The 288,358-nt window shown below is 37.0% G+C and overlaps 3 protein-coding genes across 20 annotated transcripts in view; 2 read left to right on the top strand and 1 right to left on the bottom strand.

Annotated features, from left to right (window-relative positions):
* Positions 1-48,082: 48,082 nt before the first annotated feature.
* On the top strand, positions 48,083-93,348 carry SPPL2A (signal peptide peptidase like 2A). Of its 7 annotated transcripts, XM_036877436.2 has the most exons (18): positions 48,331-48,484; positions 51,432-51,557; positions 56,113-56,179; positions 66,561-66,680; positions 66,990-67,172; positions 67,639-67,728; positions 68,204-68,337; positions 71,874-72,025; positions 74,413-74,509; positions 74,940-75,041; positions 76,058-76,139; positions 76,580-76,654; positions 80,123-80,179; positions 80,375-80,428; positions 80,862-80,964; positions 83,389-83,466; positions 84,646-84,806; positions 92,306-93,348. In XM_036877436.2, exons 3-18 carry the CDS (start codon positions 56,165-56,167, stop codon positions 92,378-92,380), a joined length of 1,578 nt encoding a protein of 525 aa, XP_036733331.2. In that variant the 5' UTR covers positions 48,331-48,484; positions 51,432-51,557; positions 56,113-56,164; the 3' UTR covers positions 92,381-93,348. The 7 variants fall into 7 exon arrangements, with proteins under 7 accessions (XP_036733330.2, XP_036733331.2, XP_036733335.2 ...); XM_036877440.2 differs by lacking the exon at positions 56,113-56,179 and having other exon boundaries at positions 48,333-48,484; positions 66,565-66,680; XM_057488802.1 differs by lacking the exon at positions 51,432-51,557 and having other exon boundaries at positions 48,352-48,484; positions 56,116-56,179.
* Positions 93,349-120,806: 27,458 nt separating this feature from the next.
* Positions 120,807-248,393, top strand: TRPM7 (transient receptor potential cation channel subfamily M member 7). Of its 3 annotated transcripts, XM_036877409.2 has the most exons (39): positions 120,807-121,021; positions 148,965-149,044; positions 152,228-152,266; positions 154,221-154,419; positions 157,989-158,202; positions 160,753-160,877; positions 161,654-161,825; positions 163,040-163,214; positions 164,611-164,734; positions 165,696-165,768; positions 167,520-167,620; positions 184,991-185,125; positions 188,333-188,386; positions 190,398-190,538; positions 190,823-190,957; positions 191,504-191,784; positions 192,805-193,033; positions 194,281-194,436; positions 194,514-194,657; positions 196,466-196,594; positions 198,020-198,298; positions 203,926-204,100; positions 209,325-209,451; positions 210,490-210,674; positions 211,361-211,493; positions 212,992-213,707; positions 216,885-216,949; positions 219,758-219,854; positions 221,992-222,062; positions 223,596-223,630; positions 225,480-225,505; positions 227,536-227,586; positions 227,666-227,731; positions 228,358-228,641; positions 229,582-229,664; positions 229,813-230,018; positions 233,226-233,277; positions 233,380-233,486; positions 246,961-248,393. In XM_036877409.2, the coding sequence occupies exons 1-39, from the start codon at positions 121,019-121,021 to the stop codon at positions 247,089-247,091; spliced, it is 5,598 nt and encodes a 1,865-aa protein (XP_036733304.2). In that variant the 5' UTR covers positions 120,807-121,018; the 3' UTR covers positions 247,092-248,393. The 3 variants fall into 3 exon arrangements, 1 of the variants encoding a protein (XP_036733304.2); XR_005023123.2 differs by lacking the exons at positions 229,813-230,018; positions 233,226-233,277; positions 233,380-233,486; positions 246,961-248,393 and having other exon boundaries at positions 228,582-228,641; positions 229,582-229,666; XR_008992605.1 differs by lacking the exons at positions 228,358-228,641; positions 229,582-229,664; positions 229,813-230,018; ... (1 more) ...; positions 233,380-233,486; positions 246,961-248,393 and having other exon boundaries at positions 223,490-223,630; positions 227,666-227,725.
* A 23,777-nt stretch (positions 248,394-272,170) lies between these two features.
* Positions 272,171-288,358, bottom strand: part of USP8 (ubiquitin specific peptidase 8) — an 87,206-nt gene continuing 71,018 nt past the window's right edge. For 8 of the 10 annotated variants that reach the window (XM_036877415.2, XM_036877416.2, XM_036877418.2 and 5 more), the window contains 10 exons: positions 287,069-287,650; positions 283,509-283,595; positions 280,607-280,684; positions 279,946-280,208; positions 278,161-278,373; positions 277,509-277,719; positions 276,155-276,391; positions 275,315-275,457; positions 273,210-273,342; positions 272,171-273,048 (listed from right to left, as the gene is read on the bottom strand). In XM_036877415.2, coding sequence (XP_036733310.2) covers positions 272,863-273,048; positions 273,210-273,342; positions 275,315-275,457; positions 276,155-276,391; positions 277,509-277,719; positions 278,161-278,373; positions 279,946-280,208; positions 280,607-280,684; positions 283,509-283,595; positions 287,069-287,650 — 2,133 coding nt within the window. In that variant the 3' untranslated portion in view covers positions 272,171-272,862. The remainder of the gene's footprint in view (positions 273,049-273,209; positions 273,343-275,314; positions 275,458-276,154; positions 276,392-277,508; positions 277,720-278,160; positions 278,374-279,945; positions 280,209-280,606; positions 280,685-283,508; positions 283,596-287,068; positions 287,651-288,358) is intronic. The other 2 variants (XM_036877419.2, XM_036877420.2) reach the window with 2 other exon arrangements.

The raw sequence follows: 288,358 nt of genomic DNA, 5'->3' as shown, positions 1-288,358 counted from the left end.
GATTCCACAGCATCTTACTCTGCTGATGGACAGTGACTGTAATGGAGTATGTGGGGGGAACTTGGTGATGGGGCGAGTCTAGTAAACGTAATGTTCCTCATGTAATTGTAGATTAATGATACCAAAAAAAAAAAACAACAATGAAAGCTCACTATTGGCACCATTGGAGGTTTGAGCAAGGTATCAGTGTGATGAAAATAGTGCCATAGGGAGATTTGGCATTTTATAAATGGACTAGAGGAATGAAAATCTAAAGGTGGGGGATGGAGGATGAATAGGTGGAACACAGAGGATTTTTAAGGCAGTGAAAATACTCTGCTTGATACTATAATGATGGATACATGTCATTATACATGAATCCAAACCTACAGAGTGTTTACCACCAAGAGTAAACTCTGATATTAACTGTGAACTTTGGGTGATTATGATGTGTCGATGTAGGTTCATCAACTGTAACAAACGAACACTGTGGTAGGGGATGTTGATAATGGGGGAAACTGTGTATACGCAGAGGAATGGGGTATATAGGAAATCTCTGTACCTTCCTGTCGATTTTACTATGAATCTAAAACTGTTCTTAAAAATATGAACTATTTTTTTTTAAATCTAAAGGCAGATGGTGAGTTCTTTAGGCTTAGAGGATGGCAATGAGAATAAGAGAAATGATGTTCAAAGTAAAAACAGTAAGTCTTGATAACTGCTTACATGTTAAAGAAAAGGAAAGTAAAGAGTCAAAGAAAACTAAATGATCCCCTTTGAGATTGAAAAAAGAGAGTTTGGAGGTGAAGATAATGCTCAGTGTTGAAGTTAGCTCATGGTGAAAATGAGCAGTAGAGAGTAAGAAGACTAAGTAGTCCAAGAGCACGTAAGAGGTTTTGATGGAGAAGACAATTGAAGTCAGAGCAGATTCTCTTAGAAAATATGTACAGGGGTGAGCAGAAGTGGAGAAAACTCCCCCCATAATTGTGAGAAAAAAGGGAGCCTCCCTAAAATAGGAATCAGTGGAAGAGGCTTTAGGGATTTAGAATGGTAACTTCTGCATTATGGACTTTTTGCCATAAGCAATATTACACTTTTCCATTTTTATTCCTGATCCCATTTTCTCCCTCTGCTCCAGGCACCCACTCTAATTATATGTCCTTAAATATGTATATATTCCTGTAAAATATGTAGGGCTTTGTGTGGTTGAAAGTAAATAAATGACATCATGCTGGAGAAATCATTATTTTTTTCACTCACCACATTATGTTGCTGTAAGTAAAGAAAGCCAAATTGCTCTTTGGAAATGGCTGTAACAGCAGACCATGAGAATTCCCTTTTCTACACATAATTTGCCAATAGATGATAATATTTAATTTGTGCCAGTTTCATGGATACGAAGTTGTATCTCATCAACTGAAGTTAGTTTTCTTCCTAGTGAGTTTGAAAATCCTTAAGATTTCAGGTTTGTCCAATAAACTGCTTGACTGTATCCTCTCCTCATCTTTTTCTTTTAAGTTTCCTTCTATTTGTTGATTTGCAGGAGTATCATTTGTCAACTAGAACTGTGCAGTCCAATACAGTAGCCACTAACTACTCATCACCATTAACTATTCAGACATGAACTTTTGGGTACATGAAATATGGCTAGTCCAAAATCACAGGTACTGTAAGTATAAAATACCAAATTTCAAAGACTCAGTACAAAACAAAGTAAAACATCTCATTAATAATTTCTATATTAACTATCTGAAATGATAGAGTTTTATTGTGTTAAATAAAACATGCTGTTTAAATTAATTTTACCTATTTGTTTTTACTTTTTATAATCTGGCTTCCAGAAAATTTTAAATTACATGTGTGACTTGCATTATGTTACTATTGGACATGCTATTCTAGAATATTAAGTCTTAGTTCCAGTTGACTTTAGACATTGAAAATATCTTCTTTCACTGTTCCTTCCATCTTGTTTGTTCATAGTATCTTTCATGAAATCCATCCACTTTTCACTGGGTTACCACAATGCGCAACTCTGGGGAAGGCATTCGCATCAGTGTCTGTGTAAAAGGCATCTCGAGTTGGGCAGTGGATGATAACATATGAAGCCACTCGCTCTTTTTTTTTGTATTTGTGGATTACACTTTTGCATATTGCTAAAGAAGTCCTTCCCCACAATCAGACCACAATGATATTTTCCTTCTATTATTTTTATGATTAAAAAACAGGATAGTGTTGTATCATAAAGAAGCCATAAAAAAGAGTGGTTTATCGTGCCAGAAAAATGCAGATTTTAGCTAAAAAGGGTGATGATGGAGGAAATAATTTATATTGGATTTTATGATTTTGACAGCAGTGTTTTTTTTGGATAGGCAAACGTTAAAATTTGCATTCCAAAGAACGTGTTAACAGATGGTGGGGAAGTCAGGCCACAAGCATGCTAAATGACAAACTGATTCCTGAATATCTGCTGAAGTTAATTCTCACAATAGGTAAAAAATCTTGATGTGGATCAGAAATGGCAGTAATTGCAAAGATCATAAGATAATGTTTGTGTTTATACTAATATCATTCTAAAACATCATTTTGGGCACATCACTTGCTTACTCTGGGAAGTCAACAGGTCTCCATTCCCTATCAGATCAAATCCAAACTGCTCAAATCTGTCAGTAAAGCCACCTAAAAACTGGCTCTATCCAGTTCTCATGTCTCATCTCCCCAACCGGTTGCATATTCCACATAGATAGATACCATGTTTCACACTCATTCCTCCTCATCAGCATCCTAGATGTCATTGTTAAAAACTGCAGCATCAGGCAAATAGGACACTATCTTTCTTAAGATAACTGAAATTTATAAATTATTTGAGTAAATGCTGTGTGCTAACCATAAAATGGCTAAAATTCATTTGAGCAATTATTCTCCCCTTGAAGTAACTCACCTCCCCTCATACAAAGAAAAATGCCAATGGCAGAAGGAAGTAGAAAATAACATGTTCAAAATGAGATATCAAATGATAAGGTATTTAAAAGTTAAGGTCAGCCTCAGAACTGCTAATATACCCATTACAACCACAGAAATATAGGCTTACAGTAATAAGTATTGTAGTCTTCTTCAAATTCTAATTCAAGAAAGAAGTTAAAAGGTTACCAAAAGTCAAAGGTAATGGGGATTGATTTACCTCAGACCATGTTTAGGATGTTTAGAGATTGAAGTCATTCATTCTTGATTAATATTGGGAATTCCATCTCACTTGAGGAATTTATTACAGTTAAGTCTAAATTAAAAGCTGACCCTTCTTTTAACTCAGTCCCTAGCTATAGGCTTAATTAAGACTGTGTGAGTGTATAATTTTCATTTTCAAGAGTTTGTGATACTTGTAGTACAAGTCTGGACATTATTTTAGGAAAACCAAATGTTTTTGAACCATTGCCTGACAGTTACAACTTCAATGTCTATTGAAAAATTTGCAGAGGCAAGAATTTGTCTTTCAACATCATATTTCACATTTAAAAAAATGTATTTCCCAAGGCAAAATTGAAAGTTGCACAATTTTTTTAGATTCAGCTGTGATTTTTCCCAAATTCAATACTTGCCTGGGTTCACTCCTTCTGGATTCATTCTCCTTGCTAAAGTACATTCCTTACTTGTTCTTTCATAAGGGTCTATGGATTAAAAACCCTCTTAGTATTTGTATATCTGAAAAAGCCTTTTGCCCTTACTCTTCAATGGTAACTAATCATGGTAATAACTTTTATTTCGACAATTATTAAAAATTAAATCATACATTCATGCAGTCATAATGAAGCCTCCTCACACTGGAGATGTTATTCTACTATTTTCTAGCATTTATCTTTGCTGACGAGAGATCTGATTGTTTTTCCTCTCTGGTCAATCTCCTATTAGTTTTAGGAGACATTTTCCTTTTTCACTGATGTTCTCCCATATTGCTAGCAGGTCTAGGTGTTAGTATTTTTAAACTCCAGCTCAAACATAAATGTGCTCTTTATGAATTTTATTTTTTTTCTGTTAGAGAGTTTCTCCTCAGCAAGAATTATATGGTATCCCATGAGCACCAGGGTGATGCAAGCCTCTGTATGAGATGGTTTCATTGTTGCTTATGCCTGAGCTCTATGGATTTCACATATTCTTATATTTGTTTCTTGGCTTTGGACAGTCCAAATTCATGGTGACTCCCATTCTGAGTAGCTCCTGAGGTTTCCATCACTTGCACATCAGCTTGTTTCCATCCATGACAAGTCGGTTCACACCTGCAACAACTCTGGGCTTTTGAGCTTTCCTAGTCCCTATCCTTGGGCAGTGTGGTAACTTCCCAGCTCCCTGCAGGCACAGGGCCAGCAGCCCCAGCTCCCGTTCCTAGGCTTGTCCGACCCAAAGGCACAGATCAGTCTGTTTCCTGCTACTGGCAGCAAACCTTCAACTCCTCCCTGCTGTGTTTACAGGTTTCTTTTGAGCTTTTGAGCTCGGGTATATATTTCTCAGTTTTTCTTTTTAATCCAGCCTTTCTGTGTGTAGATGGGGGGGCAAAAAGAAAATTACTCAGTTCACCATTCTGGCTGGATCCCTCCACATTACCTTTTTCAGTTTGGTGTAAATGATCTTGAGAAACTAGAGAGTAGATCCAAGAACAGATGTTAGCTGGGGCATTCTGTCTGTTTGCCTTTCCATGCTGGAAGTTCTTAGCCACAAAATCCATAGAAACCAAATTGGAAGAGTTTTCCTTCACTCAGAGCATGTAACTTTAGGACCATAATAAAATGTGAAGATGTCCTATTAAAAATAACCTTTGCATGACAATAGAAGCATACAAAAGCATTGGTCTGGCAATTATAGATGGGTTCAAGTAGAAAATTGGTCTGAGGACCAAAAAAATTTCTGAGATCGGTCATTTCATCCTGATTACTCCTGTCAGTTAAGACCAAAAGACAAGAGAGTAAAAGCCAATCCTCACATCATAACTAATGCAATGAATGATAAGTAGTCATTTGTTGATGAGATCATGTCTAGCCCAAGGAGAAGCCTGTCAATCTCATATTGTGGTCTATGTTTAATCAGGTCTGTGTTTTTAAGTGCACAAATACCAGAATTCAATCTAAGATTTACATGGTGCTGCCTCAGTGTCTTCAGTCTGCAGCTTTGAAGTTGTATCTGTTGGTCCACAGGGCATCTGGACTTTGAGGTCTATAAAAAATTCATCAAAAATATTCTCAACCTTATTTGATATAAATAAATAAATACAAACCAAGAAAGCTTTGAGGTATAGTTGTATACCTATAAAATCAGCACCAAAAAAATCAACACATGAGACTAATGAAATCCATATTCAAATCTTGCTGATAAACTCCTATAATTGTTTTGGAAAATCATATAGTAACATACGTAGCAGAAACCATAATGTTTATTTCTCGAAACAACTAAGACCACTTATAGGAGTTTATGCTATGGAAATACTTCAACAGAAAATTTATGTGCATGAAGCTGTTTATATATAATAGTGAAAAACCAGAAACGAGTTATAAATTACACTCTTTTAAGTTTCGAGCCATCTTAAGTAATGGTGATTTATTGAGAGATAATAACATGCCTTATAGGACTGACACATAGTGCCAGAACTGGGAAGTCTTGAAGTTTAAGACATTAAGTTTTATTGTCATTACCAAAGCAACATTAATCTCTCAATTCCAACTCTGGTACTCTGCTTTTAAGGAGACTTGAATACTTTTAAACTCTGCTTTTACTCTTCCTACTACTACCAAATTGTTTCTCTTACGTGTCAAGTTCAAACGCCCTAAAAAGAATATTCTTATTCATATATTCTTGATTGTTTTAGACATTCACTATGCACTATGGAGGGGTATTTGTTGGGCAGAGAATTTACACAAGACTACATCATAGATCTCTGATCAGAGTCCATTGTCCACAATGCTGGTCCAATTAATAGTAGCAAGGGTGCAAGTTTATACAATACATGATTTTCTTAATCATGAGATTACAATATTTTTGCAACCTGAAAGAAAAAATAAAAAGTTTATTAATGAACATTGCTTATTTATACACTTAATAAGTTGTATTAATTGTCTATTTTTAAAAAATAAAAATATTACTATGTTCAACTTAATTCATATTTGCAGAGAGACTTCTGAAATTAGGAAATATCATAGCCCAGCAAAGAGAGACTTCATTACACACCAATTAAGGAGATTCTATAATAAGAAAATACAGTGCATTCATTTCTCATTTTGGGTCTTAATAAATCTGTTCCTAATATGAATCCTCAAACTGTAGCTATAGAAAAAGACAAACACCTGCCAGATAGGCAGAAAGGATGCCAAGAGACATTTACGCATACTGTGCCAGAGCAAAAACGTGTCTAGAAAAGAGTTGCCCGCGTTAAGCAAGAGCAAGATTAAAATAAACTTATGAAGAACATTAAGTGTGAACAAGATAAAAGAAAACACTAGCTATGCAAATATACTCAGCAAAGAAAACAGTAATGAAGGAACATGGCACACTAAATGCAGTCTGGAACATACAACACGGAGAATAGAGAATATATACTAGTTCTTTGTACTGGCATGTTTATAATAAAGGAAGAATTTATTATAAAGTGATAAACGACAAAATGAGATTTGTAGAAGAGAGATCATAGAATTTAGGAGACAAATTAACATTTTATCAGTCAGGGTCCAATCAGGAGCCAGAAACCATACTAGTTATTTTAACTGAAGGAGTTAAAGAATTATTGACTGCATACTACAGAATTAAAGAGGGAAAAAGAGAACACAAAGATTATAGGTAGATATACATGTATATATATCGCAAGAAGAAGCTTCCCACCCCTGGGGCTGGGGCATAAAGGAAAGAGGTTAGAATAATTAGGACTTAGAAGCTTTGAGGGGGGCCTCAAAGAATTGCGTACCAGAGCTCTGAGAAGAGAGCGTCCGTTGTCCCTGGGGGCAAAGGAGGGACTCCACGGAACTGGGACCCAGACCCCTGAGGAAGAGGAGTGGCCAGCTGCTGCTGGAGTCCTTGAGGGGCTGTGATGAGACTGGTTCTGCAAATGTTAACTTGTGACTGTAAACTGGACTGTGTGGCTGACTGTGCTGCTCCTGGATCAAAGTGGCACAGCCAAGGTGAAGAGGTGAGGCTGGGGTGCCACTGAAAGAACCAGGAAACCAACAGGAAAGGAGGAAATCCCTTCTCCTTCTTCCAGCCTTTAACTCTCTCCCTCACTCTTCCTATTGGAAGCACCTCACAGAGAGAAACAGAAATGTAGGTTGAATGGTTCCAGCTCCAGCATCCCAGAACAATATAGAAGGGTGGGTATGGAGGTTAAAGACAATATTTAATAATTGGTACAAGGGCCAAAATAATATCATTACAGAATTAATAAATAAATATGGAACAGCAAGAAATAGATTTAAGGACAGGATCAGTGTTTGTTCTGTTCACCACTATATACCCAGTGCCTACTACATGCCTGGCCCACAGCAGGCACCCGGTAAATACTGAAGTAAGGAATGAATGAATGTTCACTACCACCAAGGAGCAAACTCACATGGTTTTTGTGAAGGCACAGTTGATTCTAACAGTAAACAATTTGAACCACTTTTTTACTGTTTTCTTTGAGAATGGCTTCTCCTATCATGCTGGTGGACATTATAGCCAGCAGAAAAGATATCAGTTGTAGCCTGATCCTGAATAGCCAAAATAGACCATAACAGAAACTTAGAATAATTCTCTGTCTTAAGGGAGACATGAAAAAAGTAAATACACACTGACAATAATATATGAAGTGTTCTCAGTCTGCATTGTCAGTCATGAATCTTATTGACATAGACTGTATTTCAAATTTTTTCCTGTGGTGTTCTTTACCCTCATTCTAATATAATAGTATCCTCTTTTTTTTCCTGCAGTGTGATTTTTACCAATTATTACTGTCAATGATACTTCCTTTTTATTCTATAATATTGTGTATTTTGCAGGAGAACCAAAAGCAATCGAGGGCTTCTTTTGTGGATTATTTTAATGTGTATTTTTAAGCCTTAGGAGATTTTCTTTATCATTCCAATGCATTCTGTTTCAAAACTGAACTTCATTGTAGTACATAATTTGTCACGATTCAGGGACTGCTTCATTGTTTCACAATAATAATGCTTCATAGAATTTATTGAGTTTTGGGATCTGTTTCCCCATCAGAAGGATACCAAATCAGAAATCAAAGTTTCATATTTAACTGTTTTTTCATCCTCCTGGAATTTATACAAATTCTGCTCACTTAGCACTTGACAGAAACAAACATCAATTGATTGTATTGATATTTTTTACTTTAAAATTCTTCTGTGGCAAAGCTGTTTTGAGCAGGGATATTTTAACATGAGTAATTACAACAGAATATTTGCACAAAAAGCTCATCACACACAAACGTGCAGGTGCATATTAGCAAATGATAAATAGAGGGGAAAGGAAAACTTGTAAGAGAAGAAAAATGGAGGGAGAGGAAGAGGAAGAAATATCTGGATTTTTCTACCACAATTACCAGATAAAGACACCATTTCTGCTGTGAACCCCTTTGCTACTTGGCCATGGAACTCCTTGAAAATAGGGGGGAGGTCAGTTGAGTCCACCCTATCCCCTATCTCTCCATACCTGGGATGGTAAGTCACAGCCCAGCTCACCACTAAGCTTAGAGCTTCAGGGGAGAGGAAGCACAAACCTATCTAGAGCCACTGCCTACTCCTTCCATCTGACAAGTTTCTCTTTTCTTTATCCTTTCCTGTTTCTCTGTTCTTTCTAGAAAGAACTTGTGGAAACTTCTCCTCTGATCTTTGGGATTCTGGTGTTGGCCAGCACAGGTATTTAGCATTTCATGGGTATTTCTCCCTAAGTTCTTGGATGAAAAGGATTCCTGCTACTGGGACTGTCTCTCAAACTTGCCCAATATTGCACAACTGGTAAAGGATAGTCGCTGGCGTCATGATGAACTGTTGATTTTTCTGATAGCCCCCAAACCACCTGAAGGTATATTGATCACTCGTGGGCTGAGGATCACCGTTTCAGAACTTTTGTGGAAGGCTATCACTCACCTTTGAGGGCAAGGACTGCATCATGTCCACTGTTGTATCCCCAATATCTAAAACAGTACCTGGAACATACTCAGTGCCCAATAAATATTATTTGTTTTCTGTTTATTCTTTTGCTAGTGGAATTTAACCTGCAAGTTCTAGTTTAGTTTGAGAGCTCCTTGAATGGTAAGACTATGAGAAAGCTATCTTCCAGAGAACCCTTAATTCTTTATATTATATATCAAATCTATGAGCTACTCATTGAATGTTTATTATTTAGTGGACAAAATTCAAGGAAAAAAATATTTCAGTATTATGAATAATTTATTATAAAGTTTTAGCAAGAAATAAGCAGTGTTAAAAATGTTGACACCAGAAAACTATATGGCAATTCCAAAAACAATTATACATAGAACTGCCATATGATGCAGCAATTTCACTTCTGGATATATACACAAAAGAACTGAAAGCAGAGATACAAACAGATATGAACAGATCAATGTTTATAGCAATATCATTCACAATAGCCAAAATGTGAAAGCAACCCAAATGTCTATCAACAGATGAATAGATTTTTTAAATGTAATGGAATATTACTCAGCTTTAAAAAGGAATGAAATTCTGATGCATGCTATAATATGGATCAACCCTGAAGACACTGCACTAAGTGAAATAAGCTAGTCACAAAAGACAAATACTGCATGATTCCACTTACATGAGATAGCTAGAATTAGTCACATTTATGGACCTGTAGAACGGTGGTTGCCAGGGACTGGGGGAAATGAGGAATGAAGACATTATTTAATGAGCATGAAGTTTCAGTTTTGAGAAGATGAGAAAATTCTGGAGATGGATGGTGGATGTAATTAGTACCTCTGAACTGTACACTTAAAAATAGTTGAAATGGTAAATTTTATGTTACTTCTTTTTTAACCACAAAAAATTAAAAAATGAACTGTTTTCAAATTTTCTAATATTGTTTTAGCTCTTTATTTGTAGGCTGGAATTGAATAACCCATTTCTCCTCCTCAGTGGTTCTCAAAGTGTGGTCCAGGGAACGTTGGAGGTCTCCAGTACCTTTTGAGGAAGTTCATGGAGTCAAAACTATTTTCATAATAATATTAAGATGTTATTTGTCCTTCTTTCCTTTCATTCGCTCATGAATGAATAGAGGAATTCTGCAGAGGTCATATGATGTGTAGTATGAATTTGTAAGAAAGAGTAAATGCAGAAGCAGAGATAAGGATTCATCTGTTTCTATTAAGCCAGACATTAAAGAGATTTTTTTAAATGTGTGAAACAGTGCCACTCTTCTCACAAAATGTTTTTGTTTTGCAAAATGTAGTTATTTTCAAATATATGTGATTTTTATTAACATGTAATAGAGTTTTATTTTTAATGAATTATTAAGTATTTTTAAAGTTTCTCCACTTTAATTTCTAATATGGAAAATAGTAATAGATAAAACCTACATAAACAAAAGCTCTTTGGGGTCCTCCATATTTTTTAAGAGGGGTTCTGAGACAAAAACTTTGAGAATCACTGGTCCAGTTTATAGGGTGATCAGATTAAACCCACTAAGATGCTAGCAAATGAATTTTTCTATCCTAAAATTCTATCCATTACCTATCCATCAGGTTAATCAAGGATTAGCCAACCACTTCTAAATTCAGATAACCCAAAAATTATCTGTGGACATAAACAGTTATATCAAATGTGGGTTAAATAATACTTGCTGATAAATAATTCTGAATCTGCAAACTTCTGGGCCTGACTTCATTCCTACTGATCAAAATTCATGCCTTACAACAAGGACAGTAATTGAATAGCCTAACATACATTAGGGGTTTGGAAGAAATGTACTCTTTAATTATGCACCTTATTTGTTCTGTGGTCACTTAAACATAACTCACTAACTATAGGGTTCTTAGTCTACTTAGACATGCCATTTAAAATCCATTATCCAGCAGTGTAATTCACAAAGGCTGTATAAAGACTAGTTATACAATAATGGCATCAGAAATACAGTCACAGTTTAAGATGTGTCATTCAGTCTTCTCTGTAATCTGTATAACCATGTTTTGCTTTCTGAAAGATCCCTAAGAAAAGATGTTACTGGTAAATGTTGTCTGAAATGAAATGTCTTAATTTTTTTCCTTTGTAGGAAATCAATTCTTATCAAATCACCTATTGGCATAGTGGTTAAAAAAATTAACTTGGGATGTAGACAGACTCTCATTCCAGTCTCAGCTCAGATACTCAGCAGCTGTGTCACCTCTGGCAAATTGCTTATGCTCTTTAAATCTCAATTTATCTATTAGTAAAATAGATATACTAATACCTTAGCTCAATGGATTAAGTAAGAATTAAATTAAGTAATGGATAAAAAGCAAATAGCCTAGTGCTGGATCCATACAAAGCATCCAATCAATATTAGCTACTATTTCAAATGCTGCTGTGAGCCTCCATTACACTATTGAGGTAGCTCTAATTAGAAGTAAGAGTAACCACCGGCCTTCTTGTTATTTTTCCCTTCCTTAGGACATGCAGACTAACAATACTAAGAACCAAAGAAAGGGAAGAGTGAGCACTCTTCTGTCTGTTCTCTAAAAACAACGAACACCCAGAGAAGAGGATTAAGCCAAGTCATGTCTCTTGTTAGCCCCATTTCATCAATTCTAAAGTGAACATTTATTTCATATTATAACACTTCTGCAATTAGGATATGTCTTACAATTGATGGTACTGCATTGCTAACACGGCATGGTTTTTTCCTTTCTTATTTTATTTTATTTATTTTTTTATTAAGGTATCATTGATATACAATCTTATGAAGGTTTCACATGAGCAACATTGTGGTTACAGCATTCATCCATACACCCCATTGCAATCACTGTCCATCAGCATAATAAGATGCTATAGAGTCACTACTTGTCTTCTCTGTGCTATCCTGCCTTCCCATGACCCCCCTACATTATGTGTGCTAATCATAATGCCCTTTAATCCTCTTTTCCCTACCTCCCCAACCAACCTTCCCCACCCCCCTTCCCTTTGGTTTTTTCCTTTCTTAATGCTCAATAAAATAATGGCAAATCTTATAATTCAAGGCATCTTAGATTCAATGAAATAAAGTAATTGTGCTTTCTATTAAAAAATACTAACAACACCCAAACAGTCCCCCAAAGTTCATCCTTTATCATTGTACTTATCACACTGTCTTGTAATCTTTGCACCCAGGCCTCAGCCCTAACAGGCTTATCATCTGGCACAAAGATGTCACTGTTGGTTGAATGACTGCATGCATGGGCTAGATCTGACCTTATCATCACTAACACTGTGAGTCTGAAAAAGTGTAGCCAGAGGGAGGCTATTTCTCCTTTCTCAGAATCCAAGTCTCTAATTAACAGTGTCTGTGTTGCTCATACTTGGTTCATGCATGCAAATCTCATCTATTCGACCATAGTGTAAGCACCTCAAGATAAGGACTTTCTGAGTTGATAAATGTTTTGCCTTCCCTATAGTGCTAGTGACCTCGCATATGTTTTGAGATCAGTTGTCTAAAGCTTGTTTTATTTCATGAGGAGTTATGACCATATTCCTGAAGTGTGATTCCCCCTAGAATCTTGGGTAGGGGTTGTTTGAATTCCTAGGCTAGTCTAACAATTCAGATCACTAAAAGCCTCTTCCTGTACCACTACTGGTTATTAATGGACCTTTTGTCTGTTGATCAGGAGAGTCAAAAATCATGAACTACAGAGTAGATGGTCTCTTGCACAGCTGATGTTGGTGTACCATGCACAGCCCTTCTGATCCTTTTTGATCAGTTCTGTGGTCCTTTTCCCAGCTTCTACATGGCCTCCAATGAAGCTCCTTTGCCAATATTAACAGAAATTCAGATTTGTCTTGGGGAGCCATAGCCATTGAATGACTGGTGCCCAAATATGAAAACCCAGCTTCTTTGCCTCAAGGCCAGATAAATCCTGAGATGTAATTTATGCCCTAGATCTCCCCACCAAATCAGTCCAAGGCCAAGAACTTCAGAAATTGCACCTGTGCTTAGCTCCTTCCCCCACCCCTCCCCTAACCTACTTCCCCTACTCCCTTTTAAGGGTGTCCATGAGGCAAAGGGAATCTGGATTTGATAGTGTTAGGGTTTTAGCATGGAAATAATGAGGGGAAATTTTCTGTGTTCCATGATTTAAAAGTTTATAGTATACTAAATCCTTATTCTTCATCCCGGGTACATTATTTTGAAACTCACATTGAGCAATATAAAACCATCTACAAAACCAGACCTGGGAAGCCTGCCTGCCCCGACCTTTAGGAGAACACATCTGCCCTGAGCAGAATGTCACTTAAACTGGTTAGAAATAAGGAAACAAGAGCATGGCAAACAATAAGAACTGGCCAAATAACATTTCACAATCAATTCATTGTATTTAATTACAGGCGATATTTATCTAATTTTATTTTTCACAATGTCTGGCTGTTTTGCAGAACATCTTAGTGGCTTTTTTGTATTAAACAATAGTGCACACCAAGTTGAATAATTACCTGGTGCTATCCAACATAGAGTCCACATTTTGATAAAATTGCTAGAAGATCACATGACAGAAATGCATCCTCAAACAGGGCATAATTCCTCTCATTGCATCCCTTGGAATACTCTGGAATCTCAAAAAACAAATCTCAGGATCCATTCTAATAAATGGAACTGTTACACAAGATTATCTAGTTTGGCTAGCAGTTTCACAAATTTGTTCTGAATTTCTTTAAAGCTTCTTGGTCTGGTAGATAGTAATGCAAATGGGGAAAAGAGCCCAGGCCTTGAAGTGAGACAACTCTGGGACTGAATTTTTGTTCTTTTCTTTCTTTAACGGCCTTCATCAAGTTGTCTAATATTCCTGGGCTTCAGTTTCATGTCCTCAACAAAACTGTTATAAAGAGATCAATGAGATGATATGTATTTGGTGGAGCAGTGATTTGAGCTGTTAATCTTCATCTTGCTTAGGCTGCTTTAGGTATTTTTGCCCCCCAGCCCCCATCCAAAGAAAATAGCCAAGTCAGCCACAGGGGGTAGCTAATGGCCTCGATCTTGCAAGGCCAGAATTAAAAGTTGCCTGACACTCAGAACACAACTTTCAGTCTGGTCTTAGAGGTGATACAGCTGGACTGTCCCAGATGGTAGGAGACACCAAGAGTTGGGAGAAGTGGACCAACACTGGAGAGAAAGCTATTTGGGGACCACCTCCCCATGTTTAGGGGGATGCATTTATGGGTTTCCAGAGTCAGGGGCATGTAGTGGGATCCAGGGCTTCTAATGACAAGGCCTCTGTGCTGTGTCTCAGGGGCAACATGTGTAGCCTGCTCTTCAAGGCTCCAATTTAAGATCCCTGGCCCAGGCGTTGCTCAGAAGTACTGGCATCATCCAACCACAAGGACAGCACCACCTATGACCTGGGTGAGATGAGTTCCCACCCTAGGTCCCACACTGGCCCTGCTCTGGCCTTCAATGGGCTGCATCCCTCTTTATGAGACAAGAGGTCTGCAAGGGACATGTACACCCAGAGCTCACAACTCACTCATTTACACCATGCCCCACATATTTGAGGCCCCAGAATTCCCAGCCTGAGTGCCTTGAAACTGCTTCCAGATCTGCACCTTCCTGAAGATAGCCATGCCCCTTGTGCACACCCTCACTTGAGAAACAGTCAAAATGTGACCTTGTGACAGGGATGGGGATTGGTGAACAGAGCTTGGAAGTGCTGGCTGGACTATTTACATACATGCATACAAGTTCCCTTATTGCACAAGACAAAGCTGTGGTAGGAAAAGAAAGAGGGCAGACCACCTTTCCTTACACTGCTGCATTCAGAACTCCAAGAAGTCCCTAATTTCTAAATTTCAAACCAGGCCTTCCAGTTTGTTATTTGTCAAGATAGAGTAATAGAACCTATTTTATTTAATAGCTTGACTTATAACTTTAAAATATTTAACATATGTTATACAAACCTCCATTTGTATTCTTGTCCTAAGCTCTGTAAATATTAGGTTCTTTCCTGCACTTTATAAATATTAGGGGTGGCCTGGGCCAGGGTCAAAGGACTTGAGTGTTGAACACCTACCAGTTATAGCTAGTGTGATCTGAAGACCAGAGGGCCCATCTCAGAATATTCTGGAGTGTTAGAACCCTGGGAAAGTACAGACATCTCTAATAACTGCCCCTCCCCCAAAAGTAAACATGACAAATCCTAGATTTCTCATTTCCCTTGACCAAGGTGGCTCAGAGTTACATTTAATTTCATTTAGAACAAAATAAGGCAGGGATTTTTGTCTATCTTATTCACTGCTCTGCTTTATCCCTAGCAGGTAGAATGGTGCCAGCACATTTTTATTGAATGAATGGATTCTTGCTTCCAGTGCCAAGAGCCAAACTCATGCCTGCCACTTGTGTAAACTCCCTGGCCTTGTGCTGTCACAGTGTCAAGTACTTATTTTTGCCAAACACCATATAATACTTGTATCTAATTTGTCAGATGAGCCTAGAATACCCTGTTGATTTACTCAATTGTTTTAGCACCATTAGCACTGTCTACTGGGCCAAGACTATTAAATACCCTGCCTGCCATGTTTGCTCACTTTTTGTCATAAATCCTCAGGCCATTTTCCAACAGAGCCCCTATCTATTAAAAATTCAGTTTATTGGGCCCTGTATGTGAAAACAATTATGTTTCAGAGACCAGAGCCTAGGGTTCTAGATCCTTCTCCATCTATATGTGGCTTTCCTGCCCTTCCCAGTACAGTTCTGTACACTGGTTGTGCCCACATTTAACATAGTACCTGCCTTCTCTCCCATCCTAGATGCAATCCCAGAGTTATACATCCTACTTACCAATATGATCAGGTGTCTATACAACAGATACACCCTTCGATCTCTGGGCCAGAAAGTGATACTCCTACTGCCCCCATTCAGGACACTTTATTCAGGGAGGAGTTATGTATATATATAAAGAATGAGTTCATCTAAAAACAACCTCCTTTTTTTTAGTACTGTTTTAAAGGCTCCTTTAAGTGTCCATGTAGCTCTGTGTTTCTCAGCCCCTGCAATTTGTTGAGCACACTCCTGTTCTCCAAGGACTAAAAACCATATTGTCACCCTGTTGTTGGGCTGTAATCACAATCACAGCTACAATTTTATTTGTCTGAGTTTGACCTTTTTCTATATGTGTTCTCTAGCATACTGATTTAGCAACACTGAAATTCTATTGGAGGCTCTTTGCAGGTAAGAACTGTGCCTTTTGGTTCTGTATCCTCAGGATTTAGCACCCTGCCTTGTGTATGGTATTGTTCAGTGAAATCCCTCCCAGAGATAAGTTCCGTCAAGAACTGTAAAGGGTCTGAGTTTTTCCTATTTGCAAGTTAAGATAGTCTGTCACAGTTTCATGTATGCTTGTGGAAGACATGAGACACCTGGTTTAGAGACAAAAATCATTTATTACTCACATCAATAGTTGTAGCTAGAGTATCTGCATTTTAAAAGCCAGTTCCCCAGGACCTAGTTTCCACAGGGCAATGCAAATGGAGACAGTTTACACCTGTACATGAAAAGCTCTCAGCTTAGAGAACCTGAAAATTCATTTTTCTTTGCAGAGTTTTTATGGTTTTATTTAACACAAATAAAATTTGCACATGAGCTGTCTATTCATTTTCTCACTGTGCAGCCTGGCATTGGGATTGGTGATTCATGGTTAGCTGGGCTTCTCTTTCCACAATAGCTTTGCAGTTCTTGGAGGAAATGTTATGAGAAATCTAAGCACAGTAAGATTTGCTGCACAGCAGCAGTACTTCCATACTTTTTATGTTGTAGACCAGAAACTTCCAGAAGCCACTGGGCAGCATGTGCTTCATTTTCTTGTTGCTTCCATAACCAATGTTCAGCACCAAGATCTGGCACTTGAATCTTCCTGTACCTTGTTGTTGATGCTAAATTTTGACGTTAGTCTGATTGGTGCTGGATGAATTTCTTGGTCTTCTTTTTGAAGATCTAGAGCTTCATGGGGGTGTCTGAGAACAGTAGTGATGTTGGGTTAGAGATGGCTGCCACCTCCCCTGAATCTTTTATAAAGGGCAGTTGACATGTCTGTCTTTGTTCCAGAGGGACACACTATCACTATCAAACATCCTTGAAAAGGTACTCTGTAAAAAAACGCCACCAGTGCCTCACTTGTAACACTTGCAGAAATGTGAGGGGCCCATGGAAAGGTGTCTCCATGGGTGGCTGAAGTGAAACACAGGTGGCAGTAGCCTGGAGTTCACGCGCCCCTGCCCACCTCAACTTCACAAGCCTCCAAGGGCAAGCAATTTTTTCAGTGTTTCACAAAGACACTGCTTCTTCCAGCTCTACTTATTGGGTGGTCCAGTACTCCCTACCTTGAATGCCATCTCCCTACTTCTCTTACTATGTAAGTATTGTTCATCTTACTAGGTCAGATTCTAATGCCACCTCTCTCATAAAGCATTGTCTAACCAGCCCAACTCACAGTGATTTCTTCTTGTCCAATATTATGGAGTGATAATTACCTACATCAATCATATTGTTATTTATGAAATAACAATAATAACAATCAACAAACTCTGACACTTGTGTATTGTTTTACCTTTGAAAAGTGTTTTTATAAAAACTATTTCCTTTGACCCTCATAGGAATCTGTGAGACATGCAAAGGAATACGTTATTTTCAATTTATAGATGAGGAAAAGCTAAACTTCAGAAACTTGCCTAAGGTAACCTAGTTAATAAATAGATCATTGGGTTTAGAATTAGTTTCCAGGCTCACAATGTTACATTATGCCACTTCCTGTTACTGTTTAAACTTCCAAATGGCTTTATGTCACATGGTGTTACATCTCAGAGACTTGATAGCTGCCCTCTGGTCAAAAATTAGGGGAGGAGGCTAGAGTTACAGCAGAGTCAAGTTGTTGAGTCCTACGTCAGACAAACCTGCTATGCAGAGAATATTGAGGTTGCTTCTACTTCTGGAACATGAGCTAAACTACATTTCCCAGGTTCCCTTGCTCTAGGTGAAAGCATATGACTGAGTTCTAGCCAATGGAATGTGAACAAAAGTGATGACGCTACTTCCAGGTCTGGCTGTGAAACATCCTGTTTAGTCTTCCATGCTCTCTTTCCATCACTCCGGGCTGGTTGATGATGGGGAGATCTTGAAGCTACAACATGCTTAAGCCCCAAGATGGACTGTGTACATGAGTCACTGCGTAGAGATGAGCTGCACAAGACAGCCACCTAATAAGGACCATCCACTTTGCACTTTGCCCCAGCAAGAAACAAATGTTACTGTGTTACATCACTGTGATTTAGGGGTTGTTAAACCAATTACTCTTCTGTAATACACTCAAGATTAAATCTCACACTGCATTTAACCAATCTGAGGTGACCTTCTGCATGGTATATAGCATCTATTCACCAATTTGTAAAATGGAAATAGCAAAAAGAATAGCTATCTCATAGGATGCTTGTGAGGATTAAAAGAAATAACATACACAAATGACTTAGTGTCTGGCACATAATTATAAATGCTATTTAGTCAATAAATATTCACTTTTCATGTTAATATTTCTAACATATTTCTGCTGCTTCCAAACAGAATTTCAAATTTCTGTTTTTCCAACTTGGAGAAAAGAGAGTGCTTTGTCTCACCCTAATTACCTTATGACAATGAGAATGAGAATAGCTCAGGGTTAGAGTTAGTTTGCATGCAGACCTTGCCTTCTGGGTGACATGCCAGTCTATCTTTTCCTGCCCCTGTGGATTTTTAATTTTCAGTGAGAAATAGCCAGGGGACAAAACACAACATTTACATAAAGCTATTGCCACTGCAAAAAAAAAAAAAAACCTATCAAAATCTTCTGAAATGCTCTGAATATCATTCTAGAAATATGTATTTCTAACTAAAGGTTATATTTGATAATGCTTAGTCTGAATGTCCACAATGAATTAATCACTTTTGTGGTTGGGTCATTTGGAATCAGACAATTCAATCTGTCATGTAAAAAATCTATTCCTGGTAAGATTCCTCAAGGGAGGAACAACCTAAGACAGGCACAGTCGCAGGGGGGCCATCAGGTGAGAAATTGGGGATCAACAGAGGTGAGGCTTAGAACCTCACCCCCCCTGTTCTGAGAGAAATCTTCTGCATCCGTGGATGTTTTATTGCCCTTGGCTAGCTTGGATTAACACATAGTCTACAGGCACACACCTGATCATATACATTTGCTCTCTTACAACACTAAACTATGTTTTCTACCTTTATCTTGTATCTACCTACCACTTCAGCATTTTATTAAAAATAATAATAATAAAGAGAGAAATGTGGTATCCACATATAAATCAAGTATAAAAATCAAATGAGTATTCATATTTGAACTGTTTATAGTTCATAATGCATGAGCAAAACCGAAAGTTTCTGTGATGACTGCCCTTGTACTGTTCACCATGTAACTTATTCACTATGTAAGAATTTGTTCTCCATGTAAGAACTTGTTCGTTATGCTTCAGAAGATTGGAGACTGACGAAAATTAGGCTTGGGGTGGATTAATGATTGTGCATTGAGCATTGAGTCCCTTATACAGAATTTTATTGTTGTTAACAACCATTTGATCAATAAATATGAGAGATGCCCTCACAACAACCAAAAAAACGTACACACTTCCAATTGTAAAATAAATAAGTAACCGGGATGTAATATATAGCATAAGGAATATAGTCAAAATATTGTAACAACTTGGTATGGTGATAGCTGGTACCTAGAATTATCATGTATATAAATGTTGAATCACTGTGTTGTACACCTGAAACTAATGTAATGTAATACTGTGTGTCAACTACCCTTCAATAAAAATAAAAAATAAAAAATCTATTCCTGGGTGATAATGATTTGTCAATGTAATTTCATCAAATGTAAGAAACATAAGGCTCATGGGAGATGTTGACAATGGTTATGCATATGGGGAGTCGGGACAGGGGTATCTGGGAACTCTGTACTTTCCACTCAGTTTTGCTGTGAACCTAAAACTGCTCTAAAAAATGAGGTCTCTTAAATTCTATTCACCCCTACTAAATTGAACTTCCCATTGTTAACACTTGGTCTAATGGGATGATTATATTATTAAAAAGAGATTAAAATAGTTTTGTCTTTAAATGATTGACACAATGTATCCCCAGTACTTTTTTTTCCTCTAGTCAATGGCAACAGGAGCTGGAAATACAGATTGAGCCACCTCTCTGACACTTAGGAAGCTGATGACAGGACACAGAAAGGCTTGTCACAGCTGATTTCATTTTATGACTTGTGTTAATGTATCCAGCGCATCCACCCTTGCAGTGGTTCAGGGAATTAAAAAAAGGAATCCCCAAGGGTTGTTCAGCAAGAACATTTCTTGCATGAGCAGAATGGGAAAATAAAGAGCATTTCTTTGAAAATTTTGCTTGGTGGCCCAGATTTAAATAAATGCCGCAGAATATAGAATACTTTTCATTCATCCTATTGTCAGTGATCCTGCCGCTTGCTCTCACCTTTTACTGAAAAAATCAACTTGGAAAAAGCTGTGGACTCTGAAATTAATCATCCTGGGTTTGAATTTCAGCTTGATGCCTTGGCCAGGTTATTTAACTTTTCAGTGATTTGCTCCCTTATCTGTAAAATGGAAGTAGGATAGCACCAATCAATGGTGAGTATCTAGGAACTGTTTTGTTGCTTTGTTGTTGTTAAACTAAGATTAAGAAACAGGCTTCGATACAAATTTGAATAAAGAAAGCACAACACTTTAAAAACTCCTGAGGTATTAGCCATAAAACTGGTAAAAAGATTTTAATACAAGTAATCCATTTGCTAATCTCCCCAACCTCTTGCAAACTCCTTTACCCTTATAACACTGAAAGATACAGGTTTGGAATATATAATATTTTATCAAAACATACTATTTTACCATATTATTAAGAAACTATGAACATGGAACTGCTTGCATGCTTTTCCAGCTGCTTACCATTAAATAGCTAGCCTGTTGAGAGATTTATAAATGCATGAAAATCAAAAATAATTTCTATTTTAACTTTAAAATTAATTTATTACACAGTCATATTAAAAAAGCTTCCAATGAAATTATATAAAATACCATGTAAAGTTATAATTTAATATACTTTTATCTGATCAAGGTACCAAAAAGTTTGACCCAGTCCAGGTTAATCTCTATTCCACAGAGCATAGTGGAACCTAAGGCAGATTTGGTTAAAAGTTTGGTACTTTCTACAAACTCAGAGAAACCCAAAACCTTGGTTTAACTTAGAACTGATCTAGTCTAGTCCCTCCAGAAATCCTCCAATGAGAAATTTACCTAAGACAAGTTAAAATCACACCAGTCAGCCAGGTCTAGGTTAGGAATTAGAATTTTTCACTTTGGTGTATTCGAACTTCATTATTTTAAAAAAAGACTAAAATATTTTTTAATTCAAGATGTAGCAAATAGAAATACACAACAGTCCATTTTCTCCCATACACTGCCCAGCCTGTAGCAGTTAGTTGGAGCCATGTGACTAATTCTGGTCAATGGCTGTGAAATTGGAATTGATGTGTATCACTTCCAGGCAGAGGCAGAAAAAAAGCTGGTTCCAGATTCTCTACATTTTCTTCTTTTTCCACTCTGACTCAAGTGGTCTCATAGGTCCCTGAGTGCAAATGTGGAGCAAAACCTATTGTCCACCTGCCTGTAACAGTGTGGAGGAGAGAAATGAATGTTTGTTGTGTTAAGCTACTGAGATGAGGGGGTTGTTTGTTACAACTTAATATAGTCTGTCCTAATTCACAGCCGTTCCCTAAATGCAACATGTTCTTTCACTCCTTGTACTTTTGCACATAACTGTTTCCAGTGCAACAAAGTTCCTTGCACCTTAGCCATCAATCCAACTCCTATTTATATTTCAAGATCCAACCCAAATATCTTCTGTCTAATGAAAGGCAGCATGGCATACAGAGGAAAGAGTATGTGTTTCAGACATTGCTTAAACTCAGGTTCAAATTTGGGTGCCATCTCTTTTAAGCTAAGAAACTTCGGGAAAGTTACCTAACTTTACCCTGCTCAAGTTTCCTCATCTATATAAAGTAAGGAAAACTTCATTGGGGGGTGGTGAGATTAAATAACATAGGGTCTATAAATTGCTTAGCACAGTGTTTGACACATAGAAGAAGAAAAGTCAATACTACCTATATGATTATGCCCAGGCCACCACCCTCGCTAAATTCAGATGTGTTTTCCTCTGGGTTCCCATAGCATCTCCATCATAACACTTACTGTATTTTTCTGCATGCATGTCTATATCCTCCATTATTCTATAAATAACTAGAAGTCAGTGGCATTGTTTGATTTTGTTTACAGTTCTAGTCCTAGCACCTAGAATACTGTTCAGCAATAGTAAGCGCTCCACTAATACGTGTTAAATAAATTCATCTTGATGTGCTCAGCTCAGTCAATCCCCAATAAATGTCTTATTGATTGGATGAATAGAACAATAAATAAAGCAACTAATGAATAAATGATTATTCCTCACCTTTCCCCATAATAAATTAAATTTTTTTAGGGAAACCATTTTAACCTACTTTCGATGAGCTTTCACTGAGACTTTACTGACTTGCCAAAGCCTTTGCTTTTAATTGAGCCCACACCTGTCCTTCCCCACCCGGCTGGGTCTGGAGCCAGGTGTCTTCCTGATCTTTCTCTCCAGCCTTGAGTAAGCGGTGGGGCCTCACAGAGGAGTTCTGAGATGGCACAGTTCAGACGTCATTAGGGTATTTTGTGTTCCCATTGGCATTTAGTATTTTACTGAAGATTTTTATTGTAATAAGTGTGTTTTAACTGCAAAGTATAGTAAATATGTTAATGGTTTTAGGGCCTTATATTTTTATGAGCTATGGATACACTGCGTATAAGGCATGCCTGGCATGCACACATTATTATATTGTGCTAAATGAAGCCTACTGAAACCTCAGCTTAACATTTAAAAATTTAATATGCAACTTTATAAATGTCCCAGCCAGTTGTTTTATTGCTGGTCACCAGGTATGCAAGCTTTTAACGTGTATTCCTTCTTGAATCTCACTTTTGTCCTGCCATCCTTCCTAAGACACCTTGCTTTCATTAGCCGGCCAGTATCTTTACTGTACAGATAAATAGATCTAGTCATTTCTAAACAATAACTTCTATTATTGAGTTTAAGGAAGTTAAAAAATAAAACCAAACCTGCTGCTTGTAGGTACAAGATGTCAATTGTCAATTCTCAGGAAAGCATCTGCCAGAAGTAGTCTGTTCTGTACTCCTGGCAGCAACAATGACAATAAAAGCCTCACCCCACACATGTCCTGGAAATGCCCAGTTTCCATCCTGGAACAGCAGAGCACTGCATTTGCACTCAGACTTCACTATCTACACTGAGACTGTTTGTAGAATACAGTAAAGATGACTACACTGAGTGTTAAATATATGCCAGACATTGTGCTGCACATTTTATGTGTTCATTTACTCACTGCAGCATCTTTACAAGGTAGGTACTTGTATTATCGCCCTTATTTTATAGATAAGGAAACTGAGGTTTTAAATGCTTTAGGTAACTTGGCTAATGTCACAGTGATTCAATTGCAATGAATTCAGCTGCAAGAAGTAAAAACTTAGGTGGAGTGGCTTATACCAGTGCCTCTCAAATATTAATGTGCATAAGAATCATTTGGGTTCTTGTTAAAATACAGATTCCATTTCAGTAGGTTTTGGGGGTGGGGAGTGAGATTCTGAATTTTTAGTAAGCAACTGAGTGATTCCATTGCTGGATTGTAGACCATTTTTCGAGCAAGAAGCGTTTAACCACAAGAATACTTACTGTTTACTTAGTGAGAAGTTTGGAAGTAGGCAGTTCAAGGGATTGATTGAGCAGCTCTACAACATCCTTCAGGGCACAGACTCTTTCCATCTTTCTGATGTGCCATCATAAATAAGCTGATATTTTGATCTTAGGTTATTTCCTCATGGTCACAAGATGGCCATCACTGCTCCAAGTGTCACATTTGCATGTGGCTACAAACAATCCCTTCTGAGACTGGACACATTGACAACTCAAAAAAAAAAATCTAACAAGGAAGACATGGGGTTGTGTGGGAATGGAGGTGGGGGACATGGAGGGTAAAAAATCTCGTGGATAGGCATTAAACAGTGCCCACCATAGCTAAGAAATAGTGTAGTCAGGAGTCAATCCCATGTGTCTAAAGCTACACGTCTGTTGAATTAACTGTAGCTGCTGTCATCTCAGAAGGCAAGCCAACAATGTGATTGTCCTAAACATGCTCAGCTCTGATGACTTGTACCATGCCAGCCTGAAGAATGAATGCCTTACAAAAAACGGAATGGATCTGTTTGGAACTAGAGGTGATAAGCCAAATAAGCACTAGCTAGTTACAAAGATTCTGCTCAGTAGAGACTGTTCTTCCATGGGTCAGAGACTCTTCAGCTAGATTAGATGTTCACACAAAAATATCCCATAAAATGATTTATCTGGACTCCATGCTTATGATGAAAATTTCTGATTTTTCATTAGATCTGCCAGGTAGTCAGACACCAGGAGAATGGGAGGCAGAGGTCCACTGGTGAGTCTACACAGGTTACTAATTCTCAGAGAGTAAGTAGTTCCCATTGGAAATAAGTACTTGGACAGGAAGAAGAGTTTAGAGACATACCCGTGTCCAAATTGAAACTTATTGTGCAATAAAAGTGGAACTGCAAATCACTTATGAAAGAAACAAATTATTTAGGAGATGTGGGGAAAACTGGCTCCCCATTTGGGGCAAAAAAATTATTTAATTAAGATACCATTAATACACAATCTTGCGAAGGTTTCACATGAACAATATTGTGGTTTCAACATTCACCCACATTATCAAGTCCCCCCACCGACTCCATTGCAGTCACTGTCCATCAGCATGGTAAGATGCTATAGAGTCACTACCTGTCTTCTCCATGCTGTACTGCCTGCCTTCCCTGTGACCTACCTCTATTGTGATTGTGAATTACAGTGCATTTGGGGATAATTTTTAAGCAAAATTTCAAAAAGGCAGTGAGATATCAGATTACATGGGTTAGACTAGTCTCTCAGGGAACATGGAGGAGGATGTTCACCGAAGCCTTGTTTCTGGTGCTGGGGACCTGGAGGTAACCTGGGCGGCCGTTAGTGAGGGAGTGAGCAGGGTGGATGCCGTGGATTACATGTACCCTATAACAACAAGGACAGATCTTTAAAACACAGTACTTGGTGACAAAAGACACAGAATAAAATATTGTTCATACAAATGAAAAAATACAAGCCCATAAAATAATACACAACTTGCACGAACATTCAAATAAAAAGATACACATTAAATACACTGGATTACATATGGGGATGTGGAATGAGAGTAAAGCATCATGATCAAAAGGAATGGATGGATGGATATATAAACAGGACAGAGGGTTCCTGGTAGGACCAATAATAATAACACGCCAGTAACTGAAGAATGTCATTACCCCACCTTCTGCACAGGAGACCCAAATAAATTAATCAGCACATGAATAAATTATATATACAGACTTATTTACACATATACACATATAGAGACACAATTTTTAAGCAGTTGAAAATGGAAAAAAAAAATATTTTTGTTTGTTCATTGGTTTCCTTGTGATTTCTTATAGATGTCCTGACAAAAGTGAGCCTCAGGGCTGCAAAGCTGAGTCAGAGTCCAGGCGTGAGACCATCAAAGCCTGCTCCCCTGACTAAGCCACCTTCCTATTCCACAGCCAGCATGTATATCTCTCACTACAGCCCTACGATTGGGAGATTTTAATTATTAAAGTTGGATAGCATCTTTCTGTTTAATTAGACTTCATCCTTTCCTTCAGACAGGAGTTATACATGTTCACTTTTATTTCTACTCAGTTACTATTTTTTTGACTACTAAGTTCTTCAGTTAATGGAAAGAGACTATTAGTACATTCTCATTTGCATTAATAGTTTTCATATTGTCGCTATTACTGCTATAGATAATTCTCTTGGTCAATGTAGATTTTTTTGATGTGAGGTAGATAACCTTTTCTGTTTTTTAGAAATCACTTCTGATATTTGAGGGATAGCATTTGAGGTGAAGACGCTATAAATAGAAAACTAGCTCACTGGATTGTAAACTGGCATTTGAAATGGAAAAAAAAGGCGGGGGAGGGGAGAGAAATGTGTCCTTAAGTGGAAGAGAATGTTTGCACAGGAGGCCAACCTAACCTTGATGCTAGGATTTAACCCTTTGCTCCCAGGGACATTAAATAGGTTAATTTGTAACCAATTGAAATCAAAGGGTTAAAGGGGTGAAATTATGAAAATTCCTAGGTCAAGTTTGAATTTGGAAATTCTGTAATCTAAAGGGCTAGGCAAAATGTCAAGCCTGGCTTTTTAAAAAGATAAGTTGTAAGATGTATTATCAACATATTTAAGGAAAACAGCTACACAAACGAAGAGCGCTATTAAAATATCTCCTTGGAAGAAAAATCCAAGTGAATATACAAACGCTTTCATAACAACCAGCAGAGAACTTAGAACAGCTAGAAATGTAAGTGCCTGCATGGTGTGCTTTTTATAGCTCCAGTGTGGCTCTCAAGTAACATGACTTTGCAGCTTTATGCTTTCTTCTTAAAATGTCATTTATATGCGTGCAGGTGTAGCTTACTGCTAGTGACTGGTGTTCCAGTTTGCCTCTAGGCTAGTCGAGCTGGGAATGAATTTTGCAGATGCCAGATACTCCAGGCTCTTATCTCAGATAAAATGTAGGACCCTAAAGGCAACATCCATGACAATTCTAATTGCATGCCCTCAGGACAAAAATCTGAACAAAGTCACAGCAGTTCTAGAAATAGAAAGTGGAATCAATCCAATCAAAATGCCAATATAAGGAAATAATTCAATAAAGGGAGTTCTCAGAGGAAGCATGTTTTCCTAGACAAATAGAGAAATATTTGAAATCAGGATTACTAAATTGTAAGGAGTAGCCTGGGAAAGATGTGCTCCTTTGGGATTCTAGTCAAAGACCAAGATTTATTACATTATATAACCAATTGCTGAAAAAAACGATACTCCAGGCACTGTCATTTGTCTACTTGTGCTTTCCAGTTTGAGAATGAAATTTGAAAAGGGAAGGAAAGGCATAGAGATTATTAAGGGAAGCCAACTGTAAGAAGTAATTTTGAGAAGATTCTGCCTTGCATCTATTCTCCAGGATTTAGGCAGAGAAAGGGCTATAAATAAGGTGATTATTTAATTTATCATTCACATGTTTTGAGAATGAAATGGAACAGTTACTAAATATGCAAGAGCAATAGGTCTATCCCAGGACTGTCCCAGAAAACTGCATGTATGGATACCCTAAATGTAAGCAATATTATTTTGAGGCACTAGAAGATGCTTAGCTGATACCTGAATTACATGAATCAGTTTCGGTTGTGACTCTTTATTCCTTTGACTTACACCAACAAGGGGGTTGGCTCAGTTTCCACAAAGCTGCTCCTGGGAGAAGTAATCACCAAGTTATTTATATCTTAACATGAATGAACTTCAGACCCTTCCCAGAGGGCAAGTTGGGAGGGAGAAGAAAAGACAGTCTGTAGAATTCTGGACTATGTTTGGCTGAGAAAAAGTAAGACATGAGGGAAGCTGGAGGGCTCTGAGGATGCCCTGGCCATAAGACCCAGTCTCAACCCAGACAAACATCCACAAGGAACCACAGTTGCCAGCCAAGCCTCCTCAGCCTGAAGGATCTATCTCATCTAGTCTACCCCTCCAGGATTCTCACCTCACAGTCTACGCACCCTCAATCTTCCATGTGAATGATAAATTAAATAGGCGAGAAAGCTGGAACCTTGTAACCAGATTCCACAACAGCAACAGGATAACAAAAATTATAATAATATTCAAATCAGTTTATTCAGATGAGATCATGACTTGCGCTTTCCATGGCAGAAATCAATCTTCCTCAGGGGTCACTGTGTGAGAAAGCTGGAGCCTTGTAACCAGATTTCACAACAGCAACAGAGGATAACAACAAAAATAATAATAATAGTCATCCTCAAGCCTGAGGAGACTGCCACACAATGGTCATTCCAACTGAATTCAAACCAGTTCCAGTTCACAATTCGCACTTTCCACAGGAGGCTGGTAGCAGAACTGATAGGTAGCTCCATACACACCCAGCAAGAAGCAGTCTTTGCTAGGGTGTGTGTCCAGTCCACAAAGAAATTAGAGGAGATTAACCCTAAGGGTGATAAAATGCATGTTTTAATGACACTAACAGGCAAAACTTGTCCATTAGGTAGAATGCATGCAAGAGAGTGGTCCTGTAATAGGACCATGGCAGGAAGGGGGTCCCATACAGATCTAGTATACCATAACCTTTACTCCTCTCTCTGTAGGGGGGTTGCCAAGGCATCTATGTATAGTGCTACCAGCGGTGCATGCACTAGTCATAAGGATAAAACTCCCTGGTAAGATGAGCAAGATACTATTCTGGTGGCCAAACCTCAGCTTCAACAATTCCTCCTTGTTTATAGCTGAAGTTGTATAGGGGAGACAGCAATGTGTGTTAGCTTGTATATGGGGCTCAATGTCCCTTTCCAGGGCTTCTCATTCAAACACCACAGCACTGTCCATAAGCAGACTGACCATGCCCATAGACTATTGGTGTCTGACTTCAGGCCAGATTTTAACAAACCGTTGTACCTCTCTGTCATGCCTGCCCCAGTAGGGTTATATGGTACATGAAACTTCCACTTTATTCCCAAGTGCAGCACCCATCTTATGGTGCATGTCCAGTAAAGTGGGTACCTTTATCACTTTTGATTACCTGTGGTCAGCCATAGGCTGCAAAGAGATGCTCTAGGCCTCTTTTGGTCATTTGTTGGTCTGTGCCACATGCAGGAAAAGCAACCAGAAGTCCAGTAGCTGTGTCCACATAAGTTATGGCATATCAATACCCTTCTGATACGGGCAGAGGCCCAATACAGTCACCTGACAAGGGATATCAACCCCTTAGATATAATCCTGGGTTGCTGTGGGACTCAGTGTAAATCCCTTTTAGAGCACACAATACACTCCTGCTGGGCTCTGCTGACTTCTTCAAAGGTTAAAGGCAGAACCCATTGAGGGGCTACAACCCACATTGTTTTCTTCCCAGCATGCAACAGACGTTGATGTAACCATTGGGCCATCAGCCTTTCCTCTGGCCAACATACCTGGGCCAGTTCATCTGTTTCATCATTTTCTGGGAATGCCAGCTGCAAATGGCCTGTCACATGATATACTGTAACTGTTTTAGCCAGACCACAGGCCCATAAGTCTTGCCACAATTCTTGCCCCCAAAGGGGTCAGTGACCAAATGGTACCATGTTGGTAGCCACAGGGTCAAGCCTCACTGATGGCCCAGGTGTCAGTACAGACAACTATAGGGGAGGGCTCCTGTGTGATCATGAGCCAAACTGCCTGCAACTCTGCTCATTAACTGCTCTTCCCCTCACCATCTTCTATCCCTATTGTCTCAGTCTAAGGATGGAAAGCTATGGCCCTCCATTCCAGGGGCTGCACATGGCTGGAGCCATCTGTGTACCATGCATCTTCAGACATAGGGGTTCTTCCTTCCTGATAAGGGCTCTCTGCTACTAATGGCTCTAAAGCAAGTTCTTCCTGATTTTCATTGTTGTATGACACTGGCCCCAGTAAGCGTTGGAGTTCTCCATTCAATGGGGCTAGTAAAGAGGGCACTACACTGCTGTAGGTATGTGCCCCATTTGGCCAGTGTAGGCCTCTGGGCCATGCCACTCCATGGCTTTTGGTCTATCTTGTACCCACCCCTTGATGGGATAGGTGGTTCTGACCTGTATTGGGGCTGTGATGGGCTTCACAGCCAGCAAGGTGTGGTAGATAGCAGCCAATTGTTTCTCTATTAAGGTGTACCGTACCTCTGCTCCTTTCCAGAGTTGAGACCAGAATCCAATAGGTTAGCAAGTTCATTTAAGCCACTGCCAGAGATCCCAGCCATAACTGATTTTGGTCACATGGACATCCAGCTCACAGGATCTTGATGGGTCTATACAGTCAATGCCTACACAACCTTGATTGCCTGTTTTGCAGTGGTAAAAGCAGATGCACATGTCTCATCCCAGTCCCACCAGATGTCCTTTTGTACCAAACAGTATAAGGGTTTCAGAATTTGTACCAAGTGCAGGATAAATACTCTCTAATAGCCTTAAAGACCCAAAAACTCCTGCAATAATGTCACAGTTGTCTGTAAGAGAATCAGAAGTAAGCAAAACATCCTAGACAGGATTAAATGCCCTATAGCCAAATGGGATTTGTCTCATTCTGATAGTCTTAGCCCTGTATCCATCTATAACAGCAGGGGTCCTGGGAAACCACTCAGGTCAGGGTTGCCATAAATTAGTGAGCATCCAGCTCCTGTGTCTACCAGATCTAGGACACATACATTCACTGAGGACCAGTGAATTGATACTTTTACATGTGGCCTTTGGTTCCCACCTTGTCCCTAAGATGGGTACCTCAATCCTCCCCTCAGTCAAACTGTATCACCCAGTCTGTGAGGGTCCAGGTGAGGTCAGCTCACTGTCCAGCAGAAAGTCTTGCAGGCACACAGGCCAGACTTGTGGCTTTGTCTCCAGCTTCCATTTCTTGGTCCTGAATGGTCAAAACTGTTGCTCCAGCTTCAATTGTTGCCACAGTTGCTCCAGTAAGTACATCTGCCATCTAGCAAGGGAAGATGGTAAGTCACTCTGATTGGGCCATAAAGTGCAAAATGTGGCCATTACCCACTTGAGAAGTGAATGATTCTCTGGGGTCGGGTGTACATTCTGCAGTCACTGCCACAATGCAGGATGAGTTGTCAGGGGAGCCAGCTCTACCATCTCTGATCCAGACAGAATGATACCATCCACCCCTACATCCCAAAGGCACAGGAGCCAAGCTGACATGGATTCTAAGGATTTCTGCTGAAAATTGAAGCCAAATCTGTCAGCTCCACCTGTGTATAAGGATGGAGCATAGAGTGTTCCACCACCTGGGAAGGGGGCTTCACCTCTTCTGGAAGAACCTGCAGTTGCTGCATCTTTATTTTCTTGACTACAAATGGACAGGCTTTCAATAGAGGAGGGACTAGTCCCTCTGGCACCACCTCTACCTCCTTGTTCTCCCCCAGCTCCCCCATCATTCCCAGGGCTCATGGCAGCTCTCTTGCCATTCCATAGAGTGCCTCCTCTGCTATATCCTTTACCTTTTCCACAATGCCTCTATCTCAGTCTTCAACAGCTCTCTTAGCTTCGCCTCAATACCTCGCAGCTGGTGTTCTTATGCTGCGTCTTCTCGTGCTTCTCACAGGAGTATGTCCTTCTCCTTCATGGCCTTTACCTCTTCCACAGCGCCTTGCAGTGACACCATCTCATTCTTCAATCAATCTTTTACCTCCTCCATAGCATCTCACAGCCTGCATTCTTGTGCCGCCTCTTCTCATGCTACCATTACATCCTTTGCCTTCTCCATTGCACCTGACAGCAATGCCATCTCAATAATCAATTAATTTTTTTCCTCCTTTGTGACCTTTACCTCTTCTCATGCTTCTTGCAGGAGTGTGTTCTTCTCCTTTATGGCCCTTCTTAACACTGTGAGGAATAGCTAACCCAAATTTCCTGCCACCATGCAGGCACTCTGTTTCTCCAAGGACCTCCCTATTTTGCAGAGGGCCTCCTCTACTGCCTCAGGCTTCCCCTCCTCCTTCCCCAAGTCCTGGGGAGGGGCCCACTCCTCTAGGAGGATCACCGGCTTGGACCATATGATCATCATGGGATGCCTGGGTATCTCCCCACCCATACGGACAGCCCACTGAAGTACTCCTCCCATGAGGGCAGCTTATTCTGTTTTTTGGTCTGCAGCAAATCCTGCCAACTATGCCAAATGTCTTGTTGGAGGGTCTCGCCCCAAGCAAGTTCACTCTGGATTTGATGAGATTGAATAATGAGAATGGGACATTATGGGTAAAAGGGTTTATACCAAGATTTATTCTCATGGTGGCAGGTCAAGTGCTAGAATATCATGTCTGCACCTGGCAAGTCTGCAATCCACAGTTTGCCTCAGCCTTGCCTCCAGGCCAGAGCACTGGGCAGAGCTCTTTATATAGCAACACAAACAGTAATGCTCATTGCCAATGAATGTGTATATGTGTGGGTAAAATGAGAGTTCCTGTGGCCAGGTTGACTAACTCACTGCACACCTGTGGGCAATACATGGCTGTTGACTCTATATAAAGAGCTCCTCCCAGTGCTCTGGGCGCAACACAGTGGCAGGGCTGCAAGGCTGCAGGAGAGCAGAGCAGAGGCTGGAGTGGTGGCAGTGCCAAGGACAGAGGCCCAGAGCACAGCTGTGTGGGATGACTGTGCAGAGAGGCTCAGAGGACAGCTGTGTGGACAGAGGGGCCCAGAAGCAGAGACTGGCTTGCTGCATACAGACTTGCTCTGAGTGAATGGGATTTTAGTGACTGACCTGCCACCTGGAAATAAAGTTGGGTATAACCCTTGCACCCTAAGAACATTTTGCTGTCATTTTCTTTGGTCACATTGAATTCATAGTGAACTTTCCCAGGGCTGAAACCCACTGGCAAGACAATGTGTAATCATTAGCCTATGCAGTAGGTCAATTACATCATTGTATGTGTGCAGTCGGCAAGTAGATTAGGGCCAGGTGAGGATCCTGGCTATGGGACCTTCCATTTTCCCTACAGTCACCTTTAAACTCAGCAAGGAATCTGACAAATTAGCATTTGGTGACTTTATTTTAACTCTAAGAAACTGCAATTGCCTATTATGTTCTCTCAGGTCATCATGAAGGTCTTCTAAGCCCTTCATGATCTGGTCTTTCATATACACATATCTCTCCCCAACACAGACACACACACACACACACACACATGACCTTTACCCCTAGGATCTCAGATCTTACAACTTGACCCCTTCCTCACTTAGCTCCAGCTCTAGTGGCTCCCTTGCAGCATTCCTGTCTCAGGGCTTTTGCACTTGCTGTACTCTCTGCTTAGACCACTCTTCTCTTAGCTGTATGCATGGTTTGCTCCCTCCTTTCCTTCAAATTAATGCTCAGATAGCATGTTCTCAGTGAGGCCTTTCCTGACCACTTTATTTAGAATTCAATGCCCATGACCACCCACACTTCTCTCTATCCCCAACTTGATTTGTCTGTTTAGTATTTATCCCTTTCTAACATACTTCTAACACAATTTACTTACTGATTTTGTCTACCTCCCCAATTAGAATGTGAGCTGTGAGGACAAGGATTTAAATTTGTTTGTTCACTTCTATAGCCAGTGGTGTGCTCATAAATGTTTAACAATCAGCTTTTGCGGGGGGGGGGGGGGGGAATGCCCTGATTTGCAGCATTTGCCAATTTCTTTGGTATAAATACTCCTGCTATGACCAATTTCAAGCCACCAATAAGAAGTTACTGAACATGGAGTTGGGAAGAGATACGCATAATTGGATGTAATTCAATCCAGCTCCAGCACACTATCAGCTGAAGCCCAGCTCCTAAAACACTTCGAATTCTCCCAACAGCATTTCCCACACTTCCTCTTGATAAGAATCACCTGTGGCTCTTAAAATTTAACCAGACTACCTAGATAATCTCCTCTGCTGTGGATTCTGATTAAGAGGATCTGGGATGGGGACTGGGAATTTATACTTTTAAAGTAATATCCTAAGTGTTTCTTATTATCAACATAGCTCAGTTCACATCCACCTTCCAAATTAGGTTAGTCCTTCCAAACCTGTAGAGCAGCCTTGAACCAGAGAAGATGGAAACCAGTCCATTATCCAAGCAAAGGTAGAACAACTCAAATGAGAAAACTCTTAAGACCCTTCTAGTCACCTATTTTTTCCTCTCTTTCCAGAGGACATGGAAACATGAGAGCACTGCCCCCATGTTTTGAATCTGGCCTTACAATGGTCCCAGTTCTCTAATGCAACAGGTATGAAATACCACTGAAATGGCAAGATATATAAAAGGCTGTTTCAAGAATGATGTTTAAAAAGAAACATTTTTTCTTTTGAAAATGTTTACAATTTCTGTATTAATTTGTAGGGAAAATGGAAGTTCCACGGAGTCTCACCTGACCCTGGTCTGCTTGCCCACTATGCACATGCAATGCTCGTAGGCGCATGGTTGCACACATGTTGGCAATGGGCTGTCACTGACTCTATACAAACAGCTCTGCCCAGTGCTCTGGGGCTGCAAGGTGCAAGGTCCAGAGGCAGACCAACTTGCTGCATGCAGACTACCCTGGAGGTGGATGAGATTCTAGCGCTAGACCTGCCATCAGAGAGTAAAGCTTGGTGTAAGACCTTTTAACACAAAAACATTCCATTGTCATTTTTCAGTCTCACTGAATCCAGAGTGAACTTGCCCAGGGCAGAAACCCTCAAGGAAGACATCATTAAAACTGAAGAGTGATTATGTAATAACTTATATTAGTATTTTAGGGCAATGGGTTTGCTTTCTGGTGGACATGGCATCCAAACTAAGGCCCAAAGGAGGAGTGGGTGTTATCCAGGTTAAGGCACAGGTGGTAGGAAACAGGTATTCCAGGAAGGGAGAACAGGATGCTCAAAGACCAGGAGGTAAGAGACATGGATGGATTCTACAACAGAAAGTTCAGTATGACTAGAATAATCAGTGAGATCAAGAAAATGAAAAGAGCTGAGGCTGAAGGAGAAAGTTTGGGCCAAGTTTTTCATTATTTAAAATATGTGCTCTTCCTTTTTCAATTAACTGAAAGTAACGGATTACCCAAATGCTCATAAGCAAAGACTGGTAATAAATTATAGTATATTCATAAAATGGAATACTCTATAGCAATCAAACTGACTTATAACCATATGCAACAAGATAGGTGAACTTCACAAATGTAATTGAGAGAAAAGCAAGATACAAAAGAGTACAAATTCTATGATTCTAATTATCTGAAGTTTAAGAAAAGACAAAGTTAGTATGTGGTAATAGAAGTCAGAAAGCAATTCCAACAGGTACATGAAAATGTATTCAACATCACTATTTATCAAGGAATTGCAAATTAAAACTGCAATGAGCTGTCACTTCACACTTGTTAGAATGGCTATTATCAAAAGGACAAGAAACAACTGGTACTGGCCAGGGTGTATAGCCTTGTGCATTACTGGTGGGAATGTAAATTGGTACAACCATTATGGAGAACAATATGGAGGTTCCTCAAAAAATCAAAAATAGAACTACCACATGATCCAGCAATTCTACTTCTGGATAGATATCCCAAATAAATTATCACTATCTCAAAGAGATATCTGCACTCCAAGTTCATCACAGCACTATTCACAATAGCCAAGACATGGAAACAACCTAGTACCTGCCAGTAAATGAATGGATAAAGAAAATGTGGCATATATATATATATAAATACATATAATGGAATATTTTAAACCATAAAAAGGGGAAATCCTGCCATGAACAACATAAAGCTTGAGTGCATTATGCTAAGTGAAATAACTCACAGAGAAAGACAAATACTATATGATCTCACCTGTATGTGGAGTCTAGAAAAGTTGAACTCATGGAAATCGAGATCAGAAAGGTGGTTTTCAGGGGCTGTGGGATGGGAGAAATACAGAAAGGTTGGTCAAAGGGTACAAAGTTCCAGTTATAAAATGAATAAGTTCTGGCAATTCTATTGTACAGCATGGTGACCATAGTTAACAATACTGTATTTGATACTTGCAAGTTGCTAAGAAAGTAAATTGTAAATGTTCTCACCTCAAAAAAAAATGTAACCATATGAGGTAATGAATTAACTAACCTTATTGTGGTAATCATTTTACAAGATATCTATATCAAGTCATTTTAAACCTATATAATGTTATATGTCGATTATATCTCAATAACACTGGAGGGGAAATAATGCAGTTACTCTTGGGAACAAATAGTAGCTTAGAAGGGAACACAGAAAAACTTCTAGGGAGCCAGTAATGCGGAGTTTCTTGGTTGGGTTCTGGCTACACAGATGTGTGGAGTTTGTGAAAGCTCATCAAGATGTATGCTTACAATATGCGCCCTTTCCCATCTATGTATTATACTTCAAGAAAAAGTTACAGAACAAATAGCACTCCTTTATCTGAAAAAACTGTAAAATACTTCTCTCATTCTTTCCTATTCCCTCTGCTCCACCCTTTCATTAATTAAATTCTAAATTCATGGCCTAATGTCTGTATCTTGTGACAGTGGGTCACTACCCTAAAAACACTTCGGTTTAAATTGATGTTCCCATCTCAGTTAGAAACAACCAATTGAGGGACTAGAAATTACCGGCTGCAGCTGCAGACTGGATCCCACACTGATGTCTAGACTGGGCTGGCAATGTCACGTGACCCTATCATTGCCATCTCTGGTATGTACACCTGACATAGAATGCTAAATGCTAAGTGTAGGTTAATGAAAAACAAGGAAAAGCAGGGGGGAACGCTTAAACCTGTCAAGGACTGTTAATGAGAAAATATATATACTTTATATTTTCAGCAGAGAATTCATGGGGGTCGGCCTACACATTGTTATGAGTGTAACATACCTGCCAAATCAGACCATTGATAAAATATTTACTTAAGATGTTAATTTATTTTTGTGAGTTAGTGCCCATTGACTTCGGGAAAACAAGGCAGTTGTTTATGACTAAAAATTTCCTTATTCATCCTGCACATAATAGGGGCTCAGTATAGTTTCATTGAATAGTGCTAAAAGTCAAGAATTCTCAGTCTGTTTCCCCCTGAGCAGCTAATAAGTTCATAGACTTATGGCAGATTAGAGCCAGAAAGATCATGTGGAATGTACTGTTATATAATAAATGGCACCCTAGCTTGAAAATATTCTTGTGCATCAAAAAGTATCTGATTGCATTACTTCCTGTGGATGATAGTTTATTAATATGGAGGCTCCTATAAATAAGCAACTTTGGTTTTTAAAGCTCAACATGCTTAGAGATAATACTGTAGTTCCCAAGCAAAAAAAAAAACAAAACATGTCAATTAATTCATCTGGAGCCAGAGGGGGATTAGAGTAAGGTGTGATTCAATCTGCTATGCCTAGGAAGATGGATATGGGCTAGAGTTCGCCTTTCCCAGCAACATCTAAAATCAACCACTGGCCCCCTGAAGTCATGCTGATTTACACAGACAATAGCACCTCCTGTTAATGCCTCAACATCAAGAACAATATAATTCTAGGTTACAGTAGGTTACCTCTTCTAGAAATTTCATTATAAAACAATTCATTCATACAAAAGAATTCATATATATATATAGTCTATCTAAAAGGTTACCTTAGATATGTATCAGGTTATCTTTATTTATTTTTAGTGTGGAAATAAGTCAGGAAGGAAAAAAATACAAGCTATTATCAAGGACTCATTTGGTAGATTCAGAAAGTTGCATAACTTTTTAAAAATTTATTTCTGGGGTTTTATAATTCTTAAGACCCAAAGGAATCATCTTAATATTGAATCTGCAACTTAAATTTCTTCCTTCTTATTACCAGTGAGGAGACTCTCATATTTTCTAGGTAAATCAAAATACAAAGAATTGATTTTTTAAAACTTAGATCCAGCAGTTCCTCGAAGACTAGATTTGTTTAAGCTTTAGAATACACTTCAGAGGTAATTTAGTTGAACCCAACAAAATTCAAACCACAGTCCTCTTAATTATTGGCAAAAATTTTTCTTAATGTAGCACTCATTTATTGAGCACGTATAATGATACAAATGGGAATCCAACTGACAGATTCCTGGTGCTTCCTACTCTGCCATCTTTCCAGAATCCTATTTGATTGGGTTTAAGTTCCTGTTCCATATCTTCTGAGAGGTTTTATGTGAACAATTTGACCTCTAAATTTCCTCATCCGCAAAATGGGAATAATAATTTATCTCCTAAAATTGCTTCAGATGAGTTAAATTAAATTAATTAATATATACAATGCAGAACACAGGTGTAAATGAAAGACTTAAAATAATAATAACAGTTTGTAAGACATTATTATTAAACTTTGCATGGTTTTGCATTCAAGAAATTACGTTGCTGAGAATTTAAAAGATTTCCTAAGAGAGAGTGAGAACCTGAATTTTGGTCTATCACCTTGGGTCACATGCTGCTCCACAACTGTGAACTTCATGAAATTCTTTTTCCTAATATTTGCAGCTGTCATCTTCTGTACTCCCTATGGTTCATGTTAATATTTAAATTCACCTCTTATGTAGGAACCTTCTACTATGTGATTGACTCTGTGATTGATAAAACCCCAGCAGGGAGGCAGTTCTGATGCCGGTGTTCTTGTTCACAGAGCCGAAGAACGAGTTTCACAAACACTCAAGGTAGAAGAGCAAGGTACAGGCTTTTAGAGATAAAGTGAGAGGACAGAGCTCCCGGCTCACACCAGGAGGGGACAGGAGTCGGTGGTTGGCTCATTGTTTTATGCGCGGTTGAGGATATTCAGGAATAAGGGTAAAGGGTTAGGGGTGCAGACTTGTTGAGTGGTCCTAGAATGCTCATTCTTGATGAGTAACAGAAGAAATTTTCTGCTCCGATTCTTTCTCAAGATAGCAGTTTTCCTCTGGGAGTATGTCAATTAAGACCCCCTACCCTGCCCCCAAGGTGGGCTGGGTTGTTGCCTGTTTGCTGAAGTTAAGAATCTTACTTAACTTCTTGGGCTGTTTATAGTTGTACTTGCTTACTAAATTAGTCATTTTCCTAGGTTGCAGATTACTTGGTTAGGATCAGAGAAGGAAATATAGCACATAGGTACAGTTAAAATAAGCTGGGCCTTTTAGCAGGCTAAGGTAAATTTTACAGTGTCATGATTTAAATTGATACAGTGAAGTCATGGGTTATGCTGAGACACTTTTCTTTATCTGCAGAACACTCAAACATTCCAGGCCAAGTTGCTGCTGGCCTTTTTGAGTTTTAACTGATCTCACTGAAGATGTCTATATTCCTAGTCTGGTATCTTTACCCTAGAGAATTAGTGTGACTCTGACTTTGCGTAATGCTTATCACAGAGTTTCAGTAGGAACTTCTTTGCACATTGCTACATTGTTCTGACTGTAATTATCTTGCTCTGATTTTTCTCCGGAGGCCCTCACCCTACTCTGACTACACCCACCGTCCCCTATCTCAGTTCTGTCAAGAACAGTAATAAATATATGTGAACGGGTAAACAGAAGATATAGTGATGAAACCACAACTGGTGGCCCACCTCTCTGCTTCTGGTCACTTCTTGTGAACCAGGAAGCATTCAAGTTACATGTTCTGTTCAAGGACAAATGCCTTATAAACAGGTATTAGAGGAGGAAAGCATTTAAACAAGGCGAGGTGGTCTTTGCAGGGAAACAATACTGGGAAGCTCTAAGCAGGCTTAGATAATTACAAGATAATGGACAAGATAATTACTGAGACTGAGGTGGTAATGCTAATTTTCTCCATTAAAATAGTGATAAGCACAAAAATCAATTCAAAATGGATTTAAGACTGAAACATTAGACTCAATACTAAAATCTTAGAAGAAAGCAGAAGGGAAAAGTTACTTGACTTTGGTCTTGGCAATGATTTCACTGATGTGACACCAAAGCACAGGCAACAAAAACAAACAAGTGGGACTATATCAAACTAAAAATCTTCCGCACAGCAAGGAAAAGCAATCAGCAAAGTAAAAAGCAGCCTACAGAATTGGAGAAAATATTTGCAAGCCATATATCTACTGACAGGTAACCTCCAAAATGCATAAGGAACGTCTACAACTCAATAGTAAAAAAGTAAATAAATAAAGGCAAATTACCCAAATTAAAAATGGGCAAAGGACTTGAACAGACATTGTTTCAAAGAAGACATAAAAAGGGCAATAGGCATATCAAAAGACACTTAACATCATTAATCATCAGGGAAATGCAAATTAAAACCACAAGATATCACCTCACATCTCTGTTAGAATGGCCATTATAAAAAAAAAAAACCCCAAAAGACAGTGTGTTGACAAAGGTGTGGAGAAATTGGAACTCTTGTACACTGTTGGTGAGAATCTAAAATGGAGCAACCACTACAGAAAACAGTGTGGAGGTTCCTCAAAAGAGTAAAAAATAGAACTACCATGTGATTTAACAATCCCACTTCTCGGTATATATATCCAAAAGACTTGAAGTCAGGGTCTCAAAGTTATCTGCACTCCCATGTTCATCACAGCACTACTCACAATAGCCAAGACATGGAAGCAACCCAAATGACTGTGGGATAAATGGATTTTTTTAAAGTGTGGTCTATATATTCAGTGTAATATTATTTAACCTTAAAAAAGATAGAAATCCTGCTCTTTGCAAAAACATAGATGAACCCAGAGGACATTATACTAAGTGAAATAAGCTGGGCTCAGAAAGACAAATAACCGCATGAATCCAAACAGTCAAACTCATAGAAGCAAAAAATGGAATGGTGATTGCTAGGGGCTGAGGGGTGAGGGAGCAAGGTGGTGGTGTTCAAAGGGTACAATGTTTCAATTACACAAGATAGTTAGTTCTTGAGATTTAATGTACTATGTTGTGACTAGAATTAAAATACTGTATTGTATACTTGAAATTTGATAAGAAGGTAGACCTGAATGTAAGCCTTATCACCACACACACACAAAAGAAAATGGTAATTATGTGGAAGTGATGGGTATTAATTAGTTTGATCGTGGTGATCCAATGAATACATATAAAGGCATCAAATTGTATACCTTAAACATATACAATTCTTGTATGTCAATTATACCTCAATAGAGTGGTTTAAAAAAAAAAAGAGTGAAAAGCACATTGTCTCCTAGAAGCTGTGTTCAAGGGTAGATACCAATCGCAACAATACAACCACTAAATGAAAACTGGTAGGATAATTTTTTCCACTTTCAGAGAAGAGGAAAAAGAGGGATAAGATGTGGCCTCGAGCCTTCTTGACTGGAAACTCATAGAAATTCTTTGAGTCTGAGTTTACTAGTAATAAGGAGTTGATTTCTCTACACCAGTAGTTCCCAACTCTGGCTGCACAGTAGAATCACTTAGTCAGTTTTTAAAATATACTGATATCCAACTCTACTCCAAACCAAATAAATCAGAATTTCTTGGTGATAAGATTTGGGTATAGGATCTTTTTTGGTATCCAATTATATTTTTATAGGTTTTTTTTGTATCTGGCTATAATAAACTCTAGACATGTAAAGTTTACAGTTTGAGAGTTTTTCACATAAGTATACATTTGTGAAACCATTCCCACAATCAAATTTTTTCCATCATCTCCTAACATTTCCTTATATACTCATTTATTCCATCCCTCCATCTACATCCTCCCAGGGAACCACTGATCTGCTTTTGGAGACTATAAGGTAAGATTGTATTTTCTGGAATTTTGTATAATAGAATCATCAACTATATACTCTTTTCTGTCTGACTTCTTTCACTCAGATTAATGATTTTGAGATTCATCTGCATTGATATGTGCACCAATGGTTCACTCCTCTTTATTGCTGAGTAATATTTCTTATGTTTCTATTACATTTTGTTTATTAATTCACCTGTTGGTGGATATTTGGATTATTTACTGTTCTGGACTATTACAAATAAAGGAGGTTTAGACAACCATGAACAAATTTTTACATGGACATATGCTTTCATTCTTGGTTAAATACCTAGGAATGAAATGGCTGGATCATAAAGTAGGTGTATGTTGAACAATATAAGAAAGGGTCAGCTTTCCAAAGTAGTAGTATTTTGCATTCCTACCAACAGTGTATGAAAGTTCTGTTTTCTCCATATCATTGACAACACTTGGTATAATCAACTTCTTCATTTTAGCCATTTTAGTAGGTATCTAGTGTTTTAAATTTGCATTTCTATAATGATTAATGGTGTTAAGCATATTTTCATAAGCTTATTTGCTATATATGTATATATTTTTTCCTTTGGTGAATTATCTTTCAAATATTTTTCAATTTTTTTTAATTGGGATTTTTGTCATCTTATTAAGTTATAAGAGTTCCTTATATATTCTGGATACAAATCTTCATTGGATATATGTTTTGCAAATATTTTCCCCCAGTCTGTAGCTAAGTTTTCATTCTCTTCACAGTATCTTTCAAAGAGCAGTTTTTCATTTTGATGAAACCAATTCACTGATTTTTATTCTTCTATAGTTTCTGTTTTTCATTTAAGAAACCTTGCCTAACACAAGGTTACTAAGATTTTCTCCTATGTTTTCTCTTGGAAATGTTTTAGTTTTAGCCCTTGTATTTAGGTCTGTTTGCTATTTCAAGTTAAGTTTAGAACATGGCATGAGGTAATAATTGAAATTCACTTTGGGGGTGTCTTGCCAATGGGTTTCAGCCCCAGGCAAGTTCACTATGGGTTCAGTGTGACCAAAGAAATAAAAGTAGAACATTCTTGGGATGTTCTACGCAACTTTATTTCCATGGTGGCAGCTCAATCACTAAAATCCCATCTACTCAGAGCAAGTCTGCACACAGCAAGCCAGTCTCTGCCTCTGGGCCTTTCTGCCTGCACAGCTGTCCTCTGGGCCTTTCTACCCACACAGCCATCCTCTGGGCCTCTGTCCTCGGCACTGCCACCACTAGAGTCTCTGCTCTGGGTAAAGGCTGCTCTGCTCTCCTGCAGCCTTGCAGTGGTGCCACCATGTCGCCCAGAGCACTGGGCAGAGTTCTTTATATAGAATCAATAGCAATGTATTGCCCACATGTGTGTAGTGAGTTAGCCAACCAGGGCCAGGTGAGAATCCTGACCACAGGAACTTTCATTTTTTCCACACTCCACTCCTCCAGGATTCTCTCTTCTCAATCTATGTGCCCTCAATCCTTTGCAATGGTCCCTGTGGGAGAAAGCTGGAGCATTGTAACCAAGTTCAATAATAACAGAGGCTACAACAATATATAAATAACAAAAATTACAACAAATTATAATAACCCTCAAACTCGAGGAGATCCATTGCACCCTGCCTGTATTCAAACCAGTTCTAACAAATTATAATAACCCTCAAGCCTGAGGAGACCCATTGCCACCAAGTGGTCATCCTGGCTGTATTCAAATCAGTTCTACTCAAAGGAGTTAACCAAAAGGACCATGGGTGGGCCTTACAATACCCACCTTCTCCAGCATCTCCAGCAAAAAGTCTTGCAGACACACAGGCCAATCTTGTTGCTTTATCTCTGCCTTCTGCTTCATCCTCAACAGTTGGAACCACTGCTCCAGTCTCAATCACCACAGCTCCAGTCCAATTTCTTTCTGTCTGCTCCTACCTTTTCAAACCAACCCACATCTGGGTCCTCGTGACCTTCACAGGGCCCTTTAAATTCCTCCTTCGAGAAGCAGACCATATTTCCTTTTGTGCGTGAGCCTGAGGATAGAAGCAGAGCATGGAGTGCTCCACACCCGAGGAGGGGGCTGCACCTCTCCTGAAAGAACCCATGGTTGCCGAGTCCTTCTGGCTTTCCACCAGCTTTTAACCAGGTGGGGTCTCAACTGAGGAGGGGCTGATGCCTCCAGGACCAGCAGGGCCTTCACCCCCACCTGTTTGTCAAACCTCCACTCCTCATTTCTGGGGCTGACAGCTCCACTACATCCTTCTCTTAGCCCACTCGGCACCTGGCAGCCTGCATGCTGCTGCTCCTTGTGCTGCTCTTTCTCAGGCCTCTTCCTTCACCTGCCCCAAGGCACCTGGCAGCCTGCACTCCCACACTGCTTCTCCTCATGCCGCTCCTTCTCGGGCCACTGCTTCTTTTCATGCTGCTTCCTCTCAGGCCACAGCACTTCATAGTGATGCCGTTTCAGTCAGCTTTCTCTTGGGGTGGACCCCAGTACTCCACCCCTTCACAGTAACACATGTCCACAGGGGACACTCGAATGTCTCCCTATCCATAGGTGCAGCCTGCTGAAACACTCCTTCCATGAGGGCAGCCTGTTCTTTTTCCTTAATCACCAGTGAATCCTGCCAACTACGCCAATTGTCTTGTCAATGGGTTTCAGCCCCAGGCAAGTTCACTCTGGATTCAGTATGACCAAAGAAATGACAGTAGAACGTTCTTGGGTGAAAGGGTCATACGCAACTTTATTTCCACAGTGGCAGCTCAATCACTAAAATCCCATCAACTCAGAGCGAGCCTACATGCAACAAGCCAGTCTCTGCCTCAGGCCTCTCTGCCCACACAGCCTTCCTCTGGACCTCTCTGCCCACACAGCATAAGGGGTTTTTAAAATTTTAACTTTACAGATGACTCTAATATGCAGCCAGAGATAAGGAAGGTTGCTCTAAATGACTAGTTCTGAAGATTCAGTATGCATCAGAATTGCTTAGGGGGCTTATTAAAACAGATTGCTGGGCCTCACCCTCAGAGTTTCTGCTTCAGTATGTATGGAGAACTTTGCATTTTTCACAGTTCCTAGGTAATGTTGATATGGCTGGTCCAGAGCCACATTTACAGAATCCTGATTAAGGTGAAGTTTATCAACTATGGCTATATATTAGAATCACCTGAGGAACCTGAAAAATTATGCTACACAGCCAGAGTAGTGTATTCAGACCGGTGAAATTTAGGATCTGCGTGGGGAGGTGAGGAGCAGTGGAATGCAGGTATCAGTATCCTTTAAAGGTCCTCTACGTGAGTCTAATAAGTAGTCAACATTGAGAATCACTGCTCTATGCTGAAGTAGTTCTCCAGATTGACTAAGAATGTCCTTGAGGCTCATTACCAACACTTCGTGTCTGCTGATGAGGTTCTCTGAATGACTTAATGCACTGGGGCAGGGTTTGGGTTCTAGCTCCTCCTCCTGTCGTCAACCTAGCAGCTCCTTTTGTAAAATGGACCCAATATTTCTTCTTACTTCCTGGAGTACAGAAAGGTTCTGACAATCTGTAAAATTCTTTTACCACTAGAAAAAATATCCCATCAAATAAACACCTAATGTTTAGAAATTAAAACTGTCTTTAATCTAATGATGCTTGTTACCCATCTTTTTTAAGGGAAGAAAAATACTAACTAAAAATTATCTAGATACCCTTTATATTACCTAATACTTACAGAGAAATTCATCTTACCTAATACTTCCAGGGAAATTCATGTGTAACAGAGGTATACTCCAAATAACCTTTAACAACCTTTCCAATAGTAAAAAGTCATTAAATAAGAATCCTTAATTGGCCATGAACCCTCCCATTTTCCTTCACTTCATCCTGCACAGGGACACTGACCAAGGAGAAACCATCTTGGCAGAAGAACTATAACAAACAGTGCTGACGCTGGATTGCAGCAATAACACAGCCTTCTATTTCTCTTCTCCTTCACCTCCTCCCCTCCTCCTTGTACTTTTAAAATATTTTTTCAGAGTAATTTTACCCACATGTGGGGAAGTTGGGGTTCCTATGGCCAGGATCCTCACTGAACTTAAACCACCTGATGATATAACTGGCCTGTTGCTGGGCTGCCGCTTCCACACCTTTAGGCAATAAGCTATTATTGCGCTATATAGAGAGCTCGGCCCAGTGCTCTGAGTGGAGGCAGAGACGCTAGTGCTCGACATACCGCAGGAGAACAAGATGGGTAATAAACCCTTTCACCCCAAGAACGTTTTGATGTCAATTTCTTTGGTCACAGTGAATCCATAGCGAACTTGTCTGGGGCTGAAATTCATTGGCAAGACACCACATTACAAATCATGTAATTTTTACAATAATCATGTGAGGCAGGCAGAACAGGAATTATAACCGTGCACATTTTTCAGCTGAGAAAACTAAAACAAACAGGCAAAGAGGGATTGCACAAGGAACTAGCCTGTCATACGGGTTCTTTGGCTGCAAGTACAGAATTTTCTCCCATTGAAGGGAAGGAAAAGTGGGCAAAAATGTAGATCTCCAGCCAGCCTCAGGATCCACCTTACAGATTCACTAGGCAAGAAGGGAATTCACTGGCAAGACTCACTGTGAGCAGAAGGGAGTATGTAGAGAGGAAGTCATCTAGTCTGTTACAGTGATTTTACAAAAAAGGAAACTTGTTTGCCCTAGGCAGCTGAAAAGTGTGAATGGAGTCTAGGATTAACAAGCAGAAGACCTGAGTTCTGACATCTTGTGCCACTAAGCTTTGGACAATCCACTTAGCCATCAACCAACAGACATTTGCACTTGGATGTCCTACAAAGATTTCAAACTCATGTCCAAAATATTTCCCTCCCTCACTAACCACTCCCTGCTCCCCCCCACACACACATCCCGCCACAAACACGCACACATCTCCTCTTATCATCTCAATAGATGGCCCAGGGCAGGATCCTGGGAATCACCCTCTCCTTCATATCCGACATCTTCTCAGTTAGCAAATTCTGTTACAAATCCTTCCAATCCAACTCCTCCTCTCCATTTCTTACACCACTGTCTCAGGTCAGGCCCTCACTATCCCTGGCCTGGGTTAGATTACTACAGGCGTCTAATGGGTATCCTGGCTTCTACTCTTGCCCTGTTTCAATTCATCTGCCACCCTACCTGCCATCACACAGAGCTTTCTAAAACAGAAATGGTCACTGCTTTACTAATGTTTAATTTACTCTCCACCACCAACTGGATGAAGCCTAAAGTCTCAAGCAGGACATCCCAATCTATTTGTGATTTATCCTCTGCCCTCTTCCCTCACTTCATCTTTCACCACTCATAACTTCAGCCAAATCTAAGTTTTGCAGTTCCTCCAATGTCACCTTTGGCTTTGACATTAATGGTTCACTCTTCAGGGAAGTCTCCCCTTCCCCTACCCATTGCCTAGCTAAAAGTAACTCATGCTTTTAGAATCAGCTTAGACTGAAATTTTTCTGGCTCCCCTTTTATATGTCCCTTTGATATTCCCATAGCATCTTGTACAAACAAAAGAGTCAGTATTCACCCAGCACTGTGTTTGCTTGCCCCTCTATATCCCTCACTAAACTTAGAGCTGTGGGATGGCAGGGACAGCAACTTACTCAGTGTTTGGTATTGAATATTCATCCAACAAATATTTGAGGACCTACTTTACACCAAATGTTCTAAGTGTAAGGGATATTACAGTGCACAAAGACAGTCCTTGCTGTCAAGTGGGAAGCAACATCATTAAAAAAATGAACAGTTGTATAAGACAATATTCTAGCTAAAAGTGCTTTGCAGAGAATTAATATAAATTGTGTGACATGAAAGTGATTGGGTGGCTACTTTAGGTTGGGTATGTTAGAAGTTCCCTCTGGGAAAGTGACATTTAAGCTAAGTAAATGCCAAAGAGCCAGGTGTTCAGAGAGAAAAGCATTCCAGCAGGGAGAACTATCAGTACAAAGACAGTTAAGGACTAAAGGTGGCCCATGTGGCTTAAGCAAGCATGGTAAAGTAGTGGAGATGGTGTCAGAAAAGGCAGGAACCTTATTAAGTAAACTTTGTAGGCCAGAGTATTGATTTTGTTCTAAGTGTGATGGGATGACATGTGATTTATATTCCTTAAAAATTCTGTCTAGGACTGCTATGTGGATAATGGGCTGTCCGGAGTGGAAATAGAGACTAGTTTGGGGCAGAGAAAGGTGGGCGGCCTGGAGAGGGTAGTCACAGAGGTTTTGGACAAAGTGGATTGATTTGGGATATATGTGTCAGGCCTTGCCGGCGGGCAGGTAAATTAAGGCTCGCAGCCCAAAGATTTTTTTTTTGGCTGGAGCACGTGGATAGTAAAGAGAGCAGGCGCTCGGCGGCTTTAAGAGTTGGAGGGCCTGGAAAAAGTCCGTTCACCTACTTGGGCTCTGGGGAGAGCTCGGGTTCGGCAGCGGCAGAGAGCCACGCCCAGCCCGCCGCCGGTGGCCCGCCAGCGAGCGGACGCACCAGGAACCCGGCTGGCGGCGCACACGGGCCGGAGTCTCCACGTGCCCGCGCCGGAGTTTCCGCGTCCTCGGGGCGGGGCCGGAAGAGGAAGTCGTCGCGGCAGTGGCGGCCGCACCAACAGCTGCGGCCACAGGCAAGCCCAGCCGCGCGCCCCAGCCCGGCCGGCCACTGAGGGCAGCGCCGCGGCGGGACCCCGAGTCGGCCAGCACGTAGTAGCGCGGCGCCACCGAGCGCCCTCCAGCCCGATGGGGCCGCAGCGGCCACTGCCCGCCGCCGCCGCCGCAGCTGCCCTGCTCTGGGGCTTCCTGCTCCCGCTGGTAAGGGGGGCGGGCGGGCGCTCGGGCCTCCCCGGGGCGGGGCCGGGGCTCCTTCTCCTTCCGTTTCTCCTCCCCACCCCCGGGCCCCCTCCTAGCCTCTCCTCGGCCCGCGCCTCGACCGGCGGCTGTGGTGTTCCTTCCCTTCCCCTGCCCTCCTATTACTGCCTTTCCTTCCAGCCTCTGCTCTTTCACCCTCTAAGAACCTCCCTTCCCCAACCCCATTCCTGTCCTTTGAAGTCCCCCGAAGTAACTGCCCCCAAGAAAGCACTCTGTCTACGAAGCCCTTTCTGCTACACTGACCTCGGTGCTTCTCTGTAGTTTGTCGCGGTTTCCGGGCCATTTTAACTGACCTCTGTCTGAATTGAGTAGTCTAGCCTTTCTTACAACTTCTTAACCTCTTTCCCTTTCGGGAAGAAGAAGAAAATAATATACATGTTCCCACAGTGTTTCGTGGTTCCAGGACTGCCCTTTGAATTAATTGCTCCAATACAGAGTGTTTTCCTTCATCCTCTTCTATGGTTCCTGTTTCACCTTAGGGCCCGTTTGATTCAACCTTGGTGGGCGGGGCTTGGGGTAATTTTTTAAAGACACAACCGAAGTGTAGGGCCTTTAATGGTTTTCCGTTCTCTGTCTAGATTAAAGGGAAGGGGTGTCGGCTAAGTAACAGTACCAAATAATGTGTTCAGAAGTTTGCTTTCCTACTTATATAAAAATTCAACATCAGGCTAATGTAGTTTCAGAGGTGTTCAGGATGCCACTGTCAAGTGTTTCAGTTTTTGTTTCTTGGAAATTTCACTTAGTTTCAGGTTGAAATCTTTTACTAACTATACAGAATTGGAGCGTATGCCTCTCTAATTCTTTCCATTAGAGTGTAAATTCTCTGAAAGAATGTGTTTTGCATACTCTCCAATTTAAAGAATCACTATTAGTGAAAATACTCAGGCAAGTGTCTTCAACCTTTATTAAGAAACCAAAATCAAAGCCTAAAATGGTTAAGTGCCTTTGGTGTATTCATAACTTTGCTAGGCAACATTAGGAACATGAATGAGATAATGTATCTAAAAAATCGCTTTGGTGGGAGGGAAGTACAGTATAAAGAGAAAAACAAAATAGCAGTATTCGGTCTGAATCTTTGAGGTGTTGTTTTCCTTGTAATATGTCCAAAAGATAACAATTCGGTATTTTTGTGCTCATTTCATAGCAAATGTAGGGAAATGTCTTCTATATCACATTCCCACTAATCTATTATCAACACTAATAATTAACCTAAAACAAATCCATTGCTCAGAAACTCTTTATCAAAAGCTCTGAACCCTTTCGTTAGAAAAATGTAAGCTGAATTTTTTTTTTCAGTTTCTGTTTCTTGCAAATTTCATATAATTTCAAGGGCCTCACAAATCTAAAGGTTATCCCTGTTCTAAATTGTAGCTAGCCTGTCTCTCCCCCACATTCTAGATTTTATTCTTTTCCTGTTGCACGTATGTATGTCTTATCTCACCATATTAATCTTGGAGTTCGGACACCTCAGTCCTGGGGTTGTTGTGGGAACTTAGTAACATTCTTTCTTTCACTCCGCAGCTATTTAGTGTGCATCTGTTACATGCAAGGCACTTTGCTGGTGACTGAATAAACTAAGGGATCTGTTGCCGTTCCAAGTCATTACTGATTTTTCTGATTCTTGTTGCTTTCTCAATAGGTTTGTTTTCTTCTTGACCCTTTTAATTTGCCGTAGTGATCTCTTTCTCATTCCTTTCCTTTTCTGGGGATCTCAAATAAATCCGGTATCCTTTCCTCAGCAGAAGCCCTCTATCCTGCTTGCTTACTGGGTATGTAGTTCCTTTCCTCCACCGCTCTCTGAAGTGTTGATGGGTGTCTGTGGGGGGTTTTTTGTTTTGTTTTACCATCCCTCCACTCCCAATCCCTTGTTTATTCCTCTTCCTTAACTTACAATTCTGGGTGGCCTCAGAGTTCATTTGATCTAATGATGCCAGCTTAATCATTTCATTTCTCCTTTCTGGCCTGCCAGGCCTCTTTCTCCTTAGTTATGTAAGAACAGGGCCAACATCCTCATCTAGAGGCAGCACAGAAACCAGAAGTCCCAACCATATTCTTGTAGAAGAGGTAGGGGATTTAGTATTAGAAAAGCCCTTCGACATTACGTAGCTTACCCTCATCTTGTCATCTTCCCGTCAGAGTGCCCCACTGTGTACACTGGACTCAAGCTACAGCATGTCTGGCTGTTTTATGATCTGTAAACCCGTTAAACATTTACTTCTAGAAATAGTGCCTGGCAGGTAGTTAATTCTCTCTCGGCCTTGCCATAATTACATTTGACACCCATCCTTCTCCAGTGCAGTCCCTGCCTCTGGCTCCACCTGTTAGACCCTCATTTCACTGTGACATTTGGACCTTATCACAGTTCTGTTTCAGAGAGAGTAAGTGAAGTTGAGCAGCCTCTTTCCTAAAATTGCTTCAAAGTTCTGAGAAGAATCCTGAGTCTCATAATGTTTTTTAAAAGTTCTGTTCATTCTTTAATTAATTTACACAGTTTTAAGTGTATATAGCCACATCTTGAACTTATTACAGTGAAGGGGTAATCAGGATCCCAGCAGAAAAATCTCTGGCAGAAATCTATGTTCCTCTAGTATACTGCACCAACTCAAGGAATTGTCTTTAATTCCTTCTCTTCTGCCCTCCTCTCTCAATCTCCTGGAGAAATTAAAGTGTGTTCTGCTACCCAAGCTATAAAGACATGCTGAGCTGCTATGCCCCACCACCCCATTCATATGTTGAAGCATTAATCCCAATCAGATGGTATTTGGAGATGGGGACTGTAGGAGATCATTAGGTTTAGATGAGGTTAGAGGGTGGTTCCCTTGTGATGGGGTTGGTGCTCTTATAAGAAAAGGTACTTGAGAGGTGACTCTCCCTTTCCCCTAACCATCAGGTAAAGACACAGTGAAAAGGAGGCCATCTATAAGCCAGAAACAAAGCTCTCATCAGAAACCAGCCATGCTGGCACCTTTATCTTGAAAACTTCTAGTTTCCAGACTCTGAGAAAATACATTTCTGTTTAAGTTACATACACTCTGGTATTTTGTTATGGCAGCCCACACTGACAAAGACAGATTTGGGTACCAGGAGTGGGGTGCTGCTGTATAAATACCTAAATGTGTAACTTTGTAACTGGTTAGTGGGTAGAAACTAGAAGAGGTTTGAGTTGCATGTTAGAAATACGGATGTAAGGATGATTCTGCTGAGGTCTCAGATGGAAGTGAGAACATGTTACTGGAAACGAGAGGAATGGCAGTCCCTGTTATAAAAGTGGCAAAGAACTTGACTAAACTGTTATAGTGTTTTGTGGAAGGAAGAATTGTGAGCAATGAAACTGAATATTTAGCTGAGGAGATTTCTAAACAAGGTTGTTGATGAAGCAGTTTGGTTCTTTCTGAATGCTCATAATAAAATGCAGAAGGAGAGAGAGAACTTGAAGGAGTTATTAAGGAAAAAGGGACCAGAATTTGAAGTTTTGGAAAATCTCAGCCTATCCATATTGCAAAAAAAAAAAAAAAAAAATGAAAATGTTAGTTCTGAAAAGAACACCAAGAGTGGCTGAAAAACCATTTGATAGAGTTTATGGGATTAGATGAGCAGAAACACAGTTTGAACTGAAGGGGACAAATAAATGGACTGAAACGAGAAAGTCTGTGGATGAACCGATGGGATGGGATAATGGAGGTACGTGGCTGTGATGGTGCACTGTTCTTCAAGAAGAGGGAGAAATGACCCCAGGGGCAATTCAGAGATCAGGACCCGTGCCTCAGTTTCAAGGAGCCTGTGACCTTTAGGGAGCCTCAAGGGTGGGACTCCACAGAGTGCTGGCAGTGACGCTGCTACCCTAGGAGACCTGGAAGGTGGAACACTGAACCAAAATGAATATTCTTGAGCCTTAAGAGCTAATGAAATTTGTCTTGCTAGGTTTTGGACTTCCTGGATGCAGCTGTTGTCAGGCAGCTGTGTCTGGGGAGGTGTCTCCCTGTTCTCTAGATGAAACTCAACCTGGATGGGGGGCGGGGGAGTCTTGACTCTGAAGGAGAATTCTCAAACAGATCAGACAAGTATAGGTAAGGAAGGTATTCATTAAAGAGCGTAGCAGCGAATGGCAGCTGCGGTGCAGGCAGCAGAGAGCAAGACAGACAGAGGGAGGAAAGGGAAGCTCATTGAACTCAGCATAGGGTGAATCCTTTGCCAACGCTTGAAGTCAGGGTCACCTGGCATCCAGTGTCCACTTGAATCTGCACAGCATGGGAACTAAGCCCCTATCACCCCAGGGTTTGGGGGAGCCACAGAGCATGAGATTATGTTTTGAGAACTTCCCAAAGGCAAAGAAAGGAGATTTGGGGGCAGGCTACTAAAGAGCATGATTGTACAGCTGCAGTCCTGTCTGGGTCACCCAGGCAACAGGAGCGTGCAAGCCCAAATCAGAGACCTCAGTAACTCTTCCCTACTGTCTGAAATAGGACAGAGAGAGTGAAGACTTGTGCTTAAGTCTAGAAAATTAAATGAAATAGCGAAGTAACAAAGATGCTTACTACTGGGAAAAGGGGTCTCATTAATCTTCCAAGAGGCTTGGAAGAGCACAGAGATAAAATGCAGTAAGTTTAGCAGCAAGAAGTCTTTACTTAAGGCTAAGTACACACTCGAAGAAAAGGGAGTATGGGAAACTCAGAAAGGAGGCACACTTTAAAGACCTAGAATTCTGTCTTTTGAGGCTTTCAAGAATGGGGCAACGGGCCAGGGGAGGGCGTGGGCATAGGCTTGACATGTGGTCTCAAGATGTTTATCTCCAGTGAGAGAGAATGTCATTATCCATAATCCTGTAGATATTCTGTCAGATAAACTTAACACAAGGAATTTATTGATCCTGTTCTTCTCCAAGATAATGGTTACCCTCAAGCTGTGGAGACATCATTTAGGACTACTTGCTCTGCCTTAAGATAGGGTAGGTTATTGGATGATTACCATAAAATATTTTAGGAATTTTATCTCCCAACTCTGGTTTTTACAATGGAATCTTAGCCTTAAGATGTACTTACTTTACTATTTATATGTCAGAATTTTAAATCATAGGCAGAAAAAAATTATGATGCTTGTGCCATGTCCCTGCTCTACCTCACCAGCACTGCTTTCTTCCTTCTACCTTTTGGAATGGGAATGTCTGTTCTATGCCTGTCCTGCCATGGTATTAGGAAGCACGAACTTGTTTGGTTTTACAGGTTCACAGCTGGCAAGGAATTTTGTCCTCAGTAAGAATCATACCTTGAGTCTCACACGTAGCAGATTTAGCTGATATTTAAATGAGACTTTAGACTTCAGAATTTGATGCTGGAATGAGTTCAGATTTTGGGGGGTTCGGATGGAATAAATGTATTTTGCATGGGAGAATGACATCAATTGGGGGGTGCCAGGAGCAGAATGCTGTGGACTGGATTGTGTGCCCTTTCAAATTCTTACACTGAAGCCCTAACCCCCTGTGTGATGACCTTTGGAGATGGGGCCTTTAGGACATAATTAGGCTTAGATGAGGTCACCAGGGTGAAGCCTTCCTGATGGAATTTTTACGTTGGTCTTGCACTCTCTCCCTACCAAGGGAAAGCAGACGTCCACAAGGCACGAAGAGAACTCTTATCAGAAATTCACCGTGCTGGCACCTTGATCTTGGACTTCTAGGCTCCAGACTGTGAAAACATAAATTTCTGTTGTTTAAGCCACCCAGTTTGTGGTATTTTGTTATGGCAGCCCAACCTTAGATGTGCTAGTTTTATCACATTCCTCCTTTAACTTCCAAATTCTTCTCATGTTTTCTTTTACCTTCTCTCCTCTGAGCTGTCTCTGTGGATTCTGCTTCTCATTGTCTGCTTCCTAAGTCACTGATGGTCATGTTATCTCCTTCCCAAAGTTCAGCACCTATACATACATAGCCTTTGAAACTCAAAGTAATCCTGAGAAGTTTCAGAAAGATAATGACTTGTCCTAGATCATATAGAAGGTCATGAAAAGAGGACTAGAACCCAGGGTTTCCAGACATTTCTTGATATTTTCCCAATAAGTTGTGCAACAATGATTTTTTGTATGAATCAAAAATAGATTACAAGGCTGAATAAATCTGTGAATGTATTCAAAAGAAAAGGTTTAAAGATAGAAATCCTGTTTATTATATTTTTGGTAAGTTGCTTGTCATTAAAATTGGACCCTGAAATTGGGTCTTTTTATAAAAATGTAGACCATAAAGCCCCTAGGTACAGTCCCTGACCCTAAAATACTAAGTTTTTAAAAAATTGATTGCCTTTAGGCTAGAATGCCAAACTTTACCATGCACTATGGTCTTAAATCAACATTGATTTGTGCATTTACATGTGCCTGGCCTTGTATGCATTTGAGTTTGTGAAATACAGTGTAAATCATAAATTCTCCAACAGTTGAGAGACATCATTCAGTAATAAGATTGCTTAGGGAAAACCAGGAAGAAGGGTGGATCTAGGCAACAAGTAAAATGTAAGCCACAGGAAGGGGAAACCCTACCTGACTCTTTCTCTGCTGTCTCTCCTAGCACCTCATAGACTGCAGAGTATCGAATGAATGAATGGTTACCTGGTCTCCACCCTGGACCTTAGTACCTCTTAGCCTGTATATTACATGTCTCCAGATTCTCCAAATGCCAGAAATGATCCTGGCTCTCCTTTTTCCATGGCCCATAGACTTCTCTGGCTCTCTGTAAATCCGTGTTTGATGCCCTAGCTCCCTCTGAGCCACTAATTAAGTAATTAAGATCACACTTAATCTCCCTAGGTCTGGTTCTAGTCATTTTCAGTGCATCATTTCCATAAAGCTTTAGTACTGGAAGTAGGAGATAAACAGCATAGATTTTCTTGATTATATAATTTATTAGGGAGGAAAGAGCCATAGAAAATAGATAGATAATAGTGAGTGATCAAAAAGTTATTTAGGCCTGACTTTGGAATATGTGTTGTTCAGACAGACCACCCCAATTCTGCCTTTTCTGTGAAGTCAGACCCCTTTGAACTCTGGCTGTATTGCTATTGACTTAAAACTCACATCTGTGTAATATGAAGGATGTCTGTAAGTAAAGGGATACCTCTTACGTTGCCATGATGTAAGGGTAGGGGGTAGGTGACTTGCTCCTTAACATTTATCATCAGTGATCACATCACAACTTTATATCCTCCGGCTTATGAATACAGATTTTTAAAAAATTGCTAGTTCTCAATACAAATAAATTATTTATTAACAAAATTTGCTCCAGAACCCCAGCCATCATATTTGATGTCTAAAAATTCAGAAGTGGCTTAATTTGATTTGCAGATTTTATGAAGATTGCCGGGGGTTTAATTGGAGAGAGAATTGCAGTCATAGTCACACATTGCCCCTTGAAACTGAAGGATTAAGTATAACTAATGGATAACAGTATAGATGACATGAACCAGGTTTAATTAACCAGACTGGAGGTGGGTGGGGAAACTGGGTACATATATACTGAAAAGTTTTGAAGAAACTTAAGGATAAAGTGAGGGAAGTGCTCGCCAAAACATGAATGTTGGCTGTTCCAACAGACTGCAGGTATACTCACCTCTTGAGGAGCTTGCCTGGAGGACCCCAATAATGTCTAGAAGACTGGTGAGTTTCACTGCTCTTCATGACAAAGTCTGTAACCATGTACCCTGTGAACATGAGAGTATCATCTGGAAGCTTGTTTCATGATCGTGGGTCCCACCTAAGACCTGCTGGATCAGAATATGCATTTTAACGAGAATGTTAAAGTTCAAGAATCACTGATCTATAATAAAGGGTAAGAAATTCTTGCATAGAGTACTGTTGAGCATAATCTCCATGAAAAAAAGAATCATGCTTGACTAATCTGTAAGGTTTCATAAGAGATTGAAATACCTACATGGGTAAAGGTTAACACTGCACTATTCAGAGCTTAATGTTGATCAGGTAAAATCAGGCAAGAAACAGAATCCTGGCAGATCCAGAGGATGGCACCGATACATGGTGGGGAGGGGCCGGGGGTCATATGTTAGATACATTTTTTAGCTCGAGAATTGTGATTTTTACTTTCTTTGTACAATTTATTTCTAGTTTTATGCTTTTGTGGTCTGAAAAGTTGGTTGGTAGGATTTCAGTCTTTTGGAATTTACTGAGGCTCTTTTTGTGGCCTAGTATGTGGTCTATTCTGGAGAATGTTCCATGTGCACTTGAGAAGAATGTGTATCCTGTTGCTTTTGGATGTAGAGTTCTATAGATGTCTATTAGGTCCATCTGTTCTAGTGTGTTGTCAGTGCCTCTGTGTCCTTACTTATTTTCTGTCTGGTGGATCTGTCCTTTGGAATGAGTGATGTGTTGAAGTCTCCCAAAATAAATGCATTGCATTCTATTTCCTCCTTTAATTCTGTTAGTATTTGTTTTACATATGTTGGTGCTCCTGTATTGGGTGCATATATATTTATAATGGTTTTATCCTCTTGTTGGACTGAACCCTTTATCATTATGTAATGTCCTTCTTTATCTCTTGTTACTTTCTTTGTTTTGAAGTCTATTTTGTCTGATACTAGTATTGCAACACCTGCTTTTTTCTCTCTCTTGTTTGCATGAAATGTCTTTTTCCATCCCTTAACTTTAAGTCTGTGCATGTCTTTGGGTTTGAGGTGAGTCTCTTGTAAGCAGCATATAGATGGGTCTTGCTTTTTTATCCATTCTATTACTCTGTGTCTTTTGATTGGTGCATTCAGTCCATTTACATTTAGGGTGATTATTGAAAGGTATGTACTTATTGTCATTGCAGGCTTTAGGTTTGTGGTTACCAAAGGTTCAAGGTTAGCTTCTTTACTATCTTACTGTCTAACTTAACTCGCTTATTGAGCTATTATAAACACAGTCTGATGATTCTTTATTTCTCTCCCTTCTTATTCCTCCTCCTCCTTTCTTCATATGTTGGGTGTTTTGTTCTGTGCTCTTTTTAGGAGTGCTCCCATCTACAGCAGTCCCTGTAAGATGTCCTGTAGAGGTGGTTTGTGGGAGGCAAATTCCAACTTTTGCTTGTCTGGGAATTGTTTAATCCCTCCTTCATATTTAAATGATAGTCATGCTGGATACAGTATTCTTGGTTTGAGGCCCTTCTGTGTCATTGCATTAAATATATCATGCCATTCTCTTCTGGCCTGTAAGGTTTCTGTTGAGAAGTCTGATGATAGCCTGATGGGTTTTCCTTTGTAGGTGACCTTTTTTTCCTCTCTGGCTGCGTTTAATACTCTGTCCTTGTCTTTGATCTTTGCCATTTTAATTATTATGTGTCTTGGTGTTGCCCTCCTTGGATCCCTCGTCATGGGAGTTCTGTGTACCTCTGTGGTCTGAGAGGCCATTTCCTCCCCTAGTTTGGGGAAGTTTTCAGCAATTATTTCTTCAAAGATACTTTCTATCCCTTTTTGTCTCTCTTCTTCTTCTGGTACCCCTATAATGTGGATATTTTTCCATTCAATTAGTCACACAGTTCTCTTAATATTCTTTCATTCCTGGAGATCCTTTTCTCTCTCTCTGCATCAGCTTCTCTGCATTCCTGTTCTCTGTTTTCTAGTCCATTAATGGTCTCTTGCATCTCATCCATTCTGCTTTGAAGTCCTTCCAGAGATTGTTTTATTTCTGTATTCTCCCTCCTTAGTTCTTGCATATTTCTCTGCAAGTCCATCAGCATGGTTATGACTTTTGTTTTGAATTCTTTTTCAGGAAGATTGGTTAAATCTATCTCCCCAGGTTCCTTCTCAGGGGAAGATGTAGAAGATGTCAAAATGTATGGATCAAATTTTTTTGCCTTTTCATGTTGATAGGTGCAGTGGTATGCTATTGATTCGTCTGTCAGCTAGGAGAGCCAAGACTCTTTCCACGTGCTCCTGGCCTTTCTTTACTGGGACAGCTGCGACCCCTAGTGGCTTATTTTGGGCAATTGCGTGTAGACTGGGTCTCTGTATCTTGCCCGGCCCGTATTGAGGAAGCTCCCTTGCTGTGGGTGTGGCCAGCCTCAGGCTGCTGCTCTGCTATGGCGGGGCCCCGGAGGGGTAATGGACGGGGGTCTGTTTGGCTATTTACCTCCGTGAGGCTTCCCAGAGCTGTTGCCCAGGGGGTTAGTGTGCCCGGAGTTCCCTGGAATTTCCAGCTGCTGGACTGTGACCCGGGATGCTTCTGTCCAGTTGTGGGGACCCTGTCCCTTTAAGACTTTCAAAAAGCACTTGCTTTTCTTTGTCCCAGGGGCAACGGCTGCGGGACCCGCTCACAGGTCTTACTGTCCTGCTTCCCTAGTTTCCAGCACCCCACGCATGCACTGTGTGTCTGCGCTCTGGTGTAGATGTCTAGGGCTGGGTTTAGCAGTCCTGGGCTCCCTCTCCCTCCCCTCCTCTCCTTCCGCCAGGAGCTGGGGGGAGGGGCCTCAGGTCCCGCTGGGCTGCGGCTTGTGTCTTACCCCTTTCACCAGGTGCTGGGTTCTCGCAGGTGTGGATGTAGTCTGGCTCCTGTCCTGTGTCTTCTGGTCTGTCTTTTAGGGATAGTTGTATTTGTTGTATTTTCTAAAATATATATGTTTTTGGGAGGAGATTCCCACTGTCCTACTCACCCCGTCATCTTGGCTCCGTCTCGAGAATTGTTATTTTTAAAGGAATATGTGAAGACTTAAATTTGGAAAACAGATCTGATTCTGGAAAATAGCTTTTGAAGGAGAAAGAAGGATAGAAGACAAACCAAGCCCATGAACAAAGGTCAAAGAAGAATCCTCTAACTGCTGTGAGCTCCCCGTTGGTTAATATTGGGCTGGTGAGTCAATATCAGGAGGCTGTTGGAACAGAGGCCAGGAATTCAAATACCCGTGATTGGAACTCCCAAGAGACTAGAGTGTAAAGCATAATGTAGCCCCAAGAGACAGGGACACAAAGGTCGGTAAAAGATTGACTCAGTGTAAGCATGCTGATAAAATTAAGCTTCTCATACCTGTCCCTCTGTTTAAGGTCTGGTTGTTCTGGGGAAATGGGGGATGTAGTATGCCTGCAAGAATGGGAGTGTCTTTTATGCCATTACAGTTCTTTTTTAGGTTTTTGGTGACCAGTTGACAGTTGTCATACCAAAACTAGGAGAAAAGTGATCAAAGGAATAGGCAACTATCTAACATTAAGATAGACTTAAACATCAACAATCGTTGATTTGAGAACAACGTGATACGGAACGAGATTAAAGTCAAGTCATCCGGATAAAGTAAGTTAGGAATTGTTCATGAGCAACAGGCATCCCTAGCTGAGGTAAATTTGAGTCAGAAAAAGAAGTACTCCTCAAGTGAGCTAGTAAGCTTGCTTCCCTTGCATGTGAAGATCAAGTAAGATGTGGAGTCACAAAGGCAGTGGTGTGAGATTGATGATTGGATGGCTCTGAAGAACGCTTGATTCCGTGACCAGTAGTTGTAGGAACTCGTGTGAAGAGGGAGGATTTGGGGTGAGCAGTAAGGAAAAATTGTTAGAGGGAAAGGAATTTTTTGAAGATTTACAGTCCTAGAATTGGGATTATTTGGAAGAGTATATGGAAAAAATCTGGAGTTTAGGATATTTAGGATGTATGTGGAAGGAACTAATTGGATGAGAGGAATTTGAGTGATAGTAAGAGACCCATGGCAGTATCATGGAAGAGAGGTAGGTAATCAGACAATGCAGAGATATATGTGACCAGTGTTAAAACTTGAGGGTGCTGGTTGGGCACTAAGAGGTGCCTGGGGATCTAGCTGCATGAAGGAACTTGAAGTTGATAGCAGAGACGAAAAACTGTTCATCTGTGTTTCGGAGAGTTTGATTCTAATCCTGGCCACAGGGAACAATTCATTTTGATCATTTTGGACCTGTTTGAGCTATAAAATGAAAGACCTCGTGTCTTGCCAATGGGTTTCAGCCCCGGGCAAGTTCACTATGGATTCAGTGAGATCAAGGAACGACAATGGAATGTTCTCAAGGTGAAAGGGTTTATTACCCTGCTTGTTCTGGCAATAGGTTGAGCACTAGAATTTCATCTGCATCCAACAGTCTGCAGTTCTGTAATCTTCCTTTGTCTTTGCCTCCGCCTAGAGCACTGGGCAGGGCTCTTGACATAGTGACTCATTAATAATAGCTAATTGCCTAGGGTGTGGAAACAGTAGCCTAGCAGCAGGCCAGTTACATCATCAAGTAGTTTAGGTTCAGGTGAGGATCCTGACCATAGAAACTTTCATTTTATCCACACCTAGATGATGTTATTTCTAAATCCCTTAAATTTAAGCTCTTAATACTAAGCACTTCTACTAAGCATTTTCATGACTGATTGAAAATACAAAGAAAAATTTTTTTAAAGGTTGAGTACTCACAGAGGACCACATACATATATGCTTGGAAGATGTAAAGGAAAGCACCCTGCCCTGCCACCATAGGGTCTTGTCAGAAGACCTCATACTAGTATGGATGGACCATTAGTCTCACTTAATTTAGTACCTGCAATTTTTGATGGGGTACTGAGTTTGAAGCCTTTTTTCCTATGCTTCCCAACTTAATTGACCCACAGCAATGTTGTCTCTACTACAATGTTCTCTTTCAGCCTTGCCACTCAAGTTGTGGTCCATCGAGGAGCAGCATCAGCGTCACCTGGGAGCTTGTTAGAAATGCACACTCTCACACTCCTCCCAGTCCTGCTGAATCAGAATCTGCATTTTAATATGATCACCAAGTGATTTGTACGCACATTAAATCTTGAGAGGCACTATTTCTATAGCTGTAGTTCTGAAACTTTAATAAATATCAGAATCTCCCAAAGGGCTTGTTAAAAATAAACTGCCCAAGGTTTCTGATTCACTAAGTGTAGAATAGGGCCCAAGAATTTGCATTTCATTTCTAATACCCTAAGAACTACCAAAGCCTTTACTAGAGACTGACTCTAATCACATTCTGTTTAATTACCGTTTCAGGTTTGTTTTTAGCCTTCCCAGTAAGACTATAATTTGTTTGAGTGTCTCTTTTTCTTTTTTGGGGGAAGGGAAGCGGGTGGAGGGGAGAGCAGCTTTATTGAAATATAGTCCACATACCACACAGCTCATACATTTAAAGGATACAGTTCAGTGGCTTTCAGTTTTTAGTGTATTCACAGATATGTGCAACCATTACCACAATCAATTTAAAAATATTTACTTCACCTCAAAAAGAAGCCAAATAGGTGGAGCATAGAGGATTTTTAGGGCCATAAAGCTATTGGTGGATATGTGTCATTATACATTTGCCGAAACTTAGAGAATGTACAACACCAAGCGTGAACCCTAAATGTAAACTATGGACTTTGGGTGGTAACAATGTGCCAACGTAGGTTCACTGATTGTAACAGATGTACCACTCTAGTATAGATGTTGATATGAGAGAGGCTGTGCATGTGTGTGGTAAAGGGGTGTGTGGGAACTCTACTTCCTGCTCAGTTGTGCTGTGACCCTAAAGCTGACCTAAAAAATAAAGTCTATTGTTTACAAAAGAAAAGACAGCCCATAGCCTTCAGCTATCACCATGTCCGCACATTCCACCAAACCCTAGGCAGCCACTAATCATCTTCTGTTTCTTCTGCGTAGTACACATCCTTGGCAAGAGGCTAGGTGTATTATTAAAAATGATAATTACCATTGGTTAAGAGCTTATTATGTGCAAACAGTTGCATCATTTAACTTAATCTTCATGACAGTTGTATGACATCTGGACATTTATTGTCATCTCAAAGTGGAGGATGTTGAAGCTGGACACAGGTTAAATGACTTATAAGATAGCCAGTAAATGTTTTGTGAAATATTGCCAATCCCTCCCAGGTCTCTAATACAAAGCTTATGATATCTACTGTTAATAAACTTAATTTTTGAAGCTGTACAGTCCCTGAGAAATTTTACTAAGATATAAAACATAGTGGATATGCTGAAGTTATTTGGGTATGTTAGCTTACTCATGGGACTTGCATGTCCTACATTCAATAGTTAATACTTCTCTCTTTTATACTAATCTTCAACTCAAATTTGCATTTGCCCTAGTAATTCCTATATCAATGAGTTTTGCTTTTATCAATGATGAATTTTCTACAATTGTAGGAAACAGTATAATCCCTTATTAGCAATAAATCTTATTGATAATATTTGAACATCTCTGTACTTCCTTGGAAGTTGAGGCTTTAAAAAAAATCTCTTTTTGTAATTATAAAGTAACACCAAATATTATACAGTAGTGTAAAAGGAGAAAGTATATATATATATATATATATATATATATATATATATATGGAAAATATACTGTACATAAAATTTTTCAACAAGCTACAGAGCAATATACGTAGTATTATCCCACATGTGTGAAATGAACAATATAGATATTTGAGAGATAATTATCTTAACTATGCATAGACAGTGTCTGGAAAGATATAAAAGAAACACCTGAGTGTGACTGTGCAAGCCAGGATCAGAGGAGTGTATACCTTTCTGTTTTGTTTGTGTTTTTTCCTTTGTTTCTGTCCAATCTTTTCACATCCTCACCTTTGCCTTTGTTTTCCCCTCACTCCCCCCACCCTTTTTTTAAAAAGTAGCCTGGTATCTCTTCCTACAACTTTCTTCAAGCTTACATAAATGTATATATACACACAGGGAACTTTGGGGGTCATTATTTTTTTAGAGTTACAGTATAAATAGCTCCCTGGAACTTTTCCCACTGTGGACATCTGTTTCTGCAGGTAGATGTAGTTTCTTTTATAATAGGTATGTACTATGCACACCATAATGTAATGGATTCCTTGATGGTAGAAGTGGGGGTTTTTGTTTGTTTTTTGGTGGGTTTTTTAAATAACAAATAATATTGCAGTGAATATCCATATACATTTATCTGTGTGCATTTGTGCAATACATCTGTAGGATATGAATCAGGATTCTATGTATTAAACATTTTTATTCATACTGCTGTTTGTTGTAGATACTATACCACTTCAGCAATGTGCAGTTAGGATCCAAATCCTGGTCTAAATACCATTCTCCAGAAGGACCTTTCTAGAATGGCTGGTCCCAGGTCTGTGGCAGGTAAAGGATAAAGTCAGCCTAGAATACCTTGTGCCAAAAAAACAAGGAAGTTCTCAAAAACTAATGAGGTCTTGTAAAAAGGATATGAAATGGAATATTATTCAGCCATAAGAAGAAAACAAATCCTACCATTTGCAACAACATGGATGGAGCTAGAGTGTACTATGCTCAGTGAAATAAGCCAGGCAGAGAAAGACAAGTACCAAATGATTTCACTCATATGTGGAGTATAAGAACAAAGAAAAATTGAAGGAACAAAACAGCAGCAGAATCACAGAACCCAAGAATGGACTAACAGTTACCAAAGGGAAAGGGACTGGGCAGGAGGGGTGGGAAGGGAGGGATAAGGGCAGGGAAAAAGAAAGGGGGCCTTACGATTAGCATGTATAATGTGGCGGGGGGCATAGGGAGGGCTGTGCAACACAGAGAAGACAAGTAGTGAGTCTACAGCATCTTACTATGCTGATGGACAGTGACTGTAATGGGGTTTGGGGGGCGGTATTTGGTGAAAGGGGGAGTCTAGTAACCATAATGTTCTTCATGTAATTATAGATTAATGATAAAAAAATGAATAAAAAAATAAATAAAAATAAAAAATACATTAAAAAGGATATGAAGAGCCAGCTGGAAAAGGCTATACTGGCCACATGTGGGACACTTTGAAAATCAAGTGAATAGTTGAAATTATACTACATTCTAGTTTTAGAAATGAGTGAGTCTCTAGTGATGCTAAAAAAATGTGGTAGAGAGATGAAAGCTCTCCTTTGAAGAAGAGTACTAGCTAATAACTGTAGAAGGAACGACATTATCATAAAACATTCACCATTTCACAACCCCAGTGTAATATGCAAAATTAAGCTCAGGCATGGATCATCATTGATGTAAAAATACTAGGTGAACGTCCTGATGTAATGTGCTCTTTTGTCGAACTGTTCACATGGTGCTGCAGATTACTTACTGTGGATAAAGTGAAGGTTCCTGTGGTCAGGATTCTCACCTGGCCCTGGTTGGCTGGCTCACTACATAGGTGTGGGCAATACGTTATTACTGACTCTATATAAAGAGCTCCACCCAGTGCTCTGGGTGAAACGGTGGCACAGCTGCAAGGCTGCAGGAGTGCAGACAAGACTGGAGTGGTGGCAGTGCCAAGGACAGAGGCTGAGATGGCTGCAGAGTAGAGAGGCTCAGAGGCAGAGCCCGGCTTGCTGCATGCAGACTCGCTCTGAGTGGACAGGGTTCTAGTGATTGACCTGCCACCATGGGAATAAAGTTGGGTATAACCCTTTTACCCCGAGAACATTCCACTGTCATTTCTTTGGTCTCGTTGAATCCATAGTGAACTTGTCTGGGGCTGAAACCCATTGGCAAGACACTTGCCAATCACTAAGGGAAAAAATAGGTAACTTTACACTAGAGAAATGTTAGTACTACTTGAACAAAATAATTGAACCCAGCATCACTAATGGTGGGGTGTCCTGACATAATGTGCTCTTCTGTTGAATGCAGTAAGTACCCAATTCATATAAGGAGTATTCTTTTAAAAAATGTTTCACCTGAACATAATCAGCCCCCATGATTATCTGCGGGATTATCCCCTGTAGTTAAAATTGTAGATGATTCTACAGTATGGCTTTAGGAAAGTTATGTTAGTAACTTCTCTGAATCCCAGAGCCCTCCTTAGTAAAGAACAGTGATATAAAATCAGATAAATATATGAAAATAATCTGAATATACTTGTTTAGTTTGTATAGTTTGTTTATAACCTAAAAATAGTTTGGTATATATAGTAAGAATTTACCATATTGGTTTATCACTGCTGACAGAATCTATTCGGGGTCACCAAATATATAGCTGAATGAAAACAACATTTCTGTTTTCCAAAAGTCATTATCTTTTCTGTGTAATTTGATGGCATGTTTTATGAATTTCCTACACCTGCTTAGATCCATAAGCTAATGAAGCTTGGAATATACCAGAAAGCTTTCTAATGGCAAATGTTCAAGGGATGTTTTAGGGAGGAGAGCACGCATTAGAGTGTTTCTCTACTCTAGAAATTTAGATTGGCTTGTATGAAATTACCAATTTTATAGCTGAAAAATGGTCAAGTATCAGCAATTTCATGTGGCTTGACCTAATGCATCCTTTAGTGGTAGAAGCTTTATACAGCTGTCTTTTTTGCTAAGCAATCTTTTCTCCCTTATGTTTTTGGGAAACGTTTGCTTAAAGGAGAGAGGAAGGGTTTGAATTGATCTAAGTTTGAAGTTGAATTGTGATGTGGAGTTGTATTCTGATTGTCTTAGAATGTTATTTTTTCAATCACTTTTTACCTCTCTTTTCTTTCCAGGTAGTGGGAAATGAGGCAAAAGGAAAAAACATTTTCTAACTCTTTTTCCTTACTTTAAATTCTGGATTGGTCTTTTTGAATAGGCAGTTGCAGCATCTTGAAAACTTGAGAATTCCAATTTCTCTGATTCTCTTCTTTAGATAGCATTTAGGAATAATAACGTACCCTTTCTTTACCCTAGTTACTTGTAGAAAATGGAAAGTAACACAGTTCAGGGATTTTAAGAGCATTTTCTTTTATGGAACATAATCTCCAAAGAGATTGGTAAAGAAAATTTCAGGCTGCAAAAGGAGTATTGAAGTTACCACATCATAGCAAGAATCCTCCCTGGGTTAAGGCCCTTTTAACAAGGGCCATAATTGAATCCTCATAAGAAAGTCTGGTCTTCTTTAAAGAATGTATCTGGACAAATGTGTATAGTTTCAGTATTTCCTCAAACAAGAGGAAATATATCCATTAGAAGTCATGCCCTCTTAAGGAAATAGAGTCACACCTGTATTTAATAGCTTTATTAATATCTTAATTGTTGGCAAGCCAAATTATTGCCAGTGTGAACATTATTGTTGGTGTCCTAGACAGCTGCTCAGGAAGCAATCCTGCATGCGTCTGGAAATGGCACACCTTTACCATCTAAGGACTACTGCATGCTGTATAATCCTCACTGGACAGCTCTTCCACATACCCTAGAAAATGCAGTAAGTAAATCAGTTACTATTTATTTGTAGACATAAACATACTGAGAGGTGAGAATAAGTGGTTGTTACATTTCAGTGTATGAACTAGGTATAATATATGATGAATAATAAATAATAATTATTGCTTTTGCTTAAATTTCTCTCTGTGGGAAAAACAGTTTTTAAAAATATTTATCTCAAAGTCTGATTGTCATAAAGTATTTGTATTTTGAAAGAACCTTGTATTAAACCAGAATCAGTACTTTGTCACTGAAAACATTTATTGTGAAATATGACATTTATCATGTTAAAGATATTTCTTCTTTTCAGAGTTCCATTAGTTTGATGAATCTGACTGCTACGCCACTGTGCAACCTTTCTGATATTCCTCCTAGTGGAATAAAGAACAAGGCAGTTGTGGTACAGTGGGGAAACTGCCATTTTCTTGAAAAAGCCAGAATTGCACAAACAGGAGGTGCTGAAGCATTGTTGGTTGCCAATAACAGTGTCCTCGTAAGTTATAAAACTATGTTAACTTTTGAGCTCATGGTAACAGATTTCATGGGAATTGAACTATCTTCTTTGTGTGTTTTTTAGGATCTGAATTTTGAATAATCTGATGATAGGATTCTTTTTAGATAAACATTCTGGTTATGATAGACATTATTAGGGAAATTTCATAGTTTTCTGTTCCTAAAGTAGACAAGATTTCATTAGGAACAAATACACATATGTGTGTGTGGGTGTGTGTTATACATGCACATATATATATATATGCACATGAATATATAATCAGTTTAAGTTTGTGCTAAAGGAATTTCAGTTTAAGAATTATTACTATAATATTGAGAGAAGACATAAAACTTTGTTTTATAACTTTAAACATATATATGTAATGGAATAATTTGTATTTTATTCTGTATATATGCTAGTAGTTTCCCATAAGTTTTCATAATATGTGTTTTTTTGTTTGTTTTAGTTTCCTCCGTCAGGGAACAAATCTGAATTTCATGATGTGAAAATACTGATTACATTTATAAACCACAAAGACTTTAAGGATATGAAGCAGGTAAACTAGTAATAATATATTAGACAAGATTTATAAATAGTACAGCTCTTTACTTTTAACCACTGATATTTAACTTATTACATATGCTCCATTTGGTAACAAGAAGTTAAAAGGCCTTTCAAGTCTTTATTGACAAGTATTCACCTCCCATCTAACACAAGGTGTCTCAGAGCCCTGACTTCAGAAAGGGTATATTTATTTGACTTCTTTAAAAAAATCTCTCTGTCAAAATTTGTCTTAATTTTAAATCCTAGAACAATATGTGATTGTGTAGAACACTACACTGTAAAGATTTAATAAGACAAAGCATAACCTCATAATTTTGACAAGAGAATATATCATATTGTCAAAAACAGTTGTAGTATTCTTGACTGATGTATATAGTGTCCATTCCAGATTAAATTGGAATATTGCTGCTATACACTGTAATAGAAAGAAAACGAATTTTGATGTTTTATCAAATTTCTTCTTTCAGACACTTGGAGATAACATTACTGTGAAAATGTATAGTCCATCATGGCCTAACTTTGACTATACTATGGTGGTTATTTTTGTAATTGCTGTGTTCACGGTGGCATTAGGAGGATACTGGAGTGGACTAATTGAATTGTAAGTTTAATTAAACTTCAGTGTTTTTGTGATAAATGGCTAAGAAATTATTTGATAATCATTTTCATCATGTAAAAATATTTAAAATTCTACCTATTCTCAGAATATATAGTGCAGATAAAGTCAGATTACAGTTTGCCCTCACATAGGGCATTTAACTTTTTACTAGGAAGAAGAGAGTCATGGGTTCCTCTGACTCTTCTCCTAGCAGGAAATCATTGAAATTCCAGCAAACAGTCCTGTTAATTAAAAGGCTTAGTTATCTCTCCCAGAAAAGGTGAAGATATTTAGTGTCCTAATGTGCCTATTTATTCAGAAAATAAGCATGAGAAGGTGAGGGGTGTTTTTGGGTCTTCCTGAGTTCAGTTATTAGAGTGTGACCTCATCATTCTATTTAATGCTTTAGGAATTCTAAGGATATTAAGAATGTCTGTGTTTTAATTTAATATAGATATTCCAAATGTACATAAAATTGAGGTTTACCCATATGATAAGCTAAACTGAATCTTCTTACAGTTTTGTACCCTTGGCTTCAGATTGAAGAAGGCAATACTGTATAGGAGGATCATTTCATACTTGTAACTTTTAATTTAAAAATATGCCCAGAGCATATTATTTCATGTATCAAGGACCATTTATTTATCTTTGAATTGATCTATAAGTTCCATTAAAAAGGGCTTATTTGCAACTAAATGAAGCTAAGCTTATTTGTAATTTCTTAAAATACTAAAATTTGGTTGACTTAGATCAAGAGAAGAAGAATCTTAGAGTTTAACAAGTATAGGTTCCTGGAGTATTGAGCTTTAAATATTTTACATATTTGGAAAACATATTTCAACATAAATGAGTCATATTTTCATGTGAATAAGCATTGTTTTTTTTCTTTATTATTAATCTTTAGAAAGCATAGTATGTAAGAAGATCTCCAAGATCACTTTTTAGATTATTTGGTGAAAGTTTATATAAATAATTCCCAAAAGCTACTGATTCATTGAAAATGCTTTCCCATTTAATATAGATTCTCACTATACTCCCATTAGTATGTAAATTATTTCTTCTCTGCAAATAGTGCTTCTCAGACTGTAATGTGCATACCAGAGTTGGGATGGAGGCCGAGATTCTGCATTTTTAACAAGTTCCAAGTGATTTTGCTGACCCATGGACCACAGTCAGAGTTAGCAAAGAAAGTCTCATGTACATGTCAGGGCAGGCTGCTCCTCAAGAAAACTGGAGGTACAAGAGGAGTCATAAAGCTTTTTTATTCATAAAAAAATGCTGATGGACAAAAACAAAGAATGTATCGCTTTTAACAGCCAGATTGGGCGAGATGTCCTTTACCTGCAGGATTATGGATTTTGAAATTGAAGTGGCTGATTCCAGGAGTAAAATAAAGTTAGAACTAAGTGTGTGTGTGTAGGAGGGAGCTGATGGTATAAAGAGAATGTGAATCAATGATAGAAAGAGAAAAGTTCCATAGAAAGTAGAATTATTAAGAACTTAATGACCATTTGCAACAACATGGATGGACTTTGAAGGCATTGTGCTAAGTGAAATTAGTCAGGGAAAGACAAATACCATATAATCTCACTGATATGGGGAGTCTAAGGAAAAAAAAAACAGGCTCATCAATGCAGAGAACAGATTGATGGTTACCAGGGACAGGGAGGTGAGGGGTAGGGAGTGACAAAATGGGTGAAAGTGGTCAAAAGATACAAATTTCCAGTTATAAAATAAATAAGTCATGGGGCTGTAATGTACAACTTGGTGGCTATAGTGGAAATACTATATTACCACTATATTTGAAAGTTATTTCAATATTTGTATATTTGAAAGTTGCCAAGAAAGTAGATGTTAAAAGTTCTCATCAGAAGAAAAAGGTGTAAATTGTGATGGTTGTTAACTGTTCTTATTTGGGTTATCATTTTGCAACATTACAAATATCAAATCATGTTATATACCTGAAATTAATATAATGTATGTCAGTTATATCTTAATGTTTTAAAAAGCAAAAGGACTTGTATTTAGTAAGTAAAGAGAGTTAGATTGAAAAAGAAGTGGAAAGAGAATAAGGCTAGTAAGGGAAGGAAAACTTTGCCAGAATAGAACTTCATAACCCAAAATTACCCTGCCAAATGAAAGATGTACCTTACACAAAAGGGAAAGATACCTTGGTTCCATAAAAAGACTTTTAAGTAGAGAGTTAGTCTTACTGTAATGAGATCACCAGTCCTTGGGCTTCATAAGCTCAAGATAGCATGGAAGGAAGCTTAGTTTCCCACTGCATGTGGCTCTTGAGCTGATATAAGAGTACAATTTTTTTAAAAGACAAATTGTATTTTAACCTGATATAAATCTAGTATATGTTTTCCCTTCAAGAAATTGCTTGGTGCTTTTTAGTATGCTAAATGTAAATATATGTCTTGCATTATTATGGCTTATATCTTTACTCTGATAAAAATGTCCTTAAATATATTGTTTACAATGATAGCTACCAAAGGTTGGCACCTTTTTCCCCAGTAAGTTACCACTTTCATTGAAACTTCTGTTATCATCCAGCTCTACAATTTTGGGGAGGTGCTGGTGTGTCTCTCTCCCTGCTCTTTCCCCAGGCAGCCACCCTAGCATCAACAGATGCTTAATATAGTGGCCATCCCAGTCAACAGTTTTCTAGTAAGTGGCATGTTGGTTAAATAAGCAGTTTAGCTAATGTATAGTTTAATAGAAATAAACTGTTTTTTAACCTAAAGTTTGTATTGAGCCCTGATCTGATGGAGGGATCAGGGTATATGCAAAGGGAACAGAGTTTAGTAGACCAGAGTTGAAGGGAGCTAGAAAAGTATGTAGTGGATTACATATTACTGGGAGGAAGCAATGATATGACAGAACAGACTGCTCAACAAAGGACATTTGTGACTCTTTCCTTTTCAGTTTCTGTCTCTCTTTTATTAGCTGTGTGACCTAGCAAGGGTTGTTGGGAGAATTAGAAACAAAATTTTGCTATCTTAAATCAAGGTAAGGCAAAGCTACGTTTTGAACATCTTTTGAATCCTTCATAATAACATTGTTGAGCACAGAACAGGCATATAGTAAATACTGAGTTGGCTGATAGAAGAATTTAGTGTTTACATTTAAGAGAAGCTAGTTATAGAAGTACTTTACTGTGTGTAAGTTGGCAATATTAAGTGTGTAAAAAGAATTGCTTATCATTTGAAACTTACTGCATCAATATGGTTTCCTAATTAGATAATATGAGCATCCACAAACATTAATTTGCTTACAAAAAATGTCATCTCTTTCAACAGTTTTGCCTCCAGAAAAAATGCTCTTTCACAAGTTAATGGTTTATAACATCATCTCTGGAGGGTAGAATTATAGGGAGTTTTTACTTTCTGGATTAACTTTTTCTTTTTGGTGTGCAGCTTTTTAAAAGTACATTACTTTGTAGTTAGACACAAATTTAAGTTGGTGTTAGAGACAGATTTTTAAAATAAGTGTACTTGGCAGAGATTTGCTGAAGTTCCTGTATGTTTATGCAGGGAAAACATGAAGGCAGTGACAAATGCCGAAGATAGAGAAATGAGGAGAAAGAAGGAAGAATATTTAACTTTCAGTCCTCTAACAGTTGTAATATTTGTGGTCATCTGCTGTGTTATGATGGTCTTACTTTATTTCTTCTACAAATGGTTGGGTAAGAAGTCATGTTTTATATCTGCTATTTTTAGCACAGTCTTTTCGTTTGCTGTGCCAGGTGTACCTTTTCTTTTAAGGCATTCTACCTGGAAAAATATAAGTGAATAGTTAAAAAGTGACACTAACTTCTCTGTCAGAAGTATTAGATCATCATTACTCTAGAGTAAAAAATATACCGATTAAAAATTTACTATAGTTTGAAATAAGAATACTTCTTCATGGATGACTTGAAAGAATTGCTGTGGTCCTGAAGTTCCCCTCCCTGCAGATAAAGCACGGATAGCCCAGTATCTAAGCAGCAGACTTAGGATTTCTTGGTGGCTATATTTAGTTACATGAAATAGAAGATTATTCAAATTACTGATTTATTGTTTCTGCTTACCCCAAAAGTGTAGTTTGTCTTTTTGTTAGTGTACAAATCGAAAGACTGTATTGCTCAAAGTTTGTTTCATTTTGGGTAACAGGATCATACTACCTAAAGAAACACAGGTCCTTGCTTGTGGTCAAGAGAGTAACTGACACTTTCCCTTTAAGAGTAAAGATAGCAACTGCAGTAGTTCGCCCATCCCCTGGACAGTCATAGTCGTTTGATAGGATGGAAATTTGCGGTTTCTGGCCAATGTGTAGCACAAAGAGAAGGGAGACCATAGAAAAGAGAGAGAGTGCTTAATGAGAACTAGCAAAAAACCCTTTGTAAAAACCACCGTAGGCTTCAGTGAATATTTGGAGAACATTAGCATAATTTTCTGGATTAGAAAATTGAGATCCTGAGGCTAATTTCAGCTTACTTTTCAATTTCTCCTTCCTGTGGCAACAATTTAAAAACTAGATCTATGACATATATTTCCAATCAGAGAAAATAATTCTTTTAACTATTACTCATATTTCAATCTGTCACTGGGAGAGTGGATGCTAAAATATTTGTATTATGTTGTCATTGTGCAACCAATTTTTCTCAGCCTTCAGTAGTTTGTGTCTGACCCTCAGTTGATGTATTAGTGGTCTTTGATAGAAACCAGAGATTCCTCTACTGTACTCTAAAGCATATTTTAATTTTTGTTAAGAAATTTCCTTAAACTCTTCCTATTTAAAAAGTTGACCTGTTTATAAATGTAATTATTGATGTAGGATGAAAATCTTTATACTTCATGGTTATCCTAGGACACAAGATTTAATTATGACTCTGTATTAAAGTCCGTATCATATCGCAATGTCTGTATGGTAACGCAAGATTTAATGTGCCCCTGAATTATTCCTTATAGCTAAAATTGCTGCCATTTCTCAATATATTAAATGTACCAAATTACTAAGGTTCCCCTTACTGTTTTATGTTAAGCCATGATCAAGAAAGTAACTAAAGATAGGTCTAGTAACCAAATTCTTTCTCATGCCTAGTCATTTTTCTTAAATATAACATTGAATGAGACACCTAAACCTCTGTTAAGGCCTCAAGAGCAGGATTCCACTGGCGTTTTAAAACTTGGGTTGGAGACTTTGATAGATGACTTACCAAACTCAACTTGTCACTCACATTACCACATATAGCCAAAAATAAAAATAACAAATAAGAAGAGACTAAAAAAGTAATTTGTCCAAGATCTCCAGTTAAAAAATGGCTATTCCTGATTACTGTCTCCAGTCTTACCTATGGAATAGTTACAATTTTCTATAGCTATATAGAATTTGAAAATTTAATGAATATGAAAAATTCAGGTAACACTGTATTTCCATTGTGAAATTTTGTGAACGCTCATAAAGCAAATACTTTTATTTTACAACAATAAAAAGATCGAATACTTTTCATTTTAAATAATTCTCAAGTAAGTATAGCTAGTATAGATAAGCATTTGTAAATTTTGACTACCTATTATCATACCCTAACATGGATTAAATGGATTTAGTTTTACCAGCGGTCAAAATAGAGGTAACACCACCATAGGAAAATGTAGATAACATGGTTAAATGTCTAAGGTAGGTGTCAGTTCTCATCCTTAAGCTGCATTTTAAAAAGCATTTATAATGGTTTATTAATTCTCCCATTCCTTACATTTAAATTAAATTCTGCAAATGTCTGCAGCTCACTTCATAGACATTTAACAAACATGTCAGTTTGAATCATTGAACCATAGAAAATAGAGATCCAGCTTCAGCCCTTAACAATCTAACCAATGTTAATGGAACTAAAACAACACATAAAATACACACTCTTAAATAAAACTCAAGATCTAATTATTTGCAGCTTAGTAACCAATTCATATTATAGTATGCTCACTGTATTGAAAGTGTCATGATCCAATAAGGTAAAGAATTAATATTGCTTGTATAAATATTTTTTATCACATTTCCTTCTGTTCTCATATAATGCAGTGCCTTGTTTTTTTCTAGTTTATGTTATGATAACAATTTTCTGCATTGCATCAGCAATGAGCCTGTACAACTGTCTCGCTGCACTAATTCATAAGATACCTTGTGGACAATGCACGTATGTATCTTTCATGAGGAATCCTATAATGTTGGCTTTTGTGATTCAAACAATGCTTTGTAGTTAGAAGGAAAAGTAGAAATGTTCTTTTAAACCTGTGCAGTCTAATATGCATGTAGCTATTTAAATTTAAATCACTTAAATAAAATAAAAAATTCATTCTCATTAGCCACATTTCAGGTGCTAAATAACCACATGTGGCTCATGGTTACTGTATTGGACAGCACAGACATACATTTCTTTCACCACAGAAAGTTCTGTTAAACTGATAAAAATTTTATTCCGTAACATTTGTTGTATTTAACATCAAGACTTTAAACATATTATAATAGCTTTCTTGTGACTGTGGTTAACATTTGTCATTGCTTACATTAAGTGAACATTGCCTTTCATCTACAGGGTGAACTGACCTATTTCAATCTGATTTTAGGATTGTGTGTCGTGGCAAAAGCATTGAAGTGAGGCATATTTTTCTCTCTGGACTATGCATAGCAATAGCTGTTGTTTGGGCCGTATATCGGAATGAAGATAGGTATGAGTGCTCATATTTTGGATTAGCTTAAAGATGGATTATTTTATGTCTCACCTTGATAATTACTCATTGTGATTATTATGGGTTTATTTGTTTTTGTTTTTATCCCAAACTTTAGTCTTGAAACAAGCTAAATAAATTCTTAAATAAGCAAATCTTGTGTTGATGGGTTTAAGGTCATGTAGAGAAGGAAATATGAATATGATTTAACCATCGAAGCTGAAATAGGCATCAAAACCATGAAATTGGCTTCATTATGGCATAGCCACACAATGAAGTACAATGTAGCAAAAAAGTATAAAGAGGATCTCTAGGAATTGATATGCAGTGTTTTCCAGGATATATATTTTAACTGAATAAAGCAAACTGCATAAGAGTATCTAGAGTATGCTGCCCTTCAAGTAAGAAAGAAGGAGATAGAGAAAATATAGAGGTGTCTGTCCATTTGCAGGAACACTAAACAGAAAAATATATATTTAATTTTATTTAATGATTTATTAATAAAATTATTAAAGCTCAAAAGGATTTAATGGCCTAAAATTTGACAGCAAGGTTCATATGATTTTAGGAAGCTTCAAGTGTGATAATCAATTGATAATTATGCATATCAGTTTCTTATACAATAGGTTATATAGCTCTCATTTCTTTTATGATTTAGCTATCTGGACGTATATTAACACCAGTATCCTTTGTTATGAGCTTCCTTTCTAAGAAGAGACGCGTGTGTGTATGTGTGTGTGTAAGTTCAAAGATTAAAGATAAATATTCCCTTTGATACAGATCCTTCTGAGGAGTCTTTCAACTTTTTCTTAGTGTAATAGTATTCATTATTCTACTAGGATAATAAATTACTAAGGATGAAGAATATGAGAGGTTTTTTTATCATTATAATTGCTGCTTAATAATAGAATGGTCATATGATAGCAGTTGAACAGTATTACTTTAGTGATATTTTCGTTTGAAAAGTTCCATCTACCAATAACTCTAAATAATAGAGTAACTTATTTTGGTTTTAGGTGGGCTTGGATTTTACAGGATGTCTTGGGGATTGCTTTCTGTCTGAATTTAATTAAAACACTGAAGTTACCCAACTTTAAGGTAAAGTTTACTACTTTGCTAGGTAAAATAATTTTTTCTTTTAAAAACAACTTGATTAAGATATAATTTACATAAAAGACACCCATTTTAAATGTATAGCTCATTGGAATTTTAAAAATGTATAACTTTATAATCACCACCTCAATCAGTTGTAGAACATTTCTCATCTTTTCAAAAGTTCTGTTTGCCCTTTTACAGTCAGTCCGAATCCCCAGCTCTGGAGAACACTAATTTGTTAGCTAAAATATTTTTAATCATTCATATAATATGCCAAATTCATCAATTCCTAACAGGACTAAATATCAGAAAAATAACCATTAAATGCCTTAAAAAATAATGTTCAAATATATGTTCATGTTTATTTGTACTTGCAAAATAATATAATCTCTTAATTTACATATGGAAAGTTTGACTTTTAACTTTGTTTCTTTTTTCAACAGTCATGTGTGATACTTCTAGGTCTTCTGCTCCTCTATGATGTATTTTTTGTTTTCCTAACACCATTCATCACAAAGGTATGATATTTTTGCAATCCATGAGAAACATGCTAAAAGATGAGAATCTTAAACATTGCTCTTAGGTTATTGATTTTGTAGATGTTTACCATTGAGTGAGCTCTAATTCTCTTAAGAAAATTGTCCTTGAAATTGACCTTTTAATAGAGTCATTCTGCTAAATAAAAAATATCTTCCTTCCTAACTGGTATAAACATGAGAATGTCTATAAATTTTCTTCTGGCCCTTTTCTACTTTTCTGGGTCATTTGCTACTTTGATTTCTGTAGCCCTAATTTGAGACTAAGAAAGAGCACCACACCAGAAATCTGAAGACCTAAAGTGTAGCTCTGCAACCTTGTAACCCTGGGCAAGTCATGTAGCCCTCTCTGCTTCTTTCCTAATCCATCCTGTGAGGAGTACTGCTAGCATTCCATCCCCTTACTTGGAACTGACAGAACTCAACCTAACCTGCCTATACCAAAAAGGTCCCATCTGTCCAACCTGTGTGTAGAGGCCAGGATGGGGCTGGCCTCAGTAGAAATTCACCGTAGGAGCACCTGCCCTCCCTTTCTGCTTCTGTCCATTTGTTCATTGTCTCAGAGTGGCTTTTCCATGAGAGTACAATCATAGTAGCTGGCAGCTTCTAGGTCATCTGTTCCCCGCTCTGCTACTAGCTCCTCAGTGAAATGGCAATGCCATTGCCAGAATGAGGAAGAGGTGTTGGGTGAGTGGTAGTCCATCATATTTGCCCAGTTCTTCTGCCTGGTCCTTATTCCTGTCTCATGAATATTTTATTAATTATTGCTTAATTCTCCCACCTTCTCCATTTTGAATCTTGCTCTATAACTTTATGTCATTTCTTTATCCTTTGTCACTCTCACATATTTATAATTTATAGTGATGTTATAATCACTACTTTTTTCCCCATTCATTCTTAATCCATCTTTAGCCTCTACCATCTGTGAAATCACTGTAAAACTCTGCACTTCTGATATTTGCTATGGTTTAAAACAAACATGTGTCCTGTTGAGCAGCTAAAATTGCAAGGAGGTAACAAATGTAGTTAACTGCCTCAGATTAAGCTACCTTTCAAACCATTTTACTATCACCTTTCTGTGCCTTAATAATGAGCCATTTGACTCATTAACTTCACTGAGCAAAAGTAACCTTAAAAAGTATAGAACTACAAGAATGGACTAACAGTTACCAAAGGGAAAGGGACTGGGGAGGACGGGTGGGAAGGGAGGGATAAGAGGGGGGAAAAAAGAAAGGGGGCATTATGATTAGCATGCATAATGGGGGGGGGGAGAAAGGGGAGGGCTGTACAACACAGAGAAGACAAGTAGTGATTCTACATCTTACTATGCTGATGGACAGTGACTGCAATGGGGAATGTGGGGGGAACTTGGTGATGGGGGGAGTCTAGTAAACATAATGTTCCTCATGTAATTGTAGAGTAATGATACCAAAATTTAAAAAATTTTTTAATGAAGTATAGAACTAGTATTATAGATTATAATAAAAATTGTTATATCAAGACTTTTTTTAAAATGCTGGGTAAAGCTGTCTTAGCTTGTGTCAATTTATTTAGTTCAAAAAACGTTTCTGTAATCAGAGGTCCCATAATGAAAGCAAAGAATTCTCAACAAAGCCATTTTCATAAGTCAGCAGATAGTTGTAGCATATGACACACGTATTACACAGTGGATATAGCTATACGCTATAACTAAACTCTTTTTTTTTTAATTTCCATTCTGTTTTAACACTTGTATCACTTCATAAACACCAGTCATGTCTGCCGGCAAACTATATCCATTCCTCACACAAAAGTTTCAACATTTTAAAGGTGCAGGTAATAATGTCTTCAAGCCCTCTTTTTTTAGGCTTTGGGAATTTCTCATCTTTTTTTCCATCTTAGTTCCCACTGACAGGAATGTGATTTCTAGTAATCTGATCTGGTAGAAAAGATTGAAGTGCTTTTTGGAGTTCACTGTTGCAGATTTTCTTTAACTCTTTTCAGTCTGGTTTGTTTTTATTAAGGCTGTAGATGTAGACCTGATTTTAGTAGGTAACTCAAAGTGAAAATCCAATACATAATTTCTGATTTTTGTGGTTTTTCACTGAGCATTTCAAGGATTAAATATTAGACATTGTAAATGTGTTGTTGACCTGGTATTAGACTTCTGAGTTTGCAGAGCTGGTCACTATAGGAGTAAAAGCAGTAAGAGCCTATCCTCATTTTTCTTCATCCACCATGGTATCTGATATAGTATCTTACAAATGATAGTTACTCAGATGTCTTTGAATGTGTGAGAGGATGTCAAAGACTGTCTTCAGTTAACTGTTTTGAATAACAATTAGGAAATGAACCAAAATGAACTCTTTATCTCGTAATGGAATTACATCACAGGAGTTTGCTGTAAGGAAGTATATTGAATATTAGCTTATTTTTCCTAAATTCCTGTGACTTAACCCTTATGTAATCTGAAGTTTAACATGAGGTAAAGATTTCTGTAGCTAGAAATTTTATCCTTCTTTCTTCTTAGCTCAGGTATCAGTGAAGTCCTTTTAAAAATACTCGTGATTTCTCCTATGCACTCCACCCACATGGAAAATATTACAGTTAGACAATCAAATTTTCCTAAAATTCAGGGTTTTTTTTTATCTTCCCACTACCTGTTTTGGTAATATATTTATCATAATGTGAAGCATAAGATGGGTGCTTATGCACTCTTAACTCACTACCTCAAAATGTTTCCCTCCACAACAGACTTGGCTGTCAGGAGAGAACTTTTCAATGAACTCCTCACACAGCCCACATAAAAAGACCTTAGCCAGACACAAGGCAGGAAATTCAGCTAAGGTTATTGTTTTGATTGGGACATAAAAAGCAGGCAGGGCTGAAATTGGACAGGAGTCAGGCTAGAGAAGGTTCTCAAGTTCTTTAGGGCTAGGTCTTTTCAAGTTTAGCTTCATTGTTTTGTTATTGTGGTGAGTAGCCAGAAATGCAAATGTGTATTTATTCAAGTAAAGTTACCAATGTGTATTACATATCTAAATATTAAAATGTTTATAATATTTTGTGTCCCTATTCATTGTTATTGCTCAAAATGAGTAATGACACATTGTATATGGCACAACATAACTAAAAACACTTAATAGCCCATTAAAACTGCTAGACATTTGGTTGTTAGTACAAATCAGTGCTCAAAGCTTCCACTTGAATAATCTGTCTGTGGTTTGTCTATTAGCTTCTGGTAAATTATTGGGCTCTGACAAAGGAAGCAGTGTGGTAGGTGAATTTTGTTTTAGATGACTCCAATTTTTGCTATCTGCAGAGACTTTTTTAGGAAAAAGCAGTCTACAGCCCATGTTTCATCAGTTTGCAGTAGGCCATAAGCCATGGGGTCAAATCATTCTTGAGTACTGGCAGATTATTCTCTTTAAATGATTGGACAATTTATTTCATCTTCTTTCTCAATTTTAGAATGGCGAGAGCATCATGGTTGAACTTGCAGCTGGACCTTTTGGAAATAATGAAAAGGTAGGGATGGCAATTAAATAGAAATAGCTGCCGGTGTATGTATGTGTGTCCAGTTGATAATTTTGCCTTCCTGTGTAATTCATTGGTCATGTAGTGCATGTTAAGGTATTGTAAAAACTTATTTTCTCACAAAATACAGCCCTTTTCTTAGTTATTTAAATTATCAAATACCTATTGACTTGGGTTTCATCCTAGAATGATGGAAACTTGGTGGAAGCCACTGCTCAACCCTCAGCTCCCCATGAGAAAGTAAGGATTGTATTTCAGATATGTTCATTGGACTTTAAATCATACCCTCTGAGACAAGACTCTTCTTTGGGGGGAAAAATCCAGATTGCAAAAAAAAATCCCAAAAAAACAAAAAAAAACCTCTTTCAAGGCCTGAGTCCTGTTTTGGGTAAAATGGGAAAACAAGGTTAGATGTGGGGATACTGGATTAATTCTGTTAAGCCTACATGTGTGTGGGTTTCATTTTTCCAGAACTACATATCTATTTCTTTCAAGCTTTCTATGCATTCAGAGTATATGTATGTCTAGTTTATGTTCTCTGACTTCAAGTTCTTCTAAAATGTCAATTTAAAAATTTTTTAACTATTCTAATGTCATTCTTTCCCTTTCTAAAGTTATGGGTAAAGATTCCTAAGAGGTTTATTGGTGGCCTTTTTTTTTTTTCTATTTACAGTTACCAGTAGTCATCAGAGTACCAAAGCTGGCCTATTTCTCAGTAATGAGTGTTTGCCTCATGCCAGTTTCAGTATTGGGTTTTGGAGACATTATTGTACCAGGTAAGCAATTGTTTGTGTAATAACTTTAGGGAAAATATACTGATGGTTTAAAACTGTCGAATGTATGGTATCCATTAAAAGTTACCCAGTCTGTATTAAATATTTCTGGCTAAAGGTGGGATCAATGGCAAAGATAGAAGAAAAGCATTTTGAGGGGCAGAAGATAAAGCCCAATGGTAATAACCAAAGTGTATCTCCCATGGCTCAGATAGAGAAAGCAACTAGTGTCAGTTTGTCTTTCTTCCCCAAGAAACTGTGTGTGTGTGTGTGTGTGTGTGTGTATAAAACTCTTAAAAGTTGAATTTATTATACCAAATGTATTAGTTTCTCTTACTTTTATTTTAAAATAAGAGTTGTGCCTTAAGAACACAGACAAGGTCATGCTCGAGGAGAAACAGTGGAACACCAGCTTTTATTGGGCACTAGAATACAAAAAGTACACCATGTGGTAGAATCTGTCACCTTCTCCTAGTGTGTCTTCTCTGACAGTGATTGCAGTTCTGCATTATTCTCCTCACTGGGGTACCTGTAGAATAAATTTAATCCCAACCCAGTAGAAGTAATTATTAATATTTCTCGATTACCTGAGAACTTGTTCTTTCTCACTGTCCTTACAGTTGCCCTGTGTACAAACTGCCTGTGGATAAGTAAAGAGTACTGGTTTTTCTGAAAAAGCCAAGACAGGCAAAGAGAGAGAAGCTAACAGTGCTGTCTTGTGAGTTGGCACGGCAAAGTCCACTGTAGTAACTCTCTCCATTCACATAATTGATAAAGTAGAAAAAACACGCTATTGAGTAATCATAAGGTTCCTTAAATATCTTTAAACTTACCCCCAGTTTTCCAATTGCACACCAAGAGTTATATAAAATCTTATATATAGCACTTAGCATAGAACTGGAAAACAGTATACAAATACTACATTCCTGAAGTAAATGTTGAAGGTCCCAAACAGAAATATTTCCTCTAAACACAGAGTTAACTCTGAAAGCTAAATTCTAATTTAGGGGAGAAAAGCACCACTTTTTTATAACATAGAAATGTGATTAAATAGCAAATACAGTAAAAATAATAAGGAACTATCAAGGAACTTAGTTAATTAGTTATGTAAGGACCAAAGCTAATTAATTCAAACAATCAAAAAGATAAAAAAATTATTTTATGATTTTTAAGTAGTTAAATGTCAGTCTGTTTTATAATAAATAGTATTTCCTAAGTATAATCTGAGATTTCTTCTTTGGAAAGGTTCAACTCTTAAGGGAAATTGGTAATAAAAGGGATTGCTTCTGTATACTTGCATGTTTTCAAATGAGAGCTTATATTTCATTGTTATTTGAACACTTCATATTAAAATTCCAAATAATTTTACTCTGCTAGGAAGGAAGACTTCTTTGAAATTTGAAATTGCCTTTCTTGACACCCTTTCAATACATTTTTTTAATGATACATTAAAATTTTTTTCTTAACACTGTAGACTAAGTGGATCTAACAGACATACAGAACATTCCATCTGACAACAGAAGAATGCACATACTTCTCAAGGACACACAAGACATTTTCTAGAATAGATCAGATCGTATGTTAGGCCACGAAACAAATCTTAGCAAATTTAAGATTGAAATCATAGCAAGTATATTCTCTGATGGTATAAAATTAGAAATCAATAACAAGAAGAAAACTGGAAAATTTACAAACACATGGAAGTTAAACAACACACTTATGAACAACCATTGGATCAAAGAAAAAACTAAAAGAGAAATAAGGTATCTTGAGACAAATGAAAAGAGAAGCACAACATTTCAAAACTTAGGGAATGCAACAAAAGCAGTTCTATGAGGGAAGCTTATAGCAATAAACACCTACATCAAGAAAATCGAAGGATCTCAAATAAACCGTCTAACTTAACACCTAAAGGAATTAGAAAAAGAACAAACTAAGCCCAAAGTTAGCAGAAGGAAGCGAGTAATAGTGTAGAACAGAAATAGAGAACAGGGAAACAATAGAAAAGACTAACAAAACCAAGAGTTAGTTCTTTACAAAGTTAAACAAAATTTGCAAAACTTTAGCTAGACTAACAAGCTTAGGACCCAAATCAATAAAATTATAAATGAAAGAGGAGGCATTACAACTGCTACCACAGAAATATAAAAGTTTTCTCCATAACATGGAATATTAAGCAGCTAATAAAAATCATGTATTTAAAGGTTGTTTAGTGGCTTGGGAAAATGTTTAAAATGTGGTATTAAGTTTTTAAAAAAGCATATAAAATTTTATCAGAATTTGAGGTACTTTAATGTTCTTCTGATGCAAAAAAGAAGGTTAAAAACAATGCAGCATGTATTTACTAGTGCCATAATTAATAGTTGAATTTGTGTTGCTGTTATTTTTTTAAATAATGTAGGGGGGTTTTTTTGTTTGTTTTTTTAGGCTTATTGATTGCATATTGTAGAAGATTTGATGTTCAGACTGGTTCTTCTTCTATATACTATGTTTCCTCCACAATTGGTAATTTTTTGTTTTCTCTTTTTTTCATATTGTCTGTAAGAAAAGGTAGAACTCTAAAAATTAGAAGTCCTAGATTCTAATTCTTCACCATTAATTAATAAGACAAGCTTTTTTCCATCAAAAAGGGATATTTATACTTTACTTTCTATATCACAAGGTTTTTGAGGTTTAAAAAAGAAAAAATACTGTATCTAGAACTATTTCTGTACGTGACTTTATGGCACAATACTATATTATCCTGGGGACAGCAGACGTAGTTGTCCTGTTTCTATTGAGAACAGACAAGAACAGGAAGTCAGCCAAAAAATACTACTTGTGAACATATCGTAGATGTTTCAAAGTCCATGCACCAAAGTTTTTTATTCTTAGCTAAATGGCCTGCACCAGAGCTATGTAGCTACTATTCTAGCAAGGAAGGTTTTCAAGTTCACAGTGAAATTAAATCCAGTAAATTAAAAGTGTCCATTAGCAGTAGCAAAGAGTATTGGCAGGTACCTGACAGCAAGAAAGAACAGCTGAGTGAAAAGATGAAAAAGAGAAAGGAAAAAAAAAAGCCTTTAAAGAAATAAGAAAAACGGCCTGAGGCCATTAAGTTTTGTACTCTGTAAGGGCATTAACATAATAGAGTCCAGATATCAGGTGACAAGAGAACTTACATGGACCTCCATTGCCTCGCCTATAAAAGGAGGAGTTAGACTAACTTGTCTGTAAAGGCACTTCATGCGCAAGTGTTCTAAGACCCTGTGTTCATAATGGGACCCTGAGTCATTGAGATCAAAAGAGTTTTGGTATGCACTTGTTGAAGAAGCCCAAGAAGTATATAATCAATATTAGGGATATTTTTCAAAGCATCCTTTAGTACCTACAGGTACAGATTTTAATTATCTAAAATATGGAACTACTCAACATCCCTAATTGAGACTTTATTGTATTATTATCTATATCAGTGACTAGTGATTAGCATAATTATAATTGAAATACTAACCAGTTTCCAAATTTTCAAAAGCTTTGTGGACTGTCATTCCCAATTACTGTCTAGGAAAATAATGAAATTATGAAAAGCAGTCATAGGGCAAAAACATCTTCAGAAATATTTGAAAACCAGTACTTCAGTGAGGGAGTTAAAATCCACCTTTGGTAGCCTGTAGAAATGACTAATACTTGGTATTCTTCTTGCAGCCTATGCTATTGGCATGATACTTACATTTGTTGTTCTGGTGCTGATGAAAAAGGGGCAACCTGCTCTCCTCTATTTAGTACCTTGCACGCTTATTACTGCCTCCATTGTTGCATGGAGGCGTAAGGAAATGAAAAAGTTCTGGAAGGGCAATGGCTATCAGGTATGTGCTTATATTTTGGTTACCAAGTTATTTTATGCCATAGTTCACTGATTAACTTTGGGAACTGCCTGTTAAATATCAAAGCTAATACGTGCCCCTAAGTTACCTTGGAGACTGTCAGGATCTCCTAAGTTTTTTCCACTACTGCCCTCTTACTGTCCACCTGCTGCATCATCAGTTCTCATCTCCACTGCAATCTGATGCCAAAGTCCTGGTGATTCAAGGTAAAACTACCAAGAAGCAGTGGGAGGGTATCAGGGAAAACTGAAACAGCGTTTCAACATGAGTTTTCAAAATCCACACAAAAGGAGACTTCGAAAGATTAAAGTCTAGGTTTAAGTGCTAAATTTTGAGACTTTGACATTAGCTATTTATAGTAAGAGAACTAAAGTTTTGCAGATAGAAAGTGTACTTTCTCCAGAATCTAAATTAACCTATGTGAAATAGGGTACTCCAGATTTAAATAGGTCAAGATTGACTTTTCTGTGCAATTTCTAGAACAGAGAAAATCTTGCTACCAAAATATGTTTTGTTTGAGTTGTTAATTCATTAAAGTAAAAACCACTTTCTTCTTTTCCTAAATGTTCTTAGTATTCCTGTAAAGTTTATTTGCACTGAAATTAAAGAGCATTGTGAAACCCTAACCTATTGAGGTCAGGGTTATGGCATTGATCCCTTTATGAGGCAGGTAGCTCTGCTTTGCCCCATTAAAACAAACTGCCCTCGTCCATCCACCCTCATACTTGTTTGTCAGTGGTCACATGAACAAAAATAGAGACTTTGGGTGGATGGCTGTAATTCTGTTAGTAGATAAACAGTTCAAAGTTCAGATCCATCATGTGGTTGGTCTGTAGTGTCATCTTTATGTAACAAGAGGTGATTAACACGTTGAGTTAGACTACAATAATTAGAAAAAGCACAGATCTAGAATTCTTTGGGGTATGTCTTGTAATTCTTTTGAGATTTGAATAAAAGAATAATACCTGCCTTGCCTACCTCACAATGCCATTGTCTCAACTGATACTTCTGCACACAGAATTAGTTTATGGCCACAAGGTCCTTGACTAAACTGGTAAGACAGCTTGTAACTTTTCCATGAAAAGGACACCCACATAGAGTTTCTTCTTTTTATAGATTTTTTAAAATAAAAGTACATCCTTCAAGACACACTCTACTTCTGGCCTTTGAAAGTCGCATCCCACAAAGTGTTCTTTGTCGTCATGTTTTTAAAATAGTTTTATATTTCTTCATTTATAAATGTTTATCAAGCAGTTCTATGAGTCAGGTACTATTTTCGGTGCTGGTGATACAAGAAGAACAAGTTAGAAACAGGCCTACTCTCACGGCCTCTTGAAAGTTAGAGTCTAGTGGAGCAAGCAGATAGAGTCTCTAACAGGCATGTGGGACAAATGTATTAGGGGCATTGAGTGTTACAGTAGGATGCCATGGAAGCTGGCAGTGGGGCACCCAATGCTTATGGTTTCAAGACAGTCCAAGATGGCTGGGAGAAGTCTTCTTAAAGAGTGTTAAATTTATGTTGAGACATTAAGACCAAGCCATCTGTTCTGTACTGAGGAAATCATGTCTTCATAGTCAGAGGTAAAAGAACATGGAATGTTCTAAGAACTGAAATGAAATTTAGGATAACTACAATATTGAGTAAGAGTAGGGGAGCTGTATGAAATGAAAACTGGAGAAAGAAGCAAGGGAAGAGCTTGTACAGTCTTCTAAGTCACATTAAAGAGTTTCGACTTTATCCCAAGGGCATTGGAGACCATTTAAGGGTTTTAAGAATTGTAGAAAAGAGATTGAAGGAGGAAGCAAAACTTGAGGCAGCTATTGGAATGAGAAAGGGTAGTAGCCAGAATTAGTGAGGCAGTGAGGTTGAGAGTAGTGGCAGTCAAGAGAAATTTAGAGGCATGGGATCTGGTAATAGATTTGATGTAGAGGTAGGAGAAGGAAATGGGGTCCAGGTTTCTTTTCTGGCTTGAGTAACTGAAAAGGAGGATGGTGATACAATTCAGGGATAAAGAAGGACAACAGGTTTGAGGAGGAAAATGAATTCGTTGTTGAATGTGTTAAATATTGGACAAGAATTCAATGTTGGACATTTCAAAGTACCTGGAGGCCCACCAGGAAGAGAGAAATACTGGGCAGTTGTATAAATGTCTCCTGATATGCAGGAGATAGAAACTTGGGAATATCTTTAGCATACTCAGTAAATGAGTGAGCACTGTGAGCAAGCGATTTTAGAGTTGACAGTATCTTTAAAATGGTTAGAATTTAAATTGGGGACTGTTAGAACACATTTGCTATCTTACAGAATTAAGTATGTTCCTTGTTATTTTTCATCACCAGCATTTTATCTTTATAAAATTTTCCTTCCCCTTTAATATGGATTTTAAAGTACTTTATTATAAAAATCTGTGCTTGTAGAAAACTGAAAATGTGGAAAAGTACAAGAAAATTAAGTCCACTCATAGTCCCACCACTTATATACGTGCTCATTTGCATGTACCATACTTTATTTTAACATTTCCTTTGACCTGGTAATTTCTCTTCAGGGGATTATCCGGAAAATGATTAAAAACGTGAGCAAAATTGATGTGAAAAGATGTTCATCAGAGTAATTCTGATCATCTTTGTTCTACTATAATGTCTTACAGATTAATGTTACTGGCAGTTAATGAATTTAAAGTTTTACATGCATTCTAACTCTTTTACATACTTTATTCTTTTTCTTTTTGTGTTTTAATTACAAAGCTGTAGATGTTTGTCTTTTATAAACATACAATACAGAATTGTCTAAAGTAAACATAGTAGACACAGGTCCTTTTCTAACTATTACACATACACACACACCCCTACCATGAAGCGGCAGCTACTTTGAATGGTTTTGTGTGGAGCTGCCAGATATTTTTACACCAACACACATAACAAATAGTTGATAATTTAGAGATGACATTTCTTTGGAAATTTTCCACAGCTTGTTTTTTTCTGTTCTGGTATTAGCACCTTTTCTCCTTTCTGTCTTCATGGTGTTTACTGAGGAAGAGGGATGCTAGGTAAGGAAGGAATTCAACTAAGGGACGCATTTTTATTCCCTATGAACAGATGCAATGCCGTGGACCATCCAAATTTCATTCTTAAAAATCGTGATCTTTAAAAAATTATGATTCTGCTTCACAGCAATTACGTTTAAAGGGAATGATCATTGCAGCTGGACAGAAACAGCAGTAAATAGCCTGCAAGGGCAGACTCCAGGGCCTTAACCACATGACATAGAAGCTAAGTAAGGCGATTGTAGGAATATCCATTTAAATGTGTCTGAAAAGATAGGCCAATGTGGGTTGTACACCTCTCACTTTTGTAGTGCGGTGTCATTATTTCATATGTAAAGACATTCAGAACATAAAATAACCTGTAATTTTATAAATTCTTAATAAAAAGCCTGGAGTCTGGTGCCAGACTGCTTCCGTCTGGACTTTGGTTTGTTAATGATTAGCCGTGGGGCCTTAGGCAAGTTATGTAGCTTCTTGGTGCCTCAGTTTCTTCCAGGGTAAAATGGGATAATTGTCATCCTACTTCAGAGGGTTATTTTAAATATGCAGATTGCCTGAAATAGTGCCTGGCAGCATATCACAAGCACTATAAATGTATTTGCTGTTATTATTTGTAGGAATTGAGGTTTTTTGTTTTGACTTATTTGTTGGTTTGTTTATTATTTTTCAGTTCACTAACTAGATTTCCATTTTCCTGGTTTGGATATTACAACTTTGGGTCTTTGCTAAATCTGGTTCCTTTAATTTATTTGTAAAAGGATTTAACACTTATCACATGCCTCAGAGAAAAAATTCTGTTAAACATGACTGTCTTACCATTGTGCACTAAATGGTAAAATATGAAGAATGTACATGTGCTGAAATTTTAGGCAAGCTAGTTGTGGAATATTATAAATCAGTTCTGGCAAATTCCTTAATCTCTTAAAACCGTCTCCTCATTCATAAAGATTGGCCCTATAGGCAGGTAGGAAAAATGTAATCCATAGTGGTGGGTTAGCTCAAGGGCTGGTGAGACAGGTGGATGTAGAAATCAGGTTAAGGCTAGGAAGAAGCTTCGGAAGTAGAACAGGGAACCTTAACAAGCCTGGTGGTAACAGAGGGTCTGAACCCGTTATAGGATAGGCCTGAGGGTCATCCCTGAAGACAACTGTCAGGCAGTGACTGGTTCATCTCTTAGGCTAACAGTGTAATGACCTTTTCCCTTTCCCTTCCCCTACCTCCAGTATCTCCAGTGTTGCCAGTCTCTATTTCCAGAATATTTATGTTAACTCCCAACTCAAAATCATCCCTCTCCAAGTTGATATCTAAGAGTTCTCCGGTTGAAATTAGGTTCACCTTTCCCCATATTTCTTTTAAATTTTGTACTTAAATGGTTATTAACACATCTGCTTTGTATAGGTATTTATGTATGCCTCCCTCACAAGTTACTAGCTCTTAGGCAACCATAGGGCTGATAGTGTTGCATACTCATTAATTCTCAGTTAATGTTACTGAAATTCTTCATGCAAAACAACTATAATGTTCAGTTCATCATAATCCACTGACCTTTAATCACTTTAGTTTGTGTGTGTATAAGCTTCCTGATTTTGCTTTAGAGGCCCCCATAAAATTACCAAAATTGTTAAAGGTATTGTAAAATTGAGGCACTTTTAAAATGTTGAACTAGGCTTCTGTCTCTACAATCTTTGGTCATTTTTTGCAAGAGCCAAACATTACTGCCACTGTTTTGAAGTAACTAAGTATAAAACAAGTAATATAAAATAGTCACAATCTAACATAATGACACATTTGTTTATGCTGTTAGTCATTTCATTCTAACGCCTGATAATTGGAGTTGAATACAAGAATAGTGGTGGTAAAATTTTTTTTTTTTACAGTGGAAAAAAAAGGATTTTCCACTGGAGACTTAAAAAGCCCTGACAGCCTTTTTATTTTGTTTACAAAGGGCAAGTTTTTACCTTGTCTGCTGCTTAAACTTATAGACTTCATAGAAATACTTTGGCATTTTACTTGGAGTCCTTAGCTCTTTTTGTGAATTTCTCTTATCAAAAGAAGTACTGTTTATAGGATTTCACTAAAATAATACTATTTTGGAAATCTTAAGTGTGTATTCTTTTCTATAATTCAAAGCTATTTATACTTTATTTTTCATGAACTTTTTTTGTAGAGTGCTTCAAGAGCTACAGTATTTCAATTTGTTTGATTTTACTTGGTCTTTGTTCTAATTAGAGTAAATAAAAGTGTTTTTCTCTAAAGAGAAAAATCAAGAGTGGTATAGTTACTTCAGCATATAGAACAAATAAGAATTTATCATCATTTTAGGGGATTTTTTTGTTTCTCATACCTAATCAGTGGAGTTAAATTTATACAGCTTCCAATGGGCCATTTTACTTTGGGTGGGAAATAAGTTTTCAGTTTGCTTATATCTAGTAAACAGTGGGTTTGTCTCTGTTAAATGTCACTAGTGCTTCTAATTATTTTTAGAAGTCACAAGCTGTAACTGACAAGTCAGAATCCAGAGATACTTAGAACTCTGTAGCCACTATCCAGTTACACTGCTTTAATGAGAGTTTTATTAGACTTCCTGGAGATCTGTTCAGTTATAAACAGAGCTATCTGTAAATGGTAGGTTATCTGACCCAATTTCAGAGGATGTCTTCCCAAATTGAGTACCTATTTACTAATATGAAAAACAATTTATACCAATTTTGCCAGTTAATTGTATTACCTGTACTCATTTTTGTTGTTTTTAAAAACCCATTAGAAGTTTGCCTTTATGTTTCTATATTGTTTTTACTGAAAAGGCAGTAAAGAAAAGTAAATGAAGAGTAGAGATGCTTACTTCACAATAAGTTGACTTTGAAAGTGTGGTGGTGTATTTTTTTAAACTAATGCATTTCTATGTTTAAGGATTACATTCCAGTGCCAGCGAGGTACCTGAGGATTAGGGAAGAAGAGACATGTTACGACTTAGGGTATGGAGGCTGTTATTTCTTTAGGTTACAGTTGCCAGGGTAAGCAAGTCCTGGGGAAGAAAGAGGGTTTCCCCACCTTGCATTTTGCTCAGGCTGCTCCAGTTCTCTATACCCACAGCTCTCATCTCTTATACCCAAAGCTTCTAAATTGCTAGAAGAAAAGGGGCTAAATATATCTTACCTCCCTCCTTTAAATTGTGCTTAAAATCAATTCTATCAGCAACTTCATCTTAAGTTTCATGTAGTGAAATGCTTAATAAATATTTTACCTATCTTGATGTGGCTTTTTTCCCCCTAGAATATGCTATAAACATGAAAATACCTTAATTTAGGGGATATCTTTGGCAAATAGAGGACCTCAAAACTGTTTGGAGACTTAAGATGACTCATAGAGTATCGGCAGGTTTGGGTTTTATAAGCTGTCTCCATTACTGGAGACGGTGTTCAGCTGAAAGCCTCTACTCGTGTTGTATTCTTCTTGTCTGGCAAGTCCAGAGGCCCCATTTGGAAATCATTCCTCACTCTGCTTCCTTTTCCAAAAAAAACACTAAAGCTTTTAGAATCAGTTTACAAAAATAGGAACATTTACTCTGCTGGCCTTTCCCTCTTCTAATTCTTCATAAAAGAGAAGAAAAAATGCCTCATCACAATACCAAATTTTAATCACTAATCTAAAAATCTTTGACAGTCTTCAGAAAGTACTTTTTTTCTATTTTTAAGTAATTTTATCTGAGAACAGTGTAGAAACACTAGAAACATTCAAGCACTTTTTCCTTCATTCCAAATACAAAAAGATTTTTATGAAAATATGGGCAGAGTTGAAGTGATCATTTGAGAAAAGCTTAACTAGTAATTCCTCTAAAATAGTCTATAGCAAATGTATTCTTGATATTTTGTTTTCAGACATCATTTGACTTTTAAGTACCTTCAGTTCATTTGTGTTTAGTAGAAATTTCTGTCATACAGTATCTCCAAAATTCCATATATCATTCTTAAATTATCATAAGGTCAGTTTCAAGGTGTCAGCCAGTTTACACTGCCCTGAACCAGCAGGTCTTCTCACAGTGACTTGGGGGGCCATTTTCAGTTTTTCCATCTCTAGGAATAGGGATCTGCCTGGAACAGTGCCCTGGAGTACCATCAGGAATATCTTCCTTTTGTGGTGGAGTTCCCACTGCCATGAAGGGCAATATTTATATTGGAAAATGGCAACAGTGGAAGATCCAGAGAAAGTAGTTACCATATTGTCCCTGAATCAAATGATAGGGCTTCCTGAGAGGTTTGGTGTCGCCTTGACCATGTCCTTAGGAGCTGGAATGTTGAGCCAGTACATTGCTCCAAAAGGAATGCACACTGTCTTTTAAAAAACAAAGACAAAAACCAAGAATCTTTTTGCCAAATCAGTGAATATTGAGGGCAAATTGAAAATGTACATTTCCTAACATCTTTTATTTATGCCTAGATGATGGACCATCTGGACTATGCTACAAATGAAGAAAGCCCTGTGACTGCTAGTGAACAGATTGCCCAACAGTAATATTATGTGGACCTGCAATAATGTGTCAGTTGATTTTCCTACAAATAGAGTTCAACTTTTTAAACTGACTTTTGAATTGACAGTCTGAAAGAAACTTCAGTGATATGATGGCAGATATATATATTTTTAAGAGCTGGTACTGACAATTACAGCATAAATAGTTGAAATACATTTGCTTTTAACTATGTTAAAGTTGTGCCTTCACATTAAATAAAAGCATATAGTCTGTGTAATTTTCAAGATGTATTATATACAGTATATTTTTCTAAAAAAGATCTTGACCCACCCTGTACTTTTCTTACTGAAATCTGTTTCTTTCAATTCTAATGATAGATAAAAGTATTTCTGTCAAAGTGAGTTTCAACAGATTTTACTGTAAAGAATTATGCAAATTTTATGCTGTATAGAAGTAACTGTTTAAGACCGTGCAAGAAGGCAGTTCCAACAATGAAATTATGCACACTTTATCACCGCAGAAGTTAGAAATATATAACTTGGGGATATATATAGATACATATTTTTGTAGCATAAGTTTTTAAAAATCTGCCTTTTTGAAACTTGAGAAGCTAGATTACTAGACTGCATATGTATTATATTAAAATATTTTTCAAGGTATAGAGAAACATAATATATAGAACTAGTCATTAAGAGCACACAGAAACTGAAATCCAGTTTTCAGTGGTCTGCTGTTTCCTTGAAGACATAACTTAAATTTCCACACTAACATTCAATTTCACTATGGTATTTCTGATCTCTGTTTGGTTCTGTTGATGTTAGGCTTGGTAGTTTGTACAAGTTACTTAACAAATTATGTATTAATACATATGGTTTGTTGTTTGAGTGAAACATCCCTGAACCCCCAACACCACTTTTTTTCCCCTGATTCCCACTCCTTTCCCCATAGGAAACCACAGTTAACCTTTTAATACTTTGGTAGTGGATGGCTTACTAATATATAAAGTGGAAACCAGACAGGAGACTGGGTTTTTCAGTTTAATTACAAAAGTGAGTAAATCGTCTTGCCTCAAGACACCTGCATTGTCATCTGTCAAATGAGTAGGTTAGACTAATTAAGCACTCTTGTACCTTTTAACTTGAAAAACACCTTTCTCATTTGCTATAAATCTCAGATGTGGCCTTGGACATTATCCTGGGAGTCAGATTATGTCAAATCTTTCCATTCTCTTTTATTTTCTTTAAGAAATTCCCAAATGACAAGTGATTGCAAAGGCATCAGGATTGTACATTTCTCTGTAAATAATGTACAAGACAAGTGAACAATATTTATGGTCTTTCATTCTAAAGCCAATTCAACTGCTTAAGACATAAAACTAAGGCCTTTTCATGCAGATCAGACCTTTGATGTTTGTACTGAATTTAGCATTTTAGGAAATTAGATGCTTTTGTTTAATTGTTCACCTTTGCTGAGTAGATTGCAGATAGAGAGCCTCCCTTGAGAGCCCCACCTTCTACTTAAGTACCTTTAGGGGTCCTTTGGTTTATGGCAAGTGACCTGTCTGACAAGTAAGGGTTAATCTTCATTTTGCCTGAATATCAAGTTTGAATTTTTTCCAAAGAATCTAATTTATTTGGCAGACTGAAGAACAGATTCAGTGCCATCTTAAAGCTCCAACTATATTTTCATTTATAATATCAATAAAGTATTTGCCAAAGTATAGCTTTTCTAGTAAAATTTTCTGCACTCTCATCCCAGCTTTATGATTTCAAAAGCTTCAACCACATTTTATTTAGAATGCTAAAGAAAATTGTGCATTAGAAATCTGAAACCTTAGTTCTTTGATACAAATTCTATTTTATCCAAACTCAAGTTGTCAAGGAGGTAAAACTCTTCTACTTTGCTCTTCAAACCTTATTAAATAGAAATAAAAAGTCAAATTCCTTAAGTTTCTCCATCCTTAATATTAACTTTATATTGCACTTAAACAATCCTTCCAGCAATGTAGCAGAAAATACTTAAGAAAAATTAAGTACAGAGATATTTTGGGAATCAAAATGGACAAAGGATAAGATGAAAATTTGACTTTAAGAGGCTGTAGAATTCTTCCTTTCTTGCATTCCCACCATCAATAACTTGAAAGAGAAGTTGCTTTTTTCCTAAACATGTCTTTAAAACAAAAAGATAAATATTGTATTATTACTTATTTCAAGAAAAACCACAATTCTTAGAAATTCCCTATGAACATTTCTGTAGCTTATCAAAGAATTAAATATCTCAAATTCTAATTAAATGATTTTACTTCAATTTACTCAGCAAAGAAAAATAGATTTGTTAGGAAAGATCTTGATACTCTAATACATTATATTCTTCTACTTTGTATATTTCCTTTTTTTTAGATTAGCAACACCTTAGTAGAATCTTCACAGATTCTACTAGAGAATTTTATCCTCTCTGATGTTGCCATTCAGATTTTAGTTACATGTTCATAGAGATTTTGGTGAAATGATACACTTACTGTAAATACAAATTACCTTTCCAGTTTCCTTTGCTCTTTCAATTTCTGCCTTAGGTATGAGCAAACATTATTTTTACATTTGAGTAAAAATATTTTTTTAACCTAATTTCTAAAATTTCTGCCTCATCTCAACCAATGAGATTTCAAAAATACAAGAATTGCATTTCAGACCAACAGAATGCACTAGTTTGAAAGGAAAAAAGTTTCATTTATTCAAGATGATGCCAAATAACTAGTTCTACACTTAGGGAAATTTATTTTCAGTACTCCATTTATCTCAGAGGATAATTCTAAAGGGGGTTGGAGAGGGTAATGTAAATAAAATAAAAATACTGAATATAAATCACTTTATACTTCCTGGAAGAAAGACGCTCTATAAATTCAAGAGATGTGAATCAAATTAGCCTTCTGGAATTTGAAAGAAGTGTATAGTATTTATGATTTTGATTACTGAATTTTCAAAGTAAAGTGACTGACAGTAATATGCAGGTCATATTATAGCAAAGACCATATATGTAAATTTCCTTGTTTAATGTTTCTATACTGAAGGTTAGCCTTTGTATCTGAAAATGTTCACTGAGGAAAAAATTATTTTTAAAACTAAATTTTTAGAGTAGTCCCACATTATTGGCAATTAGGGGGCAACTAAAAAAAGATGTAGAATATTTAAACATATTTCTTCGATTAGGCATAAAAGGTATTGTTTAATACAACTTAAGTTCCTTTAGAATATAGATTTTTTTTTTAATCTCTTAAAATGTATCTGGTTAGCTTGCAGGATTTCCCAGTAGGACAAGTTAATGTAAATTAGGTAGTTTTTGCCTATTTTACACCTGTTGTATTTTGTTCAAGTTCAAGTGAGAACCTTTTTAAAATATATGATTGAATTTTTACTTCTTAGATGATGATTTGAGTGGAATTATTTTTTTTTAACACTTTGATATGTAAGTTAGTGTAAAGTAATAGTTTTATAACACTACTAGGCCTTATTTTTTTATGGAACATGATTTAAAACTTTTAATTTTTCTAAGTGTTAATTCAGCTGTGCTTTGAAACTTCTTTACGTGCCAATACTGACAAGAGAAATAATTTTTTAAGTATTGAATTCACTATGGTATTGAATAAATTCTATTTTAAAATAAAAGTTGAATTTATTTTATTTTGAATGGTAAAAATTGAAAATGAACTGAAAGTGTACTAGAGTGTATTCACATGAGGTACAAATGATAATTTAGGGAGATCTGGAGTGACTTAAACTTGACTATCCATAAATCCTAGATTCCATAAGTGTCATTCACTGAAAATTTATATTGATACTTAAGAGCCCTTAAATATTTATTGAATTTATATATAGATTTTTTTATACCAAGAAATTATCCTCCCTCTTGTGTGGAACATTCTTGGCATTTGCACCTTTGCCAATGTTGGTCACACAAATTACCAAGATGCCTGCTGCCATTCTGCTGTCTTTTTGACTCATGAGGTTGGCCCAGATACATGGCTGTAGTGCATTTGTCTCAACCACATATTGAGGAAGTCGTGTTCCCTTCATGCCCTGCTGCAGAGGAAGCTGGTTTCGCTCCCCAGGGCCCATATATCTGGAAAAATGGATAAGAAACTGGAAAGTGTGTCCCTAGGAAAAGAGGGAGAAAGATGGCTAGGGCACAGGGGTAGGAGGGAGACTTATTTTTCACGATATACTCTTCTGTCTGTTGCATTTTCTGTTATATTTTCTTAAGATTAAAGGTATAAATGATAAGTCTATTGAATTATTTTCCTCTTAGGTATTCACACTAACAGATGGTTAAACAGTAATTTATTCAAATTTTCTTCAGATAGTAAGCCTTGTAAGCAGTCTAGTGTTATCTAGTGGGAGTAAAGGTAGAAATACTTAGCCAACTGCCAAGTTTGTCTTAAAATTAATATTCTCTAAAAATTTATAATAGCTTGAAATTCATTTTATCTTGTTAGAAAATAGGACTAAATTTTATGTTAAGATCATTTCCATTTCTGTAATTCCATGAAGACTCAAGTCTAGATCAGTAGTTTCTGACTTCATATTTCCTGTGACCCTTATCCAAATTACCCATAACAAATTAAATTAAAAATAAAGCAAAAGTAAAAATAATGGATCACTTGGAAAGCATTAACACTAACAATTGAAAACAATGGCAACACTAATGATAACAAAGTTTTGGAAAAAATTTTGGAAATTTCAACTACTAGCATATGAGCTCTCAAAATAGACACTTTGCACTCACAGCAATAGCCAGACTTAGCAGAATTCTGTAGAGAGCACTGTAAACTGTAGTAAGACACTAATTCTTAACAGCTCTTTCAGCAAGGCACTCATTCTTTTTTTTTTTCCTGGTAATAGAAGTATTCTTTTGAAAAGTTTTATTTCACATCGTGTGTTCTTTTTTTAATTAGAGTATCATTGATATACTATCTTACGAAGGTTTCACATTAGCAACATAGCAGTTTCAACATTCACCCTATTATCAAGTCCTCACCTCCCCCTTTGTATTCACTGTCCATCAGCGTAGTAAGAGCCTATAGAGTCATTACTTGTCTTCGTGCTGTACTGTCTTCCCCGTGACCTACCTATATTGTGAGTGCTAATTATAATGCCCCTCAATCCCCTTCTTACTCCCTCCCCACCCATCCTCCCCCACCCCTACCCTTTGGTAACAGCTAGTCCCTTCTTGGAGTCTGTGAGTCTGCTGCTATTTTGTTCCTTCAGTTTTGCTTCGTTGTTATACTCCACAAATGAGTGAAATCATTTGGTACTTTCTTTCTCCACCTGGCTTATTTCACTGAGCATAATATCCTCCAGCTCCATCAATGTTGAGTAAGACACTCATTCTCAAGAGCTATCTCAAAAGGTTATGGGTAAATAGTCTTAGCTGAAAATGAAAGTCTATAGTTTGATATGCCAGTCTGTTAAAAAACAATTTTCCAATTTAGATAAGTTACTTCCCTAGATAGATGGAAAAGGTATCAGTTGGGTTCTAATTATACCTACTAAAAGGCTCTGGTAGCTATGGAAAGCCAAGTAATTTTTTTACAAATGAAAAGTGCTTCATCCACAAATTTTAAGTGCTTGGAATACTTTTAAATTGAAGCCCTCACCTATTACTTTCTCTGCGAGATCCACTCCAGCTCCTTTCACTGCAGAGAGAATAAAATATACAAATGGAATTGCCAAGTCCCCTCCATCCTCTTTCGAATGTCTCTCAAAGAATCCAGGTACTCACCTGTACTCACCATTCCCACTGCCACTAATTCAGTTTAATTCATCCACACTGTAAGACTCTTAATTGGTCTTACACTAATTTTGCTCTCGATCCCCCTTCCACATCACAGCCAGTAATCTTTACAAAATGAAAAATCTGATCATTGAACTTAAGGGCTTTAAAAAAACTTTTAACAGAACTGTATTTGTCTAAGAATAGTCAAGATTTCACAAGAAATATTAAGCAGACTTCAAGTACTTTATTCTTTTTTCAATACCGCTCCATAAAAGCTAAGAGCATAATATTTAAAGGACATCTCAGTGAAGGTGATTCTCAAAGGGACTAAGCCAGTGTGGTCTAATTATTGTGTAGTCTTTCAGTGACTTGACTAAGGCTGGCAAAGAGGATAACTGAAGAGGGAGGTGGAGAGGATGTGTCATAAACCAGTAGTGGTTTTCAGTTTTTGCATTCCTACCCCCTAAAATTTTTTGAAAAAAAAAATTCCATCTATACTTTAAAAGTTGATATCAAGAATATTTCATATTTTAATGTAAATAGTTGCAAAGCATGCACTTATTATTTTAAATATGGATACTTTATAAACTGTTACATTACTTCAAAGTATATTTAACAAAACCTAAATATACCCACCATTTATACATGTACAAACTCTTCATTGGTTATACATCTTACGTTCCTTTTTCTCTTTGAATAATTCCATTCCCAGAGTGACTTCCTATTTTAAACCTGAAAACCTTTAAGTGATCATTTACATATTGTGAAATTATTTATTAAAATGTTTAGTGACATAAAGGTCTGAGTAATAAAAAAATAACAAATTTCTTCTCCTTTATTACAATTATTGGTATGTAACAAACCAAAAATGGTAAATTATACATTTTAATAACTATTAAGTATAAGAAAATATATATATATATTAAAGAATTTATTATTTTTTTTAAGTCTAGATTCCTTAACATGGTTTTTAAGCCCTGACTAGCCTCTGTTCCTTTCCAACTTCATTTCTGTCATTTTCCTCTCCTTCACCTATCCCCTTACATTCCTCTCCCTAGGAAACTCTTCTGTCATAGTGCCACCTCCCACACCCAGCCATTCCCTACTGACCCTTCAAATCTCAGTTTAGGAATTACTGTTTGGACTGGGAAGAGACAAATGTAGAAAGAACAAGTCAAACAATTATTTTACGGAGTTTTATTATAAATGGAAGGAGAGAAATGGGTCAGTAAAGAAGTTAGGACTTGAAGGGAGCTTGATGGGGAGGAATAACAGCATATTTGAATGCTGATGGGAATCCAGTAAAAAGGGAAACTCTGATGATGTAGGAAAGAAATCAGAGAATCAACTAAGAGTATTTCCTTACATAGGCCAGGGATAATAAGATTTAGTTTGAAAAGAAAAAGTTATCTTTAACAAGTGAGAGAGTAATTATTACAGGGACAGTTTCTTTTTTGTTTTTGGTATCATTAATAAGCAATTACATGAGCAACATTGTGGTTACTAGATTCCCCCCACCCATTATCAAGTTAGGGACAGGTTCTAAATGTGTGATCCCTGGTTGAGCAACACCGTCACTTGGGAACCTGTTTACAATGCAAAATTTTGGTCCCCACCACAGACCTCACCAGAAACTTTGAGGATGGGGTGCAGCAATCTTGCTTTTAACAAGCTTTACAGGTAATTATTTTGCATGCTAAAATTTGAGACCCAGTGTATCAAACTCGTCTGGAAAGCTTGTTGAATGTCAGATTCCTGCACCCCTTTCCCAGATTTTCTAATTCAGTTCTGGAGTGAGTGGAATCTAACCAAAAATTTCCATTTCTAATAAGTTCTCAGGTAAAACTGGTACTGCTGGCCTGGGATCTACACTTTGAGAACTGGTCTAGGGAAATAGTATGATATAGTTGCAAGAGCCTATCATGAGGTTTGTGATCTTAAATTTAAAATGATTGTTCTGCTGTGCGTGTATCTGTGTGTATGTTTCTTCAGCCACATTCAGTTACACAAGTGCATTACTGAATTGAAGCAGGGATGTAATTTAGCCAAGCAAGTTCAAGAATGTAAAAGAGGAATGAGGGATTTTAGGGTATATGTGAAGGAGTGAATATAATTAAATACCCATGAAATTTTAGCTGGGTAACAAAGTTTATGAGGGTTTGAGGGGGGTGAATGATAGTGAAATGGTGTTAGGATAAATTCATTATAGGTTCCTAAAGTGCTGAATGATTGTTGAATTTGGGATATTAGAAATTGGAGAGATGGGCAGTGGTGGTCCAAGTGGATTGTTAGAAATTGAAATTATGAGGAATTGCCCTTACTGGTGATGATGACAAGGTCAATGTAAGGTTCCCAGATAAAATATAGGATGCCCATTTAAAAATTTGAATTTCAGATAAACAATGGATATTTTTAGTATAAATATGTTCCAAAGTATACTTAGGATATACATTATATGTGTGTAAATATATATAATAGCTTATTCACAGTAGTGGTCAATGTCCATCTGTTGTGGGTAGTCACTCTGTGGGTCATTTTCAGTCTAGTAATCTCTGTCCTTCAATTTTGAGAAATTTTTCTTAAATTATTTCATTTATTATTTTTCCCCCTACATTTTCTTTGTTCTTTCTGGAATCCCTAATATTTTGATGTGCCTTCTGGACTAATCCTCTACTTGTCTTAACTTTCTTAAATATTCTACCTCATTTTTTTTTGGCTCTGTTATTTGGAAGATTCTTTAATGTGAGCTGTCAACATTTTTTTTCTGCTAACATGTTTTCAATTTCTAAGAACCCTATTTTGCTCTCTGACCCTTTGTTTTTTACAGTGTCCTGCTATTTCATCAATACCATATATTCTCTTAACTCTCTGAAAATACTGATAGGGGTTTTGTTTGCTTGTTTTTGAAATTGTTCTATATACAGCCACTGTTTTCTTCCAATTCCAAATTTGTGTGTTATATCTTAAACTGTTTCTTCAGAGGAAAGGTAATCTTTAATTTTCTGCTCATGTTTAAGAGTGAAAGACTAAAAATCCAGTTGGATACTCTGAGCACATAAGTAGAGATTATTACATGAGAGGTACACTGTAGGATGATGTGGCTCTGCTGGTGGGAACCCTCAATGTTAGTATCTTCAAGTGTTTTCTCTAAAACTGATCTGATTCTTCAAAAAATTATCTTCCAATCTCCTGGAGTCATGTGGTTAGGGAAAGTTTTGAGAGTCTCAGCATTACATATGCAAGCATTCACTCAAACACCATTTTCAGTGTGTGACCCATGCATGCCCTCAATTGTAACTGGTATTCTCCAGGCCAGAGACCCCATTTTACTCTCTTGAAAGAAAAAACATCCAGTTTCCTGCCAGAGGGAGGGAAACTTGCCCAGTTACAGGAAGTAGAGGAGGAGGTCCATGGCTCTTCATAAATGAGAGTATTAGAAAATAACCATTCTGTAATCCCAAAGGAATTAATTGCTTCAGGCAGTGATCATCAGTGCATGAAACCATTAGGTGAGAGGAGGGCTTACGCTGCCAGCACCTGGACCCATTGATAAAGCCTAGCATTGATAGTAGTGGGACAGCCAGACTTTGTAGGCCTTTCACACGATGCAGTATGAAGCACAAAGTTACCATGAAGTGTTCTTGCAAAAAAAAAAAGATAACCTGGAATCTAATCAAATCTAGAGCACAAACTTCCGACTAGGAATATGGAGGATGAAGGAACAAGTTAGATGACACTCAAGGGAGAAAACTTACAAATACAGAATCTGCAATGTTCTGGGCACCTGAGCTGATTCTCATAATAAATCAATAGCATACAGGAAAAAAGTGAGGAGGGAGGACTGCTCTAAATTAAAAGAAACTTCTGTGATATGATGCCCAAATCCCTTGTGATGACTTTGTTTGAATCCCAATTCAAGAAACCAACTAAACAAGACATTTGTGAGCCAATGGGGAAAATTTGGTTATGAGCTGGATATGAGACAATATCAAATAATTGTTGGGGTTTTTTTTTTAGAGGTACTAATGGCATTATGTCCATTTTTTAAACAAATACATGTTGCACTATAGAGGAGCAAAGTGACATGATGTCTAAGATTTCCTTTAAAATAAGTCAGCTTCAGCTAAGAAAAAAAGGGAAAAAAGAACAGATCAAACAAATGCAGTAAAACTTGATAGTCACTGAATCTAGGTGATGGGTGTTCGTTATGTATGAAATTTTTCATTAACCTCTTTGAAACTGTTCTTTCATGGAGTTTTACAAGGGAGCAAAATGAGATGTGTATTCAATTCATCACCTTTCATGTACCCCTCTCATGTTTTACTCTTTTCTTCAGGTACTTGTAATCATTTGGTTGCACTTATTTGTATTTAAATATTACTGAAGGCACAGAGCCAATTAATCCAATCAACAGCTGGTTGCTTATTTATTTTATGCTTACACGTTTTAGTTTTACCTAACAGCATTATCTGTACTTGGCTTCTATGAGCTTGAAGTATTGTATGATTAAGATCAGCTACCTGAATGTTATCCCTTTGAGATTTTCATGAAACAAGATGAAAATCTCTTAAGAATAGTGAGGCAAGTATACACATACTGATACACATAAACACCTATGCACACTTACAGTCACTCCATTTTAGTGCCATTTAACTTGGATTATAAGGCCTTCTTTAGATAACCTTATAATGTTAAAGTCTTAGTAAATGGTTATTAAGTTAGAAGATATATGTTAGCAATGTTAGAGTAGAAAAATGATATCCAATATAAGAAAATCCCATCTTTTTTGAGATGCCTTGTTTTCAATTGTTCAACAATATCCTGTGTAAAGAAAATGTTTTTTTTACCAACCCAGAATAATTATCAAAGCAAACAGCTTAAGTGTCAAGCTAGATAATCCAGTTTTAAAAGATTTACCTTTTTATATATCTTACTACTTGGGTGAGCTCCAAAACATTCATGTGTCCATGTAAATGAATAACAATTCACAACTAGAACCACCAATTAATAATTTTAAAAGTGACTGTGGAAATTAAAATCTATAGCCCAGTCTCCTTATCTCTAACATCCAAAATCACTAATGTGTACAACCTGATTGTTCATCCCTTAGTTTTACGTGCCTCACACTGAAGTCTCAGCCTCACACTGAAATTTAGGGATTCATTTTTTTACATAAACCTCATAGTTTGTTGGTTTTATCACTTTCTCAGGAAGTAGTTGAATCAAATGATTTAGGGATAGCTACACCATCCAAATCAGTTGTAGGAAATTACCATTGTTCATCACAGTTTGATACAGCCTCATACCCTTCTAAACCCTGTCTCCAGCCAAAGTAATCCATTCGTTATATACTCACGTGTGCTTCAGACTCAGCAATAACATTCGTCATCAACACAAAGGCTTTGCTAAATTCAAAGGGGAATTTGTCTCTGTGGTTACTGGTAATTTGTTCTAGCTTTTGCCCAAATCTAGTCACTTGGGGCAAAGTTTTAAAACTTTTCAAGAAGAGACTTTTTTTCCTTTAAAAAAAACTAGGGTCAAAAAGGGTTATAAAAAATATTTATTACTTGTATATTGTGTATCTAATTAGCATTTTTGCATACAAATAAACTTGAGGAAGGTTGATTTCCATCCTGTCAATTATTGCCGGGCACTGGACTGTACTAAACTGTTGGAGTTAGAGATTAACGTTTGAAACATTCCAGGTATTTCTGGTTGTCATTTTATAAACTTTCCTCTTGCAAACCAGGTTAATTCTTTTGAAAGAATGCCTAAGGAAGAAAATCCATTAATCCTCTATCCAAAGTACAGCAAAATGTGTTGGAACTGGTTTAATCACTCTCTGCTTGTATAAACAAAGGATTAGCCAAGCATTTATGAGTGGCTAATTTTAAAAGTGATAGGGAAATTTTACATAAAATAGGCATTTCGTATATTGGCTCTCTTTTTTAATTGTTTTGATGCTTTAATTGATATTGTTTTAATGTTGGCTGGCATCCTAAATTATTCCTCTTAAATTTTGAGACATGGCCTCCCTTTCTCAGTTGCCCAGGAACTTACACTGGTAGCAAATCCATTCAGGGAAAAGTCAGAGTGTGATTAATGTGGAAACAATCAAACAAGCCAGCTATTTGGACCTCGTGAAGTAAACAATCCTTGGTTAACTGATTAAATACATAGTTTGAGGAAGAGATTTTGTGAATACCTGAATCATAGATAATCTGTTCTATATTATTGGTGACAGATTTCTCAATTGTGTTTTACTGTCACAAGAGGTACTAGAGCATAAGAGTTAAGGGCATAAACTAGAATTAGACTGTTCTGTTGAAACCCTGGCCCTGCCCTGTACCTCAGTTTCCTCCTGGGGTATAATAATAATAATAATATCTAGCTGATAGAGTTGAGAAGATTTAATAAATCAAGACATGTGAAGTGAGTAGAACAGACAAATAGAAACCATGTGACAAATGCCAGGTGTTCAGTGGAAGAGGGTAGGGACTCTTGCTTTCAAATTGTTCTACTACAGAGCCTGCTATCTGAACATAAACCTCTGTGCTTGTGTGGATGTGAAACATGTTTGTGAAACACGTTTTAAATAATGTAGGGAGTCATAAAACCTGGCTACTGTCAGAAATAGTAATCATTCTTATAAATTACACTACTTATTAGTCACTTCATATAAACTTACAATAAACTTGTATAATTAAACCTATATAAGCATTCTAAAAATATATTTTCTAGGTTAAAATGAAGACTATCATTAAAAAACCTAAAAGCTCAGAGGGTCTACAAATGGTTAAGATGGCTGCTTTACAACTGCCATATCCCTACTACAGCTGTTTATGAGTTTAAATCAACAAAATGTGCCTCTGAAAGTTTCTAATTGTAAGTGCAACACCAAGTTTGAACAAATTTAAGTTAACAAAGATGAAATTATGGAGCTAATCATTGACATATTTTGGATTGACTGAGCTTTGTTTTTGTTTTTTCAAATCCATTTCTCCTCTCTACTCTTTGGGAGCCATATAATCTATTTCTATTTTCATACCTCTTAATCTTAATTTTTAATGTGTTTATGAAACTTAAAGTCTAAAACACTGTGACTTCTCTACCTTCTTCCAGAACAATGAATGGGCAGTGGAATGATGGGTCTTGGAGTCTTGTTTGCATACTACGTAAAATATTTTTTAAACTCCTATGGCTAGGCTCATGTTAACTAGACTTACTGTGGTGACCACTTTGCAATATGCACATATATTGAATCATTATGTTGTACACCTGGAACTACGAATATATGTCAATTATATCTCAATAAAAAATCAATATAAAAATCTATTTAACTCATATATTTTTCATCATAATTTCAAATATTTGCAAAAATGTAATTACCAGAATATTGCAAGTTTAGAAATTTTAAAATACGAATTTTCTCACTTAGACTTTAAATATCATAATGTTATGCTATCCATAAGCCTTCATTAAAGAAAGTTAAAATTCTTCTTCAAAAATAGGAAATTTTATGTCCTTTTTTGTTCTTAATTTCTATTCTACTTCCCCCATATGATTTTTTTTAAATTAATGGACTTTATTTTTAGAGCAGTCCTATATATACAGAAAAATTGAATGTAAACTACAGATAAGCCCCATATACATCCACATCCTTCACTCAGTTTCCCTTGTTATTAACATCTTATATTAATGTGGTGTGCTTGTCATAACTGATAAGCCAGTATTGATATGTGATTATTAATTAAAGTCCATAATTTGCATTAGGATTCACTTTGTGATGTGTATTCAGTGGGTTTTGACAAATGTAAAATGACATGTGCCCACATTATAACATCATACAGAATAGTTTCACTGCCCTAAAATTACCCTGTGCTCCACCTAGTCATCTCTCTCTCCCAAATCTTTGACAATCACTGATCTTCTTACTGTTTCCATAGTTTTTCCTTTTCCAGGTGTCATATAGTTGGAATCAAACAGTATGTAACCCTTCATATTGGCTTCTTTCTCTTAGCAATATTCATTCAAAATTCCTCCCTGTATTTTCATGGCATGATAACTCATTTCTTTATATCACAGAATAATATTCCATCATGTGGATGTACCACAGTTTGTTTATCCAATGATTGAGGGACATTTTGATTCCTTCAAATATTTGGCAATTATAAATAAGATTGCTGTTAACATCCATGTGTGGATTTCTATGTAACAAAAGTTTTCACCTCATCTGAGTAAATACCAAAGAGCACAATTGCTGGACCTTTTCAAAAAAGCATGTTTAATTTTTGTCATACTAGCTTCCAAAGTCTCAGCACCATTTTGCATTCCCACCAGCATGAATAAGAGCTCCTGGTGCTCCACATTCTTGTCAGCATTGGGCATTATAGATGTTTGGAATTTTTGCCATTCTAACGGGTATATAATGGTAACTTATTGCTCTGATTTGCAATTTCCTGATAACATCTGATGTTGAACCTCTTTTCATATGCTTATTTGTTGTCCATATATCTTCTTCATTGATGTGTCTGTTCAGATCTTTTTATTTATTTATTTATTTATTTATTTATTTATTTATTTTTGGACAGGGCATCTCTCATATTTATTGATCAAATGGTTGTTAACAACAATAAAATTCTGTATAGGGGACTCAATGCACAGTCATTAAACAACCCCAAGCCTATATCTCAACAGTCTCCAATCTTCTGAAGCATAACGAACAAGTTCTTACATGGTGAACAAGTTCTTACATAGTGAATAAGTTCTTACATGGTGAACAGTGCAAGGGCAGTCATATCACAGAAACTTTCGGTTTTGATCACACATCATGAACTATGAACAATCAAGTCAGATATGATTATTCATTTGATTTTTATACTTGATTTATATGTGAATCCCACATTTCTCCCTTATTGTTATTATTATTATTTTTTAATAAAATGCTGAAGTGGTAGGTAGATGCAAGATAAAGGTAGAAAACATAATTTAGTGCTGTAAGAGGGCAAATGTAGATGATGTTCAGATCTTTTGCCTTCTTTTATTATCTTTTATCTTAATATGTTTTAGTTGGGTTTGATTTCTTATTGAGTTTTAAGATTTCTTTGTAAATCTGGATAGTAGGCCTTTATCAGATATATCTTGCAAATATTTCCTCCTAGTCTGTAGCTTGTCTTTTCATTCTCTTAACAGTATCTTTCACAGAACAGAATTTTTAATTTTATTGGAGGCCAACTTACTAATTTTATTTCTTTTATGGGTCATGCTTTTGATCTTGTATCTAAAAAGTCATTGCCAACTCAAGATCACCTAGATTTTCTTCCATTTTATCTTCTAGGAAATTTATGTTTTACATTTAGATTTATGATACATTCTGAGTTTATTTTGTGATGGTCTTTTGTGTAAGGTCTGAGCATATATTCTTTTTTCCCCCATGTGGATGTCTAATTGTTCCAGCACCATTTGTTTGGAAAAGACTGTCCTTTCTTCTTTAAAATACCTTTGCTCCTTTGACAAAGATCAGCTGACCATATTTATATGGGTCTATTTCTAGGCTCCTCATTCTATTCCATTGATCTGTTTGTCTATTCTTTCACCAATACCTCATTGTTTTAATTACTGTAGCTTTGTAGTAAGTCTTGAAGCCTGTCTGTCTTCAATTTTGTTCTCCTTCAATATTGTATTGGATGTTCTGGGTCTTATGTTTCTCCATACTAACTTTAGATTCAGTTTTCTGATAGCCACAAAATAACTTGTTGGAATTTTTATTGGGATTGTGTTGAATCTACAGATCAAGTTGGGAAGACTAATATCTTGACAATATTGAGTCTTCTTATCTACATAGATGGAGTATTTTTCTCTCCATTTAATTTAGAGCTTCTTTGATTTTTTTTCATCGGTTTTGTACTTTTCCACATGTGAATCTTGCATCCATTTTGTTAGATTTATACCTAAGTATTTCATTATTTTGGTGATAATATAAATAGTATTGTGTTTTAATTTCAATTGTTCATTTCCCATATGACTTTACCAGAATAAAAAGATTTTTGCTTGAAAATATTATTGATCACTATTATTATTATTATTCTCTACAACAAAGTTATGTACACATAAGTAGATTGAAACATTAAGATGGAAGATGAGTTCTGTTGTCATGATTCTTTAGAGAAACAAAACTGATATACATGAATATAATTTATTATAAGGGATTGGCTCATGCAATTATGGAGTCTGAGAAATCCCACTATCTTCTTTCTGCAAGCTGGAAACTTAGAAAAGCTGGTGGTGTACTTCTGAGACTCAGGGGCTCAGGGGGTATTCCCAGTCAAGGACAGAAGACTAGCTCAAACAGTCAGGCAGAGTAAATTCCCCCCTTCTTCTGTCTTTTTGTTTTATTAGGCTTTCAACAAATTGGATGATACCCCATCCACAGTGGAGGAGGCAAACTGCTTTATTCAGTCCAGCAATTCAAATGCTAATCTCATTCAGAAACACCCCCACAGATACACCTAGAAATAATGTTCAATCTGGGCACTCCATGTCGCAGTCAAACTGACACATAAAATTAAGCATAATGGGGGTAATCAGAGCTAGTGTTCTAAGGCAGTGGTCCTCAAACTGGGGTATGTATGCCCATGGTGATATACAAAGCCTTCCCAAGGATATGGATAGTATTGTATTAATGGAATTGATGTTTAAGGAATTTCTTTTACAGCTGACCCTTAAACAATGAGAGAGTTAGGAGCACCAACCCCTACACAGTCTAAAATCCACATATAGTTTTTGACTTCCCCAAAATCTAACTACTAATAACCTACTGTTGACCAGAAGTCATACAGGTAACATAAACATTTTGTATGTTATATGTATATATATATATATATATATATATATATATATATATACATATATATATATATACTGCATTCTTACATAAAGTAAGCTAGAGGAAAGAATGTTTTTTGAAATTGCTGCAAATGTGCAAAAATGTTTCCAATACACTTATTGAAAAAAAATATGCATATAAGTGGACCTGTCAAACCTGTGTTGTTCAAAGGTCAAATATATAAGGGTAATTTTATTTCATATTTCTCTTACTCCCACTTTCCTAAAGGATATCTCACAGTTGTCTGTACAGACCACCGACAGTAAGGAACTGGACACTTAGAAGCTAAGGCCAATGTAGTGAGTCAGGTTTAGGACAAAATGTTTCAGGAATTAGGCACAAACAGTAGCACAAGGGTGAGAGCAATGCAAGGGAGTAATCTAGTGCACACTGTGATCCACAGGAGATGTTCAACAAATATAATGTGTAAATGGATGGTTAACTGATTACACAGTATAATATGAGACACAGACTTCCAGTTTCTCCTCCACCACCTATAACACTTCATTATGTAGGACTAGCACCTTTCCTTAATCTGATATGAAACTGCATACCCGAATTAGAGGACAGAGTTAACATCTTAAAAATCTGGCCTATCAGAGGGTTTTTTTTTCTTCAGCAAATATTGAATGACTCCTACATATGTGTCATCAAGCTAAGATACACCCGTAAGTACAATAGGATAGGATACACTGGTGAATAAGACTGGATAAGGTTTTGATCCTTGAAAGTTTAGTGGCTGGAAGCAAGGCAATTGGCAAATTGGTAACTAGAGCCCAGTGAGGTAAAAGGTAAAATAGGGATATATACAGGGCACAATGGGAGCATACAGGGGGAGCACCTAACTCAGACTGGGTATGCTGCGGGGAGAATTAAAATTCTTGAAAGAAGGGACTTTCAAACTGGACATTTGATGATGATGGGAAGGAGGCTAAGAGAAGTGATTAGATATAAGACTGGAAAAATAAGAGGGGGTCAGATACTAAGGAATTTGGACTTGTTATAAGAGCATTAAGAGCCACTGAAGGATTGTTACATACATAAAAGACTAGAATTATTCTTATTAAATTAATTCTAAGGAAGAGGCAGTTTGAGTTTATCACTGGAGTCCCAGCCTCTTCACTTAAATGGGTTGATATGACATGGTTATGCCTCTCTGCCTTGGTTTGAGTGTTCTCTTTATCTGGAACCCCTTCTGTAAATACCCTTCCAATTCTTCCCACAAGACTTACATTCTATTGCCTCTAAGCTTTCTAAATATCCCCAAATGGTGATTACACTCTACCAATCATAGTGCCTTATTTCTAGCACAGTTTTACAAGTTATATATTGCTCTATAACAAATTATCCCAAAATTTAGTAACTCAAAAGAACAAAAAACACTTTTAATTCTCACAGTTCCCAAGAATCAGAAACTTGGGAGTGGCTTAACTGGGTGATTTTACCTCAGAATTTTCATGAGGTTATAAGATGTCTGTGGGGGTGCAGTCACCTGACATCTTGTCTGGGGTTGAAGGAGGTACTTTCAGGATGGCTTACCCACATGGCTGGCAAGTTGGTACTGGCTATTGGCAGGAGGTCTCAGTTCCTTGTGTCACATACTTCTTCAAAGAGTTGCTTGAGTGTCTGCATGACATGGCAGCTGGTTTCCCCCAAAGTGACTGATCTAAAAGAGCAGGTAGAAGCCAAAATGTCTTTCATGACCAAGACTTAAAAGTCAGACATTATCATTTTTAAATATCCCATTGATTACACAGGTCAACCCTATCCACATGGGAGGAGACTACACAAGGGTGAGAACACCTAGAAGTGAGGAACATAGAGGGCCCTACTGGAGGTTGCCTAACAGCAATGATAACATTTATCTTCATTATCAGTTAGGCTTGTATCTATCTCTGTCCCACTACACCAGTGTTTCTCACCCTCTTGTGCATTATCACTCCACTATGGAGTGTTTTTAGGTATGTTTTCCCTAATTGTACTCCCCCCTTCATGAAATTCTAATGTTTACTTATGTACTATATATATATATATATATGCTTTATATATAAAAAGAGTAATATTTTTCACACACACACATTCCCCATCAATTCTCACTTGCTTGAAGGGGGAGATATCCCTGCCTTTGATGTTGAGAAGGCACACACTAGGCGGAGAGCTAAAAAAAAATCCAAGAGTTGGCTGCTTCTCATCTTCCTCCAGGAGGAAGAACTTGGGCAAGACTTGCCCCCCACATGATCCCCTGAGACAAAACCGTTTGTTCTGTCTTTCCTCTGAGGTGCTTGTCACTCTTAGGAATTAAGTTCTCCTGGCTGCCAATGAGGACCTCAGTTCTCTGATAAGTTTTAAAAATCAGAGTTTTGCAGATTGATCTGGCTTTTTCTTGTTGTTAGAATGAGAATGACATTCTCTTGTGGCTCTGTACATCCTAAGAGGAAGCAGAACTCCTCTCTTTCACTTTTAATACATGCAAATAATCAAAGCGGTGTTCATGCACTAAGTGTTCTCTGACTCCTAACACCTCCTAAGGCTATGTTTGTAGCCGATAGTGTCTCACGTGTTTTTTCATTTTCCCAGAGTTTGCACTGTGCTTGCTGTCCTCATGTATCTGACATTTACAGAGCCCTTACTATGTTCCAGCATTATTCTAGGTATATGGGCTCATTTCAAACCATCCCTAACTTCCCTCTTTCCTTTAACACCACATCCAATTTGGCAGGTGATCATTTGGTTCTGCCTTCAAAATACAACCAGTTCTTTTCAAAAACTAACAGCAGCCTTAACAAGGGCCCAGCAACTGCATTTATCTCAGAGAAATTATGTTATTTTCATAGAGGAAACTTGTACACAAATGTTCATAGCAGCTTTGTAGTTGGCCCAAACCTGGGCAAAACCCAGATGTACTTCAAAAGGTGAATGGACAGACTGTGGTACATCCATACTGTGGGGTGCTGCTTGGCAATGAAGAGGAACAAACTGTTGGTGCAAGCAATAACTTAGATGAATCTCTGACAAACTATGCTGAGTAAGAAGGCCAGACTCAAGAGGGCACATACTGCCTGATTTCATTTATATAACAATTGTGACTGCATAATTATAGAGATAGAGTACAGATTAGTGGCTGTCAGAGATTAGGGATGAGAGGGGAGAGTGTGGCTATAAAGGGATGACATGAGGGATTTCATGGTGACGGTACAGGTCAGCATCTTGATTGTTGTGGTGGTCATTCCAGCCTACATGTGATAAAATTATGTAGAGCTACACACAATAAGTGCATGTATAACTGGTGACATCTGAGTAAACTCTATGAATCGTGCCAATGTCAGTTTCTTGGTTTCGATATTGTGCTGTGGTTATAGGAGATGTTGGAGTAATGGCTGGGGGAGGGGGACATGGGACTTCTCTGCATTTCTTTTCAACCTCCTGTGAATCTATAATCATTTCACAATAAAAAGTTTAAAATACAAAAAATAGTACCATGCCTTTTCATCTTTTTATCCCTCATGGTACCTTATTGACTTAGTGCTATAAACAGAGCATAGTAGCAAATGTTTGTTGAATTGTTGCAAACAATTGGGCAAGAACAGGGAGGAGAATGAATGTGTGATCCAATGAGAGTGGGAAATAGAGATGTGTGGGTAAAATTGCAATATTTCCAGAACCTCTCACCTGGCCTTAGTGAATCTCCACATCAACAGGTGTTTCCAAGGGGTGGAGAGAAGCAGTCCATCTCCATTGATTACAAGGATGATTACAAGGGTGGGTGGACCAAGGGTGTATCTGGACTGGAGAGGTTTGGTGGGACGTCCCGTTTTTGCAGCCAGGTCACAAGAGACATGGGTGAGCAGAAGTAGACGACTTCTTATGAGCAATAAATGAATTTCCCCCACTTTATTTCTCCCTTTGACTGATTTTACCTTCAAAAGTTATTTGCCCTGGGCTGGGAACATATTTTCCCCCCAGAGTTACACCTGGAAATCTGTCTTCATGGGTGTGACACTTGGGTGTGCTGCCCCTAGAGATGGGGGGAGATACCCGGAAACCACCCTGTGGATGGTGAGGAGGCTCCAGTGGCTGCTGCAATGGGGGATAATGACTCACCCTTACCTTTGGCAATGGTGGTGCAGCTTCCCCCAGGATCTCCGTATCCATGGGGTTTCCACTTGGGGAGCCCCTAGTGGGGAATTGGTCCAGGGTAAAGCGCATCCTAGATGGGTGGGCCCTTCCTCAGAATTGGGGAAGGGTAGAGACACTGGAAGCTGTGGAGTTAGCCCTCCGTGAGATAGAAGACTGCTTCGAGACCCTGAGTGGCCATGAGGCAGCCGGGATTTGGGGATGTTTGTTTCTTGAGATAGTTGAAAGGGTTATTGAAGAGAGTGACATACTCTGGCTTCACTTGGAGGAGCTGGGTGATGACCTATGGGATGCCCTTAAGAAAGAGAGACAGTTAGCAAGAAGACAGGTCGTGCTCCTGCAAGATATGTTAGCAGTGAGGGAGGGGGCAGCAGGAGAATCTGCACTTCAGGAGGCTGTAGGGGAGTGGGATGAAGGAGTGGTGCCTTCAGCCCAGAAGATTCTCGGGGAGATGTTGGGAGGATCAGGAGCTGGGGCCAAGGGCTGATCTGTTGTTAAGGCCACCATCTACGGCATGAGCCCCTCCCATATTAAAGGCCTGCCCAGTTGTAATTAAGAAAATAAAAATGCAAGAACTGCAGGCTCCTCACAGGGAGGAGCAGCCCCATTCCCAGGTTGTGGAGCACTCCACATTCCGCTCCTATACCCAGGATGAGTTGGACGTGAGCATCTGGTTTTGGCAGAAGCTGTTGGAACCTCTGCCTACATGGCTTTGGTGTCTTTGTGATATGGGGGAGGAAAACATTGTCATGTTGGGATCTGAAGTGGGTACACTGGCTTCCATGATGACTTACCCTTCCCTCCTGCAGCAGTTGCAAAGTGCCCATCACACCTCAGGGAATATGTGCTTCTGGATTGGCTGATAGCAGCCATCAGGGGAGTTTGGCCTAATTGGGATCATTTACCATACTTATCCACTAGCTGGAAAATGTATGCAAAGCTCCAGTAGGTGTTACAGGAGTTGGGGATGAAAAATGTCATCTACAATATGGGTACCCACCCCCTGCCCAAGGCCCTGATGAGGAGCTGTTCATCATAGGAATGAGAAATCTGATACTCCATACAGCTCCCCCATCTCTCTTTGGGTCCCTAGTGACTATTCTTGCCCCCAACATAGGGCAACACATAAGTGAGCCTACTCAGACTTTAGCAGATGTGGGGGAGGCTGAAACATAAGTGCACAGAAGGAAATATGGGCTATGACTGACAGGAGAGGTTTAAAGGACTCCATGAAGGTGTCAAAGACTCAGATGTGGGATGATTTGATAAAGGTGAGGATAGTGAAAGAAAAACTTGGTGGAGAGCCCAGTAGGATCTTGTTAGAACTGTGGCACCAATTAAAGCCAGAGCAGCAGTTCCAGTCGCTGAGATCCAGGACATGGAAGCCAGAGGCAAGGCCCCATGTTCTGCCTATATCCCTGCAAGACCTCCTGGGGGACAGCACTCAGGCTCCGCCTGGGCCTCACCCCCACAGGAGAATGATTGAGCATTGCAATTTGACTGGGGAGGGGGGTGAAGGCCCCCACCTTGGGAGATGTGGTGGGGACCAGAGGCCACATGTAGAATTAACAATTCATCGGTCCCCTGTGAATGTACAATGTGTCCTGGTGCTGGTGGACACAGGAACTAAATATTCTCTGATTTATGGCAAACCTGAGTGTTTTCCTGGGACCCCTGCCTGCTATGATAAATGGCTATGGAGGTAAGGCAATTAGAGTGAAGAAAGCCCACTGGGGATAGGGTGTTTACTCCCAAAGGAGTATACTGCGTACATTTCTCCCAGACCTGAATATATTTTGGGGTTCAATATTCTGCAGGGTCTGTGGTTACAGACCACTTACTTGCAGATGAGTTCAGACTGATGGCACATGTGTTCTGAGGGGACATGCTAAGCACCCACCTGTAGCTCTACCTGTACCTCAGCAGGTGACAAATACTAAGCAGTATAAATTGCCTAAGGGACACAAGGAAATTGGAGGAACTCTACAGGAATTGGAGAAGGTGGGCATCATAAAGTCCATAGTCCTTTTAATTCACCAGTGTGGCCAGTGGAAAAGCTGGACGTGGATATGACTGTGGATTACAAGGGATTGAATAAAATCACACCCCCTTTGCATGCTGCTGTCCCCTCTATAGCAGCCCTTATGGACACCCTCAGTCAAGAACTAGGGATGTATCAGCATGTCATGGACCTTGCTAATGCTTTCCTCTCTGTTGACATAGCACAGGAGAGTCAGGAACAGTTTACTTTCATGTGGGAAGGCCTGCAGTGCACATTCACTGTCCTTCCACAGGGATACCTCCACAGTCACACCATCTGTCACTGACTTGTAGCCCAAGCCTTGGCCACATGGGAGAAATCACAAATGGTGTGGTTGTATCACTACATTGATGATAGGCTCACACGTGATTCTCTTTCAGATATAGAAGGGGCAGTTCCTAGACTGCTGCAATATTTACAGGAGAAAGGATGGGCTGTGAACAGCACCAAGGTTCAGGGACCTGGTTTGTCTGTAAAGTGCTTGGGGGTTGTCAGGTTGGGTAAAACTAAAATTATTCCTGAAGCAGTCATAGAGAAGGTCCAGGCTTTCCCTACCCCTACTACCGTGGCAGTCTTCCAAGAGTCTGGGTCTTTTGGGCTACTGGAGAGTGTTTATCCCACACTTGGCACAAATTCTGAAGCCCTTATACAAGTTGGTATGAAAGGGCATCAGGTGGGACTAGAATGAGACATGTACAGCTGCTTTTCCTTTTGCTAAGTGAGTAGTCAAGGCCATATAGGCCTTGAGTGTAATGGACTCATCAAGGCCCTGTGAGCTAGATGTTCATATAACTGAAGATGGTTATGGATGGGGACTTTGGCAGTGGCTTGAACAGCATGCCAACGTATTGGATTCTGGTCACAACTATGGAAATGAGCAGAGGTCCAGTACACCTTAATAGAAAAGCAACTGGCTGCTGTGTATCATACCTTGCTGGCTATGGAGCCTGTCACTGGAACAGCTCTAACCAAGGTAATAACCACCGATCCCATTGTGGGATGGGTGCAAAACTGGACCCAAAGGCCATGGAGTGGTGTGGCACAGACACCTACACTGGCCAAATGGGGTACAAATTTACAGCAGTGTAGCACATTTTCCACTAGCCCCTTAAGTGGAGAACTCCAACGTTTATTAGGGCCAGTGACCTACATCAATGGAAAGCGGGAAGAACTTGCTTTTGAGCCATTGGTAGCTGAGAGTCCTTACTAGGAGGTAAAAGTCCCTATACCTGAAGATGCTTGATATACAGATGGCTCCAGTCATGGGCAGCCCCTGAAGTGGAGGGCTGTGGCTTTCCATCCTAAGACTGAGACAGTATGGATGGAGGATGGAGAGGGGAAGAACAGCCAATGGGCTGACTTGCAGGCAGTATGGCTCATGATCAACCAGTAGCCCTCCCCTATAGTTGCCTGCACTGACAGCTGGGCCATCTATTGGGGCTTGACCTTGTGGCCATCAACATGGTACCATGCCAACTGGATGGTTGGTCACCAGCCCTTTTGGGGGCAAGAGTTATGGTAAGACCTATGTATGGGCCTCTGGTGAGACTAAGACAGTTATCGTATATCATGTGACTGGCCATTTGCCTTTGGCATCCCCAGGGAATGATGAAGCAGTTACATTGGTCCAGGTGCATTGGCTAGAATGATAGCCCAATGGTTACATCAGCATTTGTTGCAAGAGGGGCAAAAGACAATGTGGGGTACAGTCTGTCAGTGGGGCCTGCTATTGACCTTTGAAGAAGTCAGCCAAGCCCAGAAGAAGTGCCTGTGTGCTCTAAGAGGGACTTACACTGAATCCCGCAACAACATGGGACAATAGTAAAGTGGCCAATACCACTTGTCAGGTGGCAGATAGACTATATTGGGCCTCTGCCCATATCAGAAGGATATTGGTAGGCTATAACTTGTGTGGACACAACTACTGGCCTACTGGTTGCTTTTCCTGCACATCGTGCAGATTAGCAAATGACCAGAAAGGGCCTAGAGCATCTCTTTGCAGCCTATGGCCAGCCGCAGGTGACTGAGAGTGATCAAGTCACCCATTTCACTGGACATGTGATATAAGAGTGGGTGCAGCAATTAGGAATAAAGTGGAAGTTTCATGTATCATATCACTGGGGCAGGCATGATAGAGAGGTACAATTGTTTGTTGAAATCTGGCCTGACGTTAGACACTAATAGTCTATGGGGCTGGTCATTTCGCTTATGGATAGTAATACGGTGTTCGAATGAGAAGCCCCCAAAATGAGCCTTGAGCCCTGTGGACATTCTAGCATACATTGCTGCCTCTCCTATACAACTCTATGTGGAAACCAAAGAGGAGTTATTGAAGCCAGGATATGACCAGTGGAGCAACATCTTGCTGCCAGCCTCAACTGCATTAAACCATGGATACTCTGTTGAATGGACATTTCAACAAATGGATCAGCAATTGAAAGGAAGGGAGTGACACACAGCAGCAATTCACCGGAGAATTCCACTTTATTGGGGAAAGGTGCTGGGTTATATAGGAAGGGGCATGGGGTGATTGTGGTGTTACTTCTACGGGGCAGGTGGCTATTGGCTAGGTGCTGGGAGTGGGAGTGGGGAGAGAGGTGATTGGTCTTTAGGTGGCGCCGTCGGGAACTGAGGACCCGGAAGAGAAGCCGGAAGTTCGCCATCTTACTGGTGGGGGCCCTTCAGCAATGGCTGGCCCTTCTGGCATCTTGGGGAAAAGGCCTGGAAGCTGGCCTCCTGTGTGTACCTGAAGTAATAGCAGAGTGGCCCCTAATGATCTTGGTAGTGTACCCAAAACCTCTGGGAGGTAAGAGCATCTTACAGGGAAGTTTTGTTTTATCTTTATGGCCAGTGCATGTACCTCTCATAGTCCTATATACTGACCCATCTCTAACTCCCACGGAAGTAGGGTGAAGGTCTGTTACTAGACCAGGACAAGAACCCATTCCTGCCACTGTCCTATCACAGGACCACTCTCTTGCATGCATCCTACCTGATGGATAAGATTTGCCTATGCTGTTGTCATTAAAACATGTATCTTATTGCCCTTAAGTTTATTTTCTTCTACAGTCCCTGTGGCCAGGACCTTTCCTGTAGTTGCAGCTGCTGCATGATGAGTGCTCTGGACTTCCTATCTGTTCAGCTACTGGCTGCCTGTGGAATGGGCGAGCTATGGACTTAATCTGCATAGGATTTTGAACCAGCTGAATCCTCTGGCTTGAGGATTATCATGATTTTATTGCTGTTGTTATTGTATGTTATTAGTCTGGTTACAGTGCTCCAGCTTTCTCATACAGGGGACATTGCAGAAGATTGGGAATGAACAGTTTGTAAGGCGAGATTTCTGGAGGGGTGGGCTGTGGATAAATTGCATTATTTCCAGAATCTCTTTCCTGGTCTTAGAGCCTCTCTATGTCAACAGGTGTTTCTAAGGGGTGGAGAGAAAGAATCCACCTCCATATCAATAGGTGATTATAAGGCAGAGGAGCGAAGGCATATCTGGACCATAGAGGTGTGGTGGGGTCCTTTTGCAGCTAGGTTGGTAGAGACGTGGGCTAGCAGAAGTAGATGACTGCTTGTTAGCAATAAACGGGTTTCTCCCACTTTATTTCTCCCTTTGACTCATTTCAGCTTCAGAGGTTATTTGCCCCAGGCTGGGAACATATTTTTCCCCTGGAGTTACAAGATGCCATAGACCAAAATGGAAACAGAGCCCTATGCGAAAGATGTGAGAGAGTGAGCATTTAATGAACATTTTTTGAAATACTCAATTTATCCAACTCGTTCATCACTGAACATTGAATAGGATTGTTCCTGACATATTCTTAGGAACTCAATTCTTTTTTTTAAATAAATATATTCATCCTCCATAATTGATGGCTCACTGAGTCAGCATATATGAATTTCAGGGCTTCTCATTACCTGTAAATTAAGGATTTTTTTTCATTAACTTAGTAAAGGAATAATCCTATTCCCCATTTCTAACTCTAAGCTAAATGCTCCAATTTACCAAGAGTTCTGGAGATCAAATGTTATGGAGCTATTCTTGTTTCATTCCTACATCATCCAAGCAAGGGGTGAAGCACTTGTGGCTATGAAAAACCAGAGTCACAAAGATTGAGGAAAACAAAGCACTCTTATTTCATTGTATTTTGATTTTCTGGTTTGTCTCCACCTTCTAGATTATAAATTCCTTAAAGGCCCATCTGAGATCCAGAAAACAAACATTTATTCAATGTAAGCATAAATTAGCCAAGATCCCTGCCCCAAGGGGCTGGTAATCTAGTAGGAAAGTTATGCCACCTGTAGTAAAATTTTTTTAACCTTTGTCCTGCTGGACCTTTCAGATAGGGAAGGAACACCTGATACCTCAAGACTGATTATAAGCATGACCAAAGCTTGCTAGGGAAAACCATGGGTGGGTCATATTTGCTGGAGAGAATATCCTACTTCAGTGAATTGTGGGTGGTAACATTTAAGGGGTTATAGTTGTCCTGAAAGAAGCCAGACCTCCCTTGCTCCCCAAAAGAGTAGAATATTGTATAAGTTCATTATATAAGACCCTAGAATATGCAGATTATTCTATGGTGAGAGGAAAGCAGGTCAGTAGCTACTAAGGGGTGGGGTTTGGAAGGAGGGATTATAAAGGGCAGGAGAAACTTGGGGGTGATATATATATGTTCACTGGCTTGATTATAATTTTATAGGTGTACACATTTGTCAATACTTGGCAAACTGTACATTTAAATATGTGTAGGTGATTTTATGTCAATTAATCCTCAATAAAGCTGTTTTTTAAAAAGAGGTAAGATAGAGTGGGCCAAAAGATAGATAAGATAGAGATAAGATCATAGTGATTCAGAAGGTAGAACTCAGTTTCTAAGTTTTTCGGGAGTAGGAATGTGCTGTGTCAAAAGCAACATTTTAGTTAACTATCACTACTGGTCAGAACTGGGTTGATGTGATAGCAAAGGAAAAGGAAAGACAGAAGGGTCACATATGAAGCCAGAGAACAACCCAGTCTTCGGTTAAGGTGTGTGATGTGTGTGTCTGCGGCCCATATCTGTGGAGGGAAAGGACGGTGCCTCTAGTTAAACCCGGGAGAATTTTTGCTAGCATAAAGAGGGGAAGTTAAAGGAAGACCATGACTCGGGCCATGAAGATGATTCTGCATTTTGGACGAGGTGAGAGTAATATTCAAGGTCTCTACCCAAATTGGGTCAGAGGAGTCTGGGAAACATTGCTGGAAGGCGCAGACACAAGCCAGGCCCAGCTAAAGGCGGTGAGCCCATGCCCCAACTCCCGGCTGAATCCCGGCCACCTGGAACCTTAACCCTCAACTACTGCTCTCTCGAGTTCCATTCCCAGAGCTGAGAGATGTTTGTGCAAGTCCCGCCTGGGAATCCAATGGAGAACGGAGGAGAACACCCCACCCATCCCAGGCCACTTGGCGGGCTGGGGTTGCGCGCGCTCGTGCCCGGCGACTGCGCGCGGCGCGCAGGGAGGCGGCCTAGAAGTGAGGGAACGCGCGCCCTTCACGTGACCCGGCCCGCGGGCGGCGACGCAGACGACGCGCCCCTCACGTGGTCTGTCTCCAACCCCGTCGCCTGCGGAGGCGGGCGCGGGCGCGTCCCTGTGGCGGGTCACCCGGAGGAGTTGGTCGCACAATTATGAAAGACTCGGCTTCTGCTGCTAGCGCCGGAGCTGAGTTAGTTCTGAGAAGGTTTCCCTGGGCTGTCCTTGTCCGGCGGCCTCTGCTGCCGCCTCCGGAGACGCTTCCCGATAGATGGCTGCAGGCCGCGGAGGAGGAGGTGGTGGAGTTGCTGCCCTTCCGGAGTCCGCCCCGTGAAGAGAATGGTACTAGACCCACGCAGGCCCAGGGGTTGGGGGGGATGACCCTGGGGGTGGCGGGCTGGGAAGGGGCAGGACCCGGCAGGCAAGTGTGTGTAGGAAGCCGCGCTTCCTGGGGCGAAGGACCCCCCGCATGCCTTGATGCTTCCGGACTTGCCCTGGCGGGACGGGAGTGAAGTTCGTTTCGGGGTGAGGGGCAGGAAGCAGGTAGCCACCCGGCGCTCCAGCCGGTCGCGGGAACCGCCTGAGCGCAGACCCGGCTGCAGCGAGGGCCCCGGAGGCGGCGGAGGCGCGAGCCCGGGCGTATCTGGTTGAACTGAGAGGCCGCAGCGCGCCAGACGCAGCGCTCAGTCTCCCAGCGCCGCATCTCCGGGGAGCGCGTTCCTCCTGGCGCCAGTTGCTGGTAGATAAGGAAGCCAAATGCTGTGCTCCAAGTTCGGCGTGGAAAGGGAGGCAGACTTGGGAGGGAACAAAAAAGGAATAGAGGGCACGGGGTTGGAGCGCTGCGTGGTTTGCTGCGCAGCAGATACTCCACAGGTACATTTTACTTCTGGAGCCAACGGGGAGGGATTTGACGGTATTGACCGTAGATCTGCTTTGTAAATATCCTTAGCAAGAATTCACGATTTTACTGCGGCGCGGTTGTAGGTAGCGAGGCGGTGTGTTGTCTAGATTTTATGTCGAACTACCTCATCCATTGCCCTAGAGAAGGGTTTGGTCGTGTTTTAAACCGAAGGTGCAGTGTGGAGAGAGGGATGCGGTGCATTGCAGCTTCTGGTAGGGCTTTTTTGTTAGAGCCAGGAATCAAATTTAGAGAGTTCTTACAAAGAAAGTCATTTAGGTCTGGGATTTGAAGAGCGGGTGCGGGGTAGGTATTTCTGCTCAGTACTTGAACTTGATAGGCTTCATGCAAACAACTCTCTGCTGGAGTTTGGCAGGTTTAATTTCTCTAGAAGCTAATTCCAGTGACATACAAAACGGAAACCACGTAGTTGTACTTTGAATTAATAGTGCGCTTTCCAGTATTTCCTACCTTCTATGGTAATTAAAGGCAATAAAAACGTCACTTCACCTTTTCTAATTTTAAAAGAAAGTGTTAAGTTCCTCTATGGACGCTGAAATTTTAAATGTATTAGTAGATTTTAAGAGAATCTTTTGGTAGGGGGAAAGTGGAATCAAAGTGCTTTTTGTTTAAAAAAACAAATCATTAATACCGACTCTTAAGTGTTGTGTCTCATTTTCATTTTTAGATGGTAAATAGCATAGATTTGAAATAACATTTCAGTATTTTGAAAAAAATCTTTAGATACGTTAGAAAATGGAAATGAAGATGATTCACCATGTTCAAAGACATTGCTCCCTAATATTTTATTAAAATAACCATTGATTGTTTATAGTTCATGATGCGTGATCAAAACCGAAAGTTTCTGTAATATGACTGTCCTTGCACTGTTCACCATATAAGAACTTATTCACTATGTAAGAACTTGTTCACCATGTAAGCACTTGTTAGTTATGCTTTAGAAGATTGGAGACTGTTGACAATTAGGCTTGGGGTTGATTAATGATTGTGCATTGAGTCCCCTATACAGAATTTTATTGTTGTTAACAACCATTTGATCAATAAATATGAGAGATGCCCTCTCAAAAAAAAAAATGTCATAACATCTACCTCCTGGGCCCTTTGAGATGATTCTCAGAAAATTTAATTATGTTTTTAAGTTGTATGTGTTGAAATAAATTTGAAGTCAAAATTTAAAAAAATAATAACCAGACGACTTTGTGTCTGGTGACTATCTAGTGAAAGTCTGTATTTTCTTAGTCTTATGTCAGGTGCTTTTAAATCCAGCCTCTTAATGTCTTACTGGCTACATACTTTGAAACCTAGCCTTCAAAAAATTAAGATGTGATCTGAGTTGCTCCTGTTTCTGTTATCTTTCCATTTATGTCCAGTTTTTGTTATAGCAGATGGACTCCCCTGAGTTTGTATACATAAATTGTGCACAGTATTTGGCACCTAGTATGATCTCAGTATTGGTCGGACATGCTGTTTAACAATCCTGTTGATTCTACAGAGAGAAATTTTCCCTTTAAACTTTGAAATTAAGAGTCTGCTTGAGTCCTGGCTGTGATTGAATTGTGTGATTTTTCTTTACAATTTCCAATTAAATTATACTGAAACCTTAGGATAATCTAAAACTGAGGTTCTTTAACAATGATAATTTGTTAAGCATCCTCAACTTTTAGGTCAACGCTGTGATCTAAAAGTTCACGTACAATTCTTACTGTAAATTTTTACTTTAAGGCATTTACTTCTGGTAATCAGTTACTTCTTTATTGCTAAAAGAAAGCATCCGTATTTTTCTGCAATTCTGAAAAGCTTAAACACCAGTCAACTGACCAAAAACAATACAAAATACCAAGAAATACTCGTTAAAAAACTGGAGTTAATCAAATTTGTACAAAATTATCTACCATGGCTACTGGAAATATTTATTTTATTCATTTGGCAATCATTTGTTTAGTGTTTAATATATTCCAAGCAGTATGGGAGGCCTTGGAGTGGCAAAGATAATGATAGACAAGTTTCCCACTCTCAAGCAGCTTAAGTTCTAGTTATTTTTAAAAACTCTACCTGTCCATTGTCAATGGAAGATGCATACATTACTTCATAAAACAGACATTTAGTGTCTACTATGTTGCAGGAGCTGTGATTTTTAATAGTCTTGAAGGGCATATGATTTGCAAAAGACAAAGGATAGTGTGATACTATTGCACAGATTACTGTGAAAGTACAGAGTAATCAGAAGGGAAAGTCTGGGTAGACTTGCGAAGGAGCTAATAGCAGAGGTGAGTCTTACAGAGTCAGTAGGAATTTGAATTAACCTGGAAATAGGAGTATTGAATATGTGGTTTTAGTCTAAGGGAACTGAGCTTGAGAAGAGCATCTGCAGCATATTCTGTGAACTACTGTTTGGAATGAGCGGAATATGGGATGATTTGGGGTACTGGTGGGAGCGTTATAAAGATAAGCAAGGACCAGATTTCTGAGGGCATTGTATGTCATACAAAGGAATTGGAGTTTTATTCCAGAGATGTTGGGGATCCACTTAAGGAAACAATGTGGAGGGTGAATAGGTGTGTGTATGAAAAGCATAAAAAGGAGGCTATAGCAAGACTCTGACCAAAATGTTGAGGGCTTGAAATAAAGTAGAAAAAAAGAAGGAACAGTTTGAGATGTTTAGGGAGTTAGAATACTCAGAACTTGATACTTTCGTGGAGGGTTGTGTGTGTGTGTGTGTGTGTGTACTTAAATGTGCATTTTGGGGTTTGATTTTTAAATGAAGGTCTATTGAAGCAAGCACTTGGAAAATTAAGGTTTAAGATATTTTTGAGCATAGATGTTTTTGATATTTCTCTTTAACATTCTGATATGGGAAATTTCAAACATATAAAGCTATGATTCTAAATGAATTACTATATACCCATAACCAATTTCAACAGTTTGAAACATGTGAATTTTATTTCTAATATTATCCTCCCAAGAATCCCTCAACTGGTGGTTTAAAAGCAAATCCTAGACATATTTTTGTCTATAAATGCTTCATTGTGTGTATCTCTAAAAAGATAAGGACTCTTAACACATCCATAGTACTATTAGCACACATAAGAAAAATTAATAATTCTTTAAAACATTAAATATTCAGCATGTTTTTCATTTGGTTTGTTTGAATCAGGATTCAAAGAATCCACACAGCAGTTGGTTGATAATAAGTTTTTCAGTGTCTAGTACCCCTCCTTTTTTTTTTTTGTCTTGTCATTTACCATTTATTTAATGAAAAAAATTCAGATAATTTGCCCTGTAAAGTTTCCCAGTTTGGATTTTGTGAATGCATTTGTATAGTTGTGTGCAACATGTTCCTTTCTCCTATTTCCTGTGACCTAGTGGTTAATCTAAAGACTTGATCAGATTCTAGTTTGATATTTTGGCAGGAATACTTAACAGGTAGTGCTGTGTACTTGGGATTGCATCACAGTAAGAGGCCCATGCCGTCTGGTTATCTTTTTTGGATGTTAAGTTTAACCTGTGGCGTGGTGGTGTCAGCTGCCTGATCTTTCAGTTTTGAAATTCTTTGTCAGACAAAGTGTTAGAAGTAGCTGTTAGGAAAGAGTATAAAACCTAAATGTGATTTATTCCCACTAGGATGTTTAACATTTTAACAGTAAGGTATTAACAAAGGGCCACGTGGTGGAAGCTGCTCAGGCTGAGGGTGGGGGTGGGGGAATTGATAAGGGCCTGGCTATACCTGTTTGAGTTTTTTTTAACCTACCAAGAAGAACAAGACAAATGTAAAAGAAAGCTATAACGGGCTTGCGACGTACGGGAAAGACTGTGAACCCTGTAGTACTCAGCCTATGAGGAACCAGAGGAGGGACTCGTGCACTAGGAGATGAATTATTGGCGCCAAACTCCCCAGGTGTGCCTGCCCGCCAGACACCCGATCTTGCAAGACCGTCATTAAAGCCTCGCTTGACCTGCTGTTCTCTTTGTCTCCGTGTCCACTTATTAAATTGGGACCAGTGAGTGTGTTTCTCACAATTTGGGGGGCCCGTCCGGGATCCTCTTGCCTGTGCGAGGTGGGGGCCCAAGCGGAGTGGGAAGACGCATCCCGCCGGGCTTTGGGCGGCCCGCTGTGTCTGGGCATCTCACCTTTGCATGGAAGCCGACGGGAGACCCGAGACTGTTGTGCGGAGACAGCGTGACCGACGCAGGGGAGAAAACGCAGGCACCGCGGCAACCAGGCAACCTCGTGCACGAGCCAAGGTAGAAAAATTGGGCTATAAGTACTGCCTTGGTGGTTGGGCATTTTTCAGAGGTCGAGTGTGTGTGGCTGAGATGTGTAATCTCGGGGTGTGTACAAGAAACTTCCATTATAGGGGGTTGAGTACACAGAGAACTCAGTCACAGGGACCTCTTGAAGGATGGGAAATACAAATTCTAGGCCTAGGGAAGCAGAGAAAGGGAACCAGATGAGCTCCCTTAGAATTCACCCTAGATAGCCTGCTGGGGTGAAGGTTGCGGTACTGGGGGGATGCCTCCTGTACCGGGTTAAGGACAAACAGAAGATGATCAGATTTTGCTGTTTTGTCTGGATTAACGTTAGATCAGATGAAAACTGGCTTTGCCAGGTTTGAGTTATTTTTTGATGGTAATAAAGCCTCCAGTTCACCTGAGGAACCTGTGTTACCAAGGGCACTTCCCCTATTTCCCCTCAACACCAGGGAAGGGAAAGCTAGGGAGGAGGAACTACAAGAGACCTCCCAGGACAAGCCCTGGTGTTGGGAGAGTGTAGTGTGTTTTCCTCGGTCCCTTTCGCCGCCGCAGTCGCAGCAGAGTTGAGGGGCGGGGACACGGTGGTGAGGCAGAGTGAGAGTTTTGTTTGGAGTTACTCCTGGAGAGAGAAAGTGAGGCCGCCTCAGGAGGGAGGGGCACCCGGAGAGGTTGGAGAGAGAGTTTGAAGTTAAAAGGTTGTGCACTTTGAGGGAGCTGGCGGCCTTGGAGAGAGGAGCGCCCCAGGGGTTGGGGGTTCCCTTTTTAAGGATTCTTTAGGAGTGTGGCCGGCACCTGGAGGTGTAGACTTGTTAGGTGGTCTCAAGTATCTTTGATGAGACATTATATTTCTTATCAGTCCTCTGGGTAATTCTGCAAAATTAGCTTAACACAAGAAATGTACTGCCTTTAGTCCCCTCCCAGGATAGCAGCTTCCTGGTTTGGGAGCATATTGGGACTGGCTGCCCTTCTTCCAAGAGGGGCAGAGTTATTGTCTGTTTGCTAATGATTAAGTTGAGAATCCTGTTTCTTGACCTCCTGGGTATTAAAATGCAGTCTTTGGGATGAAATCCTTCTTGCCTTTTGCTATGTGGCTTATGGCTGCACCTGCATGCAAAATTGATTGCCTGGGTTGCAGACTATTTGGGGTCAGAAAGAAGAAAAAAATAGCATATAGGTAAAGTTAAAAAAAAAAAAAAGAAGAGGCTGAGCCTGTATGATTAACATAATAAAAACAGGCTATGCTGAGTTACCCTCCTTTATCTGAGGAATATTCAAACATTCCAGGCCAAGTTGCTCCTGTCTTTTTGAGCTTTAATTAATAAACTCTGGGTCTTTTTAGTGGACTTCCCTGGCCTTTTTCTCTTTCCACCCCACTCATATCTCATATCAACAGGCGTTCAGAGGTGGAAAGAAGTGTGGCTTTAGTTCATTTGCATCTTTCCTCAGGGGTGGAGAGAAATTTATCTCCATATCAATGGGTGATTACTTGGGCAACGAAGGGGGCTTACCTGTACCTGAGAGGTGAGGGGGAGGGCAGGTTTTTGGCTGATGCTGGAGCCTGAAAGAGAGAAACAGCTCCAGACTGCAGCTTGTGAGTAGTAAATAGATTTTAAACTTTATTTCTCCCTTCGATTTCAGTTTTTAGAGTTATTTTGTCCCAGGATTTCCTCTCCCCGGACTTAACGATGTAAGAAGGATTAACGATGTAAGAAGGACTTAGAGTTTCCCCTTGCCTTCTGGGGAGTCCACCAGGAATCCCAAGACGTTTCCATTGAGAGAGGTCCCACTAGGACAAGGGGAAATTTGCTAATGCTCCCCTCATGGGTACCGAGGTGAAAAATTTTAAGCATTGCTAGAAGATCCCCTTGGCCTAGTGGGCCAACTAATTCAATTCCTGGGACCTAATATATATACTTAGGTTAAACTGATGTCCATCATGAATATCCCATTCCCTGGTGGTGAGAGGGGGGTGATCAGGAGAGCTGCTGTGTCCATTTGGGAACAAAGACACCCACCGGGCCAGGGTGTCCAGTCAGCGGAACAAAAGTTCCCAAATGTAGATCCTAGATGGGGTAATAATAATCTAGGGGATAGAATTAAAATGCAGGATCTTCGAGGGCTAATTATAAAGGGAATTAGGAAATCGGCCCCAAGATCTCAAAATGTTTCTAAGGTGTTTGAAGTCCAACGGGAAAAGGAAGAAACCCCAGCTGCATTTTCATAGAGACTCAGGGACCAGATGAGAAAATAGTCAGAACTTGACCCAGCAGCTCAGGTAGGACAGGATCTTTTAAAAGTCAATTTTGTAACCAAATATTGGCCAGATATATCTAAGAAATTACAGAATTTAGATGGATGGGATGAAAAACCTAGAGGTGAATTACTGAGAGAAGCTCAAAAAGTGTTAGAAGAGAGGCTCGAAGCTTGTATTTCAAATTGTTGGAGGGAAAGCCAGACCCTCTCCAATGGACCCAGCGGAACTGCAAATTCTAGAGAAATTGAAAGCAATCCTTAGTCACCACCCCAGTCCTGGCACTCCCATCATTAGAGAAGCCATTTCACTAGTTTGTTATTGTTGAACAAGGTTCTCTGTGGGGTTTTGACCCAAGCCTGGGGAGGAAAGAAACAACCAGTAGCCTTTATGTCTAAACTGTTGGACCCAGTCTCTTGAGGATGGACTGAATGCGTTCAGGCCATTGCAGCCACGACCTTACTGGTGGAAGAGAGCAGGAAATTAACTTGGAGGAACCCTCACGGTCAGTAGTCCTCACCAGGTTCGGGTCATACTTACTTAATCAGTGGGCTGGGCGCTGGCTAATAGATTCTACTTGAAAAAGATGACCTGATCTTAACCACAGACACATGTCTCAATCCGACCAGCTGCTTATGTGCAGGAGAAGCTGAAGGCCAATCAGAATTGAGCCATAGTTACATAGACCTCATAGAATATCAGACTTGGAGTAGTCCATACCTTTGGAAAAATTTGGACAGAAAGAGGCCTCATACACAGTAAAGGAAAGGAATTAATTCATGGGGAATAATTAAGGAGGTTCTGGAAAATCTTGTACTTCCAGGTGGGATTTCTATAACGCATGTCAATGGTCACCAGAAAGGAAGTTCTTATGAAGCTACGGGTAATAGGATTGCTGATGTAGCTGCTAAAGAGGCTGCATCTGAGGATGAAATTAGATTTTTGAACCTCACCCCAAATATCCCTAAAATCTCATTGATCCCAAAGTTTTCCAAGAAGGAGATTAAGAAGCTACAGGAGGTGGGGGCATCTCGAGATGAGAAAGGGCATGGACGTTACCAGATGGGAGAGAAATGATGGGCCAGCCTATTATGAGAGAGCTGATGAACATGTTACATAGGGGGAGCCATTGGGGTCCTCAGGCGATTTGTGATGCTTTGCTAAAGGTTTATGGGTGTATTAGTATTTACACCATTACTAAACAGGTTTGTAAGAGCTGCATAACATGCCAAAGAATTACTAAGAAGTGTATGAGAAAGCCAGTATCTGGAGAGAGACTCCCAGGAATAAGACCATTCCAAAGTATTCAGATTGACTTTACTGAGATGCTGAAACTGAGAAAGCTTAAATATTTAGTAGTGATTGTTGACCATCTCATTGGATGGGTGGAGGCCCACTCATTAGCAGGATTAGTGATAAAGTTACTTTTAGAGCAAGTTATTCCTAGGTTTGACGTAATAGAAAATGTTGATTCAGTTAACGGGAGTCATTTTATTTCAAAAGTACTACAGGGAATAATGATTATTCTATGAACTATCATATCTGGGAAGGGCAACAGACTTGCCCACTATGGAAACAAAAGATGAATTTTTAAGAGAATATGTGCTGGCCATGTCTTCTAACTTCTCTCAAGCTGAAAGGACTCTTGACCCAGACTCCCCCGCTTGAGTTCTTCGCTCACTGCTTCCAGCCTGTAGACCTGGTGTTAGTAAAATCCTGGAAGGAAGATGGACTCCAGCCAGCTGAGAAGGCCCCTACCAAGTGCTCCTGATCGCGGAGACTGCAGTGAGGATGGCTGAAAAGGATTGGACTCATTACACCAAAGAAACTGACTGGGGGATCTGGGAACAAAACAGAATTGGCAGGTGTCCCAGGTGGCGAACCAACCCTTAAGGCTGAAACTAAAAAACCTAAAATGTTAACTTTTATCCTAACTCTGTATTTCACAGGCAAGTCGCAGGAAGCCCTAAAATGGGAAGGAACTCCTGGTTATCCTGTCAAACTGGTAATCAATATTACTAAAACATCAAGCCCCAAACCATTAGGTTTGATGCTTGTCGGGTTTTCTCTTGTGGTGACCTAAATGACCAAAAACAGCTTTCTGGAGATAATAAGTATCTGTCCTGAATAGACAAATCTTAGTAGAATAAAAAGGCAAGTAGGCCCCCATGTTCAAGGTGGAGCAGTGTTTGGTGGACTACCCAGTTTCAAGGGTGGACGGCCCCTCATGCAGCAGAAAAATCTTTAAAAAGAAAACTCCACTTAGCTAAAGGAATTCCTCTTGACAGTTGCCAGAACAGATAGTGTAACCCCTTTTATTAAGTATACATAAACCTCAAGACTTAGACTCAGACCCTGTAATTGCCCCTCATGTTTATGGACTCAGTGCAGATCTCATTGGAGTAGATCCCATGGGAAGGTTTGGTCTTAATTTAATCAAAGGCAAGACTTCACCCATAGTGGCCACCCCCAATCCTGAGAGAAATAACAAGCCAGAGCTTCCCCATAATGACCCTAGACTAGTTACTGAAACAGAGATAAAATATCTAAAAGAGATTCCTGAAATAGAGACAGGTTATGGAGACACCAATGCCTGGGTAGAGTGGGTTAAATTCTCAGTACTCACTTTGAATAAAAGTGATTGTTACGCATGTGCTGCTGGATGGCCACAGGAGCAGGTGGTCCGTTCCCTCTCTGCTGGGACACAGACCCCACTGAGATGAACTGCATGTTGGCCCTGTACCAGGACAAGGACGTTTGAGGAAATGAGACTTGCAAGGGCTTGTCTTTACTCTTTCATGCACTAAAGAAGTCAGACCCAAGGGCAATCCCCTCTTTTTCTATAGGGAAGATGAATCACTCCTCATGCCTCTCTAGGCAAGGGGAAGGTTTCAAAACTCCTGTGGGGAACTACTGACTTGTACCCATGTTCTAAATGTCTCTAAAGAGGGCAACTTCTTGAAATTATGCATCCCCTGAGTGGATGTTTGGTGGTGGTGTGGAAAGGGGAACCTGTGCTACTCGTTGCCACCCACCTGGACTAGGACTTGTGCTTTGGTCCAATTGGCCATTCCATTTACCCTGGCATTTCTCTCCACACCCAATGAAAAAAAATTTTTTTTCATAGAAGTTATAGATCATTACAAGGCACCACTTTAGCTAATGAATTAGCTGAAAACTGGCACCAGTGACCCTTTTATAGACTGGTTGGAAAGATGGTTTGGAAAATAGAAAGGTATAGTTGCCTCTGTTGTGACATCCCTTGTTATAGTTGTGAGACTTAACTGCTATAGGATGCTGTATCATCCCTTGTGTGAGAGGCTTGACTCAAAAGCTTATAAAGGCAGCCATAAACAAGCAAATACCTATGACCTACACCAAAAATAATCTTATTAGAAGAAAATCTGAACTATGAGGAAGAGAGTAAAAAACTATTAGAGAAATTTGAGAAAGGACCAAGCATAAATTAAAATACATTACTGGGAATATAATCAGAAATTCTTAAATAAAAAGAGGGGGGAACTGTTAGGAAAGAGTATAAAACCTAAATGTGATTTATTCTCACTAGGATGTTTAACATTTTAACAGTAAGGTATTAACAAAGGGCCACGTGGTGGAAGCTGCTCAGGCTGAGGGTGGGGGTGGGGGAATTGATAAGGGCCTGGCTATACCTGTTTGAGTTTATTTTAACCTACCAAGAAGAATAAGACAAATGTAAAAGAAAGCTATAACGGGCTTAGGCGACATCCGAGGAAGACTGTGAACCCTGTAGTACTCAGCCAGTGAGGAACCAGGGGAGGGACTCGCACACTAGGAGATAAATTATTGGCACCAAACTCCCCAGGTGTGCCTGCCCACCAGACACCCGATCTTGCAAGACCGTCATTAAAGCCTCGCTCGACCTGCTGTTCTCTTTGTCTCCGTGTCCACTTATTAAATTTGGACCAGTGAGTGTGTTTCTCACAGTAGCCATTGATGATTGTTGCCAATGATCATTATTTCATTCTGGGTTTCTCTTTCCCCTTTCTTTTTTGGGAACCTTTCATCATGCAGTTAAATTTTAGTCTTATATGGCTGTTTTAAGTTTGGTACCTGGAGGCAAAATTCGAGTTGGGATTAGTTTAGAATATGAACATCATTTGGTTATCTATGGAGATCTGAACTGAGTCATTAATGTGAATGTATATAAAAGAACTTAGATGTGTGTCACTTTTAGAAGGGGCTTTGCAATTATTAGATTAGTTTGAATATGAATGAAATGTTTGACTTGGAGAATTGGATTTCTTCTAGTTTACCTTTATAAAAAATGGTTGACTCTAATTTGTCATGGGAGTTCTGTGTGCTTCTGTGGTCTGAGAGGCCATTTCCTCCCCCAGCTTGGGGAAGTTTTCCACAATTATTTCTTCAAAGACATTTTCTATCCCTTTTTCTCTCTCTTCTTCTCTGGTATTCTTATAATGTGAATATTGTTCCCGTTTTGATTGGTCACACAGTTCTCTTAATATTCTTTCATTCCTGGAGATCCTTTTATCTCTCTCTGCGTCAGCTTCTCTGTGTTCCTGTTCTCTGATTTCTAGTCCATTAATGGTCTCTTGCATCTCGTCCATTCTGCTTTGAAGTCCTTCCGGAGATTGTTTTATTTCTGTATTCTCCCTCCTTAGCTCTTGCATGTTTCTCCCCTTCGCGAGGCGCTCAGTTCTCGCGGGTGTGGATGTAGTCTGGCTGTTGTCCTGTATCTTCTGGTCCTGTATCTTCTGGTCTCTCTTTTAGGGATGGTTGTATTTGTTGTATTTTCAAAAATATATATATTTTTGGGAGGAGATTCCCACTGTCCTACTCACGCCACCATCTTGGCTCTGCCGGTTGGCTCTAATTTGAATTCAGTTAGTACTTACAGGTATTTTGTTGTCCCTTTGGTTCAGTTCATCTTGGGTTTAGAAAATACTCTATTTCTTTTAGTGTGTTTAGTTTCCTAACCATTTAAATGCTTTTGAACCTTGTTTAAGTTTCGATGTGTGAAGTAAGCTCTTTTAAGTTAGTAGGCTTGGCTCTTGACCTAAGCATCTTTGCCAAGTGACACTCTTTCATTAGCATCATTGTTAACCTTCTCTGTCTGTAAAAGGCAAATGATAATCTTTCCTCTACTTGACCTCAGAGTAATACTAGGATTCTGTGAAACACCGTTTGTCCCTTGTTGCATCAAGAAAACATGTTAATAACTTAACACTTCAACTGTCTAGCTGTCAGACTTCTGGAAACCTCAACCTTTGGAAACCCAGCTCCTCATGGAAAGAAAAAAAAGCTTTTGAGCCAAGCAGTTATTAGGCATATAGCAACCTTGAGCCTAGAGATCACTGAATAGAAAATATGTGCAAAGTGAAATTTAGTAGGTTTAGTTATCTACTTTCCTCTGACAGTTTGGTGGTACATTGGGAATGACAGAGAATTATCTGAGAAGCAGACAGTTACTATGAGGAGGAGACTGGAAAAACATTGACTAGAAAGATGGGACTCTAAATTACCCTTCTGTATGTGAACGGTCTTCCTTTTCTTTAAGAGTATAATTTACCATCCCCAATACCTAGAAGGGACTTTAACTAAGAAAAGTGTGTAATAGACTAGACAAATTTTCATAATAGTAGTTAACATGTACTAGCATTTAGCTGGGACCATGTTCTAAATGCTTTCTTTACATATGTCAATTACATATATTACTCTCTCAAGAAAATTCCATGACACATATGCATTGTTTTTTTTCCCTCCATTATTTGTATAAGAATGGAGAAGCAAAGTCACTCACCAGAGGTCACAAGGGCAATAACTGGTAGAGTAGGTATTGACTTGCCAAATTTTAGGAACTTGAAGAAGGATCTTGATATTCAAGGGCATGTATATTTGTGAGATCTCAGGTGTTAAGTTAAAAAGTTCAGGTCATTTTAAAAATGTGTTACCTTTAAAACATTTTTGTTATATCATACTCTCTTCAAATGGTATAACACCTACTAGAATTTCCTTTATTACCAAATTTCTGTGTAATAACCTTATGTATGTTATTCATAACTCAGGTGCATACACTGTATTTTGACAAAATGCAGGGACTTACTAGTCTATTGGAATCTGTAGTAGGTCAAAAAAGTCATTATTTAGATAGATTTCTGTGATGGGTAGAACTCTTTAATAAAACTGTAGAAACCTGTCATGAATGTACCAACATCATCTCACTACTCAGAGATGGAGAATAGGTTGATATGGCTTATTTGCAATATGAAGGCTTGAGTTTTGTAATACAGAATGTCCTAATATTTTCTTTAGATGTCTCTTTTTCAGGTTAATATTTGTGGCAGCATCTGAAATCATCAGTGAACTTGATATATGTAATGGATCCATTTAATTCAGTGGATTCTGTTGCTTTGTGAAAATTATTTTATTAGATAACAAGGAGCTGGTAATAAAAATGAAGAATTTAAATTGTACTGTTTGAGTACAAGTACTCAAATTTTTAAAATTAAAGTTTATAGTTTGAGTTCTTGGTAATTGTTTTTTTGTTACATAATTCACATATATGAAAGTGTGATCATAATATAGCAGACATCCATATACTTACCACCCAGCTTAAGAAATAAGTACTACATAGAATATTTTAAGAAAAAAGATAAAATTGAAACCTCCCATGTACCCCATCAAGATCTCTTTCTACTTTCCACATAACTACCCCAAGTTTAGCCTTTATTGTTCAGGCTTTTTGTGTGTGTGTATGTATGCTTTTGTAGTCACAAAGAGTGTATATACATAGGTTTTTTTTGTAGTAGTAAGTTTTATATATATGGAATTATATGCATCTTTTTATAGACCTTTTTTTTTCTTTTTAATCAACATTAGGTTTTGGGGATTTATTCATACATATAAGGTCTAGTTCATTCCTGTTAACTGCAATTTATTGTTACTGTGGACACTTAGGTTCTTCGCAGTTTTTACAAATAATCATGAATCATTCTTATGTGTGTCATCTTATGAACAAGTGTGAGAATTTTTCTGGAATGTATATATCTAGAAGTTGAATTGAGGGTCATAGGGTAGGTGCATCTTCAACTGTAAGGATATTGCCAAAATGTTGACCAAAGTAGTTCTGTGGTTTACACTCCTTGTAGAAGTATATTAGAGTTCCATTTTCTTCAACATCTTTGCCAACACTTAGTTGACTAGATTCTTTTATTTTGCCAGGCTCATGAATCTGAGAAATAGTTGCTTATTGTTTTAATTTGCATGTCCCTTGCCACTAATAATGTTGAGTGTCATTTCGGGTTTGTGTTATGGTTGTCTCCTTTCTGGTTACTTGCCTGTGTATAATAACCTTTGCTCAGTTTCCTGTTGGATTATCTTTTTCTTACTTGTAGTTCTTTATGAATCCTGGATACCATTCTTTTTACGAGCTGCAAATATTTTCTCCAATCTGTAGCTTTTTGATTTTTAATTTTGTTAATGGTAGGCTACTTATTCTTAGGTTGTTGATGTACATTGATTTTTAATTTTAGCATAATTTATCAGTATTTTCTTTAGAGCATGTACTTTTTCATATCCCGAGGTCATGAAGTTTTGCTCTTTGCATTTTTTTTTTTTTTTTAGGAGAGCAAGGTATAAGCTTTTATTTAGAAATAAAGTGAGAGGAAAGAGCTCCTGGCTCATGCCAGGAGGGGACAGGAGAGCCCCTGCTCTTTGCATTTTATTTTGATCATTCTAGTATTTCTTCTTGGATCTAGTGTGAGAGTTTATATACATATAGTTTAATATTTCATATTTTCTCCTGATTTGTATTGCCCTATCATGCACCAGATTTCCTTACGTGCAAGTTTCTGTTTCTAAGCAGTTCATTCCATTGTTCTGTTTGCCTTCCTTTGTGTCAATTCATCTATTTTGATTTTTTGGCAACATACTTATCTTTTTAATCCTGAAAAGATGAGTTTTGATCCCTTTTCATTTTACTAATACTTCTTTATATGAAAATGAATTACTCTAGGTAAGACTTTGTCTAGAATACCTGAGGGAAAAAATACTACTGTTTGAGTTAAGTTGAGGTTGGTGACTTTTTCAACTGTGTGCCATGTCTTCAGTTATTTAAAATCATGGACTCCATTGTATGGTATGATAGCAACTGGTCACACTTCTCTTTGGCAAACATTTTTTTTTGCAATTCATTCTTTTTAATTGGAACATTTCAAACCCACTGGAAAGTTGAAAGAATAATGCAACAAATACCCATATATTCCTTTACCTAGACTCAACAACTGACAAGTTTTTGCCATACTCACCTCAGTTTGTATATACATATACCTTATATGTATACATATTCATTTATTTGTACACTTCTCTTTATCCAACCATCCCAAACTGGGATTTCCATATCATGACATTTTGCCCTTATAAATTTCAGCTTACATCTCTCAAGGACAAGAACATTCTCCTACATAACCACAACACCATGATCACACCTAGGGAAATCAACAGTACGATAAATCACCAACGTTGAGTCCATACTCAGATTTCCTAAACTGTCCCCAAAATGTCCATCATAGCAGATTATTCTGGGATCCGGAATTCAGTCAAAGTCTAAGCTCTGCATTTGGCTGTCAAGTCTCTCTACTTTTCTCCAGTGTAGACTCCTCCACTGTCTCATTCTGACATTGATGGTACTGGGTCCTTTAATAAGCCTAGGCTACTTGTCCTGCAGAATGTCCCATATTCTTGATGAATGACTATTTTCTTGGGATTAGATTCAGGTGACATTCCTGACAAGAGCACATATAGGCTGTGATGTGCATCTTCCACTGCATCTCATCTCAGGAGACACAAGTCAGGCCACTTCATGATTGGCAATGCTAAGGTACAGCTCTTAGTTAAGGTGAGACTACCATTGTAGTCTCCACTGTAACAGTATGTTTCTCTCCCTGCTATTATAAATGATCTGTTGGTAATACTTTGAAAAAAAGTGAATATCCTATTCCCCAACAACCATCTTACCCAGTGGCTTCAACATCCATTAGTGATTCTTAGCTTAATCTGCCATTACATGGAGGGCTACAAAATGGGAATTTTTCTAATTCTGTTATTATTTCTGCACTTATTTGTTGACACTGTTTTATAAAGAACAGTTTTCCCCTCCCCACCCACCCCCTTTTTTCCCTCTCCTTGTCTTTTAAACTGTCACTATGGATTTATGGTTTTTTTTTTTTTTCATTTCCCCTGCTATAATCCAATATCATCATTTGGGGTCAGGAGATGGGGTGATCATAATGGGTTTTCTCTGAAGGGAGTATCTTCAAGTTGTCTCCTACATCCTTTCCATATAATCCCATTTATCTTGGGGCAGTTTCCTACTTTGTGGCACAAGGTGCTCTAGGACAACCTGTGCTTTCCTTGCCTCTGTCTTGGAATCAGCATCTCTCCGTGGAGCCTGATTGTTTTTAGTAGGACATGGTACTTAGAAACCAAAATCCAGGTGCTACGTGTGCTCTCAACTTCAGTTTTACAATGCAATTTTAAACCAATATGTTTCTAGTAGGCCTCTGCTACCCATTCCTGGGATTACTGAGGCATTATGAGGCCTGACAGGAATTGCATCATGATGCTGGAAGATGGTTAAACCTTCTTCCTAAGATGAGCTCCACTTTGGTCACCTTTCAGAAGCTGAAGGGTGATCCAAGCCTTCATTTGACCTTACCCAAGAAATTTGTCTACACTGTGTTAAGTAACTTGCCCCACCCTCCTAAGAGTACCAAGTCATAAGACGTTTTTGAACCCCACCCAAGAAAGAGAATATTCTAAATCAGCTTTCATTTCTGAAAAACCTGGATTTAGAGACTGATTTACTCTCCTGTGTCACTGTATTTTCATGGATGGGCATGTTGTGTAAATTTTCTGAGCCTTGATTGTCTTTTATTGTCCCCAGGAAAAACGTATTTTATGTAACTTCCTCATATTGCTTTGTTTTCCATTCTGGAGTCTGGAAGTCCAATATCAGTGTGCCATCATGGCTGGGTGAAGCCCCTCTTCCAGGTTGCAAACTTTTCACTGTGCCTCACATGGTGGAAGGACTCTTTGGCAAGCATTTTCTATCCCACAAATCTAGCAATATTGGGTTGTTAAACAGTCAGGGTAGCAATCACCATGAGGTCAGCAGAAAAGCCAAACCAACAGAAAATGAGATTTGATGTAGTAGGGTCCCTCTTTACAAAAATAGTCTTGATCTGAATTTGATTCAGTTTAATTTTTTAATATGTAAAATTTACCAACTGTCATTCCTCAGAGGCTTTTCTTCTCTCTTTTTTAAATTTTTTATTAAGGTTTTACTGATATACACTTAGGAAGGTTTCACATGAAAAAACAATGTGGTTACTACATTCACCCATATTATCAAGTCCCCACCCATACCCCAATGCAGTCACTGTCCATCAGTGTAGTAAGATGCACAGATTCACTATTTGCCTTCTCTGTGCTCCACTGTTTTCCCCGTGACCCCCCACACCGTCTGTACTAAACATAATACCCCTTAGTCCCCTTCTCCCTCCCTCCCCGCCCGCCCTTCCACACCCGCCCTTCCACACCCCTCCCTTTTGGTAACCACTAGTTCCTTCTTGGAGTCTCCTCAGAGGCTTTTCACCAGTGTCTTTAAAATCCCCTGAGTGGGTTCATATCTTAATTATGAATAATATCTAATCATTAGTAAATTAGTTAAGTAGTTGGCAGCCAATTAACAGTTAGAACTGTACAGGAAGGGCCTGTAAGTGTGCAAGAAGGTCAAATGAGTTTGATTCTGATGGTGGAAGTAAGAGAGTGCCAGCCAAGTCCCCATTTTGCTTTGGGCTGGTCTTAATGTTTCTTCGTCGTTGTCTGTGCCATTGTTGGCATCATGCTGACCTGTGCACAGATTTATCACATAACTAGAAATTTCTAGGTCTCTAGTGTCAATTTTTTTAAGCATATGCATTTTATTATTATGTGGACCCCTTTTAATTTGATTGCCTTTTCTTTTGAGTATGGGTCACATATTCCTTTTTCCTCTTACATGTAGTAATTTTGGATTGTATCATAGAAGTTGTGAATGTGACCTTGTCGAGAGACTCTGGGTTCTGTTACCAGCCTCTTGAAGAGTTCATTTTTTTTTAGTAGTTGTGTGGACTGAATGTTTGTGTCCCCTCAGAGTCCATTATTGAAGCCCTAACCTTTCATGTGATGGTATTTGGGGATGGGGCCTTTGGGAAGTAATTAGGGTTAGATGAGGTCATGAGGATAAGTCCCTTACAAGAAGAAACCCCAGAGAGCTTGAGCTCTCTCTGCACCATGTGATGACACTGTGAGAAGATGGCTCTCTGCAATCCAAGTTGAGAGCTCTTACCAGAAGAAACTGACCCTACTGGCACATTGATCTTAGATTCTAGTCTCTAAAATTGTAAGAAAATGAGTTTTGGAGGTTTAATCCACCCAGTCTTATGGTATTTGTTATGGTAGTCTGAGCAGACTCAGATAATCAGATTCCAAACTCTGTCTCCTTCATTGGGAAAAAAAATATCTTGTTATTTTATTCTTAACTGGGCTGCCTGGAGTCTGCCCTCTTTAATATGCAACATTTAGGGCTCCCTTTCTGTGACTCTCTCCTTCGCAGGTTTTTCCCGCCGCTTCTCAGCTGCTGTTATCACCTTGAATTTAGTATTCTTCAAGCCAGTAAAATAGGGATTTCTAATGGAGTTTCAGTTCCTCAATAGGTATGGAGTGGGGCCTGTCTTCAGACAACAAGCCTTAAAAGATGGTAAACTCGAGTCAGTGCTGCTCCTTTATTCCAAATTTAGACTCCATCCAGTTTCTGCCTGCTTTTTGTTACTCTTCAGTGCCTTTAAGTAGTTTTTATTTTTAGTTAGTCCAGAGTTTATGGTTGTTATCTATGGGAGGCTCCTTTCCAATATTAAGAGAGTCATGGAGTGTTTGTAATTGTAAAAATAGGTTGATTTCCACATGTTACCTTGAAGTAGAATTTTTAAAGTAATCTTTAATCCATCCCCCATCCCCCCCAATTTTTTTGCCATCAGCATCTACCCAGAAAGAATGTGCTGGCATTGATACAGTTGGTGAATAAGATATGATATTAGAGGGTTTATTTATAGTGTATGATCCCCTTATTGTTGAGATAAGAATTTATAATTTATGGAGTTTTTAAGCATTGTTGAGATTTGACTGTGCAAGGTATAACGCTAAAACACCTTGCCTGCATCATTTTGTTTAATCTTCAGAGCAACATTGTGAGATAGGTACTGTTATTAACTTATTTTACAGGTAAGGAAACAGAAATACAGAAACTTGCTTAAGGTTGTATAGATAGTAAGCAACAAAGCTAAAATTCTAACTCTGGTTAATCGACTGCAAAATTTGCTCTTTAACCACTGAAGATTACTACATGATCTTTTAAGTTTCCTCCTTGTGCTAACATTCTGTGATAATAGCTGGTTTTTACTTTAGAACATTTAAGTTTAGGAATTACCAGTTTTGTGTTTATAGTGTGCCACCTCTTGGTAAAATTCAGTAATGCAGCCTAGCAAAAGAAGTGAAGTAGAAAAATAGGAGTTTATGTATGTATTTATAATCCAGAACACATTTGATTGGGTAACTGATGACAGAGCAGAAACTCAGAATTTCAGAAATTGCAGAAACCCATCATGGGAAGGATTTACAACTATCAGCTGGGGTATGTGACTATCAGGTATGTGAAGCCAGTACCTAATGTAATAAAATGAAGAAGGCCTTAAACAGCAAGAATGCTGTGTGTGGGGAGAATATATTTGATGATTACACAAATGGAATTGAGAGGCAGTAAGCCCTTGAAATAAGTAATATTGATGAATAATTAAGGTGGGGAAACTGTAGGAGATAGTCTTAAAATATGCTAATGTCACTATATGTCCTTGTAGGCACAGAATTTGGTAGAAATTGTGAGTATCAAAGACATGATATAAGTGCCTGTTGGCAAACATTTTTAGTAAAGTTTTGATAGAATTTGTCAGTTAAAAACTAACATGGAAGGCTTGAGATTGTGAAGGAATTGTACTGTTTATATTTACTTTAAAAATGAATGATAAAAGGAAACTAGCATGTGAACAAGATGTGCACTATTGTTTTTGAGTAGTTTCATGTTTTATAAAATACAAAAATGAGTACTAAAGGTAACTAAAGTGTCTAAGGTTAGTGGGACTGGAAAAAAGACCATTATTTCTGGAAAAAAGCTAGATATATGTACTCATATACTAAATTTTTGCTCAGTATTGTTTAGGTTTTTGGTTATATCCATATTGTTTATTTAAATGCTTTTTCTGTTGAAATTCCTGCAGGAAAAATAACTTGAATATGTGCATCTAAAACTTTTTTTTTCTCCCTCATTGAAAAGCAACTCTTAATACAAGGATGTGCTAGGACAGTAGAACTCTGTAGAAGAGATGTTAAGAGTCCAAAAAAAAGCAGTATAGGGGAAGAATTGAAAGGCTTGGCACGTGCTTGTTGAATTGAATTGACCCAGTGGGAACATACAAGAACCATTCTTTTGTCAGATTTAGGTTAGCAGACTATGCCATGTGGGCCATACCTGGCCAAAACCTTTTTTGTATGCCTTGAGCTAGGAATGGTTCTTACATTTTTTAAGGGTTGAGAAATAAAACAGGGAATGTGTGAAAGACAGTATGTGGTCCAGAAAGCCTAAAATATTTAATCATCTGGCCCTTTATAGATAAAATTTGCCTACCTGTACCCCCTCCCCCTGACATTTAGAGTATAGCCCTACTTTTCTAAGTGGGGAAATTGAAGGAAGTATCAGTTTAAGGGAAAAGTGTTCATTTATACCCTGATAAGTTGCACGTGTTGTTGGAAAATAATTGTAGAGGTGAATTTGAAGAAAGGATGAAAAACCAGGACTATATCAATAATGTGTAGTGTTTATTTTTTGTAAGGCATCATGCTAAAGTAAAGGATTAGGAAGATACATCTGTTGTGTCCATTCCTTTACTAACTCAGACTCTCATTGCCCCTCCCTCAAAATTGTGATGGCTCTAGCTTTTTCTTGTCTCCCTGCCAGAGTAATCTTCCCATAGAGAGTTCTGGTCATTTTTTATGTTAAATGCTACTTGGGATTCATTTTTTCCCCTTAATATAACTATCTCTTAAAATGTCAGTGAAAATGCTTTTCTTTACATGTAGCAGGATGGCATATGCTGTGAAAAGTGTATACTTGAGATTCATTTTTAGGAATATTTCAGTTAATATCCAGAGTTTTGGAAGCCAGCATTTAGATTTAACTGGAGTATTAGTTCCTTGTTGTAGAGCAATCATTTTGAAGTCTATTGATCTAATTCCTCCATCTCTGTCCCCACCTGGGTTTGAATAAGGGTTGCTTCAGGCAGGCTATTGCTAAGGAGCAGAACAGGAAAAAGAAAAGGAGAAAAGCTAATACTGGTTAGCAGTAGTTAGTAATTAGCAATAACTTCTAGGGGAAGTTTGTTAGCCATTCTGTTCTTTCTGTTTTTTCTCATCATCAGAAAATACATACATAGTGATCACATAGGAATTCCCTTTTTGAAAGTAATTAATATATCTACTCGTTAGTTTCAAAGAAGATATTTAAAAGGTCGCTTTTTAAAAGCATATCATCAATGATTTTGAAATGCTTATCTTAAATTTTTCTTAGTAGAGGCTTTGTCAGTAGAATCAGAAATAGGGAAACTATTAACTGTGTGATTTTGCACAATTCCCTAAGTTCTAGGTTTAAGTCTCTGCATCAGCAGGGTGGGAATACTGATAGTACTCAATTCATAGGATTACTGTGAGCATAGAATGAGTTGATAATGTATAATACATTTAAAACAGTGCCTGACAAATTCTGTATCTACTAATTAATCTATTATTGTTACATGCATTTTGGGCAAAAGTTTATAAAAGATACAATGTCAACTATACTTTTAGGCAACTTTTTAAATGTGGATTGGGAAACTATAAATGTCTAGCAGTAGAGAAGTCAGAGTTTTGGTTTTCTCTGTGTGCAGTGACTCCTGTAACTGGTCCCCTTGTGGGACCTTGGGAGCATTGCCTATGAGGTTGTACAAGAGATACTGGTTTTTGAGGCATGAGGCAAGGGCCAGATCCTGTACCTCTTCAGTGTGTATCTTGTCACTTTGCACTTGAGCTGTCTGCTGCATGATTGATTGAAGGGCTCCCACCAAAGAGGAAGAGTTGATGCTACCGGCAGCCTGTGATTCCCTGATCTGTTTTTCTAAGGTCTGTGCCAAGTGGCCTATGGTATCGTGGGAGTCTGTCTCTAGTTGTTGACCTAATAAGACCCCTCTTGTGGGCTTCGTACTCCTTTAACCTTCATTTGTTGTACAAAGCAATTTAAAAACAACCCTCAGGGAATTTACATTTGAAAAGATATGGCTCAAGGTGTTTTGTAAGTATAAACCTGTAACTGTAATGTAATGTAACTTGGAATGTTCTACCTCTGACCTAAATTAACTGTATTTTAAGTTTTTTTATCTTCCAGTTGTGAAGTTTCACTAATACATATCTAGATGTGGGTTTCTTTTTAAAAATTCTGCTTAAGAATTCAGTTTTCAGAAGCTCTGAATTGGTGTTTTTCATCAGTTTTGGGAAATTCTTATCATCTCTTTAAATATTGCCTTTGCCATTCTTTCCTTTTTCTCTGTGTAGAACTCTTGATTAAACTTACATTGACCTCTTTCTGTTTTACATGTCTCTCAACAATCCTCTTACCTTCTAAACAGCTTTTATGTGGTATAATGAACATACTGTAAAATTTACCGTTTGTAAGTGTACAGATTTGATGGTTATTAATATGTTTATTTACTTTTATAACCACCACAATCCAGTTTTAGAACACTTCTATCTCTTCACAAGTTTCCTTGTACTTATTAGCAGTTTCTCTCTGCTCCTACTCTCAGCCCCAGGCAGTTACTAAACTTACTGTTCTGTAGTTTTGCCTTTTCTAGAAATTTCACATAAATGGATTTATATAGTCTTGTGTGCCTGGCTTTATCCACTTAGCATAATGTTTTTGAGGTCCAGCAATGTTGTAAATTATCCTTAACTTGTTATTCTTTATTGCTAAATTGTGTACTGTTGTGTGGATATTTTACTATGTTAGCTATTTTGATGCTTTTAGAAGCATACAAGTACAAGCCTGTGTGGACATATTTTCATTTTTCTAAGGAAAATACTTGTGAGTGGAATTGCTGGGTCATATATAAGTTTATGTTTAACTTTTTAATAAATGACCAAGCTTTTCCTTCCCAAGTGTTTGTACCATTCTACATTCCTCCTGGGAAAAAACATGAGTGTTCCAGTTTATTCTTGCCAATACTTGGTATTGTTAGCCTTTGCTTATAGCCCTTCTAGTGGTAGTGAAATGGTATCTCACTGTAATTTTTAATTTGCATTTCCCTAAAGGTCAGTGAAGTTGAGCTTCTTTTCATATGCTTATTTGGTAAAATAAGCATATTTTAGTAAAATGAGTATATCCTCTTTGGTGAAATGTCTCTCCATGACTTTTGCCTGTTGGCTAATTGGATTGTGTTTTTTTAACTGTTGAGTTTTCAGAGTTCTTTATATTATCTGGACATAAGTCTTATAATACCAATATATGCCACCATCGGGTGGAGTATTCTATAAATTCCATCAGGTCATGTTGGCTGATAGTGTTAAGTCTGCTCTCTCCTTGCTGGTTTGTTGCCTAATTGTCCTATCAAGAAAAGGAGGAGAAAAAAAGAGGATGTAAATTGCACAAGGTTGCATTTTATAGCATTTATCTACTCCCATGTATTCCTATGTCTTCCCCAAAACATCTTCCTATTTTGTAAAGAATTTGTTTTTTAACAAAACTCCTTAAAGAGTTCCACTGTATTCTTAATTAACAAAATTGTTCATGCCATGTCCACCTTTGCCCATCTTTCATTCACATGGTAGACTTTAGGTTTATGCTTATGAACTGCAGATGATTTAAATAAAACTTTATATAATTGATACTAAAACAATCTGGGTGCTTCTCAGTGCATGTATATTTCCATTATTTCAGTATGTTATTTGAATATGTTAAATGTCTAGTTCTAGTGTCTGATTTTGGTGGACTTCAGTACCATAGTGTAGCAGCACTGAGCTGCAGTCATTCATTATGAGTTGTTTCTGAATAGCTCACGGGAGAAATTACAAACAAAGCTTTGTCTTGCTTTATACTATTTTTATCTGAATTTCAATAATTAATAAATGACCAACCAGTAAGAATATAACAATAAGTACAATCATTAGTCTGCGTTTTTGTTTTGAACAAACTAGTTCTGATTTTTCTAATAGGGAAAAACAACTTTTTAAATGACAAATCATAGTATAATTTCAGTGCTATACCTAAATCCTGTGTTTTTTAAATAATAAGAGCATAATGAAAATTTTAGCAGTAGGTTAGGTTGATTTGAGTAGAAATTCAACCTCACATCACATGTCAGAGCAGCACGACCAAATGATATTTTTTTCAAGGCACAAGCAGAAGTCACATGAATAAAATGTTTTTTCACTTACAGATGCTCTGCCTAGGTTTGTTATATATGGTTATGGAGTGGGGTAAGAGGCCAGTATTAAAAAATACACCAGCAGTTTAACTGCATGGCCAGATCTCTCGTTCTCAGGGTAGTGCTCTAGGTGTGATCCTGGGTACGGTTCCATAGCTCTTTCATTCATGAGGGAGTAGGGAGGATGGGGATTGCATTTTTAAATAGCGTAAGGCTCACTGAGAAGGGGACATTTGTTCAAAGACCTGAAGGAGGTGATAGAATGCAAGTGATGAGGCAGGATGCAGAGATTCAGAGCACTAGGACTCTAAAGGTTATTGTAAGGATTTGGGCTTTTATAAAACTCCTGAGTAAAATGTGAAGGTGTTGGAGAGCTCTGAGCAGAGAAGTGACATATGATATATTTTAAAAGGATTATTTTATCTCTCTTGAGGAATAGACTGTAAGGTGGCAAGGGTGGCATGAGTGGCTTCTGCAGTAAGCCAGGTGAGAGGTGATGATATCTTGGATCAGAATAGTAGCAGCAGAGGTATAAGAAGTGGTTGGATTCTGAATGTGTTTTCAAAGCAAGCTGACATATTTTGCTCATGGAATTACATATGAAGTGTATAAGGGGGAAATCAAGATGTCACCAAGATTTTTGCCTAAAAAAAGAATAGAACTGGAAGAATAGAGTTGCCATTTACTGATATGGGGGAAACTGCATGAGAAATGAGTGTTTGGGTGAAAGATAGATTTTGGCCCTGTGAAGTTTAAGATGATTGTCAGACATCAAAATGAAGCTGTGGGTTAGGCAGTTGGGTATATGAGCTAGAAGGTCAGGGAAGGATCTGGCATGGAAATATAAATTTGGGAGTCATCCAACTTTATTGATGGTAAACTAGGCGGGAGCACTAAAAGAGTGAATATAATTGGAAAAAAGAAGGTCAAGGTCTGAGTGAATATAGTTGGAAAGAAGTAGTCCAGAAACTGGGGAGAAGAGAAGGAATCAACAAGGAGATAAATGGAATGGCCAGTGAAGGGAAGAAAACCACACTAACTGATGAAGATTTTTGAAGAAGATGAGAATGATCAACTTTGTTAAATGCTGCTGATGTATCAGTGAAGTTGAGTCCTAAAAATTGACCTTTGGATTTAGAGAACATTATTGGTCATCTTGTTTGATACTTATTTCAAGAGAGTGGTTGGCTTTAAAGCCTGACTAGTGGGTTTTGGGAAGAGAAGAAAAGAGGGAAATATCTTTTTCTGAAGGTCTTTACTGTAGATGGATATGAAAACATGGAGTGTTGGCTTGAGGGGGAAGTAGAGTCAAAGTTTGTTGTGTTTTGTTTTATTTAATGGAAAGAATAATTGGGTATTGCATGCTGATAGGAAAGAATTAGTAAAGAAGGAAAAAATTAAGGGAGTATCAGTGGAGAGTGTCCTTTACTTAGTGAAGGATTTGGGATTTAGGGCACAGGAGGAGTGGTTGGATTTATATAGGAGTGCACGTGTTCACAGGAGGGAAGGAAGAATGTATGGGACTAGATAATCATTGGTGGATAGATGGAATAGAATTTTGTAGAAGTTTTCTTGTTGCTTCAGTTTTCTCAGTGAAATGGAATGTAAGGTTATCAGTTGAGAATGAGAATGGGTAAGGACGGTTGGAGGTTTGAGGAGGAGATATGTGAAATCTTACAGGAGAGTGAGAAAATGGTCCACAAAAATATAGTGTGATTGTTGGGTATCATTAAGGGGCATTTGAGGTTTGTGGTCAGGGTTTTAAAGTGAAACCAGAGGACATTGTTTTGCGTTTCTTAAGTCATGTTAATAGTACATTGACAGTATGGGTAGAAGCTGGGAACTGGATTGAATCAGGGTTGGGTTTGCCAGGTGTATTCTAGATGTTAAACATGAGTACTAATACAATGAGGCAAGAAAGATGCCTACCTTTTTTTTTCCTGAGTGGGATTTAGGGGAAGCAAATTCTTAAAAGGAATACCAGATTTTATAGAATAAGAAGGCGGTGGAGGGGCTATGCTAAATGAGCTTTAGGGTATAACAGCATTTTGCTGATGAAGGGCCCTAAGTTCCAGAGGGCATTTTTTTATTTTTAGAATTTTTTATTGTCAGGGATCATTTGTCATTTGCTCCTACTTAAAGGAGAACTGTTGACCTAGGAAATGGCCATTTTGAATGGAGAGACAGAATTTTTGAACCGGAATTAGAGGACTGGGGTATAAACTAAGGTTTATGATTAGGGTACCTGAAGGAGCTGAGAGGAACCTGCAAAACTTCATCCTTCATAATTTTGTCTAGAATATCACTCCTCCTAGAAGTTTCCTTTTGGAATATAAGCTCTTTCTTATGCAGTCCTGGTGATCTATATCTGTCTATCTACACACACACACACAAATATTGTAGAGCCTGAGATCTTAGATCTACTCAATACTAATTTATGGAATTTTGCCTATCTTAATACGTAATGCCACATCGCTTTTTAATCAGTCACCAGTAGCAGGATAGTGAGTTTAGGGATCCAGACAGAAGCCTAAGTAAAGATAATAAAAAATTAATTTTTTAAATCTTTTAAATTTGAAATAATTTCAGGCAGTAAATAAGGGAAGTGTGTTAATCTTTCATTGTGATCCTAGGTTCGTCTTAGCTCCCTATTACTCATTTTTTGCTTTATGTGTTTAAGCTATTTGGTGATGTATATTTAAAATCGTTAATAGCAATCTGGTGAGTCAAACATTTCTAATCATGTAATAACATGCACTATTGCTATTGATGCTTAGTATCTATTTTTTTCTATTATATTTCTTTTGATGAGAATCTGTTTCATGTCTTTTTCTATCCCTGTATCATTAACCATTCTATGTCCTTATGCTTTAGGTATTTATCTTAGAAGTAGAATATTGTTAGGTTTCTTTTTTTTTAAGTTAAGTCTGACAACCACTTTTAATTGGCTTTTAAAAGGTAGGAATCGCACTTATCTCTCTGGCGGTTTTTGGCTCACAGTAGAAATCTCAAACTCTCTCGTTACTGGAAGCAACAGTATCTGCTCAGCACCACACTGGACTTAAATGGAGTGATTCTAATTTTGGTGTGCTATCATCAGTAAGCATGTAGTAAATACATAATATTTAGTAAATTGAAAAAAGTTAAGTAGTATAGAATTAGTTCTTTATATAATCTAGTGATAAAAATACGATATGTATCAGTAGATTATTTCCTTGTAAGTAGGCTAATTTATAAACCATCTTTTAAAACTTTCTGTTTTAGTCCCAGAAATCCTGGATAGAAAGCACTTTGACCAAGAGGGAATGTGTATATATTATACCAAGTTCCAAAGACCCTCACAGGTAAGCATACCTTTGTTTTCTTCTAGAAATTTTGATGTAAATTACATTGCTTTTTATTTACTAAAAACAAAAATTATTAATTATTTGTAGTTACTGTTAATTTTTGTGCTTACTGTTAATTTCTTTTAGGATTGGGGGAAGGAGATAATAGCAAGACACCAGTATTCTGGAGTTCTTAATGACATTTGCAGCATAAAACCTCTTCTTCAGAGGGTGCTCCATCTCTAAAATCCATTAAATCATACTGGTGTATTACAAAGATAAGGCAGTGAAGCTTTCTTTTTCAATGGATTCACTGATGTTGAGAACTTACAAAATGTTTGCGTATCTGTTTACTGGACATCTGTTGAGTACACAATGCTATGGTTCAAGCCAAAGAAACCAATATGAACCTAATAGTTGCTCTTTTGTTTGCCAAAATATAAATCAGCACCTACTAGAAAACTAGCATTGGAGACTGCAGGCATCTGATTGTCTTTCAGGTTGTTAAAATGACTTACCAGTAGAAAAAAATTTTAAGTAAAGGATATTAGCTAAAAACAAAAGAAAAGGTTGACCTTTTGAGGTATTAACTGAAGAAACATTTTTTTCCTAGAATTTCTTTTTTCTGAGGACAAAAAGTAGGAGAAAGCTTAAAAGGGCAAATCAAAGATGCAGTTACTTCCTAGCCTTACAGCTCACCTCTCTTCATAAGCACTTAGGAAAAATTAATTGGCAAAGGAACTTAGAAGATTTTTGGATCTTCTTACCTTTCCCATCTCCTATCAAACTTTGTTCTCAATCCAGCTTCCTTTTCTGCAACTTTTACTTTTTACTTCCTTTTGATGTATGGCTCTTTAAAAACATAACCAAATAATTTTTTATTGACTGGTGTATTTTAAATCATAGCGTCTGTCATTATTATTGTTCAGAATGGGTTCTCAGTCAATATTTGTTGAATGGAGTTTCTAAGCTTTTGTTACATTTCATAAACCTACTGTTTGAATTCAACATATGTCTTCGGCAGAAAAAAAATTCCCTATTTTGAATATATCTCTCACTTAAACAAATTTCTGTTGTAAGAGTAATGTTAATATACATGATAAGTTCTGAAAACTTTTAAAAAGTAGATTGGTTCAGTACTCAGTTTCAGTATGTCAAGGCAGTCATTATTGACATGTTGGTGTGTTTATTTTTGATATTCATAGCTTTTGCTTTAAAATATTACTATATTCAGTCTATATGTAAAATATTACATCTGCTTTTTAATAAAATGTTATAGTAAATGTTTTTTCATATTATAGATATTTTGTACGAATGCTAGTTAATATTTTGTTAGCTACTACTACAATTGGTATACCTATTCACTATTAGGCATTTGAGTTTTCAGTTTTTAGCCATTATAAATTAAAATTAGGCCATAATGAAGATCTTAGTGGATAAAACTTTTTATATTTAAAGTTTTCCCATATTATATGCAATGCCAAAAGTTTTCCAAAACAATTAAAGCAATATACATTATAACCAGTAGTGATGAGAATACCTGCTTTACTGAATATTGACAAGAGTAACATTTTCCATCATCTGATAGCTAGAAAATAGAATATCTTAAATTTGTATCTCTTTTACTATTGAGAAAACTACTGAGATTATGATTGAAAAAACATTTGTATCCATGTTTTTTAATATTCCTGTTTTATGTAAATTCTGTAAATGTTATTTCAGAGGCATTATAATAGACAACCTTAATGTCTCTTCCAATCGTTATTAGGATTTATTTGAATTGCTTACTAATTATTAAAGATATATTTTGTTACAATGTAAACATCACATTTCTTGACCAGTATGGATAAATGACATTTCTCAGGTCAAATAGCTCTTTAATTCATAAAGATGGGACAGAATTTAGATTTCTTTGTTCAGTGTGCCAGTTCTAAGATAAGACATTGTTCTTTCATTAAGTGAAAATTATAGTTTTCTTTAAAGAAATATATAGATTGTATTATTATTAAGGAGTTTATTTCCTTTAATTTTATTAATTTCATTTTGCAATTGAAATAATAAAAGTGCTCATTATATGTTAAAGAAATCTCATACTGTTATTAAATAACCTTGGTTGTAGCCATCCATGCAAGACATAATTTACAGACACAGCTGATCATTCTTTCTGTAGTAGTTGAATTGTAAAACTAATCTTTTATGAATAGGTTAGTATGTGAATTTACAAGGTACCAACAGTTCTAAGTGAAAGTCTCCTTCTACCACTGTGCCTTTACTGTAAATTCCCCTTCCTAAAGAAAACCAGTGTTAACCTATTCCTGGGAATACCTTCCAGAAATAGTGAGATACAGTCTTCTCATGTCCAAGTAGATGTATATTTATTCCTTCTCTCTTTTAAAATACATACTGTTTAGCCTATTGGGTTTGTTTCTTGGCAGCAGCCACTTTGTCCTTAATTGTTATATCCTTTTTAGTTACATGTCTGAAACAATTTCTTCTAGTAGTCCCTTACTGATGGAAGTTTTAGCTATTCTGTTCTTTTTCCTTTTAAAAAAATACTATAGTGAATAACCTTATACATTAATTATTTCACGCATATGCTACAGATTGTTTTTTAGCCTAAACTTTTAGTATAGGAATTAGAATTTGAGGAGTCTACATATTTCATTTTGATGAGTATTAGAGGACAGTTGCATCAATTTATATTCCCACCAACAAATCGAGACTACCTTTCTCTGTATTTTTGCTAAGATACTGTCTTAAAGAATTAAAAAAAGTCTTTTCTAATCAAATGCCTTTTCATATGTATGTTTTTACTGTGAATTGTCTATTCATGTTTTCCTTTTTTGATTTGATAAAGCTCTTTATATATTGGAGACACTAACCTGTCTGCAAGTATTTTTTCTCACTTTATCTTTAGACTTTATCAGTGGCATATTTTTGCCCTGAAGAAATTTTGTATTTTTATGTGGTTAAATCTGTCAGTCTTTCTTCTTATAATTTCTGAATTTTATGTCACACTAATTGTATTTAAAATATGGAAGCTATGCAAATTTAAAAAATAGTTATTTGAATGTATGAATCAAAGGTATAAAATTAAACAATATATAATTTTCCTTTCTTTTGTACTTTTATATAGATTTTATATAGTTTAAACTAAAAAAAAATTTTCCATTTGAATTATACATTTACCTTGTTTTATAGATGTCTTCCAGGATGTCAAATTTGTCAGCAGCTTGTCAGGTAAGTTTAAGGACATATCTCCACTACATAAATCTTGAAAAATGAAACTGATCTATTAGAAATGTAAGTAAGAATACAGTGGGATAAAATTCACATGCCATTATGTTTGAGAGTTTCTAAACTCCTTATACTTGGGAGTTTGTAAAGGATTAGAAAAGGCTGCTTGATACTCAAGTGCAGCTGCCCAAGCAGGGTTCTAAAGTTGAATGTGAATTGGTTGGGTAAAGACTTGAGGGAAAGGGATTTTAGGAAGAGAGAACAAGATGTAAGAAAGCCTGACAGTGAAAGTATGGTTCCGTTAGGAAACTGCAAAATGTGTAGAATGTAAGATGGCTGTTGGAGAGATCTGAGACTGGAGAACTAAGTAGAGGCCAGATCATTTAAACTCTTTGTGTACTGTGTCACTTAGTTTTGATTTCATGTTAAAAGGCTGTTATATAGGGAAGTAACATGCTCCGCTTTCCGCCGTTCCTCCCTCCCTCCCTTCCTCCTTTTGCAGTTGACATTTTGAGGAGATTGGATTGGGAGGGGGAAAAAACTTTTGAAAGTTTGGGGTAATTCTGGCAAAAAAATGAAAGTCTAAATTAAGATAGTGGCTATAATGATGAAGAGAAGTAGACATACTTGAAGGGATTGATGAGATACTTGATAGTGTTCCACGGGTCACTCACATTCTTTTCTGTTTGTTCCTCCCAGTCTTTCCTCTCAGTGTTTCATCTTGATGTATTCTCTTGCTTTTTCCGAGTTTACTGGTTTTCTGTTTTTCTGGTGTCTAATAGTTGTGAATTCCTCCCTACTTTCATTTCAGATATTATCCATAGATGTTTTAGTTAGCCATTAAAAAAAAGTATTTTGCAGTTCCTCATCATGTTCATGCTTTTTTCCTCTACTTTCCTGAGCATACTCTTAAAGTTAGATCTTATTTATAATAGCTTTTTCATGTCCTTTGTTTTTTTGCTAATTCTGTGATCTCTGTACAATTTCAGGGTCTTCATTTAGTGATTTTTTTTTTCAGTTGTATTTTCCTGCTTCTATGCATGTCTAGTAATTTTTGATGGGTGCTACACACTGAATTTTGTATTTTGGGGTGCTGGATTTTGTCATATTCCATTAGGGAGTTTTGGCCTTATTTGAGCATGCAGTTAAGTTACTTTGAATCAGTCTGATCCTTTCAAGACTTCATTTTGTCAGGACATGTGTGGTCTAGGTCTAATTTAGCCCTTCTAATTACTCTTCTAAGGACCATATTATAGGCCTTCGATATCATGAAATCTGTTAACTCTGGCTAGTGGAAACTATCTGTTCCCTGCCCTTTATGAATTTCAGTTGTTATTTGGCCTACAGCTTTATCGGCTATAAGGAGATACATTTGCATATATCTGGTACTCTTCTATGTAGGTCTCTCCTCTTTTGTTTTCTGCCCCACAAACTCTAGCTCCTGTGTCTTATACAAACTCTGTTAAGATTTTTTTTATATCAAATCAGTGAGACTGCCTGGCTTCATTGGGTTCCTGTTTCCTACATAGTGGTACAGTAAGTGATTCTCGGTAGAATGCAAACTCTTTCTCTGCCCCTGGCCCCAGGCCACCCTTGTTATCACTATAGATTAGTTTACATATTCTTGAATTCTATATACTGGCTACTTTGGTTCAGCATAATGATTTTGAGATTCACCCATATTGTTGTGTCTTTTAGTGGTTGATTCTGTTGTTGAATACTGTGCTATTACACAGCTATAACTCATTATGTAGATGTCCTACACTAAATTTAGATGACTATGTCATCAAATGCTAATGTATTTGTACTACTTCAGTGTTATGTAAAGGTAGTTATTGATATCCTAAAATTAAAGAGTCAGATTATTTTCATATTCTTCATTGGTTCTTTCAAGTTCAGTTTTTCACTGACCAGTTTTTTGAAAGGTGTTTTTAAAATGTCATTTTTTTCCCTGAAGGTGTTTTTGTGGTCGCTTGGTCAAGCAACATGCTTGTTTTACTGCAAGTCTTGCCATGAAATACTCAGATGTGAAATTGGGTGACCATTTTAATCAGACATTAGAAGAATGGTCTGTGGAAAAGCATACAGAACAGAGCCCAACGGATGCTTATGGAGTCATAAATTTTCAAGGGGGTTCTCACTCCTACAGAGCTAAGGTATTTGATTTTTTACTTCATTACTCTTGTTATCTAAATATTATCTGATGATTTATATCACACTGTATCAAAATTATTTCTATATATATTTTGAAATTATATAGGTGCATACAAATACAGAATTGTTATATATTCTTGGTGAATTGAACCTTTTATCATTATAAAATGTCCTACCTCTTAATTTTCCTTGATAAAATCTGCTTTTTCTGAATTCAGTATATCTAAGTTTCTTTCTTTAAGTTTTCCTTATGTTTAAAAGGTATCTTTTTAAGTAGCATGTAATTTTTTTTAAGTTTAGTCTACTTTCTCACTTTTTCTTAATTACCTTTTCGTATGTGTCTTTGGATCAAGCATTTTTTATTATTTCCTTTCTTCCTTATTAGCATATTATTTGTACATTATTTTTCAATCTTTAAGATTAATCTTATAATAACACTGTAAGATACATTTAAAGTAGTTGTTCTTATATATTAGTACTTTTACTACTTCCTAGGCAATGTAAGAACCTTTAGAATACTTGCAACTGCATTTATTTCCTTCATGACTTATGTGCTTCTCTTGCATGAATTTTACTTCTTTGTGTATTGTAAACCCCCAAAATATAATTATTATTTATTTAGACTCCCCAACATTTTAACTTTTTATGTTGTCCTGCCTGCCTCCCTACATTGATGGGAAAACTAGTGCCAAATGGTGGGTCTACTTCTCCCAACTTGTCCTGTTCTCCTGCATCCTGCTCCTGCAATTTCTCATTGCCTTGGTTGCTCTCTGATGCCTTAAAACAGATGTTAGTTTCTTTAGTTCTCAGGAGGCAGAGCCAGTCCAAAACAACCTAGTCCATCATTGTCTGAAGTGGAATTCCTTATTTGTTCCTAACATAATTTTTTTAAATTTATTTAAATTTCAACTTTTTCCAAACACTACTTTATGTACCTAAGTGTAAGTCTGGGGAGAAGAAATCCCAGGGCAAAATACTCTAAAAATCGAAATCAAAGGGGGAAATAAAGTTTAAAACCCGTTTACTGCTTACAAAGTACAGTCCAGGGCCATCTCCTCTGCTCCTGAAGAAGCAAGCCAGCAAGTCAGCCCCTCCCTTTAAACTCTCAGGTTCAGACATGCCCTTGGTTGCCCGGGTAATTACCCATTGACATGGAGATGAACTTCTCTCCACCTCTGAGGATATGCAAATACACTAACGCCAGGCGAGATACTCTGGAAATGATACAACAATTTTACACACATCAAGTATAATAATGAGTTAAAACAAAACAAATACAAAAACATTTAATGTAGAGTAAGTATCCTTACAAAGCATTTTTAAGGGACTCTGGAGTCTGCTCAGTTTTGTAGAAGAAATCTGATATTTTGGGATATTTTTCATTGGCGTTTGATCTCTGTAAAGGAATGAACAGTATATTGTTTTTCAAAGAATATATCTTAGAGATGATTAATAATACATTCCTTCCAACATCTGAATATTTCATATTTCTTACAAACTAAATCATACAGGTCCTTTAGAAAAAGAGAATGAATCAGAATGGTCATAGCAAGTAAGTTTTGTAATGTCACTTAACAGAAAGGTAGTATTTTTTTATTAAGGTATCATTGATACACACTCTTATGAAGGTTTCACAAGAAAAACAATGTGGTTACTATGTTTACTGTTATTATCAAGTCCCCCCCCATACCCCAATACAGTCATTGTCCATCAGTGTAGTAAGTTGCCAGAGTCCCTACTTGTCTCTCTGTGCTACATTGTCTTCCCCGGGAACCCCCACACACCCTGTGTACCAATTATAATGCTCCTTAATCCCCTTCTCTCTCACTCCCCACCCACCTTCCCCTACCCCTCCCCTTTGGTAACTGCTAGTCACTTCTTGGAGTCTGTGAGTCTGCTGCTCTCCACCCCTTCAGTTTTGCATCGTTGTTGTACTTCACAAATGAGGGAAATCATTTGGTACCTGTCTTTCTCCACCTGGCTTATTTCACTGAGCATAATATCCTCTAGCTCCATCCATATTGTTGCAAATGGTAGGATTTGTTTTCTTCTTATGGCTGAATAGTATTCCATTGTGTATATGTACCACCTTTTCTTTATCCATTCCTCTACTGATGGACACTTAGGTTGCTTCCATATCTTGGCTGTTATAAAATTGTGCTGCAGTGAACAGGGGTGCATATGTCTTTTTGAATCTGAGATCTTGTTTTCTTCGGGTAAATTCCTAGGAGTGGAGTTCCTCTGTCAAATGGTATTTCTATTTTTTAGTTTTTTGTGGAACCTCCATATTGCTTTCCACAAAGGTTAAACTAATTTACATTCCCACCAGCAGTGTAGGAGGGCTCCCCTTTCTCCACATCCTCGCCAGCATTTGTTGTTCGTAGGCTTTTCTGTGTTGGCCGTCCTAACTGGTGCGAGGTGGTATCTCATTGTAGTTTTAATTTGCATTTCCCTGATAATTAGCGATGTGGAGCATTTTTTCATGTGCCTGTTGACCATCTGAATTTCTTCTTTGGAGAAGTGTCTGTTCATATCCTCTGCCCATTTTTTAATTGGGTTATTTGCTTTTTGGGTATTGACGCATGTGAGTTCTTTATATATTTTGGATGTTAACCCCTTGTCAGATATGTCATTTACAAATGTTCTCCCATACTGTAGGATGCCCTTCTTGGAGTCTGTGAGTCTGCTGCTATTTTATTCCTTCAGTTTTGCTTCGTTGTTATGCTCCACAAATGAAGGAAATCATTTGGTATTTATTTTTCTTTCTGTGCCTGACTTACTTCACTGAGCATAATACCCTCTAGCTCCATCCATGTTGTTGCCAGTGGTAGGATTTGTTTCGGAAAGATAGTATTTTTAATCTGTCAAACCAGAGAAAGTTATTCCACAGATAGTGATACCTTATTTTCTGTAGAATGATATTTCAAAAATTAATCTGATGAAACCCTCTGAACACCTTGAAATACCAAGTAAATTTTTAAAAATAATTTTCAGTAATTTGTGGATCAAATCACTATTATCCATTGAACCAAAACAATCACCCATACTAAAAATACCTGTTATTTTATTTAATAGTCACAATGCTATTATAAATGGATCAGATCATTGAAAAAACTTTCAAAACCGGTGATTGAATATTAGCCTCTCTTAATGGCAAGAGTCAGAAGGCTCCATTTATTTCAACCATTCTTTATCCCTTTTCCCATCTTGATAGCCAGTCTTAATACTTCTCACTATTGCATATTCATAAACAAGATAGCAAATACTGTGGATAAATTTGAATATTGGATGAATGGCAGTTGAGCATATATTTAAGATGTTTTTCTATGAACATTTGTCTTTATTTTAAATTAAAAATTTTTGAGTCCACTACCTATGCAGCACTTAGATTTCCAGCTTTAAAATCATTTGCCATTGCTTACTCCTTGGAGTGTAAATACATTAAAAATAACCTATGGAATCTACTTTAGAATAATCTGATTGAAATGAAATTTTTAAAAGTTGTATAATGTTGCATTATTAAACCTATTAACATATTTAATTATTTTGTCCTTTTGAAAACCTTTTTTAGTATGTGAGACTATCATATGACACCAAACCTGAAGTCATTCTGCAACTTCTGCTGAAAGAATGGCAGATGGAATTACCCAAACTTGTTATCTCTGTACATGGTGGCATGCAGAAATTTGAGCTTCACCCAAGAATCAAGCAGCTGCTTGGAAAGGGTCTTATTAAAGCTGCAGTTACAACCGGAGCCTGGATTTTAACTGGAGGAGTAAATACAGGTAATAAAATGATTATAAAAGGCATACCTTGAAGATAGTACTGGATTTCCTTCCAGACCATTGCAATAAAGTGATTCAAATGAATTTTTTGATATCCTAATGCATATGAAAGTTATATTATGCTATACTGTAGTCTGTTAAGTGTGCAATAGTGTCTAAAAAAATGTACATACCTTAATTAAAAAATACATTACTGCTAAAAAATGCTAACCATAATCTGAGCATTCAGCAAGTTGAAATCACTGATTACGGATCACCTTAACAAAATAATAATGAAAAAGTTTGAAATATTGTCAGAATTACCAAAATGTGACACAGAGACCCAGAGTGAGCCAATGCTGTTTGGAAAATGGTGACAGTAGACTTGCATGTTGCAGGTTTCTGCAAACCTTCAGTTTGCAAAAAGTTCACTATCTGCTAAGTACAATAAATGAAGTGTAATAAAACAAGGTATGCCTGTACCGCTTTTCTTAGTGTGTTCGTAAATTTTACATAATATCAATTAGATACTTGAAATAACAGTCAACACATAATATAAATATAGTCAGTGTTGTTAAATAATCTACAGTTCCTAGGTATAAATGGTAACTGTAAAGGTATTTGGTCTTCACCTTTTAAAAAAATAATAGAGCCGGTGTTGGCAATCTGTGGCTTCATGCACCAAATCCAGCCTACTCCTTTTTTTTTGTACATAAAAGTTCATTGGAGCACAGCCACACTCATTTATTTTTGTATTGTCTATGGCTATTTCTGTGCTACAACAGCGAAGGTGAATCACTGTGACAGAGGCTTTGTATGCTTTGCAAAGCCTAAGATATTTGCTGTTTGGCCCTTTACCTAAAAAGTTGCTGACCCCTACTTTGGAGCAGTGTTACTTCTGTTACTTTCTATCATCAAACTGACAGAAGAATAGCAATTCATTGTCTAGGCAGTAGTAAGAAGTAGAAGTAGATTTCAAAATGTTTTAATACACTGTGATCCTTCTAAATCTACCCTGTCACATACACAGGTTTGATATAAGGAAGGCAAATTAACTTTAATATCCAAAGTAAAACATAGTTATTACTTAAACCAGCTTACAAACATTTAATTCATTATCAACAGCTGTTTTCAAACCTCATTGTATGTCAGGCTTTCTGGCTGTTGAAAATGTATCACTCCATAATACAAGTAAAATACTTACCTTTGTGGTGCTTATATTCTAGTGGGGGGGATGCAGACAAGAAACAACTAAATAACGTATGATATGTTAGATGACAAGTGCTGTGGAGACACATAAAATGATGAGGGATAGCAAGGGATGGTGGAGGGGGCTTCATTGATAAGGTGACATTGAGTAATAAAGGAAGGAAATGAGGGAGCAAGATAATAATGGGGACAGAGCATTTAAAGGAGAAGAAATGACTGGTGTGTTGGAAGAATAGTAAGAAGGGGCCAGTGTAGCTTGAGTGGAATGAGCAAGGAGTGTTAGTTGATAAAGTCAAAGTTACAAGAGTGTTGTGGTGGCCGGGCTTGGACAGTGTGGTGTGGTGAATAGTAGGGGCAATAGGCTGATCATTATATAAAGCCAGGTAGGCCATGAAAAGCACTTTGGCATTTACTCTGAATGAGAAGTGAAGGTTTTATGCAGATAATTGACAAGAGCAAAGATTACATGTATGGTGTTTTGAAAGTAGACTGTAAACAGGCAAGGCAGCAGTTAGAAGACCAGTGAAAATGATATTTCCATATGAGATCTGATGCATTATAAAAATCAAAAGTGAGACACTGAATGATACATTGGTTTGCTAGGGCTGCTATAACAAAATATCACAAATTGGGTAGCTTAAACAAAAGAAAATTAACTTTCTCATAGTTTGGGAGGTCCAAGATTAAGATGTTGCTAGGTTTGGTTCCTCCTGAGGCCTCCTTGTCTTACAGATGGCCATCTCCTCACTGTACTCTTGTGGCCTTCCTCCTGTGCACATGCAATTCTGGTGTCTCTTTTTGTGTCCAGATTTCCTCTTCCCATTATAAGAACACCAGTGAGATTCAATTAGGGCCTACCCTAATGGCCTAATTTTAATGATAACCTCTGTAAATGACCTATCTCCAAATACAGTCACATTCTGAGGTACTGGGATTAGAATTTCAGCATATGAGTTTTGGGGAGAATACAGTTCAGCTCATAACAAGTGATAATGAGTTTGAGTTGTCTTTTCCATTTTTCTCCTAATTTTTTGTTTAATTGGACAACTTTTATAGTTTGGATATGTGTGTGTGTTTGCCTACAGTTCTGAGCCATTAGATACTGTTTAGGGCAATAGCAAAAACTATATTTACTTACATGAGGAATCTAAGAGAGGGCTAGGTCTAATAACATGGTAAAAGTTAGTTTTACATGTGTTTGGGGCAGTTGTGGCATTGTGGGGTTTTTTTTCTTTTTGCTCCTTATGTTTTCTTTTGGACTTTATTGCCTTTTATTGTGTTATGTGTAAAGAAAAATGTCACAAATTGTTACAGGTGGAGCACAGGATTGTTCTGTTAGTGAATTAAATTTTGTATGAATAGGTGTTGCAAAACATGTTGGTGATGCCCTCAAAGAACATGCTTCCAGATCATCTCGGAAGATTTGCACTATTGGAATAGCTCCATGGGGAGTGATAGAAAACAGAAATGATCTTGTTGGGAGAGATGTAAGAATGACTTTAAATTTCTTATATTTGAACCTGTGTAAACAAAATTACAACAAGAACAGTGCAAGGCAATTTAAAATATTCATGATCATATCACACTTCTCAAAGTATAAAAAGTATCTTCCTGAGGTTTTCTTCTGATCCTCTTGAAAATGCATTCATAAATATAAATAATTGTCATTATACTTAGTAAATTTTTATGTGTGCCTTTTTTGTATAACTATTTCACACCTTTACCATATCATGCCAGTCTTTGTTATTAAATTTTTAATGACTAGCTGGCATTAAGAATTAAGTTTATTGTCATGAAGAGTAGTAATTAAATGTTAGTGTGTCATTTAAGAGGTTAAAGATGTAAATTTGTTACAGGCATTTATTAAAGATTCTACTTAGGCTAGAAAAATAGCAGTATGACATTTGATTGCTTTTATTCAGTGTCCTTTATATATTGCTCTTTGTTGACTAATAACCTAATAGTTTCTTTCCATTATTTATTTACTTTTTTGTTGCTGCTGCTTTGCATGTGATGATGAAACATACTCTTACTCTGCAGTAGGGGTCTAAATATAATTGTATAGTTCAACCATTATTGATTAATCTTTAGCTGCTTAAAAGCTTGTGCTTTTTGATAAATTCTTTGACATTTTTATTTGTTGCTGTGTATAAGTTGAATTTTATCTCTTTCTTGCCTTTAAAAGTTATTTCAAAGTTTATTTTTACTTTATGTTATATTGTATTTAATCCTACCCATTAACTCTTAGTTTGCTGTTGTTTAGGTGGTTGCTCCTTATCAAACCTTATTGAACCCTCTGAGCAAATTGAATGTTCTAAACAACCTACATTCCCATTTCATATTGGTGGATGACGGCACTGTTGGAAAGTATGGGGCAGAAGTCAGACTGAGAAGAGAACTTGAAAAAACTATTAATCAGCAAAGAATTCATGCTAGTAAGGGAATTTATAAGTTTGTTATTGTTGAAATTATTCTGGGCTATATTAAATGCCAGCAATATTCTAAAAAGGTAGAATGTTCTTTGAGGTGCTTATTTCCCTATGTAGCAAGGTAACATGCAAAACAACCAAGAATGACTGACCTTAGACAAAATACGACCCAGGAAAAGAAGTGTGAGGTCAAACAGGATCCTCAGATACTGAGACCAAGCCACAAAGATTCATCAGAAACTCTTGTTTCTAATGTACCACATTGCAGTCCAAAGAATTCAGAAATATTCTTAATTTGTGATATATTCAAATATGTGACTTTGAAAGACAACGTTGAGGAAGGAAAAAACTTTACTGCAAAGTAAGAATCACCTTGCTTGAAGTTTTTAACATAAGTAGGTATCACTCTTAGGTAGTAGCTCTGTCTTAAAAGTTGATATTCTTGACACTGGTCTTCCTTTCTAACCAACCAAACTTTTTGATTCAACAGTTAGATTTTTATTTCAAAAAGAAGAAATTTTATAATCCTAGGACACCAAGAAGGTGAGCACTCTGATAAAGTAAAATAGAAATACAAAATTCCTGTTTTATCTCTTAGATTGTGATGGAGTCATAGCATCTCCTAAAAATTAGGAATGTTTTAGAGTCCTAGCTTCCTATATTTTGGATTCTCTCACTGCATTGCAGTAAAAACAAAAAACTGGCATTCTTCACTGAACTTTTTCTGGTCTTGGATTTTATTGATCGGTTCCATTTATATAATCCTGATTCTGTCATTAATTTTTAATTAATGTCTCAAATGCATTTGGAATCAGAACTACACATTAAAAAAATTTAATGAATAAAAACATACATTAGAAGTTCAACTCATTCAACACTAAAAAGCAAACAACCAAATTGGTGTAAATTTCTTGTCAAGACTTCAATTATGAAATATATCCAATTATTTGTACTTTTCAGTGAATATATAAATTTTAGTGTGTACTTAATTATATATTGGATTTGCTAATTTTGTCATTTAGGACAGACTTTAAGTCAATGCAAAGGTAATGTATTCATTATTTCATTTATTCAAGAGTAGTATCATGTTGAGTGCTTAAAATGAACTCAACACAGTCTTTTAAGAAATTGTATTTTGGCTTTTTATTTTTATTTTGTTTCTGATTGACTAAAAAATAAGGTTAAATTACTGAATTTTGCCTAATATTTTACTTTTTTAGGAATTGGTCAAGGTGTCCCTGTAGTGGCACTTATTTTTGAAGGTGGGCCCAATGTTATCCTCACAGTTTTAGAATACCTTCAGGAAAGTCCTCCTGTTCCAGTTGTCGTATGTGAAGGAACAGGTAGAGCTGCAGATCTACTAGCATACATTCATAAACAAACAGAAGAAGGAGGGTAAGTGTGTGATTATAACAAGTTTTAAAAATTTTTAATAACTTTATATAAAGTCTTGTGATTTTTAGAATATTAGATTCATTTCAGTATTTTATGAATATGAAAATTTCAAGTTTAAAGCAGGACTTTATTATACCTGAGGAAATAGATTGCCTGTTACAGGAATGAATTAAAATGTAACCGTTTTTGTAAAGAACAGCTGTGCAAGATCTGTCAGAGACATGTATCTTTTGACCCAGTAGTTCCATTTCTGAGAATTGTCCCTACAGATGCACAAATGTGGAATAACATAATATATAAAATTGTGCATACACTGTTGTTTGTAGTAGTAAAAGATTGGAACAAAACAGAACATCTATCAAGGGGACTAGATAAATAAATTATGGTATATCTGCACAATGGAATGGTTTGTAGCTGAGTTAAGTTAGTATCTGTATATTAGAGTTGAGGAAATTACCAAAATATATAGATGGAAAAAGGAAGATATAGAGTAGCATATATATTGTGCCATTTAAAAAAAATTTTTTTTTTTTGAGAGGGCATCTCTCATATTTATTGATCAAATGGTTGTTAACAACAATAAAATTCTGTATAGGGGACTCAATGCACAATCATTAATCAACTCCAAGCCTAATTCTCAACAGTCTCCAATCTTCTGAACCATAACGAACAAGTTCTTACATGGTGAACAAGTTCTTACATAGTGAATAAGTTCTTACATGGTGAACAGTGCAAGGGCAGTCATATCACAGAAACTTTCGGTTTTGATCATGCATCATGAACTATAAACAATCAAGTCAGATATGATTATTCATTTGATTTTTATTGTGCCATTTTTTACATTTAAAAAAGAAAAGGCAGGGATAATTATTCTTATACACAGAGATCCTAGAAAGTTATACAGACTAACAGTTCCTTGAAAGCAGTTGAGATGGAACTGGGCAGATGAAAGACAATGAGAAGGAAACTTTGACTATGAATTTTCACATTTCTGTATTTTACATTACATCGTTTTTGAGTTATGTAAATATATTATCAGTGGAGAAAAATAAAAATGAGACTGTGTTCATGTTTAAGACATTTTGGGCAAAATACTGCTTTATACACCATGATATCTTAAAATGTATCTTTAGATAATACCTGACAAAATGTGAGTGGCAACGTATACCTTGTTAAAAAATTCAAAATAATTCGAAGCAAAAGCACTCCATTCCATTTTTTCCCCTTTATTACTTATAGTGAGAGTCTCCTGAAGGAGAATCTCTCACCCAGGATCAAGTATTTAATATTACCATGGTACCTTGAAAGGTCTTACATGGATCCGCCTACTTAATGTTAGGTTCTACAAATAATGGAAATTGAAATCAGTGAATTAAATTGGTTTCTCTTACTCCAGGAATCTGCCTGATGCAGCAGAGCCTGATATTATTTCAACTATCAAAAAAACATTTAACTTTGGCCAGAGTGAAGCAGTTCACTTATTTCAAACACTGATGGAGTGCATGAAAAGAAAAGAGCTCGTAAGTAGATTTTAGCAAAATAAGCCTTTTTATTTCATTCAAAGAACATTCTATGTTAGTGAAATAGTTTGTTTTTAATTAGGTTTTAACATTTAAAATGTTTTTTAACCATGTAAAGATGTCATTTGTTGTTTTGTTCAAGCTAAGAGATAGTGTAGAAGGATTGTAGTTGTTATATAGTACTGAGACATGTATTTATACTTCTCTTTTAGGAAGTTTCATAACTAGACCTTAACGGATTATGCCCAGGATCAAGGAGGGACTCTGTTTTACTAATGGCTTCTGTAAAACTAATTTGGAAAAAAAATTAAACTATTTTACTCAGAGTGATTGCTCATATTCAGTTAAAGATCAGGGCTCTTTAATTTCAGTCATCTAAACACAGTCTGAAGTTTTCAGAGAAAAATTTTTTAACTGCTGTACAGATAGATAACATAGTTTGATTTGCTGTTTTTTTTCATTAATTTCATTTTATACATTGAAGTTAGTTGAAAATTTGTAGTGGGGTTATAACATTTTTATGTTTTAAAATGTTATTAAATAAAAACCTCTGAGGTGTTACTACACTTAAAATAATTTAAATAAATTTCTAGTGATAGGATTGAACAAATCAGTTTTCATTCAAGAACACATACATAACTTGAATTGAGTAAGTGTTCATTACAGAGAAGGAGCAGAAGGATTTGCTCAGATAAGCAATTTATAGCCTCAGCCCATACATTGCTTACTCTAGTAAAGGACATAAGATAGGTCAAAAAATAAATATAATTTGAGTATACTTGCCATTTTATTTGCTATAAAGTCTTTTAATTTTTTTGTTTTTTTTGGTTGAAGTGAAGTTACTTCTGACCCCCAGAAATTTTACCTCCCATGTTGTTTGAAATCACTTCCTATTTTATGTGGCTTATGCTTTTACTTTTAAAATATAAAGGCATAATAGTATGAATTAATCTTTAAATAGATCACTGTTTTTCACATTGGATCAGATGAACATCAAGATATAGACATAGCAATACTTACTGCACTACTTAAAGGTAAGATTTTTAAATTTTTTTATTTGTAAGCTTTTTCATTTGTAGCCTACTTGCATAAGATAGGATTTATTAATTTGGCTAAATGTTTGGCAACTGAATTTTTCAAAAATTTTCTTTGTGAAAGATATAATTAATCTTAGATTTCTTTGACAGTAAGTTAGCTTTTGTATTTATCTTATAGAATTTCTTTTTTAACTTATAGCAGGAGTTAAGCCACCAGACTGTTTAATTATCCTGTCAAGAATATGTCACATTTTTAATTGGCTGAAAAAATAAGTGTTTAAAGGTAATAAGGTACCAGTTAATATAAATTAAAGATAGTGTTCTTAAGCATGCTCTTTTCATTCTGAAGAGAAATCTGAAAAGAAAACTAGTGTTATCTTCTAGGACTAAGGGGTTAATGCCCCTGCACATTCAACTGTTTTCCTTTCATTATGTTGCCAAAGACATCCAAACAGTACAATAGTGAAAAATCTTTTCAAAAATTAGAAACTAAGATGGTGTCCCATCCAGGTACTCAAAAGTCTAAGAATGCAGTGAGGTGGCAGAAGCAGCAAGAGGGCACTGTCTTCTTGTCATCCACAAGAATTTCCCAAATTATTAGACTACAATAAATTTCCAATAGGTTTAACATTTAAAAAATACTATAATGTAACATGTTTACATCGTCTTGAGAACAAGAGATCAAAAGTAATAGGAAACCCAGAAGCCAATAAAGGTAAAGAGCAATAAATGGATTGCATAAAAATAAAAAAAAACAACACTGAACATTTGTCATATATTTTCTTTGTGATAGCCACTGCTTTAGTTGTTTACATTGTTTATCTCATTTTATCCTTGAAACAGCCCTAAAGAGGCTGCTTTCCTATTATTTTCTTCATTTAATAATGAGGAAACTAAGGAACAGGAATGTGGAGGGATCATAAAGAACTGTTACAAGTTAGTAATAAAAAGATGAATACCTCATGGAAAGATGAGTCAATTTATGTAAATGATATTAGCAGAATAAAACAAATGCTTGAGGATAATGTGGAAAGACTCAATTTAATAATTTTTTAAAAAGTAAGTTGTTTAAAAAGCATTTTACCCCCCTACTGGATATTCTTAAAACTTTGATGGGTGGTATAACCTTTCTGGAATACATTTGGCAGTGTATCAACAGCTTTAAATTACATATCCTTCTCCCCAGCAGTTTGGCTTCTACAAAATCATCCTAAATAATCAAACATGCACAAAAATATACTAAAAAAAGTTTCGAAATAACTGTCCATTAGTTAGAGTACTTATTGAATAAATTTTAGTTCACCTTAAAAGGTATTTATATATGTATGTGATATTAAGGTGCATAAAGTAGTCTACTGACTGCTTTGTATAGTGTGATCCACTTTTGCATAAACAGTTTAACATATATGAATGAATTTTTATATGCACAGAAAAGCACCTGTAAGGATAGTTGTATAATAACAGTTGGTACTATCTCTGTGATAGAAACATATCATCTTTGCTTTCTTCTCACTGTTCTGCATTCTTAATTGTTTGCAATGAACGAGGCTGTGTCTTTTCTATAGTTGGAAAAAAAGTCCTCAACCCTGAGGGGTAACCTTATCTCTCTGAGGTAGACTACCTCTGAACAGTGGCTGACACCAGCTGTGTAAGTTAATTAAAAGGGAATGGGGAGAATTTATCAATGTTCACATTTTTATGGAGATAAATTAATTGAACTTGTCGACTACTTTTCTTTATTCACTTAGGCACTAATGCATCTGCATTTGACCAGCTCATCCTTACTTTGGCATGGGATAGAGTTGACATTGCCAAAAATCATGTATTTGTTTATGGACAGCAGTGGCTGGTATGTAAATATATATAATATAACTAAATTAAACTAATAACTAAGAGCTGTGATCTACTTAACATTTTACCATCTGCCAAAAGTACAAAATTAGTTTAGCCAAACATTTCTACAACATTTGGATCCAGTTAGGACTTCATAAGTTCTATTTGCTTTTTAATAAAACCTTGTTTTTTATAGAGTATAGATCTCTAAAAATCCTAGAACTGAGAGAGTAGTCTTACAAATAGTGCTCTTTGTATTTTTGTTCATCAGGGATATTGGCATGTAAATTTCATTTCTTGGGGTGTCCTTGTCTGGTTTTGGTATCAGTAATGCTGGTCTGATAAAATGAGTTTGGAAGTATTCTCTATGGTTCCATTTTTTGGAAGAATTTGAGAAGCATTGGTATTAATTCTTTGAATGTTTGGTAGAATTCACTCATGAAGCTGTCTGGTCCTTCACTTTTGTTTCTTGGAAGGTTTCTGATTACTGATTCACTCTCTTTACTAGTGATCAGTCTGTTCAGATTTTCTATTTCACCGTGATTCAGTCATGGTGTATTGCTGGACATTTATCCATTTCTTCTAGGCTACCCACCTTGTTGGCATGTGCTTGTTAAACATACTCTCATGATCGTCCGCATTTCTGTTTTATCATTTGTAACTTCACTTTATTTCTCTCTCTTCATTCCTATATCATGTGTTCTACCCTGATTTTTGTTATATCCTTTTTTCTAACTAATTTTGGTCTCACTTGTTCTTTTTGTAGTTACATAAAGTGCAGTTAGGTTGTTCTTTGGAGACACTTCTTGTTTATTGAGGGAGGCATTTGTTGCTATGAACTTCACTCTTAGTACTGTTTTTGCTCTGTCCCAGAGTTTTGATATATTACATTTCCATTTGTATTTGTCTGAAGGTATTTTCTTATTTCTCTTTGATTTCTTCTTTGACCCATTTGTTGTTTAATCTCCACATATTTGTGAATTTTTCAGTTTTCTTCGTGTAAGTAATTTCTAGTTTTATACCATCATGGTTGGAAAAGATGCTTGATATGATTTCCGTCTGCTTGAATTTATTGAGACTTATTTTGTGCCCTATCATGACCTATCCTGGAGAATGTTCCATGTGTACTTCATAAGTATGTGTATTCTGCTGCTTTTGGATGGAGTGTTCTGTATCTCTTGATTAAGTCCGTCTGATCTAACATGTCATTTAGAGGATGATACTTACTGATTTTTTGTCTCGATTTATTCATTGATGTAAGTGGCATTATTTACAATAGCCAGGAATCGGAAACAACCTGCCTATTGATGAATGGGTAAAGAAATTATGATGTGTGTGTGTGTGTGTGCGCATGCATGCACGCACACACACGTGAATATTATTTGGCCATATAAAAAATAATGAAATCTTGCCATTTGTGACAAAAATGGATGGGACTCTAGGTCATTGTGCTAAGGGAAAAACTAGTGTTGCATGATTTCCTTTATATGTGGAATTTTTTAAAAAATCAAGCTCAGTGATACAGAGAACAGATTGGTGATTGTCAAAGGTGGGGGGTTAGGGAGAAATGGGTGAAAGGTATCAAGAAGTTAAAAAGAAAAACAATAGTGCTCTGTGCAAGAGAACTCATTACAGTGTTCTCAGGTGGTTAGGTCAGTTCCCTTTGCAGTCTCCCTATCTTGTTAATGGCAACGACACCTTCCCAGTTTCTGAGACAAACTTTAATGTCATCTTTTACTCTTCTTTTTCTCAGATATTCCAATCCACTTCCATTTGTAAATCTTTTCATAATCTACTTTTCAAAATACCCAGTTTTTTTATACTGTCAATCTACAATCACCCTTCTTCTGCATTGTTTTAATGCATCCCATTTGGTTTCTTTACTCTCATTCTTTCTCTCTTTTTACAGACAGAAGATGAATCATATTCACCCAAAACACAGTCTTAGGGTCTTAAGATGGCCTACAAGGCTTATAAAGGCTTTACATCACCTGCCCTATTATTACCTTTCTTACCTTACATTTTACATCTCCTTTTCGCTCTTTTATGTAGCCGTGTTGACCTTCTTGCTGTTCTTAAAACATATCAAGGATGTGCCTAACTCTAAGCTTTGTACTTTATGTTTTCTGTGGAACATTATTCCCCTAGATATGTACCTGGGCTTGCTTCCTTTTCTCTTTCTGACTTCTAACTAAATGTTCTCTCCATAGTTAGGCTTTTATGTCCATCCTATTTCAATAGCACCTCCCTATGACAGCATTTTCTATGTTCTCTGCCTTTTCTTCTTAGCATTTATCATTACTTGATAAACAATGTACTTTTAGGTATTTATCTACTCCTAGAGGGTAAGTTTTATGGAAGTACAAGTAGCTTTCGGTTTTCTTCACTGCTGTATTCACAGCCTGGCACACCGTAAGTGCTTGGCAGATTTTTGTTACATGTCTGAATCATTTAAAGGCTGGGGAACTTAAATGTTCATCTGTACCTTGGACTATTACCCAACCTTTACAAAACATGACCTACATCTTTTCTCTCTCTATAATGTAAACAGCAAATTGCAGAAAAGTGTCCTTAATATGATCTTAATTACGGCAAATTCTATTTATTAATATACACATTCACACATATCTATATGTACTGTGTGGTCATAGAATCTTTCTGGAAATTTAATATGGAATATGACTTCAGAGATAAGGGGAAGAGGAGAGAAAATTTTATTTTACACTATTTTGTGGTGTTTGTTTTTTTTTAAACTATGGGAGTGTATTTCCTAAATAATAGTAATTTCAAAAACCAATTTATGAGGATTAAAGATGGTGGCGTGAGAGAGTATATATCAATGATACCTTCATTTAAAAAAAAAGCTAAAACTAACTGCTATAAGAAAAAACAAATTACTGAGGTCACCTTCCTAAAAAAAAAATCTATTTAGTCACTTCCTCTCCTATAGGACTACAAAGAAGTTGATGTTAATCAGCTATGATAAAACTCCAACAGTAAACCAACCTTTTATTCCCTTGAATTAGATTTTTGGTTTCCTCAGATGTAAAGTCCTGGAGAAAGCTTTTCTCTTTTATGCATAAGTGATTCACCTTTCTGAGCAATGTTACCTGTTCGATTTTGTGCTCTTGTGTGCTAAACATTGAATTTGCAGTACAGTGTTACTGTTTTTTATTCTTGATTGCTAAGAGTTCAGTATTCATTGAATGAGCTGGGAAATGCTATTTCCAAAGCAGATTTTTTTTTTAACTGAATCTTTTTTCACAGAAATGAAAATTTTGTTAGACTTAGTTTTAGGAAAGTGGTTATAAACTCAAACAGATAGAATACTTTTTTGAAACAAAAGTTTTGTTACTCCCTTTTTATTATATGAATGAAATTTCATAAATACTACACACATTTTTTGAAAAACAATAAAATGCCCTAATTATAATAAAGACACAGAAATGAAAGTGATTTATAACAATAATACATATTTCAATATGGAGATGCTCAAGAATGGCAACATATAGTTAAGTAATCAGATGCTTGCTCTTATTACACATAGAATCACACTTTGAGTACAGACCAATATAGGAATATTGTTTCTAACTTAAATTCCACTGGAAGAGGAAACACCTCTTACGAGTATGGTCAAGAGAAGAACAGAGAGAAAAAGATGGCGGCGTGAGAGGAGAGACAGAAGCTTCCTCCTAAAACTGGATACAATTAGAAAGTATAGTTGTTGCAACTAATCCTGAGAGAACAACAGGAAAGAGGATGCCGCCAGACTGCACACACCTGGAGAAAAGAGCAGACCTCACTGAACGGGGTAACCTACCAGAGCTGTGGCTCGGCGGGACCTGAGCCCTACCCCCACCCCAGCTCACCAGCAGGAGAAAGAGAAACTGAGCAGGGAGGGGGTGGAAGGCTTGGGGCTGCTGAATATCTAGCTCCGGAGATCTGCGCTGGGAGAACAAACCTACATTTCATAGTGCTCTCATCATACTCTTCTGATTATGGGGTAGGAAAGCTGGGACAGGCGGAGTTCCTGGGGAGACTGGGATTCCAGCCACTTGTGGAAAGCAGGATCCATACCTGGCTGCTCTGGGACAAAAGCTTATACCTGTATGCTCGGCTCACTGGTTCAGGCAGTGGAGACAGGCACAGGAGCCGGGAAGCAGGGAACAGCTCTTTCCTCCCCCCCAGGCACCAATACCACCCCCAACATTGCTTCAGGGGCTGAGCAGCTCCAGAATAGAGCTTCTGGACACTAGAGGGCGCCATATACAACCATGAAACACCAAAGAAACCTGGTCCAGAGTAAAATTATTAATACAACTGCCAAGAAAGATTCAAATGATATGGACCTCGTGACACTTCCTGAAAGGGAGTTCAAAATAAAAATCAACATTCTATTGGAGGTACAGAAAGACATCTAAGAACTCAGGAATGAATTCAGGTTGGAGATCCAATCATTTAAGAGCATGATGGAGGGTTTTAAAAGCAGGTTGGATACGGTGGAGGAGACAATAAATGAAATAGAAACTAGAGAAGAGGAATACAAAGAAGCTGAGGCACAGAGAGAAAAAAGGATCTCTAACAATGAAAGAATATTGAGAGAACTGTGTGACGAATCCAAGCAGAACAATATTCACATCATAGGGATACCAGAAGAAGAAGAGAGAGAGAAAGGGATAGAAAGTGTCTTTGAGAGAGGGCGGAGCCAAGATGGCGGCATGAGTAGGACAGTGGGAATCTCCTCCCAAAAACATATATTTTTGAAAATACAACAAATAAAACTATCCTTAAAAGAGAGACCAGAAGACACAGGACAACAGCCAGACTACATCCACACCTGCAAGAACCCAGCGCCTGGTGAAAGGGCTAAGATACGAGCCACACCCCGGCAGGACCCGAGGCCCCTCACCCAGCTCCTGGCGGGAGGAGAGGAGTCAGAGCGGGGAGGGAGAGGGAGCCCAGGACTGCTAAACACCCAGCCCTAGCCATCTGCACCAGAGCGCAGACACACAGTACATGCGTAGGGTGCTGGAAACTAGGGAAGCAGGACAGTAAGACCTGTGAGCAGGTCTCAAAGCCGGTGCCCCTGGGACAAAGAAAAGCGAGTGCTTTTTGAAAGTCTTAAAGGGACAGGGACCCCACAACTGGACAGAAGCATCCCGGGTCACAGTCCAAAAGCTGGAAATTCCAGGGAACTCCGGGCGCACTAACCCCCTGGGCAACAGCTCTGAGACCCTTCGCGGAGGTAAACAGCCAAACAGACCCCCGTCCATTACCCCTCCGGGGCCCCGCCATAGCAGAGCAGCAGCCTGAGGCTGGCCACGCCCACAGCAAGGGAGCTTCCTCCATACAAGCCGGGCAAGATACAGAGACCCAGTCTACACGCAGTTGCCCAACACAAGCCACTAGGGGTCGCAGCTGTCCCTTTAAAGAAAGGCCAGGAGCAAGTGGAAAGAGTCTTGGCTCTCCCAGCTGACAGACGAGTCAATAGCATACCACTGCACATATCAACATGAAAAGGCAAAAAATTTTTATCCAGACAAGACTAACCCAGACATCTTCGACATCTTCTACATCTTCGCCTGAGAAGGACCCTGGGGAGATAGATTTAACCAATCTTCCTGAAAAAGAATTCAAAACAAAAGTCATAAGCATGTTGATGGACTTGCAGAGAAATACGCAAGAACTAAGGAGGGAGAATACAGAAATAAAACAATCTCTGGAAGGACTTCAAAGCAGAATGGATGAGATGCAAGAGACCGTTAATGGACTAGAAAACAGAGAACAGGAACGCAGAGAAGCTGATGCAGAGATAAAAGGATCTCCAGGAATGAAAGAATATTAAGAGAACTGTGTGACCAATCGAAGTGGAACAATATCTGCATTATAGGGGAAGCAGAAGAAGAAGAGAGAGAAAAGGGGATAGGAAGTGTCTTTGAAGAAATAATTGCTGAAAACTTCCACAAACTAGGGGAGGAAATGGCCTCTCAGACCACAGAGGTACACAGAACTCCCATGACAAGGGATCCAAGGAGGGCAACACCAAGACATAATAATTAAAATGGCAAAGATCAAAGACAAAGACAGAGTATTAAAGGCAGCCAGAGAGAATAAAAAGGTCACCTACAAAGGAAAACCCATCAGGCTATCATCAGACTTCTCAACAGAAACCTTATAGGCCAGAAGAGAATGGCATGATATATTTAATGCAATGACACAGAAGGGCCTCAAACCAAGAATACTGTATCCAGCACGATTATCATTTAAATGTGAAGGAGGGATTAAACAATTCCCAGACAAGCAAAAGTTGAGGGAATTTGCCTCCCACAAACCACCTCTACAGGGCATCTTACAGGGACTGCTGTAGACGGGAGCACTCCTAAAAAGAGCACAGAACAAAACACCCAACATATGAAGAAAGCAGGAGGAGGAATAAGAAGGGAGAGAAATAAAGAATCATCAGACCGTGTTTATAATAGCTCAATAAGCGAGTTAAGTTAGACAGTAAGATAGTAAAGAAGCTAACCTTGAACCTCTGGTAACCACAAACTTAAAGCGTGAAGACATGCACAGACTTACAGTCAAGGGATGGAAAAAGGTATTTCATGCAAACAAAAGAGAGAAAAAAGCAGGTGTTGCAATACTAGTATCAAACAAAATAGACTTCAAAATAAAGAAAGCAACAAAAGATAAAGAATGACATTACATAATGATAAAGGGCTCAGTCCAACAAGAGGATATAACCATTATAAATATATATGCACCCCATACAGGAGAACCAACATATGTGAAACAAATACTAACAGAATTAAAGGAGGAAATAGAATGCAATGCATTCATTCTGGGAGACTTCAACACACCACTCACTCCAAAGGACAGATCCACCAGACAGAAAATAAGTAAGGACACAGAGGCACTCAACAACACACTAGAACAGATGGACCTAATAGACATCTATAGAACTCTACACCCAAAAGCAACAGGATACACATTCTTCTCAAGTGCACATGGAACATTCTCCAGAATAGACCACATACTAGGCCACAAAAAGCGCCTCAATAAATTCCAAAAGATTGAAATCCTACCAACCAACTTTTCAGACCACAAAGGCATAAAACTAGAAACAAGTTGTACAAAGAAAGCAAAAAAGGCTCACAAACACATGGAGGCTTAACAACATGCTCCTAAATAATCAATGGATCAATGACCAAATAAAAGTGGAGATCCAGCAATATATGGAAATAAATGACAACAACACAAAGCCCCAACTACTGTGGGATGCAGCAAAAGCAGTCTTAAGAGGAAAATATATAGCAATCCAGGCATATTTAAAGAAGGAAGAACAATCCCAAATGAATTGTCTAATGTAACAATTATCGAAATTGGAAAAAGAAGAACAAATGAGGCCTAAGGTCAGCAGAAGGAGGGACATAATAAAGATCACAGAAGAAATAAATAAAACTGAGAAGAAGAAAACAATAGCAAAAATCAATGAAACCAAGAGCTGGTTCTTTGAGAAAATAAACAAAATAGATAAGCCTCTAGCCAGACTTATTAAGAAGAAAAGAGAGTCAACACAAATCAACAGAATCAGAAACGAGAAAGGAAAAATCACGACGGACCCCACAGAAATACAAAGAATTATTAGAGAGTACTATGAAAATCTATATGCTAACAAGCTGGAAAACCTAGGAGAAATGGACAACTTCCTAGAAAAATACAACCTTCCAAGACTGACCCAGAAAGAAACAGAAAATCTAAACAGACCAATTACCAGCAACAAAATTGAAGCAGTAATAAAAAAACTACCAAAGAACAAAACCCTCAGGCCAGATGGATTTACCTCAGAATTTTATCAGACATGCAGAGAAGACATAATACCCATTCTCCTTAAAGTTTTCCAAAAAATAGAAGAGGAGGGAATACTCCCAAACTCATTTTATGAAGCCAACATCACCCTAATCCAAAACCAGGCAAAGACCCCACCAAAAAAGAAAACTACAGACCAATATCCCTGATGAACGTGGATGCAAACATACTCAACAAAATATTAGCAAACCCAATTCAAAAATACATCAAAAGGATCATACACCATGACCAAGTGGGATTCATCCCAGGGATGCAAGGATGGTACAACATTCGAAAATCCATCAACATCATCCACCACATCAACAAAAAGAAGGACAAAAACCACATGATCATCTCCGTAGATGCTGAAAAAGCATTCGATAAAATTCAACATCCATTCATGATAAAAACTCTCAAGAAAATGGGTATAGAGGGCAAGTACCTCAACATAATAAAGGCCATATATGATAAACCCACAGCCAACATCATACTGAACAGCAAGAAGCTGAAAGCTTCTCCTCTGAGATCGGGAACAAGACAGGGATGCCCACTATCCCCACTGTTATCCAACATAATACTGGAGGTCCTAGCCACAGCAATTAGACAAAACAAAGAAATACAAGGAATCCAGATTGGTAAAGAAGAAGTTAAACTGTCACTATTTGCAGATGACATGATATTGTACATAAAAAACCCTAAAGACTCCACGCCGAAACTACTAGAGCTAATATCAGAATTCAGCAAAGTTGCAGGATACAAAATTAACACACAGAAATCTGTGGCTTTCCTATACAATAACAATAAACTAATAGAGAAATCAGGAAGACAATTCCATTCACAATAGCATAAAAAGAATAAAATACCTAGGAATAAACCTAACCAATGAAGTGTGAGAGGCTTATACCCTGAAAACTATAAGACACTCTTAAGAAAAATTAAAGAGGTCACTAACAAACGGAAACTCATCCCATGCTCTTGGCTAGGAAGAATTAATGTCATCTAAATGGCCATCCTGCCCAAAGCAATATACAGATTTGATTCAATCCCTATCAAATTACCCAACAGCATTCTTCAACGAACTAGAACAAATAGTTCAAAAATTCATATGGAAACACTAAAGACCCCGAATAGCCAAAGCAGTCATGAGAAGGAAGAATAAAGTGGGGGGATCTCGCCCCCCAACTTCAAGCTCTACTACAAAGCCACTGTAATCAAGACAATTTGGTACTGGCACCAGAACAGAGCCACAGACGAGTAGAACAGAATAGAGACTCCAAACATTAACCCAAACATATATGGCCAATTAATATACGATAAAGGAGCTACGGACATACAATGGGGAAATCACAGTCTCTTCAACAGATGGTGCTGGCATAACTGGATACCTACATGTAAGAATGAAACTGGATCACTGTCTAACCCCATACACAAAAGTAAAATCAAAATGGATCAAAGACCCGAATGTAAGTCATGAAACCATAAAACTCTTAGAAAAAAACATAGGCAAAAATCTCATGGATATAAACATGAGCAACTTCTTCATGAACATATCTCCCTGGGCAAGGGAAACAGGCAAAAATGAACAAGTGGGACTATATCAAGCTGAAAAGCTTCTGTACAGCAAAGGACACCATCAATAGAACAAAAAGGTATCCTACATTATGGGAGAATATATTCTTAAATGACAGATCCGATAAAGGCTTTACATCCAAAATATATCAAGAGCTCATGCACCTCAACAAACAAAAAGCAAATAATTCAATTAAAAAATGGGCAGAGGAGCTGAACAGAGTTCTCCTAAAAAGAAATTCAAGTGGCCAACAGACACATGGAAAGATGCTCCACATCGCTAGTCATCAGAGAAATGCAAATTAAAACCACAATGAGATATCACCTCACACCAGTAATGATTACCACCATCCAAAAGACAAACAACAACAAATGTTGGCAAAGTTGTGGAGAAAGGGGAACCCTCCTACACTGCTGGTGGGAATGTAAATTAGTTCAACCATTGTGGAAAACAGTATGGAGGTACCTCAAAAAGCTCAAAATAGATATACCATTTGACCCAGGAATTCCACTCCTAGGAATTTACTACAAGAATGCAGCAGCCCAGTTTTAAAAAGACAGATGCACCCCTATGTTTATCGTAGCACTATTTACAATAGCCAAGAAATGGAAGCTACCAAAGTGTCCATCAGTAGATGAGTGGATAAAGAAGAGGTGGTACATATACGCAATGGAATATTATTCAGCCATAAGAAGAAAACAAATCCTACCATTTGCAACAACATGGATGGAGCTAGCGGGTATTATGTTCAGTGAAATAAGCCAGGCAGAAAAAGACAAGTACCAAATTATCTCACTCATCTGTGGAGTATAAGAACAAAGAAAAACTAAAGGAGCAAAATGGCAGCAGAATCACAGAACCCAAGAATGGGTTAACAGTTACCAAAGGGAAAGGGACTGGGGAGGATGGGTTGGAAGGGAGGGATAAGTTTGGGAAAAAAGAAAGGGGGCCTTAGAATTTGCATGTATAATGTGTGTGGGGGCATAGGAAGGGATGTGCAACACAGAGAAGACTAGTAGTGATTCTACAGCATCTTACTACGCTGATAGACAGTGACTGTAATGGGGTTTGTGGGGGGGACTTGGTGAAGGGGGGAGTCTAGTAAACATAATGTTCTTCATGTAATTGTAGATTAATGATAAAATGAATATAAATACATAGATGATAGATAAATAGATGATAGATAGGTAGGTAGATAGATAGATAGATAAAAAGATAAAAGGAAAAGAACAGAGAGAGGACCAAGTGGGCAGTAGAATCAAAGTGTTAATGTTAGAGTAAGAAACAAATCAAAATTATTTGTATGTGATAAAAGAAGGGAGGAAATAATCTTAACTAAAATAAGAATAACTTGATAAATTACAGCCTTTTAATATGTGGAAGTCAATAAGCATTTCATTTTTTTAAAATTTAAAGTGTCATTGATATACAATCTTATGTTGGTTTCAAATATACAACAGTGGTTCAACAATTACCCATATTATTAAATCCTCACCCCCTCTAGTGCACTTATGAGCTATCACTGTAGTAAAATATTACAGAATCATTGACTATATTCTCCATGCTATATTACGGTCCCCGTGACCAACTTATATTGTGATTGCGAGTAACTGTTCCCCTTTGTCCCCTTCCCTGCCTCATCTGCCCCATCCACTCCCCCTTGGTAACCACTAGTCCCTTGTCAGTGTCTGAGTCTTCTGCTGTTTTGTTCCTTCTGTTTTGCTTTATTTTTATACTCCACAAATAATTGAAGTCATATGGTATTTGTCTTTCTCCGCTTGGCTTATTTCACTGAGGATAATACCCTCTAGATCCATCCATGTTGTTGCAAATGGCAGGATTTCCTTCCTTTTTTATGGCTGAATAATATTCCATTGTGTATATGTACCACCTCTTCTTTCTCCATTCATCTGTTGATGGACTCTTAAGTTGCTTCCATATCTTGGTTATTGCAAATAGTGCAGCAGTAAACATAGTGGTGCTTATGTCTTCTCAAATCAGGGATTTTTGTTTTCTTTGGGTAAATTCCTAGAAGTAGAATTACTGGATCAAATGGTATTTCTGTTGTTTCTCAGGAACCTCCACATTGCTTTCCACAGCTGTTGCACCACTTTACATTCCCACCAACAGTGTAGTTTTCTCCACATTCTCACCAGTATTTGTTATGTCTTGTCTTTTTGATAGTGGTCATTCTAACTGGTATGAGGTGATATCTCATTGTGGTTTTAATTTGCATTTCCCTGATTGTTAGTGATGTGGAGCATCTTTTCATGTGCTGTCTGCCATTTGCATTTCTTCTTTGGAGAAGTGTCTGTTCACGCCCTCTTCCATTTTTTAAGCGGGCTATTTGTTTTTTGGGTATTGAGGCATATGAGTTCTTTATATATTTTGGATGTTAATCCTTGATCAGGTGAGTCATTTACCAATATATTATCCCATATTGTAGGATGCCTTTTTGTTTTGCTGATGGTGTCCTTTGCTTTACAGAAGGTTTTTAGTTTCATGTAGTCCTTCTTGCTCGTTTTTAATTTTGTTTCCTTTGCCCGAGGGAATATGTCCAGGAAAAAATTGCTCATGCTTATATTCAAAAGATTTTTGCGTATGTTTCCCATAAAAAACTTACATTCAGGTTTCATAACTCATCAGGTCTGTGATCCATTTCAAGTTTACTTTTGTGTAAGGAGTTAGACAGTAATCCACTTTCATTCTCTTAAAATGCTGGTTGTATTTTTCAGTACAATTATCCACTGTAGCTGTCCAGTTTTAGCAATACCAGTTGTTGAAGAGGCTATCTTTTCCTCATTGGATATTTATGGCTCCTTTATCATATATTAATTGACCATATATGTGTGGGTTTATATCTGGACCCTCCATTCTATTCCATTTATTTATGTGTCTGTTTCTTGTGCCATTATGAAATTGTTTTGATTACTGTGGCTTTGTAGAAGAGTTTGAAGTCAGGGAGCATAAACCCCCAGATTTGTTTTCTTTCTCAGGATTGCTTTGGCTATTTGGGGTCTTTAGTGGTTCAATATGAATTTTAGAACTATTTGTTTTAGAATTCATTGAAGAGTGCTGTTGGTATTTTGATAGGGATTGCATTGCATCTGTACATTGCTTTGGGCAGTATGGCCATTTTGACAATATTAATTCTTCCTATCCATGAGCATGGTATAGATTTCCATTTATTGGTGTCTTCTTTAATTTTTCTCATGAGTGTCTTGTAGTTTTCAGAGTAAAGATTTTACACTTCCTTGGTTAGGTTTATTCCTAGATTTATTCTTTTTGATGCAGTTGTAAATGTAGTTGTTTATCTGGTTTCTCTTTTGCTAGTTTGTTAATATATAAGAATGCAACAGATTTCTGTGTATTAATTTTATATTCTACTTTACTGAATTCACTTACTAGTTATAGTAGTTTTTTGTTTGATTCTTTAGGGTTTTAAGTGTTGAGAGTGGCATCCTTGTCTGTGCCTGATCTTAGAGGAAAAAGGAAAAGCTTTCAACTTTGCACTATTAAGTATAATGTGGACTCTGGGTTTGTTCATATATGGCCTTTATTATATTGAGGTATGTATCCTCTATACCCATTTTAAGAATTTTTATCATGAATGGATGTTGAATTTTGTGAAATGCTTTTTCAGCATTTGTTGAGACGATCATGTGGTTTTTATCCTTTTTGTTAATGTGACGTATGATACTGATTGATTTACGGGTATTGTACCATCCTTGCATCACTGGAACAAATCCACTTGGTCGTGATGGATGATCTTTTTGATGTATTTTGGAATTTGGTTTGCTTGTATTTTGTTGAATATTTTTGCATGTATGTCCATCAGGGTTATTGGTATGTAATTTTCTTTTTGTGTGTGTCTGACCTCGTAGAATGAGTTTAGAAGTATTCCCTCCTCTTCTACTTTTTGGAATACTTTAAGAAGGATATGTATTAGCTCTTCTTTTAAATATTTGGTAGAATTTGGCTGTGAAGCCATCTGGACCTGAAGTTTTGTTTTTTGGGAGTTTTTTTGATTACCAGTTCGATTTCTTTGCTGGTAATTGATTTGTTCAGATTTTCTGTTTCTTCCTTGGTCAGTCTTGGAAGGTTATATTTTTCTAGATAGTTATCCATTCTAGGTTGTCCAATTTATTGACATAATACTTTTTCATAATATTCTTTAATAATTCTTTGTATTTCTCTGGTGTCCATTGTGATTATTCCTTCATTTCTGATTTTATGTGTGTACACTCTCTTTTTTCCTTGATAAGTCTGGCTAGGAGTTTATCTGTTTTGTTTATTTTATCAAATAACCAGCTACTGGTTTCATTTATTTATTTTTCTATTGTTTTATTCTTCTCTATTTCTGCTCTGAAGTTTATCATGTCCCTCCTTCTACTAACTTGGGCTTCATTTGTTCTTTTTCTAGTTGCTTTAATTGTGAATTTAGACTGTTTATTTGGGATTGTTCTTTTTTGAGGCAAGCCTGTACTGCTGTGTACTTTCTCTTAGAACTTCCTTCACTGCATTTCACAGGTTTTGGGCTTTTGAGTATTTGTTTTCATTTTTCTCCATGTATTGCTTGATTTCTGTTTTAACTTGGTCATTGATCCTCTGATTATTTAGAAGCATGTGTTTAGCCTCCATGTATTTGTAGGTTTTTTTGTTTTCTTTGTGTACATTTATTTCTAGTTTCATACCATTGTAGTTTGAGAAGCTACTTGTTACAATTTCAATCTTTTTGAATTGATTGAGGCTTTTTTTTCTGACCTAGTGTGTGATCTGTTCTGCAAGATATTCCATGTACACTGCAGAAGAATGTGTATCCTACTGCTTTTGGGTGGATGTTCTGTTATGTCCATCTGGTCTAATGTATTGTTCAGTGCCTCTGTTTCCTTATTTACTTTCTGTCTGCTTTTAATGCTCTCTACTTATCCTTGACCTTTGCTATTTAATTATTATATGTTTTGGTGTTGTCTTCCTGGAGTTCCTTTTATTAGGGGGTCTCTGCACTTCTATGACCTAGGTGCCTATTTCCTTCCCCAGATTGTGGATGGTTTTAACAATTATTTCCTCAAAGAGACTTTCTATCCCTTTGTCTCCCTCTTCTCCTTCTGGTACCCCTAGTATGTGAATATTGTTCCATTTGGATTGGTCACACAGCTCTCTTTATTATTCTTTCATTCCTAGAGATCCTTTTTTCTCTCTGTTCTTCAGCTTCTTTGTTTTCTTGTTGTCTAACTTCTGTTTCATTAGCTATTTCCTCTACATGTTCTAATCTCTTAAATCCCGCCATTGTATGTTTCATTTCACGTAACGTATTCTTCTGCTCTGAGTGGCTCTTTTTCAGGTCTTATGTCTGTTCAAGTCCTCCCTGAGATCCTGTGGATCTGTGAGCATGTTTATGACTTTTACTTGGAAATCTTTATCAAGAAGATTGGTGCTCTGTTTCATTTAGTCGTCTTTTTGGTGTCTTGTAGTTTGTTTGGAACATATTCCTCTGCCTTCTCATTTTTTCAGGATTTCTGTGTTTCTTTGTATTAGATAGCTCTGCTCTGCTTCCTGGCCTTTGGAGTAATAGCTTTATGAAGGAGGTGTCCTCTGATGTCCAGAAGCTCAAGATTCTTTACTGTCTAGTGTGGGAGCCCCAGCTGTTGATGTGCCGTAGGTGGGGCTGCCTTTCTGTCTGATTTCTGTAGTGGTCTGAGTCTGGGCAGGCAGATTGCTTCAGCTGTGCCTTTGTGATCAGCACAAAAGTCTGCTAGAATCTCCATGGGTGGGGCTGCCACTCTTTCTGGCCTGCAGCAGTGGCAGGGCTGCAGTGTTAGGGGTGAATGGGCTGATGTGCGGCTCTGCCCAGACATGATGCTCAGCACCAGCCTTGGATATCCACAGGGAGGAAGGAGCTCTTGGGGCTGGCTCTTGCAGGTACCTCCTTGGTTGGGCTGAAATGGAGCTGAGAAAGCTGGGAAAAGCCCCCTCTGCCTGCCAGGCAGCAAAGTATGACACTACTGCTGGGCCAAGTGAGTTGTCTCCTGGCAGCTCATGCAGGGAGGGGCCTGAGGGCTGCATTGCCAGTAATGGGAATGGATTACCTTGGTCTCCCAAGAGTTCCTGACCTGTTGGACCGAGTGAGGGCTGTGGAGGTATTATCCATCTGCCTTTTCTCCTGAGAAGACAGCTCCGTCCAACACTTGCCCCTCTGGCACCCCTCTTGCTACTGGGAAGTCTTTAAAACTGCCCGCTTTGCTTTTGTCTTGGACTGGTGGAGTATGCCTGTTCTTCATAAGCTGCTGGGATCTCAGCCTGCCCCAGTGTTCCATCTGTCCTGATGTCCAGTCCCACTTATCATCAGAACTCCATGTAATGTGGGCTTGTGCTCCCGGAGCAGATCTCCAGAGCCAGATGTTCAGGGATCCTTGGCTCCTACCTGCTCCCCGCTCCATTCCTCTTTCTCCTGCCTGTGGACTGGGAGTGGGGGAGGGCTTGGGTTCCACTGGATCGCAGCTTTGCCACTTCACCCTCTTCTGTGACATCTTCTCTTCTTCCTCAGATGTAGGTGGTCTGTTCTGCAGTCTTCAGTTTGGTTTCAGGTTTAGTTGTATTTGCTGTATTTTCATGATTTTTTGTGATTTGGGGAGGAGATTTCCACCTTGCCTTCCTACTCCATTATCTTTTTCTCCGCCTCTCAGCATTACATTCTTAATAAATTACTTGGGCCTTATTTTTAAGTGCAATACTAAAATATTTCCCTCATTATGATAGAGAACTGACTGGTGAAAAAAACACACAGAAAATATGTCTTCCATCTTAAAATTCCATCATGTATAAGGCATGAATTTAGTCTGTAGTCTTAGAAAGAACTTAGAGACCATATCCTTTGCTAAGTGATGGAAATAAAGGATAGATTGGAGAAAAATGGTAATAGAAGCAACTGTAGAGAAGTTATATAGTTGTATGATAAACTTCTGAAGACAGAATTAGAATTAGATTGAAAAACAACAGGTAAAAAACCGCAGTGATTTTGGTATTGATTTTCACCACAAAGTTTTTATTGTATGGGACCAAAATATTAAATATATAAATAATAATCTGATATATACCTATATCTCAATAATATTAAATATATAGTCAGTTAACAAAATTAACTTTATTACTGATACTCTGAAATCTGTATATTTTTGTCCTCGTTAAATTAATAGTATTTGATTCAGAGTCTGAAATCTTGAAGAGTCTTAAAAACTTAAAAGGGATAGCTACAAATGCTGACTGATACATATGTGTTTGTTATATTAAAAACTCAAATGTCTCAGGTTGTACTGTTGTTAAGACATGATTTTTTTTCTCAAATGGTGAATAATTTCTGTTAAAGTTCTAGAGAAAATTAAGTACCATCTTGTCTGACTTACATGGTAGCTGTTTTTTTTTGGAAAGTGCATTATAGAACAAACCATGACAGAAGACTTTGTGTTTATATGTAAAGAATTATTACTAGATTTTCACTCATGAGCATCTAACAAGATAATAGAAAGTTATGTGAGATATGGGACAATTCCTTTTTGGGTGAGATTGTCTGGCATATTGCATGATTTCTGGTATCCTTTAAATGTTAGTAATAGCCCCCAGTTACTGAAATGATCCTTCCCAAAAACCTGTCCTAAACATTCAGAACCATTACTCTTAGGTATTTTTCCCCCAAATTTACTTGATGATGGATTCTTTCTTGTTTATCCCTCGCTTTAACACTTGTACTCATACAGAACAGTGTTTATGGAATGTTCTTTGGGGAATGTTGCTCTACAGATCTTCTAAACTGTTCCTTTAAGTCCAAGCCTTTTACTTTTTCCCATCTTCTTAATTTGTTCTAAAGCTGTTTGGGAACAAAGGGTATAAATAAATCCCAAGGACTTGTATTTAGAACTGTTTGTATAATTAGAATATGTGAAATATATTTGTGTTATGTTACTCTTTTAGGTTGGATCTTTGGAACAAGCCATGCTTGATGCTCTTGTAATGGATAGAGTTGCTTTTGTGAAACTTCTCATTGAAAATGGAGTAAGCATGCATAAATTCCTTACCATTCCTAGACTGGAAGAACTTTACAACACTGTAAGTGTATGTTAAAATTCTTTGTTGACTTAAGTTTTACCATCTTTGTAATATGTCATTTTACCTGAACATAATCCAATCCTATTGGTAAAACCTCTAATGTCTTGCCAGATTACGGGGAAAAATTACAGCCAGTCTTATATGTATTGGTAAAAATGATAGTCTGAAACCTTTTCCCTTGTTCTAGAGACCTCCCCTATCACCATAGCCATCTGGAAAGGGACAAACTGTTAAAGAGTCTTGTCTCCCTTTCCCTCCCCTCACCTCTTTTTAAAACTATAGGGTCAACTTCTTAATTGTGGAGTCATTAAATTTCTTTCATATTTTTCTTGGTGGTTACTTGTTATACCAGATTTCTTTTGACTTTGCCTAAAGGAGAAATTACACATTGGTTTTACTTTTCTTCTTTTTGATTTTTATATTCATGATTTGACATTGTGGTGTCTTCCTTTTAACTTATATACTGTTTTTCATTTTTCTTCTAATGAGCTCCTGAAAACTATCTTCACAAAGTCTTATGTCATTTCAAATTCTATGTTACTAGCATTGAAGAGGGTAATACTACCCTTCTTACTGGTTTTCCAAATTACCAACATGAATTTAATTGAACTATATTTTGAGGAGCCTATGACCAACTCCTGGCTTTCTAACTTTGACTTCTTTGAAAACCTCTGTCCATGCATTCATCATTGTCTGCCTATTTATCTCCTTTTCATTCCTAATATCTTTGTGCTACTCAGTCATTTATAGTCTATACTACAGTAATCTAATCTTTTTGTCTACTCTTTCTTTAATTCTTTATGCTAATTTTTCTTACAGTCACATATTTTACTGTATCTTTCCCCAGATTAAAACTTTTGATGGCTCCCTAATGTGTAATACCTGAACCCTTAGCTTCATTTTCAAAGCTTTCCAGCTTTTGAAATTTTGCCCCAGCTACAGCCTTTTAATTCCTGTGCCCACTTCCCCATACTGGATGTTTCAACTACATTGTCTATGTACTATTTCCCCAAAATACATACTTTGTATTTTCTGTGTACTCAGTGCTGGTCTGTGTTTTTCTTCCAACTACTCCCCACTTACTGAATTTTATTCATTTAGAACCTAGTTCAAATCCCATGCCACTGCCACTGTGAAGCCCAATGGCATAGTTAGTTAAGTACAATGTATCTTCCCCTGTGGATTATGTTTGTTTTGAGTAGGGATTCTATCTTTATCTTCCCCTATTTTTTTCCTTTAATAGTGTCTAGCACAGTTATATTGAAACTTTGTTGGCATTCTGCTGTCTCCAGGAAAGACATAAAAATGAAAGGATTATTCATTGTGCTGAAGTAAGGTATATCCCTGAAATATAAAGCAAATCTAAAACAATTAAAATTAAAATTGATCCCATTAGCAAGGCAAGTAATTTTTTTAATTGTATAACTCAAAGTTGTGATGATAATAGTTATTTTCAACGTCAATTATTGATAAAATTTAGAAAAGTTTAAGGGATTATAACATGATAAAGCAGTGGTTCTCAAATTTTTTGGAATCAGGATCCTATTACATATAAATTATTGAGGGCTTGAAAGACCTGTTCTAGAGAGGTTTTGTTGGTGTTGATAATTACCATATTAGAATGTAAAACCAATAAATTTTTTAAATATTAATTTGCATTTAAGTAACAGTAATAAACCCATTACATGTTAACATAAATAGCATTTTTCAAGAAACAAAAAAATAGAGTAGAATAGTTTTTTGGTGTACATATCTCTAAAGTCTGGCTTCATGGAAGGCAGCTGGATTCTCTTATTTGCCTTTGAATTGAATCTCATATCACACGTCAAGAAGCCTCTGGAAAACTCCCCTGAACACTGAGCGAATGAGAATGAAAAAATGAAATAACACCTTAACATGATTCTGAAAATACTTCTGATCTTATGGACCCCCTGAAAAGGTCTCGGGGGCTTTCAAGGGTTGCCAGACCACACTTTGAGAATTGCTGTGTTAAAATATATTTATTTTTACATACAAGCTATGTTTAAGGAATAGGTATTAATGCATTAAGATAGAGTTCCAAAAACTGCATTTTTCTGTGATGAATATAGTGTTAGAGAAAATGAAGTGAAACTTCTTACTGTGTAAAAACATGAAGTGCTTCGTATTAACTTGGAAGACACATTTATTTTTAGAAGTTAACATATGGGGGAGAATGGACAGAGAAAACTCATCTCCTGAATAGATAGACAACATATTGTAAAAAGAAGACAGCGAAGTTAGGTAAAAAATATAGTTTACGTGCAGTATCAGTTATAGTCATCTTTAAATGTTACATAGAATTTGAAAGTCAAGACTATCAAAGGAAATGACACTGTTTTGAAAGAAATAATAAGTTTACCTGGTTCAGTTTGAAAATGTATTGCCAAGTAAATGTGATCAAAATGGAAAAGTTGATTGAATTGATTACTGTCTATAATAACCTCTCATTAAAAAATTAACACAAGGGTGGGAGAAAAATGCCATTTGATATTTCTTTTAAACAAAAAAGAAATGAAATTAAGTCTCTTGATTTGTGTTACATAGAATTCACTGCAGTAACTTTCAGGTAGGCCAAAGCACTGTCTGAAAAGTTTAGAAGAATACATTTTCGCCTGTTTCAGTATTGATGGGGGAGATACGCTCTTGGTAGTTTTTCAAAATACAGGATACCATTGAAATAAGATTACTCTAAAAATAAAACTTGTGTTTAGCCTACTCCAATAATATACATAAATGGAAGTAAGATAATAGGAAAGAGATGGCTTATATCAATGTTAAAAGTTTGTTACCCAAAATATTTAAAGTATTGGTACAACTTGATCATTAGTGTCAGAAACGGAAGTACAGATATTTAACAAGAACGAAGGGAATTTTTACCTCCATTATCAATGTAAGAAATGTAAATTAAATGTAGGATATGATTGTGAAGCTTGAATGTTTGCATGACTTACAGAAAACAAAAACTGATGAGTTTTTACATGATTAAGAACGTAAGAAATTATACATCATGTTGAAGACAAATATGATATGAAATGTGTTTTTTTCTTTGTTCCATTTTATGATCATAATTTAACTTAAAAACAGTATAATTTGTGCAAGAGGTTCATGAAAGTCCTATAACAGAAAGGGAAATTAAATTACTTTAGAAGAAAAATAATAATTTGCTCTAATTTTTCTCCTTAAAAGAAACAAGGTCCAACTAATCCAATGCTATTTCATCTTGTTCGAGATGTCAAACAGGTAAGAGGTTATTTTGTTTTTGAAAAGTGTTATTTTAAAAAATCATACTTCATCTGTTTCCAAAAAACATTTAAATACATCTTTAAAATAGCAATAGAATGGCAGTTTTAGAACAAGATAAAATAAGACCTAATTTGTGGTAACAAAAATATCAGAAATCAAGAAAGGGAGAATTTTAATAAACTTGAGATCAAGTTTCCTCAGCTTCCAGACAAACAAGATAGAGTGTGATGAATTTCATAATGCTCATTAGTACATAAGGGAAAATCATTGATAGAATGTATCATTTTTCTCTGTGTTGAGAAGAAGTTTGTTTCCTGGGCATTTAGAAGGACACTGAATAAGGAAACTGAGGGAAACACTTTATGGTGATGTTGGCAGATTTTGCCAATAAAAATGCATCCGCACTTGCATGCTCTGTCTCTGCTTTTAATATCCAGTATTGATAGTGACTGAATATGTAACACTATGATATGTTAAAGCCATTCTGTAGTGACTAAACTTGATGCACTTATGTTCTTCTGCTCTTCTGTTGGAATTCTTTGTGAATTGATAGTCTTAATTATTTATTAAAAGTTTACAGCCATTTAAATTACTGATATCTCTGTGGATTTGCCTATTCTGCATATTTCACATTGATTTTGTTTTTTTTGTTTAAATAAAGCTTTATTTTTTTCTTCCCCAGAAAGCTTCAGGAAATGGGGGACACGTTCAGTCCAGGAATTTCTAAAAACACATTTCCATTATGATTTACTTATGTGGGTTAGCAGGAAGAACTGTAGTTGTTCATTTTAGAAACAAAGTAAGATTTGGTAAATATTGACTATTTTCACATTGGTGGCTATATTAAGAAGCCAAATATGTTAGTCTCTGTAAGTGAAAAATCCTAAAGTAATGGCAGTAATTGAGTATTTTCTGATTGAAATTAGTATGTTGAATTTTATAAGCATTTTTTGTATACTTTGAGAAATTGCTTATCATGATTTTTGATAACACGTTATTTTTCTTAATTTAAGTATTTCCCATTCAAGTGGCCTCATCATAATGGTAATGAATAAAACTAAGAATATCATACATGACATCCTCAATCATAAAACATTCTGAGATTGCTTTGCTTGAGATAAAAACAAAAATCTTGCATTTAAGATGAAAATAAGATTCTTGATTAATTTTTTAAATTGGAGATTTAAAGAATATAGCTATCTAGAAATTAGAAACTTCACATATGAAACCAAAGTATAAAAAGCATAAGCATTATTAGAAAGTTCTAAGTTCATGAACTTACAATTAGGGAAATGAAAAGAATGGTTATGGTAGGAGAGAAGAATTGGTTAATATATGTAAGTTATCTGATGATTAAACCCTTTTACAGTTACTTAATGAAATTAACCAGATATTTGATTATGAATCAGGTAATCTTTCCAAACTCACAAATTGGTTTATGTTCTAAAAGTTTATTTGTAAATTGATACTCTGTGAAAATGGAGTTTTAACAGTGGAGCCCTAAACAATGTTCTAAGTGGAAGTTAAATCCTAGGCAACACCATAGAAACTCATACAACCTATAATATAACCAATGTAATTTTGTTTTAAAAATACGATTGTTTATGGGCCCACCTGGAAGCTAAACTAACATTTATAGCATTATTTTTGTAGGAAAATGTAATATTTGATATATGCCACAATGAAAAAGGAATTGGCTCTTAGAGAAGTTCCTTTGCCTCTGCATATGGAGTGTTAGGACAGTGCAGAGATAAATTATCTTCTAGCTGTAAGCGTAACTCCTGTCCTGAGCCACACCATTGAGACCAAAACTGAAGAATCCTCTCCTACAAAAAGAAATGGAGAAACAGGTCACTCTCTGCTCTTTTAAAGATAGCTGCTGGCTATCCCTGCTTCCTCTATTAAGTAAACATTTGTCATTTTTGGAGAGTAGGCACATTTCTAGGCATGGCATAGAAATATTGAGAGATACTACCTTGTCTATTTAAAACTTATGTTTTATTTCCAGGGAAATCTTCCTCCAGGATATAAGATCACTCTAATTGATATAGGACTTGTTATTGAATATCTTATGGGAGGAACCTATAGATGCACCTACACTCGGAAACGTTTTCGATTAATATATAATAGTCTTGGTGGAAATAATCGGGTATGTAGTACTTTAGGGAATGTTTATATACTTTAAAATTAACTGTACACTTTGAAAGTTAAAAATTACTTAAATTGGAATGGTAAAAGTAGCATTGTCTTTTAAATATGAGATTTTCAACCAACAATACTTGGAAATGTTTTATAGTTGAAATCCTGAACAAATCATATTTTATGTGTGTTTGTATACATACACATCTATACATATTTATAAATTGATTCTTGGAATTTTATAGCATATCAGCATATTTAAATATGTAAAAACAAATAAGCCTTCATTTTCAGAGGTCTGGCCGAAATACCTCCAGCAACACTCCTCAGTTGAGAAAGAGTCATGAGTCTTTCGGCAATAGGGCAGAAAAAAAGGAAAAAATGAGGCATAATCACTTCATCAAAACAGCACAGCCCTACCGACCAAAGGTATGTTTGTTTAAATGTTACCCTTTCTGGATTTTGGAATTTGTTCTTTCTAAATTAATTAGTATTATGAAACAAAACACTACTTGTTTTAGTAAGAATTAATCTTTTGTTTTTAAATATAGTATATCTTTGAGTCGTTTTCCTTTATACAAAAAGATTCGTTGAGAGTTAATGACTGTGTTCAGTTTTTGTTTAGCTGTAATAACCAAATTTTAAAGGTTGTTCTGATAAATACTAATTGCCTCCTTTAATTCCATTATTACTTAATGAGATAAATAAGTTTTCCAAACTTTCATTAAAATTGTGTCATATTAGATACTAGTTGACATATATAGGCCCTTTCTTTAATCTTGGAAAACTTTGTTACAAAGACATTTTTTGGAAAAATCATTTCTACTAAATGAATTTTTAGCTATAATAAAAATCAAATACATATTTGTGCAGTTATATGAAGTTGAGGAGCATACCGGAGATTTTACAAAAATTCTTACATTAAGTGTCGTATGGCCTTAAAATGAGCGTTACCACATTTATTTTCCCTTGAAGATTGATACAGCTGTTGAAGAAGGGAAGAAAAAAAGAACCAAAGATGAAATTGTAGATATTGATGATCCAGAAGCCAAGCGCTTTCCTTATCCACTCAATGAACTGTTAATTTGGGCTTGCCTTATGAAGAGGCAGGTCATGGCCCGTTTTTTATGGCAGCATGGTGAAGAATCAATGGCTAAAGCATTAGTTGCCTGTAAGATCTATCGTTCAATGGCATATGAAGCAAAGCAGAGTGACTTAGTAGATGATACTTCAGAAGAATTGAAACAGTATTCTAAGTAAGTTTATTTGAAACATTTAAAAAATACAAAATATATTGAGTTTAAATGGAGGGTATAAGGCCATGCACTAAATGGGTGTATATATATATATAATGTATAATTTTGTATTTTATGTATAATTTTACTGGTACAATTAAGAGAAGCCCATTTAAAAAGACAGATAATGTGTTTTTTTCAATTCAGAAAGAAACTTTGATGCCTATGCATGTAAAAAAAAAAAAGAGGTTATTATATTCTTTGTAATTAAAGAGTTAAATATTTCAACAAGAAAGGAAAGCCAGAAGTCAATTTAATAATTGCACATAGTGGTAGTTAGATTAGGAGAAAGAAGGTCCATTTGAAGTGGTAAAGAAAGGAAGAAAGTGTGATTTGAGCTGTGTTTTAAGGAAATTAATTGAATGCAACGGGAATGGCATTTCAGATGATTGAACTACATACATAGAAGAATAAACAAATTCACAGAGGTTTAGTTTACCTAGGGTAGTAATGGAATGTTTATCTGGAAAGGTAGTTTGTAGGAAGCTTAATAATAGAGAAAAGGACCTACCCCCCCCCCCCCCACCGTCCCCCTCCCCCTGCACATGAGCTGTCTTTGAAAGAGAGTAAGAGTTGTTACTGAAAATACCTTAAGCAGGAATCCTGTGGTCAGTTATTGAACATTAAAGATTCAGATGTTTTTCATGATTGGGTTAGCCCCATTCACATTATTTCTCTTAACTGGTACCAGTACTTTTCTGTGTTTGAAATAGTATAGAGACTTTTTGAACAAAGATCTGAACATTGTCAGTATTGATTTCCTGTGAGGCTATACCAGGGGAAAGTGCTCTGGAGTCACCTTCTCAGTCTTGTTCTTAATGTGACATTTTAATAATTTGGTTATTTCCATGTAGTACAGATATCTGAAAACAGAGATTCCAATTTGCCTCCCAGTTCCTTGTGTGAAAATATTAAAAACTTGAGTGCATATGAGTGAATTTAAGAACCTGAGTATGTTTTTTGACTTTTATCTTTTGATAGTGATTTTGGTCAACTGGCAGTTGAATTACTAGAACAGTCCTTCAGACAAGATGAAACCATGGCTATGAAATTGCTCACTTACGAACTGAAAAACTGGAGTAATTCCACCTGCCTTAAGTTAGCAGTTTCTTCAAGACTTAGACCTTTTGTAGCCCACACTTGTACACAAATGTTGTTATCCGATATGTGGATGGGAAGGCTAAATATGAGGAAAAATTCCTGGTACAAGGTATTACAGAAATAATTTGATGTGAAGTTTGTCATTAGATTAAAAACAAAAGAAGAATTAACCCAGATGTATAGTAAAATGCCTTGAAGGGGTGGATGGAAGTGTTGGTATTTTCTCCCAAGTAACAAAAAGACCTCTTCTTTCCTCCGGTTCTTCACTCTGAATCCTTTTCAGGTGTGGTGTATGGTTGCTTCCCCTATCTGAGCTAGAAAGGGCAACAAATGGAAGGTGTTTACAGCTCTGAGTAGCCATGAAAATAGTTGCTGCTTTATGAAAAGATGATTCCCACATTTTAAAATTTGGGCCCTGTCTACTAATTAATAATCTGTTGCTTTTAATTTACTTTAAGTGTATTGGATATACCTAGTTTTTATGGCTAAGAATTTGGGTAAAATGTTGACAGGTACTTTTGGTTTCATCATAGTGAGAGATATCACTTTACATTTTCCTTCTCATTATCTTGTATCTTAAATGTAGAAGGCAGAAATCAGGCAAGTAATTTAACCATTGACCACTGTAAGTGGATAACAAATACTAATCATCTACTAAAAATAATGGTGAAAGATTAACCAGTAGAAACCCTGATACACAATTAATAATTTCTTTGTCCTTTAGGGTTTTGCCAGGTATACATAAAATTTTAGAAATAAACTTTTGTTTATAGAGGCTTGAACTGAGTAATCATGAACACATTTGCAAGAGATTTAGAGCAAAATGAAGCACACAGAAACTTCATAAGACTTGAATTTTATTTGAACAAAAATGTATATTCTGAACAAATTATAATCTGATTTTTTTTAAAGGACAAGTCTATAATTATTAAATGTTTTCTGTAATCCTCATATCATAATACTCCAATGTTTTGTTACTCAATATAATTCAACATGGGCCTCTTTAAATATATAAGTAATAAATGAAGTTTTGTTTTTCTGTGCTACCAGAGGCAAAATGGTTAACTAGTAATCAGGATATCTAATACCTTTTTATTCCTTTTACTGTATTCTTAAAGATCTTTTTTTTAATTGAAGTATAGTTAATATACAATCTTATATTGGCTTCAGATATACAGCACAGTGGTTCAACAGTTACCCATATTATTAAATCCTCACCCCCACTAGTACAGTTACTGTCTGTCAACATAGGGAGATGTTACAGAATCATTTGCTATATTCTTCATGCTGTCCTTCCATCCCCATGGAAGGTCATTAACTTTAAAATGTAAACTTATGTCTTTCTAAAAATTTTAGGTCATATTAAGCATTTTAGTTCCACCTGCCATACTAATGCTAGAATATAAAACTAAGGCTGAAATGTCCCATATTCCACAATCTCAAGATGCCCATCAGATGACAATGGAAGACAGTGAAAACAACTTTCAAAACATAACAGAAGAGATTCCCATGGTAAGGAGGAAAAAAATTTTTAAGTTAATATAAACTTGTTACGAATAAATGTATAATAAATGTTATTTTTATTTTAGGAAGTATTTAAGGAAGTGAGAATACTGGGCAGTACTGAAGGAAAGAATGAAATGGAGATACAAATAAAATCAAAAAAGCTTCCGATCACACGGAAGTTTTATGCTTTTTATCATGCACCAATTGTAAAATTCTGGTTTAACACGGTATGTTTTTAAATTGTATGAGCATAATGTTTTTAACCTTTAGGGGTCCTTTAGTTTGCATTCATGTGAATGTTTGAAAATGAATAAGCCAGGTGGCTATAGGAATTTCTCTTCTTTATTTATTGCAGTAGAACTTTTGATGTAACTCTGAGCACTCAAAAGTCATTTTCCATAAGAACAGTAAGTTTGGCTTAGTTTCATCCAAATCGCCATCATATAGAATGATAAACACTAACAAATCTTAGTTCTAATTGGAAGTAAAAGTTTACTAAACAAATATTTGGTGACCATATACCTTGATAAGTAGGTAACAAAAAATAATGTTTTGCTAAGAACATTGGTAAATATTAACCAAAAGGAACTCTGATACACAATTGTAATTTCTTTGTTTTTGCATTTTGCAGATAATGTGTAAAATTTTGGAAATAAAGCTTTTTTGCAGTGTTAATGGTGAAGAGAAATCTAGTTGAAGAGAATTCGTAGTTTCATTTATCAGTCGTATAATAGCTTATTTCTTTAGTCATGTTATAGTACATGTTTATTTGCCACCTAATGCTTTTCTGTGCTTTATGGAAGAACATATTTACCAGATTAGGGAGCATATATATCCAAAAGGGATGGACTCACCTGAAGAAGTACATGAGATTAGCTTCTACTTTTAACTAGGGGCTGTGGGAATGAGTTTTTACTCCCCTTCCCAGGAAAATGGCTTAAGTTGTTTTTAATTTTGTTTTTTTCATTCATAATGATTAGGGTTTTTTTGGATTGCCTAAGTATACAGATAGCTTTATGCTGAAAAGAACATTTGAGGATGTGTTCCTTCAACCATTGCTTTCTCACCCATACACATGTCCATTAACTTGAAACTACATTTCCTCCCCAGTATGAACATTTTCTTATTCCTTCTTATTCAGTTGTTGAAATTGCATAGTTACCTAATCCCCACATTCTGTCCCCACTAATGGAAATTTTGTAGGTTTCCTGCATTTGCATTCATATGAATAACTCCTTAAAAATGGACAACCCAGGTGGTTATACGAATTTCTCATCTTTATTGCAGTTCACTGACCTACTCTTCCATAGCTTAGATCAAGGATGTGGCTTGTTTTAAAACTGGTAGAGGCAAGGAGAGTGTTGAGAAGATTCTTAGCCATGGTGGTTCAGTGGTCAAAAAGTCTGGGTTTTCTTCTGAAATAAAATGAAATGAAATGACTCTTTAAATGTTATTTCACAAAGACTTTTATCACCTCCCTATGATCTTTTTTTTTGTTATGAATATCAAAGGTGGGATGTTCCCTTACCTAGTAAAAATGCTTTTCATATCTGTTTCCATTTCATAGGATTCAATCTCACTGACTGGTTGCTAGGAAAATACTAGTTGTCTTTCTGAGGAATGCTATTTAGTTGGGGGAGGGAGAAGACAAGTAATATGTGTTTCTTGATGATCGTGGTAAATTTCTATAGTAAATTTAATAGATACTTTAGATATAATACAAGTTAAAATTTTGTGGCCTGTGTTGAAAAACATAAACCTGGTATTATAAAATTCTTCTTCTGGGAAGTACTAAAAAGTCAACAGAGTTCCAGAAAAATTTAATTTGTAACTCTGGGGACCATTCATATTTTGATTGATAAATGCAGTATCCTCACTGGATAAGAGTGGCTTCCAAAACTGTTTTAATGATTGAAGCTAGGATGTAGTTCTAAGGGCCTCATTTAGTCTTTTTGTATATGCTTAAAATTTATCATAGTAAAAGTTTTATTTTTCAGTCAATTTTATTCATATTTTGTATTTTCTTTTTTATTAGTTGGCATACTTAGGATTTCTGATGCTTTATACATTTGTGGTTCTTGTACAAATGGAACGATTACCCTCAGTTCAAGAATGGATTGTTATTGCTTATATTTTTACTTATGCTATTGAGAAAGTCCGTGAGGTATGTCTTTAGTTTCTGCTACCAGTAACTCACTATATATGGATATATTGTGTTTTCTTTTGGGGATGTATGTGCATATGCATATGTGCTGTTCACAATTTCAGTAGGTGATGACATTATACAAGTGTGGAGCAAGTTTTATTTTTACTGTTACAAAAATCATGGCAAAAGAGTAGAGACCAGTATGTTATTAACTTTTTTCACAGTTAGAGAGTAATTTGTCTCAGAAATGTAGCCTAGGTGTGTTTTTGTTTGATTTCCTTTCATATTTATGCTCTCTGCCACTCTTGAAAAAGTATTAAATATACATGTAGTCAGTCAGGTAAGTAAATTATGAATACGTTGTTTTGTCTTACATTGTACTGCACACTGAAGTGGACTCTGTTGCCCATTGAATTGTTATTTGGATTTAGATCCATGTGCCTTGTCAGGGTTTTCAATTTAAATTGTAAATTTTCTAAGATCCTGATTTTTTAAAATGTTTTGTCCCTAATTAAGTTTGTATCTTTCTATTGAAGCTAGTAGCTACATAGTTATTTTGTAGCACACTTTCTTAAATACTTCTGAATTAATTGGTGTCTCTGGTTTATATTTAGAGAATACATGAATTAACAAAAATAAATATAAGGCATTGTACTTCCCTTCCACCTAGGTGTCATAGGAATTTATCTTATTAAATAGCTTAACACATTTTAAGTTCCTCTGAGTGCCATGGTTCATGTTTATGAAATCTGTTGTTTTACCAACATGTTTGAAGAAATTAAGTTGTTAAATGATAAAAGCAGGTTATAAATTTTTTAAAATATTCATAAAACAGCTCTGCAAGGATTTATGAGATAGTAATAAGATTGGCTGCCTCTTTTAGGAAGGGGAATTAACTGGCTAAAGGGGAAGAGTGGAAAGTAGACTTCAGTATTTACTTTTTGATTAACTGTGATTTTGAAGCTATAAATTTATTAGTATTCCCTGCAAAATAATGTATATTTAAAATTTTTGTATTCAAGAGAGAAGTACAGCTGCTTAAACCATTGAGTTGTTCTCTTTCTGCAAATAAGGCACCTTTGGAAGATCCTACCAGGATGTCCTCATGTTGTTTCAATGAAAAGTAAAACAACTTCTCAAAAATATCTCACATTCCAAGTCTAGGGAATTCTGTTCTAATCCAAGATTTTCAGCATTCAGAGGAATTTAAAATGATTTTAGTGTATATTAAAATGAACATATATATATATATACACACACGAATAAAATGAGGATTAAAAAGTATCTGTCTCTGATGTCTTACTGAATCATTAGTGATCAAATGCCAAGATAATAAAAAAATACTTTGAAATACTAAAAGATATATACAGTTTGTATATACTTAAATACTGATACATGTTTTAGTAGGAAGAAATTGATTAAACATTTTTTTTTAACTTTTAGGTCTTTATGTCTGAAGCTGGGAAAATAAGCCAGAAGATTAAAGTGTGGTTTAGCGATTACTTCAATATCAGTGATACAATTGCCATAATTTCTTTCTTCATTGGATTTGGGCTAAGATTTGGAGCAAAATGGAACTTTGAAAATGCATATGATAATCATGTTTTTGTGGCTGGAAGATTAATTTACTGTCTTAACATAATATTTTGGTATGTGCGTTTGCTAGATTTTCTAGCTGTAAATCAACAGGCAGGACCTTATGTAATGATGATTGGAAAAATGGTAAGTTGAGAGGCGTCTGATAGTACTCTTGGGTTTATTAGTATTTTTTCTTAAAAGCATAAAAATGTGTTGTTAATACAGTTTTACTTGAACCAGAGAATGTTACTTAATGTTTATTTGCCTCATAATTTCGATCATTCCTAAGCATACTAACTTTTGAAGAAAATATTTAATAGGATATGATTAGGAAAACGGTATTTTGTTTTATCTTGAGATGATTTAATTTTTAAACGCTATTTTCTAAGACTGTTTGAAATTAGAAAAAAATACGAACTTGTTAGCTCTAGTCATTGGATTTCTTTTCATCTCCCCTGCCACTACCCTAAACTAATCCATTATCATCTGGCACCTGCAGGAGTCTAGTAATCTATTTACGCATATCCGCTCTGGCCTGTCTTCAGTCTACACTGTCCCTAGAGTAATTTCAAAATGCAAATCTGAATATGTCATTTCCTGTGCTTAAAAAATATTTTAATGGTTTTACAGTGACTCCAAGAGATCAGAGTACTTAATGAAACCCTTAAGTCCTGTCCAGTTTGGCTGTTGCTTTTATTTCTTCTTTTTTTTAAACATTTAATTTTGAGATAATTACAGATTCACTTATACCCTTTACCTAGTTTCTTCCGAAAGTAATATCTTCCTTGTTTTCATTTAAAGTCTCATCTCTTAACCATTTTTGACCACTTATCTGTGTTCTAGTCACATAGGCCTTTCTATATTTTCTCTAACACATTCCCTCCCTTAGCTCATGTACTTCTTTTTGCCTGGAATGATCAACCTCATCAACCCTATACTCGTACCTACCCTTAGCTTTTTGACTATCATAGGCTTATTTTTCAGTTCTCAGCTCCAACATAATTTTTTTTCATGGAGGCTTTTTTGATCTCTTCCAGCTAGATCAATTTTATTTGCTATATAATTTTATAATGTTACTTCCTACAGAATGTTTATCTCTGTGTCTCGCTCTATTTTAAACTGCATTCTTATTGGATTATTTATATTCTTCTTTAGAATATAAACTTCTTGGAGTAGGAATCATGTCTGATTTTGTTCACCTTTATATCTAGTACTTACACAGTGCCTGTCACATAGTAGGTTCTCTTTAGTAAACACTGGTTGGTTGGATGGATAAAGCTATTACAAGTAGAAAAAAAAATACTGAAAATTCATTGTATTTTAATAGGTTGATTCCTTTTTTCTCTTATTTTTATATCCTTAGCAGCAGATTATAAATTTAAAAACTAATCATTCACCAAATAGTTTTTAATGTTTTTTATATTCCCACTGCGATGCAAGACAATGGAAGAAGTATTAGGATATTGCCTCTGAACTTTGTGAAACCACATTTCTCTTTTTGTCTTTGCCAGTCCTGTAGGTTTTTTTTTTTTTTTTGGTATCATTAATCTACAATTACATGAGGAACATTGTTTACTAGGCTCCCCCCTTCACCAAGTCCCCCCCACAAACCCCATTACAGTCACTGTCCATCAGTGTAGTAAGATGCTGTAGAGTCACTACTTGTCTTCTCTATGTTGCACAGCCCTCCCCGTGCCTCCCCCCACATTATACATGCTAATCGTAGTGCCCCTTTTCTTCCCCCCCCCCCCGTATCCCTCTCCTGTAGTTATTTTTAATAATTTTATAATCTAGCTTGTCCTACATAAAGTATTTTAGGAAATGTGAGATACTAGTAAACTACTAATGTGGTTTATTAATTAAATTAATGAGTAGTGGATATAGGGTTTCATAGAAAGAGATAAATCTTTGGAGACTTTTATTAAAGGAATGGGATGTGAGTTGTTCTTCAAAAGCTTAAGACATAAGAGTAAAAAAGCTCAGCCTGACTGGAATTTTTTTATGATAAGGAGTAGTTAATAAGTAGTCAAATTGGATAGGTAGGGCATAGCCTGGATTATACAGAACATTGGAAACTGGGCCTTTAAAGAAGAAAAGTAATAGGGGAACCATTGAAGAGTTCTCCCCACCCCAAATTTGATTTTTCTTTTCCATAAGAGGAATGAGTTGATGTTTCTTTGTTGTTTCTTACCTTCTCAGACTTCTCAGAGTGACTTTTCAATGTATGCATGTTGTAAGCTAGTCAGATTGTTAGGATGATTTCCAGCCAGTGATAGTAGTCTGAGAAAGTCTCACAAAATGTTTTTCATGCTTAAGTCCAACTCACCGTACTAATCTTGTCCCATTAATATGCTTTGTAAGACAATGCTAGTTAAACAAATACTGTCTATGTTTTATGTCTTTAGGAACCTCTTTCCTCCTGTCTTCATTGATCTAGACTATTTTTTAATATGGGAGTTACTTTTCCTGATATAACATGCCCGATATTTTGCTCTTTCTCATAAGCTTCATCCACTGGCAGGTTTTGTTTTTTATATATACATGTTGGGTTTAATATGCACTTCCTTATGCATTGAACTGAAAAATCTAAAATGTATTGGGTCAACTCCTACCATAAAATATTTGTATTTTCTATAGTAAAAAAGGCAAACACTATTTCGCTATTGCTTTTTTTAAAGTAAGTATTCTAAGATTAGTATTCATTGTAGAAAATATTAGCAGGTACTAATATCCAAAGACATCCACTTTTAACAGTTTGATGTTTAGCTTTCCATTCTTCAAGACATATTTGAATATATGTGTTTCCGTCAGACTTCACATGAATAAATATACATAATGGTTTTATCACTATAGTCTTATATGTGCTATTTCTCAATTCTTTTTAAATACCTACCCCCCTTTAATATAAAAATCTATTCCTAGAGTTTCTGAAACTTTTCCTTGATCTGGGAAAATCACTGCGTTCAAAATGAAATTTATCTTCTGAGTAAGAATAACTCCATTAGCTCACAGGATTATCAGCACTACTTTGCATCATGAAAACAAGATCTTTAAGTTTTCAAAATATGAAGTTTTATTGTTTTATTTGCTTTTTCACTTTTCTAGGAAAATGCATCCTATTTCCCCCCACTTAGGAATTACTGACTATTTATCATATCAAAACAAGTACTCATTTTTCATCCATTTTGCATTCTTTCATAAAGTGATGGTATTTCCAGGAAAAGTAGGAGAGTTGAGGCTTTTGGGAAAGAATTGGTTTTAGCCTAACTTTAGCATGCAAAAAGGCATTCCAGGTCTCGTTGCCTACCAGATTATTTTAGTTACTTAGTTGTATTGGGTTAATTTAATGGTAGTGTACAATAAATGAAAAGTGCAGGAAGTGTAGAAGTGAATAGCCATAATGAAAGATGGAAATGGGAAAGTAGAGGAAGCCAAGAAAAAGTGGAGCTGTCTGGATTGCTGTCTGATTTGCTCCCAACACTCCTGCCAATTCTCCCATCCTGGTTACAGGGAGCTTGAATATTTTTTTCATTTTCTTCATCTGTGATGTTCTTTAGAACCACCCTTCACCAGCATTATGTCTTTCACCTCTTAACTGGTCATTTATCACATCATTATCTGTTTTATGCTAGTGCCATCTTCCCTTTCAACCCCCTCAGAATTTTCATAATGGTCAATGTTCTAATTGTCTGCTTAAAAGGAGATGCTGCAGAGTAAAGAAATCCTTCATTGAAGCAAACTTATAAATAATGAATAATGGAGATGAGTTTTATAGTAGTAGATTCCTAGAGTAACTTAACATTCTTTTATCATTGTGTATTATGTGCCATGCATTATACTAAGCTGAGACTACAAAGATGAGAAGACATGGTCCAGATTCTCATGGAACTCATATCTAGTGTACAAGACATATGACAAGATACATAGCTACAGAAATTGTGTGAAGACCAGAGAGCTCGTAGCTAATTCTGTCATGAAGGCTTTCACAAAAAATACAGTACTTGAAAAAGTTTAGAAAATAGGAGTTTATCATAATCAGGGAATTTCTGATTAGAGAAAACAACCTTGAAGATATAAAAGATTAAAATAGAAGAAATCTTCCTCACAGTTGAAATCTTTAATAAAGATGAGAAAAATTATCTCTACATTTACATGATAAATGATAAACATTTCCTACTTGCTCCATATACCTATACAGTCAAGCTAGGATCCTCATTCTAGATATGAGGAAATGGAATATTAAAATACTTCTAATTAAGTTTGAATCAAGTATAATGAAAGTGTTCAAATAGGCTTTATGTGAAAAAGTATGAAATACAGAGACCTCTATGAATCATCAGCCATAGACCTTGAATAATTTTAGGGTTACTTATGTACAGGTTTGGGTTTTGTTTAGAATTTTTGACCTGGGCTTTTTCTTTAATTTCAGATAAATATTTGGATTTCAGAATATATCAAATGCCATGAATGATGTTTGATGAATTATTTGCCTTTTAAAATCTTTCATCCCAAGCTTTTGTTTAATGAAAACATACATTCATTCAATAATCCCTTAAACACTCAAAGAAGGCATTACTTTGCTATTTTACAAATAAGAAAACTGAATCTTTGGGGGGGTATTAGGACTTTTGCTTGCAAGTCACAGAGACTCAACTCTAATGAAAATTTATTGGAAGATATCACAGAATTTCAAAGATGAAGGATTAAGTCTAAATGATTATATATAAGTAAATGTTTTCTATCTAGACTGGACTTACTGTCCTTTTTACCTTTCACATTCCTGGCTTCCTTTCTACTCTCACTATATATTCATTTAAAATTTTATGAAAATGTCATAATTTCTCTTAGGTTGATTTGTTATTGTAATTGTTGGTTCATAGTAGATGAAAGTACAGACATATTATAAATGTAATGGAGTTTCTGCATGGGTCTTTTCCCAGTAGATTATTTTTCATGGATGAATATCACATACTGCTAGAGAGAGACAACAATTCAGTTTTTTAGATGTAAATGCTGAGCAGTTGTACACCTAAATAAAAAGAAAGTTTTATTATACTTTATCACTTCTTTGAATTCCTGACTAATGCCAAAATTTATACTGATTTAACAATAAAAATTATTTTTTAGTGTTAAGTGAGAGCTCAGTTAGGCTCTTTTTTCAATTTTGTTAAAATTAAAGAATTGCAAACTACCCGACTTAGAAAAGGATTTGTTAACCAGGTTTTACTTATTTTTTCTACACCCATACTGATAATTTAGTTTATTGTTTTGTTTAGCAACTAAGAGGTTTTCACAGCCTAGAGCAAGGCACCATGGTAAGGTTCAGGAAGGATAAGAAGAATGCCTTTCTCGGGATGTGAGGCAAAAAGCAATTATCAAAGGGAGGTAAAAAGAGTCTATACCTCCAGTATAAGAATAGAGCAATTTTAGGAAGGAGCACTTATGGAAACTGATTCCCTAAATCTGTCCATGTGTCTGTATCTCTTCAAAATCTTCATAGACTCAAGATAGGCAGACTCTAGTTTGATCCACTGATATGATTCATTTTATATAGAAGATACCCATGACTTGCCTAACTTCACAGATGAATTTTTACAGTCTGTTTGATGTTAAGGTTTACGTAGTGATATTTTCCTGAATGCTAATATTAGGAATAAAAAAAAACACAAAGATTCTAGTTATGTATTACAATATTATAAACTTTTTTAAGGTGAAAAATTGTACTTATGTTTAAATTCCCATGTATTTTAACAATGTTCGTTTTTTAACAGGTGGCCAATATGTTCTACATTGTAGTGATTATGGCTCTTGTATTACTTAGTTTTGGTGTTCCCAGAAAGGCAATACTTTATCCTCGTGAAGTACCATCTTGGACTCTTGCTAAAGATATAGTTTTTCATCCATACTGGATGATTTTTGGTGAAGTCTATGCATATGAAATAGATGGTAAGGATTTATGTTCACACATTCATATTTTAGTTATGTTTTAAAGTCAGAATTGCACTATAGTAATGTTACATATTTTCACAAGACAAACTTTTACTGACCCAAGCCCTCCCACAATGAATTTGTTAATCCCAGAAGAGACATAACAAAAACTAATTGAAAAAAAGTGTTTCAGAATTGTTTTAGCTACAAATAATGGAAATCTTGCTTAAACTGGCTTATGCAATAAGGACGCTAGTTAGCTCACATAACAGAAAATTCAGAGGTAGAGTGGTCTGTAGGGTTTGTTAATTTATAGCTAAGGACACCTGTTCTTTTTCATCACTTTGCTCTGTAATCATAGGGTCTGATTCTCAGGGATGTTCTGCTGACATCCACATACGCATTATAGACTCTTCATTTTGTTAGTTTGCTGTTGATCTTTCTTGCTTTTTCTCTCCTGTTTTACTTCATTCTTCCCTCACCCCACACCTGTATTGCTCCCCACCCCACCTATTTATAGGGATTAGGTCAGAAGATAGCCACATAGTGGTCATCAGTTGTTAGCAGAGGTTGATTGAAACAATGAGGTTTTACTAGACTGGTGAAATTCTGTGTTTAGTGGCTTCCTGTTCAGCATCATTTCCAGGTTTTCATTGCTCTATTTGTGATACGGCTCTAGTTTACTTGTTTAATAAAGTATTGGATATACGTTTTTATTCTCCTGCATTCTCTTTCTTGGGTATTTGTTTCCCAACTTACTTGAATAGAATGGAAATAGATTCAAAAAAATGTTTAAGGCTGAAAGTGTAACCAGTTCAAGCTCATTCCACTTGCTGTATGATAGGCCAATAAATTGAGACAAAAGATGCTGGGGCAAAGAAAGCAACTTTATTCAGAAAGCCAGCAGACCGAGAAGATGGTGAACTAGTGTCCTAAAGCACCATCTTAACTCAGGGTTAATTTCAAGATTCTTTTATGCTGGGGAAAGGGGAAGCTTTGGTTAGTTGACGTATGGACCTATGCCTGGTCTCTATGTTCCTGTAAATCTTTGCCAAGGCAGTCATTGTTTTCACACATATTTCCAAAGCTGCTCTGGGGAGGCAAGTTTTGGGGTAAAGGACTATTTGCAGAAATTCAAACTAAACAAAATTCCTTTTGATGATTAACAAGCCTACCTGCAGGGCTGAACAGAAGCCTTTTTTCCCTTTTTATTTTGGCCTAAAGGTTAAAGTAGCAAAGGAGACAAACACAGTATGGAGGAAGAGATGCCATGCTTTCTATGTTACAGTTTCTCACTGTCAGTGATCCATTCTACAATCTTGTGGAATCAGGGCAAAGGGATGACATCATCTCTCATCTGACTACCTCCTGCTGGATGGGGTCAGTGAGGGGTGACTGCAGAGCCTGTGGAGCGCTGCATCTCCTTAGTAGTATCAGTAGTCTGAGCTATTTTTAAAACAAACTTTGGTTAAATAGACCATAAAAGAGTTTGACCATTATACAAATGAGTAAGACAGTAAGAACAGTGAGACCCATCTTAAGCATTTCCCCTAGGACTGAGAGAATCTTGTGGGGAACCCACAAAAAGAGCCAAGTTTGTATAGGTCCCTAGTTTGTTTTCATAAAGATTGGCAACTTTGAAGTTCCAAGGGTAGGGTGGTATAGAAAACAGTCCCTGCCTTTGAAATTTAAAGTTTCACCATACAGAAGTTAAGCTAACAGATGGCTTTATCAGTTTGAATTCCCTGGTGATCTTTGAGTGCCCACACAGCAACAGGCTTAAAGATTGTCTAAATATGGGCTGTTGTGGCTATTTCTCTGAATTCTGTATCAGGTCATCTCTTTTCGGTTTCAGGACTTCAGGGCTTCTGTTCTCAGTGAATCTACATCAAAAGGATGGGAGGAAATTGGAAACATTGGTTTGGAGAGTCATAATCTGATACCTGAGGAAAGCAGAATAGTTCATAATCCAGTCCAGTTTAACAAATCCTCAAAGATAACCAGAACTAAAACCTTAAAGGTGTGCTACTGAAACAATTTTTCTCTTATCAGCTCATCCTCATTTTTACCAAAGATAACCACTTGTTTGCAAATTAAGTCCAACATACTTGATCCAGTTATTTTTATAAGTTCAGTAAGAATAGTGTTATTCTTTTAAATCTACTTTGCTGGAACTTTTCATAAGGAATCTCAGATTGAACTTTAAAAGTTTCCCAAGGTTAGGAAAGCCAAGCCAGGAAGTTTGCCTGCAATACCTATAGATTTGGGGGAATTCCTCTCTTTTCTAGGTTCTCAAATTATCCTGAGGTTCCTGCTCCTGCCAGAAAGTAAACTTGCTTACTCAATTGGTAAGGCTGCTAGGAACTCTGCAAGCAAGGTTTCAGGCTGAATATTTTCAGGGGGCTTCATTGGCTCCATAAAGTCAACCTTAGACCCATAAAGCTGGCCACATCTGAGTCTGTGTACCTCTCTTTTTCAAATACGACATTCCAGTCAAAGCCTTGGTAATATAACCAAAGTTTCCAATTATACCGTCATAAGGAACCATTTTCTGAACCATCTAAACAATTATATTGCTATAAAAATATTCAGAGTTTTTGAATTCTGGAGAGATCAGATAGGGAGAAAAAGATAAATGTTTCATACTCTGCTTACAAAGATGTAATTTGCCAAAGTGCCTTGAAGTCATAGCAGGCTTAAGAAGGAGTTTCCTTAGATCTGCAAAAGCAAACATTTGAGAACCAGCAGTGTTTTAAACAAGTCAAATTACCATCACTTAAATCTGTTCCAATCTTAGCTTGACCGTACATAAATTTCCTAAGATACCTGTTTCACAAACCTGCAATTTCTATATCTATTTAGGTTTGCATTACCTGTTTCCTTTTTGTCTGAACAGTCATTTTACTGTAAGACAAAATTACTCTCATTTTTTCCTTCAAAAAAAACGCATCCCCATTCCTCATATCTTTTTTTTACAGCAACACAGGTCTGACTTCCCTTAACCCTTAAAAACTTTGATCCATTTTCTTATAAGTCATCATAATATCCTTCTCTTTGTTACTTTTTCAATCTTTTTCCTTCAGCCTCAGGCGATGGTGGGTTGTATTTACATATCAAGGACATGATAAGATTCATGACATCAAAGCACAAAGAATGCAAATTTTCCCCTTCTGTATCAACTTTTTGTTAACTTTTCCTGGAGCTATTATTTGCATATTAAGGCCTTTGCTTTTATATATTTTTTAATGATTTTATGTAATGGGAATGTTCCTCCTAATGGCCATTGTTCTTGCAACAACAGGGAGTATTGTGGCCAGGCTGTATTATTTTTTAAGTTACTTTTTTTTTTTTCTTTTTCATCGGTTCATAACTAAAAATTCCCCAACTTTGCAAAATGTATCCTAGAGGGGGTTGCAAGGTGAAACAGAGCTGCTACTACCTGTTATTCATGGCTAGAACTTTTAACAAGGGATTAATCCAAACGAAGTCACCAAGACACAAAGTTTCAAAGACATACAATCACAGGACATAAGAGTGTCTCTCAAGCTATTAAGGGAAAAGTCCCATCAAAACCAACTTCCACTGAAGTCAAACCAAATACAAAAGAGAGAATACCCTGGTACCACTGCAAGTGAGCTCAGCTGTTTACCAGAGATGTTTCATAAATCCAAATCCAAAGCCTAGTTTCCTTCATTACAAGGGTTAAAGAACCATGGGCCAGCGACAACTGGTCAGTGGCCAAACACTGGGGACTGTCCCTTAGACAAAAGTTTCACAGGCTGCTGCTGTACAGTTTCCAAGAAAGGCCACCAGCCAGGGGCTGATGAGCCATTCGTGAAACTTCCATTTAGGGCCATCCATTCAGGACAGTCCCATCTGGGTCACCAGTTTGTTACCAAAGCAAGCAAACCTAGGTCTGCTTGCCTGATGGACAATAAAGCCAGACTCATCAGGATGCTGTAAAAGAAAGCAGGCCATGCAAGGAGAACATGTAGTTAATAAAGCTCAAAGTCTTGAACTTCTATTGGCTTATAATCAAAGGTTTTTAAAGGCAAAACTATAGAAAAGAGTTGCAGGGTGTGTGATCACCTTATACCCATTCTTCTGATTGGTCAGTGATGAGATGAACAGGGAATTGTTTCAGGAATCTTAGCTACCAGTCTTGTGGGGGTCTAAGTTCCAGTAAAACATCTTAAGGATATACGTGAGTCAATAGATTTATCTAAAGCCTTGAGAGGGGACTAAGACTCCTGTGTCTATTTAGTTTGCTTTACCTTGGTTTGCAAACTCCCATATTCTGAAGTCTCCAATTACTCAGTTTAGTTTCCACATTTGGGTCATAATTGAGGGACTTGGCTTCTCTGTAATGAGAAGTCTTGAGGGGGCTTCATCCTGTGCATCTACAAAAGGACCTTACGTATCAGTTTGTCTGTAAAATCATTTGAAAGAAGTACAGCCGTTAAGAGAATATTAATGGTGTATATATTTTTAAATGCTTACTAAACACCAAGTGGTAAGTGTATTATAAATATTTATATAAAACATCACTAATTCATGATTATTGAATTCTAATTCTGGCCCTACTTAGAAGATTTCATTACACAGCCACCCGACACTGACCATGTCCAGCAGGAAGTAATCAGATGAGAGATGTCCCTTTGTCCCTGATCACACAAGATTGTGATGGGTATTCAAGCTCTTCCCTTCTTTCTTTGTATTCAGCTGTGTTCGGGCTTTAGAAGCATAGCACGTTGGGTAATGAAAAGCAAGGAATTCAAATCCAGTCATATATTTGAGAGACACTAAACCACTCCTTCAACTCTCTTTTGGGACATATGATAAACTCAGTAATCTTTATGTTTGTAAATTTAGTACGAGTTTATGATACTCTTATGGTTTAGTTATTTTTCTTACAGAAATGTTAAGAGTGTCGCTGAATCTGGGAATTTTCCTCTTGTTAATGCTCCTCAAGCTAAGCCCCTGCCTTGAAGGATAGATATAACACAGAAGTTGTACCTCCTCAACTGGAATAGAGTGGTAGAATACATCTACCCCTCACAAAATTCTTCTGTGTTACAATACTTTTAAGTGGTGGTCCCATGGCTGCCTGCCCAGAAGCTTTTGTTAGAATCTGTGAAGCAGATTTATACATAATCAAAACGTCCTTCAAACAAGCATAAATACTAATTAGAAGTAAGTCACTGGTGAATTACTATGTTTTAATTTTTGTTTCTTTCTAAAGTGTGTGCAAATGATTCCACTATCAAGGAAATCTGTGGTCCCGGGACATGGTTGACTCCATTTCTTCAAGCGGTCTACCTCTTTGTACAGTATATCATTATGGTCAATCTTCTTATTGCATTTTTCAAGTAAGAATTTTACTCAGTTGCTTATTGTAATGAGATCATTTAATATACTGTTATTCACATTTTGAAGGAAATACACCAAATTTAAAACCTAAAAATTTTGTTGAGACTTAAATTACTAAAATTATCTTTGAAAATTACAAATAAGAAGGCATGCTTTTTCAAATCAAATGAGTTCTAAATTTGAGACCTTATTATCTTCTAACATGCAGTTCTTTTATAAATTTAACCTTTATTAGGATTTTTACCAAGTTGCCAAGGAGTACACATTTAATACATAAAACAGAAAGGCAAATAGAAAATTCATCAGTAATCTCAATCTTGACATTTTGGTATATATCTTTGCATCATTTTTTATGAATATGGACCATTTTCTTTTCAATAGTATTCTTATATTTTATATATCCCACATTAATAAATATTCCTCTCCAGTTTATTTTTTAATGGTTACTGGTATTCAGTGATACAGAGCATAAATTTTTAAGCCAGTGTTGCTTAATTCATTGTATGTTTTTTGTTCCCCAAAACTACATATTGTGATTACATTTTTTATTAATCATAAATATTTCCTTAGAATGTTTTTCTTAAAAGGAGAACTGCTCAGTATATATATTTTTAGGACCATTCACATTTAAGTCAAAATAGGGCTGTGTCCCCAAATCTCTGCTAATAGGTATTGTTATTTTTAATGATTGCTAATTTGATAGTACATAAAAGGATTTTTACTTCTTTGTACTTATTTTATGACTGCTAAAATCGAATCTTTTCTCATATTTTTGTCCTTTATATATAATTTTAAAACCTTTAAGTAATTTCTCTACCCATGTTTCTGGGAGTTTATAATTAAGATCCTCAACAATACCGAACTTGTGCGTTATACTGCTGCATGTATTTTTTCCAGTTTCTTGTTTGTATTTGTCTTATTTATGGTAGGGTACTCTTTTCAATCCTTATTTGAAAAACAGTTACAATAAAATCTTTAGTATTTAAAACTTTAAAATATTCTTAGCTAAGTTTGTTGTATTTTTATTCTTATTCTAGCAATGTGTATTTACAAGTGAAGGCAATTTCTAATATTGTATGGAAGTACCAACGTTATCATTTTATTATGGCTTATCATGAGAAACCAGTTCTGCCTCCACCACTTATAATTCTCAGCCATATAGTTTCTCTGTTTTGCTGTATATGTAAAAGAAGAAAAAAAGATAAGACTTCAGATGGACCGAGTAAGTAAAATATGTTAAGGCAAATGTGTTTATCACTTAATCAGTATTACACTGAAGTATTACTTATACTCAGAAACTTAATTGGTTAATGTTATAATAAATGTTCTTGTTGGGTTCACCTAAACATAAAAGATTTTTAAATAACTGTATAATATCTATAAAGGTGAATTTAGTATTAAGCTTCCTTTTGAGTGTGGCGTTTCCATTTGTTTTTGTTAAAATGGTAATGTAAACCATAGCACTTGCTGTTCTGCATACCATTTTTACTCTTCTTTAAGCAGTATCTCTTAATAGTACATTCTCTACATTACATGAGACTAATCACCATATCAAACTGTGCTTACAACTTTATAATACCTTCTTCTTGTACCAGGTCAGTTCTTAAATTCCTCTACCTGTGTATGTGAGGGAGAGGTATGAGAGAGAGCTCTAGGGGAAGGGTGTATTACAGAAAAAAGAAGTTAGAACAGGAGGAAGTACCTCAACTATTTTGCTTAGCTCACACTGTGAGTGAAGAAGAAAATAGAAATACTTGTCTAGTGCTTTAGAAATACAGCAGTAAAAAGCAGAGAAAATTACAAATGATACATACAATCTTACGAATTTGGAATAATTCACAAAACTTACAAGCTAAAGGTTGGCATCTTGAGAGTCTTCAGTAATTTTTTTCCCTTTTTTCTCCTTAGAACTTTTTTTAACGGAAGAAGATCAGAAAAAACTTCATGATTTTGAAGAGCAGTGTGTTGAAATGTATTTTAATGAAAAAGATGACAAATTTCATTCTGGAAGTGAAGAAAGAATTCGTGTCACTTTTGAAAGGTTCTGAAGCTCTTTAATTATAATTGGTTTTATGTCAGAGGCTTTTCTCTTATACATGGTATCCTATCTCTGCCACCAAATGCAATGGTGTATTTTCCCCCTACATATATGTATAACAGTAACAATATTTTACAAGCAGTAATAGTAGTATAACTTCATTCGGGTACTGGACCTGATGCCATTGTGTGTAAATATGTGGGAGGGGGTCTTCCCCCACATACTTAACCAAGCAATTCTCGAACACCAGCAAGTTGTTGAAGAGCTCAGCTCAATTCTGATGCTGTCTGCCCAGAGACAGCACCGGATTCCCAGGCTAAGGGGTCCATCCTATAAGACTGCCCTCCACTCTCACCCCACTCCAGATACCGGTCGCAAGCCCCAGGCAATTATCTGTGCTTCTGACCTACCAGCTACAGATTGGAGGTTCCCATGACCTCCCCCTTAGGTTCCATTAATTTGCTAGAGCAGCTCACAGAACTCATGAAAATGCTTAGGTTTACCAGTTTAATAAAGGATACAAGTTAACAACCAGATGAAGAGAGAGATTGACAAGGTCCCAAGTAAGGGAACTTCTATCCTTGTGAAGCTTTGGGCCTGGCTTGGTGGCACACGCAGGCGTTGTGGTTCCCCAAGCATAGAAACTCTCTCTGACCAAGAAACAGGATGCAACCAAGCAGAGCAGGTAGAGTAGAAAGAACTCTTCTCATGGGTTTTGTGAGGGCTTCATTGTATGGTTATCATTAAATTTTTGGCCGTTAGCTGATCCAACCTCTGGTCCAGAAGTCTCTCATTAACATGACAAAACACCTGTTTCACCTCTAAGATTGCAGCGTTTTCAGGAACTGTGGATGAAGACCAAATATACCTCGGAAGTAATATATTTAGTCTTAAGAATGACCAAATATGTATTTCTTATAACTCATTATATGACATGCGGTCGTTGTTCAGTTAGTGCTTGTCAAACAAGTTCAGGAATAGTTTTATGTTATGTTCTGGGAGACAGGTCAGTTCTTCTAATATTTCATGTAAATCAGTCTCAGGTTTTTTTGACCCTCATTACAGAGGGCAAGGAAAAATTAATGTTGGTGGAGAAAAGTAAAGCTGTCCTCAGTATTTTAAAGCATTTGTTTCTTTCCATTGACTTTGCTACATTCTGGAAATATGTTTGTATAGTTACAATATGCTAATGATACTTCTGTGTGTGTGTATCTATATACACATTTGTTCTTTGGTGTTACTTTGATGTAGGGAAATTGGAATAAATAGCCTATGGAATAAAAGCGTTTTTTAAAATCTTGCATTTTATGTAATAGGATTAGCACAGGAATAGGATCCTTATAAGGTGTGCCTTGTATTAAATAAATAACCGTACCTTATTTTATATTTACCTTGTTTGAATGCATGTAAAACTTCTTTCTTTTTACCATTTATTGAGGTTACAAAAAGGATTTCTAAAACATTAATTTTTAATAGTAAAAAGCCTTTGTTTCCCCAACAGAGTGGAGCAGATGTGCATTCAGATTAAAGAAGTTGGAGATCGTGTCAACTATATAAAAAGATCACTGCAGTCATTAGATTCTCAAATTGGTCATTTGCAAGATCTTTCAGCCCTGACTGTAGATACATTAAAAACACTTACTGCTCAGAAAGCTTCAGAAGCTAGCAAAGTTCACAATGAAATTACACGAGAATTGAGCATTTCCAAACATTTAGCTCAAAACCTTATTGATGATGGTCCAGTAAGACCTTCTGTGTGGAAAAAGCACAGTGTTGTAAATACCCTTAGCTCCTCTCTTCCTCAAGGTGATCTTGAAAGTAATAATCCTTTTCTTGGTAATATTTTTATAAAAGATGAAAAAGATACCCAGTGCCACATATTTGGTCAGGATTTACCTGTAGTACCCCAGAGAAAAGAATTCCATTTTCCAGAGGCTGGTTCCTCTTGTGGTGCCTTATTCCCAAGTGCTGTTTCCCCTCCAGAACTTCGGCAGAGACTCCATGGGGTAGAAACCTTAAAGATGTTTAATAAAACTCAGAAACTAGGCAGCTCATCTAACAGCACACCCCATCTGTCATCCCCACCAACCAAAGTTTTTGTCAGCACGCCATCCCAGCCCAGTTGCAAGAGGCACTTGGAAACTGTAACCAAAGATCAAGAAACTGTTGGCTCAAGAGCAGCAGAAGGAGATACTATAGAGTTTGGAGCCTTCATAGGTAAGTTTGACACTGATATTTGTATAGCAATATTACTTACCTTTAATTATAATTATCACTTTAGAAATAAAAACAAGTAACTAATTAATAAAACCATGTACTTGTGTGATAAGTGGACTATCTTTTCACAGAATATAGTTCTAAATTTTTTTAAGAAAGGAACGAAGTGGGGGAAATAGATTAAATTAGGTTGTAAGAGTTAATATTGGTACATATGTCTTTTGTGTAATTTGCTGTAATAACAGTTGTATAGAAAACTTACTTGGACTGGGTCTTAATAACTTAAAGATCTTCTGTTGAATTGGTCAACTTTTGTTGAAAGAACCTGAGTGATTAATAAATGTTGGATACTTGGGGAAAATAGAAAGGTGCACAGGATGCTAGAAATGACTGGAAAGGAGCAGTGTCTTATATATTGACCGTAACAGCTACATGTAAGAGAATGAAACTGGATTATTGTCTAACCCCAAACAAAAAAGTAAACTCAAAATGGATCAAAGACCTGAACGTAAGTCATGAAACCATAAAACTCTTAGAAAAAACATAGGCAAAAATCTCTTGGACATGAACATGAGCAACTTCTTCATGAACGTATCTCCCCGGGCAAGGGAAACAAAAGCAAAAATGAACAAGTGGGACTATATCAAAATAAAAAGCTTCTGTACAGCGGACACCATCAGTAGAACAAAAAGGCATCCTACAGTATGGGAGAATATATTCATAAATGACATATCCGATAAAGGGTTGACATCCAAAATATATAAAGAGCTCATGCACCTCAACACCCAAAAAACAAATAACCCGATTAAAAAATGGGCAGAGGATCTGAACAGACACTTCTGCAAAGAAGAAATTCAGATGGCCAACAGGCACATGAAAGATGCTCCACATTGCTAATCATCAGAGAAATGCAAATTAAAACCACAATGAGATACCACCTCACACCAGTTAGGATGGGCACCATCCAAAAGACAACAAATGTTGGCAAGGATGTGGAGAAAGGGGAGCCCTTCTACACTGCTGGTGGGAATGTAAATTCGCTCAACCATTGTGGAAAGCAGTATGGAGGTTCCTCAAAAAATTAAAGATAGAAATACCATTTGACCCAGGAATTCCACTCCTAGGAATTTACCCTAAGAATGCAGGAACCCAGTTTGAAGAAGGCATATGCACCCCTGTGTTTATTGCAGCACTATTTATAATAACCAAGAAATGGATGCAACCTAAGTGTCCATCAGTAGATGAATGGATAAAGAAGATGAGGTACATATACACAATGGAATATTATTCAGCCATAAGAAGAAAACAATTCCTACCATTTGCAACAACATGGATGGAGCTACAGGGTATTATGCTCAGTGAAATAAGCCAGGTGGAGAAAGACAAGTATCAAATGATTTCACTCATACGTGGAGTATAAGAACAAAGAAAAAACTGAAGGAACAAAACAGCAGCAGACTCACAGAACTCAAGAATGGACTAACAGTTACCAAAGGGAAAGGGCCTGGGGAGGATGGGTGTGAAGGGAGGGACAAGGGGGAAAATGGGGCATTATGATTAGCAGATATAATGGGGGGAGGGCACGGGGAGGGCTGTGCAATACAGAGAAGACAAACAGTGATTCTGCAGCATCTTACTCTGCTGATGGACAGTGACTATAATGGGGTATGTGGGGGGGGACTTGATAATCGGGGGAGTCTAGTAACCATAATGTTGCTCATATAATTGTTCATTAAGGATACCAAAATAAATAAATAAAAATTGAGTGACCATATAATTTTTCTTCCAAACCAGTGCACTTGTGAGGTGAAAGTATGCACTGCTGATAATTACATTAGGACAATAGGGAAAGCCAGGACTCTACTGGAAATGAGTATTTATGGTTGATCCACTTACATACCCAGAGAAGAGAGCATTTCAGAAAGAAATGATTTATTCTTAGATCTCTGATATTTGAAGTAAAAGGAAAAGATGTGAAAATATGTTTATTATTGTTAAAGGCAACAATAACCTATTAGTGACTTTAGTGAAAAGTGTTTCAGTGAAGGAAATGGTAGAGGGAGAAGCCAGATCATAGTGAAATAAAGTTCAAATAGGAGGAGGGGACGTCCAGAGGGTAACTGGCGTGCTAGTCCAAAAAGCTTGGCAGTGAAGGCCACAGAAAGAAATAACTAATATTGTGTTTCATATGTTTAAGGTTTTTTATTTGCTTTGTTTTTAGTTAATGGTAGAGACTTTAGTATTTAAATATCAACTGTATGCCATACAAAGGGAAAGGTGAAGAGGGAAGGCTTCATAGAGCTAGGTAGGCCCCTAAGATTTGGGAGACTATACTGCTCTTAACACTCTGTTATATTATTAAAGATTAAAGTATTTAACAAAGAATTCTTAGCATCTTGGGTTGTTTGTGGACATAGCCAGGATGTTCCAGGTATGAATGAGGCCCTCTGTCTCTTCAGGTTTGAATTTTTCTATCAGGTGGGTTTCTAACCTAACCTTGTCTTTAATGCTTATTTGAGTTTTTCTGACTTAGAAATTTACTAGTCATGGAACATGTATAGAGATTGTTCAGAGAATATGGCATGTCCATGTAAAACATATATGTTAAGGCCAACCCTATTAAGTTATCTAGGTACTAAGCATGCTGATCTCTGCTGCTAGGCTCTATGGAGTTCACTCTGGAGATAGCTTTGCCTACCTAAGGTCTGTCCCAGTTTATCTTTTAAAAACACATTCTAGTTTATTTGTTAATTATTGTCACTGGTATGGAAATACATATATATGGATACTTATACGTATTTTTATTTGTATCTGATATGTCTATATATAATATATATATATCTGTAATAAATGTAATACATACTATATGTATAATGGTTTTTTATTATTAATAATAAAAATTATCATCCCCCTTTTTTCCTTTAAAATTTCAAGCAGTTCACTTTGTGTCACATACTGGATCATGTGTTCTCAGTATTTGTCAAAAGAACTACAGGAAACTCCCACTACCTCTTCCTTCACTGAAACAATTTTCATCAAAGTGAAAGAGCCATCAAAACTTCTTGAAAAACAGTATACATCACTTGTGTGTATAGACTTTATTTTAGGCAACGACATTGTTTTAATTAAAAAGAACAAGTATTTTTTCTAATTTTTTTTTTGTTTTTGCTTTTTAAGGACACAAAGATAGCATGAATTACTTACAGAGGTTTAGAGAAACATCAAAGATAAAAGAAATATCCGTAAGTAAATCCTTATTACCAGCATGATTCAGTTTTACTTAACTGTTTTGGAGTTTAGTTCAAATAGAATTAAATATTTTTTTCAGTAAAAATAAAATTTTAGCAGAGACTCTCATCAACATAATGATCCCAAGTATTTGAATCTATTCACAATTTGAAAAAATGATAAATCATTTGAGGAATATGAAAAAATGTACAAATAGCTTGCATTTTTACAAACATCACCTACTTAATGTTTCTCTTTTTAAGAATGCTTCCCCCATTTTCTTTTGAAAAAAATACTTACTGGGCTCAACTCTTTCCCAGACCCAAAAAGTTTTTTAGACCATAACGATAGCTCTCAAGGAACCCCTAGTATAATAGTAAAAAGCCAAATATGCCAGTAACTACAATATCATGTGCAAGTATAAGATCATCAATAAATGTTTGTTGAATAAATTAAAAAATGTACAGAACCACTGGCAAAAAAGGTGTGTTTCCTGGCTGAAAATTAGTTCTAATTTCTTAACCATTGGCTTTCACAAATAACAACTATTTAGAGCTTTAAGAGTAATTACATAGCTACCCAGAGAATTAAGAAGACCTGGAAAAGTGTTAAGTTTCTCCGTCCCTTAAAGAACTTCAAGTTATAGAAATAATCAAGTGATAAAGTTAAAACAATGTTTTCCTAAAGCTAAAGCCAAGGAAATGATAACGTTACAATATGAGAGTTTCTCTGAATTATTGTTCCTGATATGATCCATAGTTAATTGTGTTAATTGCCATCAGGACATTTCACTGAGTGCCTTACATATAAGAGGTAGAATCAAGTGCATTTTGATGGTAAAAATACTAATACTAGTATTATTTTTAATACTGTATGTTTTGGTTAAAGCTTTGTAGTAAAATGAATAACTTAGTTTAATGCCTATTAACTAGATTTTGTTAAGTTGGGATTTAATATTTAAATAAATGCAAATTGAGGTATAATGATTACATGGGGTTCTTTTTCTTCCCATATATTGCTCTTCAAGTTTGTATTTCTTATCTCAAATAGGACCAGCAGAATGGTGTAAGAAATAAAATTATGGAGTATTCAGAGATGCCTGAATAGCAGGTTAAGTCTCTTCAGGATATGTGGGAGTTAGAAAGTCAGCTTAAAATATATATATGCCTTTAGACAGAGGAAGTAGGTATAAGTTCAGGTTACAAGTTATAAGCCTATAATTTGCATGGTGTTTTCTAACCATTTTAATTCTGTGTCATACTTCTAAAGAGCTGAATTTCCATTATATGTAATGATGTAGCTGAGTAAGTGTGTTGAGAGCATTTAGTTAGCCTTAGCCGACACATGACAATGAAAAGAAAAAAAGGAAAGAAATGAGAAAAAGTAATAATAAATAGAAAGAACAGGCATTACTCTACCAGAGTTGGTTTTATAATCGTTAAAATGTAGGCATAAATATACAATTTTACACATACCTTGAAGCCCACCCATCAGTCGTACACTAGAATTTCTGTCATAGATGGTTTTATGAAACTGATGTGTCATTGCATCAAGGGGTGTATATTATGGAAAGTATATAAATAAAACAAACAATAAATAGCTGGAACTGGTTCTAAAAGAAACAACCAAAATCAGAAAAGAAATAAGAGTTGCTTTGGGACTGCAGGAAAAAACTATCATTCTTTTGCTTGGCTGTGTAAGTAGTTGTAATGTGAAGCATCATGTAAGCTAAATTTGTTTAATGAAAAGTAAAGGTTTACTGTGGTAGTAACAGTTTAAAACTCATTGTTTCTGAGAAATAGCAGAGATTTGGAAATATTTTTAAGTTGGATAATAGTGTGACTTGTCTATAGTCAAGGAAACAATGTGAAGATATCAGATCTTATCCATATTAGTTTAATGTAATTCACTAGTTCATCTGAAAAAAACGAATAGGTGAAAAGAAGAAAGTAAGGGAGAATTAGCTATTAGATATTAAAATACAGGTAGAACAGTTGAAACATGAATATTTAGTGAAACATTTGGACAACTCTATAATAACTCTTCTAGAAATAAGAATTTAATAAGGAGGGTTGGATTAGAAATTGATGAGAAAGGAAATGACCTTGTCAGTAAATACAAATTGGACAGTTGGGTTTGAATTTGTAAAAGTCTGTTTTATGTTCTCATATCATTTTATAAACTCAGATGAATTCCAGATTTAAATGCAAAAATTCAAACCATAAAAATAACTTAAGAAAATAGAAACAATAAGTCAGTAAAGCCAGGAGGACTTTCTAAACATAGAGAACAGAAAATATTAAGGAATGAATGTAAAGATTAAAGTACCTAAAATGTAAAGAATAGATAAGTCAAAACAAATTTTTAAAAAAATTGAAATTTGATAATGATCAAATAGATTTAGTTCTATAAATAGCTCATGCAATTAGGAAGCTACCAAAACCTCCTAAAAAAAATTGCTCCTTTACTCCTTCACTGTACAAATCATTAGTATCACTGTGTCAGTGTTAGTATAAGATAGCTTTTCCTTTTTGGGGTGAATTGATAAATATTTTATAGTTTACCCATTTCCTATTTTTTCCCCCAAATTTTAATGAACTTATATTACTATGAAAAAGAGTTCATTCAAATAGATTTATGAAAAATAAGTAGGATATTTTGATGCAGTTTTTCAGATTGACATTGAAGAAAATAACTGTGATCTGTAATATACCCTTTGGTGTCTAGGTAGAATAAAGCATATTAAGCTAAATGGATCCAGAGACTGTTAATCATTTGAAATTCAGTTTTTTTTTTTAATCATATATATCTACAATATGCAGAATGATACTCCTTCTGAAAACATTCTGAAACATAAGAGTTCTCATGGTGGATTTACTGAGTGTCACAAAACTTCTGTTCCTCTTCATTCAGAACAAGGTGAGTATTTTGACTGTGTTAATTGTTAGCAAACATACTCATTTAAGCTTTAAATGAATTTTATGTATGTTACACACCTGAGCAGTTAATGTTTCAGAAGTCAGGAAATTCAGATTCTAGGCCATCATTGTTGCTGTAACCTTGAATGAAACACAGTCCTAATATTCTAACTTTTTTGTAAATTGTTTAGTCCCTAACGATGAAATGTAAAGACTTTTTTTTACAAATCTGCTGATTTTAACTTTTACAAATGTATCTGTTGTGTTTTAGTCTGTATAGTCATGTAGTCAACATATTTTTCTTTTCTAATTTAACTTTGAAAAGTAGCTAATACATTTAATTCAAAATTAAAATACTCACACACACACACACACACACAAGCACTTTGACAATCAGCCTCTCTTTCCAGCCCCACATGTAACCACTGTTATTTTTGTTTATGCTGTAGAGTTTCACGCTTATTTAATCACATATGACAGTACAGTCTTTCTTGCCTCTCATTTTTACACAAAAGGTGCATACCGTACATGCTGTTCACCTTTAATTTTTCACTTAAAAATGAAATGGCCTGGGGATGTTTCTATATCATGCTTTATGAGTTGCAGTTACATATGCACGTAAGTTTATTATTATTCACCTTTTCAGTTATGTGCATATAACCTGTATAAGGTTCCTTAAGAAAAACAGCACTACCTTATCTCCCTCACCATCATTTCCCTTTCATTTTCTTTTAGTAAGAAGCAGTATCAAGTTGGGTTTATTCCAGGAGTACAAGCTGGTTTAACATTCAGAAATAGAGTTAATGCTGGTAGTAACAGATTGAAGGAGAAAAATCATATGATATCTCAATAACTGCAGAAAAGGCATTTGATGAAATTCCACTCATCATCTAATATCCATTCGTGATTAAAACTCAACAAAGTTAGAATAAGGTGGAGTTTCCATAATCTGAATAAAGGGTATCTACAAAAACTTACCACAGATAACGTACTTCATAATGAAATACTGAAAATCAAGATGGGGAACAAAACAAGGATTCTGGCTGCTACCATTTCTATTTAACATTCTAGCCAGAGAAATAAGGGAAGAAAGATACATGATAGAAGGATTAGGAGGGAAGAACTAAAACTCATTATTTTCAGATAACATGGATCTCATTTCTAAATTTAGCATGCTGACAATTTTCCATCTTCATATTTCAGTTTTAGGCAATTTTTGTTGACCCCCAACTAAAGAAAGCAAGGATTGTACTCTTTTTTTTCCCCCCCGTCTCTGTGTTTCCAAAAGGCATGCATGCTCGCATGCACACGTCATTACCCATTCCCACCTACATCGTTACATCATAGTTTTAGTTAGGTCAACACTAGAGTCTTTGTTATTTGACTAAATTTCTTTAAGACATTCAAGTATATAATATAGTTTGTCAGTTTCATCATCATGAAAGAGTTTTGCTCAGTGTTCTGATGTACTTCAGTCTGGCCTTTTTGCCCTCTGTACCTGAAATACAACTTCTGTTCTAAGATTTGCCTTTGCCATTCATTCTGAGGTTTTCCTTAATTGTATCATAAAGTTGTAAATTCTAAGATAACTTACAGTTAAACATCCTGATTTTAATTTTTTTAAACAAGCTTAATTCTCAAGTTTGTTCAGGATAAACAACATACAACAAAAGTGTCATCTTAAGTCAAGGGAGGAAAGATGAACTATTCTATTTTTCCTTTACTGTAAAATTATGTATGTGTAAGATTATTAATTGCAACATTGTTATAAGAAGAAATTGAAATTGGACCAAAGGTCCCTCAGTAGGAGTTTGGTTACAAACACACACATACACAAACATACAATATACCCTGGAAGGATACACAAGAAGTTTGGGAGCTGGAGAAGAACAATACTTTTTCCATCCTACTCTTTTGTTTTTTTATTATTGCCTTTTTACAAAAGTAAATGAATAATTTTGATGTCCTGCCAGGAAATGCATTGGCCTCATGTAACTCTGATGTTTGGCAGTGTTAGGGAGAGAGTAAGTTATCTTACAAAAGTTATACTATGCCTGGAAACACTTTGTGTTTGGTTAGTTGGTATTTTTTGAAATTTTATTTGTGTGACTTATCAATTTTTAAAAATTTCCTTTAAGTGGAAAGAAGCAGTAGAAGGCCATCTACAGAAGAAACTCATGAAGTAGATTCCAAAGCAGCTTTATTGCCGGTTTGTACATTTCAATTAAACAAATGCATATTTTTAAATACTTACTTGTTAGAGAAGAGCTAAAATATGGTGTTATTTTATTTGAAATTGTGTCAAGCTTTCAAAAAATGTTTTACCTTAGAAAACTGACAGCATGGTAGCAGTTATAGACAACTGCTACCTGTAATAACTTCTTACTGTAGTGAATAGTCAGCAATTTTAAAAGAAAAATTTATGCCAAAAAAAGGCACAAATCTCTCTTTGAGTTGAAGCTAATTATATGAAGTCATTCCCTGCCAACTGAGGTAATTTTAATTTTACAAAAACTCTAATAAAGCAGACTCTGGCAAGTAAGACAAGTAGCCTGAGGGAAAGCAGAAAAATTGTTCCTTTACAGTCAAATATAGAAATCAATACTTGTAATTATGATTCACAATCACCAAGAACATATTAACTTACATTCTGCTGTACAGAAATAGATTGTATTATTAAAAATTATATTTTTTAAAAAACAATTTCAATGGGGAAAGGGGGTGAGCAGTTTTACAGAAATAGTTTTTTCTGGAAGGATCCATCCTGAACCTCTGCTGCACAATATTACCCCAAATAAAGTTCCTTTGAAGATGACCTTACAATGCCAAATAACAAAACTCACAGGAGTGAACTTGCACAAACAATATTAGACCTCTAATAACTTAAGATAGTAGAATCATTGGTTACAGATTATAAAATAAGTATGACTAAATTGACTAAAGCCTTAAAGTACTACAAATATGAAAAAAAGAAAAGATACAACTTTTTGTTCATGTTTGTTTTTGACCAAAAAGCTGACAAATTTGAAAAAAAAATTAGGAATAAATAATAACTCCATGGGTATTAAAATAATAATTAGGCACAGCTGAACAGAGAATTAGTCAATTGGACCAGAACATAATGTAGAATTGTAATTAGAAGGAAAATGTATTAAACATAAAGAGACACGGAAAGTAGATCTGAATTGGCTTCGAGAGAGTAGACAGAATTTGAAGATACTATACCTGGCTTAGAATTTTCCAAATCGAGGGACTATATGAAGATTCAAATTCAGGAAGCATAAAACTGTAGAATAAAACCACAAGCATATACACACATAGAAAAAAGGCTTCAATGAAATGTGCCTAAGTGTTATTGATTTCTTTGTTCACAGTTTGCATGATTTTAGTTTTTCTCTTTACGCTTTGTTTTTTCTTTTAACAACAGGCACATACTATTTCTAGAGTCATAGATAATGCATCTGTATTTTTAAGAAAGTAAAATTGTCATCAGAAACAAAGAACTAGCTAGACTATAATTGTATTGTAGGAAATTATACTCTTGAAATTATTTCATTTTGTGGAATGGCCTTGTGGTAGTTATATCCATGTACTAGTTCAATTGTATGAAACAAGGATTTCATATTAATTTTTCAGCCCTTCATTCTTAAAACACACCATAGGAAACAAAATGGGTTTAAAAGATATGCTTCATGTAGAGATTTTTTTCTTCAACTTTTTGTTCGTTTGTTTTTGGCTAAAGGATTGGTTACAAGATAGACCATCAAACAGAGAAATGTAAGTAAGCCTTTTTTCATCATTAGCCTGAAAAGTATCAGTTATTGAACATTGTATTTTTTGTTTGTGTCATCACTTTAGCACTCCTTTATCTATGCATGATGATTATTTTAGAATCTTCTGTCTTCTCATAGAAGAGATTGGGGAACTCATTTATTATGGATTGTTCTATACATTTAAATTTATAATTGTATATAGTTATAATTATAGCTATACTATAATTTCAGCTGTACCAAAATCTTCCTTATGATATGATATAATGTTTACTTCTATTTCCAACTTGTTTTTGAATAAGTTTGTTCAAAGACCTAGTTTGACACTTTAGTTTTGCACTTGTTTGACTTCTCTGCCCATCACTGTAGTCAACAAACCTTGCACCTGCTTTGATAATTAGAGCAGTAATGTGCAATATACATTAGAAAGCCTGCATACAGGGAGATCCACTACAATGCTGATCTGATCATCCAGAACCAAAAGTGGAAACAAAAGGCAGCCTAACAGGTGACCATCCCCAGAAAGTAAACATTTTTATTAGAGCTTAAACATAAAAATGATGAATCAAAGATAATCTCTGTTTCCAGCCTGGCAATTAGTATTTTAGGTTTCCCAAGGTCAATTTTTAGTCTTGCTTGGACATCCATTTGATACATGAAACATGATATACTTACCCTCTGATATGAATAACTTAAGAAGGGAAGCAAATTTGAGGGAAATTATTATTCCATAGTTTTTTCCCATTTCCTTCTGAGCATCAGAAACAGACGTGAATATATAGAGAAAAAAATAATCAAGATGCCTCATGTATATGCAGTTCAAATTCTTTGGGTATCATGACCCTGAATAGCATTTGGAAGACCTATCTATAATCAGATTTCTTTTGAGAATAATGTCTTTTACAACCAAAACCAAAGGCTGTAAATACAGAATAGGTACTTCAAGTTGATGTTAACTTGGCTAACAAGAGAATATTGTCTTACAGAATACTCACCCATTGAAGTACCCAGGAAGGTGGAGTTGGTCAGCACTCCAGGGTTGGGGGAGAGTGAGAAAAGAGTAGTTTATCAGCAGCAGACAAAGAGATGAAACTAGAATCAGAATACTTCCAATAAGAAAATAAATACTTGTCATTAAGTACAGGCATATATTAGAAACAGGGAACATCAGGATCAGATAGAATATTAAGAGGTAGAAAGAAATGACAGAGGTCTTCTACTCCTTTCTGATCTAATCCCTTCAGTCCTGAGCAAGTCCACATAGATGTATGTTGGAGGAACTAAGCCTCTAATCCATTTTTCTTGATTTCCATTGCATCTCTCAGTTCCACTAAACCTAATTCTGTGATTTGCACTGGAATCCATGGAATTAATAGAACCTCCACTTTGTACCAGTATGCATTGTTAAAAAAATGTATATTCAACATTGGAAAAAAATGTTTTCAACACTAGAAATTGAGTTTTGTAAAATGCATCTGTTTGCTGTTCCCTTGGTTCCTTGCCCATTAATTCTATTGAGGTATTCTTAGAATCCTGGGAAGTTATTTCAAGACATTGTTACAGTACTGGCATGAATCTCCACAAACTGAGAAGTCATGGTGTATTTTATTCTTGGTTCTGAACTTTCAGTTTGGCTCTAAACTACTAATAAGACTTATGGAGACATAAACTGGAGGTACAAGTTGTGAATGTGGCACTGGCATAAGGGAAATGGCAAATATTCAAACAAAAGTGAATCTGAACCTTAGAATTCCTTTAATAATGTTAAATAATCATAGTAACTTAATAAAATAAAAAATTCTGTGGTAGCCCAGACTAAAATTGTGACACAACTTATATTTTTTGGTGTTTCTTAGGCCATCTGAAGAAGGAACATTAAATGGTGAGTCCATGTAGTAGATTTAATTGAAAAAATGAGACTAATGTATGATACATTATAGCAAATACCACATTATCCTAGGTAAGAAGTTTTGAAGTTGTTTGAAAAAGCCAAAGTAGTAACAAATTCTTCCCTCAGGTAGTTCTCTTCAAAATAAATGTTACACAAACACATGAACTCACCACGTGAATAAAGATCTCTCTACTGTCATCTTGCCTCCCTTCATCCCTTCTACCCAGCCTGCTCCTTTCTTACAGTCCCTGTTTTGGTGAATGATACTCTTGAGTCAGCTAGGTGAAACCTGAGGCATTATTCTTTACCTTGCATTCACAAAGTCCAATTTTATTTACCTCTTAAATCTATTTCTAGAATCCATCCTCCGCTATACATCCCACTGCTGCTTTCAGTTCAGTCTTAATCATTTTTTAAACCTTTTATTGAAATGCAGAATGTACACACAGAAAAATGCAGATAAATTCCACCTCAGGGAACTCTAAGGAGCATACCCATGTGTGATTAGCATACAGATCATGAAACAGAATATCATTAAATGCCCCAGCTCCTTTTGTCCTCTTATTAATTAAAACCTGTTTACCTAAATAACACAATAGATTAGTTTTACTTGTGTGTGTATACGAAATAGATAAATGGCATCATAAAATATGTACTCTTTTGTGTCTGGCTTCTTCCTCCTAACATGTTAGGAGATTGTCATCACTATTACTGTGTATAGTATGGTTTGTGCATTCTCACTACTATATAATATTTCCTTGTTGAATATATTGAATTTATCCATTCTGCTATTTGATGAGCAGAAGTAGCTTCCAGTGTATGACTATTGTGAATAGTGCTGCTAAAAGCATTCTTGTTCATGTTGTTTGGAAAACATATCTTATGTATTTTCTGTTGGGTATATACCTGCTAGGTGGTGGGGTATGCATATATTCACACTCAGTTACTGCCAAATAGATTTTCAAAGTGGTTATGCCAATGTGGGCTCCCCTTCAATCTCTCTTCTATTCTGCCACCAAAATTACTCCTCCGAAAGATCCGTTCTTGTCACTCTGCTTTACATTTTCCCACTATCATTGGATAAAATTCAGTGCCCTTCTCAGTGTGGCATATTTGCCTCTCAATTTGGTATTCTGTGCTTCTATAGCTTTATTCTCTACAGGTATGTCTGTACTCTTGTTTGTTAATTTGCAGTTTTGGTTGCATATGTGAATACTTGTATAGAATTACTTGTATCATGACGCATACCTTTAGAATTAGAATATTTGGGAGTGAGATTTGCATAGCTGTACATTGAAAAAACCCCCACAGGTGATTCTGACATACATGTAACTACTCTATTTTGCGCTTCCTCTGAGACAGCTTTCAACCTCTCTTCAAGCAGGAGGCATTTGGTATACCTCTCCTATAGTCCTGTAATGTGTGTGTGTATGCATGTACAAAGGTCTTCATTATACTTATCACAGTATTAAAACTGTTGACAGACTTCCTTCTTGTGCAAGGACAATAGGTTCTTTTTCATTTATGTTCTAGAAACATAGCAGATTCAATTTATTCTCCATCTTGCTCACTATAGTTGAAAACTAAAGTCCTCAAATACATTTAGAGATGGAAGAGGGGCTTCTGGGGGGTTATGTTTCACATTACAGAAGTTCATCTTATGATCAACCCAGTGAAATGGTTACATGGCTACAGACCCCAGCCCCTAAAGGTCTGAAACTAAAAGATATTTTTCTTTTTAAGTAGCAGGTATGGTAAGAATGCAGTTTATTATAGGAGAGTGTGAAATATTATGTGCTTTTTCCTTTCCAGGTATCTGAGTGTACAGTTAGCACTGATCTGGCATAATGTATTAGAGTAATACAGTACATTGATGGATATATTTCACTACATTTTCTTTTCTGTTCTTGTGAAAAGAACACAGTGGAAATTTAGGATGATAATATAAGAATGTCTGAGCAAAATTTGCACTGCATAAAAGTACTTTTGGGAGGGTCTCATTTGTTTGTTTGACATTTTAGGTCTCGCTTCTCCATTTAAGCCAGTTATGGATACAAATTACTATTACTCAGGTCAGTACTATTAGAAACAAAATTTAGTAATATTTTGAGCTTTTATGGATTTCATTATTTCTCTCTGATTTTTGTGCAGCTGTGGAAAGAAATAACTTGATGAGATTATCCCAGAGCATTCCATTTACACCTGTGCCTCCAAGAGGTAAATCCTAAAGTAAAGAAGTAAAAGGGAAAGTAAACCTTGTATTAATATGTGGCTTTTAGCTATGTTACAGAGCATGGATGGTGGCAGAAAGAAGGGTCATACTAAGAAGTGTCAATTTCATACAAATTTTAATTGGCCTGACTGCAGGAGTTGTTGGGCATGTTTAAAAAGAAGAGGGAAATATCAGAAGTATTGAATTTCTCTATTTCTGGCATATCCATAAGTAAATGGTATAATTCTAATCACAAACGCTCTTGATGCCTGGTCTAATAATAAAAGCATAGATAAATTGACATCACAACATTTGTGGAACAGACAGAGTTCTAACTTCTTGTCTAAAAATTTAACTTAGAAGTATTTAGAAGACAAGTTGCTTTCTAAAAGTTTTTCTTGAAAATGTTGACAGTTTCAAAAATGCTTATCATTACTAAATACACATGAATTTAGAGATGTTAGTAGATACTTGATTTGTGAGCACTTGTTGCCTTTAACTTTATCTTATAATACTACATCTTGGTCCATCTCATCTTAATCCTAACCAAACATACCTACAATTTTTATTCTGTATCATCATTTTTAAAGAGTCATAATTTGACCTTAAAATGTGTCTATTCGTGTTGCAGGTGAGCCTGTCACTGTGTATCGCTTGGAAGAGAGTTCGCCCAACATACTGAATAACAGCATGTCTTCTTGGTCACAGCTAGGCCTCTGTGCCAAAATAGAGTTTTTAAGTAAAGAAGAGATGGGAGGAGGTTTACGGAGAGCTGTCAAAGTACAGTGTACCTGGTCAGAACATGATATCCTCAAATCAGGACATCTTTATATTATCAAATCTTTTCTTCCCGAGGTGGTTAACACATGGTCAAGTATTTATAAAGAAGACACAGTTCTACATCTCTGTCTCAGAGTAAGTGTTAGTGAATGTATAACAGTGGAACATTATTATTTTTTTTTTTTAAATAATTATTTTTTATTGAAGGGTAGTTGACGCACAGTATTACATTACATTAGTTTCAAGTGTACAACACAGTGGTAGAACATTTATATACATAATTCTAGGTTCCACCTATCACCCTACCAAGCTGTTACAATATCTTGACTATATTCCTTAGGCTATACATTACATCCCGGTTACTTATTTATTTTACCATTGGAAGTCTGTCCTTTTTTTTTTTTTTTTTTTGTGAGGGCATCTCTCATATTTATTGATCAAATGGTTGTTAAAGACAATAAAATTCTGTATAGGGGAGTCAGTGCTCAATGCACAATCATTAATCCACCCCAAGCCTAATTTTCGTCAGTCTCCAATCTTCTGAGGCATAACAAACAAGTTCTTACATGGAGAACAAATTCTTACATAATGAATAAGTTACATAGTGAACAGTACAAGGGCAGTCATCACAGAAACTTTAGGTTTTGCTCATGCATTATGAACTATAAACAGTCAGTTCAAATATGAATACTCATTTGATTTTTATACTTGATTTATATGTGGATACCACATTTCTCACTTTATTATTATTATTTTTAATAAAATGCTGAAGTGGTAGGTAGATACAAGATAAAGGTAGAAAACATAGTTTAGTGTTGTAAGAGAGCAAATGTAGATGATCAGGTGTGTGCCTGTAGACTATGTGTTAATCCAAGCTAGACAAGGGCAATAAAACATCCACGGATGCAGAAGATTTCTCTCAGAACGGGGGGGTGAGGTTCTAAGCCTCCCCTCTGTTGATCTGGAACATTATTTTTGAGTTTGGTGTTTTCACTTCTAAAGTATGATAAGCCAAACTTGTTTCAGTGATGAACAAGGATTTGTTTTTGTGTATGTGTGTGTTGTTGTTCTATAGGAAATTCAGCAACAGAGAGCAGCACAAAAGCTCACATTTGCCTTCAACCAAATGAAACCCAAATCCATACCATATTCTCCAAGGTAAATCTTTAAAATTTTCTGGGACCTTTTAGTATTATGTAGCTAGCATTCTCTTGTGACTTTTTTTATTTATGCTGAATATTTAATTATTTACCCATTTTAAATATCAATTAGAATTTTATTAACAAACTGCTATTTTTTTTATAAGGTTCCTTGAAGTTTTCCTGCTGTACTGCCATTCAGCAGGACAGTGGTTTGCTGTGGAAGAATGTATGACTGGAGAATTTAGAAAATACAACAATAATAATGGTGATGAGATTATTCCAACTAATACACTGGAAGAGATCATGCTAGCCTTTAGCCACTGGACTTACGAATATACAAGAGGGGAGTTACTGGTACTTGATTTACAAGGTAAATTTACTAAATTATTGCTAAAGTGAAATTGTACAATAGCTTATCACCTATTCATGTGTTATGAGTGATTAACAGAAATCTGCTAATTTATAGATAGGTAAAATCTTATGTGAGTAGAAACTCTTAAAAAAGCAAGTTAGTAATAGCTATAGCATGTAGCCCTCAGGGCCCTGAATAGTAGGATCCGACTGTCTTAATTGTTGTTTAGGTAATACAGAAGTTTTGATAAGTAAATCTCCTATTCTACTCTTAATGTGTATAGACTTAGTCTTTTAAAAGTGCAGACTGTTATTTTAAAAATAGTACCAAGTGTACCAAATGATTTCACTCATATGTGGCATATAAGAACAAAGGAAAAACTGAAGGAACAAAACAGCAGCAGAATAACAGAACCCAAGAATGGATTAACAGTTACCAAAGGGAAAGGGATTTGGGAGGAATGGGTGGGAAGGTTTGGGGGGGAAAGGGGGACATTAAGATTAGCATGTATAATGTGGGAAGAGGCACGGGGAGGGCTGTGCAACACAGAGAAGGCAAGTAGTGAGTCTACAGCATCTTAATACGCTGATGGACAGTGACTGTAATGGGGTTTGTGGGGGAGACTTGGTGAAGGGGGGACCCTAGGAAACATAATGTTCTTCATGTAATTGTAGATTAATGATACCAAAAAAAAAATAGTGCCAAGTATCTCTATCTCTAAACCTGGTGTTTATATTACCTATTACTAAATAGTCGATTAAAACAGCTGTTTTACTTACAGTTATTTGGTTTACAGTAGGGATGGCTCACCTCTTCTGTCCTCTGAGAGGGTTCGAATGACCAAAAGTAGTTTAGGAAGCTTGACTGGAGTCAGATACCTGAAGTCTTGTTCACTGACAGCCAAATTCCTCAGTTCTGTCCCAAGTGTGATCTCCCTATATAGCTAGCTAGCCTGGGTTTTCCCATAGCATGGTAGTTTTAGGTAGTTTGACTTTTACATGACAGGTGGCTTCCTCCAGAGAAAAAACAGACTTTTAGGGCTAGGCCCAGAACTTACCCAGATCCCTTCTGCCACATTTTACTGGCCAAGGCAGTAATAAGGACAGCCCAGATTTAAGACGTGGGGAAATGGATTCCAGCACATGGTGGGTGGAGCAGAATGTATACAGAGGAAAAAACTGACCATGAGGATCTTTGTAGACAGATTCTGTGTTACATGTAAAAGAAAAAAAAAAGACATTGTGTCTGGGAGAGGGCAGATTAGCTTAGAATAATGTCTGCAGTTTCACAGCAGGATCAGAGGAAAGTAAAATTAAGCAAGTTGCCAGCTTTGCCTGGGTGGAGGTTTTACATTATGAATTGTGTAATTTTTTTCTCTAAAGATCAGCCTTAATTTCAGATGTCAACACAAACCAAATTTCAATCATATAAGACCAATGCTTTAGAGTATTGCTCACTTAGTGACTTATTTCGTTAAATACTCACAAATATAAAAGATTCGTTGAAATGCAGACAAGTTAGTATTGATTCAGCCCAAGAAAGAAAGTCTTCATAAAACCAGCCCCTTTTCAGTAGTTCATCATTTTCTATAAATGATTAGGTAATTACATACATAGCAAAAACTATGCTACATGTTATTAGACAGACCAATCCAATTAAATAAACAGGCTCTTAAAGTATGTTCTTAAATAAGTATTCTCTTCAAACATGCATAGGAAGTAAGGCCAAACAGATTTTGTCTGAACTGTTAATTTTAAAAATGGCAATTATTTTCAATAAAGTAATTGTGACATTCTCTACATATTTAATATGTTCATGTAACCATTTTTAATAGAAATATTTTAGATGATTAAATAATATGGAAATAATATAAAGAACAAAGTGTTTCCATCTTTGCTGTTTCTCTACCTCTGTGAAGACAAATACACAAATGGAGGCTTTTTTATTATTACTAATAATCATTTTTGTGTTTTGGTGGTTTTTCTCCAATTGGGATCATGCTCTCTATGTAATATGTGTCTGTTACACTTTTTTTTCACCTAACAATATATAATGGGCACCTTCTGAGTCATTACTGATAAATCTGAGTTATTCCTTTTAATAGCTGCATGATAGTCTATAGTATGGAAATACAGCATGATTTACATCCTATATTGAGAGATATTCACCTTTTTTTCTTGCTACCACATACAGTGCTGCAACAAACATATTGCTACTTTAAAATTTTTATTTATAAGCTACATACAAAAAAATGCAGATATTAATACACAGTTCAAGGAATTTCAATATGTGTATACACTCATGTAAACCATCACCCAGGTCAAGATATTAAACATTCTCACTAATTTTATTTTCCACTTGTCTTCATACTACTATTTTTATGTCTGTAAAATAGATTCCTAAACTCACCTACTAAAAAGAGATGAGTGCAGTTTTATTAAGTACTGCCAGGTTGTTGTTCTGAAAGGCTGTGGAAATTCATACGCAGCACTGGATTTGAGTGCCCGTTCCTCTACTCTCTCTCCAGTACTGCATGTTCTTAATCTTTGCCAGTCTGATGAGTAGAAAGTAGTATTGTATTTGAATCTGGTTTTCCCTATTGTGAAATTGTAACCATTTTATTTGGTTTCCTTATAATAGGTTAAATACTTTTGATTATTTGAATGTCAGATGTTCTTTATATAAACAAATGATTGAAAAGATTTAACCACACTTTTAACACTTCCGGAGGTGAAGGAAGATGTTCACAATCTAATTCTTTATGTAATCTGAATAATTTGCAAGAAGGCTTATTTATATGTTGGTGTGTGATTTTTAAAAATTCAATACTCTTAAAATGGCCTATAGATTATGCCTTCATGTGCCTAATTGTTCTTTGCTAAGGTGAAACAAGGGCAGATTATGTAGACCTTTTACATAAGGAGGTATTTGCTTACAACCTTGACCCTGTTGCCTCAGTAGCTGATGCCATCAGGAGCTCACATGCCTCACTATAAACTCTGACATTTAACTCTCGTTCACATCACAGGAGCCGTTTGTTCTTCATGCAATGTTGAGGTCATATGTCAAGTTAGGAAATAGCAAGAGAGAAAATATGTACTTGTTTGAATAATTTACATCATGTAATGGTTGGTGATGCTATAAAATATCTCATGACTTTATTATGCAAATGTCAACATTTATATCAATTATATAATATAAATTTTCTTATATACACATATAAAGGCGTAGGTGAAAATTTGACTGACCCATCTGTGATAAAAGCAGAAGAAAAGAGGTAATGAGTTTTAATAATTTCATTATGATGTATTTTCATAATTTAAAATTCTACATTTCTGTTTGCATAAACCTTTTTTTTTTTAAACTATGAATTCCACAGATCCTGTGATATGGTTTTTGGTCCAGCAAATCTAGGAGAAGATGCAATAAAAAACTTTAGAGCAAAACATCACTGTAATTCTTGCTGTAGAAAGCTTAAACTTCCAGGTAAACATTTTCTTAATCAATATAATGAGTAAATTGTTAGCAAAGTTGGTTATCACAGTACTTCAGAAGGCCAGAGACACAAATACACATTATTGGTTGTAATAGATCTATGTTTTCTTTCATTACTTGTGAAAACACAAAGTTCATTCATTTAATATGCATTTATTATGAGTCTGCTGGATGCCAAGGATTGTGTTAGTTGTTGATAATACAGTAGTGAACTGGATAAATGTTTTCTCTGTCCTCAGTGGCATTTAGTCAAGTCTTGAATACTGAAGATTAACAGTATTATAAGACTGTCATAAATGCCAAGCAAAAAAATAAAAATAAAACAGGTAAGCAGATCACTTAACACAAACTTACAAGTGAGGGAATGCTCCCTGGGAATGGACAGATTTGCCTAAAATTGAAGGATGAATAGACTTTCAGGTTAGTCTGGTAGAGAGCTGGAACAAAACTATTTATTATTCCATGAAGCAGGAACAGAAACTGCAGATTCATTCTCTCATGATAGTAACTTCATCTTTGTATTTGAAGAATTACAACTTACTATTATACTGGAAGTTGTAGCACAAAACAAAGGTTCTCACCCTTTGGTGTACATCAGAATCCCCTGTGGAACTTTTTTAAAATTACAGATTCCTGGGACTAACCCTTGTGCTGTACTTTTAAAGTCTTCTCATCATAATCAATAGTGTGGTAATTAGGACCTTAGAGTTGGGAGTCAGACTGTGGCTCCAAAAATACATACATCATAAAGGGATTTTTTGTTTGGTTTGGGTTTCTTTTAGGATTAAATGAATTGGTATTTGTGAAATACCTAAACAACTTAATACAGTCCCAGGCCACATAGTAAGCACATAAATGGTACTATTCTTTAACTTTTTTAAATTGTTCATTAGTACTATACAGAAATACCTGAGATTCTGATTCTGTTTTCTTTTTTTTTTTTTTTGGTGTATTGACCTTGTATCCTGTAACTTTGGTAAATTCATTTAGTTCTAGCTTTTTTTTTTTAACTCAGAATTTTCAGTGTAGACAGTTAAGACAGTATTATTTACTTCCTTTCCAATGTATACGACTTTTTTTTTTTTTTTTGACTTTTTTGTGCTCGCATGGATTTCCAGTACCGTGTTAAATACGAATACTGAGAGTAGACATCCTTGTTTTCTCCCTGATCTTAAGGGGGGAAAGCATCCAGTCTTTCACTACAGTGTTAGCTGTACAGATTTAGTAGGTGCACTTTATTAGGTTGAGGAAATTCTCTTCTATGCCTTGTTTCCATGAAAATACTTATCTTCAATTTTGTCAGACTTTTTTCTGCATCTGTTTATATGGTCATTTGGGTTTTTTTCTTTAACTGGTCAATATTGCATTGTGTTACATTGATTGGTTTTTGAAATGTTGAACTGGTCTTGCATTTCCAGGACAGACTCTGCTTTGTCATGGTATATTACCTTTTTTGTGTATTGTTGGGTTCAGTTTGCCCATATTTTGCTGAAGATTTATGCATCTGTGTTTGTGAAGAATATTAGTCTGTGGGGTTTTATTTTTCTTTTTTTTTTTTCATGTACTATCTTTGTCTTGCTTTGGTTTCGGGATAATACTGACCTTAAAAATAAGTTGGTGGAAGCTGTTAAGAGTGGGTCTGCCAGTCCTGCACAGGTTCCTCTCTTTATCTCTGTCTTTATAATTGGCAGTTCTTCAGAGCATGGTTTGAGTTCTGCAGTGAGGATGGCACAAATCAGTGTGTAGCCCACCACAGGGACATGAAGTGTGAGCAAAAAAGACTCTTGGAAAGCTGCTTTAATTTTTTCCATCTTTAAAAACATCAAAGTTGTGAGTAAAGATGGCTGCGAGAGATGTGAGACAGTGGCTTCCTCCTAAAACCGCATATAATATGAAAATATAATTAATACAACTAATCTGGAAAAAGCAACAGGAAAGAGGGCTGTGCCAGACTGCATACAGCTGGAGAAAAGAATAAACCACACGGTACAGGGTAACATACAAAAGCCGTGGCCCAGCGGGACCCAAATCCTTCTCCCACCCCAGCTCACCGGTGGGAGGAAGAGAAATGGAGCAGGGAGGGAGTGCAGGCTTGGGACTGCTGAACACCTAGCCCTGGAGATCTGTTCTGGGAGCACAAACCTACATTGCATGGTGCTCTCATGATTATGGGGGTTGGAAAGCTAAGACAGGCTGAATACTTGGAGAGACTGAGACTCCAGCCGCTTGTGGAAAATGGATCCATATCCGGCAGCTCTGGGACAAAAGAAAAGCAGGCAGTCTGAGAGACTTCCTAACAGCAAGAGGGCTGCTAAAGGAGCAAGGATTGCGCACAGCTTACTGCTCAGGAAAAAGGACAGGTAGACAAAATTGTCCTGGTGCACTCTGCCCAGCAGGTTGGGAACTTTCATGATCTTCAGGGGCTCCAGCCCCCTGGCTGGCTACACAGCTCCAAGGCCCCCCTTGGTGATATGCAGCCTGCTGCACCTTTCTCCCGCCTAGCCCCACCTGACTCGCAAACCAGCAAACCCTACCCTGGCGTTAAGCCAGCCAGAGGGAAGCCCCGCCTACAGCAGCTACAAACACAAAGCACAGAGGCTTATACCTGTGTGCTTGGCCCACTGGTTCTGGTAGTGGAGACAGGCATAGCAGCTGGGAAGAAGGAAACAGCTCTTTCTCCCTCCCGGGCACCAACACCGCTCCCGTGTGACACCCGACATTGTTCCAGGGGCTAAGCAGCTCCAGAGAGTAGAGCTTCTGCGTACTAGAAGGTGCCACGTACAAACATGAAACATCAAAGGAACCCAGTTCAAAGCAAAATTATGAATACACCAGAGAAAGAGTCAATTGAAATCAACCTCATTAAAAGAGATCTCAACTAAAAATCATGAACATGTTCATGGAGGTACAGAAAATTATTCAAGAACTCAGGAATGAATTCTGGTCTGAGATCCAATCATTACAGCACACAGTATCAGAAATGAAACATACAATGGAAGGTTCTATAAGCAGATTAGATATGGTAGAGGAGAGGATAAATGAAATAGAAATTAGACAAGAGGAAAACAAAGAAGCTGAGACACAGAGAGAGAGAAAGATCTCTAAGAATGAAAATATTGAGAGAACTGTGTGACCAGTCCAAACTAAACAATACTTGCATTGTAGGGGTAGCAGAATAAGAAGAGAGAATAAAAGGGATAGAAAGTGTCTTTGAGGAGGTAACTGCTGAAAAATTCTCTAGTCTGGGGAAGGAGATGATCTCTCAGACCATGGAGGTGCACAGATCTCCCAACACAAGGAACCCAAGGAAGACAACACCAAGACATATAATAATTAAAATGGCAAAAATCAAGGATAAAGACAGACTAATAAAAGCAGCCAGAGAAAGAAATAAGATCACATACAAAGGAAAGCCTATCAGACTATCATCTGACTTCTCAGCAGAAACCTTACAGGCCAGAAAGGAGTGGCATGATGTATTTAATGCAATGAAGCAGAAGGGCCTTGAACCAAGAATACTTTATCCAGCAAGATTATCATCTAAATTTGAAGGAGGGATTAAACAATTTCCAATAAGCAAACACAGAGAATTTACCTCCCACAAACTGTCTCTACAGTGAATTTTGGAGGAACTGCTATAGATGGAAATGTTGCTAAGGTTTAATAGCTGTCAGTAGAGGTTATAAAACCACAGTAAAGAAAGTAGAACAGCTAATTACTAAGCAACTGCAAAATTAAATCAACAACCCCCAAAGTCAATCAAGGGATAGACAAAGAGTACAGAATATCATACCTAATATATAAAGAATGGAGGAGGAAGAAAAAGGAGAAAAAAGAACCTTTAGATTGTAATAGCATACTGAGTTAAGTTAGACTCTAAAATAGTGAAGAAATTAACCTTGAACCTTTGGTAACCACGAATCTGAAGCCTGCAATGGCAATAAGTACATACCTATCGATAATCACCGTAAATGTAAATGGTCCAAATGCACCAATAAAAAGACATAGAGTCACTGAATGGATTTTTTAAAAAGCCCCATCTATATGCTGCCTACAAGAGACTTACTTTAAACCCAAAGACATACACAGACTAAAAGTGAAGGGATGGAAAAAGATATTTCATGCAACTAATAGGGAGAAAAAAGCAGGAGTTGAAGTATTTGTATCAGACAAAATAGACTTCAAAACAAAGAAAGTCACAAGAGACAAAGAAAGAATTACATAATGATAAAGGGGTCAATCCAACAAGAAGATATAACCATTATAAATACCTATGTACCCAACACAGGATCACCTACATCAATGTCCCTGATGAACATAGATTCAAAAATACTCAACAAAATACAGCAAACTGAATTAAAAAATATATTTAAAATATCATCCACTGTGATCAAGTAGGATTTATTCCAGGGATGCAAGGATGAGACAATATTAGAAAATCCATCAACCTCATCCACCACGTCAACAAAAAGAAGGACAAAAACCGCATGATCATCTCCATAGATGCCAAAAAAGCATTTGACAAAATTCAACATCCATTCATGATAAAAGCTCTCAACAAAATCGGTATAGAGGACAAGTACCTCAACATAATAAAGGTCATATATGACAGACCCACAGCCAACATCAAACTTAACAGCGAGAGGCTGAAAGCCTTTCCTTGAAGATCGGGAACAAGACAAGGATGCCCACTCTCCCCACTTTTATTCAACATAGTTCTGGAGGTCCTTGCCATAGCAATTAGGCAACACAAAGAAATAAAGGGCATCCATATTGGTAAGGAAGAAGTTAAACTGTCCGTTTGCAGATGACATGATATTGTACATAAAAAACCCTAAAGAATCCATTCCAAAACTACTAGATCTAATATCTGAATTCAGCAAAGTTGCAGGATACAAAATTAATACACAGAAATCTGTTGCGTTCTTATACACTAATGATAAACAACACTGAGGGAGAAATCAGAAAAACAATTCCATGTACAATTGCATCAAAAAGAATAGAATACCTAGGAATAAACCTAACCAAGGGAGTGAAAGACCTATATCCTGAAAACTACAAGACACTCTTGAGAGAAATTAAAGAAGATACCAATAAATGGAAGCACATCCTGTGTTCATGGACAGGAAGAATTAATATTGTTAAAAGGCCATCCTGCCTAAAGCAATCTATAGATTCAATGCAATTCCTATCAAAATACCAATAGCATTCTTCAGTGAACTAGAGCAAATCATTCTAAAAGTCATATGGAACCACAAAAGACCCAGAATAGCCAAAGCAATCCTGAGAAGGAAGAATCAAGCTCTACTACAAAACTACAGTAATCAAGACAATTTGGTACTGGCACAAGAACAGACCCATAGACCAGTGAAACAGACTAGAGAGCCCAGATATAAACCCAAGCATATATGGTCAATTAATATACGATAAAGGAGCCATGGACATACAATGGGGAAATGACAGCCTCTTCAACAACTGATTTTGGCAAAACTGGACAGCTACATGCAAGAGAATGAAACTGGATTATTGTTTTACCCCATACACAAAAGTAAACTCGAAATGGTCCAAAGTTCTGAATGTAAGTCATGAAACCATAAAAGTCTTAGAAGACAACATAGACAAAAATCTCCTGAATATATACATGAGCAACTTCTTCCTGAATGCATCTCCTCGAGCAAAGGAAACAAAAGCAAAAGTGAACAAGTGGGACTACATCAAACTAAAAAGCTTCTGTACAGCAAAGGACACCATCAACAGAACAAAGAGGCATCGTACAGTATGGGAGAATATATTTGTAAACAACATATCCGACAAGGGGTTAACATCCAAAATATATAAAGGACTCACATGCCTCAACACCCAAAAAGCAAATGACTCGATTAAAAAATGGGCAGAAGATATGAAGAGACAGTTCTCCAAAGAAGAAAGTCAGATGGCCAACAGACACATGAAAAGATGCTCCATATCACTAATCATCAGGGAAATGCAAATTAAAACCACAATGAGATATCACCTCACACCAGTAAGGATGGCCAGCATCAAAAAGACTAAGAACAACAAATGCCGGCGAGGATGTGGAGAAAGGGGAACCCTCCTACACTGCTGGTGAGAATGTAAGCTAGTTCAACCATTGTAGAAAGCAATATGGAGGTTCCTCAAAAACCTAAAAATAGAGATACCATTTGACCCGGACATCCCACTCCTTGGAATTTACCCAAAGAATACAAGTTCTCAGATTCAAAAAGACATGTGTACCACTATGTTTATTGCAGCACTATTTACAATAGCCAGATATGGAAGCAACCTAAGTGTCCATCAGTAGATGAATGGATAAAGAAGAGGTGGTACATATACACAATGGAATACTATTCAGCCATAAGAAAGGAACAGATTCTACCATTTGCAGCAACATGGATGGAGCTAGAGGATATTATGCTCAGTGAAATAAGCCAGGCGGAGAAAGACAAGTGCCAAATGATTTCCCTCATTTTTGGAAGATAACAATGAAGCAAAACTGAAGGAACAAAACAACAGCAGACTCACAGACTCCAAGAAGGGACTAGCAGTTACCAAAGGGGAGGGGTGTGAGAGGATGGGTGGGGAGGGAGGGAGAAAGGGATTGAAGGGTATTATGTTTAGTACACATGGTGTGGGGGATCACAGGGAAAACAGTGTAGCACAGAGAAGGCAAATAGTGAAATCTGTGGTATCTTACTACACTGATGGACAGTGACTGCAATGAGGTATGGTTGGGGACTTGATAATATGGGTCAATGTACTAACCACATTGTTTTTTCATGTGAAACCTTCATAAGAATGTATATCAATAATACCTTAATAAAAATTTAAAAAATAAATTAATAAAATATAAAAACATCAAATTTGTAAAAAAAATAATAAGTTGGAAGTGTTCATACCTCTTCTGTTTTGGGAAATAGAAAGTATAGAATTCATATTATTCCTGCTTTGAATGTTTGATACAATTGTCTAGTGAAACTACCTTGGTCTGAAATTTTCTTTGTTAGATGGTTTTTAACTAAGGGTTTAATTTTAAAAATCAAAGTAAATATAGAACAGTTGAAGTTGACATTGAAGTTACTTTCTTTTTGAAGGAATTTTTAGTAATTTCTGTCTTTTAGAAGTTGGTCTATTTGTGTAAATTGTCAAATTTATGGGCATAGATTTATTTATATTAATATCTTACATTTTTAGTATCTGTGGGAGCTGTGGTAAATCCTGTCTTTCATTATAGTAATTTGATATTTTTGTCCCTTTGTCTGACCAAGGTGTATCATTTTAAATTGATACTTTAAAAGAAGCAGCTTTTGTGTTTAATGTTTTACTCTATTTTCTGTTTTCACTTTCATTGATTCTCTTTATTATTTCCATTTTATTGCTTGCTTTGTGTTTAGTTTGTTCTTTCGTTGTTAAGGTAAAAGTTTAGGTTATTCATTTAAGACCTTTTCTAACAAAACATGTAATGCTATAAGTTTCCCTCTAAGCATTGTTATCTTCATCCCATGAATTTTGATATGTTTTACTATTATTTACTCTAAAATACTTTCTCTTTGACTTATGGATTATTTAGGAGTGTCTTTTTTAGTTCTCAATTATTTGTAAAATATTAGCTTCCTGTTACTGATTTCTTGTTTAATTCCAATATGATAGACATACTTCATTTGATTTCAGTTAAATTTTTTTTCACCATAAAAGGGTATTCTCTTTGGTGAGTTTGGAATTTGCACTTGAAGGGAATATTCTGTTGTTGGGTGGAATATTCTATAAATGTTAATTAAGAAAAGGTGTTTGATAGTATTGTTTGGGTTTTTATATCCTTGCAGATTTTCTGTCTGCTAGTTCTGTTGATCCGTTAGAAAGGAGTACTCTATAATTGTGGATTTGTCTATTTTGCCCTTCAGTTTTAGTTTTTTCTTCTTGCAATGTGAAGATTTGTTCTTAGGTTTATACACATTTGCAGTTATGTCTTCTTACTGAATTCTTTCTGTCCTTATGTAATGCCATTGTAATTTTCCTTGTTTTGAAGTCTACTTTGATATTAACATAGCTACTACAGCTGTCTTTTGATGAATGGTTTCACAGGTATTTTTTCCCATTCTTCTTACCTGTATATATAAATTATGTTTTAAGAGCATTTCTTGTAGACAGCATATACTTGAGTACTAACTTTAATTTGTTTTTAACATTCTAACAATTTTTATCTTTTTAATTGAAGTATAGTTGATAATACAGTCTCATATAGGTTTCAAGTAACAACACAGTGATTCAGCAGTTACCACATTATTAAATCCTCACCCCACTAGTGCAGTTAGTTACTATCTGTCAACATAGGAAGATGTTAAAGAATCATTGGCTGTATTCTCCATGCCGCTGTACTCCCATCCCCATGACCAACTTATATTATGATTGAGAATTTTTGTGCCCCTTTATCCCCCTCACTCTCCTCACCTATCCACCTTTGCAAACCACTCCCCCATGGTAACCACCAGTCACTTCTCAGTGTGAGTCTACTGGTATTCTGTTCATTCTGTTTTGCTTTGTTTTCATATTCCACAAACAAGTAAAATCTTATGGTATTTGTCTTCTCTGCCTGGCTTATTTCCCTTAGCATAATGCCTTTTTGGTCTATCCATGTTGTTGCAAATGGCAGGATATCTTTTTTTTTCATCTAAATATTATTCCATTATGTATATGTACCACATCTTCTTTATCCATTCATCCATTGATGGGCACTTAGGTTGCTTCCATATGTTGGTTATTGTAAATAATGCAGAGATAAACATAGGGGTGCATGTATTTTTTCAAATGAGGGATTTTGTTTTCTTCGGGTAAATTCCTAGAAGTGAAATTACTGGGTTGAACGGTATTTCTATTTTCAGTTTTTTGAGGAACCTCCATACTGCCACAGCCACTGCACCAGTTTACATTCTCAATGGTGTAAGGGTTTGCTTTTCCTCACCAATGCTTGCTATTTCTTGTCTTTTGGATAGTAGCCATCCTAACTGATTTAAGGTGATAATCATGTTCCTGTGGCCATCTGTATTTCTTCTTTGGAAAAATATCTGTTCACTTTCTCCAGCCATTTTTTAACTGGGTTTTCTGTGTTGAGGTCTATGAATTTTTTAATGTATTTTAGATGTTAGCCCTGTCCTTTGCTGTACAGAAGCTTTTTGGTTTGATGTAATCCAACTTGTTCATTTTTTGTTTCCTTTGCCCAGGGAAATGTGTCCAGAAAAAAATGGTTCATGCTTATTTTTGCCTCTGTTTTCTTCTAAGAGTTGTATGTTTGCATGTCTTACATTTAGGTCTTTAATCCTTTTTGAGTTTACTTTTATGTATGGAGTTAGACAGTAATCCAGTTTCATTCCCTTGCATGTAGCTTTCCAGATTTCCCAACACCAGTTATTGAAGGGACTGTCTTTTTGCCATTATATATTCATCTCTCCTTTATCATATATTGACCACATATGCATGGCTTTATATCTGGGCTCTATTCTGGTCCCTAGATCTATGTATGAGTCTGTTCTTGTGCCAGTACCATACTGTTTTGATTACTGTAGCTTTATGTAGTATAGGCTGAAGTCACTGAGTGTAATACCCTCAGCTTTGTTCTCCTTTCTCAAATATCTTTTAGTTGGTATCTTAGACCCTGCATATTTAATGTAATTATTGATATAGTTAGATTTTATGTTTTGTTTTCTGATTGATATCTTTGGTTTGTTTTTTGGGGGATTTGTTTGTTTTGGGGATTCCCTCCCCTTTCTGATTTGTTTTATCTTTACGCTTAGATTTTTAGTGGTTGTTCTTAGTTTTCCTTACCTAAGAATGTGTGTACTTTGCCTTCATTTCTAAAGGACATATTCACTGTAAAATTTTAGGTTGACATTTCTTTCAGCACTTAAAAAATAATGCGTAGTTGTAGCTTCCTCTGAGTGCATGTTTATTTAGCTTCTTGAATTTGTGAATTTATGACTTCTATCAAATTTAGGGAGTTCTTAGCTATTAGTTCTTCAGATGTTTGTTCTGCATTGATCCTTTTCATCTCTTTCTGGAGCTCCTGTAATAAAAATGAAGCTCACATAAAATACCTTTTGATATTGTATCCCAGTAACTTGAGACTATGATTATTTTCTTAAAAATTATTTTTTGTTGTTTTTCAGATTGGATAATTTCTGCTGATCTATCAAGGTCACTTTCTACCATTTCTCATTCTTCTTCATTCTTTTATTCTCATACACAGGATATTTTATTTTACTTATATCTTTCAGTCCTATAATTTTCTTTTGGTTCCTTTTATACTGATTATTTATCTGCTGAAAACTTGTTTCCATTTACATTTAAGTCTCTTTGCCCTACATCATGGAGTATGGTTATAATAGCTGGTTTAAACTCTTTGATCACTATACCATGTGGGTTATCTTGGGGTTGGCATCTGCCAGTTGTCTTTTTCTTTGAGATGTTCCTTGTTCTTTGTATCTTTATTAATTTTATAATGTGTCCTGGATATTTTCAATGTTATGTTCTGGAATTCTGGGTCTTACCAGAAATCCTCTATAGAGAATGTTGATTTTTGTTGATGTGTGCATTAGTAGACAATCCACTCAGTTAAGTTCAATTCATAAGTCCCAATTTACCTTCTGTGGCTGTGATTCCAATGTCAGTTTCATTTTTAGTCTTTCAGTGTTACTCAGGTCTACCTCACATGTGTAAAAACGGGAAAATCTCAAACTTGAGTGTGCTTCACCATAGTTTAGTTTCCAAAGCCTATGCTATGCTGTCTTTCCATATATGTGCCATTCAAGGGTGAACCTTGGATTTCATAAGCAACTTAGGGGTGTCCCTTTCTCCATTTTCCTTCTCTCTATGATGCCTTCCATACTCTCTGACTCCTGAGGGCCTTTTTTTTTTTTTTTTTTTGTTACTGTAACTAGAAAACCAAGATTTTGGCCTCCTTGCACTGTCACACGTTTCTTGTAAGTGGGTCCATTTCTGGTGCTAAGTCACAAGGGAACAAGATGCTTTGGATCACTGAGGTGCCTATTCTCAGTTCTGGTCAGAGAGAACAGTTTCCTGTTGAATTGTAGGTGCTTGCTCAGCTGCCACCTCTCCAAGAGCTCCTTTTCTTGACTGGTTTTGTCTCAGGTAAGGACCAAAGGAATAAAAGAGAAAAATAAAAAACTAGGCATTGCTCTCAGCATTTTTCATTCTATAGGGTCTTCCCTTTTCTGATCTGGAAAGGATCTGGAAATTCTCAGAGTGTCCTCTGTCTGCTCAGAAATCTACATTCTGAGATAGAGCTATCTACAAATCCAAGCCTGGAAATAAGCGGGGGGAAAAAAACAGGAAACTTAACACCCTATTGGTCATTCTTCAGGTTCTAATTTTCTTCTCTAATATGTCTGCTATTACTTCTCAGAAGTCTCAGATAGTTGCTTTATGTATTATGTGAAGGGTTTATACTTGTAATCAGTGGGAGAAATAGGGTGGAATATGCTTAGTCCATTTTAGCCAGAACTGGAACACACAGTGGTGAATTGTTGCAGCCCAGATATAATTTTTATTTGATTTTGGGTATAGTGTAATTTTTAGTATCATATCTCTTTTTTAAATTATTACTATAAACTTGAAAGAGACCTTAAGAGCAATCCAATCCAAATCCATCATTTTATGGAATGTATTATTAGAGTTTAGATGATTTGCTCATGGTTGCACCATTAGTTAACAACACTATAAGGACTTGAATTATAATTGTTTCTTTCTGTTATTCTTTGTGTACAGTACCAGCTACAAATTAGTTTTCATTCCCCAAAGTCATGCTAGCATAGGCTTGAATTCAAAATTTATCAGAAATCATTCATGCAATACAAATATGTATTTGGATCATTGAATATATGCTGTTATTCATATTAAAATTAACAATTTATATTCTGAGTGTCGGTTCTGTTTTATATGGAGATGATAAAGATATGTGCCTGCTTATGGTTAGTTTAAATTGTAAGCTTGATATTACTGCATTGTTTTCCAATTCTTCAACTACTGTCAAGTATGTCTGTAAATCCCCAGGTGATTTCATCCTGTTCCATGACTATAAATGCAATAGCTACATACTGATAGTACCAAATTTAACTAAAACTTAACTTCTTGCCTGAGATCCTGTTTCTATATTCAGTTTCCTACATTTCTGCTTGGATACCCTAAAGTATCTTTATAAGTAACATGTCCATTCCAAAACTTTGGACTTTCATTTCCCACCCCTGTCCACAAAACTCTGCTTCCCCATTACATTAATGGTTACTCAGTTGCTCAGGCTCAAAACCTAAAAGCTAGCCAATTCCTTTTTTCTCTCACCTTGCCTAACCAATATGTCAAATTCTGTCTACTCTGATTCTGAAATCTGGCTAGAATTCACCAATTTCTCTTCCTCTTCGTTGCCACCATTTTGTTTCCTATATTCTTGCCAGTTGTCCCTAACAAAACTTTATATGATGATCAGAATAGTGATTGAAACAAATCTGATTATTTTCCTCCCTTAGAACTGTTCAGTACCTTCCCGTGTATATCATTGTAATCTGTATTCCTTACCTTAGCTTGCTTCAAGGTAGGGGTCAGCAAACTGTTGTGTAAAAGGCAAGACAGTAAATATTTTAAGCTTTGTGGACTATAGGACCTGTGTCACAACTACCCAGGTCTACCACCGCAGTGCAGAAATAGCCACAATCTGTAAACAAATGAGCGTGGCTCCATCCTAGTGAAACTATTTGCAGAAACAGGCAGCAGGCCAGATTTGGCCCTCAGCCTATAGTTTGACAACCACTAGCCTTTAAATGCTACTTGACCTCATTTTTTACTAGTCTTCACCTCATTCACTACATGCAAGCCACACTGTCTCCTTGCCATTTTTAGAGCACATTAAGTCTATTTCCTTCTTACATTTTACAATTAACCTTCCCTCTGCCTAAAATACCCTCCCTAGAGCTTTGATAGGTCACTTCTCAATATGTAAATCTTTGCTCAGATGTTACCACCAGTGACTTATCTGCTCAGCCCTGTCTAAAAGAATCACCTTATACCATTTCCCACCTAGTCCTCCTTGCAGTTTTCTTCAAAGTACTTATTACTACTTAAAATTCTGTCATTTTTCTACACCTACAAGAATGTAAGTTACATGAAAACAGGTACCTTGTCTGCCTTGTTCATCAGTGCTTCCACACTTAACATGAGTTGTTGACTCATGGTTAAAGTGTAATCATTGTTTGTTGAGTGAATGAGTGAATGTTCATTTTTATGTGTGTACATTATGTGACTTGAATTTGTAACAACCCAGTAGAAAATAGATCTGGTGCATTTAGAGGAAAATTGATTTAGAAAATGTTCTTAATTTTCCATTTCTAAGAAATACTGACTTTTCTTTCTTTTTTGTTTTTGTTGTTGTGGGTAACACATACAGATCTGAAGAGGAATGACTATACACCTGATAAAATTATTTTTCCTCAGGATGAGCCTTCGGATTTGACTCTTCAGCCTGGAAATGCTACCAAAGAATCAGAATCAACTAACTCTATTCGTCTCATGTTATAATATTACTGAATCATTGGTCTTGCCCACATCTCACAAAAATGTTACTGTATCACTTTCCTTCAGGAGGAGATATGCTGATCCTGGCCCAGTTAAAAGGTCGATACTCTTGACCTGATTAAACTAGTCAGTCAAGAACTCCCTATAGGATACAGCTGGCAGCTGTTAAATTTTAAAGGTAAAGGAAAATTAGTATTTATAACTTTTTACATGGCTCTTTTTAGCAGAGCATTTCATTTGACTTTGTTCTGATGAGGATGATACCCTCTTATGCGGTTCAGTGTCATTAACCAAAGTTAGGTGTCTGTGCAGATTGTGTTGGCAGCTGGTTTACTGCTATTCAGCTATTGAAATGAAGAAATCACCCATCCTTCGGTTAAATGGCAGTCAAGCGCCTTCCTCTTTGTGTTTCAGTGTGTTCACTGATAATGTCACTAGCTCCCAGCTAGATGCCTGCTGGCCACAGGAAAGGAGATTGCTTTTTATAATTCTAGATCCATAGGGATATGTCTGACCTGAAAACCATTTTCTAAGAGGGACCTTATGAGTCAGAGTTAGGCTCCATATTTAAAGACACAGCCAGTTTTTTGTTAAATGGAGCCCAAATTGTGCAAAAGTATTAGTGGGTTTTTTTTTAACATTGTTTTATCAATATCACATAATTACTAAGTAGAAGAAAACCATGGTAGATTGGTATAACCTAAATATATCAAGAGAATTTCAAGAGAAGTTACCTTGTAAGACAAATTAAAGTGCTTTTTCCCTACCTGTGTCTGTAGTGACAACCTGGAAGTCACATACCTCTCCAAAGATTTTATTGACCAGCATGTCAAATCAGAATGTAAACATGCACTCCTGCATATATTTAAACTTGTGTAGGAACATCTGAATATGAATATTGTTTGTGGTACTTAAGAAATAGAGTTGGATTATCATTATGTGATGTTGGGAGTTTGCAATGCAATTTATGCCAATCAACTGTAATTTAACTGCCCCAGATATTGTTGAATCCTCAACAGGAAGAAAAGCTTTTCAGATGACTATAAGTTTTATGCTTTGATTTTTTTTTCCCCTTTTTTGTCCTAGGTACTAATCTTAATTTTTATTTGGGAGGGAGCAATGTAAATCTTACTTGTATTCAGTAGTGTATCTCATAGATACAGACAAGGCAAGAAGAGATAAGCTGTTTAAATACTGTTTAATATTGAGCGGGGAGAAAGAAAAAGTGTATCAAAGATATTATACTATATACATTTTGTATATCATTAAATCTTTAAAAAGAAATTAAATTTATTCTTGTTTACAGATGTTTCATCAGTTTAATCATTCTGAAAGATTATCTGATGTTTTCAGTGTTTTTTGTTTTAAGAGAATGTTTTTTTAAATGAACCATTTGTACACCTATGCTTTTTTCATGTCCTATCCTATGCAATGTTTAAAGTTCTCTTGGTTTCCTATTGTGTCTTTTTAAAAAAATATGTTTCTTGTTATGTCAGAAAATGGGGATATGACTTATCTACTGATGTTTAATTTTATATTGATTATTTTCACATAATAATAGTAGTAGCAAACACTTATTTAGTACTTAATATGTGCCAAGTATTGCTCTAAGTACTGTTACATATATTAACCCATTTAATCCTTATAACCATATGAAATAGCTGTTATTATCTTACTTTGTCAATTAGAAAATCAAGGCATTAGGTAAGTAGCTTTGCAAAGTTTACTGTAATTAGGAAGTAGCAGCACAAGGATTCAAGCCCAAGCAGACTGGCTTCATTTATGCTCTGAAGCCCCATGATCTATCGACTTTCAAGCGTAATGACCATTGATGCCTTCTCTACCAGTTCCTGGTCACTTTTCCGCAACAAACCTACCCCCATTAACTTTTTGGTTAGTTCTAGAAAGTAACAGTTTACCTGAAAACCACATTTATCATCCCAAAGAAGTGTTATCTTTCTTTAGATTACTGAAGTTAGTTATTACTGTGTTTCTAAAACATAAGAACTGTAATGTCTTCATGCCTAAAAAAATGTACAGTTCCTTAATATCAGATAATGTCATTCTCAAATTTTTTTTAGTTTGCTTGAGTCAGAACCCACATAAGATTCATAGATTTTAGTTGCTTGATTCATCTTTAAAGTTTCTTGATATATACGTTTTTCCTCCAACCTTTTTTTTCTTTTCCCAGTTTTATTTTTCAAAGAACAGCTCATTCTAAAAGTTACACACATTCAGGGTTTGGCTATTTATTTCCCTTAGGTGTCATTTTACATATTTCTGTTTCCTGTATGTCTGATAAACCAGTTAGGTGTAGAGGCTTGGTCAGATAGAAGGTTGAATTTTTGACAAGAATGCTTCAATTAGCTGTGGTGTTTACTTTCATTAGGAAACACAGGTCTGGTTGTCTTTTTGGTGATCATTGCCTAAATCTGTTAGTCAGTCATTCCCAAAGTGGACCAATAGACCCTGAGGACCTCTAGGACATTTTCAGGGGTCCTACAAAGTCAAACTTCTCATAATTATGGAATATTATTTGCCCTTTTTCACTGTGCTAATATTTTACTAGTAGGGCAAAAACATTGATGGGTAAAACCGTCAGTATCTTAGCATGAATCTAGGCAGTAGAACCAGACTATACAGGTGGTCGTTATATTCTTCACACTCCAGCTCAAAAAAGAAAAGACTTTCACTTAAAATGTGTCTGATAATGTAGTAAGTTACTTCTTAATTAATCTTGACCCTTGAATACATCTTTAATATTCTGTGGAACAAAATAAGAAATAGGCATAAAACACTTGCTACATTATGAAGTGTGATAATTGTCTCAAGAATAATTGTGTAAGTTGAGAACTGAACTAGTCACTTCTTTCATTGAATGTCATTTTGACTTGAAAGACTGGCAGACAAACCAAGGTTATTTAGACTTGAGTATTTGACAGAAGACCAACAGTACTTGTTAATAACTAAAATATTTGAGCTTTGAAGAGAAAGTCAGAAATTGGGAAAACTTGCCTCTTAACAGCAGTAGCATGACAGCTTCCCAATACTTTTCTAATGAATTCTGTGTTGGTTTAACAATTATTTTGATAGTGTATAATGATGTGTCAGCGTTTGGAAGATCTGCATAAAAGCCATTATTTTTCAGATGATCTTTGCATGATACTAGAAAATGATGTATGAATGAAAGATCTAGCAGAGTAGGAAAGGTTTATAGGGTTTCAAATTCTACGTAACAGTTGACCTATTATAGGAAACTAGTATTTGTCCAGTTTTGGTGTTGTGTCAAATAAGAATAATCCACAGTGATCTTTAAAAAGAGTATTTTAATACTCCTAATACAAAGCTGTAGTAATCAAGACAGTCAGCATATAGATGAATAAAATATAATTGAGTACAGAAATTTATAATTAACTGATTTTCAACAAAGGCTCCAAAACAACTCAATGGGGAAAGAATCATCTGTTCAGTAAATTGTGCTGGTAACTAGATAGCCACAGCAAAAAATGAAGTTGAACCCCTACCTCACACCATATGCAGAATTAATTCAAAATGGGTCACAAACCTAAATATAAGAGCCAAAATCATAAACCTTAGAAGAAAATGTAGGGATAAATCTGTGTGACCTTGGATTGGGCAAAAGTTTCTTGATAAAACAAAAGCAACCAAAGAAAAAGACAAACATCAAAATTTGTGCTTCACTGTACACCATCAACAGTGAAAAGACATCTCATGGATTGGGGGGAAATTTTTGCAAGTATTTTATCTAATACTACATGTGCTATTATATGTCTGTATATAAGATACTAATTTAAATGTGTCTGGTAAAAATGAACAACTCAATAAACGACCCAATTTTAAACTGGGCAAAGATCTGAATAGACTTCTCCAAAGAAGATCTACAAGTGCTCAATAAACACATGAAAAAATGCTGTACATCATTAGCCATCAAGGAAAATAAAAACTACAGTGAAATACCACTTCATAGCCACTAGTATGGCTAGACTTGGAGATGATAATTAATCGTTGCACTCCATTGCTAGTGGGAATCTAAGTGGTGTAACCACTTTATAAAACGGATGTGGTTCCTCAAAAGATTAAAGTGACAGCAGTTTTACTCCTGGGTATATACCCAAGAGAAATGAAAACATCTACACCAAACCTTGCACAAGAATCTGAATAGCCTTGATGAGAGCCAAAAAGTGGAAACAACCCAAATGTCCAACAGACGAAGAGATAAGTGTGGTATACTGACAATGAAGTACTGATACATCTCACAACAAACTAGACCTTTCAGTTCTGTTCCTACTGCATATACACTCCATGCAAAATTGAGCTGGGTAGACTTGAGACTTGTATTCGTGCTCTGCCTCTTATTCCATGAGTGACCATTGAGCAAGATTCTCTGATAATACCTCATATTGTGAAGGTGCAGTGAGTTAAGTACTTAATACATACAGGTATTCACATAATAGGGCTCTTTATGCTTGGAAGTTCCAAAAAAGGACAACATGGTGGAGAACAGAACATTTTATTCTGAGAGTGATTTTTCTCTTTACAAAGGAATTTATCATCTTGTTACTTCTTCCATTAGGTGTAGTTAAAATCCAAGCATGAACATCTGTGTGTAATGTGCAGCAAAGTGCATATGTCCACTCCATGATCATTTCTTGACCTTTGAAGGCACTTGGAGGTTACCCTAAGATAGAAATGAGAAGAAAGTGTAAAAAGTAGCCACAAGCACAAATGTAAAATTGAAACATCAAAAGACTTCAAGTAAATTATACCATATAAGTGCCCATGCAGAAAAGTCAAAATAATGGAAAATATGTGGGAAGATTTGGAATCACAGAGAGTAAATCCAAGTGATCGATAGATTGTAAGCTGTGTGAAGGCAAAGACTTGTTTTCTCATTAAACACCAATCACAGTGGCTGGCATAAAGTAGATAATATAATATTTTCTGGATTAATGAATGAGACTTTAACTGGAGTTCCAGAATGAAAGACCTAGAAGGGAGGAAATAAATAAAAGGACCTACTTAACGTTACATTTTGATGAGTCTGCAAAAGAAAAAAATTTGCAAAGGAAAAGAAATCAGATGGACATAAGAATTCTCACCTGTCAGAGTATCTAGGAGGCAGCAAATCAATATTAAGAGAAGTTTGAACCCAGCCATGTGATGGCATTTTCAGAAACAACTTTTATTTTTGGAAAATGTTAATTAAGGATATACTTTTTTTTTCAAAAAGCGATCTAAATAGGAATGTGTGAGGTAAAAGGTGAGCAAAGTTTCATGAAATTGCAAATTTGAAGACTGGCACATACGTGTGTAATTTTTAAAGCTAGAATGAAAAACAAAGGCAGATGTAGTAAAGCATACTAAAGGTCTCATCAACTTGAGTAACGTTCAAAATATTCTCGACATTGATCAAAATCAGGAACTAAAATATACGCACAAACTACAAGCCATCCGAGCTTAGAAACCAAATAGGTTGGGATAATACGGTTATCCTCTGCTGTTCAAACCTTGGACCCAAATAGATTAAAATAACAAGGGCTATGTGTAATTTGTTGAATATATAAAGGAAATAATTGAAGAAGAACATACAAATTTACAACTTCTAGACAATTACAGGGAAAGAAGAGAGTCTGGAGAGATTTAAGAAAAAATAATCCACTGAAGAGAAGCAAAAAACAGTTAAGATTTCTTCTTTTCTTCATTCACAATTTAGTCTAAAGGCCATTATTTGAGACCTGTAGTTTGTCTTGGGGACCTGGTGTGGGGAGTCACAGAAGCAGGGGGAAGATCTCGTCTGTGTGGTGTGATGGGGTGAGGGTGGGGGGTGGCTAGTTACAAGCGGGGGGCTTGCTCACATAAGGAAACGCATCAAGGGTAATGGAAAGCTGTGACGCTGTAATAGCATGAGTATGCTTACCTCTCAAATCTTAGTTTCTAAATATTGTTCTCTAAAAAGAACCAAGGCTCTTAGAGAAAGGGCTGACCAGGACTGTAGCAGGGACCGATGGTACGAGATAAGTCTGGAAGATCTTGCTGTGCCAAAAAGGGAGGTGCTCAGAGAATGATGGGGACATGTGAAATAGGTACAGGAATCATCTCAAAGAGCTTTCTGTTTGCTAATATTAAGATAATTTGTACATCAAAAATAAATGCTAATAGGTTATAATCCATTGAATAAAACTCAATGAGTCCACACTGATGAAAAGAATAATAAATGGGGAAAAGAGAAAACTCTTTATAGTAGAGTAGCAGCTGATGAGTGTAGCTGGAATAATGGTATGAGAAAAAGGATAATTTGGCAAGACCATAGTGATAATTAATCCAGCCAAATAACATTGATTAATGGTAAAATTCGTGTGTGAAAGTTTGACGGGGAACAGACAATTGACATTGTCTTAAAAGTCCTCCCTACAAAATACTGATTACAAAAGGGAGTTAACTACAGTGAAGTAACCTGGCAGACCTCACTTTGAGTAACCACCAATATTGGGACAGATCAAAAGTGAGTGGCATCTAATAGGATGTGGTGAGAACATGGCATCACTTCTGTGCAGGGCACTAATAAATACATTGGCCATCTTACTCATGAACATAGGTACAGAAATCTTAAACAAGAGAATAACAAATAGAACCCAGCAATTCATGAAAATGATACTGCATCACAAGATAGGCTTATGCAAGGAATAGAAGGAAGGTTTAATATGTGACCATGAACGATAATTGCAATAACAATAAAAAAAACTCATGATTACCTCAAAAGATACAGAAAAACCTGGTCACACCCAGTAACCATTCATGACTGCAACTCTCAAAAAACTCTGTCTTTAGTAAACATCATGCTCGATGATTATTCAAAATTTTCCCCCTTAGTTAGGAATGAGCTGAGGACACCTACCTTTGCTACTTCCACATTTTCCTGGAGGTGCTATAGCTAGTTCAAAAGGTAAGACATAAAAAGCATAAGGATTGGAAAGGAGAAAAATCAGACTGATTTTTTGCAGATGAATGTTTGAAGAAAATCCAAAGAACCTATATAAAAATTAGTCTTAAGTTTTAGAAAGGTTCCTTGATAGAAGGCCAACATATGAATAGTAATTGTATTTTTCTTTGCCAGCATCAAACATAGAATGAAATTTTAACAACATTCCACTGATTAGGAGAAACTGAAGTACTTGAGAGAACTTCACTGACAAAAGGAACAGGATGATAGGATTCAAGTCCCGCAGAATCACCGCGGTGACCTGGAGAAGCACCTCTGTGAATGGACACCAAATACCAAACAGTGGCAAGAGTTGGTGCCTCTAGTTGCCAGAATCCCTTATCCAGTTATCAAAGAATGATTATCATGTCTTTGTGAAGCCTGAGCATATATGTATGTTCTTTTTAACCATTTGGACATAAATGGGATGCATACTTTAGACAGACTTAGCACCTTGCTTTTTTGACTTACCAGTATCTTGAAGGTAAATCCATATTACAACTTTATCTACTACATTCTTGGGTTTTTTTTTTTTTACTTTTTAGTTTGAAATAGTGTCAAACTTATAGAAAAGTTGCAAGAATGGTACAACTCAGATGATGGTTAATGTTTTTTATCAATGAAGTATCTTTAAAAGTATATACAGTATGTACAGTGTTTTTTTAGACACAGTGCTATTGCACATTTAATAGACTATAGTAAAGAGAGTAAACATAACATTTACTGGAAAATCAAAAAATTAATTTGACTTGCTTTATTGCAATATTTGATTTACTACAGTGTTCTGGCAATGAACTCTCAATATCTTCAAAGTGTACCTGTACATAACAAGTTGTTTTTCTCTTGCTGCTTTTAAGATTCCTTGTCCTTCACTTTTGGCATTTTAATTACAATGTGTGTTGGTGTTATCTTCTGGGGTTTATCTTCTTTGGAACCTCTGGGCTTCCTGGATCTAGGTGTCTGTTTCCTTCCCCATGTTAGGGAATTTTTCAGACATTATTTCTTCAAATAAGCTTTCTGCCCTTTCTTTCTCTGCCTTTGGGGGAAACCCTTATAATGCAAATGTTATATCACTTGATGTTGTCCCTTAAGTTATTTTCATTTCTTTCCTCTTTCTCTTTTTGCTGCTCTGCATGAGCTCTCTTGCCCTGTCCTTGTCACTAATCATTTCTTCTGCTTCATCTAGCCTGCTGTTGAACCCCTCTACTGTATTTTTCAGTTCTGTGACTTTTTACTCTCTAATATTTTCTTTCTCTGTTGAAATTCTCACTGTATTCATCTGTTCTTTTTCTGAATTCAGTGAACATCATTATGACCATTACTTTAAACTCTTTATTGGGTAAGTTACTTACTTCTGTTTCATTAAGTTTTTTTTTTCCCTGAGGCTTTATCTTGTTCTTTTTTTGGAATGTATTCCTCTGCTTCTTCGTTTTATTTGACTCTATGCTGGTTTCTATGTACTAGATAACACAGCCACCTCTTGCAGTTTTGAAGGAGTGACCTTTCCTAGGAAATGAACCTTATTGGTCAACCCTGCCCTAGCTCTTTGTTGTCTTTCAAACCTTGTTTGTCCAAACAGACTATTTTATTTTTAATGGTTCCCAGTAATTGAGTGTGCATCTTGCCAATGGGTTTCAGCCCCGGGCAAGTTCACTATGGATTCAATGTGACCAAAGAAATTATAGTAGAACATTCTTGGGGTGAAAGGGTTATACCCAACTTTATTTCCATGGTGGCAGGTCAGTGACTGAAATGTCATTCACTCAGAGTGAGTCTGCATGCAGCAAGCTGGTCTCTGCCTCTGGGCCTTTCTGCCTGCTGGGTTTCTGTCCTCCACTCCAGCCTCTGCTCTGCTCTCCTCCAGCCTTGCAGCCATGTTACCATGTAGCCCAGAGCACTGGGCAGGGCTCTTTATGTAGAGTCAATAACCGCATTGCCCATACGTGTGTAGTGAGCTAGCCAACCAGGGCCAGGTGAGAATCCTGGCCACAGGAACCTTCACTTTATCCACAGGGGATGTCAAGGTCTGTCAGTGTCCCAAAGGGGAGGTGTCTTACCAATGAGTTTCAGCCCTGGAAAAGTTCACTATAGATTCAGTGAGACCAAAAAAATGACAGTGGAACATTCTTGGGGTGAAAGGGTTTATACACAATTTTATTCCCATGGTGGCAGGTCAATCACTGGAATCCCATCCACTCAGAGCAACTCTGCATGCAGCAAGCCGGGCTCTGGCTCTGGGCCTCTCTGCCCCCCTGCAGCCATCTCAGTCTCTGTGCTCAGTGCTGCTACCACTCCAGTTTTTGCTTTCCTGCAGCCATGCAGCCTTGCACTCATGCAGCAGCCCAGAGCACTGGATGGAGCTCTTTATATAGAGTCAGTAACAAAGTATTGCCCACACATGTAGTGAGCAAGCTGACTAGGGCCAGGTGAGAATCCTGGCCATAGGAACCTTCACTTTCTCCATAGGAGGATTTCAGTCTGCCCTTAGAGTCAGGCAAATGTATATAGTCCTGTGGGACCACAAACATAAGCCTTGCTGGCTACCATAGACAGGTGATCTAAAGGTGTCCTCAGGGTGGCAGTCACAAAAATCAGGGCTCCAAATGAGTGTACAAGCTTCCTTCTGGGAGAGCCCAGTGAGCTGTACATAGCAAGGCAGAGGGAGAGTGTAAAGATGGTGTCCACTGGCTTATGTCCCTGAGATCACCTCTGTTGGCCCCTAGTTGTGTGTTGAACCTGAAACCTGCCCCTCAGGCTGAAGCTCCTGGACAAATAGACCTTTTTTTCAGAAAGACAACTGGGAGTGTGTTTCATTCTGCCGTCTGTGCAGTGCCCTGGGGATGGTAGCCTGCCAAGTACTGTCTTTGCTTGTTAACAGTCCCATGGGACCCAGGAATGCAAGCTTCCCTGGCCACCAGAGCCAGATGGCTAAAGGGCATCCCCTGGGTGGCAGCCAGGGGCGTCAGATGCATACAGACACTCCCCTCCAGGAGGTCCTGGCACTCTGCAGCGTGGCAGAAGGACAGTGAAGATGCCACCGACCAGCTAGAATGATGGGAATGGAGGGAATATACAGATGGAGCCACCTGGGTAGGGGAGAAAGCCCCTACATGGGCACTAAATTAGATGCCTGCCCCTCAGTCTGATGCATTAAGATCAGCAGATGAGCCTCTTTCACGTAGTCTGGATGCCTCTCAATTGGCTGCCTTGGTGCTGGGCCCTGGGGTGGGTAAGTCCGAGCTGAGCCCTTTAGGGGCATTCCTCGGGTGGTTTGGAGCCTGTGAGTCTTGAGGACGTGAGGCCTGGTGGTTTTTCAGCGTGTTCCTGAGAGGTGAGGGGCCATCATGAGTGAGTATCCTTTTTTTTTCCTGATTTTAAACAATCATCAAGGGTGATGCTTCCTGTAAGGTTTTATTTAGTAGCTACACTCTTATCAGATTATGGAAACTTCTTCTATTCTGGTTTCGCTAAGTTTTTATGCATGTTTATAAAGATGTTGAATTTTATTCAATCTTTTTGTCCCACAATGATTGAGATGCTATGGCTCTCCCAGACCCTTTAAAATCTAGAAATATGGTCAGTTATGCTTACAGATTTCTAATTGTAGTACTCTTGCATTGCTGGGATAAATATGATTTGATCATTATTTATTATTTTACCTGTATTTTGCTGGATTTGGTTTACTACATTTTAAGATTTTGCATCTATCTACTTGAATGAGAGTGATCTGTGCTTTTCTTCCTCATATTGTCTTGGTGTAGTTTCCATATCAAGGTTATACTGACCTTATGAATTAGGGGAGACTTTCTTCCTCTTCTACAGAAGTTTGTGTTAAATCTGCAATGAAAAGTTTCTTGAAGGATTGATGGAACCCACCTGTAAACCCACTTGGGCTTGCTTTTTCCTATTGAGGGAAGATTGTTAACTACTGATGTAAAAAAATTCTTTAATGTTTGTAGGTCTGTTCAGGTTTTGTGTTTTTTCTTCCATCAGTTTTTGTAAGTTATTATTTTTTGTCCATTTCATTGAAGCTTTCAGTTTGTTGGCATAAGTTTTTCATGGTATTGAAAATGTTACAGAATTTCTCTTGGGTCTGTAGCTGTAACACCTTTTATTTCTAATTTTATTTATCATTGCACTGTCTCTTTTCCTCTTTATCAGTATTATTAATGTCCATATGATTGAAGTCTTTTAAAAGGAACAACTTTTACCTTTTAAATCCTCCTTATTACATCTTTGTTTTATTCTTTATTCTTATTTCTTTCCCTTTACTGTCTTTAGGCTTATATTCATATGTTTTAAATTGGGTGCTTAGTTCACTAACATTGTTTGTTTCAAATATAAACATTTAAAACTACAAATGTCTCTCTAGATAGGACTTTCCCTGCCTACCACCTTTTATAATGTTCTCTAATGAACACTGCAAACATACAAAATAGGACTGTATAATGAACCCTCATGCATCCATCCCAGAGCTTTATTGATGAGTTATCAACTCCACTATAATACTGACCCACTCCCCTCCCTGCATAATATTTAAAAAACAATCTCAGAAATCTCTGCATCCCATGTTTTGATATAGCATTTTCATTGCTGTTTATTTCTAAGTTTTTATAATTTATGCTATAATTTCTCATTTACTATAACATGTTATTTTAGTTTTTTTTTTTAACTTTACTGACTTATATTTAACACAAAAGTGAACAAAAATGACAATTTCAACATGGAAACCAAGACATTGTTAGTTTTTACATTTCTTAGTAAGCCTTTGATGTACAGTGTGGACTTTCAACATGTAAACAATATGGACAAATTACTGATTGTCCACTCTTTCTGAAAAAGTCTTTGAAATGCCATCTGTTACCATTTCAACAAAGAAACAGTACACGCAATTCATTTACTAGCTCTTTTAACAGGTTCATCTAAGTCCAATGCTGTGTATTGTTGCCAAACATAGATGAAAAATGTTAACTATTTTTCTTCATTATAAATTTTTACATTCTTTTCTCTCAGTCTTTGAAATGCGATTTGTTATTACCTGTGTAAGCAACACGAATGAATAACTCTAAATTCCTTTTTACTGAGCCTTGAAATTCATGTGTTGTCATTTCAACATGGAAACAAATGTAAGTATTCCATCAATTACCTTTCCATTCTTCTGTTACCAAGTGTGTTCTCATTTCAACAAGAGAACAGTATGTACCAACTACTAATTATTTTTCATTCTGTTTTTCTTATGAAGTCATTAAAGTTCAGTGTGTTATTTCAACATGTAATCAAGAAGAACAAGCAATTTTACAATCTTTTTCCTCAATGTCTTTGAAATACAGCATTTTATCATTCTGACATGTAAGCATAAACAGATCATTCATTAGTCATTTTCACTCTTTTCACACTAAATCTTTGAAATACAATGCTACCGTTTCAACAGGTAAATATAAACAATTTACATTCCTTTTTCCCTGTCTTTGACATGCAGTGTGTTATCCTTTCAACATGTAAGCAATATAAATAAACTATCAATTAGTTATTCTACGTCCTGTTTCTTACTGTTGGATATGTGGTGTGTATTTAACACCTGGAGGACATCACATTTCGGAGTAGCCAGATTTCTAGTGCTCAGTGGCCACGTGTGGTTAGTGTGTACCATCGAGAGCAGTGCAAACCTAGTGGAAGATCACAGGAAGCAAACACGTATGAAATAGCATATACCATGAAGGAATATTCATGCACATGGCACATTGAGACCAATAGCAAGTAAATGCCTACTTAAATGGGGAAGTAAGAGAAAACCTAGCTGAGGAGGTATCTGTTAGGCTGGAGAAAGGAAAAACAAGGACATGCAAACAGAACAGAGAGATGCCATAGGGGGAGAACAGACCAGACCCCAAAGTCCGTGCCGTATATGGAAAGGGGACAGCTCTCCCTGAATTCCATTCTGATGTGCCAACTAAGACCCGAATGTCAGCCTCCTCCCTCTTGGAAGGAAAAAAGTTTCTAGTTGATTATGTCACCTTTAGCCAATCACACCTCTCCACACCCGCTAGGATAGCCTGCCCACTCCTCCCCCTCCTAATCCCTTATAAGCCCCCCACCTCCCTAACTGGGTGTGACTTCTCTGGCCTCTGACAATAAGGCCAAGAACCTCACCCGGGGGTATTTAAATAAATTACCTGGCCCTTTGTTGCCCCTCTTTGCCTGCTTATTCCGGCTAGAATTTACCTTACATATGGTGCCGAAACGCGGGAGGAGTGTGAGCGCGAGGCCCCGACCGGCCACTGGCAGCCCTACCCCCTCCTTCCCCGACCCAGGACCTCAGCCTGCTCTCCGCTGCGTGGACTATTTTCTGGTGAGTCCCTCAGTTTCCCCTGGTCTGCTTCCCTTCCTAACTCCGTTTCACCTGGTCTGTCCAAAATCGTAGCTACATCCAGGTCTGGGCATTCAGCCCATCTGTTGCGAGTATCCGGGATACTTGCCCCTGGCCCTGCGGTGGGGGAGACGTCCCTCACCCAGGCTCCCAGGCTGTCTTCCCTGACTTGGTGCACTTGGGACGCTGGGCGCTTCTCTCAGTGGGATTTTTTTTGGGAAGTGAACGCAGACATGGGGAACCAGCCCATGAAAGCAGAGGCTCAGACCCCGCTGCGGTGTCTCATTTCTAATCTGGCTACTCTGTTCGTCCCGGGAAGTCCGCAAACGGAAGTTAGTCTTCCTTTGCTCTGAGGCCGGGCCTCAGTATCCCTTGGACAACCAATCTCGCTGGCCCCCTGAGGGAACTTTTAATTTTAGCCTCCTCACTGACTTAACTAATTATTGCCACTGGAGCAGAAAGTAGAATGAAATCCCATATGTGCAGGCTTTTTGGACTTTGCACTCCCCTCAAGACCTTTATGTTAAGTGTTCTATAACTCAGGTTCTCCTGGCCCGATCTCCAGTTAAAGATTGTCAGCCTCTTACTCTGCTCAGTCCTTCCTTTTCAGATTCGCCAGAAAACCTCAGTCGCCCGCCTCCCTCAGCTCGCAATCCCCTCCCCCTCTCCACCACCATCTCTAAGTCCTTTGTCTTCCCACGTGTCGCCTCCATCTTAAAGTCCTGCATTCTCAACCATGCCGTTGTCCTGCTCTCCTCTTCCAGTGGCTGCACCCCCCCCCTCCTTCCGCCTTCACCGCCCTCTTCCCCCACCGGAACACGCCCCTCCCGCCCTCTGGTTCTAGAAGCCACAGACAAGAAGCTGAGAAGAGAGACGGCAATTGGTTATCAGTAACTTAAGTCTTTGTATCAGTTTGTCTATCTGTGTATATGTGTTTATGAAAAAAGTGTTGCTGACTGTAGTCGTCGTATCTCAGTTTGTACGTTTGTGTGTCTAGGTGTATAGTTGAAAAATATTTTATTTAAAAACAAGCGCTTGTGAAGATTGGGCATTCTGGAACTTCCAGAGAATCTAGTAAAAAATGTTTAACATTAATGCTAATTTGAGTTTAGCTGAGGCGGGCATGTCCTTGTTGTTATCAGCTGCCTAAGTTTACCTAAGGTCATTTAAGTCAATGTTATCTGCTAAATCTTTTAAGACTTTGATAATAACTATGTAACCTTCTTTATTTGCCTTTGAAGTACTTTGTTGTCATTCTAGTTAATTGGATAAGTATTGCTTCATAGCAACCTATAATCCTATTTAAGCAAGTGCCTTAAAACTTTTAACAACTTCCCAAAATCAAATTCAAAAAAGTGCTTTTGCCTCTAGTTAACTCTGATATTTTCCAGAGAGCCCCTGGAACATGTCAGAAAACCTTTTTCTCATTGGAGATAGTATTTGGCTAATTTAGCTTATTTATCTGATATATAATTACCTGCTTAATTGCCTGGAAGGCACTGTCAGAAGGAATGATGCTAAACTTTGTTACTGAATGTTTTGTGTTACAGAAATATCTGAATTTCCTGCTTTTTGTTTCAAATGTTGTTGATAAAGTGTTTTAAGCTTTTTCTCTTAAGCTGACAACAGTTTAGTAAATGACTGCCTTTATAAGCAGAATTGAAACTTTATTTTTCTCTCTACCTGATCCCTCCAGAATTTTAAAACTCTCAGTGACTATTTTTATATTTCATGGCAGTATGTTTATTTGCATAAGTTCAATAAGAGTCTGCTTTCCTTGTAAGAGAACCAATTAAAATCACTGGTTATACTACCAAGGCTTTGACTGAAATGTCATACCTGAGAGACACGTGTGTAAACTCAGATATGAACAGACAGCTTTAAGGAACTAAGATTGACTTTATAAAGCCAACAAAGCCCCTTAGAAGAACTGACCTGGTACCTTGCTTACAGAGTTCCCAGCTGCCTTACCAGGTGAGTGAGGAAGGTCACTTCCTGGCAGGAATGTCTTGGGAACCTCAAGAAGAGAGGAATTCACCCAGATGTACAGGTACTGCGGGCACAACCTGTTGGCAAGTCTGGCTTGGCTTTCTGGCCTCAAGAAGCCTTTAAAAGTTCAATCTGAATTTCCTTATAAAAAGTTCCAGCAAAGCATATTTAAAAGAGCCCATGTAATCAATTGCTCTTCTTGCTGCGCTTATGTAAATAATCAAGCCAACTGTTAATTATTTTCTTAATCTGGCTACTTCTAATAAAAATAAGGGTGATTTTAGAGAAAAGTATTGTTTCAATAATGCAGTCTTATCTATACTAAATCCTAATACTAGTCATTGAGATGTAAACTCGATCCAGAATTCCAGTCCCCCATAATGGCCTGGCTAATGCCCCTACTGGGCCCCTTAATAACAGTTTGTGGTTTACTCTTAGTTGCCCCTTGTGTCCTCAGGTTCCTCCAACAGCAGCTAACCCAGATGACCCGAGTCACCACCAACCAGATGTTACTTCACCATTACGCACCTCCTCCCACTGAACCCCCTCCTTCAGCCTAATACCAGCCTCAAACCCCCACGACGCCCCTTGTCAGCCGGAAGTAGCCAGATTGAGTCGTCGCCCATTATGACCAAAAGGCTGGAATGTTAGGCTGGAGAAAGGAAAAACAAGGACATGCAAACAGAACAGGGAGATGCCATAGGGGGAGAACAGACCAGACCCCAAAGTCCGTGCCGTATATGGAAAGGGGACAGCTCTCCCTGAATTCCATCCTGATGTGCCAACTAAGACCCGGATGTCAGCCTCCTCCCTCTTGGAAAGAAAGAAGTTTCTAGTTGACTATTATGTCACCTTTAGCCAATCATACCTCTCCACGCCCCTTAGGATAGCTTGCCCACTCCTCCCCCTCCTAATCCCTTATAAGTGCCCCACCTCCCTAACAGTGTGTGACTTCTCTGGCCTCTGACAAGAAGGCCACAGAACCTCACCTGGGGGTATTTAAATAAATTACCTGGCCCTTTGTTGCCTCTCTTTGCCTGCTTATTCTGGCTGGAATTTATCTTACAGTAACATGTAAGCCATGACCTAAGGGTTGAGCAGCTGTATGTAAGGGAAAAAGTGAACAAAAATCTGGGCCATGGAGGAATTATTTTCCCAAATGCCCTAAGAAAGAGTAGAGAAACGGACAAAACATAGGAGCAGCTGTTACTCTGAGCGGTTTGAGATCAGGGACTTGATCTTTCTTATCACCTGGAACAGTACCTAAAGCACAATAGACACGGGGTGAGTGCATGTGAAGTAAGAATAATTGAGCCAGGGGTCTGAGACTTGCAGGGGCGGCTAGCAACATGACGAAGACACCAGTAGGCAGTGGGGGTAGTTTGTTTGGTTCCTTTCCCTTGCATAGGGTTTCTCATAAGCAACCCAAGGCAATCATACATATAAGTATTCAGGGCCCTCAAGAGTGAAATTATAGGCCTCAACAACTACCACAGCCAGAGAGAGTTTCAGTTCATGGGACTCATGCCAAGGGCCTGTAAGAGGATAAATGGAACCACCCCTGTGCACTGGGAAGTGATGGTACATGACTGGGATAGCTTCCATCACGTAACCAACACTGTACTTAGTAAGCAGAAGAGGAAGTACAGGGCAATGGACAACAGATTCTCATGAGCTTCCAAATTTCTCTCCTTCCTTCTTAGAGTTCCCCTTTCACAGACATCAAGGACACAGCCAATCACCCTGAGCTCGTTTCAGTGAACAGTACAATTTTACATGTGTCTCTACAAATTAGGCCTTCAAGCAAAACACTGGGTGCTTTTGTGGCCTTCAATTGGGCCTGAACTTCAGCCAACTGCCGTTGGTCCAAACTGTCATGAACATCCCACTGTCTATAGCAATTGACAGGGATGGGATAAATCACATGCTTCAGCTCCCTTAAGCATGTTAGGTGATGCAGAAGGCTTGTGAGCACAGGCATTGTAATGGGGTTGAAGGCAAAGCTAAGGACACGGAGGCACGAACAGTGGCTCAGAGCTGGCAGGAGAGCGGAGAGAGTGGAATCACTTAACAGACATTTATTTCCAGATGCTGCAGGGTACCCGAGGCCCTCTGCGGCAGAGTCTGGAAGGGCTCATAAGCCTCTAAGAATAACTGGTTGTCACTGAGATTCAACTGCCTTAGGTGGGTGGCCAGAAAGCTCCGGGATAGGATGATGACATCTTCGTTACACAGGCCACAGGGAGACAGATTAAATATCTCCAGCTGAAGTGGCATCACACTGAGAAGTTTGTGCAATCGATCTCTGAGGTACAAGGCAGACAAGTCAAGTTCTTGGAGGCTGTCCAGCTTCCCAAGACAGTTGAGAAAACTTTGGAACTGTTCCCCACAAAATATGTAAAGACGATATTAGGCAGACGAAGGCTGTACAGGCGGCCCATCTGAGCCACAATATGGTTGACTTCCCTCAAATAAGCCTGATTCACTTGCAGGTGATCAATGCACCGTGGATCCAGAAACTGCAGCATACTTTCGTGGGCAGAGATGTTATCAATTACCAAATCTCTGCAGCAGAGGTGCAAAGACGCAGAGTTCTGCCTGAGTTTACTCTGAAGAAAGGAAAAAAATTGCTGTGTTCTCAAGGTTCCATGGAGGGAGAGGTCCATAAGTAATTCCACAGTTTCCGAGGCTGAGTGAAGCTCTGACTCTGAATTATCAAATCCGTGGCACCTGACGCTATGCTGGGCTTTCTGTGTTCTAAGAGTGGAGTTCTGAGAGTAAGCACAAGACCAAGAGCAGGAAGAAAATGTGGTTTTCATCTCAGAGCATATTATGGAACAGTTCGGGTCCTGCCTTAAATCTAAGAGCCTCAGTTTTGGGCCCCAGGAAGAAGAGTTCTGGGCAGAGAGGAGCTGCAGACCATCAATCATGGCTTCCAAGATGTCATAGTCTGACCCTTGTACACTCAGTGTCCTGATATGGAGACAGCGAAAGGGCCAAACCCTCACCATTGCCTTTAGTATCTCCTTATGTCTGCCCACGAAGGCAGGAATGAACAGTGGAACAAAGAGGGCTCTTGGGAGCTCATCCAGGGCATGGATAGCTGCCAGCTCATTACTCAGCAGACTCTGCAGCAAGCTCTAGCAGCGTGCATGTGGTCTTCCGGTCCATCTTGAACCTGCTACTTGCTAGGAGAGTTGGAGAAAACTTGGGAACCATCCAAGACCTCAGCAGCGGGAGCCCCTTACTTCCTCTCAGGAGGCTGCCACAAAAGAACACCGGTCTTGGCGGTGCGCCTATTTTAGTATTTTTAATTTACAAAAGTTTAGGCATTTTGGGAGGGTATCTTTTTGTATTGACTGCTGGTGGGGAAACTGAAGTTCCTGTGGTCTGCGTCCTCACCTGACTCTAAACTACTTGATTGTTACTGGCCTGCTGCTAGGCTTCTGCTTCTACACCCGCAGGCAATAAGCTCTTACTGACTGAGTCACTATACAGAGCTCTGCCCAGTACTTTGGGCTGACGAAGAGACAGAGGTATATTAAAGACCTGCAGACTGCTGGGTGCAGACGTGATTCTAGTGCTTGACCTACCACCATGAGAATAAAGCTGGGTATAAACCCTTGTACCCCAAGAACATTCTGTTACCATTTCTCAGCCTCATGGAATCCATAGTGAACTTGCCCGGGGCTGATACCCTCAGCCAAGACAACTGTTAATCTTATAGTATTGTGTTCAAGATTATGATCTGTATGTAACTAGTTCTTTTATATTTGTTGAGACTTGTGTATTCCTGTTTATCAGGAGCCAGGTTCTTTATGTCATGAGAGCTAAACTTGTGTTAATTCAAAGCTATCTCTGTACTAACTTCTTTTTGTTTGACTAGTTGAGAGTTGAAAGAAAGGTGTTGAAATGTTTTTTTTTTATTTTAAAGGAAATAACAAAAAATAATCTAAGCTTTTATAGCTATGCTTATCAGGTTATGGATACTTCCTTCTATTGTTTTTAACAGTTTTTATGCCTGTTTGTAAAGGTGTTGAATTTCACTCTTTTTTTCCATAGTAATTGAGATCCAGTGGCTCCCCTGAACACTTCTTAATCTGTTAATATGGCCAATTAGAGTTCTAGAGTTTCTAATTTTACTGTCCTTGTATTGTTGGGATAAATACAATTTAGTTATTATCTTAGATACATGAACACATAATACATAAATACATATAATGGTATGTAATAAATATAATTATGATGATAGACTTGTCAAAATTTCTCTAGTTGTCAATTTTTCTTAAATCTATTAGGTGTGTAGCAGTTTAGAATTCTTCTGGTGTCTTAAAACTTTTTCATTATTAAGTGTCTCTTTCTACCATTTATAATGCCTTTTGTCTTCAACTTCCTTCTTAATTGAAGTCTGTGTAGCTACTCCAGCTTTCTCTTGGTAGTAGTTAACTCTCCTGAATCTTTTTTTCCATCCCTTTAAATTCAATTTTTTCCAAGATCTGAATGTTAGACAGTGTCGTTTTTCAAACTGGATTTTAGAAATCCAATCTGTCAATCTCTGTCTAGTAAGTTTAATAAATTTCCGTGCATTTCAACTGGTAGTACTTGTGGATTTTTTTGTTGTCATCTTTTGTGCTTGATGTTAATCTCATTTGTTTAGTGATTTCCCCCATTTTTCTTGCCTACTACTAAATTAATATTTTACATTTTTCCTCTATAGCTTTGGAGTTTATACATTTTATTTAGACTCTTTTGCAATTACCTTAAAATACTGGCTTCCATACTTAAAGCCTAAAGTTAATTAAGATCCTTGTACTCTCCTCTCACTTAAATGGAGGGCTTTTAGAATACTGCAATTCTGGTAACTGAATTACTGTTAACTGTTTTTCAGCATTTGGGTTTTAACTTTTTATTACAAAACCTCTGTTGCTTCCGGGAGAAGCCTGTTCCCGGCCTGGGGCAAATAAACCAGTGCGACCAAAATCAGTCAAAAGGCTAGATTGGGAGAAACCCTTTTATTGCTCACAATGAGGCTTAGCTCCATCCATCCCCTCTGGCTGCCACTCTTACTCCCCACCTCCATGGCATGCTCTTTGCTTTCTCCCAGTACCCCCTAGCAAAGCCTGCTTGGTGCTCCCCATCTCTTGCAGTCACAGCATCCGTTCACCTGTCCACCGCCCTTTCTGGGAGGAACTCTGCCTCCCTGGCAACTGACAGGTGCCAAACCAATTACACAACAGTGGAGAAAAGAACAGCCTCCCCACCCCTTGCCCCAGAGGCTGCAAGAAGCTGCAGTGGTATATGTAAGTGGGCTAAGGCCAGGCGAGATATTCTGGAATTATTGCAATTTACCTCACAACCTCCAAAGTAGACATTATTTACCATGGTTTTATACTTCATGTTGGTTTAGGTTTACCAGGATCTTTACCAAGTTTTTTGCTAACCAGTCTTTTACATATTACTTCTATCTATCCAATTTCATTTATTTGAGTGGGACATATTTCAGATTTTTCAGTCTGTTATCCTCAAGGCTCCCAGTCTTTGACTGATTTAGTTCACTTTGATTCTTGAAGAATTTAATAGAAAACAAATTCTAGATTGAGTTATTTTCTTTCATCATTTTCAAGTCATTATTTCTGGTTTCTGTGGCTGCCATGGAGATGTTCTACCATCAGGTTGTCATTCTTTCGTGAGTAATCTTTTCTTTCTGGTTGCTTTTAAGATCTTTTTCTTTGCTTTTATTGTCCTGCAGTGTTAATTTTATTTCCTTGGTTTATTATATTACCTGTATTTGAAGATTCATGTCTTTTCATTTTCAGTCACTATCACTTTTAATATTGTCTTGCTCCTAATACTGTTTTCTTCTAGAACTTCTACAAGACATATACTGAATCTTCTCTCAATATTCCATCACTACTGCATTCAGGTTAATTTCTCAGTTTCATTTTCACTGTCAGTGAAGTTTGTCCATTTGCTCCTCAATTCTATATACTATATTATCTCTACACTTAAATTTTAATATCAAGGATTTTTTATTTTTAGAAGTTTTGTCTTGCTTTAAGTTAGCTTCCTTCTCTTAAATGCCTACAATTGTAAATATACTTTCTTTGTAGTTTCTTTTTATTAGTTCAGTTATCTCAAGTCCTTGGTGGTTCAATCTTGTTATTTTTTTGCTTTTGACTCTTACTGTGTTCTCTAAGTTTGAATTGTGAGCTCAACATCACAGGTTTTATATGTGGGTATCCTGAGCAGCCTGATTTAAGGTGCATCAATCCAGAAAGTATATCTCTTTCCTTCTGCCAAGCACTTCAAAAATTTGATTCTTGAATAATTTAATGAAAAATTAAAGACCACACAGGTAGTCTGAATTTGAAACCCAAACAAAGTGTGGTAACAAATTCCCAGGAATGACTTTTATTCTGTGCACCCAGAGCCCAGCTACGACAAACACTAGAGGATGGAGACCATCCCCAACCCACCACACACAGCAAATTTATTATTTTAAAGAGGGTGACTCTCTTTAAAAAGAGTCCTGGGTATGTGTGTAGACTTCAGTCCAACTCCTCACTTTGCAGGGACTTAAGACTTTGCCTCCTCTCACGGTGCAACCTTTTAAAAACCTACACGCCTTGGTTCAGGAGACCAGGAAATGTCTTGATTCCCAGGCAGTCATGGCATCAACCAGACATCACGCTACTTTTATTTCCGCTGTTTTTGGCCCCTGGGGAGTAGTCTCGCTATGCAATCTATAAAGTCAGCCACACATTTCAAAAGGTGTTTACCATACTTTATCCAACTTTCCTTACAGTTGTGTAACTAAGGCTTTCAGGCTAATTGCCTGCCATAATTGCTGGAAATGGAAGTCTAGAAAGGTAATTTCACCCTCCCTCTTCTTTCAATTTTTTTTTAACATTAAATCATCAAAACTGAACATAATACTCCAGCTGTGGTCTGTGTAATTACTTCAGAACACTCCATCATCTGGGTACTACATATTCACCAGATGTTTTGTTTTTCTCAACCTAATTGTGTTACACTATTACGGGCACCATTTTATAAATAAGGAAGCTGAAGTACATCAGCTTAAGGTCACATGGCAAAGACCAGAACCAGAGCCTGGATTTTTTACATGTCAGCTTTGGACATTTCTCCAACATATAAGAGGAGAGATGGGGAAGATGAAGGCCTAAGGGGATGTTTCAAGTCCTCCTATGTGCTAGCTCTGTAATATAAGACATACCAGGTAACAGCTGTGTAAGACAGGACAGGTCTTATTACCCAATTTTAGTAGATGAGGGAATTAAAGCTCAGAAAGGTTAAATAATTTCCTAAGGTCATTGTGTAGTCTTAGAGCTGAATTCAGTTGGAACTGACTTTACACATCCATTTTCTTCCCTCTACAACAGGAGTCAGCAGACTTATTCTGTACAAGGTCAGACATGTTTTAGGCTTTGCGGGCCTCCGTTACAACTATTCAATTTCACTGTTGTGTGACAGCAGCAACTAAAAAATGTAAAACAAATGAGTATGGCTGTGTTCCCATAAAATTTTATTCAAGGATGCTGAAATTTGAATTTCATATACTTTTCACATGTCACAAAATATATATGTTTATTTTTTCCAACCACATAAAAATATAAAATGCATTCTTGACTCACTGGCCATACAAAAACAGGCAGTGGGCTGGATCTGGCCCATGGGCAAATGGTTCGTCAATCCCTGATCTACACCACACCACCTTCTGGAAGGTGAGGTTCTCCAGTGTCTTTGTTTGAACATCCCTTTGCTGGGTTAGGAAGGCCTGGGACAGAGAACAGCACAGGCCCTTTGAAGGACCCAAAGGACAGGGGTTGTTGCTATGCAGGCCCCTCAACTGTGTGGTAGCAAAATGCAATTGTTTAGATATCTCGTCCAGTGTTCAATGCCTCTTCTCATGTCTATCTTAGTCTGTCTGAAAGCTGAACTACAAATTCATTTAGGAAAATGACTATCTTTTTTTCTTTTCATGTTTAATAGTCTATGTACAGTAAGTGCTCAATATTAACTGATAAATATTAGATGCTGCCAAATACTACCCTATTTCATTCACAGATTCTGTTAAATAGTTAATGGGTACAATATATAAGCAATTCAGTGAAATGAAAAACAATATAGCAGTCAGGCTCATGCATGATTTAATTGAACAAATTATCACTTCCTTTTAATTATAGGGACAATTATGAAAAATATTTCTTGGCCCTACACTTTTTGTTTTAGTTGTTAGAGTTAATTCACAGGTGAATACTAAGTCTGACATGCCTTGCTCCCCTAGAACCACTTTGGTGATCTGGATGGTGGCCACTACACTGCTTTCTGCAATAACTCAGTGACCCAGGCCTGGTACAGCTTTGATGACACACGAGTCAGTGAGATTCCAGATACTTTAGTGCAAACAGCTACAGCCTGTCTCCTGTTCTACAGCTGCCAGCCCTTTACAATACCTACACAAAAACATAAGACCTAGGAAAAATGGTGTTTCCTGAAAACCAAAAAACAAGCAATGAGAAACTGGTGCTTAAATTTTGCTTTGTCATTAAACTCTTGCAACTTATTATTTGCATCACTGACATCTTGAAGTCTTTCTGGCATGTTATTTAATTTTTCATATGGTACGTCTATAGCAAAGAAAATAAGTACTGGCCCAGTGAAAAAGGCAGCATGAAAAGGATACAATGGTAATGGATGGGGGCCTTCCAAAGCTCTGCAGATTATGCATAGAGCATTTGGGCTTCAAAATTTACTGTTTATTAGGATGACTTTTCTCATAGAATATCTCATATATAGCCAACAAATTATTTTCCAAAGATGCTTCATGAAGCTAAACCAAAATAACTTGTTCAGGTGGCTCTGTGAGCTTAAGAATATGATTTGAAACATTTTATTGATCAGATAATTTAGCCAAGAAGCTACAAGTCTCTTAGACTAACTGTAGAACATGAAGAGTTATCAAGTTCACAATTCAAAACCCATCCTTTCCATCTTTTCCCTGGGAATCCACTAATGGTGACATCTTAAGAAGCACCTTTAGACTCTTTTTTTTTTTGGTATCATTAATGTACAATCACATGAGCAACATTATGGTTACTAAATTCCCCCCATCATCAAATCCCCCCCACATACCCCATTACAGTCACTGTCCATCAGCGTAGGAAGATGCTATAGAATCACTACTTTTCTTCTCTGCGCTGTACAGCCCTCCTCATGCCGCCCCCCCCCCCCACATTATGTCTGCTAATCATAATGCCTCCTTTCCCCCCCAGACTCTTATTTTTATATGGAGTACTTTTATTGACTTTGTCTGTAGCCGAGTCCCTGAGGTAAAAATTCTAAGCTTCTCTATCCTTTTAATATGCCACTTTGTAAAGCTGTGGTTCGTAATGCAGTTTGCACTGCAACCATGCTTGACTCCAATCCCTTTTTAGCTCAACCCTAAGACTTTACTCCTCCTGACAGATGAGTCTGGGTGTTTTAGTATCTTACTTTGACTCCCAACTCTGAGAGATTTAAGTGCTATATGCAGTTCTAGGCCAGGGTGAAGAAGAGTGGAATTAGGTCCTGATGCAATAAGGTAAGTGAACTAACTTTTAAGTCAGTGTAGCAGGATCAAGAGTATGTGTGTATGTATAAAATCCATAGTTCTACTGTCTTATGTTTGATAATATAAAATTAAAGACAGACACAGAGTTTTAAATCATTTTTCTCATTGTTTAATGTAGTTGTAAATGGAAGTTCTCATTTTTAAAAAATTAAAGAAAGTTTCTATTTTATTTTTTAGAATAAAGATTTAGTGCACAAATACAGCCCGAAGCCAACAAAAAAATAGGTTTCTGACATCTCCCTAAGAAAGCACTGCACTGACTCAGAATAGGCCAAAGGAAAACAAAAGGCAATCCTCTGAGTTCTAGGCTTCACAAAGCACAACATACACTATGTACATTGATTTGATGTGCAACTGTGCAATAAATATGTACACATACATTCCTATCTGCTTTACATCATTCTAGAGTATCTGTAGATCAAGCTGGGACTTAGAAATGTAAAAAGGCCGTGACAGTGAAAGGAAAAATAAAGGATACCTTGGTTTAGGCCAGTAGAATAATAATGCTTAGCTGGTTAATTACTTTAACTTTGGAGCAAACTAAAAAAGTTGTTTTGAAATAAATGTTACCTGTAAGGAATGCTTACAGCAGTACTTGTTAGATGTTATTAGTCAGTTTTTGATAATAGCACTGAACTAAAATATATGGTGATAGTAACACAATTCCCACTGTTCTAGAATTCCTCTAAATGGCAAGCTATAGGTATCCAGTATCTTTATAAGCATTTCAGGAGTTATGTTACTCAGCCTCTTAACAGATAACTAGCTTATAACCTACTTCTCTTTACGTGGCTACATCAGTTGCTCGTGGTCCAAGTGAAGTATAAAAGAGGATATAAGCTGCCGAGGATTTCACAGAAGAAACGGAGATATCAGACACTTCATGATCATCAAATTTAAACCACCGCTGTCTTGCTGCATTTTTACAATAGGCAGTGTAGTGGCCGCCATCCAGCCCACCGTAGTGATTCTGTGCCAAATGAGATAGAAAATCAATTCAAATAGAATTATTTAATATGTCAGTTTCAAAGCCTTATATTGTTACTTTTCTATGAGGTAAGGAGCTACTTGAAACTCGCTTTTTTTAGTTTGCTTCAAAGGAAAAAGTATTTAGTTCAATGAGATACTTACTGAAACAGAAAACAAGTTATATTTCTTCAAATTGTTCTTTGGACCAATAACATACTGAGACAAGTCAAGATTTTCTAATGGGAAGTCCACAGATGTTTGCAATTTTTGCTTCCACCTGCCATCATAGGAAAAACTGCAGAGCGAAACATTACAGCAGTTAAAGCGGCAGACCAAAGCCATGAGAATGAATCCTAATTTATTCATAAACCATCTAGATTTTCAACTAGGTTCATAAAATCCATTCAAGCACCTACTCAGAATTTTTGTGGTGGAGGGACCTGTTAAAGATATTTGGCTTCATTTCCATTTTACAAATGCGGGAACTCAAGGGCACAGATATTAAATGAGTTGCCCAAGGTCAAACAGCTGGAGTGTTAGAGGTAGAGCCACACCTGGGTCTCCGTATGGCCAGGCCACCTAGGACCGTTACATGAGTCTTCCACAGAGGTAAAAAGTTCTGAAAACTCATGTTTATAATGCTAATCACCACAAAAGTACAGAGTGAGGACTGAGGAGAGCTGCTCTAGATTTATGCTTGCACTTTTGGGGAGATTAGGGCTGGAAATTACAGGTATGTAGACTAGTGACTGAAATACAGGCATCATCCCCACTTATGCCATTTTGCTTTTATGAAAGACCTATGTTAGTACCTGTTTTCACTAACCGGAGGAAATCTGAAGAGGATTTTTGCTTTTATGAAAAGAGGAGGAAAGTGAACAGAGCCCTCAGCATTTGTTTTGCAGTGAGCCCCCGGTTACGAGGTGGCGACTCCCCTGAGCAGCAAGAGCAGCCTGCTAAGCTCCTTCGCTAGGAGCTACAGCTCAAGGCCAACCCACCACAGCTTTGCGCTGTATCTGTGAGCATCGAGCTTTGTCTCTATTTTGTATTATCAGTTAGCAAGATGGGTCTCAGGGTCAGAAAAGCCTAAGAGGTTAGTTTTGAGGTCAGAGGATGCACAAAAATTTTCCCATGTGAAGTAACGGTAATTGCTTCTTCACTTCATACCATTTCAACTTACAAAAGATTTCACAGGAAGGCTCTACTTTCAGATAGCAAGGGAAACTTATAATGGTGTTCCATCATCCTGTCATATTCTGCTTCTACCAAAATACTGATATTTTGGTTGGTGTAATAAGGTTATTTCAAAATTATTTTTTCAAAAACTGAATTCTGAGTCATTTACATTTTTAGATATTCCCCAAGAGTAATATGCAGCACTAAAAATTTTGACACAACAAACTTGTACCATTATCTAGTATTTTTATCTATACCTCCACAACCCTCAAGAGGGAAAGGACAACTCACGTAATGAGATTTGGTTAGAAAATACACACAAAGGAATCTGAACACGTCAATGTTGAAATTAACATTAAGTAAGTGCCTGAGAATCTCCCATAATACAAGATGAATAAAAAAAATTAAAACAGAAATGCTTTCTTGGAAATACTACATCTCTCCACAAAAAGATGTAACTTCCTTTTAAGAAGTTTCTCAAAATAATGACCTGAAGTTTTCATTCCACAGACACATTTACATAAAGACAAAAGAATCAGAGCAAAAGACCTGGGACATGTTTTACACTGTCACCACTATCCCTTCCACTCCTGTAGGGCGAGATCTTTTTCATGGGCTGGAAAAATCTGGACAAAAGTTTATCTGTACTCAACAATGCGATCCTTAACATTTTAGCTTTACAATTACTTAAAAAAAATCATACTTCATTTTTATCATAGGACTATCCCTTTTAGTTTACTGTTTGATCAATTTTATCTAATTTGTGTTAGAGATATAGTGTAAAACGTTATTTTTATACATTATCAACTGATTTAAAATTTTTATATTTGAAATGCAATAATTTAGTTTCACTGATGTTTAAAGACGGAATTACATGAAGGCATGGTGCTGCCGTTTTGCTCTGTTTTTGTAAACACTAAGGTAAACTATAGTCTCAATGTCGCCTATTCCCCTAGAGATCACCCTAAACAGATAATTTTCCTTTGTTATGCATCCTCAGCAGGCAGTACAACAAAATGACTTAGAATAAAGGACTCAGTATCTCTTCATCTAAGTTGTAATAAACAGGTAGAAAAATCTGTCCCCTTTACCGTTTCAGATGCACTAAAAGCACAGGTGGCAGCTTCCAGATCTCTATCTTTTTTAGAGAATCCCTCCGAGCTCTGCAATGACTGCAGTAAAACCTGTTGTTATCTGTGAGCTTTTCTTCTTTGGAGAATAACCTAAGGCAATCCTGAAGGCAAAAACAAGCAGCGGATACTCATTAATTCCTTTCTTCAGCACAGCATCACTGAGCACCTATTCAGTAAGTTACTCTGCCAGGCATGGGGGATGCCAGCGTCAACCAGAACAGAACTCTTCCGTGTCTGAGCGAGGGAGGAAAGCAGGGGAGCCGATCATGAGTGCGGTGAGCGCCCCCAGTGGAGGAGGGAAGAAGCACCGCGCGTCCTCAAGGCGCACAGCCCGGCCTCCACCTCTTCCTGGCTCTCAGGTCTTACTGGAAGAATTACATTCTCAAGGAGGCAAACACTGAAGGTATCAACAAGCTACCTAAATCACAATGCTGTTGTATGGCAAACAGGGTATTTCTTTGATAGCCCTACCTAGAGTAAATTTAAAAACAGTATACCTAAATTGAAGTCAACATGTAATTGTCCAAATTAACTTTTAAAAACCTTTTTCAAATTACAAGCTTTAAATATATTACTGATCAACTCTGAAAGAATATTTAATAGAAAAATAGCTTTTCAAATGGAAAAATTTTTTTAATTTCTAATCTATGTAGGCCTAATTAAAATAGAATTTATGTGATTTTTACCTACAAAATATTTACAGGGTTAAAGGACAGAAATAAATTGCTCAATAAAGTAGGCCTCCAAAAGCATATAAACAGCATTTTTATTCAACAAATTACTTTTTCTCAGACTCACCTGTAATGTACATTTACTTGTGGATGCTAGTGGTAGAGACAAGTACATGAAGGCCTCAAATGTCCTAGACTTTTTGTGACAGGTGAGGCACTGTACTGTGGATTTGAATTGACCCTGAAAAAGTGCAACAATTATAGACTCGTTGAGCTGCTTGTGTTTCTGCCAAGCATGTTCTGCAGCTTTAAAGTCATCAAGATGATCATTATTTTCTTCTTTATGTCGCTTCCTATTATCAGCCTGGAAATAAGATATTTAAACTCGATATTAATATCTCAAAGTTAACATTCAGATATAAAATTGAAAGAATATATTAAATACAAACATTTTGCAAATTTGGAGACACTTGTGCTTCTTTTCATAAAGGAATTTTGAACTCATTAAGTGGTACAAAAAATCTAGCCAAACAACCCTCCCCAAAAAACCAAAAACCCACTTTATCAAAAGAATGTGACTTGTTGAAATTTAATTTTTACTTAAAAAGCTCAAAAGTCTGGTTTTGTGAAAAGAAGACTTCCCACAAATAGCTAGGAATTAGGGCTACATCTAGACAGATGTTATTCGTCTTAGGCTAAAAGAGGAATACACACTTACACATACTATGTTTTATGTATTTGCACAAACATTTAAAAACTTCCATGTTTATGTGTGTATATATATAGTTCCACATATATCTATGTATATATTACCACGTGTGTGTATATATATTTCCATAAATATACATGTGTGCATGTGTGTGTGTGTATATATATATATATATATGTATGTTAAGTGGTAAGAATGGTAATCCCAAAGGTATCAAAAGAGAGAGAACAGCTTGTTGCTAAAAAGAAGCCAGAGTATACAGACAGAGATTGGTCATTTATGTAGAGACACATGCCTCAATGAAACTTCTCACATGAATCATTTGATTACATGGAAAATTCATATTTTAGAAGGTGTAAAAATATAGTATAATATATATACAGAATATATAATATATATAAAACATGCAATGATATATAAATAAAATACACAATGAAGATGTTTAGGTTGTCTATAGCTAATCTTTTCATAAAATCATATTTATGATTTTACTTGCTCATACATATGGGTCACACACACAGTATCTCCAACAACTATTTTAACATTTACAATTTCTCTCAATAACACAACCTGTTAACATTTTCATAAATAAAAATTATATATACTTCTTTTCAAATATTAGACCAATGAGATACATTTGTTTTACAGTTCCATGCCTTAGAGTACAATGTCACTACATTTGAATCAGCACTGAACAATCACTCTAATTTTAAATTACAGTGCTGAGCACCCTAAAGAGTCTTTTGGCAAATGAAAAAAATCAAATTCTTACTTTATTTAGATCTTCATGGAGACCATCCATTAGGAACAGAAGCAGTTCTTGTGAGTCTTGCTGGCTGTATCCTGCAAACTGGTCATTGATCTTGCCGATGGTGATTTTAAAGTCTTTTGGACTGATATATCTGTACTGTCCTGTCCACAGGGCTTTCATGATTATGCCAAATTCTTCTGCCACTTCACCTTTATGCCCCAACAAATTTGACCTTCATAATATAATTAAAATTACAAAAAAACAAAGCAATACAGGAAATTGTAAAAAGTCAAGGAACAGTGGGTTCTTGATGTTAACATTAAACTATTCACATACTATAAACCTTACTCTGAAATATTTATTCACAGGCTTAATACCAAATACTCATCTGAATCTTACTTTGATTCCTTGCTTCTTTTTGGCTACCAGACTTTCACTGTCTCTTCCTCCTCACCAAAAGGTTCCAGTTTCTGGCAGTGAGGGTCTTGCTTTCTTGCAGTGCTCCTCTCCTGTCTGTCCTTTACCAATCACAGGAGGTTTTTCTCATGTATTTTTTAAGAATAAAGATATTTTCCCTTTTCCTAATTTGACTTCTCTGGAACTGGGTGGTAAGGAAGTGTGGTTACATCACCCTTTTACTATTACATTGCAAAAAAGTATGAAATTTCTTTACCTGTTAATATCATCCTGGTAACAGTTTCGGTTGAAATAATCAGCCAAATGTGGAGCATTACATAGGCACTGCAGTATTGAGTTCATGTAACAAGTATTTCCTAAATTACGAAGTCCTGTGAGAGCTGGTCCAGATCCTCCAAAAACAGGATTGAGGTTCCGAATCTGAGAAGCAGAGAGCCTGGTGATCTCAGCTTTAGGATAGCATGTTGGCCTGAGGAAGGAAAAGCATACAAGGTTTTAAAATGTGCAACATCTAAAATGAAGGTTCATACTACAAATGGCAGCCGACTCTAGCATCTGTGCCACCACACACTGTCATCTTAAGTTAGTAAGTTACCTCTGAGGGTACCTGGGTCTGTTAGGACATTCAGTATCTAGGAAAACTGGTTATATTCTGTGACCCTCCCATGAACCAGTATCTTTACCCTCTTATGTGGTTCCATGGTTCTTACAGATGGCTATTTAAATTTAAAACAAAAAATTTAGCTCCTCAGTTACACTCACCAGAATTTAAAACAGCAACTACCATATGGCACAGCACATTTCCCTCAACATGTCTACTGGACAGTACTGGACTTGGGAATGCCTCTAAGACTTGTAGTATTTAGTGTGTTTAAATTATATGTGCAACTTCAAGAACTACTACAGCATTCAGAAAAATCTTAACTGATGTCTTTTATTATTGATCCTAAGCATACTTCTACCCCTAAAGGAGTATTAAAAACTGATTAAACTATATATTCTTGTACTCAGGTATATGTATGTACTCATGTGCTATTTTTCTGTTCAATACATATAAAAAATACACTGCATATGAAACAGTCTTTAAAACTGTCAAATGACAAACTTTTAATAAGAATGATGATTCAAGAAGGATTAAATCTCACCAGCTTTAATAGTGACCCCTAAAATCTGTAACTAGATTTACAGCACTTAAAAAGTCTCCCAAACAAGTCCCCACCTGACAAAGTAAGTTCTGAAGAGGAAAATATATCAACTACTTTTCTGGGGAGATGTTACTGAAGGGGCCAGAAAGATACCCTAGTTGGAATTCCTTAGCTATTCAAAGAGGGTATATTATAAATAGAAAAAACAAATTATACTTCATTCTATCCTCCCTCCCCAAAAAAGTAAAGATTAGAAGTGGTAAGTAGACTTGAAAATTATCTTCTCATAACCCTATTAATCTTAAATGGGGAGCATTAGAACATTCAAAAAGGGATTAAAGCCAGGAATATAACTAAATGAGATAGTGTTCTGAGCAACATAAATGAACCTATCAATCACTACTTGTAAAGAGAATAGCAGAAATGCAACAGAGGAAAGGGAACAGAATAAGGATTAGGGGCTGATACATACTAGAATGCTTGTTATTTTAATACTCCTACATTACTGGCTGAGTTTTTAAAAATTTGGGATTTGAGAGCTGCAACAAGACAAACTCAACAACCCTACAAATTATGGTCATCAAAGATTTAGGGATCACAGAAGACTTATGAAAAACTTCTAGGTAATTTATGGCATGGTGCCTTAAAATATAATAATGTATATATTCATATCTATCTTAATACTTACAATAATCCTCTCTGATATATTTAAATTAGCACTTGGGAGAAAAACCAAGGATATTCAATCCATTCATTTTTCCTCTATGGTAAATAACTATGGCTGGTATGGCCTTCCATAGACATTCCTAATTCCCTGACATTTAATAAGCTACGCTTAAATAGAACTTTTCAAAGATAGCAGATTATTCTACTTTTAGGAGTTAGGATAAACTTACTTGTTTTCCCGATTAATGGTTGGAGTGGCTGTTGGCTTCCTTTTCTCTTCCTCTTGAATGGCCTGGGTTATATCTGGGGAGGAGTAGGAGCGCTTCAGTTTGGAGGGTTCCCTGTCCCGCTCAGCAGGAATCTGTGGCTTGGCTTTATGGGTTGGAGGGGTGGAGGGAGGTGCAGATGAAGGAGCCATTTCCGGTGGATACATGTGAACAGTGTTGGTGGGTGAATGGTAATAACGAAAAGTTCCAGTGATTGGGTCAAGAAACTTAGATGGAAAAGAAAAAAAAACAGGTCAAAAAACAATGACCATTACACGAACAACAAAGATCACTCAAAAGTATTCAACTGCTAAATGTATTTTTGAATTAAAATAATTTCAATAAAATGGTGATAAGTAATTCTATACTTAAACTTCCAAAGAACTTTAGGTTTTAAAGTAATACATTGTTAACAACAAATGCCAGGAATGCTCAGATACTGTAGCCAGCATCCCATATTGGATATTGAGAAATCTAACACTGCTATAATTCCAAATAACCTAAGTTATAATGAAGAAATAGAATTGACTGTGCATTAAAGACATAGAATAAACAGATAAGAAAGGCTTTTTAAAAAGAACACTGTAACTATGTTAATTATTTCTGCGCTTATTTTGAATTTTACCTTGGCCCAGCCTAAAGGCAGTCCTGGTACGATCCTCCCCATTTCTTCACTTCGTGCTCTTGTCAAAGGCTCTCGAACCTAATTTAAAAAAGAAAAAAAATATGTGATTTTTCAATTAAATTTTGCCATGAACAAAAAAGCTACCTGTACCAAAGAATCAAAAAGCCTTGTATTGGCTGCTGTTAATGTTTTTAAAAACAAGGTCAAAGATGGAGAACTATGGTTTTAAGTTTCTTTAAAAAAAAAAAAAACACAGAGACAATTTCACTTTTAGTATCAACCCAAAAGAAATGAAAACATATTTTCACACGAAGACTTGTATGCAAATGTTCATAAGCATTGTTCATAATAGCCCAAAAATAGAAGCAATCCAAATGTCCATCAGCTTATGAATGAATAAAACGTCGTATATCCACACAAGGGTATACTACTCAGCAACACAAAGGAATAAACTATGGGTACCCACTACAACATGGATGAATCTCAAAAAATTACTCCAGGTGACAGAGGGCATATCCAAAAGACTATACAGTTTTGAACAACACAGGGGTTAAGGGTGCTAAACTCTGATGCAATAAAAAATCTACATGTAACTGACTGCCTAAAAACTTCTAATAGCCTACTGTCAACTGGAAGCCTTACTGATAATGAAAACAGTTGATTAACCATACTTTATATGTTATGTGCATTATACACTGTATTCTTTCAAAAAAGCCTTACTGATAATGTAAAGAGTTGATTAACCATACTTCATGTGTATTATACACTGTATTCTTACAAAAAAGTAAGCTAGAGAAAAAATGTTTTTTCAACTAGTCAAAAAATCTCCAAAAAATGTTCCAATATATATTTTAAAAAATCCACATGTAAGTGAACCTGCACAACTCAAACAAATGCAGGTTGTCAAGGTTCAACCTTGTGTTGAACCATGTGTATATTTATCTCTATCTATCCCATTAATATGAAATGCCCAGAAGAGGCACTCTATGGGGAGCGGATTCATGGTTGCCCAGCTTATGACTAGAGTTGGGCACAGAGATCTTTGTGGTGTGATGGAAATGTTCTAAAATTGGACTGAGTTAATACTTGTTTCACAACACTGAACTGAAATCACTGAACCATAAACTAAAAATGGGTGAATTTTATGGTATGCAAACTGTATCTTGATAAAGGTCTTAATTGAAAGCAAGGAAAAGATGTTTTATAAAAGGCCTAAATATTCTTAAAATTGCGATGAAATACACTTAACATAAAATTTATCATCTTGACTGGTTAGCCAGAGACGGGTAAGATTCCTCAAGGGAGGAACAACCTAAGACAGGCACAGTCGCAGGGGGGCCATCAGGTGAGAAATTGGGGATCAACAGAGGTGAGGCTTAGAACCTCACCCCCCCTGTTCTGAGAGAAATCTTCTGCATACGTGGATGTTTTATTGCCCTGGTCTAGCTTGGATTAACACATAGTCTACAGGCACACACCTGATCATCTACATTTGCTCTCTTACAACACTAAACTATGTTTTCTACCTTTATCTTGTATCTACCTACCACTTCAGCATTTTATTAAAAATAATAATAATAAAGAGAGAAATGTGGTATCCACATATAAATCAAGTATAAAAACCAAATGAGTATTCATATTTGAACTGACTGTTCAGAGTTCATAATGCATGAGCAAAACCGAAAGTTTCTGTGATGACTGCCCTTGTACTGTTCACTATGTAACTTATTCATTATGTAAGAATTTGTTCTACATGTAAGAACTTGTTATGCCTCAGAAGATTGGAGACTGACGAAAATTAGGCTTGGGGTGGATTAATGATTGTGCATTGAGCACTGACTCCCCTATACAGAATTTTATTGTCGTTAACAACCATTTGATCAATAAATGAGAGATGCCCTCACAAAAAAAAAAAAAAAAAGAAAAAAAAAGAAAAAAAAAGGACAGACTTCCAATGGTAAAATAAATAAGTAACCGGGATGTAATGTATAGCATAAGGAATATAGTCAAGATATTGTAACAGCTTGGTAGGGTGATAGCTGGAACCTAGAATTATGTATATAAATGTTCTACCACTGTGTTGTACACTTGAAACTAATGTAATGTAATACTGTGCGTCAACTACCCTTCAATAAAAAATAATTATTAAAAAAAAAAAAAAATTTATCATCTTATCCATTTTTTAAGTGTTCAGGTAAGTGGCATTAAGTATATTTACGTTGTTTACAACCACTCTCTAGAACTTTCTTCATCTTGCAAAATGGAAACTCTGTATCCGTTTAAACAACCCCCACAATCCCCTGGCAACGACCACTCTATATGACTGTTATGAATCTGACTACTTTAGGTACCCTACAGAAATGGAATTACAGAATATTTGTTCTTTTGTAACCGGCTAATTTCAATTAGCATAACGCCCAAGGTTCATCTGTGCTGCAGCATGTCGGAATTTCCTTCCCTTTTAAGGCTAATGTTCTACTGTATGTACATACTCACTCATACATTCATCTGTTGATGGACACTTGCACTACTTCCATCTTTTGGCTATTCTGAATTATACTTTAAGTAACATGGATATATAAATATCTCTGAGGCCCTGCTTTCAGTTACTCTGGGCATATACCCAGAAACAGAATTGCTGGATCACATAGTAAGTCTTAAGTATTTTTAATTTCACAAAATGAACAGAATATACTGCTGTACTTTAAATAAGAAGACAAGCATCTATTCCCTTTAGCATATAGTGAATGAGTCATGTAAAAACAAACCAAAAAATAGCTACCAAAGGTAGCAAAGATGCCCTCAGAAAACAGATCTTAAAATGGAGGATGACCATATGGTATAGACAACCACATGTTTACAATCCATGTTTTTTTTCCCCACCCAATGAACTACTACTTACTTTATTTCTTTCGATGTCCTCCGTATTCTCTCTATAAGTTCCAGTCTTTAGAATTCCACTTTCTGGTTGTCCTTTAATCTTAACAGGCTATAAAATTATTAAAAATTTAGAAATGAAAGGAAACGAACTTCTCCCCAATATAAACTTAACCTATCACTAGTTAATACAAGCGAAGCCATCAGATTGAAAATGTACAAGGAGAAAAAAAAATGAAGCCTCTGAAAAATTAATTCAATTTTATTGTCAAAACAGACAGCTTTTGATTCAAGGTAGTAGAGCCCATGTGGGATTTCCTAACACTAAAGATAAAGAACTAAGAAAAGGAAACTTGGATGAATCAATGGCAGAGGAATAAGAGGGAACAAGAGATACAAATCACCATGGACTGTGAAGCACTGATTGAAAATACATGATCAAGTATTAGATGCTGGTCATTAGCATATACTTATTATGGTCTCTTTTGAGCACTGTCCTTTCATGATTTTCGTTACTTTTAAGGTCATGTTCCAAAAATATAACATCAAAGAGAATGAAGAGATGACAGAATTTTATACAGAAAAATATTCAAAATTGTGAAATACATTTTATATCTCTTTTGACTACCATAGGTTCTTCTAAATTCACTTTAATTTTATAGTTCATTTTAAAAGTAACTGTGATAAAAACTAAAATTTTTTTGATGATTTTAATAAAATTTATTCCAGAATAGATTACATATTTTTTCTTTGCCAACTTTTAAAGGGAGCACACAACGAATGCAATCTTAACTTTTTTTTCAATGTGTTATATTACAGAAATATAAAAAACTGTATGTGATAATCTCAGGTATTTAGATTTGTAGGGATATTTGGCATCACATTAAATAACCCCATAAAATGAATGCTTCAATTTCTTCTGACCGCCTGGCTCTAACATCTAGCAAGATGGAAAGGAAGTAGCTTTGGAATTTCACTGGGTATGTGATCTTAGGCAAATTACTTTGTAACTGAGATAAATAGCTACATTCTTCATTTTTATGTTTGGTGTGTGATCATCAAAAGACAGAGTGAAGATAAAGGATTGACATCCAAAATACATAAAGAGCTCACGCACCTCAACAAACAAAAAGCAAATAAGCCAATTAAAAAATGGGCAGAGGATCTGAACAGACACTTCTCCAAAGAAGAAATTCAGATGGTCAACAGGCACATGAAAAGATGTTCCACATTCTAATCATCAGAGAAATGCAAATTAAAACCATGAGATATCACCTCACACCAGTAAGGATGGCCACCATCAAGAATGGCCACCATCTAAAAGACAAAACAACAACAAATGTTGGGGAGGATGTGGAGAAAGGGGAACCCTCCTACACTGCTGGTGGGAATGTAAATTAGTTCAACCATTGTGGAAAGCAGTATGGAGGTTCCTCAAAAAACTGAAAATAGAAATACCATTTGACCCCGGAATTCCACTCCTAGGAATTTACCCTAAGAATGCAGCAGCCCAGTTTGAAAAAGACATATGCACCCCTATGTTTATCGCAGCACTATTCACAATAGCCAAGAAATGGAAGCAACCTAAGTGTCCATCAGTAGATGAATGGATAAAGAAGATGAGGTACATATACACAATGGAATATTATTCAGCCATAAGAAGAAAACAAATCCTACCATTTGCAACAATGCAGATGGAGCTAGAGGGTATTATGCTCAGTGAAATGAGCCAGGTGGAGAAAGACAAGTATCAAATGATTTCACTCATATGTGGAGTATAAGAACAAAGAAAAAACTGAAGGAACAAAACAGCAGCAGACTCACAGAACCCAAGAATGGACTAACAGTTACCAAGGGGAAAGGGGCTGGGGAGGATGGGTGGGAAGGGAGGGACAAGGGGGGAAAATGGGGCATTACGATTAACACGCATAATGTCGGTGGGGGGCACGGGGAGGGCTGTAAAACACAGAGAAGACAAATAGTGATTCTGGAGCATCTTACTACGCTGATGGACAGTGACTGTAATGGGGTGTGTGGGGGGGACTTGGTGATGGGGGGAGTCTAGTAACCATAATGTTGCTCATGTAATTGTAGATTAATGATACCAAAAAAAAAAGAGTGAAATATAATCTCTCACTCAGGAGGAAATAGGTGCAATTTCATCTTGCAAGCTGAATTTTCATTCATAAGCTTCAATTTCCTTTCTCATGAAGTTATCACTAGGAGGATTAAGTAAGATAATGGAGGAAAAATACTTGGCATAGAGATAGCTACTCAATGAATAATATTTAAATTATAAGAGTTGCTAAGTTCTGATTCTCCTTTGAAAAAAAAGTCAGTTTCAGTATAATATGTGGGCGTCATTTCCCTAACACTGGGTGCTCAGGTTTCTGCATGGGAGCTATAGTTTTGATAGTTACGGTTATCAGATTAAGTGTTCCCTGGATAAGTGTGCCAGTGATATAAATTGTTAATTTTGGTATATGCCTAAGTGCTGCTTGAGAAGTAGACAAACTGATATTCTGTAAAGATGGTATTTTTCCTTCCATCAAAAGTCATTTTCACACTACCAAAAAAATGTACAGTTGACCCTTCAACAATGCAGGGGGTGGTTAGGGGCACCGATAGTCCATGCAGTTGAAAATCTGTGTGTAATTTTTGTCTCCCCAGAAACTTAACTACCAATAGCCTGCTGTTGACTGGAAGTATTACTGATAACATGAATAGTCATTTTAACATATATTTTTATATGTATTATATGCTACATTCTTTCAATAAAGCTAGACAAAATATTTTTTCAAATTGCTGCAAAATCTCCAGACATTTTCCCATATATGTATTGAAAAATTGTGCATATAAGTAATTGTACACAATTCAAGCCCATGTTGATCAAGGGTCAACTGTATTTCTGTTTGCATGTACATAAAAAGGGCTACCACTGTTCCTGCTATTATAAAAACTATTTAGTGTTCAAAAGAGAAAGGTTATTATTCATTGCATAACAGAAAAAAAAATGAACAGTATGCATATTATTAGGTTAAAAAAGCAGAACAACAAAATGTACCTCCCAAATGAAGGGAATCAATTCTGGGGAATAGTCAAGGGCAAGAAAAAGGTTATTGCCCTTATTATTGATTAGCTGAAGTATCAAACAAAATGACATAGACCTGACTAAAAAAATGATTATACACAAAAAGAAATGGGCCATTTAGATGTCACTGATTTTGGACATATTCTAGCAGATACAAACTCTATCCTGTAAGTATGTGGTACCTAATTCCTCCCAACTGGAGAAACATTACTTTCACTCATCTTTTGATGATCATCCATCAAACATAAAAATGAAGAATGCAGCTATTTATCTCAATTATTAAAAATACATTGCATTTCATAGACACAGAAAGCAATGCCATTCCCAATCCAATCAAAGGGGAGTAGGTGAGCAAACACAGATAGATCAGCACAAATCTATCATCCTTTAGACATGTCAAGTGTCTGCCCTGTTTATAGAATGCTAATGGTGTCATCTTTTTACGAAATGTTATTTTACATAGCTGGCAACTTGCACCGTTCGCTTCTGCTTACCTTGCCTGCACTTGACTCCCCTGCCACAGAGGCCTGGGGCATATCTCCCGTCAACTTTTTCTGCACTTCTGGGGTCAGACACCCTTTCCCCCTATCTTCCACAGATTTTTTGGCATCGGTAGTTTCATGTTCACTTTTACTTTGTCTTTTTACTCCTGTTATTTCTCTGCCTCTCTTTGCTGAGGTTTCATCTTCTTTCTTGGCCTGTTCACTTTCTCTTTTTTCCATATCTTCTTTTGCATTTGGTTGCTTCTCTGTAATTTCATTTTCTTCAGTTTCTTGTTTCTTCCTGGCTTTTTGTTCTGGTTCTTCCCTCCTCAGTTTCTCTTTCTGTTCTTCTTGCCGCCTTTCTCGAAGTTCTTTTTCTAGTTTGCTTTTCTCCATGAGAAGAGCAGCTTCTGCATGAATACGAGCTTTTTCTTCATCTGTTAACATGGCAGCCGGAGGGGGAAATCCTGGCTTTGTGGAACGGTCAGGAACAACTTTTCCATTCTGGGGAGATGGCTGCTCATGATCTATACTTTCAGATTTTATTCTATGTTCTTCAGGCAATTTGACTGCTGGTTTTTTAGTACGATCAATCTATATCAACAAAAACAGAGCAAAACAAACCCAGGAATGTAACTTCAGTTCTTGAAATCAAATTGTGAAAAGTACCATCCCTTTGTGGAGACAGTATCGGCCAGAACATCTATTTGAAAATTGCCCAATGACAAGATTTCTCATAAGGCACTTGGCACTTACTTCCTCTGGATTCTACACTTTCAATACACCCCGAGGTGCTCTATATATATAAGAGTTCATTCTAGAAGATGAAACCTAGACCCGGTGTGCCTAGACTCAAAACTCCCACACATCCAATTGCCCACTCAGTATCTTCAGGTGAGTGTCTCGCATGTACCAGAAACCTAACATGGCCAAAACTGAGTCCATGATTTCTCCCCACAAATGTGGTCCTTACCTCACGGAGGTAACTACTATCCAAACAGCTGCTCAAACGAGAAAATGGGGCATTTCACATGTTCTCCCCGTGAACATCTGCACTTAGATGATTTTCCTCCTACTGACCCTTCAACAGTAGGAGAAATAGGCCCTCCGTCTCCCTTAGCACTAACCAATGCCACGCAAACATCCTCTCTACACAGATTCCCACTACTGCCCCATCTCTTTATTCTTGTCTCCCTTCTAATCTATTTCTCCACATTGTAAGCCAGAGTAGTCACCTTTAAAACTAAAATCTGATCATGTTCCATGCCTACTTAGAAATGTTATTTTAAATAGCCACTCACT

The sequence above is a fragment of the Manis pentadactyla genome, chromosome 11 (genome assembly GCF_030020395.1).
Source record: "Manis pentadactyla isolate mManPen7 chromosome 11, mManPen7.hap1, whole genome shotgun sequence".
NCBI lineage: Eukaryota > Metazoa > Chordata > Mammalia > Pholidota > Manidae > Manis > Manis pentadactyla.
This window is presented reverse-complemented; position numbering and strand designations above follow the sequence as displayed.

What these genes read in the sequence shown, in the direction of transcription:
- SPPL2A (XM_036877435.2), top strand. Translation starts at nt 48,413, where the DNA reads ATGGGGCCGCAGCGGCCACTGCCCGCCGCCGCCGCCGCAGCTGCCCTG. An exon ending in GGGGCTTCCTGCTCCCGCTG is followed by an intron (nt 48,485 to 66,560) that starts GTAAGGGGGGCG and finishes TTGGTGTCCTAG; the next exon opens with ACAGCTGCTCAGGAAGCAAT. An exon ending in TTTCTTCTACAAATGGTTGG is followed by an intron (nt 72,026 to 74,412) that starts GTAAGAAGTCAT and finishes GTTTTTTTCTAG; the next exon opens with TTTATGTTATGATAACAATT.
- TRPM7 (XM_036877409.2), top strand. An exon ending in ATTTGTCAGCAGCTTGTCAG is followed by an intron (nt 152,267 to 154,220) that starts GTAAGTTTAAGG and finishes TTTTCCCTGAAG; the next exon opens with GTGTTTTTGTGGTCGCTTGG. An exon ending in GTCTTGGTGGAAATAATCGG is followed by an intron (nt 190,539 to 190,822) that starts GTATGTAGTACT and finishes CTTCATTTTCAG; the next exon opens with AGGTCTGGCCGAAATACCTC.